The sequence below is a fragment of the Leptosomus discolor genome, chromosome 2 (assembly GCF_034619465.1).
Source record: "Leptosomus discolor isolate bLepDis1 chromosome 2, bLepDis1.hap2, whole genome shotgun sequence".
Lineage (NCBI taxonomy): Eukaryota > Metazoa > Chordata > Aves > Leptosomiformes > Leptosomidae > Leptosomus > Leptosomus discolor.
In genome coordinates, this window is record NC_141392.1 from 50,641,815 (window position 1) to 50,930,172 (window position 288,358).

The window sequence follows — 288,358 nt, forward strand, 5'->3', positions numbered from 1 at the left end:
TTATGAAGAGTGAAACATGTTGGTACCCATCAATGAACTCCAGCTCTTATGGTATATTGGACACATGTCCAGGATGTGCGACAACCATGATTATAGTGCACTCCAGACAGGCTAGCCCAGAAAAAATGCCCGAGCACACAGGAGGATTATCCCTAAAGGGTGGCAGGACAGCAGTGAAGAGACATCAAGTATGATGCTCTTAAATATTGGTTGAGTTCCCATGAAGAGGTGCAACAAGCTTGCCTGAAATGGGAGCTGTAGCCTCAAGGCTGAATGCATGGCCAAAAAGACACAAGTCCCAAGTACAGGTAGTTGTAAGAAAAGCAAGTCACTGGCCATTACCTGGAAGCATTGGCTTGTGGGAGATAAGCAAGAAATTTTATCCTGTACCACTGCCCAGGTGCAAGAGAGAGAACATACATGGAGAGGTCAAAGTCTCCAGTATTTTTCAAGAGCTTTTAATAATAAAGTGATTGTGGGCAGACAGATCTCTGCTATCCCCGTGTACTGTGTTTCATTGTCCCCAAGGGGTCCAGCTGAAGCGCAAAGTTCGAGCTGTGTACCCAGGTGTGGGTCCCCAATTCACACAAAAGCATAATTCAGTAGGGGTAAGTGTGAAATGCTGCCCTTAGGTAGGAGCAGGTTGGGGGGGGACTGGCTGGCAGGACAGCAGCTCTGTGCGAAGGGCTGGGCACAGAGGTAAAACAGCTTTTGGGCATGGCTCAGGCACACAACACAGTGCTGCTGTGGGTAAAAGTAAAATGTCATCGTGGGATGAGCAGAGAGGCGGTGTTAGTAGGAAGCGAGAAATGGTCCACCTCCTCCCCACAGCACCACTCCAGGCATGATGTCCTCTCCAAAGAAACAGTGGGTCCACTTCTGTACCTCAATAAAGATAAATGTCAAGCCAAGGGAGTTGAAAGGAGGGTAGGGTGAATGGTCAGAGGTCTAGAAACAATGGCATGTGAGAAGAGAGAGGAGGATGGTCATTGTTTAGTGTAGGGAAGAGAGGACTGAGGAAGGATGCAGAATCATAGGATCACAGAATGGTTTGGATTGGAAGGGACCTTCAAGATCATGTAGTTCCAACCCCCCCCCTACCATGGGCAGGGACACCTTCCACTAGACCAGGTTGCTCAAAGCCTTATCCAACCTGGCCTTGAACACTGCCAGGGAGGGGACAGCCACAGCTTCTCTGGGCAATCTCTTCCAGTGTCTCACCACCCTCACAGTAAAGAATTTTTCCCCTACATCTAATCTAAATCTACTCCCTTACAGTTTGAACCCATTACTCCTCTTCCTGTCACTACACTCCCTGATGAAGAGTCGCTCCCCACCTTTCCTGTAGGCCTCCTTTAAGTACTGAAAGGCTGAAATACAAGGTCTCCCCAAAGCCTTCTCTTCTCCAGACTGAACAGCCCCAACACTTTCAGCATGTCCTCATAGGGGAGGTGCTCCAGCCCCCTGATCATCTTCACGGCCCTCCACTGGACCCGCTCGAGCAGGTCCATGTCTTCCTTGTGCTGGGGGCCCCAGAGCTGAACGCAGCACTGCAGGTGGGGTCTCACAAGAGTAGAGGGGGAGAATCACCTCCCTAGACCTGCTGGCCACACCGCTTTTGGTGCAGCCCAGGATATGACTGGCTTTCTGGGCAGTGAGTGCACACTGCTGGCTCATATTCAGTTTTTCATCCACCAACGCCCCCAAGTCCTTCCCTGCGGGGCTGCTCTCAATCCACTCATTGCCCAGCCTGTATCTGCGCTTGATAACATATAACATGATATGATAATATAACATGACGTGATAATGTTTTTCTGAAAGGCTGCTGCAAAAAACAAGCAAATAAATGTTTTTCATCTCTATGGGAGGTAGGTTAAGAAAGAACGAGCTTAGGCTGTCGCAAGAGAGACTTAGTTTAGACATCAGGAAAACTTCCTAGTGATAAGGATAGTTAAGCACTGGAATAGATTACCTAGCAAGTCTGCAGACTGCCATGGGAGGAAATTTAAGGCCAGGTTGGACAAATAAATGACATGGGAATCCTGTCTCAGAAAGGTGGATTAGCCAGATGATATTAACAGGCCCTTTCCAGACCTACTTTTTGCTGATTCTCTGTCCTAAACAAAATCCTGCTGTGACTCTCTAGAGTAGCCTATGTTAAGTACAGTATGGTTTAGATGCTTCCTGAGTGAGTTTTCTGAAAACAAAACAACTAAAACAACAAAAAAATCCTAGTGCTGCAAGCTCTTATGTCTTTGCCTTCAGCCTCACTGTACTTGACCCATTTCTTAAAACTCTGGCTCCCAGAGTCAAGCAGATTCATGAAAGCTAAGCTTAAATAAGCAAAAAGTTGTCTAAATTTATGGTGCAGGAAAAAATGAAATAAAACAGATTAAAAGCATGACAGAGAAGTACTTCCAGCAGTTATAAATCCACAAGAGAAGTAAAATACATTATTTAGCTTAAAAATAAAAAAGCACTTGATTAAAAAAATCTTATGATTGGTACTGACTCCATTTTTTACTGTTCATTAATGATTAATGTTTTTAATGGTTATCCCCTAAGTCAAGTCTAGGCCTGAAGTCAGCAAAAAAGAAATCGTGTTGCTGAAGGAAAGGTTCAGAAACCAAATGTCTCTCCCAGTGGGTGGTGCAGAGATAAGGACATGGGTACCCCCTTTCCAGTCCAAAACTGGGGAACACCCAATGAAAACAGCAGGTGACAAAAATACCCTAGAACAAACGAAAAAAACCCAAAGACAAAAATGTTTTGAATGCAATTGAGAAAGTGGAACGTCTTGTCACAGGATGCTACGGGTCCTGTGTGTGTGTGCATGGCTACACTGTGAGCGTGCCTATGTGTGTAAGCCTCCAGTGCGGGAACTCTCCAAGCCAAAAATTGTTGGTGACTGGGGTAATATTTGGGAGAAAGCATCAGCCTGCATTTCCTCTTCTTTCATAGTACCCTCCAGGCAGCTCTTATGGATCACTGTTGAAGACAGGACACCAGGCCAGACTTTTAATCTGACCACAGAAAGACGCTCTGATGTTCTTTCACTCTTTTGTTGTGGTCCTCATGAGCTGAGAAATACTGGCAGGGCTGCATGAGGAACTTTTATGTCTGTTCTCCAAATTGCAGACTTCTTTTTCCAGGGCTGTCAATCACACCCTGCCAATAAATTCCCTAAATAAAAACTTTTAAAATAAATAAAGACCACAAATAAAACTGATAGTGAAGAATTAGTTGAGTGCATGAATATAATGATACTTATCATAAAAATTGGTGCAGTGTGAGTTTTCATCTGACCTGTCATCGCTCTGCAATCTTTTTCATTACCATAAATCAAAAAGCATTGTTTGGTTTAAATCACTCGCTGCTTAAAGATGAATCACCTTTGATTTCCTGAGTTTTGCTTATGGCAAAAAGAAAAAAAAAAAAAAGAGCTTTCAAAACTGTACAACAGTAAAAATTTCTGGTCTCATTTTGCATAAAAAAAACTCAGGAGCTCTAAAATTTAATCTAGCAAGCAACATAAAATGAAACAGAACTGCAATTTAGGAAAAAAAAATATTTCTCCCTCTGTGGAGCTATTAATCTACAGTTTGGTCCACAGAGTGCATGCACAGCAGTCTGTGAAGACGGACCCCAAGCTCTAATGGCTTGAAGAAGACAGGCCCTCGAATATTTAATCGAACTACAGGTGCATATCTAAGCTTCTATGTAACATCTGTCCCTGCGGATAAGAAACCACTAAGCGTCCTGCACTGAATTGTGCAGACACCAGCTATGTGGCTTAAAGCGTATCACGTATACTGATGACTGATGTGCAAATCGCCCAAGCCACCAGAATAGGTTGGCCCGGTGAGCTCTTCCTCTTCTGAGAAGCAGAGTCCTCCCTTCATCCCACCACCTTGACATTACACACTGTGCCCAGAAGTGCAATTAAATTCTTGCCACTTTGTCAAAAGTCAGGAAAAATAGGGTCATTTAAAAAGTCAGTTGAATAAACTGATGAGCCCAATGGGCTGGAACAGCAAAACAGATCGCAACTTGGTGTAAGTCATCCCCAGGGGGGGAGACACAGAAGAAATATGCTGCATGCAGTTGTATCTAGGTTTGTTCTGTGAAGAAAACTCTCATAAGAAAAGAAACAAGCAAAAATAAAACAGGCTTCATTTTTTATGTCTCCCATTAGCTAGAACCCTCATGGCAATTCCCATCAATTTAACTTTTGGATGTCTGGATACTAGCCAGGGAGCACTCAGCTTCCATATGCTCGGCAAAGAGAGCAACAGCAGCAATGCAATGCTGTTGTCAGGCAAGGCAGGTAAATCATGCATATTTCTTCACAAGCCCAGTTTTCTTGCCACCAACATTAGGAAACTGAAATTAGCAGAGTTTGGTAATGAGCCCTGCATGTCTCACAAGCAGCCCTAAATCTCAAAACCTGCCTGATGGAGCTGGCTGTGTTTGTCCACTCAGCCATATTTTTTGAGCCTCCTTTACGCCCATGAGGAGAAGTGGAAACGGTTTCCTGCACAGAGACTAGTTATTTGTTGTCCTTGTGAGGCAGTATAATCTGAAAGAAGAGGGGCGGTGGGCAGGAAGGTATGGGGGGCTGGAGTTGGATGCATGTGTGTTTGAATCTCAGTCCTGTTGCTAACTATCTCTGGGAAGTCAGTTCATCTCAGCCTCACTTTCCTCTCTCCCTGTAACACTGAGACCTCATATACAGTTGTGGGGAAAGTGTGCAATTTGTTAAACATATGAAGCAGTAAAAGAGCAATTCATCTTGCTAATTTTAGCTGTCTGTAAGTTAGTGTCTGGTCTAACTAGGTTCCCTCTACAGCCCAGGGACAGAGAGAGGTTGGATAAATCACCTCCTTTGCCTCCACTGGTTGTGAAAGGAGGCCAGACACCTGGCCACGTTCAGGCAAAATTAATCCCATCTTCAATGTTCAGAGCCATAGTAAATGCCAGGAATCTTCTGTTACTGGCACATCCCAGCCTTCTCTATTAGAAAGCCGAAGGATGCATTCATGGTGAGAAGGCTTCTGAATTTTTCTTTCTGGAAACTGTGTAAATTCATAAGCTCTCTTGCTTTACTTAGTCCTTGTTTATTTATTTGAGGCATTAGGAAAACATCACTTCTGGCTTTGATCTATCACTGCTATTAGGTTGCCAGCTTGCTCCCTTCTGGCAGCACTTCAGCCTCTATGAAGTACACAGGTAGGATTTTTTTCTATATGAGCATCACTTGTCTCAAATTCACAGAATCACAGAATGGTAGAGGTTGGAAGGGACCTCTGGAGATCATCTAGTCCAACACCCCTGCTAAAGCAGGTTCACATACAGCAGGTCGCACAGGACTGCATCCAAGTGAGTTTTGAGTATCTCCAGGGAAAGAGACTTCACAATCTCCCTGGGCAGCCTGTTCCAGTGCTCTGTCAACCTTAGAGTAAAGAAGTTTTTCCTCCTGTTCAGGTGGAACTTCCTGTGCTCCTGTTTATGCCCATTGCCCCTTGTCCTGCCACTGAACACCACTGAAGAGCATGGCCTCGCCCTATTGACACCCACCCTTTATAAGCATTGAAAATATTTATAACCATAAATTCAAATAAGATTATTGCAGTAATGTGCCCACATGTTTTAATGAATATTCCTGACACTGTACAGACAAACAATACAGGCCCCACTCCTCACAATCTCTTGTCTTTTGGAAGAGGAATGAGGGAGAGGAAGAGAATGCAACAGGCTGCATAAGCCCATAGTCTCTTTTAGGAAAGAAGACCTCCAAATCTTATGCACCTACAGAGATATCGCAGAATACCCTCAAATTTAATATAAGCCAAACAGACATCAAAGAAGAAGGGCTTGTGTTCACTAGTGCCTGACATTGAATTCACATGCAAGTCACAAGGGACTTGTTTTGAAGTCTGACCCATGCAGTCACAGGATTGTATTCTTTGCTTCACTCTTGGGTGGTATCTTTGCCTTAAAGCTGAAAGTTCTCTTCATCATGTGGAATAATAGCTGATACTTAAACCAGCTACTGGTGTATCTGTGGTGCCTTTTGCCCTCCAAGTCCCTTGGCAGAGCTAAAATTTTCTAATGTATTATATGACTTCCATTAACGGTAATAAACAAGCATTTCCATAGCAATTTCCATAACCAAAGTTCTCCACTCAAGAGCTCATCTGGAACTATCAGTTGACTTTGCAGGGAGGAAAGCAAGGCAAAAGAATTATGCAAAATGCTCAAAGCCACAAAAGGAGTCAGACTCCAAGGCCAAAAAAAAAAAAAGAAAAAGAAAAGACAAGGAAAAAAAAACCCCACCTTTCGTTCTCCTATCTGTGCTTATGCCCAAAGGCAATCCCTGTCTTTCACAGCTAGGGACCAATTCGGATACCATTTACACAAAGTTAATTCCACTGACACTTTCAGAGTTAGCCCTGATTTACAGCACCATCTGTGAGATCAGCATGCAGCACAAGACATTCTTATGACTGGAAAATACTTTACTGACAACGAAAATATATATACATATTCCTTCCTGCTCTCTATTGAGAATCTTTAATAGCCACCTTTCTTCAAATGCCTTCAGTAAAATTTTGACCTAACTAAGAATTTTTAAATTTAAATAGCCTTGTTCATTGGGTTGGATGTGATGCACCGTACTGGCCATGCAGCTCCTTTGGCATGCAGTTTGACCTTGTCAAGACACTCGTCCTAGTACTTCTCTTTTCCATTTGATCGTGTTTTCTGCCTCTTGGTAATGCAGCCATCATTTAGATTTTGTCATTTGCATTATATCTCCTATCTTCTTCGCAGTAATAACAACCTTCCTGTGAAAAAAAAAAATCATGAAAACCAAACCCTGTATTCTCTACCTACTCATTTGATTACAGGAAAGTCCCCAGTTATACCTGAAGAATTTTAACAAAGCACAGACGTCTCGCCAAATCATCAAGCACTGCTCATCTCTAGAAGGTATGTATGAACAGCACTGCCTGGCACCTGTGTTCATGTGGATGTAATGCATTGAAACTGAAATAAAATGTTTACCAACACACAAATAAAAAGAAGTGGTCTATAACTACTGTGTTTCAAATGCTTCTCCACCTTCATACTGTCTTTCTTGGGGTATACTTGCAAAACCATTGAAAGAAAGACTAACTTATTAACCTTATTAACAAGTGTGAAATGAAACCCTGAGATTAAATCACTCCAGTGACCCTGTGAAAGATTTGGTTACACAAGGGAGCCCTATCACTAAACTACAGTTTAGATTAATTCCCTGTATCGCCAGTTGCCAAAACTTCTGAGCCATTGCCATTTCTTCCCCACTTTGGCACAAGTGCTCGGATGGGATGTCCCTATCTCTGACCGTTCCCATGTTGCAAATTCTGATGTAAATAGAGAAAAAGTTCAAAGCCAAAAACCCCCACCTGCTTTGTTGTAAGCAACAACAAGCTGTGCCCTTCTTCCCCGTGCTTTTCAGAGAACAAAGGGAGTAAAATATTAGCAACTTCACTCATGCTTTCCCTCGAGCTTCTGAGGTAACTTTGTAATGGAGAAAAAACTCTTGCGTCCTTCTCAGGCTGCTTGCCCAGGCCCCCACCACAGGAGAACCAGGCTTGTTTGCTCCTCTGAGGGCTGTGCAGCAACAGCAGTTGTGTTGGGGCTGCTAGTGCTGCCAATGAAGTCAATGCAGGTGTTGTCACAGCGACCAAAACATCTGGGTCTGAGACCCAAAGCATCTGTGTTGTCTTTCTGGTTGCTGACATCCGTATCTGAGTTAAATTAAAAATACATGGCCATGGGTATTTGTAGGTATGACACGTGTAATTTGTTCTCATGAGCATGTATCATATGAAACACTTGGAAAAAACTAATTCTCATTTCAGATCTTACCACTAAAAGACCAGTGCACAGAAATGCTTAATTTGGATAATAATTTTAGGGCAATTGCTCAGATTTCTGTGTTATTGAATTGGTTTCTAAAAAGTGCAACACATTATGCTATGCTAAGGCAGCCATTTTCAAGAGAAACTTCAGTTACGTTTCACACTGCATCTCCTTCTGGCTTGAATGCAGCTTCTTGTGGGACAAGGTTGGAAAACAAAATTCTTCTCTCAGTCTGTTTGAGCAATTTATTAATTCTTGATGGTACCTGGATTTTTTACTAAGTATGGAATTGTCATCAGTGATAAGCTGGCATATATGAAAAGATTGAACAGTGTAGGGCTCCCTTAGTTTGAAAAAGGAGACGTGTGATTGAAGAAAATCATACAGGATGTCAAGAATGATTATCAGAAGTGCTTTTAAAAACTCAGTGGGGAAAATTACTCACTATTCTTTGCAATGCAAAAGGTGAGGGTTGTCACAGCAATCATCAGGCTGCAGGGTAACAGGAATGAAAGCAGTACATTTTCACACAGCACCAAGTTAAACTGTGGAACTCATTGCCACTGGATAGAAGACAAGAAAGCATGATCAGATTCAGGTGCTATTTATAAAAACATACAGGAAAAAGCCACAAATTGAGGCTAAATACAAAGATGTGGACCTAACCTAAAATTCAGGAAATTCATAAGCTTGCAGGTTATCCCAGGATATCCTGGGAGAAGGACAGACACAGCCACTGAGCAGACATCCACCTAAATCTGCTAACAATGTATATATCCTTCTTGCTGGAGATGGCTGGTGTGAACTGGTCAGGGCAAGAGACAGATGGCAAAAGAGGAGCAGAGTCCTGCCCGTGTCTCATTTCAGATCCGGGTGTATTAATACTCGTTCAGGTAAGGAACTAGCAATCCGAGCAAATGATTAATTGGCATAAATACCTAAATCTAAATTCTGCTTTAGCAGGCCTGGCTAATCTCCCCACCAGGAAAACTTTCTTCTCTGATATCTCTTGAGGACTAAACACATCAAGCCCCTGAAGTGTTTCTAATTCTAGCAGTAGTATCACCGAGCCACTTCACACATTCATGCCACCTTTGGCTACGCCTTTAGAACAGCAACTATTAACAGTAACTTTCTAGATGCCACTCTTGGCCAGGATCCCAAAGCACCCTTTCCTCTTTATCAGCTCACAGATATAAGAGGTGGAAAGGGAGCTATTTCCATCAGTGATGTCCTATTTATCTATGAATGGAGAAAGTAAAATTTTGTCTTGGAATTGGGAGGGGTGGAGAAAGGGGGAAAAAATGAAGAAAAAGACAAGAAATTCTCACCACAAATATGACAGGTTACTGTAGGTAGAAAATAAATAAATAAATAAAGGAAATATGAAATGCTTACCAAAGTATTATCCCTAATTACTGCCATGACTTGAATCAAGCTGTGTCTCCACGGGAAGGAATGCTAGAAAGATGCAGGGCTTATCTCCTGCCTCTGTATCCTCCTTCTGCTGCCCACCACTATGCTATGGTCACACACACTGCAGAAAGCAGCTGAAATCATCCTCCAGCACATGCAGCTCTGACAACTCTCCTGCATCCCAGTCTGCAGGTGTACCAGCTCTGGCAAATTCTACATGTGTCTATATATTCCTCTGAATACACATGGCCCTTAGGTCAGTGTCACAGCTGCTTCAGAGGTCTGCAGCAGACTACCCGTTCCCTGTTTAGGGAGAGGCCAGGAGCACCAGGGCACAACCATTTTTTCTCAGGAGTACCAACCCCCACATGCTATGCTGGCTGCATGGTCCACCATGCCCCAGGCCTGGAGTGATCATTCTGGCCTTGGCACTCGCTGTCACTGGAGCACAGGATAGGGAAGCAGCCCCTGGCTCCTTCAGGCCGATCTCTCGCAGTTGAGGCAATCATGTAACAGCTACTCAGCACCTACAAACACCAACTCCTGTTGCCCACCCAGCACTGCATGCCCTGCCACGGGGAAGGCCAAAGTTCCAAGAGCTTCAAAATCTCTTGTGCATCCCAGAGATCATGCTGGTGCAGATACAGGGAAGAGTTTGGAGCACCACTGCCTCCATCCACCACCAGCACAATTGCAGTACGCCTTTAACTCTGCTGTTTAGCTGCTGTTTTGTATTGTGAGATGAGACTAATTCTTACTCCTGGCCTACATGTAATGCAATGTAGGACCTGAGTATTGGTCCTGAAGGTTTCTCTGTATCAGTAGCTGCAAAAGCAGGTCCTTTTTTCTTGCCTGACTCCACAAAACACAAAATGCAGCTGTACGGCCAAATATTTTCTGGTAGAATCCAGTGCTCTGCAATCTGCCCACCTAGAGACCTAGTCTCTTTAGAAGCGAAGTCTGAGCACCCACATGGTTTTCATTCAGCACAAGACAAAGGTAGAGATCTCAGGACAGTCTCAATGCCCAAAGAGGGAAAGGAGGAAGATCACCACATACATCTCCTGGCTGTATTTTCCAATTTGCATTCTTCCCTCCTGTTCAGCCATCTCACCAGGTTTACAGTCAGAGCTGGCATGCAAGCTGAGCTCCTCACCAGCCCAGCCTGTGTTATTATGTCCTTCAATGTACAAAGTTGAGTGCCTTTTCCACTCTTCAGTAAGAGGTACAAGGGCTGAAAAAACTGACAGCAGAACATGCATGCTCCCCTTAGCCCGGCAATTCCCTGGGTGACATTTGCTGTCTCACATGGACTCAGGATGTTAACTAGACTGAGAAGAACTACACAGTAGAGAAAGAAAGGAGGGAAGGAAAACACCTGCCTTTCCATCCAGTGACTGCAAATAAAGTTTCTTTACTTTTAGGAGTCTCTCAAGCACAGCAGACAGAGGGTTTTGAGAATTTGGGGGCTCCTGATGAAAGTGCTGTTATGTTATTCTCAGTGACACAGCAGTGATTGAGTTTTGGTCTTCTGAGAACAGGGAGCTGGTTTCCATGTCTACTTGTGCTGTTCCATAAGGTTCTTGGAGAAATTTCACTGTACAGAATCAATGAGCATTTACAAAGAGGGTAAAGGACTGCTGTTGCCTAAAAACAGTTTCCATCATCTCCTGCACAATTCACCTATGCCATATGTAAAGTCCTGAAAAGCACACATCCTATCTTTTCCACAAGAAACAAAGATATTTTATTTTAACTATAAAAAACTATAAAACCCAGCTTTTTGTTTAACGCTGTGAAAAGAGGCATATAGCAGAAGCCTGCTGTTAGCATGACATGCAGTAAAGTATTAGCTAGCAAGAAGATTTAGGTAGAAGTGTTGATTCATGACATGAAAACAGGAACTGGGTTTTTTACAGTACCTCCCTGATATACTGGCACACCTGCCCCTTTCTAGCTCCTTTCAAATCAGTTCTCATAGCAGCTCTCTTCCACCTTGGGTTTCAGCAGTTGGTTGAATACAGCATCACTTTGCAGATTTCAGGGGAGTGGTGACTTTGGGTGCTGAAAGCCCCTTCAAATCGAAGGACTTGTGCTCAGGAAGAGTTTGTTCCACATTTCTTCCTTTTCGCTGAAGGCTGGATGTGCAAATCCATCATGCCTCCACTTGACTCCATGCTGTGGAGACACACACTGTGACACAGAGGGATTTTGGCAGTAGAAAAGAAAAAGCTTCAAAAACACTTCACAGAGATCTGACACGTGCCAAAATATACCAGGCGCTAAGGATGGAAACCTGCCAGGGAGAAGTATTTCTCGTTTAGAGGGAGGCTGATCTCCCCAAGAGGGGGAGGCAGAGCTGTTCTCCAAGGACCCACTCCCATCCCTCTCAACAAAACATGCCATGAACACACAGAAGATGTCAGTCACAGCAGAGCAGCAGGATTCGCTGTCCGTCGTCCCTTCCACACCACCCCCCATTTCTCCCGGTGCCCAACTCCTGTGTGGCAGCAGAGGACCAGAGCTGGGGTGGCCCATCATGGCTGACAACACTGCAGAGCACTGCTGGACCTCCAGCTCTGAGCGGAGCTGAAGGCCATCTAGTAGGGTCTGTGGCAGAAGATAGTGGATCTTTTTCATTTCTGTGATAATGCACAATTGTGGCTGGTTTCCTATCATACTGCCTAATCTCTATAACTGGTTTTCATTATTCCTCTGTGTGGTGCACCGTGCGTGTTCTCTTTTATTCACATAAAGGCACAGAAAGCATCGAAGATTTTCACTGTACACCTTATTTTGTCTACGTGATTGCTCAGACAGCCCCCCGGACTTTGTCTCATTCTACTTCATTCTCTTTTGCCCATTCCCCGTGTCTTAGGGCTTGCATGTTCCCTAACTATATACTAACACTCTCATTTTGCACTGTGTCCTGTTTTCCCCAAAACCCAAACACAGGACTAAGACCTTCTTCTACTCCTTCACATGTGATCTCATCTTTTAAAGAAAGTGATGGACATCCCATAGTTTGACAAATATGGGGCTCAGGTATGGGCACCAGGCATGCTGGAGCTGGCAGTGGCTGGTGAATGGCTTGATGCAGCAGATTGTGTAACCATGCTCCAGTGAGGGGACAAAGCCACCAGGGAGGACTCTGGAGGAGATGGCAGGCAGGGTGACAGCAGCTGCAGCTCCTCTGTCAGCAAGGGCAGGACAGAAGGGAGAAGGGAGGCCCCAAGCCATCTTGAAGGGTCTGTGAGCAGCACTCACATGCACAAAGCCACCCCCATGCACACAGCCACCACATAGCCTCAGATGCACCGTGCTTAAAGCAACCGTGTTACTGACAGAACTTCCAGCCCTGCACCTTAGTCTGTGGGCTAGAAGTGTAATTTGGATTAAGCAGGAAAGCTTTTCTAGGTTAATTAAATACCAATTGCTAAACTATACCCCACCAGTCATTATCTGTGTTTTGATATGGACTTATTACATAACTGTTAAACTTGGTATTTAGCAGATAACGTCCTTATTAGAAAGATTAAACATCTAATGGAGAGATTTCTTTTTTTAAATGTCACCATTTTGGTTTACTAGACTTCTTGCTGTGCTTAACACAAACAGTGGGTACTTAAAGTAATAACAAATAAGCTGGCAGCTGGCAGCACTCGGCGACGGGCAGGACCTGCCCCAAGACAGCCTTTGCCAGTGCTGCCGGGGGAGGTGGGGGGCAGTCCAGGAACAGGCCACAGGCCCTCTCCCTGGACACCCCGGCTCCCACCTTGCTCTGAATCTGCAGGCTGATGGGGAGAAACATCAGCACCTCTTTTGAAAAGCAATTTCCCAGCTCCAGTGGGATCAGCCTAATTTGCCCCAACTGTCCCTGGCTGCACCTTCTCCCTGGCAGCATTTTGCTGAGGACACAGCAGAGCAAGATCCACCGACCTGTATCAGCATGTGACGGATGTGGGACTACGTTGTCACCTCAGGTCCCAGGTGCCACCAGCACTGGCATCTGTGTGATAAAATACACACATGATGCTCTGTGCACAGAAACAAAGACAATACCCATCTGCAAAAATTACCTGGGGTAGGGGTGGTTTCCACTGCCTGATTTCTGCTTTCATAATTATGGCATTCACAGGGCAGAAACAATGAAAGAGCAACCCATCCAAAGAGTGGTTAGGATGGGGGTGAGACAGTGGGCAGAAGTTTACCCTGGAGTCAGAGGAGAGGATCTCAGCAGAATCTTGCAGTTGGACACTCATTGGTGCAGAGGATAGGGAGCACTGGTGTCACGGCTGACTCTCCTCTAACAGAGAAACAACAGCACATTGGAGGATGGCTGCAGGGTTTATACAGGAGCTGGGTTTGAGCCATAAAGCCCTGATTCAGGTTTCCTCCAGGTCTTGGCTCTGAGGCCAGTTTCTCTGGAAATCAACATTTTAAGAGCTAGATTGAGTCACTTGCTGGTTTGGATGCTGGTGCCTACACGGGGCGCAGTCCTGGTACCAGGGTGTTACAGCCATGCAGCCTTACGACCAAACTAAGTCTCCCTTCATTCAAGTTTTGGCAAAAGTGCTTGTATCACTTTCAGAAACAGGGATCTCCAGTATCTCCAGCAAGCCCCAAGGAGGAGCAGTAGGCCCTGCGCTGGCCATCACCTTGGAAAATGTTGGCTTATGCCTTCAGCAAGAACTGGTAGTGAAGAGGTTAAGAATTAGTGAGCCTAGAAGGCTGCTTTTTGAGGGGTGGGTTTGGGACAACCTGAGTTAAGGAAGCAGCCTTAACAATATAAGAAAAGGAAGTGCTGGTCGTTGGTTTGTTTGTTTATTGTTTCAGCAGTTTGTTCTGTGTGTGTCTCATGTGCTATCTTCATTCCTCAGTCTCCCAGCCGGTTAATTATCCAGGGGAAGCGGCCGCTTCCTGCCAGCGACCTCCTGGGTCCCCTCCCATTGTTCGGGGAGCTGACACACAGCGCTGGAGACGGCAGAAAGGGCTGCTCGCGTCTCAGCCGGTGAGAAACACTCCAGAGACTGCGGTTAGTTAACAAAACAGATGGGTTTATTGGCATCGGCAAGTTTCAACATTAGTGATGCGTTTAAGAGGGTTCATCTGAAGAAAATCCCAATAAAAATAAAACAAGGAGTTGGGGGGCAGGGAGATAAATATAGGAGAGACAAGAAGACGATCCATACCTCCGGCATCGGCAGCTCCGCAGCCTTCAGGGCTCACCAGCGGGGTTGCTCAACAACTCTTTCTCTGCTAGGACTCATTAGTCAGCATGAGAAGAGATTGCTACCTCTAAAAGCCAGGCTCAGCTGGCCTAAATCTCATCCAATCCCTGTGCCAAGCGACGTCTTTAAATTCTTACATAGGGCATCTGAATGCTTCTCAAAGGCCTGGTGGTCTCCCTTCACTTGGTACAGGGGCTTATGTGGAAATAAGGATGACTCCAAGCCCCTAGTATTGTAAAAACCTTTTTTTTCCGAAGCCCCAGTGCCTTACGTGCCCCCAAAGTTTCTTTTCTGTGCTTCTGTAACGATCAGGCAACAGCACCTTACAGAAGAAGTGTGCTTCTCTCAAATGTTGTACAGACACTTCAGTATTTATTTTTTTTAAAAGAACACTTTGTACAATCCCTAAGAAGGGCCTGAAGCAATGCAAACAATAACAAACAGCAATCGGCTGGAGCTGTAGAGCTGGGATCCAGATGTGTGTCTCAACCTGAGGAAGGTTTGAGGGTGCTTAAGCCGGGTGTGGGCTAATCTCCCTGGAAAACTGAAAATTAAGAGGGAGACAAGGGAAAAAACATAAGCAGAACATAGTTAACAAAACATAGAGGGGCGAGTCTGCATCTCTGTGTGTTTGATAACTCCAGCTTTTTGAAAGATGTGACCCCACCCCCTGAGGAGTCAGGAACTGTGATTAGCTGAGAATAAAAGGATTTTTGCTCACTGACACTAGTAAAGGAAAAGCAATCTGTTTTGAAGAACTGCTTTAAAGTACGTATTGCCACTTTGAATATACAGATCTTAAGGGAAAGTGGCCTTTGCTCTTAAGTCATATAGTTTTGTTCATTTTCTCCACATATTTTTACTTTCACTAGCGCTGTTTTATGTAACTCGAGTCCCCAAATGCATCTTAGAAATTGTGCCCCATGTGTGCAACTCTGATGGCATTTCGGGGTCAAAATTAACTTATCTAAAGATTTAGAGGAAAGACAAAACACAGACCCTGGATTTTCTCATCAGAGGGAGATGCTGTTTCTAGGGACAAGCTGATTCCTCCCCTATGGGACATGACGTGGCCCGAAGAGCGCTGTCATCACTGGAGTTTTCTTTCATGAGGAAATATTATTTACACATGCCACATCCAAATGACAACAGCAGCGAAGAGGACTGGCAATCGATCCTGCTTTAAATAGCTAATTTACTAATGCAGGGAGGAGTGTTTTCACGGCCATTTCCGTAACAAGATGTTCCACTCACTTTGGCCCAGCAGCGCAGCATCTTGATCTTCTCTTCCCTTCCCTTCCCTTCCCTTCCCTTCCCTTCCCTTCCCTTCCCTTCCCTTCCCTTCCCTTCCCTTCCCTTCCCTTCCCTTCCCTTCCCTTCCCTTCCCTTCCCTTCCCTTCCCTTCCCTTCCCTTCCCTTCCCTTCCCTTCCCTTCCCTTCCCTTCCCTTCCCTTCCCTTCCCTTCCCTTCCCACCTTCTGACAATGAACACCTAAGAAAATAATTTTACAATGTCAGGAATTTTGGGCTTTTGAAACTGAGCTCACACACTTGACACTACCCAGCCTCAGGACAGAGCTGAGCTGTTGCCCAGATGAGAGGTCAGTTGTGATTTTTTACAGATGTTTTGGCTCAAATCATAGTGCTTAAAAGAAAAAAAAAAAATCTCCAGACAGTTCAGAGCCATGATAAATAATTTAGAGAGTGGTTAGACAAATCATGTGAAAAAGCTCTAAGACTGGATCTTTTGGCTCCCTGATGGGGATACATTTAAATTAAACAGTCAGTAAATAATGAGCCAAAGACCGTCATGCCACTGGATAACAAAAGCAGTTAAAGAGCTGGATTGAAAAGATGAGTGGATATTGAGTGCCTGCCGTCATTTCCCTCTTCCGTCTTTTGGTGATGAGAAAGAAAAGGGCAAACAGTAAAGAATGAGCAGGGTCCTGGCATTGTTTGTCTCCTCTTTCCTGGTGAAGAAGCCATCAGAAATGAAGAAACAGAAGGAAAGAAGAGATTATTCATTCCCTCCCCCAGGAAAAAGGCTAGTAAAACAGTCACAAAGACAGGATAAAAGTCTGTACCTTGGGAAATGCAAAGCTGGTCTGTCAGGATAAAACCTGTAAGAGCAGAAGGACAGTAGAGGAATGCCTCTCCACTCCCCACCCCACCCTCAATTATGTATTTTGCCTTGTTTCTGTTAGTTTGCATTATTTAATATTTTAAATAATTACAAAAAGCCCTGACACTAACTCTTTCAAATGTATTGTGGCAACGGAACAACTTAAAGAGGTGTTTTTCGTGCAAAGTTCCTCTGGGGCAGAAATTAATGCACCACCACTTTTCAAATATTTCCAAGTCCAGACTGGAAGGAGAAGCAGCTACTCATTTTCCAAAGGACTAAGAAAAGAGGTGCACTAATTTATGTAGAGTGACTTAAAAGCTGAATGGATGGGAAGGCTAATTGACAAACACTCTCGACTCAGTGTTACCTAGCTTAGCAAAATCCCTAATATTGCTATTTAAATCTAAGGACTGTGTATCATAGCCTGTACGCGTTTCATGATGTACAGGCAGACAGCTGGCAGAGCAGTGGATTACCCACCCTTTTTTAGGGAGGACAGAAGACAGTCCGCGTCTTGAAGGACACATTTCTACTATGCACCATGAAGCAAGCCTCCTGCTAAAATCTGCCGGAACTGTGCATGATTTAGGATACTGGATCAGGCTTCATGTTTGAGAAGTTTCCTGCTGCTGCTGCAGAGGCAAGGAGTAGGTGATGCTCAATAACCAGGAAAAACTCTCTCTCAGTAACTGTATAAAAGCTACCAAGCGATGGCTGAACACAAGGGCTCATGCTCGGGACGCCAGCTGCTTCCTGATGACTGCAGCTAATTTTGGCAGTGGGGCAGGAGTACGGTGCCTATGCAATTTGAGGCAGGATATAGATTATAAACATTGTTTCCCTGAGATCTTGCTGTGCATTGCTCAAAATTGTTTTCAAAGGCAGCTCAAATTAACCCTCCACCCACTCTCCACTGAGGTTAGATCCAGCAATGTTTAACATAAAGACAACAAACAGCCTTTGGACTGGAAACCAGGGCCCGAGCTCCTTCTCTCCCTTCCTCCAAGACTGTTTCCTTAACAATACAACTACACCGGGGCCTTTCCCAAGCCAGAGTGCAATAACTACGCTTTTATAATGCCCATCGGCAGTGTATGTTTGCCACCCAGGACAGAGACTGGTTAATTAAGAAATTCTCTCGGACTGCCTATTGCACCAAAGAAAAGCAATGTCCATTCAACCTCTGCCAGCTCACGTGCTCCCAACTTTGATTGCTTATGATTGCTTTGGGGCAAAGAAGGGAACATATCAGATCTCTGCCAATGTCAGGTCTCAGTTATTTGCAGACAGAAAGCTGCATTTTTTTTCCTTTGATAACAAGCAGTAACACAAGCAAGAGCAGAAGTAGCCAAGCCTTGTTTCCTGGGAGCGGTGTCCCCAGCTGAGATCCTGTGGGGTCTCTAGCAATGAGTGAACTCGCAGCCCAGCCTCCTCCACAGTGGAATCAGGAGAAAGAGCTTGGACTGACAATTTCCTCAGAGCTTGTAGGATTTGCTGTTGGTGAGGAGCGCCGTACCTCTCTGCCTCGTCAGGATGAAATTAGCTCATGGGGGCAATTTAGAAGGGGTCTGACACACCTACCCACACATATACACAGAGCAATTGCACAAGCCTAGTTCTGTAGGAAACCGGATCTGCATTCAGACAACCTTCTTGCTGAGATTAATTTCAAGACTAGAGGATTCAAGCCACAGACTTTGGCAAGAACTATAAGCCGGAATACTGCAGCACCTTTTAGTGTTTCCTTAGCAGCTGTCCTCCCAGTGGTGCTCCACTTCAGGAAATTACACTCAATTTATGGACAGGGAAACTGAGGCACGGCTTTTCCAAGAGACTTGTCAAACATCAGTCACAACCACTGCAAGTGCTCTTCTGTTCCAGGGCATGAGGCACAGCTCACCGGCAGGGTGAAAGTCTCCCTCGCCAGCTGTCAGACAATGGTGTGGAGGGATGATGGCACATGATGCTGGTGCATGGGGGCCATCGGTGGGAACAGGCAACCTCTCACCTCCGCCCAGATGAGCCATGTGGCCTGCGCAAGTGCTGAAACAATTGTTTGTGCAGTGCCAGAGTTAGTTATGTCTGAAAAGGTACCCGTGAGCATGGCAAGGAGTGTCATTAGGCTGCTGGCTGGGCACTGGAAGATGGATGTGTTGTTCACTTTCATGCAGGCAGTTAACAGTGCAGCTATTTGGTTACATGAATTTACAAGCTTAGCTGCCGAATAAAGGAGACCCCAGGTTAACAGCAAGGGGTGAAGGTGCTTGTAAAGGTATAAGCTGAGCCCTGAACCAAGGTGATTGCAGCTCACTGAGAGCTCCTGAAGCCCATTAGTGCCAGAGCAAGGAGCTGTCAAGATCCATAGATGAGCAGTTGACTTTGCAAGCTTGGAGGTGACCACGTGCAGGGAAGGGAATTTACTTTGCTCTCACATAGCCTCTTCCTTGTCTCTCAGCCTCACCAAACAGCCACCTGCAAACCAGCTCCAAGCTTCCCCCAGCAGGGACAAGTGACTCCCAGCCCATCCTTCCCTTGAGAGCCATTGCTACCTCCACAGCTGTGCCTCCCCAACTCCGTGGGCAGCATCCCCATACTTGCCAGCACCTCTCTGGAGCCCTCTCACCAGACAGTATTGCTGATCCCTGACCTGGACCAAGCCCTCAGACATGCAGAACCACTTTGAAAAACAACATAAAATAGTTTTTTGTAATAGGCATCTTATTTCCTCATGCTGCCCTCTCCCCCAAAATAAATAAAGGTACTTCAAGGTGTCAGACAAGCCCTTGCACTTTAATTCCTCCCTTTGGCAAGCCTAGCCGCTAATTCAGTCTTGCTATGGTTTTCCCACTAGGGACAAAATATATACTGAGCTTTGAAAACCCATTGTGTAGCAGCAATTGTTGCTGTAAGCCGGTGGCTGTTTTGCTTTGTTCAGCACTGTGTGCTTGTGTCTCCTGTGAGATATTGTTTTGTTAAGGCCTGCTATTGATTAACAGGGAGAGGAATTGAATTCCAAATGGGAGTAGCTGAAACGTTCTAAAATGCTGCATAAAAAATGTGAACATTTAAAATCATCTTAAAGACAGGTAGCTTTCCTAAACCAGATCCGTTTTTCTCTCAAGCTGTACCCACCGCTGCATCTTACTTCAGGGCAGTCTTGCAGTTCAGGCTCAGGAAAAGGGCCGCATCCTAGCCCACATCTTTGGGGTTGATGGACATTGCTGAGCAATCTGGAGGCTGCACCAGGGGTGCCATCAAGTTCCAGGGCAATCTACAGGGAGCAGCTCTGGGCATTTGTCCTCTCTCCTAATACTGCCTCAGAGGCACCACAGTCCTCGATGTGGATACAGTAATAAGTAAATAGGTATAAAGGTGTCTGAGGCTCCTACAATTTCATCTTCTATCCTATACAAAGAGATTGATTATTCCCTGGTTGAGCATTGAATAGATTATCTTTATCTACAATAGAGGATTTTTGTCGCTGTAACTACTGAGCTACACTAGAATAAGACGGCAGGGGATGCTCCAGCAGAGCAGCCGGTGCGGAGCACTGCTGTCCCGAGGCGGGGCCTGAGCCCACCCGGCTGCCGCCCCACCACAAGCAGCAGGGAGGGAGAACAAAGGTTCTGTGGGGCACCAGACGGCAGTCCCACCACCGAGTCAGACCTGCTTTTCTGCATCACCAGCACCACACAGCACACGTTGCTACGCATGCCCAAGGTGCAGGCAATTGCCCTGACACGTCTTGGCTGCTCTTGGTGGCACCAGCTGGACTCTGAACTGCAGCACTGGGAGGCTCGTGGTGGTTTCGCAGTCTCCGGCTCCAGGCACTTGCCCATATATTATTTTAGCCCTGTTGTGCAGAAACCCCCAGGAATGAGGAGACACTGTGACACTGGTTTTCATCTGTTGGGGCAAAATTTATTTCACCAACCTTTGAAGTAATTTGTGAGGAGAAGCTGAAGAGAGAAGGGGTAGATTTCCAAATCCTTTTCAACCAGTTTCATTCAGCATTTGCACTAGAATAATAATTGCAGGGTTGCAACATCCTTTGTGCAACTTGCTGGGGTGGTGGATCTACCATCTGGGAAAACCTGGTGTCATTTAGTAGGAGGGCAATGCAAGACTGTACTGTAGGAATTAGCCAGAGAGATCTTGATAGTGAATGGTACAATTCCTCCAGGATCTTCTGACCATCCTGTAGAAATAATAGAGAAGAGTGGAACCCATATCAGGTTTGCTTTAGGATTTAATAGGAAACAGATGTTTTCATAAGAGCTTATATGCAGCCTGCTGCTGACAGTCTTCAATCACAAAAAGTCTACTTATGCCATTGTGCTGGAGGCAACTTATCAGAAGACACAATGGCAGAGACAGACATGAGGAATCAGATTCCTCTTCCCACCTGCTGCTGGAGGAATGGCCACAAATAAATGCAACTGAAAAGCCCAAGAGACCACAGCTTGCGCCTCCACTACTGATTCCCATCCACTTTACCTTAGAGCAAATTAGCCTTTGTCTTCAAGGGTTTCAGCTCATTTTGCACGTTACCATGTCAACATTTAGGTATGAATGAAAGTGGCAGCACATCTTTAAGAACTTGTCTTGGACTCAAGAGTTCTCAATAGCCACTAAGCCCAGCACTAAAATCCCTAGGAGGAATATGGAGATAAAATACTGCCCTAAAGCAGGTGGACAGGAGGATGTGCTTCCTGAGATGAGATTCTAGCAGTGCTCTTGCCATGAGCAGCACCTTCCCAAGCTAGCCATGCTCAGCCGTGCAGCTCTCCCAGAGTAGCCATTTCTGAAAGACGTGATCTCTGTGTGCTGAATAGCACTATTGTACTCACAGTCTTAGATTTCAGCGTCAAATAGAAATGCATCAGGCAAAAATAGAGTAATGGTAACAAAATACAGGCACACTTGTTCAAAATGTTCTTATCAGAGAGATTTCTGGAAAAGGGAGCTGTGCTTGGCAGGGTCACTCCTGCATTTCAGCTGAAGGAGCACTGGCAGTGATGCACCCCACTGTGATGTGCAGCAGTGTTTGTGGAAATAAGGGTACAGGGTGGATCAGGAGCGTACGTAGATTACGGCAACCTCCGCCCATGTATACATCCCTGGCCCCGGCCCAGGCTGCCACATAACCCTGCGCTGGACAGTGATCAAAGGGTTCAGTGTGAGCTGAGAAAGTCACACAGGGAGGAGGGGGAGCAGCGATCCCCAGCCTGCAGCCCGCTCTTTGTTTTGTTCACTCACGAGTTTCCCAGTTGCGTTTGAACTCCTGTCTCACACTTGCCAGCACTCAGCCACTGGTGGTGGTTTCAGGGAGATGAGCAATCAACCTTGACTTCACATTAACTTCATCTGAATTACATCTGAGTCCTTTCCAGAAAACCATTTTAAAGCTTTTTGTTCAAGAGAAGGTGTAGACAGGAGGGGAAAAAAGAAAAGAGACTGCAAACACAGGGGAGGGAGTTAGATTTAAAAGAGCCCTTTGGAGTTATTTCAATTAATCTGGGTACCGGAGACCTCTGGAGAAAGGCTCCTCTTAGAGCTGCTGAAGTAGAACAGAGCATTTTAGGGTCTCACTTTCACAATGAAATAGCAGCAACACAGCAAAAGCTCTTTCACTCCCAATTCATTTATCTTCACGAATGCATAGGGCTGCACTCCATGCTGTGTAGCTCTCAGCAGCAGCTTACCTCTGACAAGTTTTACAGAAGCGTTTGCCTGTGCCTTGGCAGAGGGGACACATGGAAGCACAATGCCATTTTGAACCCTCAGACACGGTACTTCGAGAAGCGGAAACAACCAGTTAATCCTGGCACTAGTGAAAAACAGGGGCCTACTGGTCATTCCTCACCTTGCTGGTTGCTGATGCTAGCTGGGTGGTCAATGTTTTGAAGCACAGAGTATGAAACAGTACTTGAGTCAGAGGATCCATTTGTGCTAGCAGAGCTTTCATAGGTGCTTTCATGATGAAGCACGCCTGCTTACCTTCCTGCAAAAGCAGTGCATTTGCTTTCAGTATTTCCAAACATTAAAAAAACCAAAACCAACCAACCAACCGACCCAAAACCCAAAAGTAAAAAAAAATCCCTAAAAAGCTGCAATAGGGAAAGTCATTGCCTAAAGGTCTCACACTGCATCAGTGGCAGGCTAGCTCTCAACTATGAATTTCCAGGCTTTCATCAATCTTTTAACATTAAGAAGATCCCTCAAAACCATCAGGCCAAGACCCAGAGAAACTCACTGACTGGTTTGCTTGAGAAGACTCTTGCCATTTCTGTCTCAGGTAGGTCCATCGTTTCAGCAGGAGAAGCTGAGTGACTGTATACATTGGACTAAGTATGTACAGCAATATTTATTCACAAGAGAAACATGAAGCAGAGCAGTAAGAGGAGCAAGGCTGGCTGGGCTGCACAACGTATCGTAGAGGAGGCTGTAAAGGTAATATGCCTTGGCCTGTCTATTTTTGTTGCAAGCTAACAGGCCAGGTTTCTCAAGCAGAAGCCCCTAATTGACAAGAGCGTGTCCTGAAGGTTGAAAACAGATTGACGGCTGACACTGAATAAAAGCCCATTTCCTTTTGGCTCACCGGGGTTTGGCACTGTTACTGGTACCACAAATGTCTGAGCCTAGTATCAGTGCTTACGTAGCAGAGCAAATATTTGTTGGAAATAGAGCCTAAATTATTCATGAAGGCTTTACAATCTTGAAGGCTTTACAATCTTGAATCCTTTAATTCCTTCGTGTCTCCAGTACAAAAGAAAACACCAATGTTCCCTACTTATAGATTTTGTAAAGCAAAATTGGCCAGCAAAGCTTGGCAGGTGAAACAAAAAAAAAAAATAATTGTTAAGCATTAGTTTCTGTACCTCCCCTGCTGATATTAATAGAGCAACCACTTGAAACAAAAGCTGAGACAGAGCTCTCAAGGAAGCAGTGGAGAAGTTTGTTTGCAGGTTGTTTGTAATCATCTGTTCCAGCAGTATTTGCATCTTCCTCCAAATACTCAGTGTGACTGCAGACAGGATTCAAGGCCAGATGGGCTACAGGTTGGGTCCAGGTAGTTGGCAATTCTATCAATGCACGTTTGTTTTCCAGCTATTCCTTCCAGAACAGGGAATCTGAGATAAATGGTTGTTGCCACTAGAAAAAAGAAAGGAGACCTGAGTTCTATAAACTGCAGTTCAGAGTCCAAGTTCAATATCAAAGTACTTCATAATTACTAGTCAAGTGCAGGTCCTGCAGCCCATGACTTTTCAGCAGGAGCTCACAGATATCATTAAATGTTAGAACGAGCTTTCTCATAGGCAGGAAAATTCACTGATGGGCTGCTGGAGTCATCTTTCATCTTCTCAAAGGGTCTTGTGGGAGCTTTCAGCTGGACAATATCTCTCTACACAGAGCAGAGAAATCCTAGTTTGGACAGAAATACCTTCCACCTGAAAAACTCTGTCTTGTCTTTCCTCAGAAGGCAATGGGCTACAGGAAGAAAATAAGTACTTTGTCAAGAGCAATGTCCAGGTCTTTCAACCAGGGCTGCAACTTACCACCGATTTTCAGGCGTTACTTCTCATTCCTCTGTATAGAAGATCCTCTCTCTGTTCCCAGATGGGAACTGGCTGCCTGGTACAGGAGGGCCATCAAAATACACTGTATGTAAAGTTGCCCAGTACACAGAGGAAACAAAGGGAAGACGGAAGAATTTCTCCACTGACAAGTAATCTTACATGTTACTTGTAACAATGGCGAGTAAACAACATTTGAGCAGAAAGGTTATTTTTCAAGCTGACAGTGCCTAGCAGATCCGCAGTCCAAGCTCGCAGCAAGTGCTAGCAAGGCCCTTTTCACTCGCAGTAGAATACATGAGGCCAGACAGTCTGGCAGCCTCACAAAGACACAATGAGCAGGATCCCTCTCTCCCTGTACACATATAAACACACGCACTCTACAATCTTTCACAGCAACGTGCCAAAGCAAACACCAAATCGACTGTAGTATTTCAGAGAGATGGCCAAAGCTCACAGATATTTTCCATGCGATCCCCTGGAACAATCCAGAGCTTTCATTAGCACAAATGTGGAAATATGCATAGTAGAGAAAAGAGAGATTAGTTTTAGAAAGGAACATAAACAGAAGCCGGTCTTGGTTTAGCCAGGATTCACACTGATCTCAGCAGAAGCAATGCCAAGGTTGAGCGCTAGGGTGCAGAATCAGGCCCACCTCATGCAAAGCATCATGCTTTGTTTCCAGGTGAGGTTAGCTGACAGTCACAACTCCTCCAAATCCTGTCCTCCTTGGCATAAACAGACTTTCTTGAAAGTATGTGATACATTCACATCCTCCCGCCTAGACACAATCTCTGGTTATAAAATAGCAACAAGGTTGAGACAATTGGACAGAGAGCGGCAGCCAGGCTAACCAGTCTTAGTGCAGTCAGTGTAAAACAGCAGCAGGACCTGAAAAGCTGCAAGGTCCCATCCTGAATGGCTCAGGAGACACTGACCGTCTCATAGGCCTACAATGAATCTCAGTGCCCAGTAGCAATGCATGATGAGGTCAATTAACGAATGGTTAGATTGAAATCCCAAAAAATGGCAAAACAGCATAAGTGAAGTATTGTGCACCAGTGTTTAGTTGGGTTTCAACTTTGCAGTCTATTTTTGCCACAAACTTGGCTTGAAATCTGGTTTCACAAGTGGTCATCTTCAACTGTCAATCTGCAGAGCCATGGAGTTGGGAGCTATTTCCAGGGTACTCTTGAAAACTGACTATAAAGCCACAGTCTGAAAAGTACCTCTTTGAAACCCAGCACCAGCTGAAGTACTCCCTGCTGTTTGTTCCTACTGTTGCACTATGCCTCCATTGCACCAATATGAATTTTCATGGAACCATGGGAGGAATCAACTTAAAAACAGGTAAAACCAACCAAGCAAAAAACGATTACTTTTAACCTGAACTGTTTCCCCTGATGATTTGCCATGTAGCTGTACAAGAATTTTGCTGGCGCCTCTGAGTTAACAGCAAAGGAATGCAAGGGAATTGCTCCTCAAACTGCACCTTAAGGAAAGCAAGGCTATTGTCAGTAGACTGCTATGGTACACTTTCCAATGAGAAATGTCTGTCAGCTAGGTCTATAATTTCAAATGTCCAACCCATTCAGCACACTAAAACTAGTGATATTGAAGCTAAGTCAAGGAACTAACTGCTGTTAGGTTTCCCTGCAGCTATCTCTTCCCCAGGCTGAACAGGCCAAGGTCCCACAGCCTCCTCTCACAGGGCAAATGTTCCAGGTCTAGTCATCTGTGGAGGACCTCAAGATTTCCCAATTGAAATTTTATTTACTGGTCTAAACTCTTACTTAAATACCTACATTCACAAGACTCACAAGACTCTCATACCATTACAAAGTGAAACACTGGATAAGTTTCCCAGAAGACTTGTGACTCTCATGTGAAACCACTGTAAAGAAGATTTAATGGTTGTTGCAGTAGGAGTCTTATGTGACAAAGATAACTGCACCAGGCTCAGCCTCCAGCACTCTAAGACCATGTGTAGGGTTTCATGTGAAGGTCATGAGAAGCTTCAAATGTTTTAAAGTTTCAAAAGAGACATCGTAATAGAGAAACAAAAGCAAGGATATCTTGCATTTGCCTGCTAACCCAAAAGGATCTGACTTTCATGTATAGGATTCGTTCAGCAAAAGCAAAGCTTTCAACAGCATATCTTCAGAGGTCCCTCCACATGGAACGGACCATGCTGAAGGCAGGAGTGCAAGCAAGAAAGACTGAGAAACAGAAGATGGCAGGAGGCTTGCCCTTCCAACCTTGCTTTTCCAAAATTAGTTCAAGGAGTTAACTCAAAGGAGTTCATCTTCACCAACAGCTGGCAATTTGGGCTGACTAGAAAACCCCAGTTGACCAGAGGGATTTAGTGCAAGTCACCTTCTTCCAAAAGAAAATAAAATACAGAAGAGCAATGTCGATTTTAAATTGAAGTAGGTAGAAAAGCACAACCTGTCGCTTCTTAATGCCGTTCTACTTGATCTATGCCCAATGCTCTAACTAATTTATCACTATGTAAGCTACATTTACCTTTCGTGTTTCTCCACAGGTGAATAATAAAGATCAGATTAATCATTTAAGCTTTATTTTTTTACTTTCTCATTTTGAGAGACATTTCAACTATGGCCCACAGAAGTTCATATTTCTCTATATTCAGTGGAGAAAGACTGAATGGAGAGACTAAATAAGCCTTGGAAAAGACAGACTCAACAGAGCTGGATGAGGCAGACATCTCTATGTTTGTGAAATAGAAAAGGTAAACAGCTAACCATTAACTATTCCTTTTCTTAACACCAAAGGTATGAAGGTACTAAAAGAAATTATCAGGCAGATAGATAGTTGAAAAACAAGAACAAAACCGTACTATCTTACAAAGCCATGTGACAGACTGTGCAATGTACCACCACAGGATGTTGTGAAGCCCAAGACTGTCTGAAGGTTCAAGAATTGATTAAATGAAGTGAGGAAAGAAAGGTCCCTTCAGGCCTGTTCGACAAGCACAAACATATCCCACAGCTCAGAACATCCCGAGTTGTGCAGGATGCAAGGATCAGGGAGAATTATGGTGTGGCCAGCATTATTCTACACTTGCCATGTTTCTTCTACTCTTTCCCCAAGTGCTTGCTGTCGGCCACAGTTAGGCACAGAGAAGAGAAGACTCTGGGGAGCTGAAAGTCCCTGCTCGTGCATTTTCTCTTCAGGATTAGTCCACTTAAGCCAGCACGCTCTGTCTCTTAGTCGAGCTTCAGAGGTGACAGCATCAGACAGGCTGAGAAGAAGCACCACAACACCTCTAAATGCTTCCAAGAAAAACGATCCCTCTTTCTTTATTATGCTATAGCTTGTCATATAATAGCAATAATCACAATTGCTTTGTAATATACTTGGAGCAGCTTTGGAGATTGATTAAATGCTTCAGCTTCCCTTCAGCTTTAATCAAACCCAGCAGCTGTTTATCGCTCAGAATACTTTAGATCAATAGAGCTTATGCCTTACACCTTTAAAATAGTATGCTCTATACCAGCTCCCTTGAAGCTGCAAACAGTAATTACAATAAGTGATCATACTCTGTAAAGTTAAAAGTAAGTAGCTGTTAAAAAATTGATAAAATCACCACAGCCACTAGTGTAAGACACTTTTGAAAAGCAGCCTTTCCTACCTCCAAATTTGTCCCAAGTTCTTTGATAAAGGAGGGAATGGAAAGGCTGTGTGAAAAATTCTTCTCAGACAGCGCTGTCAGCTTGAACATAAGGACCACAAGACAGAGCAGGACACATGCCCCATCAACTGAATACCTGTCCTCCAAAAGCCCAGCAGCAGAGGAAAAGCCAAAGGTAAGGTTATCGGGAAATTCTGAACTCAAGTAAGAATATCTCAATTTAGATGCTAGTGCAACAGCTTAAATACATCAGTTTTAGTGATTCTATGAGACACGCTCGTGTCTTGTGACTGCTCTCAGCTAGAGGTTTCAGAGGCATTACATCAATAAAGCTTTAAGCATATTTTGATTACATAAAAATAAGCAAAATCCAACCAAAGACAATGTGAAAACTTCTGTTGACTTCCACAAGTCCAGGACTTCACTCTCTGTGTTAATCATGGCGAGTTAAGTGAATGGAAGTTGAACTCCAGGCATAAAATCATCAAATCCAGATGAAACATACTGGAAAAGTCCATGCTGCCAGAGAAGACAAGACAAACTCTTGGCTGGTGCCTTGAAAAGACAAATATTTGGATAGGAAAAGAAAGAGTGGGGAAAGTCACTGCTTCTAAAATGATATGTTATGGAAAATCATCACATCACTTTTACTAGCAGTTCACAGCTACTCATTAATTTTGCAAAATTGCAGCAGCTGCTACTCTCTGAGGTGTTCTGGAGCAGCAGAGTGTCTTGCCTGCTCGTAAGAGGACAAAAAGCAATGCCCAAGAGTACCGTTATATGAAAAATAGTGTTTACATGGAAGGTGACAAGATTTGGTTCATTCTATACACAGCCATGACCCATGTTTGAAAGAGACAACATTAGGACTGTTTTTTCCACCCACACATCTGCAGCAAGAGAGGTCACTTTCCCCAGCAGGAAAGACACTGTAAAGTGGTATCAATGTCATGTTGTGTCAACAAACACATAACACACCAGGATTTATGAACCCCTTAGGTGGGCTAGCCCTTGAAACCTCACGTGATGCCAGCATAGAAAAGGAAGAGGACTGAGAAAAATGTCAGAGCATTTTTGGAAGCACTGTAAAATATGCCACGCACTACATTTGCTTTGGTAGAGATTGAGGCATATTAAGTTAACAATCTTTAAAATCCAATTAAGAATGGAGGGAAAAAACACTCCAGTTGCTTAGAAGGCCCCAGCCTTCCAGTTGATCAGGCAAGGGAAGGAGAAAGCAGATAAAATGAGACAAAGGCAGCCTGCCATTATCATTGCCATTCAGAAGAGGAGGAATGCTGGATAATCTAGAGCTTTTCCACTTTATTTTGTTTTGCTGTTTTTCTCAGACCTGTCTGGGATTTCAGCTGTTAAAAAAAGGAGAGAGATGGGGGAAGACAGGCTCTTCAAGTTATTTTATGAACCCAGCAAACACTTCACACGTTTCAATTTCTGCCACTCTGTGTTCCTTTTCACACTGCTAACCACTTGAAAGCATCTTGCAGGGCAGAAGCTACCAGAGAAAATAGTTTTTGGATGCTCCTTGTTTATTATATGCAGATCAAGCAGTTCTTATTAACTCAGTTTCTGTTCTTCCTTCATAGGTAGCAGTGCTGTGATATTATTTGCAAGCAGCCAAGGTAATTACCATCCAGCAGGGTCCAATTGTTTTCAATTAAAAGCTTGACTGAAGTCTTTAGTTTTTAATACCATTGTGACCATCTGCTTTCACTGAAGTTCATCAGCAAAGGCACAGGCCTCATTCTAATGCTGCTTAATTATATGGAGGAACTTTTTCTTTTTTTTTTTTTTGGTCAGAGATTCATTTTTCCCTGCTAAAGAAACAAGCAGCAAAGGGGCTGCCTGGCTTCACTAATAGCCTGCAGCAGGATGGAGTGTTTGGGAAGATCATTACCTTCCTGGGAGATCCGGCTGCTATTGCACTGACAAGAAGATCCAGGGGACCAACAGGAAAAAGAAGTTAACCTCAGCCGCCCTCCTCTCCGTTCAGTCACTTGCCTCCTTTTTCTTCCAGCAAATCTGAAAAGGCCACAAGGAAGAGGAGTTCCTCTCAAAACAGGCAGTACAATCCTCCCCTGCTGATTACACTTTCAGGCTCTGTTCCAGCCCAGGAACACAGGCAAGCTCTCCTGCCTGGGCACCCACTCCCTCCCCCTTGCACGTGCAGTGAATCTTTTGCAGCCCTGTATCGTCTCAGATCTGAGGATCTCCAAATCCCTTACAGGCATTCATTAAGCCCCATGCAATCCTCAGGAGAAGTAAGTAAATATAATTTTCCAGATGGGGAAATTAGGGTGGCAAGAGGTTAAGTGACTAGCCTGAGGCCAAACAATAAATAAGTGGCAGAATCAGCATGAGGATCTGCAAAGTCCCAGGTTTAACGAAAGTCTCTTGAGTGCTCGGCTCCAGAAAAGGAAAAACAACACTGCAGCCCTCAAATCCTCAGGACACTTATCTCGTTTACGACAGCTCTGCTTTATATGTGCCAGTGCTAATAAACGTGACTCTCAACATTTCCAGCTGCACTCTGCAGAGAAAGGCATTTTGTAAATTTAATGCGGGAGCTGCTGTCTCAAGGCAGGGAAGCACACTTGATATTGCTCCTGACCCAGGCAGGCACACAGCTTCCTTAAGGGTGCCTGCTGCCATTTCTGTTACACATGGCTATTTCCAAAGACTGGCTCCCCGAGAGGCAGGTACTTTGCCAAGTACCAGATAAAGAGTAAGAATATGTGGTACGACACTGTCAAAGCTGGGGAGATGCACTGCACTGCTCTAGTGGCAGTCTGAATCCCTGAAACAAGAAGCCAGACAGCTTTCCATCTTCTTGGTCAGCTATATAGGTACACCCATCTCTCAGGTAAATCCCAGAACTGTTCATCCAAGACTTAAATCCCTGCTCCTCACTGATCTTTGGAGAGACAGAAACTTGGGTTTTACCCTTGCACCTGGGGGTGCCTCTCTATTTGGCACATGTCTACTCTCAACACAGTATGTTAGACCCATGTAACGCTCCATCCCAAAGGCCAGCAGTCCTGCCCTGAGATGGTATGTCACGCAGGAGCACTAAATCTACATCAAGGCCAAGCCCAGGTCTTTTATGCTGTATCGAGACCTCTACAGCTCCTATGCAGCAAAGGCATTGAAACTGGAATCTGAGGCTTGGGAGATAATTACTTCAGAAAATGGTGCAAATGACTTAAGTATTTTGAAAGGCTTGACGTGTTGCTGTTCAACTACCTTCAGCTATTGCAAATGTAATGCAATTTGTTTCCGTAACAATTTCTTTTAAAGCTGTGTGTCGTATGTGTCCTAAATACGTAATTACACACCAGAGTATAATGGCTCATTCGGGTTTATTTTGTAACCAATATGCATTTAAAAAGCAAATTCCGAAGGAATATGCAGCAACAAACATGCAGCACACATTCTGGAAGATGATTTTCTTACACTTTTGCTCCTAAGAAGCTCCCAAAGGCCTATTCCTGCCAGAGAAACAGACAAGAAAAAGTGAGAAGAAATAAACCCTTTCTTTAAGAATTACCTTGAAGGAAACATAATGACCCTGTTAAGAAAATAGTCCAGTAAACATATTTTTGGCATGAGTGTCCTGTGAATTGGATAGCCTAGGAAATTAGTAATAAGATTTTGCATCTTTTCTTCCTGCGTTTGAAAATAATTTGTGCTCACAGCAAGTCAGCATAGCTATTCCACAGAGTTTTTCAGTGACTTATGCAAAATCATTTGGCAATATCCATTTGGGCAACTCTTTCAGAGATATGTATGCAATGCAAGAATTATAGAGAAATTTTTGTCCTTCTCTGAAATAGTCTCTACAATCCTCCAAAAAGCCGGTTTCCAGTGAAAAGCCCTACAGTGACAGGAGCAATAATGCATCAATGCATGCAAGCGTAAGATTTAAACAGCACTCGGACCGATGGGAGTCACCTGCGGTTAATCTCTAAGACTATTTCAGACAACTACTCTCATATAAGTTATTAGTAGTTCAACATGCTGCTTTATTCACTAGTCCTAGCCAAAAATATTTGGACTCTTCCTTCTTTTGTAACTCCATGAGTTGCCATAAGACAAGGAGCTGCTTTTTGACAGGAGCACATGTCCAGCAGTGCCTTTCCTTACATCTTCTCAAGAAGCTTCCAACACTGCGAAAAGCACTAGGTCCACCCTGCTTAATTGGAAGCACTTAAAATTGAAGCGCTGAAATCGGGTACCGTCTGCATCAGGAGCCAGGCACTTCCAGAGGACACCTAAGATCTAATTCTCCCTTCAGAAGCATTTCATTTTCTCCATCGGCTACAGAGGCAATTTAGCACAAACAGGCTCCTAATTCTGGCACCTGAGTTAACTGCTTAAAGAAAAATAAAAATTAATCAATTCTGCCTCTTTGCAACTACCCATTAGATATATTTAAGCAGCGGATCTACAGGATGTAAGAGGTTCCCTGTTTTAAAGATGAAAGGGAGATACTTTGCTTTCTACCTTATGGTTGTTGTGCATGTAAGTAGAGGAGGCAAAGCAAGACTTGAGACATCATGAGTCTGGATCCTGGTGAGCAAAGTCAATGGTGTAGTCTGTGAGAATCCATTTAGGCCAAGGGGCAGGGAGCTGTAGGTCAAGGCAAATATGACAATCTTTGTGCAAATAACAAGAACTTGTTCTGATTTGGTATCTGCCAGTGACTACAGCATCCTTCACAGCAATAAATAAACTAACCCATGCTGTCATGCAGGGAGGTTTTGCCCATTTTTGTAGCGGGGACTGAAACAGAAGGCACCCGAAGTTTAGCAAAGGCAGGAGGAAGAGCTCGAACTGCATTCTGGCTAAATATGAGACTGCGCTATCAAATTTTACATGCAAAGTATACAGCTCATCCCACTTACTCTTTCTTTATGGGCCTGTAGCTTTCCTGCCCGCATGGTGACCTCATGCACCAGCGAGCAGACAAGGCCTGCACATAAACATCTGTGAAGTATAGCTATAGGTTTCTCAGTTTGTTTCTGTAAGTGCAAGTAAGTCTGAGGGAGGCTGACACGGAAAGAGACAATACTGTTTGGATAGAAAATAATTATCTCTTCCTTATCAAGTGAGATAATCCCATTTTCCCTATAATTTTCAGTCTAATATGACCAAAGTTCCAAATCCAAATGTAATTTTTTTTCCTCTTTGCTCTTTTGATTAATTCAATAAAAATATTAAAGAATTTTTAAGTGAAAATATATGGAAAATTACTCTCAGCCCTGGGATTTGTTTGGAAGTTCTGCAGCACCTCCTTGCTGGAGCTCCAGAGCAAGGAAATCTCCATGCATTTGCCTTTTTCCAAGTTGCACAGTCACAGAATCCAGATGGGATCTGAACTTTCAGTGTGTATTTGAGGTCAAAGAGCTGCGATATTAACGTTCAGATTTTACCATACTTTTTCAGACCTGAGGAAAAACAAGATCGCCAAGTTCATCTGCATCATAACAACTCTACTGTATCTCGTAGTCCATTCTCTTTAGATCTAATAATGTTGCAGCTCAAGTCAGAGGCAGCTGAGCCTAATGAGATGGGCTAGTGGAAAAGGACCCTTCAGCCTCAAGACGTGAGAGGTGTGCTACACCAGTAAGTGCTAAGAGCTGGGCTGATTGCTCTTTTAGGTCTTTTGGATGATCTCTATGTTTTGGTTTCCCGACTTCTTTTAACTCTTCCCCCTAAGTCAGCGCACACACACATCCCCGTCCCCCCACTTTTTTAGAAACACGCATTGTGTAGCAAAATGCTTCAGACTCAGCTGATATTGGGGTGAAAGAAAACTAGTATCTTACCCTTTGTACATTTTCTGTTGCGTAAAAGGAAAACTTCCTTCATTTTTTCCACTATCCTTATCCCTTCTTAAAGCACCCAGACAGCTTAAAGGCATAGATGTAGAGTCTTGAGAATAAAGAATGTATGGGAAAAACAATATTATCAGAGGATCACTCTGAAAACCTGTATTTCAGTGAGCTTTGTGCCATTTCCTGAGTAACACCCTCAGATCTCATGTACTGTCTTGTAATTATGAAAAATATAACTTGGTATAGCATGCACTATGTCAGCTTTGATTATGCCAGCAGAGAAAGACACGGGATGCAGAGAGAGAATAAAGGAAGAATGATGGCTGTCTACTGGCTTATCAATTTACATCTCTCTACAGTAAATTTAAGTCCTTTGTGCTGTCAGTCATGCACTCCTACGGCAGTGATTGCTGGAATACGAAAATCATGGCTTTGAGATCCATTTGTATATTCACATATTTGCACAGCTTTTCTGGGTTTATTGCTTCAGTGGCTGCAGCATCCTCCTCAACATGGGACCCATGATTTGAGGCTTGACGTTTCCCCCGCTACCATGCAGCTTGTGTGCAACAGTTCATACCAACTCTCTGAATCACCACTCTCCAGTTCAAATCACTAAGGAAAGTGGAAAAAAACCTCAGGAAACTATAAAGGTAACAAATGATCATGTGTTCAATGACATATTTCAGGCCTATAAATCCCAAAAATATGTTGCAATTGTGACTAAAAATAATACACCTCCTCACCAAATATTTACTGCGACATAAATAGCTGCCTAGCCAACATCATGCTTTTGAACACATTAACAGCAACTGCATATTTTCAGCTGAAATGACACACTGGAAATTAACGAAGACAAGAAGGCATGAACAAAAACCGTCTCACTGCTGCCGTCGCCTCTGTAGCAACTGTCAGCAGCAAAGAGCAGCTTCCTGGAAAATTCAGAGGCGTGGTGCTCAGAAAATAAAAATCATACTTGTTACAGGCTCAACATGTGGTTATGTACACACACACACTACAAATAAATTTCCTATGAGCTGAGCAGTAATCTAGGGCATCACCCTTCCCAAGCTGTCTCCCATCAGGACCCAAATCCAGGAGCGAGTCAGTGAGGTTTCTTGCTACTGTAAAGTACAAATGGTGGTAGAAAAGCATTTTTTCAAACTTTTATGTGCCCAGTGAGGGCAAACACTCCACCATGTAAAATTTCCTGCAGGACCACAGGTAACTAGCAAAAAGGAAAAGAAGAGTTAAAAATGATCCTCACCCTAAGAACTGCCTTCAGCTATTCACAAAACATGGAGTGAGCATTAAAATCTGTAGCAAAGTATAACGCTCATCTACATATTTGAATACAATTTGCATCTAGTGGGTTAAGAATTGTGATGCAAGGAAAACAAAAGCCACTGGAAAATATTTCAGGATAATAAATTATTGCCGATTTCCTGAACTTACGTAAGTTGATCAGAATCCCTTAGAAAACTCTCCAAGCAATGTTTCTGTCTTAAAATTCTCTGCATTAAAAAAGAGAAAACTTTCATATTCATGTGCTCAGCTTTTGAGCTGCATACCATAAGGCAAGTACAATTCTTCCAGATCAGCAAATCTGTACAATATGGCAGTGTTTGATTCCTACACTGAATAAAACATGGCCTGCCCTATCCTGTCCATTTATTAGACGTGGCATTATTTTCTTGCTACAAACATTCCCAATAGCTTTGGACTGTTTTCATCATGAAGTAACAAGAGCACAAAATCACTACTGTCTTTAAAATAAACACATACATTTTATTTTGTTTTTTTTTCTTGTGTTGAGGCTGAAGTTTCCTAATGCTTGGCACTCCATGGGACTTCTACCACAGAAGGTTATTTCTTCCTTGCCATCTCATAAAACCACAAAACTCCTGTGTCTGGCGGGAAGGAGTACTGCAAGCAAGTAAATGACAACAGAGAAAGCAGAAGGCCAACCTCTTAATAATTTACCCTTAATTTTAACAGGAAGATATATTTGAGTCTTGGAGTTTGATTTGAACTATAGTGTAAGGATCCTTATTTGAGGAACAGAAAGTTACCAGCAACAAATACCATTTTGCAGCATTTGTTACTGGTAATAAATAACTCAAAATAGCATTTGCTATTTTTCCATTTCCTTAGACATCACCATTACCTCCACTCAAAGCCAGTCTCCCTTATGGCAAGACCGTCACCTTCTGCACCATCAGGAGGAACAGCATTGGGATTAACCTAAGGTCCACTGAAGTCGGTAGCCTGTTACTGACAGTGGCCAACTAAGGATGTCCAGGAAGCAGAAAAAAAGCAAGGAAAGCCCACAGTGAGCCACAGTTATGGCCTTGCATTTCTCTTCCATGTGTGAGTGTCATTTGAACCAGCCTGATTAAACTGCTAACTACTAAAATTTGCTTGGTGAGTCAAAGACACATAGCCCAGAACATAGTGAAGTGCATGTCCAGTCTTGAGTTTTAACTACCAGGTCCTGACAATCTTGCCAAGAACCTGAGGATGTATCTGAAATTTATTTGTAGTGTATCTGTGCCCATAACACCAGAAAATCCATTAAAACACCATTCAGACTTTCACCTGCTTCGTGTTCTTTCACCTTTGAGACACATTTTTGCATGAGAAGTACTTGAATGACAGCCGCTAGCAGCAGCCTATCACACCAGAATAATAAAGGATTAATTACCTCCGTCATCAGCACTCTATTATTGTTTGTAGCATCAGGCTCCTGCTTGTGAGCTACAAATGCCTGGAAACACAGAAGGGAAGACACTGTGCATTAATTCAACAAGTCTTCTAGTCTGCACCTGCATTTGATTAGTTACTCTCAAATCAGACCTGCAGAGCCAGAAGCTGAAGTGAGAACACTGCTGACTGCTGGCCTGGCTGGGCTGCTGGCGTAATTAATTGTATTCTTACTGTGGCTCTGTCCTCTGTGCAAACAAAAGTTAATCATTTACTGGGGAAGTCTGAGTTGATGCTTCTCCACCATTTGAGCCAGGGCGTAGAACATTTCAATAACAGCATCCCCCTTTTGTATTTACTGCTTGCCTCACAAAATGATGTGCTGACCTCTGTGTAGTGCCACTGGAGACCTACATGGAAGCAGGGGATGAGAAGGTATAAAGGAAAAAAAAGAAGTCAAAATCTGAACTAGAGAAGTGCTGAACACAGCAAACCACCACTCAGCAGCAGTTCCGAAAACAAAGGCTTGTGTGGGCAGTGGTTTGGCAAAATGACAGCTAATAACCTGGCTGTGCTGGCATTCCTCTAACCCTCAACATTACAGTGTTCATGTAAGCTTCAAGCTGTTCATACATATCTGTATCCTCAAAGCACTCTTTTGGAAAGAGGGAAGCATCATTATTGCTATTTAATATATGACAAAAAGAGTGGTTAAGGGTCTTCTCCAAAGCTTCCACAGAAACCAGCAGAAAAGCAAGTTTGTGCCTTGGGGTAGCTGCTGTCTTCAGCCTCCCTCTCTGCTGGGAGCTCAGGCAACCACAGGCTACACCTCACCACAGGGCTGGCAAAAAGACAGCTCACAAACAGAGGTTTAGGCATGGAGCTGGTAACTCCAAACCAAGCAGTACCTGTGGAGCGTGTCTGAATGGAGAGGAGGGGGTACAGGTCTGAACAGGAGCCTCGCACTTTCATCACTGCAAAGGAGTGGATGGGTTGTTCCTCACAGCTTCATGTCTTCTGCTTCTTCCTCCAAGGACAGGCAGTATTCATGGGGCTGGAGCAAGGTCAGGATGGCAAAGCTTGGCAAGCCTGGGAATGAAGAGACGTTTCCTTTCCCTGCTTGCTGGAATAACCCTCTGGGGTGATGTGAACTTTCTTCCATATGAATAAACTGGAAACGGACTGTTTGTTTGCAAAGGGGGCAGAGGGACTCAGCAACACAACCTTTGAAGCTTTTGAAGCATGCAGTTTAGAAATTATGGGCTTTCTTTTTAAATCTTTTTATTTCACTTTTTGAGAGCAGCCTGGTACATCTCTTTTTAAAATTAATGGCATATACTTGATCAAAAATGCTAAAATGCTGGTTCCAGCAAATTACACAGATAATTAAGCCTAATTTCAATAATGCTCTGAAACACTACTAATAAATCTTTGGGCGCTTGCGTTCCTTGAATATGCACAAGCTACTCCTTGAACACCAAATTCCACCCTCACAGCTCCTTTTCTGTCAAGCTTTGGCAACCCTGAGCTAAATTCTACTGTCAGTTATATCCCTGTAAGTCTGGAGCAATTGCTTGTCCTCGATGGCATAACTCAAGATTACAGCTGTGTAAATGAGCACAGAATGTAGCTTGAAACGCTGTAAATCTGACCTTCAGTTGCTTCCATGAAAGGGGAAAACCTAGGAACTTGTTTTCACATCCAGTAAGCTTCTTGAAAACTACCCTGCATAAATATTATTATTTCAGTCATAGATATAGCAGTATTAAAATGGAATTAAAACTGCCCAGTATCAAGGTCTACTGGGAATGGGCAAGGTGCCAAGTGTTATACGTATAAGCTACTGCAAGCAACACTTGCTTTTAATCACTGATGTGCACTTTGGCCTCCTACTATGGCACATCAAGACCTTCAGCTTATTCTTGGTTAAAAGGTCGCTGTCTGACCCCAAGATACTGCAGCATTTCACCACCAGCAGCAGTTGAATGTTGATCACTCAACCTCCATGAACATTGATCACCCAACCTCCCAACCCACATAGCTGGGTCTATTGTTTTGGGGTGGCTCAGGGGGTGTGCAGACCACCGGAGAGTGTGAGACCTCTACGGACCTGGTCATCACCATTGCTCCTGCTGAGCCATTAGCTCAGTGCTCCCTGCCCCCGAAGAGCTGACCCAAGGCATTTGGGGCCACAATTTCACATGGGGATGGACAGATTCAGTCCTAATGCAACGGAGGTTTGCCCTGGCTCAGCAGCACTTCTGCCTGTACTCTCAAAATACCCATGAGCAGAGAGGGACTGGGGAAATAAAATCTCCCTTGTTGCCCCGATTCCTCATGATAAACAGGCCCAGCAAATAAGAAAAAGAGTCTCACAGCCCTGAGTACTTTCCCAGACTCCATTTAGCCACCAGTTCTCTGAAGGGTATTGTAGAAGACTTGTCAAATGGAGGGTATTGTAACACATTTACCAAACTGAGTGTCATGGTTTAAGTAAGAACATCACAAAAAACAGGCTTCTAAACAAAACACCAAAAAGAAAATAAAAATAATAATTTCAGTGTCTTCTGTTTGTTGAAGCACGAGTGAAATAATCTATGATTTTTCTAAACAACTGTTTTTGGAGGAAACATCATTTGCCAAAAGTGCAGTACAATCCTTGCAGGGTTGCCATGTGCAGTTTCGAAAGCATATCTTAGTTATTACTTACATACACGTCTGAAGTGTTAGCTGGCTTCAGTCTAGGAAAAAAGTACCAAAATGCTGCACAATAAGAGCTCCTATACATGTCAATTTTAATCATCAGACTCTCTGAATCTCTTTGCCCTGTCCTGATATGTCCACGTAACATTCAGAAATCTCTATCAGGCCACTAAGTATAACAAATTACTGGCCTATACATTCAGGACTTTTATCTGCCCAAAGAATAAAATGAAAGCTCTGTACTACAGCACACAGCTGGACAAAGCTGGACAAAGATGCACGTATCCGTGGCAGCAAGGACATTTATCAATGGAAGAAAAGCTTGCAGAGGATATGCCAGCATTTTATTAGCTTCCAGACTGCATTATCAATCTCTGGCACTACCCAAAATTAAAAGTCACTGCATTTATGCAAAATACTTTTAAACAAGCAGCATCTCTTGTCATCATTTTTAACTTTCTTAAAGCATAATTTGATGCATTACCATAAATGAATGAAAGAGCAACAAAATCTCATCAAAATGTGAAGGGAGACTGGATCCAAGTACGATGGCCTGGAATTCACCTCCCATTGGGGGGCTGCTTTTAAAAAATGGACCAAACTCACTTCATGCTGATTGCTATTTTAACCACTTTAAATATTTTAAAATAACATTTCCATTTTTCTTTCTATAGTAAGAGTGAATGTGCTCTCCATTTTAATTCCCAAACTGAAAAAACAATAAAACAGAGTTTGAAGAAGCTGTTTCACATACATGTCAACGCAGACACGTATCTGGAGATGGCAGAGGGGGCAATATTCTTTACTAGCACCATCAACAGATCAATGGACTACTAGAAAACTCTGGCAGGTCAGCTAAAGACCTGTATCAATGATGAGAAATAAGACAGAATTTCTCCTTACTTAACAATGAAAACAGTTGCCATGATAAAATTTTCCTAGCATCTGGTTTGGTTTGGAAACTCTTTGGGAGCTGCAATTCCTTCTGCAAAAAGGAGGCTATTTCTGTGGAATTGGAACAAAATTACCCACAGGTATTTAAATGAAAAAATCGTTAATAAGATGACCTAGATTTATTTATTTTTTTTTCCTCCCCTGCTTTCCACTAGCTTATCACTTCTTCAGAGTTTGTCTTGAGCTAAATGTCACTGCAAACAGATTTGCTGGGTGCAGAATAATAAATTTCATCCGAGACTTTTTGAGTTACAGGTCATTTAATATAGTATCTGTAGGCAAGTCGGGCTCCCATTGTGCTCCCACTAATGTCAATGAGTATTTCTTGCCCATGAATTCAGAAATGGGTATCATCCCTGGCTGTGACAGATTGCTCCTAATCTAAATTTGTCACACGTTGCCGCTGTCTGTACCTCTTTTTCTGGGTGCCCATCTTCAGGCAACCAAAGACAAATTTGCAGAGTATGCAGGTGCTGTTAAAAGCAGAGGGAAGGTGATCTCCCCTTTGTGCACGGACACTCTTGCCATTTGGGTGCAGTTGCTGTCCTTCATGCACAGTGCTTGTGAAGGACTCTTTCCCACTTCCATCCTAAATGCAGGCGAGTAAACGCAGGAGCAAAGGGGAGAGCTTATCTGGTTATTGCTTTGTGTCTGCAGCAGGGTGGCAATAGTCCAGGGAAGCAGAGAACATAAGAAAAGGAAACAAGAACTGGGAATTTATGCCCAGGACAGACAAAAAAAAAAAAAAAAAAAAAAAAAAGAAGGCATTTTGTATTAGTGCTGGAAGAAAGCTGGGTGAAAAAACACTATCATTTGCACTTTGGTTCTGGCTGTGGTCAGGATTTATATGTTTTTGTAAAAAAGCCCATCCTGCATAAAAAGCCCACAAACAAACAAGCAACAACAAAAGCAACAAACAACAAAACCAACTGTTTTCTCCTTTCAGTAAAAACTAACTATGACCTCTCGTACCTGGCTAACTTATCAGGTGGAAAAGATTAACATCATGAAGTTCCAAGCAATTTCAACAAAAGCAAGGTCCTTGAGTTCCCTACAGGGACCTGCCCAGTTGACTGACCCTCTTTTTTGATTTTCCTCTCTACAAGTAAGTTTTTCAGGAAAGAAAAACCATAAGAGCACTTCAGTGGACCCAGGCAGCTGTGAATATGCATAGGATGAAGATGCTCTGCTGAAAATGTCACAGGGAGAAAATGACTGATCCTCTGCAGAGTCCAGGAAACCCAAAACCCCCTACTGAATAGCGGGAGTGAAAAATAAAGAGATAAAATAAACCCAAGCCAACCACAAAGGATATTTATTCAGTCAGGAAACACCATCCATCTATAGCCCAATGTTTCACTTCGCAATTCTGATAGATTTCAATACATTTTTTCTGGGCTACATAATATACCATTCATTAAATGCTTGCACATATTAATCCTAAAGGACTGAACAATTTCCATTGCCAGCTTTTCCGAATCAGATTTTCCCATGTTTATAACATCTTTGTTGCTGCAAAATAGACCTATACAAACAAAAATCAATCCTTGCCTGACTGCACAGGGAAGCATTGACCCTGAGTAACCACCATGTGCAAATGGTGTGGACAGCCTAGATTTCACTCCTTTAACCTGTTTAACTCTTGGAAGGTGAAAAGCAGGTCAGGATTTTTGCAACAGGACTTTGATTTTTTTCAACACACTTGTTCTCCTGGGGTTTCCACATCACTATTGGAGGATAGGAGTTGCTGGCTGAACACAAGGAGAGGCCCTGACGCACAGAGGTCAGTAAAATGTAGATTCTGCAAACCCTTAGATGTGTGTTTAAGCATACGAGTAGCAGGTGAAACCCTGGCCCCAACAATGTCCATGGTAGTTTTGCTGTCAACATCAATGGGGGCAAAATTTTATCCAGTGGGACTAATTTATGAGATTAATGCAAAAGACCAGGGCCCAAATTGTTCTTTACTCATCAGAAATGAATAATACTGAGTTTGAAGTAATGCCAGATAACCAAATTACACATGCAAATAAACATATTATGATGGACTGCAGCAGTGTAAGTGAAAAATATTATTCACCTTCCAGGAGAAAATAAATAGTTTTTAAATTAACCTTTAATTTAATCTATCCCTTCAGAATATTAGCTTAAAAGAAAAACTTATTACCCTTTAGGAAATATACCCATAACAGAGGCTTCCCAGGTAGCTCTCATGAAAATATTCAAAATAGATGTGAGCACACACTCTAGGTTTCCATAAATGTCAACATCTATTTCTGGTAAATATTTTCCCTTGCTTTATCTCTGCCCACGGTATCCCCTCAGACCAATAAATCTATGCAGGAGTCCATACCTACTTATTACTCTCATTGGATTAGCAATGATTACAAGCAACTGCTACATACATGTACTGGATGGAGTCTGAATTCTTCCCCCATGGGACGTTGGCCTCACACTGCTGCATGATACCTAGGAGATATTTTCTTGCTCTCAAGCAGTACAGGCACTCCTGGTGAACCAGGAAAGTGCAGGCTATGTCCCTGCTCTCAAAGTGACCACCAAACATTTGTTAATGATGAGTTGTCTCATAGCTAAAAGGGATATCTCAACATCCTACACTGTCTTGCTACATATGTCTACCTGGTTGACATGCAGTAATCATATATACTAATCATACAGACCAGAGGTTAGGATAATTTTACATATTTTCTTCAGAATGCTCATAGGAGAGATGGAAGAATTGCCATGCCCATTTCTCAAGTGAGAAACAGCCCTTATGTACCAATACAGGCCTATAAGCAGGCCTTTCACTACAAATGTGGCAAATGGCAACCACAGCCAAAAAAGTGAGGCCATAAGGAGGAAAGACTCTGCTGAAAAGGAAAGGACTAAATTCACCCTGGGACTGCACTAAGCCTACAGGGTCCTGTAAAGCAGACAGTCCAAGTGCAGGGAAGCGGAGGGTAATACAAAGCAATTCACTGGTTCCCCAAAGAAGACAATACTGGCTGAGGAGGGCTCACAGCCAAGACAAATAGAGATGTGCTGATTGTACATCTGCCCACAGGCTAATTTTATTGTGGGAGAAAGGAGCCTCAGAAACCTTGAGCTATTTTCCATTGCGGGAAGCCCTTGCTGATGGTGGGAATGCACAAACTGCCCATTCTTTCCCTGGAAGTGAATTGCCCCTGGATTGCACCAGGTGTGAAATCTGCTGGCACAAGTTCCCTTTGAACCAAGACCAAGGACACGAGAGGAGCAGGAAAGATGAAAGCAAGAACAATTTCATGAGAATGCAAAAGGCAAAAAAAGGAACAAAACCCACTCGACATGAACTCCATGAAAGCCCACCTCAGGAGGCTGAGAAACTGAGCTATGGAAAAGTAGTTGTGACAACATGTAGCAGACAGACTCTCTGTGAACTTCTTTCACTGACCACAAGCAAGGAACACTGAAGGATATCCAAGTAAAAAACATCTTGTGCTACTGGTGAAAAATAAATACTTCTACGGCAAAGGAATAACCTGGAAAAAAAAGACAGACTGGGAAGCCACTGTGGTAACTGAGCCTAAATAGCAATTGCAGTGAAATGTCTGGGAACCCTGCCTCTGTACAAGTAACGATATGTTCGGTGCTCCTGAAGCTGTTCTCAAAACATGCTCTAACAATGATACATTTGCACTGTTTTGAATTTGTACTGAAGACAATTCATATAGATGGAGGTGGCCAAATGGATGACTTGACCTTGGAACTTGGCCTGGAAGGTGTTCTTACTCTCAGCAAGAAAAGTGCTGTTCATTTTACATAGCAAAGCCTGAGAAGAGGGCATGAGAAATCCATGGATGTGCTAGTAACCTGCTTGGGTTTTCTGTTCACTTAAAGCCACCTCAAGCTTCAAATTGAGTCATTTCTTCATTTGTTACAAATGTTCCCCAAACCCCATAGGGGCATGAAATCTGACCCCGTACTCTTTCCCAACATGTTGCTACACAGATCAAGAAGTCAGGAACGATAGAACAAGCTTCAGGTCAAACCTTCTTACCAGGTTTGGGGAAGGCTAAGGCCTGGCCTTGCAATACGCGTAGCCCTCCACCGGGAACTGGCCCTCCTGCCCTAAGAACCTTTCACCTTCAGTAAAGGACAAATGCAGTAAGGAGAACCTGTCCTGAGAGCCAAATAAACCTGCTTACTCCTTTCCACAGGGTGGATGGAGCATTTGCTGAGATGCAGCTCCTGTGTCCGCAATAACAGCGGCTCATTTGTCTTCTGAAAGGTGGGAGGCAGCTATCACCTAGATTGCTGTTATTAGAGCTATCTTGACCATAGGTGTTGACATGGATATGGAAAATTCCAATGGGCAATGATCCTTTTTTGCCTTTCAATGTCTGTGCTGACTTATTCTGTTGAACAACGTTCAGTTTATGGATTGGAGCCTGAACTGAGTCACTAAGTAGCTTTACTGCAGTTAGGCACATTTAGATGCTGCCTTGAAATCCTTCTCAAGCCCATGTAAAGCCCTCAGACTTGAACTTTGAGGGAGTTGTGTTTATAAGAGGTGCTTTAAATGCTGGACTCAGTCCCCTGGGTTGGCAGCCCACCTGCTTTCCAGCAAGGATTCAGTGAAAATCCCTGGTGCTATCTGCACCTGGATGCCAGAAGGACAGCCAGGCTCTCCAAAGCAACATGGGGAAGAGCCATGAGGCACCCTGGTGTACCGCAACACAACAGCTGTCATGAGAAGCCTGAGCAGACTTGCAGGGGTGGGGATGCAACACAGCACCAGTGGCTGTGATGTGTCAGCTGTCACACGGGCTAGCCAAAATCTGTCTTTGCTTCCCACAGCCCTGCTACTAGGACCCATCCTTTACAAGACTGGCATGGTCCCCCCCATGTGCTGGAGACCCACCTCCTCCATGGGCTGCTTCTGCCATCCACTCTCCCCAGGGCATCAACAGCAGACCCTACACCTGGCATGACACCCAAGGACACACACATGCACCACGTAGGTGGCTCAAGATGAAAACAGAGGGAGATCAGCCAAGTTCATGTCACCTGCTGACAAGTGACACATCTTGTAGAAACCTTCTCTGATGCCTTCCCCACTCCCAGTCCAGCACAAATCATACCAAAAGGCAGAAGAGGTAGAAGCCAGTTAGTTTTTCCCCTTCACCCATTCACCTGCCCCTCTGCCCATGTCCCCTCGCCAGGATGGAAAGCAGAGGCTCTAAAAGGCCCAGAGGACTGTCCCTCAGGTTGTCCAGCCTGGTTGGAAGCAGAAGGTCCTGATGCAGGTGGTATAAACCTTGTCTTGTGAGATCTCATCCTGGAAGTGCAAAGAGCTCAAGACATGGTTTGAATTTGTCAGCTCCCCTCCAAGATGCCCACTGTTTCCTTGGCGCAAGAGTGATACTGGGACGTGTCCCAACTGGAGTCTGGGATCCACTCCTCTGTGTGAGGCTCCAAAAGCAAAGCGACAGAGCCTGGAAGCTGCAGAAGGCCTCCTCCTGAAGTCACTAAGAGACCAAAAAAAAAAAAAAAAAAAAAAAAAAAAATCAGTTCATTGAAAGTACAAGCTCAAACGTGTTTGTTAGCATTTCCACACACAGTACTGTGCAATATAACTTCTGCAAGGGCATTTTAACCATGTCTCTGTTGATCCTGCCTTGTGCCTACTCTGGCTTGTATTTTAACTTTCCACAGAAGACCATACTCAGCTTTTGGCACAATAAAACAAATAGGTTTCTTCCTTTTTATTTGTGCATGTCATTAACATTAAGAACATGATGCTGCAATGACAATGGAATTGATGGCTTAATGGGATGAATTTTAATTTAAGTAATATTTCCATTAATCTAAAAGCTCTCCCTTAAAAGTCTGTAGAATTTATTTATTGGAAAAATTCCAGCATAATTCTGTTGAAAATTCTCCTCTGAATGATAATATGTCAGACTTTTAAGGCTCTCTTCTGGCAGGTTTTCTTTTCGCCTTTGAATGTTACTGACATAAGAATACATTTCTCACAAGTCTTCTGTGTAACGAAAAAAAGGAGAAAAGAAAATACAGAAAGACCACTGCAGAAATCACAGTAGGTGCAAAATGCCACAGCCCCAGATCTGTCCCCTTGGCTGGAGAAATGCATCCCAGATTTGTTACTGGTTTATTTTAGGTTATGGAAAATGCAGAGGATTAAAAAGGCAGAGGGAAGCAGATGCCATGCAGGCAGAGGCAGCTAAAAGCCAATCTCCATCCGAGAACGCAGAGGCACTGCACCCAGCACAAGAATGTGTTTTGAGGCAAAGCTAAGCTGTGGCAGCTGGGGCTGGGACAGAGATGTGCAGCTGCGCTAGAGGAGGCAAATGAGCAGGCAGCATTCCTGCTCTCAGAAAACAGCAAAATCCACCGTGCAAACCAAATAAATGCTGGCCTGTGCTGGGTGTCCTCCCACCCGCCGTGTTTCTGTTCACTGGGTGCAGAGCACAGAGGAATGGGATGGGTCGCAGCTGCCTCCAAGCGTGAGCTCAATCTGCAGAGAGGGGCTGCTTCAGGTTTGCCCCTTTCCATCTGCACGCAAAGGGCACGGCTCTGATTGTGTCTCCTCCAAGCCTGGGCCACCAAGGGTGCACGCACACATGCCTGCATGTGCTTTGACAAACCCAGGTACTCTTCTGTCCAGACTTCTTTCAGGGAGAAAAGGGAGGACCAGAGACATGTGACACTTGTCATCACGTTGCTTCGTGCTCTGCTGGACAACACACGCAATCCCCGGCAACTCCAATTAGGCAATGGAAAGTGCCTAAATAGGACAGCACGGAGCAGCTCCCCTGGGAGCACAGCCCAGAGGTCGGGATGCCACAGCTCCGTCCAGGCACATTTGCCCAGCCTTAACCTCCCCCAGCCTGGGGATGAGGTGGTTGTGCAAACACCAGGGAGGTGCAGGCGCGTGAGGATGACTACGTCTCTCCTAAATGGTAGCAGGCTCTTAGCCAGACACCCAGCATGGAGCCCTGTGAGTCAGCGCAGGCGAGAGACGCCCACTCAGGCAGACCCACGGGGCTTCTCTCCTCCCCACACTGCTCACCTGCCAAAACTGTCCAGCCCCAAGGCACAGCTGAGGCTGCATGTGAATGAAAATAAGGCAGAGCAGCCCAGCACCACCCCACGGCCAGGCCAGCACAGGCGGATGCTCCACCCTGCTGCAGCAGGTTTGAAGAGTTTACATCCAAACTGAGCACACTGAGAAGCCACCTTGTCTGCTCTGGCCAGCACGCATGGATGCCCCCACTCCACGGCAAGTCCTCTCCTGGGCTGCACAGGGGCTAGGTAGAGGGCAGCGCTGTCCTGAGACCTTGAAGACATCCAGAGCAGCACTGGTGGGCAGTGCTGCTCTCCCCTCTCCCTGCTACAGAACCAGGTTAAGCAGCAGGAGCGAGGTCTGGGTCAGGACACAGCATCTCGCTCCCTTCCTCTCCCCCATCCATTGCCAAAACACCCTTGGATGTACCAAACAACCCTGTGTTACAGCCAGCAGCCTATTCACTTTAGTTTAGGGTAATTGTCAATAAAAGCTCAGAAATTAATTGTACGAAGTGGCAACACCTCAGCACAGCACAAGTTGCTTAGGTTTTGGAAGCATTTTCAGCCCAAGAGAGCCTGTCTCCACCCTTGGGTTGTACCTCCAAAATAGGCTGGTTTCTTGAGCAGGGGAGGTGGAGCTGCTCCAGCAGCGGGTATCCAGCAGCTGGAAGACTTTCCACCCAACTATCTTTCTCAGTGGTGGGAACAGAGCACTCCCAGCAACTCTGTACAGGGCCAAACAAAACCCACTTGTCTTCCTTGCCAACAGACATTTTTTTTCTGACCCCACAGTTTCATGGTGCTCGCACACAGGCGTGAGCAGAAAAGAGCATGCTCCCTTCCAGCCTCAGCCCTGTCACTGTCTGTCCTTCCCCACGGTTAAGGAGGGTCAGGAAGGGCAGCCAGACCTTCGTGTGTGGCCTGAGCCTGGTCAGCATCTTTTACTCTTCATCACTCAGCCATGCCTCCTGTCTGCGCTGGCTCTAGACGTCAATCTCTCTCTCCCTTCCTCCCCCCACTCCTCCTTCCATAGACGGATTTTGTGATACATCTGAAGGAAGACAGTGAAAAATACATTCATCTTAAGTCCTGCCTGGACAATATAAATGCTCCCACTTTTTGCCGCCCAAATTGCTAAGTAAATCCACCTGCTTTCTACTGCACGAAGCATGCTGATGCTGACCATCTCCTTACAGTCTTGTGCAGGGAAACGCATTGCCAAGACACAGCCACACTAAATACCTGATACAGAATGTACTGAAGGAAGTCGTTCATATTGGCAGCCATTCAGTTAGTTCCTAAGGCCTCTGGAGACAGAAGAGGACTTTGCCTTCACATGCCTTGTTCTTCTCATTCATGCATCACCCTCTTTCTTTTTCCTTTGTCTCCCCCTCCCCTCCTAGCACCTCCTGGTGCCCATTCCAGGTTTCAGCCATTGTCTAGTGGATTGGGCACAGGGCTGACTGGCAGCTCTTACAACAGGGGAGCCAATTCACAAGTCTGCAGCTGGCTCAGCCCATATCACTGAAGCCCTCAGTAGCTCTTTTTCCCTACCTGGGAAGCAGTTATGCTTATCTACTTTGGGAAAGACATTATTTCTGCTTAATACACCCACGAATAGCATGGGGTGTTGTTAAATTGGAAATCTAAAGTGAGAGAGCATGTCTACAGACTGCTTTGCACGGCCACACACAGCTCCAGGAGAGCCATCTAGGATCTGCATCCCCTGGGGCTGAACTAAAAAAAGCAGCATCAAGATGGCATCTGGAGGAGCCCATCCATCTCCCTCCCAGCAGGGCGTTAAGCAGCTACACTAACAGCAGTTGACAGTGGGAAAGTTAATGGGTGCGTGCATTAACCTACATAAGCACGTTTAAGCTAGGAGGGCTATGCAGAAATCAAATGGGTTAAGTTTCCAGGCCTTCTGTTCCAGAGACTGTGAAAGCAGCTCCAAGGACGCGAGCTCTGTCTTGGGATGGCAGTAAAGTGACTTCACATCATTGCGTTTTTTTTACCTTAAAGTCGTCAGTGCAAACCTGTATGTGTGTGTGCATACGTGTGTGTCTGCATACGCTGTTCAAACTGATTTTTTTTAATTTCTCCCTACTACCTCCAGAAACATAGATCTGTTAAATGCATGATAAAGCAGGGGTTTATTTCTTTAGACTCAGAAATTTTCAAGTTTAAACATACCCCTACTGTGTTCATTGGTCCAGGCAAGAGTTGGCAGGCAGCTCACTGTGGCTTGGCCCAAGCGCAGCACCATCCACCTAATAGATCTGTGCTGTAGCACCAAAAGGTTATGGTGAAATTTTATTTCCTTGGCATAAACGACAGACACTAGTGTTGGGCTTACAGCAGATGCAGAGCCTTGAAGTAAATATTTCATAATAAACAAGAAACCTATGTAAACACTGAGTATAGATATATAATTGATGTTGGATGCACTTGGGACTGGAGCAAGATCTAGATCACTTGGCTTTAGACGTAGTATCCAAAGGAGTTGCTTCTCCTGCCAGGTCTGACCTCTGACATGTCCTCCAGGGCAACTTGTTCAGCTCAGCTGTATCTAGGAGCTCGAGCTGCCCTAGAAATCTTGAGCCATGTGGGCTGGGAAGAGGGAGAGGGAATGGGAGCAAAGCCAGACTTGGTGAGTGGAAAATCTCTCCTATAAAAGCTTGCAAGACCTTTAAGGATCATCGTAATGGGTTTTTGTTGTTGTAGTTGCAGGGATCATTTTTTAAAACAAAGAGATAACATTTGGTTCATTTCTTTCATTTTGGAAAAGGGCAGCTCCTAAGCCCTTATCATTAAGAAATAAGAGCCGTGTTACATGTTCAAACAATTTATGTGAGGATCCTGCCGTTTGTTATGGGAACAGCAAGTACAACTGCAAGTCCATTATCATCCCTCCCTGCCTCTGCATGCACAGCATGAGCAAGTGAGGAAGATTAGGGGTAAAAGCAATGGAGCCTGCGAAGTCAGTGACAAATATGCAGTGCTTAAAAACCCTTTCTGAGGCTTCTCACACCAAATTGAGGCTTTGATTTGTCAGTGACCAGACAAGGACCCACTGATTTTTCTCCAGTTCACCCCAAGTCTCAAAAAATAGCAACCTCTGTGATCTGATGGCTGAGAAACAAGCGACCCAGCACCACTGCGGCACTCACCCAATGCTCCAACGAGCAGTGGTGATGGGAGGTGGGTGGCAGAACTGATACAGATAAGTTACCAGCATTGGAAGGAGTTTCTGGACACTTGCCCATGTTAAAACTTGCTGGTTTTACCTGCTTTTTTATTTTAAAAATAAATAAATAAAATCACAGAGCAATGGCATTACATTCTGGTCTTGTTTTCAAACCCACACTTCCTCTGACCTCCACTCCCTATATCTTCACCCTCCCACTCACAGCTAATCTCTCCCTGTCTCTCCTCACTTCTCTGTTGTTTCTGCAGACAACACGTTTATGTTGCTGCGAGTCTGCAGCAGCCGACAGACCATTTCTCATAATAAACCACTCCTGGCTGCACAGCCAGGCTGGGCCCCGCCACATGAACAGTCGCGTATTTATGGGTTTTGAAAAGAAGGATCTTTGCACAGAAGAAAAAAACCCCGTATCTCCTGTAACAAGAATCCGTGCCAGGGCAAGCACAGTGGGGTAGAGGAGGAGGACAGCAGGGACCGGGAGGATTTGGTGCAGCTCTCCATGGCCTCCTGCGCAGTAAGTTCTCAGCAGTGAGCCCGTCGTGGGCAGGGAAAAGGAAAGTCATTTACCCACAGGCAGCAAGGAATGGCAAGGCACCTGCTGGGCTTAGTTTGCAAAAGCTTAGCTGCCTTTAAACAAAGAGAAGGGTTCTGAGGAGTGATAGAGATCAAAATAGCAATTTAAGCAGCTTTCCAGAGAGCATGGTCTAGGTGTTCAGGCACATCCTTCTGTTCAGCACGTCTGCCTGCAGCCGTGATGAGGCACCGGTGCAAATGGAGGGCCCTGGAACGAAGAGACCGTCTGCTGTGCCATGGTGCCTGTTTAAGCAGAAAGCTGTGATGTTCCTGTCACACTGACCTGCCAGGGCAGCGGCCAACACCAGGCCACGTTTTGGAAGCGATTTACAAGGGAAGGTGCCCATAAATGAGAGGTTGTTAGCTCCTACACAGAAGCCGGCAGCAGCAGGAGAGCTGACCCTGCACCCAGCTGCCTCCGCCACCCCGCAGACACGGCGGTGCTCCTGGCATGGGGTCGGGGTCCAGCATACCAGAGTCTCCGGAGGAGACAGCAGCTTGCTCCAGCGTGCCAGGCTGTGACTACGGGGTGAGGGGGGCTGGCCGGTGGCTGGAGCAGGCAGCACCTTGACATTGCTTCTGGGGCAATGAAGCTTTAGTATGGGCAAAAGCAGAAAAGAGAAGGGAAAGAAAACCTTACCTGTGCAGACGACTAAATAAAGCAATGAGACCCTGAGCTGATGAGGTGCCAGGGGACCGACGGGGCCCCTCAGGCAGAGGGCCACCCCCCGTTACGGACTCACTGCTTTTGGAAAGAGCAGATCATTGAAAGAAATCCTCTTTCAGAAAGCTGTGTGGGCAGTGGAGGAGCGCCTTGCCAGGGAAGGAGAGGAGGAATAGGGGGAAGTTGCTGTAATTGTTCAGCCTAATTGCGATTGTGTCCTCCTCAGCCTCTCCAGTGGCATTCCCGTGCCTATGCTGTCTTCCTCCCCTTTCAGAAGGAAACAGATTTACAGGCTTAGCTGACATTATTCATTTCACTGGAAATTTGAGAGGGAGCCACTTGTAAAAGTCTGTGTGAAATAACAAAAGAAAAATGGCAGAGGGACATGGCTGTAGATATTGACAGTTACAGATGTCTTTATCTGCCTGAAACAGAAGAACTGCATGGAGTACTCCAGCCACCGGCACAGGCAACAGGGAACGAAAGAACGAAAAGAGAAGGAAAAAAAAAAAAGCTATAGTTAAAGGACTAAGAGGCCCCTCGGCTTGGACAAACCTGCATGTGCCTACACCTGAGCCAAACTGCTTGCTGTAGATCCCTGCAGCCACCGCTGTGCTAGAACAGGCTTATCGTAAGGGGCCTGAGCCTGAAGTACAGCATGGTAACTTCTAAAGAAATTGAGATGTGAGAGGAAGTACCAAAGCTCTGGGAACAGCAACTTTGCTCCCTTCTGGCTCTTCTGTTGGAGCCTCAGATGCTTTGGACAGTGATCAATGAGGGGAAAACAACAGCATTTTCCATCTGTACTTGCTAAACAGACACGCTGGTATGAGCAGCTGCTGTGACCAGGGCATCCCACTGGCATCTTCTGCCCATGAATCCGTGGCTGGAGTAAGATGACTCCTGCTATAGAGGCTTGGAAAATGCACCGCTTTGTAGACTGAGAAGTTTTGTACCAGTGAGAGAAGAATCAAAGTGATATTCCCAGGAAACACCACTTTTAGTATCAAAACTCTGGTCGAGGCTGCTAAAGGGCACAGCCAAATGTGCTAAAGCAGTGCTGTACTCAGGAGTTGATTACTGTAGCCTCCAGAACAGCTCTGGCGCCCCAATACATAGCAAGATTCAAGGCCAGACACCTGGAGGGTCCAAAAGCCCTGACTCTGGGGCCAAAAGAGACATATCTCAAAGCTACCAAAGCTTTCTGGAACAAAAGAGCCAGTTCAGAGGAGGGAAATAATCACCTTATGGGAGTAAGCAGCAAACAAAGACTCTGAACCAGAGGTCCAAATTTAGACATGAGCCCTTGGAAGCAGAGGCATCTGATATGGAAGCTCAGAAGAGGGCACATGGTTGAACCTCCTTGCCTAAATGGGTCCAGCAGAGCCGCAACCTGGCAGCATGGGTGGTTTAAGGAATGGTCTACTTTTAAGCAGTAATGAGTACCTAGCAGGCTCCCACTGAAAATTCAGTCCATATTTCAGGCCTAATAAGTGCCTAAAATCCTCACTTTAAGAAGCTCTCTGAAACCACCTCCTTAGGTCACAGCTCAAGGTCCATGTGCACGCGCATGCCTGGAGTGCATCCTCATGTTCAGCCTCTCTTGTGCTGGAGAAGCCCGATCCCTGTACACAGCTCTCCCTGACACGTGCCTCTCAACCCTTTCTCCTCTGACACTGCAGGAAGCACTGGTACACCATGTGGGTGGTGGGGTGGCCATGCTCAGAGCCCAGCTCCCGAGCACAGGTACAGACCCACTGGGACCAGCTGCTGCTGCCTCACTTGCGCTGGGGCTACCAGTGGTGTCAAGGGCATGTTGGCAGGGACAGGTCTCTCAGTAGCAGACAGCAGAGGAGGAGGAGGAGAACTGACCTTTCAGTAACAGATGCTGGATGAAAGTGTGAGTATAAAAGCAAAAAAAAAACCCCTGCATGTTGTGAAATCATTCCCCTCACAAACATCAAACCTGATCACCTGAGTACTGGAACTGCTGCAGAAGACTTTAATCTGTTTTGATAATGCTTGTGCCTAAAGCCATGGTGAAGGCGGTGCTTGCAACGCAGAGAGACATGCCTAAGCCCCTGCTCCATTGCTCAGCACCACAGTGTTCCTGATGGTGCCATTGCCATGTGCCGTTTCACCCTCCAGAGAGAGGGAGGTGTGGGTGCTTGCCATGCATTATCTGCATTACCAAAAGGATCCTGTAAATACTCTCTCGGTCTCTCCACTAGGGTGTTCAGTTCCTGCAGAGTATACTCTTTTCTTCCAGGTGCCAATCACACCAGGATGGGGAGTCCCTCCAAGGCTCACTATCCTGGCTTTCCACCAACCCAGACCTCCTGTTCCTCCCTACCCCACAATACCCATGGATGGCAGATCTCTGACCACAGGAGCCTAAACTTATCAAAAGGTTCAGCGTCCTGGCAGCAGTGAGCTTTAGCACTGTCCCTGTGGACATGAATCCAGCTCTCCTGTATCGCCTAATGCTTTTTACCCGGCAATCCCTCATGCAGAATTTAATTTATACAGTTCAGCACATGTTGGCAGAGACATGAGTCAGGAGCACCATGAAGGTGTCTCTCTCATAGTTCACTGTAATTCCCCAGTTTCTGTAACTCAGTCCTGTAACTGAATGGATAGGAACATCAGCAGAATTTTCTATTGCTTGTAGAGAACAAAAGACTTAAAATTTAACCTAAGTGACCTCTGAGGGCTCAACACCATAGACTCAACAAATTGCGTGGCAGAGAAGAACACCAACACATCTGTTTGGCGTTTTCATGAATATTTTTTTCAGCTAGTCTTATAATTTATGAGTTAGGGAGATCTGACTCATGACTTTGGAATGTTTGGGGCTGGCAGCAAAATATGCCCCATGCACATTGTTTGTACCTTGCCATCTGTGAAAAAGTCAACACTACTCATTAAGTAGTGTGTCAGTGCTCTTGCTGGTAACACATCACACAGCTGGACAAGAGATGTACACTGAAGTTGTGTGTAGTATGGTCTATGGAGTAGCATGCTATTTCACTGAGGAACTGATCTGAATAGGCAGCTTGGTCTCCTGTCTTTGTAATTTCCTGAGATCCTGTGATGTCAGACAAGGTTTATGCAAAGAAAATGTTACAATATCCAGCATATTCATGTATCTACCACAAAGTAGAGGTGTAAACGTGAGATTTATTTCTGCAAAATTCACCTTCACCTCTCTATTCTAGTCACTAGCATCCTTTTACACAGCTCAGGTGAATTTCCACACTGAGCTAGAGTTCACCAAGTGAACAGCTTATGTAACAATTTACTTTTGGGATTAAAATCCTTACTTACTGCTTATCCATTTCCAAAGTCATGGAACCTGTAGATGGGCAAACGTGCAAAAGAAAAATACAAGAAAAAACTCATACACATGTATTGAAACATCAAAACTGTCTATAAAACGAAAGCTTTCTCCTTGCTCTTCTTTGAAAAACAAACCAAACGTATTTGAAATCATGAGCATATAAAGAAGTATTTGTTTCTTATTATTGTAGCAAGCAGGATGCAATGCATACTACTGAAAGGTTCACAACTATGCAGCTCTAAAGGGGTTTATGTCAGAAACACTGCAAAAACAAACATGGAGCTATACAAATCCAGGGTGGTTTGCTATAGCTCAGTCTTATTATCCAAGTTAATGATGCTGCTGTGTGGCAGCTGCACACCCATGCTGGGTGGGTCTCCAGCACTGCTGTTTTGCATCCGTGGAGCTGACAGCCTCCAGAGGGGCTGCCCAAGGCTGTGGGGCCAGTGCCATTCCTCGCCTGGGGAGGTGGGAGTGGGGCAAAATCCAGGGTGTGGGGGCAAAGCCGGGGCCTCGGTCACAGCTCTGATGGCTGGAGAGGCAGGAGGGGAAGGGTGAAGAAGGTTAAGTGTGAGGAGCACTGGGAAGGAAAGGGCAACTCCTCCCTCTTGTCTCTTCCCAGCAGAAGCCACTATGTGCATCCCCCCCCTGCTCTCCCTCGACAGCTCTACCCAGCTTGGCTTCTTAGGGCTGTAGGATGAGCAAAGCAAATGATGAGAATGGCAGCTGGTTTTCTGCCAGAGGCTTGTATTGCCCGTGCTTGAAACCAGCCCTGTGTGCTGCGCTTCATTTTTGACTGTAGCTTTGTGAGTTTGTTTTAAGCAGATATCTCAGTTTAAGACCTGATGGTGATTGAAGTTCCCTGCATGGGCCAGAGATAGCTAAGAAAACAGTATGTTGTTTGGTAATAATGACCCTTATTGTCCAGCAATTAATAAAAGCTGTGCCTATTTACATGCATTCGATGTTTGCATTAAATCATACATCCAAAGCCTGTTGGTTTAAGCCAGAGACGACTTGGTCATCATCATGCTGGTTTTACCAGGTACATTTTTTGACAATTCTTCCTCTTCCTTTTTTTTTGGATCTACATCACCCATTTTCCTGCTTCCTCCCTGGCTCCCATGCCCAATGGCAGACTGAGAGAGAGAAGAGGAGCTGCAGCCAGAGCTCAGGATGCTGCTCCAGCAGACAAGAGCTCAGGACTTGCCTCACAGGACCTGGCTTGCCATTGCTTTCAGTTTATGTGCATGTATTGCACCAATCTGCAGTTGCAAGTTCAACAAAATCAAAGCAGTGTAAGGCTAGCATCACACTGCGCTGAACCAGAACATTGACATCCAGGTGAAAGTTTCAGAGCATCAAATACATGTTTCTTCTCCTATAAGGGTTGCAACTAAGAAAGACTCTTCTGCATGAGATGCAGAGAGGCTCCTTCCTCTAATTCCCTGAAGAAAACCCGAAAGCAGAAAGCGAGACCAGCATTGCATTGGTATATTGGCTGATGGGTACAAAATCTTCTGACAAGTCGTTTGCTTGGCCCTGATTGGAAAATATCTTTAATTAAAACACCACATCAGAATCCTGAACCAATTTAATCCCAGCTCCACTAAGTGCTTTGTACAAAACATTAACTCTAAAATCTCATTACACATTAGCAATCCCTGTGACAAACATAAATGATAATTTAGCTCTAATGCATTCTGGAGCAAGTGATTTTTAAAAGAGGCACACGATATCAGCTTACTAGGAGAAGGGGAAGAGTTGAATTTATCTGCCTCTTTATTTTTTAAACAAATAGCTCTAGCTGGTTCAGCAATGGGCTGTAAAAATCATTGTAGTGCGTAGATCTGACAGTACACAGCAGCTGTTTAGCCCAAATCTGGCGCTTGAGCTGGGCTGAGTTTTGAAATCCCACCAGCAGTGCTGAGTTCTCAGGTCTTTAAGCATTCAGAGAAGGAAAACAGGGATGGGGAAGGCGGGGGTGTTTGTTGATTTTACAGGACAGCAGGGAGAGAGGCATATCCAGAGACTGCAGGTAACCTGAGCTTGCTCAAAAACACAGGCAGAGTCAGGGAGGGGGAACAAAAAGGTGGGACTGCCTGCAGTCACTGCAACTGGCTTCAGAGACAAGAAGTGTGAGTGCAAAGAAGGCAAGACTTGCAGTGGTGGTATGATCCCTAGGACTAGTGGAAATTTTGCACCACTAAACATTGCACAACCCAGCCAGGACAACAGAGGACACTGCAGTGGTTAATATTTGTATTAAGTACAAGAACTGTCTTAACAGCGTTTCTAGGCCAGAGGGATGGCAGTGGAACTAATGTTATTTGAATTGTTTATTATCAGACAGATGTTAAACATCCCTTCTTCGATTAACAGCAACACCCTCGATCTCTCCTCAGTCTCGAAAATGACCTTTCTAAACTCCACAGGAGTTGCACCTGGATCAATTTTTCTGTGTGCAAGTGTGCATGTGGGCATTTAACTTTGTGAAATGGGAAAATTATGGCTATTTACTATGGGATTATGAAGCATGTACACAATGAATATTATACAGAGATTTTAAAAACAGGCAAACCCCAGCCAGCTTATCTTCCCCCACACTTTTTCTAAGTACCACCTACCAGATGTGATCATTACCTTGAAATCTAGAGCTGGAATCAGGTTTTGTACTGGTTGACATGAAGTCACTTTAGTTTTCAGTGAAGGGAAGGCTTTTCCTTTATCTGCCACTTTCTGCTGCACTAGAAATCAGCCAGATTATTTCTGATCAAATTTTGTTTGGGGAGGTGGGAGGGGAGAGATCACCTGAATCCATTGCTTGTCAGAGCTGAAACATATCTCTGTGGCTTTATGGATGCGATGTTTCCAGTGGAGACAGACTGTTGCATCTGGAGATAAAAAGGTGCAAATAAAAAAAAAAAAAACCCTCAATTTTGACAATGCACCTCTCTCTCCCGTAAAAATACTTGAAAACGTGTATGTTTACTTCAGCAGGGAACAAACCCCCTTAAAACTTGTTGCAAGATGAGTGCAACCCTCAACCAGCTCTTCTCTCTGTGCTTTAACTTCTTCTCTGTGCTTTAACTTCTTCTCTGTGCGTTAACTCTGCCCCACAGAAGTTAAGAGGTGTTTACCAACAGCTTCAATGGATGCCAAGGCAGGTTAGCTCCACATGCTTTTGAAACCTCTTTCTTGTTTTGCAGAAGAAGAAAAATGACCACATCAGACTGAAAAAAAAAAAAAAAGGCTTCTTTTTTCATTGCAACTGAAATGTCTTTCTGTGATTTTTCCCTATCTCCAGTCCTGGAGGCGCTGCCTGGTAATGACAAAGCAACGCAGCTCTGTATGGGGAAAGGGGCTGTTCCTGCCCTCTCCCAGAGCTCTGCAGCAGGTGTAAAGTCCAGCAGTTTCCATATAGACATCCGCTAAGTGCGTGGCATTTCACTTACACCTCCGTTCCAAAACATCTGAAAACTATCACGCAGATCAGACAATGAAGCTCTGCTTGAGATTTAGGAAAAAATGAGAAGTCACATAGGAGGTTTTTGTGAAAAGGCAATGAACTTTTCTGCAGGGAGGCTGACAGCAGTCAGATGGTGAGGGGGTGTCTGGTTGCTGCAAGGCCTACAGTTCCTTGATTTTTACCTTTTAAGCATAGTAGCTTGGGGTTGCATATCTCTCTCTCTGTCTTAGTCTGAAGTGAAGATGAATGTCCCCAAATCATTCAGTTTCTTTAGAAGACCTTTCCTTGAAGGGTTCTGCTTTTCCATGCTGGCCACTCAATGGAGCCACCAGTTCTCAGGAAAGCCTCTCTGATACGTACTTTCTGGTTAGCTACTTTTACCTCTTCAACTGGTAGCTCTTGCAAAATTCGAATGGCAAAGGCAACTAGCATTTTGCCTTCTGTATCTAATTTTCCTTCCTCTTAGCTTTGCTCAAATTGGATTTCTCTATTCAAAAAAAGACAGAAGATGGGCTTAAATCAGGTATTGGACTTTGCCACTTTATTATGTTGGATTTTCCTCCTTGCTTTTCTCCTTACTGCTGCAAAAGCCTCCTCTGCCTTAGATTGAGATCAGATCACTTGGAGCCTTTCTAGTAAGCCCACAGATCTTCATTTCTTCACTTATAATAAAGCTTTCCTGAATTACTTTCTTTCTTCTAGAGTATTTGTCTTCCAAACCACCCTGTCATACTGCCAGATTTCAGCATGATTTCCCTTCCTCTCCCCTTGCTGTCCTTGCCTCAGATATTGAACGTTTTTATCATACACTTTAAAAAATCTTATTTAGTAAAACTTTCAGAAACAAGTAGCATCATGTGAAGGTAGCTCTACTGCTGTAACTGCACCTACGTTAGGTAGTTGTACTGTTTCTGTTCTCTGGGTCAAGATGAGTGCACCACATTTCAAACACAGTTCAGTCAAGAAATACTGCATGTTCCCCATAGAAGGGTTGGGGAGTAATTGAGCTGATACTCTGCTTTCCTTCTCTGCATGGCCTTTGACTGTCATGTCTGCTGGCTCTGCAGAAGTGAGTCCATTTTGGAGGGGACTAGCTTGATAAATACTGCAGGATGGGAACAGGACCTGTGCCTAAATTTGCCTTTGGCAGTGACGATCAGCATTATCAAGTGATGCTTCATTAGTCATGTGAAGAACTGGACAATGCTGTTGCTTAGTTTTACAGCCTTCTGCCTCTGTTACAAATTCATATCCTGACCTTGGTCCATATAACTCCAGTCATAACATTGTCCTTCTGTGGTATATCTAACAAAAAGTCATTAAGGTCTTTGATCACTCTTGACATGCTTCACAGCTCTGCCTACATCACTGTATAGCTGTGTACCACACCTGCCCAGGACCTCACCTTGTTCAAAGGCAGCAATTCAGCCAAGGTAGCTTAAAAAAATAAAAAAAAGAAAAAGAAAAAAAAAAAAGAAAAAGATTCAACTTGCCCCACTCCTTAGTTCAGCTCATACTTGCAGAAAGTCACTGTCTGTGTGTCAATCACATGTTCAAAAACTACATTCGGTTCGCATCAAGAGGAATTTACTTCTCAACACCGCTCCAGCAGAAAGCATAAGCTTCACTTTCTGTGGAACACATTGCATCACTCCAAAAATAGTCTGTTACTTCTTCAGCTTGTTTAAGAACAACTGAGCTACCTGATGGAGAGAAAAGCTATAGCTACAGGGAGGAAGCATGCTGGCGCAAGGCAGAAGACAAACTAGCTCCTGAGAAGCAGCACAGTGCAAAGCAGCAGCAGGAGAGGGCAGGGGAAATAAATCGGGATGGGAAGTCTGGGGATTGCAAGGAAATGGGCATGGCGAAGGACAAGAGAGAAGCGTGGACAGCTGTTGCGTGTGCTCTCCAAACCGTGGATCAGATATGTTCAGATGCGAATCAGTTAGATGGGTGAGTCAAATACAAATAAGCCTGCATTTGTGAGAGATGAGGTAAGTCTAAACTGCCAACGACACCGCAACAATTAGACAACAACTATTTCAGACCTGAAGCTCTTCACGCTGCAGACTGAGGTTCACCTGCAGTCTGCCTGTGGTGGCAGGGAAGCTCCTCAGTGCTCTTACTGCCTTCTCCCAGCAAGGGCCCAGATGCTGTTCACTCAGCTTTCGTAGACTTTTTCTCTGGGGGATGCCCAAACCGTGGCCTGCCCTTTTAGGCTGCAGCTTCTCCACTCAGCTGGTGCCTGGGGAAGGGAAGCACAAGGCAGAGGCACACCACAGGCTGCTGGAGCAGGGGCTGCCCTCTGCCCCAGACCAGCCTGGCCGTACCACTGCCCAGCCACCCCAGCAGCCTCCCATTGAATTAAGAAGACCTGAATCCATCAGTCTTCACAGGACAACCATTGCCCAGGTAGAAAACAACCCCTTGGGACTTCTGCTTTTGGTTCTTCTCTGCCCCTTTTCTCAACTAGATGCTGTCCTCTGCCAGCAATATTTCTGGAAAGACTTCATGGTAAGACACCCACAAGTGCCACTGAAGTGTTTGGGAAGAGAGGCACATGGAGTGGGAGGACTGTATCTGCTCACACAGAGCAGTGCCTCCCTTCAGGAGGGGCCTGTGGGGATCATTTTCCAACTCTGCAGCCCTTACAATTTCTATGGCATCCCCTGCAGTCTCCTGTTGCTGGTCGTGCTACAGGGAAGAAATACCCCACGCCATCACACCAGCTGTACCCAGGCTATACCTGTCCCAAAGAGTGGCTGCCCCAGCTTCTGCTGGTCATGCTATCCGTTTCAGTAACCTGCATTCACAGTGATTTGTGGCTGCCTATAAATCTGCCACTTGTGCCTGGTGCCTTCAGAGCTCTCCCAGGAAAGCCCCTTGCCATGGCCTCTCTGCCTGATGTTGACGCTGTAGGGGAGGCTGGAACCAAAACAAGCTGTGCCGTGCACTCTGCAAGGCATCCCAGGGCACAGAGTGCAGCTATCTCTGGGGAGCAGCTAGGCTGGCTCACAGGAGAGCAGCTGCAGTGGTCCACTGGCCATGCAGGCAAGTCCTTGTAATGAATTTTGCTCCAGCATTGCCCTGCACAGCACAGTAAGGGCAGAGCCAGGACCACCCAAACAAACGCTGATCGACTGCATCAGCTGAGGGATGACAAACACAAGGAGGAGGAACAGAATGTGCAGCAGCTCCTGGTGCGATCTGAAGCAGCGCTGCTTTCACACAGGTTTTGCGTAGCATAAAGGCTCCTCTGATGTTTCATGACTATCAAAGGCTTTGAAATTCACAGGAATTTCAAGGAAGGCAGAAGTTCATCTGAAATGAGAGAAAGATTATATTTTCCCTCCCACCATACTTCCAGCTTCCTAAGAATTTTTCTTTGAAGACTCCACTGCTCCCAGAAATGTCTTTATGATGTTTTTTAAGTCGTTTCCCATATACGATCATCACTGCACACCACAGGCAAACGGTAGAGGTTCAGAAAGCAAAGTATGGGGGTGAGAATTGAGGCTGTTGGTGAGCTTCAGCTTCTCAACAAAACCAAATCATCCCGCCACACAGTAGTGCGGTTAGGAGGCAAGTATACCAGATGCCCAATATTGAAGAGAGAGCAGAGGTTTTCTGAGGGGCAAGTTTGACCGAGCAGTGCCTTACTGCCTTGTTGCTGACTACAGCAAAAATGCAGATTTGGGCTAAGGGAGAAATTCCACTTTTTCAAACTTTTTTCTCAAGTCTAGGTACAGGCAACTCATGTGGGAAAGAAAGTGCCTGCAAACTGCCTGCAGCAAGGAGGAAGGGAAAAGGGTCTCGCGGCGACGCATTTTGCTTTCCAGCCTCTGGAAGCGGACTCTTCTAAGTGGTCTGCTCTGATATTTGGCCACCAGGGAATAGATAAGCATAGGGCAGACTGCAGAAACTATGAGATGAAACTGCTTTTTTCCCTCTGATAAGAGGGAGCTGGCATCAAACCTATTACTCAGATTATGGTGGATCTGAATTTGTTTCCCCTTGAGCAGCAGCTACAGAGACAGAGCAGTTGGATTAAGTTTCACATTCCTATGTAAAATGACTTAACTGGATAGATAAAACTTAATATATTTGTGAATCCTCATGTGTTTCCCTGAGACTTGATCTCAATAATGTCTTATGAATGCTTTGCTGATTGTTTAATGAATTATTTTTCTCCCTCTCAGACTGTTAATAATAAATTATAAGTAGAAGGAATGTACAGACTGCTTGAAATAATTCCGCTAATATGAGTTCAGTTGCAGAACTTGCACTGGTTTTCTTCCTGCTACCTCTGAGTAAGCGCTTTTTGATGAGGATTTTGGGGCAGAGGAGTTCCCCCTGTTCTTGCAAAGTAGAACACCCCTAGGGACCTGGAGGGCAATAAGTGAGCTGCATCAGAGAAGGTCAGCTTCACAAACACACAAGGCTTCAGTGGAAACCAGCTACCTTTGTGTGCACACTGTTGTATACCTCCCAGTTGGACTTCCACTCTGGAAAGCAGAGACAGGAGGAACAGAGAAGTTTCAGAGACAGAAGAGGAGGGATAGTCCCGTTTCAAGGCTGTGGTACAGGACTAGGATCTTATTGTCTACCTCGCCTGCCACGGGCTTTGAGAGAGGTTCAGCACAAGTCACATTCACCTCACACAGTTTTGCTGTCTGAAGGGCTCCTGTCCAGCCAAGCCAAATACATTGGGAGCCCAGGGAGGTAACAGAGGAGGAGAATGATTCCCCCTGTTTGTAGTAGACTTTTCTCCTAATCTAGGATGAACTGCCCTTAGAGCTGCCCATGTCCTGCAGCTGATGAGAGAGGGAGCCTAGTCAAGAAGCCCAGACCAGAACTAGAGTCAGGTGTCCCGCTGCTGGTGCCAACAATACCCACCCACACAGGAGTGTTATGTGGGTGGGGCTCTATTTAAAGCTCTTAAGAGGGGGTTTTTAATAGCTATGAGCTAGAAGAGTTTGAGGTTCTTAACACCTGAAACTATTTTCAGTATAATCCACAGATTATGAAAGTCGGTAGCACAGTTCACCGTGGAGGTTTCATGGATCATTTCACTTGCAGGGTTAAAATAACAGCCCACGCTATACCCATAGGCACATAAACAGATCAAACTCAGCAACCTCAGTTACTCTCAGCAGCACTATGCTCATGGGGGGAAAAACAACAGAGCATTAAAAGAGAAGGAGAGAGTGCCAGGAGAGCAAATGAAGGATGGTGTGAAAGACATGGAGTGCTAGAATGTCAGCTGCATTTATAAACTTCCATTATTAGCCTTCACCTTCGTCCTCGCCTTTTCCAAATCAAAGTGCTTTCACTTTAAATAGTGCTGTGCACGCAGGGGAAGCTGCTGAAAACATCCAGTGATGTGGTTTTCTGCATGCAGCCAAGCCAGGCCATGCCTTGCATTCAAACCAGAGGCAAACAGCTTTCATAATCCCCGACATGCTGGTACCACAGGTGGAGCTTAAAGCCAAGCAAGGACATTGAGGACATCGCACTCAGGGGAATGGAAGGTGGCAGAGTGGCCTTTGAAATGGTAGGATAGGCACTGTCCCACCCTGCAGTGCGGGCATGGAGGAGAGCAGGGAGGACAGAGGGGGCTGCCATACTTCATGCCATCCCCAGAAACACAGGGCCATGTGCTTCCTCAGAAGCTTCCCACGTGCTTCTCTGCCTGCTTGCTGCACAACACCTCTAGCTGGCCAGGTTTGTGTGCTCAAGGCAAGAGAGAGTGATCTGCAACTGAAATCCTGACAGTGAGGCATAAGAAAGGGTTATTCAAATAAAAAACAATTCTGCAACTTTAGAGGGAAATGACAAATACAGAAAAGCCATGTAAAGTTTCTTAATTACTTACACTGAGTGTTTGGGCATACATACTACAAAAGCATTTCTTCCACTAGTAAGGTTTGCATTAAAACCACTCTCCCAGGGTCTCCTCTACCCAAAAGGTGGCCCTGGGGCACACCAAGGCTGCAGGTTAACTTGGAGTCTCAAGTGAGGAAGCATGAGATGGGCAGGTCAGCGCTTTTGGTAGTGCTCATTAGGGTGACTCAGCTTGGTTACAAAGCCACATAGACAAGGATTACTCACTGCTCCTTTCAGCTGATCAGAGCTCATCTCTTTCCAAAACCAGAGTTAGCAATTGTCACCTTTGCAAGCTAAGGGAGGGCTGTACCTGCAGCTGGACTTATTACCATGATTTAGACATGTATAAGTCATCCTGTGGCAAGACACCGCAGTGATGCAGAAAGGCCAGGAGGGATGCTCTGGCTTCTGTGCTCCATCTGCTTTCTCTATGGCTCCCATAGCACTGACCGGCTGGTGGCACATCAGCTTTCCACGACACAGGGTGAGGGGCTCCTGCTCCCTGCACAGGGGTGGTCCCCGGGTCAGAGGCTGCCAGGTTTTAAGCCACTGAATAATGTTGCTTCACATCTGTCATTTGTGTGAGCCAAACTGTGGGCCTGCCTTTCTCACAGGACCCAGAAGTCACCAAGGTCATTTCCGGAGGAAAAAAACTCCCAGCAAAGTGTGAGAGAAAGAAAAATAATGAAGAGCAAGTTTGGGCAGTTAGAAAGCAAAGGCAATGGCTGGAAAACTACAAATGACACCAGAATGAAAAGCGGTGGCCGGCAGACACCTATGCCCTCAAAGACACGTAGGCATCTAACTGCTGATTGAAATCAAGGGTGAGGTAGATATCTTTGCACCTTTAAAACTCAGGGTGTGGATTCCTCCCAGGTTGGCACAGACTAACTGAGGACTGAATAGCAAAGCCGCAGAACAGTTCTTCTGATCATCCCAGGTATTACAAAGTGGGCTATTACAAACACCTAAGTTACCCCAGCTCCTTTTTCTCTGCTCTGATAATTAATGTTTTAACCTTAGCTAGTCTCCCCCACCTCCTTATCTATATGAAACCACCATTTTAAACCCACTGGTTTTGATGCTGCATTGCTGACTCCTGCACTTGGGCAAAATTGCTTCAGAAATCAGAAACCACTTGTAGGTCAACATTTAATAAGCATGTATTAAACTGTGTGGTCATTATTGCCCTTGTGTTACACTGCGCTCTTGGGAGTCACTACAAGCTCACTTGTAAAAATACCTACTCATGTCTATACTTTGATCATGCTTACTTACTACCATAGCTCCTGTATGGCAAATGCTTTTCCCTGATTAATATTCTCTCTACATTTGTGTTGCTAGTACAGCTGCTTCTCCTTTGGTTGTCAGACCCACGTGGCACCAAACCACTGACCTCTCCTGCACTTGGCAGGGAGCTAGGAAGCATTTCCATATTTCTCTACAATGGTAACATCATTATTTTTAGTATTTGGGATGTTAGTTGTTTTCAGGCATTAATTCAGCTTCTAATTATTAGGGAGATAATATATAGGATAACCCTATAACTAACAACTACTACAGCTGCTGGTTGAAAGATCTGTGGGCCTTCCTGTAACAAATCACAATAAAATGCCTGGTGGTTGGAGTTGTAGCTTATTTATAAGGATGCCTTAAGCAAAATCAGTAAAAGAGGGAGAGAAGGGGAGAAAACATCTGACCACAAATTGTATTTAATCTATGGAGGAGCAGATGATGATTTAGGAAATCCAAGAATGCTGTTTTTTACAGGCATGAAAATAACAACAAGCACTGTAGGTCTGCATTCAGGCCACCAAAAGAGAAATCTTGTGAAGCAAGCAGGTGGGGCTGATTTTAATGCAAGTAGGAAGCGTCTCTGAAGTTATCCATTTTCTTTTCAAAAAGATTCTTGCAGCAGGCAGGGATCAAGTAATTACTTTGCTCCTGTTCACAAGATATCTCAGAATAGTAACAGACCACACACCCAGGAGATGATTAAAGGGAGTCAGGGGTCAGGAACACAGAAAAGCTTGTGATACCAAAGAGAAGATTTGCATGGCCATTAATATTTCATGACTTACCAGCCATGAGGTTCAGAACAAGCATCTGCACAATGAAGTAGAATTGTCTGCCATCAGGTTGCATATTTCAAGACATACCTGAGTCATAAAGGTATTATTAACATGCCTTTACCCATGAATAGAATGCAAAAACTTCTGGATCTCTGTATTGACCATAGGGGAACCTGGAAGGCCTTTCTGAGGTCTTAGCAGGAATTAAGTGGGGCCTCTGCCCTGGGCTAGACCTCTGCATGGTGAATTTCAGCGTAAAAGCAAAGCATAAGTGGTATTTTTTCATACTGCAGGCCTATGTGATCTGGTACAAAGGAAAAGAGCTACTGCACTTTTGGTACATCTCTTCAGCCATTATTCCAACCCGTGAAACAAATGTGCTATTTATATGCAAGTGTATAGGTAGCAGTGCAGACAGAAGACCTTGTATTCTTTGCCATTATTCCCATTATAGACATATCAAAGCCGGTAATTAAATTTGGGGGCGGAGGGAACCATAAATGACTACTTTTCTCCCAGTGAAAAGAGCAAGACGTGTCAGGGATTAAGCAGAAGTATTTCATCACAGGATTTTGGCAATTATGCTTCATGAGATTTTATTCTGAGCAAACAGACTTTACTGTGGCAGTATAAGCAGGTCCTTTCCTCACACACCATCAAAGCTAGGAATTTTCCCTGCCTGCACATGCCTGTATGTGGCTGGAATAAGCAAGCGGAGCGAGTCGTTCGGCTGACTCACTGGCACAACCAGACTCTCCTGCTGCCGCCAGCCACTGATGTAACTATTTTCCTGCCTTTGCAACTGGGCTCTCCCTTTCCCAACCTGCTATCAGAGATGAGGCTCTTGACTCAAGAGGAACGTCGAGAGCCAGAGTGACATTGCTAAATCTGAGTCCCTCAGAGGAACAAGGCATGTTAGCATTGCTCATCAGAGCTGCTGCTGCTCTCGTAGTGCTCTCTGTGTGTGTGAAGAAAAAGGTGAGGGAAAATGAGTTGTAGAAAGGGGAAGGAAAAAAAAGGCACAGTACCAGAACTGCACCCAGTGTTTTACTGACAAGAAATGTAAGTCCTTGCCCAGAGAATCTGTAACTGAAATGAGTCTAATAGCACAGGGCCTGATGGCCCTGTCTGCGTGCATTGCAAATTACTCACATGAGCAGCCCCACTGACTCCATCTGAAGGATTCTTCAACGTGCACAGTCTGGCTCATAGTGATTAGTGACAGCAAACTGCAAGGGGAAAAGGGATGACAGGGAGAAATTGCTCTAAGGCAACATTATTTACTGCTTCCTTCCCTCCTAAAAGGAGTCAGAAGTTGACTTTTTTAAACCAGGCGCTTGCCAGAGTGGAAATAATTTATTTCAAGGTTCCCTCACTCAGGGAAGTCTGAAGACAAATCAGAGCAGATGAGTCCTACTTCATTAATATAATAAATTATTATTATCACTGTGATATACATGAACAACCAATAAAATGCAGTTGTTTACTTCACCAAGATAAAATTTTAGAAGAGTCTTGAGAGGAGCTAAATCCCCACTTCTCCACTTTCCAGTGTACAGAGGCTGGCCAAAAGTGTTTGGTTGCCAACTGACTTGTGGTTGAGCGTGACCAAGGATAAATTAGCTAATATTGGGCTTTGCTATGACTAGTGGTATGGCTCATGAGGTGATCCTGGTTTATACCTACCCGCTAATGCTGGCTCTTGCTTGAGAATCCCAAAGCTCTTTCTCACAAACAGCATTTATCTCTCTCCTTCAGAAGGAAACAGAAAGCTCAATGCAAAACTGGCATTCCAAATGTAACCCTTCACAGCCACAAGCCTGAGGCTGCAAACATTGTTGCTCTTGTATCAAAGTTAATTATTTTAAGGCATTTCAGTTTCAGAAATTATATGGTAGCCTGCGAGCTGAACAATCAGAACCAGGAGTTCTGGTGTTTGTATGCTAACTTTTGTGTCAAGGAAGAGCCATACTAATAAAATAAAAAGCAACATCCAGCACCCAGAGGTGGATTTTAAAAAAGCCACCTGATTTTTAAGTTCAATTCTCAAATGGAGATGGTGTATGTCTCAAGTATCCTCTCCAATAACACTCGCGCACCTTCGTTTAACAGTAATGCAGAATGCTGCCTTGCTGCATCTTTTTCTAGCCCCATGGATTTACGGTGTACTAAAACAGATCCAGATTTATAAAGGACATCACGTGTTAAACCATCACTGCATTGTAATGGTATCTAGGTTGCTATAGTCAAAAGCTCAAAGCTGTTCAACCTCAGCACACAAAGATCAGCGAGAATATGTGTGCTGGACTCTTCAGTGAACACAAAAGAGTTCTTAAAGCAGGTAAGTCATTTTCCCAAAAGGCAGCAGGAAATTTAAACAATCTTGGTATTTTGCTGTCTGATGATACCAACAATCCATAAAGTAGAAAGCAGCGTGTTACATACTCTAGTACTATCACCATGCCCATCTCCCATGTTGTACCAGGAAATCCTGACTTCCACCAAGCCAGTTTGCAATACAACCCCATTTTGCCTGTCCTCCTGGGTCTCAAGCATAATCAGCACTCTCCGCTTCTACATTCCATTGGTGAAGAGACAAAGCAGCGCTGTTCCCTGCAGCTGCATCTCTGCCCCTTCACCTCTCCTTGGACTTGCTGATTGTGAAAAACTGGAACGCGGCTCAGTCCATCCACAGTGAGTCTGCAGGACTGAGAAAGTTATGAACAAAACGCAAGCCAAAGCAAGAGACAGCCATCTCTGGCACTGCTGGTACCTACTGAGGTAATCTGGTCTGAGACTAGGACGCAGGTGGCCTACAAGACTGTGCAATCTTTTTATACCATGGGTTTGCCTAAGTAAGAAGTCAAAGGTATTTTGGTTTTCTTACATGCTTTATTTTTAAGTACATTCAAGATTGTTGACACTTGGACACTGTGATGATACTAGAGAGCACTCAGCATTGTACTGTTTGAGCACTCCACAGTCTCGAATGCAGTCATCCACAGCTGACACTCTACTGGGGTACTGCTATCAACCTCATTTCACCGACAGGGAACTGAGGTGCAAAGATTCAGAAGAAGAGCAACAAAGGTACTTGAGTGAAACAGTACTGAGATTCTTTATGGGTAGCTGGGGAATGAAAGGCTAAGTTATGACCATACACACTGTGCACGTGAAAATGGGGAGAGACACACACCCAAGCAGCTGAGCTGCTAAGCTGGTTACTATGGATGTGGTTGAAAGACAGGGATTTACTGATCAGCACTTTCCCCTCTGCACTCAAGAAGGTATGTTGTCCCTGGGTACTAGGGATTTTCTTTTTTTTTTGTTGTTGTTGTTGTTGCTGAAAACAGACAAAAGAAGGTGTTTTCTTTTATGGAATAACATTAAAAGACTTTTCTGATGAAAACATAGATAATCACACTCTGTATTTCGACACCTGAATAAGGCCTAATTCCCACTTTAGGTGACTGGTATTTTGTGGATTTGGCTGCAAGGGTCTTGCCCAAAATTGCACAAATCATCAGCAATGAAAGAAGCATCTAAAACCCAGGCGTTCCAAGTATTAGATTTGTGCCCTTACCATTGAGACATTCCTCTTCCATCTACTTGGACAGAGTCACATATATTTAAAACAGGCTTTCTAAAAATAACGTCACACTTGCACATCCTGATTTAAACCTGAAGTTTTGCTTGTAGTCTTTCTATACTAAGAATAAACTGTGTCACCTGGCTATTCTAATGAAGGGAGAATTTGTCTATGAAATGTACAAGAGCACAGAAGGGGGCAGGGCAGAACCTTAGAAGAAAAGAATATGAAATTCAAATTAGGTTGAAGAAGGGAAAGATTTCCAACAGATAAATTAACAAGTTTGCTTAAGATAACAGGGAGATATGGCAAACCAGCTCTTCAAGGACTGAGATAATTTCAATTTTCTTCACTTAAAATTCCAGCCTACAGTCTCTGATGAAATTCTTGTCAACATAGCATGGTCTTCTTGACAATGCCGCTCTTGTTTAGGTTTGTCTCCTCCTCCTGGCTCATATAAAGTCCACAGTAATTCACTCATCTGTTCAGGACAGGATTCAAAGCTCTGACATTATTGCTATTCTTTATCTTCTTTCAGTCCAGATAGGTATACATTTCCTATTTTCTCTCAGAAACAAAGCTGAAGATCTCCTTCATTCATTTCCTTTCAGGGGAAGAATCAAAATTGTCTCATCACTACAATATATATGGGAAAAGTCACACAAGAACATGCAGGTAATGGCCTCGTGGCCCCCTCTGCAGTACTAGATCCACCCTCTATGAAACAATCCAGAGATTTACTAGTGTAGTGTGCCTGTGAAGTTCTCCAGTTTGTACCCATATTAAAAATAAGACATGAATTTTGCCACAGCAATTACTACCATGCAGTAACATCTCAGAATTGGTAACAGATATTTAAACTTTTGGAGATTAGCAGGTAGGCTAAGAAGTAAACTACAATCCCTGCATCACAATTTTATCACGTATCACCTAACATCTGAGACCAAGCCCTTAAAATCTTCCTTTGAAAAAGGCTGTGCTCTGTGAAAAGCAACACACGCAGGAGTGATTTGCAGTATCTTGTCATTTCACTACCTCTGAACTGTACAAGGTACATTCTTAGTCCCACGAAAACCACCTTGTCTGGAAATTATAGCTGGAAAGGTGCACACAAATAACAAGATAAATATTACACTATTATTATGTTGTGCATTTCTAACGCACATAATACAGTGCGAATCCAAAACAGCGATCCTGGTATCTTTATCGTATATTAACATGCTTCCCATAATACTTTTGCTCACTCAACCTGCCTTTTTACTATAGTAACTTCAAATAAAAATATATCCCTTTAAAACACTACCTGACAAGGCAGAGACTGATATATCTTTCATGGTATTAAAACGATCTGGATACAAAAGACGGGGTTTCATTTTCATAATTTAAGACTATGAAAGCGAACCAGAAGTAACACTGAGACAACTGCTTGCCGAATGATTGACCTATAACAAGAGGACCTCAGATCTTCCCAGCTTCAGGCAGTGGAAGTACCACCTGTTTCAGAAAGGCCACCCTCAGTGAACTGAAAATCCACAGAATGCACTCTGAAAAGGTTCCACTAACAAAAGTAATTTCTCTGCTTAACTTCTTGCCTGCATAAGGGGTTCACAAATATATAAAATTCAGAGAAAGCACCTTAATTTACTGATGAGCTACTGAAATGACACAGTGTTGAGCGGTGTGCCATTATTTGGTGTTTTTTCTTTGAACCTCACCTCTGAGTGTATCTAGTTTGCTGTTCAAAGTGGTCAACCTTGTTTGTTGCTGAAAATGAAAACACTGAAAATGCAGTGACAGAAATTAAAAAAGGCAAATATATGCTACGCTACTTTGCAACAAAAATTTAAAAATGTATAGTTTGGGGAGTTACTGGTTATTTCTGGTTGATAATTTTTAGAAGAGTTCAACTCAACAGGAACTGGCTGTCAGTTGTCTATTTTTTAGACAACTTTGAGAACTTGATATGGATACTGAGAAAACAATTGGATAATCTTTCTACTTTTGTTGGTAGACTTGGATGCCAAAGTGAAGGACAGTAATTTCAGACACTGCATTCTGCACTCTTTAGTATGAACGCCCTTCGTTATTTCCACAGATGCAATGGTTAAGTTTGTATTTCCTCAAGGGATGTACAGTAACTGTAGTAAAAACATTCAGTAGACATCTAGTAACATCAGGCCACCCTCCATAAACAGACCAAAACCCTTACGCAGAAAGCATTGGTAGAACAGTAGTAAAGTCTGTTGATAGAAATTTTCCAGTCACTAAATTCCACATCTAACTTTAATTTGTAGACCAGTAAATGCAATTCCAAGCATGAATGTGATCACAAACAGCTGTTACTGACTCCGTGCAAGAGATAAGGAAGATCGTCACAATTCTGTTTTCTAGGGATCTAGATGGATGAAGGAGGGGGCTTGCACAGTGCAGCCAAAGGCAGCGCAGGGAGTGAGGCTGTGCCCACGCTTCAAGCCAGGACTGCAGTGCGCAGGTGTGCTTTCACTGGTACCCAGAGTAACAGCAATGATGTCGAGGGCTGCTTTACCTCCTCAAGTTGCACATGCCATATAGCATCTCCACATTCTATGAACTACCAATATTAAAGCTAGCTCAGATATAACTCTATGCAACCACTTTGTTGAGACTTGTCATGGAAGGTATCGCTAAATGCTAATTATGCCCAACTTTCCCTCCTTCACAGAAAAGTGCAGGAGAGGAAGCGCACCTAAATGTTGGTATTTAGCCTCCTCTCCCCTATTCTACCATACTCCTAAAGACAGCACATTTAACCTTATCTGTTGCACACTTCCTTCTGAAGCAAACCATTTTTTATTGAAACAGTGTAAAGTAGAAGGACTTTTTAGCAAAGAATGTCTCGGTAAATAAATTGTCTTAAACCATAACCACGTATCATCACATAATATTAATCTAAATGTTAAAACACTTTAATACATTTCTTCTCCAAAGTGTGTTTCTCACTAGATTCATACTAGGTAGGGTGGCAGATTTATTATTTTCATTTTCTATAGTAACCAGGATCTCCCCTCCAAACCCATACATTAGCTTTTCTCCTCTTCCTTATTCGCTCTAAACAATTGTACAGTGATGCTTACAGAACTACAGTAACATCAAAAACACTTGGTCATCTTTAAGAAATTCATAAATTGGCGCATCAAAAAATCTATATTCAAAATGCGTACTGGATGTTTATGGTATGTAATGCTTACTTGCTTCATTTACAGTTACAGATAACAGCATATGCAACAAGAAACTGTTAAGCAGAATACCCTGGTAATCAGATGACCACGAAAACTCAAGCCTCTTCAACAATTAACATCTTTCATAACACTTCTAAAAGCATTCATGAAAATTGAAGTGTGAAAAACGTACATTCTTTATTCTGCCGTTTAGATACAGAATAAAATTTTTCAGAAAATAAAACTATAGCTACAGCTTTGAGAGCTGTCAGTTTGCTTTTGAGGATAAATAACATGCACTTTTTCCAGTTACTTTATTGCACATAATGTACAGTCATAAACGGTGTTTTATTTACATGTGTTTTGGCAATGTCCATGTTTGTTTTTCCCCTCAGAATACATTATTTTGCACAAACAAAACCATAAATGTTTCACACAAACTGCCATAATACAAGTCAAAGCATATATGTATATACGTTGTTTTGTTGTTGCTGTTTTTTCAGTTTTTCCAAGAGTTTCAGATCTCAGTTAATCTTTGCCTTGGGAGTCAGATTCCTCCCAGTTCATCTGTGGTCAAAGATGGACATCCGAATTGCTGGCACCAAGAAATTAGCACTGCAACCTGCTGTGCCTAACACCCACCTCCGATGCAGAGCTGTACCACCTGCAATTAGTGCGCAGGCACATAGAGGGAAGAGCACTGTTCTTTTGTTAACCAGTTTGATTCAGCATTGATTACCATGTGTTAATGTTATGGTTCATGTGTTATTTGGACAGTATTTAATTAATAGTGTTTTAGAAAAATATATCAAATCTATTAAAAACAAAACAGAAATTCCAATAACAAATATGTACTCTCAATCCTAGGAATGTCTTACTCAGATCCCATTCTGTAGAATGTGCTATTTATGATGACTGCTATTCTTACTCAGACACAAAGAATTAAGTTTTGTGTATCTGTAAGTATGTTAGCCCCAAGTTAAAGTAATTTCTTAACAGATGGCAACACACTTCAATGTTTCCCTGCAGTTTCAGGGCACAAAACTTTTTAGTGGACCCCCTCAAAGAGTACAATCTGGGAATAAACCATTTGTTCCATGAGGATTTTGGACACATTTTTTAAAGGTATGTTCAAATAAAATACCAATATTGTCAGTATACACTGAACATATGCTCATTAAAAACATTTGAAAGATGCCCCTCAAGACTCTTTAGGAAATATATTTGGATTGCTAACACAAAAAAATACTCTTGGAGAAACCAGATTTGTTGCACTTTGGTACAACAGTTCACTTTTAAGAAGTGAATAGCATTGCTCAGATTTTACGTTGAAAGTCTCCATGATGTTTTTGTTTATACTGTGACCTACTAAAAATCCCCCAAAGATTTACCCTAACATAAATCCAATTGGATGGAACAGCAACTCTAAAACGTATGATCCTTCAAACGTTAGGACAATTTAACCCCAGAATAATAATAAGACATCCTAGCTTCAGTGACGTAGCAATACTGAAGTCAACCTCAAATTCAGTTCTAAAAATAGCGTGTTTCTTTCCTATAAACAGGCAAAGTATAAAACAGTTTAATTTTCAGACAGGCACTTAGGTAAACTGAGAAATGCATTTGGTGCACAACAGTAAGTCGTATAATATTTTGATTTCAGAGTTTTCCCTTTTTTTGCTGTCCTTCAGCTTTAAAGTACTTGAAACTTACAGCAACTTTCTGCATATAATGAAGAATGAGATGAAAATGCACTGTGGACAAAGTTTGACAGTAGCTCATATCTAACTGAAATACAAAATAATAAAAATATTACAGAAAAGCAGTCATTCTGACACTAGAAGTATCCTTCAATATAAAATACTAATCTTTTGTCCCATCTGAACAGTTTCAACTACTCTGGAGAGAGTACTTCACCAAGTTTAAATGTGTGCCTCTGATAAAATTCTTCAGGAATATAAATTACTGGCTCTGAAATGGCACTTGTGCCATTACCCAATCAAAAGGTCCTGATGTTATCTATTGTGTCTAATTTGTTTATCATCTGCCTGTGGCTGACTTTTAGGACAGCAACATATTCATCATCTGTTAAATTAAATAAGATTTCTGTACAAGTGAAACTATTCTAAATGCATTAATATTTCAGCTGTACCTATACATTTTCTTAAACAAAGAGCTATATGCCATTAGAAAACTAAAACACAACTTCCATCAGAGCTAGACTATTTTTCTCCATAAAATATTTTAATTACTGCAATACTGTGAGAACTTTTTAAAATTAAAGTTTTATATTGCATGGATTTAAAGATACATAGTTTTAAACATCATAAATTAAAGAAGGCATTTGAACAGATGGAAAAACTCCTCATCTGAATTTTTACTATCTACAGGAAAAAAATGGGCTTTCACAAAAACTGTTGATATCTGAAGAATTCTCTACATCGAGGATCTCCCTCGACATCAGCTGTAATTACTGTCCACTTAAGATTACTAGGAGGATGACCCAGGATATATAAAGGAGCCTCAGACAGCGGAAGCTTTAAGAAAGAGAAACATTTCTGTAAAAACATTTGCATAGACGTACATTCAAAACAGTATTTTCACCATTTCAATTCCCTGCATTCATGTTGCTACAGTCATCCACAGGGATAAAGATCACAAAGTCAGCCCTGGAATTTGAAATGGCTTGGTAATTTAGTGAAAGGTGTATTTTTGTATTTTCCGCAGTCATTAGGAAACGATCCAGTTTGACCTTTGGCTTACAGAAATTGTATTCCCCTGAGCTAGGCAATGCTGATAGGCTATAGCAGAAGTACCAAAAAAAAAAAGTTAATTAAAAATAGTGTGGCATGAAGAAAATAAGGCACTTTTGGCAAGGAAAACCCCCACATTTTGTATTTTGATACATGGTAGTTCTATCTAGAAGTATTTTGTGCTTAGAAATGTCACATGATGCAACAGTGAATCAGGTGCCAAAAGCAACAAATCACAAATTACTGTAAGATTAACTGCAACCTCTGAATGGTTCAACAAAGAATCAAACTGGTTTCTGTACGCTGCCATGATTTACCAATACACTGGCATCTTTGCTCTTTTGCTGTGAGCCGACAGTAATTATTTTAGAGAAAGAAAAAGAAAGTGTGGAATTAGTAATGCAGATGCTGAAAGGCAAGTGGCAAGACTCTACAAGAAGAATGCCTCAAAAAAAATGCTACTTTGTTCCCATTTCTACTGGCACCTATTCCCCAAGGTAAAAGGCCAGAATAACCAAAGCCAACTTAACAGTAGTGTGCAGAATGTCAGCCGACAAACAACATAAAAACAAGTCACGTTGTGTTATCTGTGGTCACGTTCTTCAGGGTTAGTCCAGTAATTCAAGACTTTACATTCTTCTGTCTTTATTTGTTTATTTTAATTAAACATGTAATGGTTAATAAACAGACATAGTCCAGAGTTAGTAGGTTGGTATTATAACATTTATTAAAATAATGCTATGGGTTAATAGAAACAGCAAAGAACCAAAGAATTAAAATGCAAGCTATGTAAAAACCCAACTAAAACCCAAATATGTCTAATGTATTCATCCAGTAGCTAACTAAAAGCCCAAGAAAGACAACACTCCCAATATAATAAAGTACTGCAAAACAATTGGCAATTTTTCAGTTATCAAAATTGTGGGTTTTGCATTTTGTATCCTTTTTTCTCAATCAGGAAAAAAATTCTTTTGAATGTTATATAACATACATATAAAACAAGATAGAAAAATACATTATAAACTTGTAACAATGGCTGTAAATACATTATCTTACATGTTTCTCATAGGCAATAGGTTGGTTATGGTACATACATAGCATGAAACTACTAAGATAATAAAGAATAGACAAATACATGTCATCTGTACGGTTACATACAAGCGACACTCCCATCTACCCACTCTAAAAAAATTACATAATACTGTCAGAAAGAAGTCTTAAAACTACTTATTTTAATAAAGAAAAAGTCATTAAAGAATGATAATACTGAGAACCAAGGCATTCAGAGATTTCAAAAGTCATGCTTTTTTTTTTAAGTTGATCCAAAATTTTGTCAACTAAGTTTTCAGAAGTTTGTTCAGAGCAAACATTACTTTCACATGTCACACATCTATTTCATACACTGCCCCTCCCCCCAGTAAAAGACCTTTGATAAACATCTAAAACGTCCAGGTTTTATCATAGTTGAGATGAAACTGGATCAAATACTGGTATTGTTTTAGCAAATCCCTCTTCAAATGTTCGAGTGTCGCAAGTTTATTCAACCAACCAACCAAAACAAAATCAAAATGGCACAGCATATACTGTAAGTAAAATCAACACAACTGTATGTGTAACAGGAAGACAAAGCCGGTGGCACAATAAACAAAAAGCTAGCTGAATACAAAAGGATGAATGTCTATTGCATAGTAAATAAACTGATAATTATTTCCAGGTGAGACGATGTTAGATGAGGTCACCATGCAGGTGCTTAAAAATGTAAGCCCTCTGAGCTTACTATTGACCTTTCATTTGGAAGCTGTGAAGATTTGCAGGCGGAGAATAAGTTGACAAGAGGGGAATACAGTTATCACCTGATATTTGCCAAGTTTAGTACTGAGCCTCACAAAAAGTAATACTTAATGTTTTCAGAATTAAATACTGTGCGTTCAACAGCTTCAGCTCTTGCAACTGCCCAGCTATGTGAATCTCAGGTGGAAATAAGGGTTAAAAATAAAGTATAGCTGGACTTCAGACAATTAGCCCATGTCCCTCTCCTGCTTATCTTACGAAGAAAAGCCAGTGGGCAGATCTAAAAATAGTCAAAGAGCAGCCGAAAAATAAATAACTTGCATGCTGTTTGTCACTGCAGGAGCTGCTTGTGAAAATGGGGACACGCTCAGACTACAACTGAAAACTAGCTAAGCACTTTCAATTTCATTATCCATCGACCATCAGTTTTCTGAGTGACGCAAAAGCCTACTATATTTGATGTATATTTATTCCAACCAAAAATTGAGAAAACTCTCCATTCCTGAACAAAAATGACATACTTCCAGCTCTAGAAACATTTGTCAGCTAATAGTCTCATTTAGCATGAGACCGTCTATATCACCGAACCCTTTGGTTTACATTGCACAAGTATGGCATTTGCTATGACTTAAAAAGTAGAGTAGTTGAAATAGCAATGGGCTGATTTGACAAAAACTTAGCAAATATTTTATGTAATGAGATTTTGGCAAAGTCACATCACACTAGTATGGCAAAAATCAGGTAATTAATATGGTCAACTCATCATTTGTCTTTCCTCACAGCTTCTTTCACATACTGGGCGACTGAGTGGCATGCAGTAACTTGTCTGAGGGAGAAGCTGATTATACAAGACATTTGACTAAATGACCATGAAGAAAATAAGGCACTTCCTTTTCTTTAGACTTATTCCAATACTTAAAAAATAAAAAAGAAAGACTAAAAGGCTCTTTTGGTCTTTTGTTTCTTGACAACCACCAGAAAAAATCATTTAATGAAATAAAGGGTTTCTTTGTTCTTTTTTTCTTTTTTTATAACACTTGAAAGTATAAAATGCTACATTTCCAAAAATATATTTTTTTCTGCACCAGCACCCTTGTATAGTAAAAGTATCTACTTTTTTGTTCATTTTGTTTCAATGCACTACACTTTATCTACAATTTCATTACATGTATACAGCAAATAGGCAAGCATGGCTTTTACATCCTTAATGAAATTTTTTCTATACAGGGAGGTTTAAAAAAAATATTTGAACAGTTTGCCCAGTAATGTGACACATAATGCATGTACCTTGTTCTCATGTAATCTTCCAAGGAGATTAAAATATGGTTAAAATAATTTAAACTCAGATTTTGCTTTAATAGTGTTGCTGTTTTGTTCTCTGCATTAACGTAGTTCTGAAAAGTCATCATAATCTGCATTTCATGGCACACTTTTAAAACGTCCAATTTGGCAGGCAATAGAAAAAAGGCTGCAACTTCTGCCCTTTGAGGGCACCGGTAGTGACTAAACAGCGTATCAAATTTTGAATACTTTTTGGAATCCCTTCCCCAATGACATCCCTGACCAAAGGTTCATGCATGATGCATCATCACACAGTACATTCAGAGAGAGAGCTTTGACTTTTTTTTTTTTTTTTTTTTTTTTTGAGAAGAAAAATATTCCTAGAAGTCTCTCACAGTAACTGCCTCTGTCATCGGGTAGTTAAGGGACATCTGTCTCCATCTCGTGCGAGGCCTCCTTACCGTTCGCTTGGGGCGGGACACTAGAGGATGATCAGTGCGGAGGGATGAGTTGGACCTTATTGCTTTACTACTATTCAGTGCAGGTTCTAGAACCACTTTCACCCAAACAGGAGAACAACAAAAAGCGGAGTTGGAGGACAACAATTTCTTTGTCTGTTTTGTTAGATGGTAAGACGAACGGACAAGTGCCCCAGCTCGCTGCACTGAAGACAGGCAAGCAAAGGCGTTTACCAGTTAACTGATCAGCAGGCAGGCATGGTCAGGTCATCATTGGGTGAAGAGTTCAGAGGTCAGAAGGTCATAGGTTAGTTGCCGGTGGCGGCTGGGTGGTTAGAAACAAAAAAAAAAACAAAACAAAAAAAAGAAAGAAAAGATAGAGAAGAGATTAGTTCCAGCTAGTGACGGCTTAATGACAACATGAAAACTAATCACAACTAATAAAAAAAACAAGCATGTTTAATTCTGACATACTGATCGACACCATCTACAGAATGCAATAAAATCATGACAGCCCTCCATCATGATTTGGACACGTGAAGGAGAAGCCCGCTCCCACAAAACTGGTTAACAGGAGAAATAGAGATAAAATACGACTAACGACTAATGGTTAGTAGCAGTCGATGAAGGAAATTGGAAAACAAAAAACGATGAACAGTTTTGGAACTGGGTAGAAGATTTCTGGAACAACAGTCAGTGCACAGCATCAGTATCTGACTGCTATTAAGCATTAGTACCTCCCCAGGTGCAAGCATTAAAGCAACTATTAATGATGAATGTGATTATTAATAACTGGTTGTTAAAAGAATGGAGTCATCTAAGGAATTCTGGACTTAGAGAAACAATTTGGTTTAACAAACTATGGGCCAAACAAAGGGTTTTTGTTCAATAAATTTTTATTGCCTTTCATTTATTCTATTTACAAACAACATGGAATTTCTTGGCCTCATGATACAAAGCAATACTAAACTGTAGTCTAGCAATGTAGGCATCATCGTGGGAACCAGGAAAACGCTCAGCCTGCTACTTTAGCCAGCATTTACCTGTTCGAAATACTATTTTACACATATAGGACACTTATAAAATGCACTTGCATGTAAACACTGTAAAAGTCCTGCCATTTTAAAGTCTATACTTAAAAAGCTCTAAGTACATCAAAAAATAGAGAAAATATCTAATTGATACTAATAAGGCATTTTAAAACTACAAACAGCTCTCTTTATTCATTTTCAAAGCTAATACTCTGCAAATACAATAAAATCTGACATTTCATATACATTCCTGCTTTATATTTTATATTTTAAAAGAAGCCACCTGTAAATACTATTTTCTTTTGCAAAAAAAAAAAAAAACCAAAACAAAACCAAAACCAAACCAAAACAACAACAACAAAAAAGAAAAACACAAACAAATTACAGTAAAACATAAAAAAGTTCTCAAGTGGAAAGTTATCATTCCCAATGTTCTTGAGCTGTTCCTTCTTTAATCATTCTCTCACATTCTCCTTCACCAAACTTGGTCCACTTAACAGTAGTATGATTTTTTTTTATAGTTTTTTTTTAAGACTCATTCAACAGCTTAATTATAGCTAATAAATTCTGAGGTTGATAAAGTTTTTGTACTGTTGCCATTTTGACTAAGGCAGAGGAGATGAAAGTGAGAAAGGTATTCAGTGCAAAGTCAGATTTGTGCCATTACATAAAATGAAGTCCAGTAGGTGTAATATTCACAGATAGAATTGATTTAGCAATCTTTCTCGTGGGCTGATTTACTTTCACATAATAAAAATGGCCTATCATTTAGGATACAGTTCATAACACTAAAAAAAATTACCACTGTAACATAAATGAGACCACATACTCCCTGAATTTTCTTCAGAATCATGCTAAGTGGGATTTGTTTAAATTAAAAAGGCTGTTTCAAAAATAAGCAAAAATAAAAATAAATATTTTATGTGGCACAATCTCACCACTTTACAGGTATACTAGAAACAGACTCTTAAAGCATTTTGATACTGATTACAATTTTGATTAAATGGTATTAAAATTTATATATAAATTATGTGACACTTGGTTTGGATAAAACATTCAAGAAAATTCTCAGCATTAATAATTCTTGTGGAGTTTATAATCAAAGCAAGCTACCTTTTAAAAATACCAGTACACCTGTGATACATCCTCTGCCAAGTCTCTGGCCTTCTACAGTACACACAGGTTTGTCAACTGTGCAACACCATTTACAGTTTATTACAATTAAATCAGTCAGTCTCTCTGTTATATGCATCAAATTCAATTTCATATTATTTATAAACTGGGGTTTTATTCTGAGTTAAAATGAGCTATATTTTTCAACCCTTCACCAATTCTAAATGCTTAGTTGTAAGAGTAAAACATTTACACATTTGGGGATTCTTGCTTTAAATGCAGTGCTTATCTCTACAAATAAAAAAGACAACAAAAAAACCTATGCAAAGAATAAAAACCTACTTAAAAAAGTGAATGCAGTAGTACTACAAAGTCATCTGAAAGTCGATTTAGAATTTTAAAAAACTTTAGACCCAATGAATGCCAATATAGATTTAGTGACGTTTAACTATGTAAAAAAAAAATCGCATTGAAAAAAAAAGTGTTTCGGTTTGCTGACATTGTTTTTCATGGCTATAGCTACAGAAGTATATTGGTGACAGAACAATCAAAAAGGCAAGTACGGTAAATACCGATAGTATTTTAATGCTATAACATAATTTTAGCACATTCAAAACCTTTTGTGAAACTTAGATCTGTGCAGTGACAATCTAGGATTTCAAATTCAAAATACAACGTAATACAGTTGTAAAATTAACTTTGTGTAAGTTTCTTAATACACACTGGGATTATTTAGACAAGACTTTAACGTAATGTTCTCCTGAAACATTCTCCAGCGTGGTTTTTGTGCTAAAAAGTGAGAGGTATGGATGACTTATTCTATAGGATATAAGCCACGTGTATTCTTATCTACTTAAGACAGTGGGCTTCCAATATTGCTAGAGATGAACACTGTATTACCAGAAAAAGGCTATATTTTAAAAGAAGGTGAAATGATACCAATAATTGATTTCAATTACTTATAAGTGATCTAGATGAAATATCTATGCCCTTCACAAAATATTTAAAATCTATGTTGAATAAACACCACAATAAACTACAAATTGGTATTTAACGTCCCCGTGCTTTATGAGTATATTTAATATCTAATTAAACAAAAAGTCACCTAAAACTACCACTGCAAATCATGAAAGACCATTAGCAAAAAGTGATTTTTGCAACATCAGGTCAAACTTTCAAAGACAACCGAAGCCTTACCACACATTACTCTTGACAGAGATAGGTTTTAATCTTTTTCTCTATTTTCTTTTGTCTATTCCTCCCCCCCCCTTGTTGGTAATCATGGGCTGTGACCTTATTCTGATTATATCCTATAGCCCATTGAAGAGTTCTCAAGAAATGAGAACAAGCCAATGGGCTGTAAATAGTGCGTGGTGATATAAAAGAAGAAGCAATCTCCTAGAAAACTTAAGTAGTGTCTTGTTACCAGCTTTACACTTTCTGTAAAGCATAAGATTATAGGAAAGATAAAAGTGTTACATAAATATAGCAAATATCTACGAGGGCCCTTTTTACCATTTTGACTGAAATCTGTATTGTTTCTTGTAGTTAATTTATGGAAGGTTGCAAGAAGTGAACTGTAGTCAATGTTAGGACATGTCAGATCTGTCACCTGAATTTGGCTTTCTAATATTACAGTATCATGGAAGCCGGCACAACACTGATGTTGATGAGAGCAGAATAATAATACTTGGCACATAATGCTTTGCATCCTCAAAGCCCTGTACAAAACAAGAAGCCCCACAACACCCCTGTGAGGTAGGGAAGTATTATTATCCTCATTTTACAGATGGGAAAACATACACAGAGAGATTAAATGACTTGCCGAAACCCACAGTGAGTCAGCAGCAGGGATGGGATAAGAATTCAGCCCACACACTGCTTCCTAGCCAATGTCAATAAACCGAAAATATCACTTTTCTCAATAAGCTTAAATAACTTCATTCAGGGGTCCAAAGGCATTACACTTGAGGAACAGGAGAAAAATGAAGATTTATGTTCCACTCAAGGGTTAAAGAGAGATGCCCAAATATTGGATGTCATCTCATCAACAGGACTTCAAAAGTTGCTTCTCCTTCAGGTTACACATTTTAGCAGCAAAAGGCAATTACCAAGAAATAGATTTTGGCAAAAAAACCAAAACACCCTCCTTTCCCCCACTCTTAGTAATTCAAACTCAAACAACTTTTGAAGTATTATCTTCACAGCCCTTACCTTTCTGAATTCAGTCAGGTATCTGAGAACATGCATCCTCCTCATAATATACAGTACAGTGGCTCAAAAGTTTATTGGAAAAAAGGAATCTAAATCTTCAGATTTCTCCAGACACAGACAGGAGGCATTTATTCCTTTACTTCTTTCTCATTAAGCAACCACCCATTCATTTTATTTTGCAACACCAATCTGATATTTCCACACCAATTAAAAGAACAAATTGCGGGGAGAGGGAAGGAACATGATCAAATTAATTATTGCAGCACTGAATTCATAGTGTTTCCTGATGCAGATGGATCTTTAAATAGTTTTTAAAAAGGGAATCAGTTATTTATATTAAATAAATCAAAAAGTTTATATATTTAATTTAGCTGGGAAAGCCAAGTTTACAAAGTATTTTTAAAACTGCAAGCATTCCCAAAGCTTTAAAATAGTAACTATTCAGATTTTTTGAGAAAAATAATGAATGGGTCAAAATAGGGTATTTGGTTAACCAGCTGTGGTGTTGCAAATCTCATGTACACTCAAAGCACTTCTTACAAACAAGAACTGCAGAACTAAACTAACCTCGGTCTGCGGTCACAATCCTTTGGTAAGGATGGACACGCATATCGTGCCTTCGAACTTTAGTAGCCACCGCACCTAGTTAAATTGCAATTACCAAGACAAAGTTAGAAAACATTCAAAGAAAACATTAACAGCAGGTTTATCAAAATGGATTTAAATGGTCATTAACTACAAAAGTTCATTTTAAGAAAAGCAACAAGTTAAGGCACAGTAGTTTCAAATCTTAATCTTAAAAAGAAGTTTATCTGTGCAGATTAATATTGCATTTGTTTTAAACATCCTGGCCTTAACCTGTTTAATCCATTCATTTACAATCCCAAAATTACAGTATTTCATGAAATCTATTAGACCCAAGCACATTTAAGCTTTACTAGTCACATATTCACTGAAGTGCCTTTCTTGCAGCAGGACTATTTTAAATAATGCCATCTTTTAATACTGACAATTATTTGCTAACCTTAAGATCACTTCCAGTTCTACCACAAAAAAAAAAAAAAGGTTTTAAAGCAATTTTTCAAGCCTACAGATTGTGATTTTAAACTTTAAGTCAATAAGTATGAACTGCAATGAATTAGGTGATTAGTAAAGCAAACACTATATAGAACACTTAGCAGTCAGTATACTACTATACACTCATAAATTACAGCTATTCTGTAATAATAGGAGCTAATCCAAATTAATAGCACTATTTTATTTTAAATCTATGTGCAAAAAAGTGCAAGTAAGTCACTGACTGCTAGGCCAAGCTTTTTTCAAGGCTGCTGAAACTAAGCATTTGTTAAAATTCAGATCTGATGAAGGATCAGTTAAGACCGTTCTTGAATTCTTAGCCTTTCGTTGGGAAAGCCATACCTGAAGATAAAAGGAAGGGAATTAAAAGTTAGTCACCAACTAAAATTTGATCCCAACACCAATATCCCCAAAAATACTAATAGGGATGCATTTCTCTGCCATTTTTAACAGAATTATTTTACGACACCTTAAAGGTCCACCACAAAAACGGACAAAATGTAGCATACTACTAATGAGTGTATTACAAATTAAAACTCAAGGAAAAAACTAATTTAATTCAGTTAACTCTATACAATTGCTCAGATAATAAGCAGATGTATTAAGAGTTATTGATTCTATGCTACTTAAGTGGGAATGTCGTCTTTTTTTTTTCTCCTCCCTTTTCCTTTTTTAATTAAGATTATTTAGTGAGATCTGTTTTGGGCAATACACCTGTGCTCTCACAGAGAAGCCCAAAAGTATGCAATGGTCTTAGATGCCATTTTAGGAGTAATTTTCCCGTCCTCTCTCTTTATAGAAAATTCTGCAAGAAATCAAATTTTCCTCCATCATATTAAACTACTACTATGGAATGATGTACTACTTTACTTGCTGTTAACTGAATTCAGGAAACGGGTTTGCTGCTAACCAGCAACTGATCACTACTGTGATGTGCCTATAACTGTGACTTTACCACAGGATGTATCGCAAGTGGACTCACAGATTGGGGGTGGAGGAGCTGGGAAGAATATATACATGTTTGTGGGAAACTAATAAATGATGACGTTATCATATGGATTTTGGCTATGGGGTAATGGACAGCAAAGATAAGCTGCTCAAAGACAGACCCACTGCTTACTTCTGTCCTACTAACATTTTTATTACTGATTCATTAATCCTGAAAGGCAGAAGTCTGAAATACAATTTCTTTTTTAGTGTACAAAATATAATGTGGGAACATATAGTCAACAAGTATTTGTCATGTAAGCAAAACACTGATTTTTTGCAATACTTTCAACAAAATATTGACTTTGAACCTTATTGTCCAGTGTACATTAGAGATGTTTAGAATTTGTGTAAATCAATAACTGCCACTGAACAAACTAAGATCAAAGTCCTAAAAAATCAACATTATGCAGCACCAAGGTCATATGCAATTGAGAACAAACTGAAAAGAAAAGATTACTTAGATTCTGTAGAGGGTAGGGAAGGAAAAACTATTAGAACTGCATGTTCCATATTGACCAGTTAACTGAATTGTCACAGCTGCTTTATCATTCTCGCTTTCATACAGCAAGTCAATGGTCTGAAGTATTAGGAATGCTGGACATTTCAATCCAATGTATATAAAAGAAGCCATCAGTAACATTGCTAATTGTATCATCCTTTGGTCAGAAATTAGTTTGCTTTATATTCATTCACTGAAATTATTTTCTGCTTACAAAATTATTTACAGCTTTCTGACACTGAGGAAAGATTTATCTGTTGCATATTAAATAAAGAAGTAAAAACCACAACAAACTGAAAAAAGGCCTTTCCATTCTGTCCAGTTTTGCTACTAAAACAGTACAGCAAAATATGATGTTCTCTCTTCCAAAAATTACTGAAAATTAAACTATGCTGAAGAGAGCACAAACAAATATGGTATTTATGGAAGCCCATATAATAGATGTCAATATCTTTTTTATTTTTCCCTTTGCCTATAGATCCACCATCTAGTGTCACATAAAGATTTTATTTATATATTTTATTTATATACTGAACACACATGATTTAATAACACAAAACATATTAAAATGTTTGAGTCACACCATTTGAGCAGTTTTCCTAGGCAGTTTTGATATACCTGAGATAAGATTGTTGCTTCAAATTTTTTTCTTTGAGCCCCATGTCCTCCACCTTGCAAATATCACAAAAGCATGAGCAATATATTGTCCAGTCATCCGCGTACAAAGATCTTACCTAATACACCACTAGGTTCAATAGGGTACTCAAGGATTGATGTAGCTGGTGCCAGCGTGTAGGGGTATTCATACGGTGTGTAAATTAAACCAGCTTCGGGTCCAGGTGGAACTATTGCAGCGGTGGGATGAGGAGTTCCGTTTGGCATGACAGCGGTTTGTATTTGTCTGATCAAAGGCATTATGGTAGGGCCAGCTGGCGTAGGAGTACGCAGGGCAGCTGGTGGGAGAACAGGCGCAGGCCCAGTAATAATCCTTGGAGCCTGGGCTGTTGCTGCAAGAGAAAAGGCAAGGGCTGCTACAGTAAGCAAAGAAATTCAGAGGAAAGTATGGAGATAGCAGTACAAAACGTGGAAAGAATGGGAAAAAAGGGGAAAAGTAGGAAAGAAGAAAAATAAAAGGAAATCATTAGTACATGCGCTGATCACACAGTGCCAAAGCACACCATTCAAATGCAAACAGCTTTCCATTTTCCAGTGTGATTAAGTATGAACATGCAAAATAAAAAAGCCATTGTAAAACAGTGAGGTAGATTTCTCAAACAGGTTACACAGCACAAAAGCTCCATTTAGACCACATTTCTTCATTTATGCTATCAAGACTGCATGAGACTGAGATGCATGCAGGAGATACAAGGAAAATACTGTCATAATCAAATACAGAGTACAAAATTTAGTGCAACTATAGAGTCCACAGATACTCAGTCATGCAGAGCTGCCATGAGTCTAGAGTTTTTTATACATCTTAAAATTGTGTTTAAACACACACACAGTTCCAATTTCTAAGATCAGTGAAGCTAAAGATGACCTATGAACACAACACATCTCCTCTCCTACTCTAGCATGAATAAAATAGACTCAAAAGTGAGGTCCATATCAAATTCCCCCAAAATAAATACTTCCGTTGTATTAGAAGTTCAGTATGGCCTGGCTTTGGTTAAAAAAAATAGGTACCTTTTTTTTGTAAACAGTGCTAGCACATTTCATTAAGTGTTACTTGAAGCCTGTTGACACACATGATGAACAACTTCTTAAACACTAACACATAAGCTGGTAACAGTCAGTCTTACAGGGTTATAATTCACAGATTTCTACGCACTACTGTTGTTCTACATTGATTTAATTAACTTACAGGTGGTCTGAAAAGAGAAATGTGGCGAAGTTTTTCAGTTTTGAGACTGCTGTCGTTTTTTAATTATTTTAATTTTTTAAACAGAAGTGCTCAGACTGAATGTATAATTAAAAAACCCTCAAACATTTTCATTTCCTTTCTTAAATGGAAATAAACCAGTATGCTGGTTTACATCTTCAAGTTTTCAGTAAAATCAAAACACAGTGAAATTGTCTAATTATCAAAAAATGAATATTAGTGTGGAAATCTCTAGTCAAAATCTAAACAAACAAAAAAAAATCCCACTTCTCACTTATACTGATACAACAGACCAATAGGAATAGATCAGACAAAGAAATTGCTCAAATTAACATAAAGGTTTCTGTGTAACAGTTTGCATCAAATTAAGCTGAAATCTGAAAGCTATTTTCTTCATACCATTTGCAGTAATTTAGAGACTAAAATATATTTAAAACTGATCTAGCTTTAAATATTACAGTATTCTTTAGGACTGAAGGACTTACCACTACCATTGTAGTGGCAAAAGAGCTTGCTTACGTCTCTTTTCACATCAGAATAATTACACTGGTGTAAGCACTCTCAAATTGACCTAACAGCATTCCAAACTTTAAACATATCCAACACTGAAATGGTCACTGTGTGAAGAAACAAATTTGTAAAAATCGGTAGGCCCTTAGTGAAAATACTGATTTAACTGTGCTTACATTTAACATCTGTATCACAGCTACACAAAACTTTACTTTGGAACAGTATCAGCAACTACATTGTCAGGAGGAGAAATTAGGTTTTCAACTAGAGAAAATAATTTGTATCACACATAATAGTATACGCTGTCATTAGTAGCTGTATGTAATTAATTTTCAAGTGTAAACCTGTGCATACATGTGTTTGCAAAAGCATTTTCACACAAATGTAATGGAAAAAATTGTAAAAATGGCTCATTACATCACTGATCCCTGTGAACTCAGCTGTGAAATCAGTTGATGAATTGTTGGAAAACATAACATTGGGGGGACACATGCAAGCAAGATGAAAGGAAGGAATATAAAACAGAAAAATGTATTCACAGTATCCTGAACATCTGTAACATTTTCAAATTAAATATCTAAAAATAGAATTGAAAAGGAGTCTATTGTCCTTTATATGTATCAAGAGAAAAAATGACTGTAAAATAGAAAAATCTGGCTTAAAGGTTGAATTTTTTTAAACCGCGTATTTGTAAATATTTCAAGCCAGACATAGTTTAAAAAACAGAGTGGGAGGGAAAAAAACCCCACAAAAAACCCCAAACAAACAAAACCCCCTAAACTGACATAACTTATCTCCAGAAGGTCTTTTGCAACAGCTACCCACTGTTTTGTTAGTTTTTTTACTGCCTTCCATTCTCCAACACAGGTGCGACTGTACGTTTGCCAAAAAGGAGCTTTAGGAATCAAAACCTACAAACATTACTATGGCATTGACCCTCGAGCTTATGACATGCTTACGTGATTTGATGTTGGCATCTCTGTAGGTGCCATTCAGAATTGCAAGCTCCATCAGCTGCATCTTTTTAAGGCTGTCTTCTCCTTCTGCCTGTGTGTGAAAAGACAGGAAGAAAGTCAGTCTTATTAATTCACTAGTGCACAAGATCTAAGGGACCTAGAATAAAATGCCTTCAAGGTTTAAGCAAGCAAAATACCTGCTTACCTTTAGTACCAAAACCAGTAAGCTTTGTCAACTTTTCCTTAAAATCAAGTGCAAGTTGCCTGCTGTCTATCATTAAGTGGTGTTGATAAATATCTTAAGAGATCCGAAAAAGGCTAATACCATAAATTATAAAAATGGGGTTAAGGGTAAGTTGTGTTTGATCGAAATTGTTTAAGGAAATTTTTTCTCAAGATTTAGTAAATGTTTTCATGTACTCCTAATAGGATCTTTTAATAAATTGTATTATTGGGCCAGAGGAAGAATAGACATCACAAATTTTAAGCAACTTCAATTTATTCTAACTTGTACCACTGTAGCTGATACTGACTACTTCAAGGAGGGGGAGATGACAAACCAAAATAAAAAACAAACTTTGAGTAGTTTTGCAAACAGGACAGCAATGACTGCTGTAAAGTGGAATTCATTATTCTGCCACAGGTAGATGTATTCCAATTAGGATACATTATCCTTGTTTTTGCTTCAATGTAAATTAGTTCCCTGAAGTTATCTACTCCATCGGCATCCTGCAGCTTGTGTAAATATTACAGAGTATTCAGTAAAAAAGCTCACTTTTTCAGTTACTGACAAAAGTATTTCTAATTAGTACCATTTTAGTTTTAAGACCAGATATCTTCTCATCCATCTTTCCAGAAATACTACATCGTATCAAACAGAAAACAAGATCATGATACAGGAAACTTAATAGATGGTCAGCGTCTACTTTAATGTTAAGTTACCACCTTGCTGCGTGTACTGAATACCACTGCTGAAACCCTCAGTCAGATGGAAAAGAGGGCAGCTTTGGTTTCAGCTGCATTGCATTCTTCCTTTGCTGAACAGGACTTCTTAACATTTTTACTTATCTTGTCTATTCACACAATGTTTTCCAGATATTTGGAATAGCATTTTCCAAGTGAATGGGAACCTGGATAATAGCATACTGTGCCATCCACTCTGAAAATCTTAAGGTCTGATTTCAGAGAGTTCGTTGTTCACCTGTCTTAAACTGTAATTCTTACAGACAGTTTGAACTAGGACTTACAAGAGGATGAGTGATTACAAAAACCCCTCAGAATTAAAAGCTACAAAGAATAGCAATCGCCACCAATAACACAAAAAATTTCTATTAAATAACTTTGTGTCTATTACAACACCGTACTGGTGAAAGAACATCTCAAATTAGTTAAGAGTTAATAGGGTTACCTACATGCAGAGTTCCAAATGTATAGGCAAGTATTTTTTTCAAGCTAGTTTGTGGCAACATACTTTACGCCCAAACAGAGAAGTAATTTAGCAAATTACAAGACAAAAATAGTCTTTAAATTGTATCCAAGCAAATATAGTACTTAGTGTGAGTTATGCTCAAGGACCACCCCCCCTTGCCATGGAAACTTTAACATCTGCTTTTTATCAACGACCTAAAATGAACCTGGTAAGATTGGTCAACAATAAATTACTTTCAGATGTCAAAAAAGAAAGTCCTCACTATAATACTGAATACTTGCATAAACACAAAGATTACACACAGTAACATGTTGTTGTTAACCATTCAGAATATACTGAAAGTTAGAAATTTTCTTTCTGTATTAAATACTGTGTGGCAGACCAAGCTAACACTAATATTCAAAAAGCAAATACACATTCAATTACCATTTTAACTACAAATTAATTGTACAGTTCTGTACTATCCAGAAAATCAGAAAATGTACAGATTACAGCATGCTTAATATGACATACTCAGAATCGACTTACAATTTACATGCAAAAGAAATTTATTTATTTTTCTTAGAAACTACTATCACATTCCATCTTTGTTGGTAGATTACCCAGACTATCATGATGCAATAAAACCAATTCCAAATCTATCTGCCTATCCAGAGTTTGCACATTCTTCTCATTCTGGATATACATTATCTAATTTATTTTAGCAATAAGGATTTTTAACATATTGATTCCTCTTTTCCCCTCCCCCCATAATGGTTATACTTTTGTCATTGGCTTTTTGCTTGGATTCCGTTATTTATTTGAAAGCGTGTAACAAAATAACCTCCTCACAATGCCAGCTGCATCTCCCACGTAGTTCCATTAATGTTACTAAAATTACTCACTTCCTCCAAATAAGAGTTCAGGTGATTGATCTGACACCATTAATAAGTCTTAGTCAATGCCGAATCTTACATTCCACTCGCTAGGATAATTTTAGTAACTCTAATCCCAGATTTTGCACCACAGTGAATATTTCCCAAATTATTATCCTATAAATAGTTACAAGAAAGAAAACATTTTTTCCCTTCTGACATCCCCAAAAGAAGGTGTTACAACAACTTAAAAGAACTAGAAGACACACAAAGTAATCACTCTTACTTTGGATCTTTAACATTTTCCTATAGGTCACTACGCTTTCTATAAGAAAAAAATGTTGTAATCATCTAGGTTTTACAAAGTAGGTTTACGAAAATAATAATGGACTTCAGCATACAAAGCGGACCAAGGCCTTAACTTTCATTTTTGATATTTATGTCTCTGGAGTACTGCTCAGCAGTTGATAAACTTTGTTCTTTCAAACAGACTCCAAAATATAGTTTAAAACCTCTCCTTACAGACTCTATCAGTGATAATTCTCAGATATAAGATGTGGACTTGCATTACTAGACATTAACACTATCTTTCAACTTCTGGTGTTTTGTTTTTCAAAGCATTTATTAGACAAACACCCAACCCAAACAAGAAAAAAAACCCACTTTAAAAACATCTTTAATACTGACCACAAGGGCATCATTCCAGCTCCTCCCAGGAGATGGCACTGTTTATTATACAATACTATCTCCTCAAGACATGGGTGCTTCGCATTATTTCACCACCCTACTAGCACTGCTCAAAATCCTGCTGGGTACCCCCTCACACCCCCAACGTTCAACAGTCACTTGCCACCTCTTTTGAAGGCATAAGTCACAAAAGTGGTCAGGACCCTTTCAGCTATGCTGTCATGTCCTTCATTCTCTGGTATCAAGCTCTCCACTTGAACACCATTCACCAATAGCCAAATCCTAAAATTTCCAAGAGCTAGGATGGAGCAACGGGCACATGTCTTTGCCTGCCCTATCCTCTCTTCGTTGCTGACAGATGATCAAATGAGGCACACCGATGCAATCTATCTTAGCTCCAGGCATTTCTGCAGGCACTCTCTGTTAAAGCAAAGAGAGGTTGCATCAGGGATACAAAGGTAATCTCTAAAGGGACAGTACGTTACCTGCGCAATAGTTACAACAAAGCTCAGTCATTTGTACCAAAAGGAAGCTACTTTGAGCAAACATCAATAAGGTCACTTAAAGCCAGATTTGCATTACTAAGTTGAAGCTCAAGCGATTGACTCAAACTGCTCATCCTCTTAAATCTCCAGTGCTTTCCTTGTATTTCTCATGTACAATGTAACATGTAGATTGAGAAATAACCTTAAATAGTATCTTGAAACATAATTCTTTAAATGTAAGCACTTGCAACTGCTCAGTGAATACAAATACTGAAGAAATGCAAGCAGTAAATCCTAACAAAGCCAACTGTGCCCAGACAACAGTGGTTACCGTTTCGTGAACGCACAGCCAGTACACTCCTCACAGTAGCTCAGCTCTACTTGGGCTAGCAAAGAAAAGACCTGAAAGAGACCAAATCCCAGCAACCACTACCATTTTAAGTAACTTATTTTCTAATCTTCATCAGAGTAGGATTAATACTCACAAGGTTCAAAACGCTAGTAACAGCTACGAGTTCCACCTACAAGAAGTCTCTGGGGAAACACTTCCCAAAATAAAACAATTTCAAATTAAATACAAAACACTGACCATACTGATGCCCAGTTAACCACAACTCTGTCTCCTACACTGGGCAATACTGTCTGTTTCAAAAAGAAATGGGGAATGCAGTTATGTAATAAACTGCTACTAGGAAGAGCTTGTTTCATGTCATGAAATAAGGAGTTCAGATAAAGCACTCCATTTAATTTTTTTAATGACTTCTTTTCATTATCATATCCAAGCTGTACTTCAACCTCAGATACCCCAATATCCTCAGAGAATTCTTTTGTTTAACTAATGCTTCTGAAATTATTGCTAGGCACTCAAATGCCTCAATCTCATACGCATACATTGCGCACTTAAAAGAGTAACATACAGTTTAGCTTCTTATTTATACACAAAACATACGCACACTAGATAGATACGGTATCAAGGTGGAAAACAAACAGGCATACAGACTCCAAACGGAAGTGCATTCACCGTGCTATGTCAGTGAAGGACTTCTGAAGATGACAACGGTCTTCAGAGGTGACAGGTAGACTGTAGATTCTGTGTACAGTCAACTCTGAGAAGCCTGTAACAAATTACAGTAGAGAAGGAAAGAAAGATACTATCTTAAAAGAAAAGAAGGATCAAGTAGCATTGTTTACTACAGAGCAGAGATCCATAAGCTAGCATCCAGTGGAGCCAGTCAGTGCCCACGCTGCCCTGCCATGCTGCTGCCGGGCCCAAACTGACCCACATGGAAGGTGACTGCAGCCGAGTTAATTCACAAACCAACCAATCCACTCACTCGTATGATAGCAGGGCTACGCTATCCTGACAGAGCTCCTTCAGCCTCAGTGTCTCAGAACATACTTTGATTCTCATTATTACCAATGCTGGTAGGGAAGGCTTTCAGCATTTCTATACAAACATATGCTTTCCCTGTATAACGCTCATTTTCCTTTCCAAGTAACTGTTTTGGAAAACATTAAAAATGTACTTTTTCCTACATTCATAATAACATAGATACACTTATTTAGGTGATGTTTGTGACTTTCATTGACAGTCTAGCTTCCAAATGTCATACATTTCAGATGACATTTTTGCAGTCCTGTCACATATCCCTGCACTTCAGCTGAATTCTCATGAACTGAACTGAGCCCAACCCTAGGAAAGGCTGCAGACAGTTTTATCTTGAACCAAATACAGCCAAGCCTGGCTTTGGTTAAAGGAGCAGTCCTTTATAAGCTGTTCCAGGGCTACCCTTTCCAGGATCAGAGCAGGAGCAGCAAGTGGGAAGAAGAAATGATGGTGAAGCAAAATGATGGATAAATCAACTGCGAATACAGAGGCCAAAAATCAGTCTTGATATTCCCCAGCCAAATGCAGTAGGCCTGTCCCACCAGGCTCACGAAAAGAATGACGAGGCAGCCTCAGCAACACAAGAGTGCCAAACCGAAGAGCAGCACTTGCCTTCTGAGCACCTCAGCAACTTCTCATGCAGACTACCTTCCTGCCTGCCCTACACCACCTCTGGTTAAACAGCAATACTCAACAGCAGCTTTGCACCTTTCCTGCGACCCTCAGAGAGCCCTCTTCCAGCTACCGCGTTTTGCGCCAAGTCCATGTGCTTTTCCCCACATTTACTTCAGGTACAGAATTTTTCCAACAACACATTGTATTTTTTGGTACACAGGTAAGGTATTAAATAATTTTATACACACTCCAAACAGAAGGGCAGAGAACTTGGTGGCATGGAAGAACACTATATACTAATGTATAAGAAAAGACACAGAAAACTCCTCCTCAAATAGAAAAGTCATTACAATTACAAGCTCCTTACAATTGCCACATAAAATAAACATTAACTTTTCTACCAGCCTATATCTGCAAAATACGCACACTAAATACAAAGACTTTCATTATTCTTTAAACTACATATCTGTATAGTACAAGCCACCTGCAATTTATTAATTTAATATGAATTTTGGTAAAACACAACAGCACTACTGAAATACTTCACTGTTACTGATCTTATCCTTCTTATCCAGGAGGCACTGCTGCCCCTCAGGGGTCTGTCACCCTACCTTCCTACAGTCCCCAGCTGCCATATAGCTGCACAGCTGCAGCTTGGGGGTGTGCGCTGACGCTCCACTCGCTGGACTCTCTGGGCTCTAGAATGCTTTTATCTCCCTGACAAAGAAAAATGTTCCACTGCAATTCACTTGTAGATCAGTAAGTATTCCTAACATACCATGCGCCAGTCAAACGGCCTTTACACATGAATGTCTCCATTCAGGGACAAAAACCTTCCATTCATAATTTACAAACAAAAACCCTCACAAACAATATACTACAAATTCCTAGACATACACGTATTAAAACCAAAAAACAGATCTCAGACATCAATATATTGTAAAATATATTATAAAAGATCATAGGCTAAAACACACTGGAATTCTTGAAGCTAAGGTATTTGCTTAAAACTGAAACTATGTTTTGAAGATCTTTGATATCAAAGTTGTTAAAAGACTGAACCATCTATGGTAGTGAAATCCTAGGCAAGATGACAGGTAACTAGATGTAAAATACAAAGAAAAGAGCTTTTTAAAAGAATCTGAATGTGAGTACCTAAAACTATTAACCAATTACCTACTGTAAGACATCAAATTTCACTTTCGTAAAGGCTTTTATTTCTAGTGAACTACTCTATTACTCGGTGTTAAGGAAAACATCCTGTCATCCCTTCCCCTCAAAAAAATTGACAGAGACTTCCACGTTTCCCATGCCCAGAATGTAAATATTGATAGTTAGCGGTTGTTGGTAAACATTTGTTACTTAGACTTTCTTATAATTGATTATACACTTCTGATGGTTACAGAGCAGAAAGCCTATAGCATAAGCTTTGTTCGTGCTGAGGAGAATTTGCCAATGAGTTCAATTATGCTTTTTTTGGCATAATTTGGCAGCTATTCTTACATCAGAGCAAACTTTTCCAAATACTTTTGAGACAAAGTAAAATAAATCACTACTTTAAGATCAGACATAGCTCTTAGAGCCTTATATGCCATCAACAATAATGTGGCATTGAATAGGTGGCAAGCTATAGCTCAGTTATTTCTTTATTTCCTTTTCAACACTGACGCACACTGCTATGTCTGTGAGGACAGGCAAAGATAAATTAGCAACATTATTTCTTCTGGGCAACACAGTCTGCTTATCTTCTTCAAAGCAAGCTCTCAGTTCAAATGATATGCAAAGAAGACTGTGCTGTTTCACTTGACAAATTCATTGGTCATAATGTTAAAGATACACTGGGGGAAAAGGCAACATATCTTTTTACACTTCCCACCACCTTATCTGACATATCCCTGTTTAATCATGATACTTGCCTTACCAGTAATATTTCCGAGAGTCCTTATGCCCTCCCTCCCCCACTTTCCATTTCTGCAAGAAGAAAATACAGATAAGGTACAGAAAATCAGCACGAAGCGCATTTTATAAGCCAGACTGAAATACAGCACCAGTGTAACCTAAGGGTTTGCTTCAACATACACCCTCTGGGTACTAGTTGTTAATAGACTGGGGGTGGGGGGGTGAGGGCGAAATCAGCAGGATCATTCTGCTGGATCTTAATGGATTTTTATGTCTGTTCCAACATTTCTTTAGGACAGACATGATGGGCTTGTATTTGTATCACAGGGTTTGGGACTTTCAAGGAAATAAGGTCCCATGGGTCAGTTACACTAGACACTCAACAATACTTGATTCCAGAATCGGCTTTTTGTTTAGCCTTTATTTTGCAATTATCATTCCTTTCTCCCACGCACATAAACCTTTTAATGGTGTTAATAAAATCAGTGACAAGAATCTCTATACACAGAGAACAGCTTCAGCAATTCATAAAGCTTCAGAATGAGAATGCAACTTTCATGACATATATATTAACCAAACCACCAAAAATCCTAGAAGAGAAAACACATTTATACAGTACCTTCTAAAATGTTTTCAAAAAGACCAAATTATACTGAAATACATTAAGGTTTATTTGTTAGCATAGACATTTGCTAACATTTGTATTAAGATTCAAACAAAATAGCTATCAGTAATGCAATCCAAAGCATTCGATCTACTTTTAGCAATATGCAAGCCCAGCCAAAAAACCCTTCAGAGCTAAACTTTATTTTTGGTATTTCTAATTTTGGACATTCAAAATTTCTCTTCACTGGTTACCTTAATTCTGAAAGCAGGGGCTAAACCATAAGCACACTGAACGACATGCTATCAAGTGTCTGGTACAGATTTCCCACATACGGCTCTACCAGCAACATCCTGAGTACTACGAACATTCCAGGAACCTGAACAGAGCAGAAATCAAACACAACCTATATTATGCATGTCTTTATTCCAGCTGTAGCCTTTTGAACAGACTGAATGGTGCCAAAACTCTTTGAGACTGCGTTGACACACTCCAATTTATATTGGGACTAATGCTTTAACCCTGAGTTTTAAGTAAATTATAAAAATAATTTAACCAACTTATGCTACGCAACCACCTACTATCAAGGTGGTTGTTCTACTAAGTACAGGTTAGAGGCAGTTGTTACAAATATAACAACGAAATGATTAAATCACTTGTAGCTAAGTCTGGCCTGACCTGTAACATTTATTTTTCTTCTGCCATCCCAGGAGGTTTCTATTCAAAGTTTGAGTTTATACACTGAATGGCTGTAAATTTCCCTTACGTGCAAAGACACCAAACTCAGATATCGGGGCGGGGTGGGGGACAGGGACACAAACCCCATTATGGGCTCTCAAAACTAGTATTTTGTTGCAAACTCTAGACACTTAAGTGCCAACTAATTTTGTTTCTAGCTATGTTAATGTTTTAGTACAGAAACAAATCTTTCATTCTCAAAATGATACTGAAACATGACTCCATGTTTTCACATGGAAAACATGTCCACTATGGTTTTAATCTGTTCCCACTCAGAAAAAAAAGAAATCAAATATATATATCAAATATCAAATTTAGTAACCTAGAACGAACGTGAGAAGTCTCTCTCTTTAGAGAAACAAAAGCAAACTAACTGCTGGTGACGAGGAGTATAAAGACCATTGCAGTGAATTACGACATATCTTTCAAGTGTACCTTCTCTTATGTGTTTCATTAAACACAGGATTCAGGGCTGCAGACTACCACACAGGAATTCAAGCTGCATCAATAACTTTTAAGACTTTATCTTCAGCTTGAGATGTCCTGAAAAGGTAATACTTACTAATTAAAATAAATTCAGGTATTACAATACAGAGTAAAAATGTTAATGTTTAGGCTTATCAAATTATAAAACGTTAGTATTCAGGGAGCAGTGGTCTTCCAATAGCTTCTCAGACTGTCATACTGCTGTAGTCACATTTTCAACAAGAACCACGACAGCTAAATGTGATTAAAAGAATTGTTTCTGCATTTCACCTACATTCCCATTTGTAAAACATTTGTAGAAATTGTTTTATTTTCAATTTAACAGAAAGTGGCACAGTTTTGTTGACACTGTCTTTTTCTACATACGCAAGCCCCCTACAGTGGAGTCATCTAATGACTGTTTAATTTACAACTCTGTATAAAGCTATCATCCACAGAAATAATAATTTATTTTTTACATGTAAGATGCCCAAAAATTCAACTGACCCAAGTTTTAAATTTCTAGTCCAACAGAAGAAACAAAACATTGGCAGTTCAAAAGGACCTATGCACTCAGTATATAAGTTTAGTAATTTTCAACAGCTGCTAACGAGTGGATGAGTATTAAAAGCTCACAATTACTTCCAGCTGCTGACAAGTACACGAGCAACCCATAGCTCTGTTGAATACCGTATCACATACATGTCTTATGTGCATTTTACTGGTACTATAATACAAATGTTACTGTTAAAAAAATCAAAGTTAACTCTTCCATAAACACCACAGATGCCTCTACTGTTCTTCTTGAACTCTCAGAGCAGATAAGTCCAGAAGGAGGGGGTGGTAGTATTCCAACTGGCTAGTCTCCTCTCTTCTATGGCTGGCTAAAACCTGCTTTCACACAGCTTACAAATACAGAGAAGTGAAAAAACGAATTGTGTGCACTCTCTTTAGGGGACAAATATGTCAATCATATGACCTTCTGTTTGAAGGCTCAAGCTGCTCCAGACAGTGTGTTGCTAGGGAGAAGGCTTTCTTTGCTATTTATTGAGCTTTCTTTTCAGTTTTTAGAGACCAGCCAATGCCTATTTTCCAGAGACAGGAGCGAGTACTTGGCGCTGCCTGGCAGAGGCTGGCACAAAGGGCCTTTGAGGAGCCCCTCTTCCCCAGGAGCTGCACACGGGGGCCCACTTAGCCAACCAACCACCCTTATTCACAAACAGAGCTGTAACCTGTGGCTCTCTCGTGGGCAAGTAACTGTTCCTGCCCCAAGAATGAAAGGCGAGTGATTCTTGCTGTTGAAAGCTGCATGTGCTGCCAAGGAGCAGCCACATGTATGTACTGTGAGCTGTCCATCAGGTAAGAGCATCGCCTATTGAAGCACTCATTTGATGATAAGCTGACAAAAGGTGGCTTGGACTCCAGTTTGCCCTAAATTTATCCATACTCTCACGTAAGAGCCGAAGGCAGGCATGAAAGTTTCTAATATCGGTTTGTGTCATTACTTTATTTCTACATAACACAAATTTAAGATTAAAAATAATTTTTAAAGCCTTACAAGGCAAAGCCTCATACATTTAGCCAAAAGACTTTTGATATTTGTAAGCATTACAGAAAAATATACATGCAACAGATCTTCATTTCGTAATCGATTCCTTTAACCTTACAACTTTAGTTACAAAAGATTAGTGGTTTCTTAGTAATTCATTAAAAATCATGCAACATACTTCAGTTTCTTGTTACTCCAGTAATAATTATTTGACTTTTTTAAAATGCAGTCACATAATTTTCCACTGTAATCATCTAGATTAATTTAAACATACACAAGTCTTATTTTAATTATTCATTATAGTTCTTGGGGAAAAAAAAAAAATGGAACTTGAAGCTGGAGTAAGACCCATTGGTTGCGGGGACAGTGGTTCAGGCTGGCTCACTTAGCAAAATTTTAGGCTCAGGCTAAGCGCGAGCCACTGTCCCAGCAATTGGTTATGCTAAAGAAAATTATACCAGCTTCTTGTTTCAAGATATTCACCTCTTTGGCTTTGGGAATTTATCACATACTTAAAGGTCAGTATTTAACAGCCAGATTTTGACATATAGAACCACCTATTTTTCGTAACGTAGTAACAGAAAAAGTTTCTTATGATACTCAACTTTGTTTATGAAATTTTATTCTGCTCCATGTTTTATGGGCAGATTGTAAGTCCTTACTATTAAAATTAGGAGACATTAACAGTAACAATAATTAGCTTTGAAAGTATTACAAGCACTTCAAAAAAACCCCCTTACATTCTGAAAAAAGGTTACTCAATTGCAACAAAAATATCTTTCCAATATTTACCAATTTGCACAAGAAATATGTATTTCAGCAATTTATATATATAGCATAGTTAGAAAAACTTTCCTAAAGCTGCTGTTTAATTTAAAAAAAAAGAAAACCAAACAGCACAACAAAAAACAAAGCAACATAACAATGCTTTCCATAAAAAGTACCTTCTGGCGCCTGAGGTAAAACCTACACTACCCTCCCCACTCCAAGACTAAGATGCTTTGCATAAAGATCAGAATCTACTGGTTTTGTATGCCGGCCATATTTCAGAACTGTGTCTCCCACAAGAAATTCTAGGTAACGACAGTTCACACACAGAAAAGAAACTGTAGTACAATAAATGTCGTGTAGTCTTCTGTCCAAAAAGGACTGGGATCATAAAGTATCCAAGTATCAACAAGAGACTCGCCAAAATAAAGGACTGGTTAACCTATTAGAAATTATTCACCAGATTTTTTCAACTCTTCTTTCCTAAAACACTAAGTTACCAGAATCGACTAATTATCATTTATTTTCTATATAATAATTAAATGAACCTATGTAATAAAACAATTAAGTTCTTTAAGTCTAATTTTCTGTCCTAGAATGAGAGAAGCATGTATCAGGCCTATCTTAAATAGATTAATTTCACCATCCTTCCCTGCTGCTCTACACACTAATTTAAAAATCTGCCTCCTCAGCAGGAACACAGACACTACACTTCAGTAACCATTTAGCAGGACTCATAGCATAAATTTGACCAAATTTCACTGCAAGTTAAATAATCAAGACTTTGGTGCTTCTGTTTGTTGCTGCTCTTCGCATATTGTGTAGTGTCGTATCTGAACGGCTTGCTACAGACTCTGGATCAGATATTACACCCAAACTTCATTAAACAGTTTTCCTTTTTCATCTTCTAAGCAGCGGAGTACCTGAACTGTGGCTGTAAAAATGCAGTCACCAAGCCACCATGGATCAATGCTGTCATGTCATGCTCAGGAAACCATTCTTTATAGGGTAATCCTGCTATATTTCTACATACAATCTCCCTTGTAGCCTTCCAACTAACCTTAAATGCCAAACGCATATTGTATCAACTCTGAGGACACCAAGCAATTTCAGTATTAAAAAAAATAAATCCACCCTAATAACACCAAACTGTTCAAGAGGTAACTTACTTTCTTCCTACACGTTCACTACCAGTGCCTTGCTCATCACTCCCACTCCATATTGTATTGTCAACCTCATAGTGATATGCAATTTCCACCTGTTTTCAGAATGATCCTTAAGGCCTTGTTATACAAGTAAAACTCTCCCATTTTTCCATTTCTAGATTTCACCCTTGAATCTTTTTCAAATATTGTTCAGACACTCTGGTTCTCTAAACACTTACTGTTCTATTCCAATCATTAGGAGAAACCAACTCTTTCCACTTAGGTATTTGAAATATGTGCAATTAAACTGTCTTTCTGAGACTGTAGAATTATAATTTCATATTCCACCAGACAAGATGCACACCTATAAGCAAAAGCAGCTTAAAATACATTTTCTACAACAGGATAAATCACCTTAGTCCCTCTTAATCTCTTGAACTCCAGAATCTCATTAATATTTCAAAATAATACCTAAATTCACATAGTCTCTAACTTTATGGATTATATACTTACACATAGTATTTTCCATTAAAAACCTCCTTTAGTATGTGTAAAAACTCTATAAAGAAATAAACCCAAAAACATTAAAAAAACCCCAGCAAAAGTACAATTAAAGCTTTCATTTACAAGATCTGGCTGAAAAATTAAGACGCAAACCTAAAAAGAAATGCAGATTTTTGGCCACTATCTGAGACTAAATGAAGAATATTCATTTACTGGTCAATGGGAAAAGAACATGAAGTCCTTTTCCTTAAGTCAAGGGAAATAGAAACAGCAAAGGTCCAAAAGGCCTGAAAAGCTAGGGCAATTCTAAAACAATTCAAATACATGGGAAAATGAATGGGAATGTGTAAAAATAAGCTGCTGTGTATCCACACATGATTGAGTTCAGAAAGCTTAGGCCTTGAAAAACAGAGAACAGAATGGGAATCAATCAGATGGAAAACTTATGGACAATAATTTCAGAGGAAACTTGTTCAGACAAGTTTACCTAGAAAATATAACAGTCAATGCTAGAACAGGAAAAATTAGAATGCTATCCTGAAGACTTAGGCTGAGGTTTTACACTGCTGTCAAATGAGTCAAAAATTATGTCTGAAGATGTAAAAAGCCTCTCAGTTGGCACTCCTGTGGTACTTTAAGCCAATTTAACTGGTGGTGGTCACAATCCTACTCTTTCCTCACTGTTGCTCTCCTGTATCCATCACTGTACACATGACTGAGCCATGTCAATCTGCTAATCTGGCAAGGCAATTTAAAAAAAAAGTAAATCATTTTCTGCCAGAAAAAGCTCACTGAAGGCTCAAATGTGTGCCAGCATAAAGGAGGAGAGACTGAGAGGAGTTGAGACCTCCCCTGTGCAGAGCTGTGAATTGACTCAGCTGCATGTGGAATTAAAGTCTTAGTCTTGCTAATTCTGAAGCCCAGAAGTCTAACTTCTAAACTAGAAGCACAGATTTTTCTTTTCTACCTGGAATCCACCACCTGACAACCATCGTAATTGTTTTCACATTAAAATATTTAATTTCATTTTTCTTATTCCCTTCTCCTACAATATTATTTTTTATTTTGCTCAGTTTCTGCCCATTTCTCTTTACTTACAATCATTCTCCTTTCTGATTTTCTTCTCTCTTCATGCTTCAGTGGAGGAATACCACTATAGCTTCCTTGACCAACTGTACTAATCACGTTCCTCTCTAGTGGTTACCTTAAACTGTGTGAAGTATGCTTCCTCCTTTTGTAGATTTGCTCATCAGAAGGAAAGGCGAGAATCTGAACCATCTGCTTACTACTCTAAATACCTACATACATTCATGTTTTGCAGAGACCTTTGAACTGCTTTGCTATCTGCACTCTGTGTTCTAAACATACTGAAAAAACCTAATTTTAAATCTCTTCTAAAACATCATCATCCTAAAGTGGTAATTTTTACACCTCAGACCACCAACTTTAAACCCTTATTGGTTAAATAGTATATCCAATACTTACAAAGCTCCAGGTTAACCAACTGAAAATAATGCATGATTTGATAGTGTGAGGACCCTATAAAATCAATTTCCTCATTACTATTTTTTTCCTTTTTCTGCATTATATTCTTCCATAGGACTATCCTAAGTGAGAACTGTTGCTTTTCTTTAGCTAAGAACTGTATGACTGAGGATGATGCATTTTATTGTCATGACTATGTGCAAAGTTAATTTTAGCATAACTGTATACAAACACTATTGTGATCTGGAGTTCCTATACCGTCTATACGCATGGATAGCTTCTGCTCCCAAAAGTTAGTGACTAAGTGAAAAGCATTGCAAAAAGAAACAAACCGTTGGAATCTAAAGATCAGAGGGCAATGTAACAATGCCCCAGCAGAAGTAAAATTAAATGGAGAAAGAGAATTTATCAGAAAAGGGGGAGTGCCTTGAGAAGAAACAGCTGCTACCCCTATTGGTCTAGCAGAATGCACATTTCTTTGATTCTCTGGATTCCTGGACAAGCAGGAGCCAAGAACCCTAGAAATAATAGAAGTTAAACACAGAGAACAAGTACTTTGCATAGCTTTCCACTTCTTCCCCACTATGGTATTCCCACCTATTCTGTGTTCATGCCCCTGACACCTCCCCTGTGTGCTCTGGTGCTTGTGAGACAATTTAGGAAAGTGATTTATTTCTCAAAAATGACCAGAAAATTTTGTGTGCTACTTTTCTACCATTTCACAAATAAAATCAGCTCATGGAAAGGCCTGACAAGTGCTATTTTATTATATCCATCCACAAATAAGTAGTCTGCAGTTGGATTCAGCAGTGAACCAGAAACAGGACTTTTGCTTTTCACTGTTAAATAGGCTCATCATATCTCATGAAAACATACCATAGCTGGAATCAGATTCAGATGTAAGCAGGTCCAACTCAGTTTTACCTAAGACATCATAATAGATAAAACTTGACTCCTATACAGATTTTTTTGCATGTCATAGTTCTAGATGATAAAACCATAAACTTTCTCTGCACTGCTCATGAGGTAAAAGACAGAATATCCTTCAAAGAAAATATCCATCTGCTATTAGTTAACCTGTCTGATGCATGTCTTCATTCCCTCTGGAGAAGGATGTTTCTGATGTGACTGATCAATAATTTTCAGGTTATGAAAACCCTTCATAAAAGAATTAAGTGAACTATTAGGTAGCAATTTCACTTTCCCCCACAATTTTCTCCCAGGTATTGCAAAACTACGATCATACTATGAAGCCCAGATTCAGTTATCAGGAATTATCAAATATCCCCATCCCAACACCCGGCCTGGCAGAAAAATCAGTTTAAGCTGTTACTGCGCTCCTATTAACACTTATTTCCACCTCAGGTGTGCAAGCCAAGCAGAAGGGAAGAGAGAAAGAGGGCACAAGACTAGAACTAAAATAGGTCCCAATCAAGCCCACCAACCTATGGAACCAAAACGCTGAAACAGAGAAAAAAATACCAGAGTATGAAATTTGAAAACTGTAATACCAATAAAACACTTTCCTCTTACTGCCTGGTTTCTGTAAATAGCATCGATTTGCAGAGATGTTGTAAGCTATTGGTACTATGGATCTAAGTGATACACTCAGTTCAATCCAGTATCCCAAACAGTTCTCTGTAGCACTTACCTTTTTTTTTTTTTCTTTCCAAATGCTGTTAATACCTTCTAATCATTTAGCATCCCTCTTACAATACAGACTGTAGAAGTACTCATCACTTCAGTTTCTCAAGCCTCTTCACAAACCCTTACATAATACATTTAAATTTTGCTGTCATCTTCTACTAACGCAAAGAAAGTATGGGGGTGGGGATCATGATGTCTGATGAAATCGATCTGCTTACAATTTTAAGCACACACACTCTGGAGCACAATTAATATGAGGAACCAATACTTCTCAAAGTAACTTAAAATGAACAGCTAAAATTCTGAGTATTAGTAATAGTAAATGCTGCTCTTGTCTTCATCTAGTTTCTTTGGAGATAGTTTTAAAGTTTCACAGAAACAGTACCCTGTGGCTACTAGAGTTTCAGCTGCATCATTAGTAACATTTCAGGAATTTGTTAGAACTTAGCAGCTGTTCAACTACTGAATCACCAGCACAAATTTACTATTTTCTTTTGCTAACTTAGAGGATTTCTGCCAGTGATGTAAGATTATATCATGGAATTTTAAGCATATTTTTACTGCTTTAAACAAAAGTCTAAATTACTGCCATTACAGCAGTACTGCTCTTTTTCATTAGTTCCTCTACCATATCCTAATAGTTATGATGAGTGAAGATTTGAGATACATACTAAAAAGGATTACAAGGAAACATTTAAGCCTTAAGCTATACACCCAATATAAATTATTTTGGGGAAAAATATTGCATACTATTCCAAGTATGGCATGTCCTTGAATATCTATAACAATCTAGTATCAAAGTATTCAAGCACGTACAAGCTTCCCTATTTCTTTCTGTAAATTGTCGAATCCTAGTAACTAGGAGAACATTAACAGATGCTTCCAAATAAGCAGCGTACAATACTGGCCATCAGTTCTTACTACCACAGCTGACTTCTTGAGCACAACTGAAGGTTAAACAAGCATAAGTGATGTTCATCACTTGAGGCATTTGTGAAAGCACCAAGTCCATCTTCTCACATTTCAATAGCATTGGTGCTGACAAAGAAGTCAGCAGGTCAAAGCCCAACTCCCTTCAGAAAGAAAGCAGGCCTGAGCTGGGAAAACATTTACATGTGACCTGAAAAAAAAACAGTTCGAAGGGCCATAGCACCTTATTTGTTTTCGAAAGAAACCTTCAATGCCCTCCTCCCTTTTCAGGAGCAGATTCGACAAGTGTTGTGATAAATATTACATGCACAGAGGAAAGTTGAAATCAATAGCAGGTTAATGTTTATTGAAACAATACAGAGAACCATTTTTAATAGTATTACTTGAAATAGATCTAATCTAGCAAAGGAAATTCAATTTATGTTTAGAGCAATCTTTTTTTTTTTTTTTTTTACTCCAGGGATTTGTTGCAAACTCTGTCTCTCAAAATGTGCTTACTGTACTGTATTTAGCAGAAACAGTTTAGCTTTAATAAGCTGATAGTCTGCACGGGAGCATGGATCAACTTATTCTCATTAAGAATGTAAGCAGCTTTCTAACAGCCTTCTTTGCTGTTCAGCCTATGCCAGAGAAAGCAAGGATCTCTCCTCTAAACCCCGTAATTTATGAGTTTATTCAAACCCGCCAAATTGCTTTAAGTAAACGCCTCTTATATTTGAAAATTCCCATGGCAACTCATTTAGTTTGGCAGGAAGGCAGACCCAAATTCAATCCTTTTATCCTCCAGCTAAACCATTACAATGGTAATTCTGCTCTGACACTCTGAAGAGACTGCTAATTACTGTACTCCGGTCCCTAGACAGATTTCCTATTCAGATTAAAATGGCTGCGCAGGGCACAGAACAGTAGCAACACCTTTGTGTACAGGAAGGGATGTACTCTCACATTTCGGCTTTTTACAGGAGAGGCTCCATGACTGCAAACACAAAGAATCTTCTGTTGGCTAAGATGTGCAGAACAAACATTAAGGCAGGCAAAAAGCAAGAAGCATGACAGCAAAGTAGACAATTGAACCACTAACTTAAGCATTTCGACTACTGAAGATATTTAGTCACCTCTCAAATGAAATTAATTCTGTTATTGCTATTATATTCTACATGTAATAGTCTAAAGTACAGATCACGGAACTACATAAAACACTACTGAACACTGTGTGTTGTGTCGTTACGCTGAATGTGTAAGCACCCACTGTCTCACTGTCACCAGAGCATCTCAATTTTTAAAAAGTCGCCTAGGTCCTTTTACAGCATTTATTTTGAGATGGGTGTGTGGGGTTTTTGTGACAATGCTTTTTTCCCCCCTGTCATTTTTAATCAAGAAATGTGAAGGAAACTAACGACTGCTCCCTTGCTCTTCTGCCCTAGCTGTTCCCTCTTCCATTGAAATGTAAACAGCAGCTCAATGTTGTACAGAATCAACATTTGCTGTCTCCCGGCCAACATTCATTGTATTAGCAAAGCCTAAACTCTAGCTTAATTTTGTCTTCTAGAAAGAATGAAGATTGTGGTCTTGCTGTACTCTCATAAAATTTATTCTCTTCATACTCTGAAGAAGTGGAAGGCAACTTTTGTTTTTCAAAAAGTGGGAAGAGGGAAGGCATGGGTATTAGAGATGTGTACAGCAGCTGGAAAATCAGACAAGAGAACATCCTCCCTGAGATGAATTAAATAAGATCAACATCCTCCCTAGACTAGCAAATTCCAACCCATTTGAAGAAAAGCTCTTGGAAAAATCTTAAAATACATTAGCATCTTTTACAAGTAATCATAAAAACAAGCACTAAATCTTCAGATAAAATTTAAGTCTGCTCTCCTCTACGTACTACCTTCTTTCCTCCTTAATGCAGTAGAACAGCCTACCCCAATGGTTTAGCATGGACACCAAAGACAGGAGTTACTCAAAGGAAAGCTAAGGAGGAGAGAGCAAATGAACTAGGATCATAGTGATTATCAACTTATGAACACTTAAGTATTTTTTTCCAATGAAGGCAATGACCTCTTTACCAAGAGTTCTGGGCACACAAAAATAGGTTTATATGTTTCTTATTTAAAAAAAAAAAAAAAAAATCTTCCATAGTTCTTACAAATAACTTACAACCCCTCAGTGTTATGAGATTATCTCTTGAAAACCTGTTTTAACAATCTATCATAGTTAGCTACTGATGGAATGTATTAATGAATCTGGATTAATTTTGAGCAGCCTGCATTTCAGGTTCCACTAAATATCGTAGCTCCACCCAGTAAAAGTCAGACAGCATAAGGAAGGGTATTTGCCTAAGTACTCCCTGACCATTTTGGCACTGAATTTGAGGATTTCTATGGCATTTAACTTGGAGAACATCCATGCCAGTGAGATGCACTTCAGAATGTGCGTTGCTGGTTTGCAGGAAGACTGTTCATCAGTGAAAAAGAGTCATAGGTGTGTGGTTAACCAAACATGCATTTTAAAGAATCATAAACTAATTGGTATGGCCATGGTTGCAAAGTTATCTTGTAACCCTTTTCAGGAAGCTAAATATCAACCTGAAAATAGGCCTTCTCTAAATCTCTTTCTCTGAGGTAGCCAATCTATCACACAAGCTATAAGCATTTGTTCCAAAGTTTGCCTGTTTCTTGCAACGCTCTTCATTAGAAACGGAGCTTCAGACTTGAGCTGAGATGTCATAGAAGAAATATTCAATTTAGCTGTAAATGTGTAAGTTCAATAGGTATTAATCACAAGAAAGATAACTGTAATATGCCCAGCATATCTAAGGCTGTATGGCAATCAAGACGAACAACAGGAATGTGTCTCTCAAAAGCTTAAGAAAACGTAGAAGGACCAAATCAAAGCCATGTGAAAAGAATGGTGAAGCATCACTAAATATTTCACTGATGAGATGAAATCAATTAGACTCTATGCCTTCTGAGTCATTTCAGAGAACACAGAACATAAGTCTGAAAGCTGTTTCAGATACAAGCCCAAGACAAGTTGACAGCAAGGAAGGAAACAACAGGTGTGAGCACACCAGAGTTACACTTATATAAGCTCCTGTAGGAAAAATGCAATAAACTGTTGCAGAAGAAGTTACGACCATTGGTAAAGACAGTGTTTTGAAAGGGAAAAATCTGAAATGTAGCTGGAAAAAGACAGACCTTTTACGTAAAATACAGGACTAAGAACAATTACCCTTTTAACTCATAAAACTGAAGTACAAGGATGAACTTTTGATGTTTCCTGCGAACTACTTAGTTTTGGTCATATTGCCATTTCTTTTAGAGCAAGAACACCACAACAACTTTTCTTCCTGTCTCCAGATGAAAACTGACCAGAATTAGTAATGAACTAAATGTGCAAAAATAAGACACATTCTTAGAAAGTTACACAACATGGAAGCAAAGTCAATTTTTAACGTGTTAGACACATCAAGAAATGTATTTAATTTCAAAACATATTGTCTACTTTCCTTTTTCATCTAAAATGTCATAACAGCTAATAACATCTCATATTTGTTTTCTCAAAGCAAGATTTTAAATATTACCTCGATTCATAACACTTGAGAAATTAAACTTTCAGTAACTTTCATTTAAAAAATTACTGAGATATTCTAAACTTACTGCATTTTTGTTCTAAGAACACATTTAGTTCTAAAATCCTACATGCAATGGCAAACAAGAAACCTAAAGACAATTTTATCATAAAACATTTCTAATGAAATACAGCCGTATTGTTAAAATATCTTTTAAGTGTAGGCGACTCATTTAAGCAAGCAGTCAGATCCATCTGGTCCAATTAGTGGAGCAGAGTCTAGAACTTCTAACAGAAAAGCAGAAAAAAACCCAACAGAACCACAAACCCAAAACCAGACTCCAATATATTGCTTCATTCAACCTCTACATGCAATTCAGTCAGTGGTTTATCAGGGTGCTAGTGAAGTCAGGACTAGCACCAAAGAATAGGTACAAAGAATCTAAAGTAATGTACTTTAATCTCAGATGTAAGGAACATTTGAGACAAAACCATACTGACACATTAATTATGCTTGCCCAAATTATACTCATTATTTTCTTAAGTGCCTGTTAGTGTTCTGGAAATCTGTTACATGTCTTCATATGCCTGTAAAACATTCCACACATACCTATACTGTAGCATCAAACACTGCATGTATTCCTCTACACAGAGTGTAAGTACTACAACCAGAATAGAAGATCAGCTCCTCTAAACAGGAGCAATACTGTAGAAGCCATACAACAAAGCAGTTCTGTTAAGTATTTTATATGAAATTCCTCTTCAGCATGTTAGACAGATATTGAAGTTTACAAGCATATATTACATGTGAGACACCAACCATGCATATTAAATGTAGTATGTTCCCAAGTACTGCATACAAATTCTTCTACAGATAAAGAATGCCATTTCCCTCCCCCCTAAGAACAGCTCCACATCAAATTTCAGCTACAGATTTATTGTCTGTCTTCATTTAAACCAATTAAGAATTAATTGGTTAATTAGTGTTATTACTTAATATTTTAATAAGGTCACAATTTCATTTTCATTTTGGGGTTTCTGATAATTTTCTAGGTTGAAGACTACTATACGCTTATATTTGACAGCTTAAGAACAAAAAACTCCACTTGCCTTATTGTGACATTAAAACACAAGTTACTACCCACTTTTCTTCATGTTGCTTCATAATTTTAAGTATTTGCAAACAGATAATCCACCCACCTGGACAGCATTTGAAATCACTATATGGCTTCATATTTTGTATTACAGTTCGTTCTTTTTTCTTTGGTTACTCCATGAGCCACCAAACAACAAAAAAAATCTGGTTTTGCTTTAGTTTTGATGATGAAAGTAGATCATCCATTTGCTAAAAAGGTTCAAGTCACCTTTATTAACATCTGTGCCCCCAGTTTTAACCCTTCTGGAAACTCTTATTTCCAAAGTCTAAGACTTACATGGATAACCTTCAGAAAAGTGTAACTGCAAAAAGAAATTACTGTCTAAAAATCTAATTAAAAATTCCAAATAAGAAAGATCTTCAAAGGTGGTATTCACCAGTTTTCTTCGCCCTTTTTAGTTTGAACCTATTTATACTTGCACATCTGGAAGGTTTCTTGCTGCTTCTTCCAATACCTATTTAAAAAGACTAATTTTTGAAGGGCGAAACATCTGCTATAAAGAAAGCTTTGAAACAATTTCCTAATTCACAGGAGAGTGCATTGGCCTAAATCTCCACTGCATTACAAAATACATATTAAATTAAGTGCAAACATGTGTCATATCATATGACAGCAGCAATCAGAGAAATGCCATTTATTCTGTTCCCTACTGAACTTCTTTCCTATGTTTTACAGTGCAGTACAACTTGATCTCAGCCTCTTGCCACACAAAGAAGTTAATACGGATTAATAAGAATTTTTAATCAAGAGTTTTGTTACAGAGATATAATTAGCAGTACTGACATTATGTGATAAATTAAAGTATCCCTCCACCATTTAAAGACTGAGAATACGAAATCTAAAAACATTTCTTGGTAAGGTAATGGTTAAACAGTCATTTCTGGGAAAAGTTCTCCATGGAATCATCACAGTAAAAGCCACATCGATATGGGTATTTGCTCAAAACTCTGAATCTACTGACATTAATGTAAATTATTTTGGAAATTCTATTTTGCAATACAGTAACTTTCTCCAGGAAGTTGTCTTTAGAAAAACATTTGTAAAGGAAAACTCTCTCATCTAACCTCCAGAAACAAAAGTTAAAATGCATAAGGATGAAGTATACTAGTGTTCCTAATGAATTATCTCCTCCAAAGAACACTACTTTCTTGCAACTTTTTATTAATTACTTGATGCAGAAGACATATGATCTTGGGAACTACAAACTCCAGAATGCATTTAGAGTCATGCCTATTTATTAAAAGTCAGAAAAATCCTCATAAGTCTTACAACAACGTAATTCTTTTAAGATTAAAAAGTCAAAACAACTAACCAAATGAATAACATATTTCAATTATGATACATTTTTCTTTCTGTGAAAAAGGTCATCACCTTTCTGTGGCTCGTATGACACTTCAGAAACCAAAATCAGCTGAGCTGTGCTGCAGCAAGAAATGCCATCTTTATCTTAAATGCTCAAGTCATTCTCAAGAGCAAGAGATTCAATATTAAAAAAACCTGAATCATGTCATCAAAAGACATGAACTTGGTGTTGGAGAAGAGCATGAGTGGCCATTGAGTGGCTTTTCTTTTTAGCTTCTAACGGACTGCTGAGACATTAACAGGAATGTCAGGACAAATGATGCCGACTGATCATCTGCATATTTTGAAGGCTCTTCCACCATCTAATTATTTCTGACATGAAACCATCATTGCCGCACTTTCCATTACTGCCAGTATACATTGCGCAGGGAAAGCAGCTGGAAGACACACATGACAGTCCTCAGTTCCAGGATCTGGATGTACAGCCTGTACCAATTTGCAATTTACAGACCTGTATCATTTGATCTTGAGTGAGATTCACCTATCAGAGGTAATAATTATCTTTTGCACAAAGAGGAAAGACTAAATAGCATCCCTTTACAAACACTGCCAAGGATTTGCAACAGATGTGAAAACTTGGAAGGCTGACTGTTCCTTCATGAATCACTCAAAATCTGGCATCTGAGGTCATCAAAGCACATGCGTGCCAAGAGACCTGGGTCTCGGAGTCATAACAGCTGCTGATATTACTGAAAGATTACATTTATGCTCAATGCATGACATCTGCTCTGAGAAAGAAGTGGCATAACCTCTGAGAAGTCCAACATTGCTCTGAGTTCTACGAAGTAGGAAACATGTAATTTTTGTAAGTTTCATCCTGAAATTTAGTGGAGATACAACATTTAAAGCAGGATGAACCTTGTTCTTTGCAAAAAGCTAAGAGTCATCTTCTACAAGCTCATCATTCAGATAAGGAAAAACTGTGATGCTTAATCTTTTTTTTTTTTTTTGTAGACAGTGCTTCTCTGAGGATCTTTGAACATATGGACAGACAAAAGTCTGCACTGAACTGACAGTGTCTCTGGCCTACTGGGAAGAAGTGAAAACATATCCAAATCCCAAAACTGACTTAAATATGGTTCTTAACTCCTTCCCAAAGCAACGGACCCAAGGATGCTAGAGTCCAGATCAGAATACTTTCACAGATGAAAGTGTAGCTGCTAAAGCTGCAAGGCTTTTCAAGATCCATAGATATATTGATCTTTATGGGCCTGTATATGAAGCAGCAGAGACACTATTGACACCAACAAAAGACACTCCTGAAAATAGTAATTAGTCCTGAAATCATAGCAAGAGTGAAGATTTATCTGTTCTACATTTGAGAGTGGCAGAACAGTACACCAGACTGTCAGTCTTACTAGGAAAAGTAAGGAGTATCTCAAGCCTAAGAAAAAACAACTGGTTTACCTAAAGAAGGAAGACAAGATAACCAGCAAGTAACATAGCAGAGACTTTTATACCAGTCAGTACATAAATCTGTTCAGTGTGTGCAGAATATAGAAGCAACCACAGAAACTCTTTGTACATCTTCCCATAGTTGTGAGTGTGAGGTCTGGATGTTAACCACAGAGGTCTAAGTGACAGACTGGCTCATATACTGATTTATGAATTCTTTTCCTAGAACGTCTTTTGGAGGAGGCTGCTGGACTCTGCACGTATTCAGAAATACAGTTGCTACAGCTTTCCGAAAGCAACTTATTTGAGATGAGGCAGCAAAACACAATGTATAGCTAAGATTCTGGAAGGTGGTGGAAAGTCTACAGAAGACTTAGAAGACTACTTCCAAAACCAAGTATGGACAGATTTATGTACCAAAGAAATGTGCTTGAGGAGGGCGCTCGTTACTGACATAAGAGGCAGTTTCACTCGCATCAGATCCTTCAGGATTACGAGCGCTCTCCAAGCAGGATGATACTCTGGTTTTAAGATATTCTTTTCCTCCCTTATGCAAATGTGCAGAACTAAAATCTACCAAAAAAAAAAAAAAAAAAAAAAAAAAAGAACAGGGAAAGCCATGCTCTGGTTAGCATCCCTAAGATGCCACACTTCGGGTATCAAGAGAAAAGGAGGGCCCTGCACTATAACACCAAGTACTTCTTGTAGGAAAAAAACAAGACTTAAAAATCACAAACGGATCTTTTTACTCTTCTGGATCAACAAACACCTATACAAGTGTAGGAACAGTCACCTGTATCAAGCTCTCTTTTCCAAGAAACTCAAATGGAAAGACTCTTTAAATTCCACCATGCTTTCTAGATGGTGACATTGTTTGTCCCTCTTAACCGTGCATTATGTGCCACACAGGACAGATGTTCTCTCCCAGAAATGCAACACATCCACAGTCTTTTGAGGAAAAGAAACTTTCACTATCAGAAATACAAGAATGCTCCTGACAAAGTTAAGGAAGTGTAGCCATATGCCTGAGGTCAAAGCCAGGAAAATAACTGGTCTAATTAGACATCTAAAGGATGCCCCAATAGTGAAGTGTGACAGTATGTATATAGAGAAGTAATAACAGGGTAATTTGAAAAAAAAAAGATTCTTCTCCCCAAAAATCCACAGTAAATCATTATTTCAGTGCTTTTAAGTGTACTATTTAGCTTGTTTGGATTTGTAATACACGCTAATAATATTAATGCTTTAGAGGAATATAGACATGTTCACTGTTTAATTTCTAGAATTACAACTCTCAAACTAAGACTTTTTTCTGAAATTATTATTTTTTTATCATTAGGAACAGGCTGGTCCTTTAAAGACCAAACTTCATTTTCCTACTTCTTACATAAGCTCCCTTGAAATACAAGCCATTTAGAGAAGTCACTAAGGAGCAATACTTACTGCTCTTATACCAGTTAAGGTTCCCTGCTAAGAAACTGTTTTAATTAAACAGGATCCTACTTTGACACTTCAGTGAAAGAAATTATTAAAGTAAAAAGCAAAGCTTATAAAAAAACCAAACTGATATCAGAATACCAAAAGGAACAAGTGGGTTTCCCCCTCCGCCATGAGCTATTAGAGCCACCTCCACCAGTGTTTATTGAATCTAGTAGCAAAGCCATGCCTTAAACCACAGGTGCTTCTCATTAAATAACATGTAAAAATTTATCTAATTTCCTTGTTTCTCTTCAACCGTAAAATTGGGCTAAAAGGGTATGTGTGATTCACATTTGAAGGAAACTGATGAAACAGACTAAAATGCAGGAAAAATAAATAAAACCAGCAGCTACAGTGTGCTGTGGATTATGTATCAACTACATCATCACAAAAGTTGTCTTAGCAAAGATTTCTAAAGTTTCCAAAAAGACTTCTAGTGAAAATCAACTCCTAGATTTCAAACCTAGATCATGGATCATTACTATCAGATCCACACAATCATGCACTTTACTTACGAGTCCCTAAAAGTAACCTAGAGTAGGGCTTTTAGAAGAGCCTATATATCTCAGATGTACAAAGTACTATTAATTTTAATGATATCTAGATACTGGACTCATTTAGGATCTTTTAAAAAAAAAAAACCAGGCTACCGTAAGTAGTGAAAGAAAGTATTATTTAATGACGATTAACATTTATATGTTGGGACTGCTATAAATAGATTACTTCTACAGCTGCAAAATATACAGAATGTAAAGCATGGAATAATAAGAATAAATGGCCCTATTTATCAGCTTTAGTATCTTAGATGCTTCTCATTATTTTCCAAGCACTGCAATATGATTTACATAGGAAAAAGAGATTACATTTTCTCAAATGGTACTGTTAGAGTCCCTTTAAGGTTGCCCAGTTGAACACAACTCCTAGGTGATGCCAAAACTGCTAATCTTCCCATCCACTTTCTAAGGAAGACAAGACATAATTATATGGTTTACTAAAGCCTTAAAGTGCAAAGTCTAAATAGCTGGACATATGTATTTATAATTTTAAAAGCTCCTCCACAAAAATATTTCAATAATACCAGTGAGCCAAGCCAACCAGAGCAGCGACAAGCATTCCTTAGCTGCCTCCCAAGATGAAAACCAGAGGGCCAAGCACCTCAAGGGTGTGCATGACTATAGTGGATCCTCTTGCACCCCTCCAGGGAAACCTGCATGCTCAGTTACCTCTCTGAAATGCCTGTACACCGACACATGTAGCGTGCGGAATAAACAAGAACTAGAGATCTGGGTGCGGTCGCAGGGCTGCGATCTCATTGCAATCACAGAGACATGGTGGGACAGCTTGCATGACTGGAATGCTGTCACGGATGGCTATGCACTTCTTAGGCAAGACAGGCCAGCAAGGCAAGGTGGTGGAGTTGCGTGAGAGAGCACGTGGAATGTATCGAGCTCTGCCTGGGGAGGGGGGCGGGTGAAGAATGAATGGAGAGCTTACGGGTAAGGATCAAGGGGCAGGCTAATATGGGTGAAACTGTTGTGTTTACTACAGGCTACTGGGTCAGGAAGAGGAAGTCGATGAGGCCTTCTACAGACAGCTGAAAGTAGCCTCATGTTCACAGGCCCCGCTTCTCATGGGTGACTTCAACCACCCTGATATTTGCTGGGAAGGCGACACAGCTAGGCATGCACAGTCCAGGAGGTTCCTGCAGAGCATTGATGATAACTTTTTGACACAGGTGGTGGAGGAGCCAACGAGGAGAGGCGTGCTGCTGGACCTTATGCTAACAAACAAAGGAGGACCGGGAGGGGCTAACTTTGGCCTCTTTGAAGACCTACTTGGAGGGATCCCATGGATAGGGCTCTAGAAGGTAGGTGGCCCCAAGAGAACTGGTTAATATTCAAGCACCACTTCCTCCAAGTTCATGATCAGTGCATCCCTATGAGTAAGAAATCAAGCAAAGGAGGCAGGACACCTGCATGGATAAGCAAGAAGCTTCTGGAAAAGCTCAGCTGGAAGAAAGCAGTTTACAGAACATGGAAAAAGGGACTGGCAATTTGGGAGGATTATAGGAACGCTGTGAAGAGTATGCAGGGGGATGCAACAAGGAAGGCTAAGGCCAGCCTGGAATTAAAGTTGGCAAGGGCTGTCAAGGATAATAAAAAGGGTATCTTCAACTACATCAGTAGCAAAAGGAAAAATAATGAAAATGTGGGCCTGCTGCTGAATGAAGCTGGGTACCCTGGTGACAGAGGATACAGAGAAGGCGGAGTTATTGAATGCCTTCTTTGCCTCAGTCTTTACTGTTAAGGCTGGTCGCCAGGAATCCCAGACCCTGGAGATAAGAGAGGAAGTCTGGAGAGAGGAAGACTTTCCCATGGTCAAGGAGGATTGAGTTAGAGGTCATTTAGGCAAACTGGACACCTACAAATCTATGGGGCCTGATGGGATGCACCCACAAGTGCTGAGGGAGCTGGCAGATGTTATTGCTAAGCCACTCTCCATTATCTTTGAAAGGTCATGGCAAACAGGAGAGGTGTCTGAGGACTGGAGGGAAGCCAGTGTCACTCCAGTCTTCAGAAAGGGCAAGAAGGAGGACCCAGGAAACTACAGGCCAGTCAGCCTCACCTCCATCCCTGGAAAGGTGATGGAGCAGCTCATTCTGGATGTCATCTCTAAGCATGTGGAGGAAAAGAAAGTTACCAGGAGTAGTCAGCATGGATTCACCAAGGGGAAATCATGCTTGACCGTGCTTCTGTGATGGCAGGACTGCCTGGGTGTATGAGGGGAGAGCAGTGGATGTTGTCTATCTCGACTTCAGCATGGCTTCTGACACTGTCTCCCACCACATCCTCACAGGTAAGCTTAGGATGCGATAGAGGAACGGACAGTGAGGTGGACTGAGAACTGGCTGAATGGCGGAGCTCAGAGTTATAAGCAGCTCAGAGTTGAGTTGGAGGCCTGTGGCTAGAGGCTTGCCAGGGGTCAGTATTGGGTCCAGTCTTGTTCAACATATTCATCAATGACCTTGATGAAGAGACAGAGTGCACCCTCAGAAAGTTTGCCGATGATATACAGTTGACACACCAGAAGGCTGTGCTGCCATTCAGCGAGACCTAGACAGGCTGGAGAGCTGAGTGGAGAGAAACCTAATGAAGTTCGTCAAGGGCAAGTGTAGGTCCTGCACCTGGGGAGGAATAACCCCATGTACCAGTACAGGCTGGGGGTTTACCTGCTGGAGAGCAACTCTGCAGAGAAGGACCTGGGAGTTCTGGTGGACAGCAAGTTGGTCACAAGAGCACATTGCTGGCTCGTGGCTAAAAAGGCCAATGGTATCCTGAGGTGCAACAAGAAGAGTGTGACCAGCAAGTTGAGGGAGGTTATCCGACCCCTCTGCTCTGCTCTGGCGAGGCCACATCTGGAGTACTGTGTCCAGTTCTGGGCTCTCCAGTTCACGTGAGACAGGGAACTACTGGAGAGAGTCCAGCGGAGGCCTACAAAGATGTATAGGGGACTGGAGCACCTCTCCTACAAGGAAAGAAAGGCTGAGAGACCTGGGTCTGTTTAGCCTGGAGAAGCAAAGGCTGAGAGGGGATCTTTTCAGTGCTTGTAAATATCTGAAGGGTGGGTGTCAAGAAGATGTGGCCAGAACTTTTCAGTGGTGCCCAGTGACAGGACAAGGGGCAATGGGCACAAACTGGAACACCGGTTTCACCTGAACTTTAAGGGTGACAGAGCACTGGAACAGGCTGCCCAAGGGAGTTGCAGAGTCTCCATCTCTGGAGACATTCAAAACCACCTGGATGCTGCCCTATGCCACCTGCTGTAGGTGAACCTGCTTTAGCAGGGGGTTGGACTAGATGATCTCCAGAGGTCCCTTCCAACCCCTACCATTCTGTGATTCTTAGAATTTACATGAGGGCTCATGCAACAAAACAACTTCCAAGCTGCAATCAATGAAACTACTTATTAGCACAACTTTCTGCATGAATACTAAGAACCCTTCAGAGCTTCTCCACACAATCTCCAGTGTTATAGGGTAACAAACTTTGCTCGTTTTTCTGTTTTCAGGGCTACCTGAAAAACTACCACAAAAGAATTAGTGTTCCATTAATTACCTTTCATATATATTTTTTTTTAAAGAAAAATTTACCCTTCAGAGTATTTTAGAAATCAGTAAGAGCCATCACTACACTTTACAGATGAGGAAATTGATATTTTTATCTAAAAAGTGTATTTTATAGCATAGGGGAAAACAAGTGTTTCTATGACCAGAGGAATGTTTAATGCCTGATTTTTTTTTTATGTGTATCTGTCTTGAATCTGATTGATCTTTGGATCTTCAAAAATAACAGATTTCCCTGAAGCTCTTCTCACTGCTGAGTAAACAAAACTTATCTTTGCAGAGTTCTCCACCATCCACTAAGACAGGAGCTTATACTGCAAGGATCACTAAAGAAGTTCCTCTCTACAGCCAAACCACCTTCTTTGGAAATGAATCAGTAATTTCAGGAATGATTACTGAAAGGCAGATACAGACCTTGATTTTGCAGGCTTAAGAAAAAACAATATTCTTCAACACTACACCTATAGTCTACCTGTTCCAAATGACAAGAAATACTGTTAACTAAAAAAACAGATTAGCACATTATTACCATATGTACTACAGCAGGTTAAAAATATGGGAGAAATTCAGACATTCCTCTTAGCTCCCTTTGTCTTTCATAATTTATCTTCCAAAGGAAAACACGTGGTTATACTCTCTCAAACAGCTTTCCTGAACAGTATGACATCAAGATTTTATTATTCAACACATCTCTATTGATAGCACTGATTTGGTTATAAATTCTAACAAATTAAGCAAGCAAGCTCTCATTATAAAACTTCAAAATTTTTCTTTAAGACCCTAGGACCTATAAGTCTACTCATTAAAAACTAAAAGCTCAGACTAGCAGATACAGAAAAATAAGGCCACCGGCTGCCTCACAGAGCCAAAAGGCTTAGCAAAGAACTAGAATTGCCTACTTGCGTAACTTCCATCACTACAGCATTTAAGTACCCATGAGTACATACAAAAAATCTCTACTCCTTCTTCTAGTTCCATTTTACCTTTCCAGATGTATAATTTGCTTGCATTAGTACAACTGTATCAGTATAGTTATTCTATGGTTCTCAAGAATGCCAGAGTAGACAATGTTTAAATTTTGTTTCCAAACCAGGACACTTAAGCTAGAGAGTGAAGAAAACCTGAAGAAGGTAGCTAGGATCAGAGCATAATGGTGTATGCAATTACACAACTGAAAACTAATTTTCCTCAAAATTGCTACAAATTATCTTAAGACAGCCAACCCCAAATGGTCATTTTGGGAGTTTAATTTTTTTAGCTCATGAAAAAGGATTTGCAGTGTACAATTTTGGAGACCGGAGAAAAGTATCTATCAAAGGCTGGATTTATTTATTTATAAATAAAACAGCTGAATTCTTAGTATCTACAGCTGTGTTTGGTCAAAAAGAAAACTTCGCATCTTCCAATCCATTTCTAAGAGGCTACAATATCAAAGGACCGGATATAGTGTTAGGGACTGCTGAATTTTTCCCAAGATTTGCTGATGTTCATATTTCCTTCTACCCAGTAATTCAAATTATTTGTAATTTAACACTTCACTTTCCAACACAAGTTGAATTTGATTAACATAACTTACTACGTCCACAGATGTTGTGGAAACCTTAAAAATTAGCTAATAATCGTAATACTGAAGATGTAGAAGGTAGGTCTGTTTTCATTAAGTTACTCCTGTTAATAACGTATGTTTGAATATAAGGCAGAACTTTAAAAATTCTTATTAAAATTAAAGTCCGTTACAAACGGCCCAGTCTAAAATGAAGCAAGCTATTTAAAAGTTAGTTCCAACCTCTTATATCATGCTCACCTACGTTTTTCTCCTGATAACAGGGTCCAGAACATTGCCATATTAAAGGCTTAGCCTATAAACAACTTATGAAAGAAAGAGCAATCTTAGTAGTCCTCCACCAGAAGCTCAATCATTTCTATACTGTTTTAGTAAAGAAACACTTAAGTCTCCTATTGAATAGCAGGTAAAAAACCCTGGGCACTTTTCCAAAGGTTAGAATTTTCTGTGTTCTGGTATCAAAATAGCATGATGTAGAGCAACTTAACTATGAATCATCAGTCAGCATTAAACCACAGATGTTTGTATGACAATCTTTATTTGTGTATAATTAGAAATCTAGATTTCAAAACTAACACTGGCAGTAAAGAATGCTTTAAATAGCCGGAAGAGGGAAATGTTTACTGGTTACTTTACTATGACTTCACACAAAAATCTTTGCAATTGCCAAGATCTCTCCAGAAACCACTGCCAAGATGGCTTGTACAAAAAGTGATACAACCTTAATATAATCTAGTTAATATTTAGTATGAAAATGTGTTTAAAAGCGCAGAACAAATTTCCACTCTTTATACTGTGTCTCCCCAAAATCACAATTCTACAATTAGCATTTCTTCCACTTAGCTATAAGGCTATGATTGCAAAAAAGAAAACCAACCAACCAAACCGTAAACAACCGTAACTAGAAATGAAGGTTGAGGAAATCATTGCACAGGTAATTTGTTGCAGTTTTCTCATCAGCTTTAGCAAGATGGACAGACAAGGAGAATCACAGCTGCTTCATCTACTACTTGCATAAGGGGAGAAATACTTTAACAAGACTTATATAAAGATCTCAGCTTACATGTTCTGCTCCAGGGCCACCAATAGAAAAAGAACAAAGATACAGAAGAAAAAAAAAAAAAAGAAAAAAAAGGGAAACAAAACCCCACACAACACAAAAGACTACAGGAAGCACTGGAAAAATAGCCAAGAATAAAGGAAGCAAGTTTAAAAAAATGGGATGAAGAATGAAAAAAAAGAAGTTACAGATACCACAAAATGAATTACCAGAACAGGTCAATGTAATTTTTTCCTCCACTTCTATGTCTACCAAAGAACTGATTAAGCACATTTCTGGAAGACAGACAAAACCCTTTTAGAACCTAATTAGAGCTCCTAATCAATGCATAATCCTGCTCTGGAAGGGCATGTGCCTACTGAGTTTCAGGCAACAGAGCTTCTTTGTTTCTCTTTGAGAAGAGACTATTTTGTAAGTTTCCCAAGGTCTTTTTCAGAAATTACCATTTACCATTTCTCCAGTTACACATCTGTAACACAGATAAATAAATACAGAGGAGGGTGGTATACGTCTCCAATAAATATTTTGCAGAAGAGGGAAAAGATACAGGGTATTCAACAGTAACTGTATGTAGGCACAATAAACTTATTTCCCTGGGTTCTAGAAGCCATCAAAGATGTCCAGAAGATTCAGAGTAACTGCTGGATTAAGGTGCTTAGAAATAACTTCCTTCTCCCATTAGTGTAAGGAAAGCCTAAGGAGAACAAGAATCAGTATGAACTGCTACCTAAGTTATAAGTTAATAAAACTAGACATATCTACATAATTACATCTGATTATGTCTACAAGACCAAGTTTGTAAAACCATCAACTGAAATATGTGAAGGCACAGATCATCATAGATTTGTATTTATCCTTTAATTATTTGCCAACTTTTTGAAAATGGAAGGTTGAAAACAAATTTATAAACATAAGAGGGTACATTTTATATCCCATTTCAAAATGATACTCACGAACAATATTCTGTTGAATAATATCAGTTTTCTCCTTAGTACTACGAAGATCATTTCAGGAGAACTGAGGAACTTAGCGGAGTTTAAACAAGGTTTAATTCAATTAAGTTGCATATCACCTAGGTATCTTGTAGTAAATATGGTCCCAAAAAAATAATTTCCATCAACAGATGTTATTTTGGTGGTAGCAAACGACAACTGGTCTAGAGTTTCCACCACAGTACACAATGATAGAGAGAGCTGCTTCACAGTTGCAGCTGGCCTGAAATAATTTTTTTTAGTAGTCAATACTAGTGTAAGCTCAAAAATTTAACACAAGTACAATATGAAAACACTTCCTATGTAAACTGGTGTAAGTCTTTTTTTGTCTACTTTTTAAAAACTCAGACTTGCATTACAGTAAAAACTTCAGGTAAAATAAGACCATTAAAATGAATGCCAGAATTTACTTAAGGACTGCTCAATGTAATTAATTCTTTATTCAATTTGAGAATATGCTGCTAAAATTACCAGTACTAGACATACTGGACAGTGGAAAACAGAAGAGGAAAACCTACATACTAGCAGGCTTTCTTCTTTTGTTTTCCACTCTCATAGTCTGCTACACTGAGTTTCTGATTATTTTATACTCATCCTATCTCACTCACAGTTTTACAGAAGTTTAAGTTTATTTAAGGGTGGTCTGCTTCAATCCCATTTTTCCCTGCCTGTGTGTTCTCATTCCATCACTTCTGTCAGTGCTAAAACAAAACTGACTCCGTAGCAAGTCAGCTAATCCAAGGTTAAGCTCTCCACCAAATGGACTCGCATCACGGTCAGATGAAGGCCAGTACTTTCTGATGCAAAACAGGAAGCAGTCACAGCAAATCATGAAGGAATGGCAGGACAGCAGCAGCCCTTGGTTCATACTGTCATGGAAACATTAAGTCTGCTTCACACTACTAAAAATAACACACTATCATCTCTCCTCCACATCAGAAAGTTTACCACGTGTTACCTAGCAGTCACTCCCAAGAAGTTGGGCTGCTTCCTTATCCTACCTACAGAGCTTCTCTTTTGATCATTTACATGATGTGCACTGTGAGAGACTTGCATCTGAACTGACAAAACAGATGTAACAGAGAGATTTCCTAAAAAGCTTTTAAGGACAGCAGCGTTCTTTTTCTGCTACTGTACCACTTATTTATTTCATAACTTTAATTGAACAAGCAGCAAACAATGGATTGCACAGCATGACCAACATTTCAACAGGGAGACTACAGAAGGCGACACTACATTCACAGTTGTGAAAGCTAAAATGTAAAACCAGCACACCATGCAGGAGTGAATTAGAGCTATTCACGGAAGCCAAACTTGCATGCAGAATTTATTGAGGCTTTTTAGATGGCTAAAACAAATGAAATCTTCTACTAGTATCTTTCAAATTTCAAGCTTTTGCTAGTCTTAGCTACAGGGTAACAAATTATGTACAGCATTACTACAATATCCACCTTTTTTTTTTTAATGAAAGCTAAATCATAATTAAAAATTCTTAAAAGTCTTTTTACTGTATCAGGTTTTTGCTATGGAATTCACAGCATACAAAGCTCCTAGGGTAAAAATGAAGACATCCTTCAGTTTATTGTAAGAAGTTGAAAATAAACCACAACGGAAATTTACAACTAAATTTAAGGAAGGTTATTAGAAATTTATTTTAATAAAGAAGCAGAACCTCATCACACTTGCTGAAAGCAGTCTTTGGGAAAGATGCTTTTAACATCCAACTGAAAAATAAAACATTCTGCCAAAACTACTGCCCCCTCATTACGTTCTCTCATGCTATGTAAAGAAAATGTGTTGTATATAGGAGTGACTACAAATAGAAATGCCATCAAAATAACACCTCTAGTAACAGGGAGTAAAGCAGAAAGAGGACCGTTACTAAGTACTTACATATCATGCATCACTATAAGGAATATTCCAATTTGCAAAAATCATCTGGTATTAAACTGTATGAAACACTAGAATATAATTTTCTGCTGCTGTTTTGATAAGCATTTGCAAGAAAAAAGTCTGCGAGTAAAATTCTTGCATGTTAACTGGACTACTATGGAAAAGCCTTCTTTAGCAAAGCAAGCCATTTGGTGTAACCACAAAATGCTTGTACTGTGTTTTTCTAACACCTCTTCACAATTTAACAGAAACCAAAGAAGAGATTGTATCCTGTTTAACACAGATTTTTTGTTTGTTTGTTTAACCATTCGGCCACATACATTTGTTGTAGCTGTCTGCATTACATCTTCATACAAAGCTTTACTGATCTTTGTTGGCATATGATGTTTCAAGACATTGAATATAAAGAGGAGTATCATGCTGTATGATGTTTACAGTGAATAGTTCATTATTTGATTCTTTTATTTAATGACTTTTTTCTTCATAGCAAAAAGATAGCTAATATTATCTTCAAAGTGAAAATCAAATCCTACTTCCCCAAATTTCCTTCCACTATCTATTCCTACGTCCTCTGCCTTCTACCACACAGCATATAATAATCTTTTGTTTTATAAACAGTGTATGTTATCTGTTTTAAACTTTGACATAAAAAAGTAATTCTTAAGGCTTTTCCCAGTCCCATCTTTTGTCACAGCTGATACTGAAGGCAGCCATCATCAGCACAGGTTCTCCCCATTTTACCCATGATCTAGAATTCAGTTGCAGCTTGGTGAGGCTGTTTTCATTGTACTACAAGGAAAATGACCTTACAGTGTTATTTTCCTCTGAAAACAGCCAGTATTTATCGTATTGCCCTGATTAACACACCTTCTAAGCATTCTGTTTGCTGCTCCTACTTTTACTTTTCTAATAGTGCCTTGCACTTAACCTTACCAGTCCCTCAGGCCAAAGTAAATTCACTCAATAGGAAAACCTTAACTCAAGAAGATTCAATCAATCATTTTCAGCAACTGCTTCAGCCTCTTGGGCAATTTTCAAGTATTTCCACAGTTGTTCTCATTGTGATCTTTACTACTCTATTATTTGTTAAGCATAGCTATTTTCTCTCTGTTGTTTATGAAAATGTTGAGAGGCAAGAGTGTATGATTTACTTCCTTTATTTCACAGTTTCACTAATTCAGACTTATTCAGCCTTCTGAACAGCTTGCTGGAAACAGACTAGAGTCAGAGCAGCAACTACGATATGGTTAAAGGACAGCAACATCAGTTAATCCAGCACTCTCCAGGCCCGTTTCGTATTTCTGCTTTAATGTTTGAGGCTTTGTAGCTCTGCAAAATTCTATTTTTTTTTTTTTAAATTGACCTGAAGACCAGCAAAATTATTTTCCAACTTCAGCTCTCCACATAGCAAGGATTATCCAGACTTTCCTCTATTATTAAATGGCTTATTAGGTTTTGGTAATTTGGACTCTCTATGAATTTATGTTATAGATCATCTTGGTATGGAAACTGTGTTCTCATAACATCTTTATTTTGCACCCTTTCCTTACTCCATTTTTAAATTACTCAACTACCACACTGAAACTACTACTAAACAAGATGAAATGCCTAGGAACACTATCAAAAGACTGATGGTAATTTGTCCAATGCACAAAGCTGCTACAAAATACACCAAAAAAATCACCACTATAAAACTGGTTGTTGACTCCCATCTCTAAGTCGTAATTAATGTTATTCCATATTAAGGAATAATTACCTTATCTCTTATATAACATGGCTTTGTCTGTGTTTGAATTACCTTAAAAACGTCCTTGCCATTGACATCCATCTGCTCTAAGGAGCCTGACGTTATGAAACCAATATTGCTACAGTATTTATTTTAAACGAAATGATTTTTTGTTGAAATAACGATACTTTCCTCCCATACCACACAGATAATTTTAAAGACATTCAAGACTGAAAGTCCAAAATCACTATTAGAGGCAAGAACCAAGTGTACTAAAAAAAAATTAAATAATCTTTCAATAATAAAACACTATTTCCTACCCATCACAACCTTAAAATTCCATTATCTTAGTGGCAAATGACATACACGGATGGACAGGAAGCATTACTGACACCGTTGCAGCTGTCTTCAGACAAGATGGAGGCAACCACCAAGTGAAATTACAGCTGTCCTGTCACAGGAAGAGCCATAAAAGAATTTGAAAAACACTGATTCCAAATCAAATGATAATAGTTAAGTAGAAGACAGAAATACGGTATTTTCCTCAGAAAGGAAGAATGTGGAGTCAAAGGAAAAAAGAGGTAAAAAGTATTTGGCTGAAATCTGATTTCTGTTTTATATACCTCATCCTATACAAAGACAGTTAGTATAAAGGCAAATTAGTAATTAAGAGACATGGACATCTGTATAACAAAAGGATTATTAGAAAACACATTCAGTTTATTTAGAAGAGTTTATTCAACACTTCTAGAACATGTAGAAGCTTTACATATTTCTAGCAGAGGAATTCAGCCCTACTGCCCAGGACCTCAAAGAATAATTCTAAACCCTTAATGACATTGTAAGTCAGTACACTATACTTAATTATTACATATGTCCCCTTACACAGGCTTTGCCTTTTTTCTTTCTGCAGGGCACAATCCAGAGCACCTTTTGTCTTTCCTTTGCAAGAGACCCACCCAACCTTACTGAACTCTTGCAAATAACAAATAAACTCTCCAAGTTCTCACAATGAAGAGAGATCAATAACCTGTAGGATTCACTTTAGAAGGAGGCATAAGGACAGTACAGCTCAATATGATCCCAAAAGCCTGCAGACTGCTTTATTCTCCCTGTTTTTCTTCAGAGAAAAACATGAAAGAAGCAGTACTGTATGATCCTGCAGGTCGAGATAATGACCAGTATTTCACTGAACTATGGGAAAAGTAAAAGAATTAGTCCTATAGAACATGAAGTACAGCAAAAAAAAAAAAAAAAAAAAAAGCGGCAATACCAAAGAAATATAAATTAAACAGAAAATAATACTAATCTAAAATTAATCAAAAAAAACCCCCAAAAAACCCAAAGAAACGTTTTGGTCTTTCTCCTTAGGGAGAAAAAATGGCTTCTTCAGCCAGTCTGTCTCAAGTTGTCCTTTTTATTTCTAAAAATAAACTGTTTGACTATACCACCATCTTGGTAAAAATCCAAAAGTAAGTGAAAAGGGAAACGAATAATTCACATCCACAAAGAAAAAATCACTACTGATCCAGATTCATAAAGATAAGAAACACACTTTACTACTGAAGTAATCTGTTGCCCAAGTACCTTCAAAAGGAAATTCATTTTAGAATTTGTGCACCACTGCCATAAAATGTAATTCGACTTTTTAATATTTTGAGTATAAAAATAACTGATTATTCCAAAAATTAGTAACTCATTCCAATCTCTAACACTAGCTTGCTTTTCTGATATATATCTCAGAAAACTAAACCATTGCCATTATACAGCAGGAATGAGATAATCTCTCCTACATAATCTTAAATTTTATTCAAGTTGGACAGAGATAAAACAGAAACACATTTTTTTACCATATCCTCTGACATTTATTTGGAAAATGGTAATAGTTGCAGGTACCCTACTACATGAAAGGGAATTTCCGATTTTCCATTTATACATTTTAGAGCATTTTGGGGATCTTCCAACATCTGCAATTTCCCCCATCTTATTATAATTAGCTAGGATTTCTTTTTTTCCTCATGCTTACCCTGATTATTTAAAGGTTTATGGCTTCCTTCACAGACGTTTTCAATTCATACCTTTTAATCTCAAAACAGAATTTTTCAACTCTCAAACTGCCCGAAACCATAATTTGATTAGACAGACATTTTTTATACTAATTGAACCGATACAATGTAAGTTCACCTATATATTAATTCATTAGTACATACTACACATGCCTGTTTCAACAAGGCATAATTTTCAAAAATGAGAGCTAATAGACCTTTAACTCTTAGGCATTGCCCAAATCTCTTATGTGTACTGATAATATACAAAGATGTTAACGAAATGAACTGACAAAGGTTTTTCAACTGATGCTATATTTGGATAATAGTTAGCCCTGTGGTGTTGTTTTTTTCTAAAGGGGAAAAAAATTCTGTAATCAGGATTTTAGAGCTCCCCCAACTGACTAAATTACTAAATGAGGTAGCATTTTTTCAAGAGAAAGAACTGGCTGACACTATTGCAATGAAAAACTACCAATGTATCCTTTTTTTTTTTTTGGAGACTACCCACCAGCTCCAAAACCCAAGCACAACACAAACACAGAGTACACACCTCAGTACTTCAGACATACTGGGGTTTTGACACCTATCAGGTCATCTTGAATGTGACTCTTCGGTCATGTTATTCAGCAATAAAAGGGAGGTAGAAGAATCAACAGATATTTGACAAAATTAATTCTGTATCACATGGAAGTTTGAGTCGTGTGTTCTTTAAACTATTTGCTGCGTAGTAGTTAAAGAATGTACACAAGGGTTTCAAGTTTTGCCCATATAAAAAGTCTTTTTCTTACTACTATTTCTAGTCCTGACTATAAACTCAATCCTAATGTGCTCAAGATATCTTTTGTAAATTAATAAATTCTGAAGATCTACTTTCTCCAGTTGTCTTCTGCTTTCAGAGACTGACCATGTGCAACATGAAGAGGTCAAAATTACTTTTATCGTACCTCCTGCTTAATATGCTACCATATTTTGTTAATTCAAAAATTATGTCTCCCTCCTGATCTTCAGTAACTTTTAAAAACATGTTCTGAATAAATGTGCTTATACAGCATGTGTCACCACAAGTTTCCTCACAGCCAGCATTTATTAGCATTCACTGAACACCCAAAATCACTAAGTCATTTTAATACCACCTACTACTTTCTTTCACAAGATAATCTCAATTTTTCTTTGCAATATGGAAAATTTTTCCTCCACTAAGAAAGATATGATTTATTTTTATCATTTTATAATGGCACAAAAGTGGCGGTAAAAATCAGCACAAGATGCAAGTTAATGGCATGGGATGCACTATACAGCTACGCTGAGTGAGTCACCTTGTTTTGAGTGAGAATACAGAGCAGATCTAAGAGGAGGGCTCTCACAGGGTAATTTTGGTCTCTCCAAAAGGTTTTAAGTCATCTGGCTGGGCAGAAGGCATCTTACATCGTCAGGAAATGAGAAAAACAACCCATTTTCTACTTTCACTATGTTTACTTTTCCCCATTATAGTGACATTTTTTGATACTGAGTTCCTGAAGGGTTTTGTTCTTTTTGGAAGGTGTTTAATGTGATTATCTAAGAAAACAAGCCTTCTTTTCTGAAAGTATCAGAATCATCTCAAAGCGAAACACAAAGGCATGTCATATTTCCCCAGCCTTAAAGTCAAGCATCCTTATACTGAAAGAAAGTGAGAAAGCTAGTGGTTGTAACAGTTTAGCATTGTCTTTTAAAGGTGGTAAGAACTTCCTGCGTATATAGATAAAACTGGCAAAAAAAAACCCCAACATCTCTTAGAACTATTATTCTGTTTGGAGGAATAATTTGATTCAGGATATGACATTTGAAAAACCACTAGAGTATTATGAAATAGTATCTAAACTTCATTTTAGGATGCCGCTCTGCAGGCTTACTCTTACTGACGCAATACTAATTGTATTCCAGAAGTAACCTCTGGAAATGGAAATCGAAGACTTGCATACAAATACTTACTGCAGGTATCAGTAACTTTTTTACTTCTTCAACAGCCCTCTTCAGTTTTATTTCTGCCCTGTTCTGAGCATCCTCCACAGTGATAAGTACATGTAAATCTTCATTCAGGTGTTCCCAGTTGGGCTTGCCTCGGTTCTGTTCCTCCTAAAAAAAATGAAAACATGGAAGCTATGAAGAACTGTTACATTCTGTATAAAACAATCACCTAAACAGCAGATAAACTCAATTCTGTGAATAGTACAAAGTGTATTTTCAGCAAGATGGGAAAAGACTTCTTCATGCTGCGGAGTGTGTTTTGTTTTACATGGTTACTTATTGAGAACATAGGCTTCAAAACACCTTTTTGTGGATTTTGTTTGCGTTTTGGAACCTCATACTTGTTGGTTTTTTTTAAGACTACAAAACAAATGTGATTTCTCAGAGTATCTTTCCCAACCAAACAGAGTAGTACTACAAACACAGTATCGCTTTCAACGTTCTTTGCAGCCTTTCAAGGGTTAAGCTGATAAAACATTAGTGGTTAAGCAACCTAATATTTTCCAGAAAAGTGAAACAGACCCCATACAGAGAAATTCCACCTGAATCACTCCAAAGGACAACAAGAGAGAGCAATTCTTCAGTGTTAAAAATCACTTTTAAATACTCATGAAGAAAAGGTTCAAGAATCAAACATTACAAAAGGATTAGAAATTGCAATTTTCAAAGCAGACCTACATCTACTGGGTAAAGGGCAGAGAGGAGAAGATGACAAGGCTTTAACACTGAAGTCACAGAACAGTATGTAACAAGATGGGTCACCATTACACAGCTACTCTGTTACACTGATGCCATTAATAATCCCAAAGATAAATCTTAGTAATGTTTTCAGAAAAGGAGGGCATGCTAAACAAAACGTTTTTTAACGTAAACATTTTTAAACAACTGGTATCAGGAAATTTAAGTAACACATTCAAGCACACAGTCTTTCAAAAAATAATGAACACAACACAGAAGAAACTGTCCAACTCAATTTTTAAAACAGTGAATAAAGCCAGCTAAAGTTCCCAGAAACATAATTTAAATTTGACAGTATTTAAATAATGTAATAAAATGAGTCAAAAAATTGGAGGGGGGGGGGGGGGCAACAATTAAAAAAAAAAAAAATCAGTAAAAGAGAAAGGTTTATTACAACTTTTGAATCTAAATAAAGTCCTGCATAAACAAAATCCACTTTTTTCAAACTTAAAATCCTGGGCATAATAAAAGAGCCGAATGTAGGACAAACAACTGTGGCTTAACCACAATTCACATTTTAAAAAAAATTAAGGCAAGCAAAGTCAATTGCAAATGTGTCTTTTCCCCAGATTTCATTAAAATTCTTCCAGGAAATCAGACATGCAGAGGAAATGTTTGAAGATTTAATACCAACAAATACTTGCAATACTTTATATTCATATATAACCAAGGAAACACTGTTCCTTAGAATGTTCTGTCTTTAATTCAGCTGCTTTAGGTCTGAAATGTTTTGTGGAATAGAAAAGGATAAAAATGGGGGTGGATAGAATCATGAGAGATGTATGGAAAATGTATGTAAAAAATTCACTACTTTGAAGGAAATTTCACTATTCTTCATGTAACGTACATATGCACCACTTCGTATTATCAGCTACAGCTTAGCCAACTTTCTAAACAATGGTGGCTGTGAAAATAACTCTGTGAATTTCAGAAGCTGAAAAAAGAAAGTGAAAAATAACCCTCATTTATAAAACAGAACCTGATGTGAAGTGCAGCTGAGTTACAACATGATCTCTGCTGTAATCTAATCTTTGAAAGAACTATCTACCACAAGGTATTTGCAGCTTATTTCACTCAATCATAATCAAAACTCCACTATTACTATTTAAACATTTCCATTTATTATTTTTTTTAATCCAAAGCAGGACTGAGGATTTTATTTTTCTTTAAGATGGTAACAAGCTATATTAACATTAGGTAATACAAAGTATTATGCTACAGATGTGATAAATGAAAGTTCCTAAACTAGCAGAGGGCAGAGCAAGAAACATGCCACTACCTCCTCTTGTCCTGACTGCTGGTGAGCTGACACAACACTGCAATGGGGAAGGTACTGGTTACTAACACATGAGATGCATGATAACCTCCACAACTATAGTACCACGGGGTGGGGGGAGGCAAGAGGGACAAATGACAAGGAAAGGTGTCCCCAAGTAAAATGGCAAGTTCTGGTCCTGAAAGAGAAGGAATGCCTAAATGCAGTTTTAGCTACCACACAATTAAATGGCATGCTTATATATAGTGTAGGCAAACATAAAGGGGCATTACCGCACTGCATTGATTTCTGTAATGAAAATAATACGTTGCAAAGTCAAAAACTTGGAATATTTGGAGGAGTTACCACTATTCAGCAATGAAAAACAAAATGCACATTGTTATAGCGGATTCATGCCTGATTTGTAACTTTTAGAGTACAGAAAAGTATTTTCTTTGTTATATAAAGCAAGGTAGCTTGCCTCTCTGGTATTATCACATAATCTCAACTGTTGGTGCTGTATTTCAAATTATTCTGCTACAGCATGATGATTTTTTTCAATTTAAAAAAAAAAACAAAAACAACAACAACAAAAAAAAACCCACAAAAAACAAGCTGCACATAGGACAATAAACAGATAATACTGCATTTTTTTTCCACACACCCTAATTTACTTTTAGGTGGAAAACATTGTGTGTAAGGTCAATCAGCACACGTACTATTAAGGTCTGACCTCATAGGACAAACAATCACACAAATACTTATCGGTAAGATAACTGAAATAGTATATGACTAGTCCTATATATACTCTTCTATAGTCACAAAGCACATTAATAAAAGTCCTGTTATTGTGAAGAGTGCTATTTCTTAAGTTAAATGGTGAGACTGAAAGAAAGGTTAAGAGGAATAAAAGTATGTTTTGAAAAAACAATCAAAGAAATAAGACAAGAGAGTTTGGATTGGGCTTCCCATTTCTCTTGTTCTACCTCAACACACTACGACTTTGAATTCCTCCACTGCTTCCATTCTGTCCCATAAGGTTGCTTTTTTAGTGGGTTAACAGTTTTCCAATAAATGTCTTCTGGTTTGTTGAAAATGCTAGTTGAAGGTTATATCAATATGTATGCTTGATTATTTATTTGGTTGGTTGGTTTTAACCAAAGCAGGAAATTCAGATCTACACTAGATCATTCATTCAAACAGAAAGTCAGACACAAAATGTGTGACAGGGCTAGGCTCATGGAAGAGAGATAACCTGCAACGTCTTGCAGTTAAGAGCTGCAATCTTTTACGCTATCTCATTCTCCTTTTAAACCCTGAAAGGATGGTTTGGAAAAAACATATTTTCCCCCAAGTAAAATCTTTACTTAAATTAAACTAGTCCTCTGCAACAGGTCTTGAAAGCATCTTTTCCCACTCCCGTTATATTATAGAAAAGGCTGAATAGGTAAATTGAATATAGCTGGAATCCAAGTTGGAAGGTGTCTGTTTGAAGACTCATGAAATACAATTGAGAACATTAAGGGTTGGTTAGGGTTTTGTTCTGAAATTGTTTGGGGAGAAAATGGTGAAAAGACAGGCAGGAGAGAATGACTACAATTTGCCCTGCTACATAACTTTGTAGAAAGAATCTACAAACTGTGGCTATCTTGAAGAGAACTGCAGCTAAGACAAACCAGATTACTCCACAGAACCAGAGAACGGCTGAGGAGGGAAGGGACCCTGGACATCATCCAGTTCAACTCTTCTGCTCAGGGCAGGGTCAACTCGATCATGCTTCTGAGGGTCAGGTTTTAAACATCTCCAAGGACGGACACTCCACCACCTCTCCAGGTGACCTGTTCTGTATTCAATCAGTGTTCAGGCTCAACAAAAAAAGAGGGGTTTCTTATATTTAAATGTAATTTCTTTTATTTCAGTGTGCCATTGACTCGTGTCCTTCAGAGGCAACTAATGAGCAACTCAGTCTGGTTGTCAGGTCTACCTATAGAAAAAGCCAGCAAGCAGTAACAAAAATTGCCATTAGAGTTATTTTGGGCAAAACCCATTTGTTACTACAGCAGGAAGGGTATGCATCTAGAAGAAGCAAACAGCACCAAGAAAACCAGAAAACCTGAATTAAAGACTCATGAAAAAGAAATTCAATTGCATATATTCAAAATTATATTACATACACAAGGAGTCATTTACAGCATGAAGTTTTCCTGTATCCCAGAGATTGTTTATGGAAGAATTATACTGGAAAAATGGAGGCAGCGAAGACGCAGAAAACTATGAAGTAAAATGATTTATGCCACAGCCTTGGGGAACAACAATATTAGAAAAGCTTAATTACAACCAAACTATCTTGTCTGCTAAATTAAAGAACATTAAGAACAACATAACTGGCAGATGAAATTTCACTGTGCTCCTTCTTTGGCAGAAATTTCAGTATCCTTAAATATAGCCTAATTCTGTAAACAGATTTTGCTTTCATTCTGTTGCCTGTGCTTATACACTTATTATCCTCAGAGTACCTAAACACAATAATGGACCTGAAGAAACTGCTAAATATTTATCTTGCTAGTAAGGTCAATGGATCAGGCAGTTTAAAAAAAATAATCTTGCTACAACTTGTCAATACCTCGTTGCATAAAAGTAATGTAATTACAGATTTTTTTGGGTGCATTTTTTCTAATTATTTTTTATTTTCTTGGGGAGGGATTTAGGGAGGAGCCAAAAAGCAGGCAGAGGATGCAACTGACTTGCAGCTGAGCTTTAATATTAGAAAAGTTGTTCCATGATGAGAAATGGCTCCCTGTTGATTTGTCTCCTGTGTTTTCAATAGACCTCACCCTACCACAGTAATACCAAGTTGTGGTCTTACACCTCCTGCATCCCAGTCCTTTAAAGGCATTTCTATTTATATCTTCATATCCCATCCCAAAGCTTCCTTTTTAATACCTTGACTCTTGACTTAACAAGACAGACAGCAGCTTACTAGCTTTCTGTAAGCTACGCAAAGCAGATGACTGAAAACTCAGTATATCCCTTCCCTCGACTAGAAGTATTAAGTTAGGCCTCTCCTCTAGCCAATAATTGTCAAAAAACTTTAAACCCAAGGGAAAGAAGTGCTGTCAAACTTGACTGAAATTGTTCAAAAGACTCAAACGGCAAAAGGGGAAAATATTTTCAGAAAGTGAGCCATCACAAAATGTTTTACGAAGAACTTTTTAAAAAATCTCAAACTTTATTTCTCACCACAAAGGCCTAAGACCTTCACCGTACGGCCTACTCACTAAAAATAAGTTGATGAATTAAAAACTGGTGAAGTAGAATCCAGTCATTTCCAGCTGTCAGAATGCCATTAAAGGAAAATGAAATTAACACTGAAAAGAAATACTTTCCTAGTAGTATCTGTTTATATGCAGGCAGGGATACAGTAGGTAGACAATAAAGAAAGAATGAATACAACGTGGCAAGAGTGGAAGTTTTCCACACGGCATTTTTTTCAGGAAGCTGTAACCCGTAGTATTAAAAATGCACTTTTTCCACTACAACTCCTACAATTTCCAGTAATGCTGGCCTCAGTACCAACAGGAGAGGCCTTTTAAAGAAATAAAGCCACTGGCTCAAGGCAATGTTGAGAATGAACCTTAGTATTCTCACTCATCTTGAAGTGATAGGTTATTAAATTCTGTTTTCACCAACTTATTACAGCAAGCTGCTCGCCCTACTGAATGACAAAACCCAGAAAAGCTAGAGTAAAAGGGAAGAATGTTTTCATATAATGTCAGATTGAACACCAAAATTAAAAGGTATCAGAATAGCTTTAGTCCTTTAAATCATACAAAGGTTATTCGAGTACATTCTAAGAACTTTCATTAAAATAAGATATAAGAACCTGTATAATCACTCATAGCTGCTTCTCAGTCAAATTGAGGAGTTAAGATGTGGAGAGAAGAAATTCAGCTATGTAGTAAAATTACCACAATATATTTTGGTTAATAAACTGTGCTATAGGTACATTACAATTGACAGTAGTTCTAGGTGAAGGTTTCTTTTCCATAATGAAAACGTTCACACATATGTATCAAAGTTTTAAAAATAGCTGGAAGAGCGGTTCAAAACAAGCTCTGTGAATTAAAAAAAAAAGTTAACATGATTTAAAGCAATTTTGAAACAAAAGTTAAATTTAACTAGAAAGTGATCAACTGGAAATGTCATTTTAAGGAAATTCTAGTCCTGCTCCAGTTTAAATATTTTTAAATAAGAGTTGATATGTATTGTAGCCATACAGCAATATCAGGTCTGAATTAAAGAAGCAGAGAGAAACATTACTCAGCCATTCAATACAGATTACACCTTACTTAACAACCTTTTGTTGACAGAGTTCAACTAGTAAAACCAAGCCAGAGGAATCCAAGTATGCTGTTTTCCCTAAACTAAGTCATTACTCCCAACCTTTCATGGGCCACGAGAGCTGTCTATTTTGTGTTGTTCAATGTAACTTTTGTTCTTTATGCCAACCTGAGCTATAGAATTTTATTTTTAAGTTTTCGGTGTCTCTGCTGCAGATAGTTGAAAAGAAACATTTGGAAGACAGAGGATTTCTGTGACACATTGTGCAAGGAATAAGCCACTTAGAAGTCTCAGATATACAGGCAACTCCGTATCAGTGGATACATATTCACAAGAGCTCTAGCCCTAATGAAGCAAAAATCACTTGAATTGTCTCTTACTGTTGACTCACAGTATCCTTTTGTGACCAATCTAACAACTTCAAAAGGTTCACTCCCCTTACCAGGCAGTCTTTATTCCTCCACTGGGACTGGCCCCAGCACCACACCAGCCTTTCAGAGCCAGGCTAGGTGCTGTGCAGCAAAACCACACCTCTTTGCCTCGTCCCGCCCCCACCCCTTTTCTGCTGGACAACTGAGCCAAATAAGATCACAAGGGGCTACTAAGTGCCAACTCGAGGTCAGCACTGTAAGTAGGAAAGGGAGAAGATGAGGGACTGTATTTTAACACTTAACTGACACTTAAAGACTGGCTCACCATGTCTCGTGAAACTATCCTTGAACTAGCCTTTGAGCAACCTGGTCTGGTGGAAGGTGTCCTTGCCCATGGCAGGCGGGAAAGAACTAGATGATCTTTAAGGTCCCTTCCAACCCAAACCATTTTACGTTTCTATGATCCTAAGTGAAATATAATTATGGGACAGAACAGAGTCATCTCTATTATCTGACGTGAAGCAACTTGTTCGTCTATGTAAGAACAAGATACAAAATGCTAGTATACGGTAATAATTGTAAATACAAACGTGGAATTTTCTCCTTCGATTTTTGCCAGTGACAGTCTTGACAGGACTGACCAGTGAAAAACAAACAAAACCTGAAAAAAAACCCACCCACTCAAACATGTTCACAAGTATATTCACATGATATACTCCTGACACTAACATATCAAGAAAAGTTACTTTAGAAGAGTCCTGCAGAGTAAGTGCTTAGGTAAGGAGCAAAAATAGACCGTTTTAATCAGATGAAACTCCAAGTCAGTCCTGCAGAAAACCAGTTTAAAATGATGCACTAATTACAGTATCTGTTTGAACAACACAAGTAATTTTGTAACACGAAGCATCAGAACACAGTGATTGTCCTAACCCCTGCTGATAAACTGCTTTAATTGTGCAGTTACAGTCACGCAAATTAACTCAGACTTTTGCTCCTACTGAGCTTCTAATGGTAGCAGTTCACAAGCAGAACGCTGGTGAAAAGATATGTAACAAAAGAAATCCTGAAGGAGTAGCACCTGATCAGGGAGCACACTGTAGCTTACTTCACATTTAGAATTTCTGATCGTTTTCTCCTACAGAAGCAACAGATCAACTGCTTGAATTAGAAGTCACATACTTACTGTTTTGTATGTCAGACAAGTTAGTATTATTTAGTAGGTCTTTAATTATCTATTATTATTGCATATTAAGCCCCTTTCAAGACAATTAAGAAGTGGGTGTCTTCCAGCTCGCATTAAATTAGCCAGGAGCTGTCAAACATTATCAAAGGGCATTATCTAAAAAAAAAAAAAAAAAAAAATCTTGGAAGAACTATTCTGAAAAAATCTGATGGCATGAAAAAACCTAATGTTTAAAAGTATCGAAGAGGAATCTGTTCTCTGTCTTGGAGCCTCAACACAGACTTTGTGCTCAGGAAACTTTACACCAAGTGCCGTCCCAAGTTCAGATCTGCCCTGCAGTCAAAATGGTTCCTACATTCACGGTAACACCACACTGGATCTTGCTACAGCTGTGGCTTCACAGCACAACTGAGCTGATCCCATAACCACGCTCTGCTGACAAGAGAGGAAGCCCCTGTCGCTGCCCAAGCCAGCGCACTCACACCCACCCTGCGCTGCACACTTACAGCTGCACAGTGAACAGCTCTGGAGAACGGAGCCAGCAGAAACTCTCCATTGCAAAGGGTAAACTGCTGTGAAAAAGGCAACGGGATTGCATCGCTCTTCTTGCATATTTGTGTCAAGTTGTGTCAGTGTGAAAAGTAAGAGCAATGATTTTGGAATGAGCTGTATTGTTGAGTGCTATCAAAACCCAGGAGCCTGTTAAGATTGAGTAATTCACTCTTTTGAGATGAAAGTAAAACAGTTTTGTATGTATCTTTATCCTAAGGGAATAAATGAGAATTTAGCACACAAAATGCACAGCATAAACACAGTACCCGGAAATATTTGTTAGAGATCAATGCAATTGTTAATACTGATACTTAAAATTATCATGAAGTGTCAAGCTTTACTTCAGTCAGAGGAGTGAGGTGGTTCATTTGGACTACTGGTAAGAGTTTTAACATTATAACTTTAACAGTATTCCTGAAGTAGTAAACTTCATATGGAGTCAAAGTTATACTGACATCCAAGTACAATTTTATTCCCCTACAGAAAAGGGAATAAACAGTACAAGGCATTTCACAGCATCAGATTATTTTCACACACTGACCACTGTTAATGCAATAAGATCTGTAAACAAATATGAAATTCCCTCAAAAAAAAAAAAAAGAAATGCCAATAAAACCTGAATGCAATAGTCATCTTGATTCAGGGTTAGCTTCGGACAGCTTTTTGAAGGGAAGTATCTCCATATTCTGAACCTCAAGACACAAAAGACATTTTTAAATGAAGGCTTAGATCAACAAAACCTAATCTGTGACACCAGACACATTCCTCAGAGCATTCTTGAATCAGGAAATACAGACAGTAAGTTTATTTCAACTCATGACTCAAGTCCATTCATTAGCAGTCACTAATGAAATTAACTTCAAAATAACCTGCAAGTGTTCTAACATCACTACTGCACAAACCTGTTTAATGTTATGAGCATTATTAATCAGTATAGAGCTGATTCTGCTATTCAGCTTTAGATGGAGAAAGGCTGACAGACACAAGTATTCTTCCATCTATTTCAGTATCAAGCAGCACCTATGTAACATGCATGTTTATACACAGATATTACTCAGTTTACAGGGTCTCAGCGTACTTCAGAATTTTTATTTTACTGAACATTAACAGGACGTTAAAAACAAAACAAAAAACATATCCAGAATAGAGCAGCTTTTATGAACTAGTTATTCCCCGCTCCTGACTTAAAAATGTATTTCTTAAAGTAGGATCAACTTGTCAACAACATCGTCTTTTACTATATAATACTACTAAACTTACTCTTTTAAGTACATAAAGACTCTTTTGTATCTCTCAGTTGTCACTTAAGCAGTATTCCAGCTGTCTTGTATTTTAATTTACCATTATACTTCTACCCAGGAGGAAGACTAGTACACCAAGGCACTAGCCTCACTAACACATGCCTCTCTATTCCACCCAAAAACTTACCAAGGTGTCTAAAACTCTGCTAAAGCACATGCTGAAATGCAAAAGAGTCTTAATTAAACTGATAGTCTGACACCTGTTTTTCATCTGGGATTCTCGAGCTAGGAGAGTGTAAACTGTTGACGTTCAAAAGAACCTAATCTACTTTCCATTGCTAACTCAAAAGCATAGCAGGAAAGTTGCTTTAAAAGTTGCAGTTCCAAGAAAACGCAATGTAACAGTCCAGTGGTTGGTACATTGGTCCAGGAAATGACAATCAAGATCCTAGTACCGCCTCAGCCAAAAAAGCATTAACATCACCGTGCTGATGTTCCAGGAGTGCCCTAACATCAGCCCAAAGAAAGGCAGAACAAGGTAGAACAAGGCACTTTCCGCTTCGCCCTTTAAGAAGGCAGATCGCAGTCCAGGAGGGGAGAAAAAAAAAAAAAATAATAAAATGCACAAAGTGCTGGAAGCATCTCTAGTTCAATGATAAAGGATGGCACCAGGACGTGGGTTCCTGTTCTTTTACTTAGGACTGGAGGCTTTTTGCAGTTGTGGATGATGGGGTGAAACATATAAATAGCACTTTGAGGAGAACCTTTATTTCCAACTTCAAGGTGAGCCCCTTAGTTTTTCCTTTTTCCATTCATATGAAACGTTTACTTTCATCCGAACAAAAATGAACACAAAAAAGGAAAGCATCATCAGAGCCTCTGGTTTAGTGATTTGGGAAATTTTTTTAACTTATGGGAAATACCTGAGCCGTGGGTTTCTGAATACTTACTCTGTCACTTAAAGAACAGTGCTACCACTACTCATCAGCTTTATTTAAGGGAAAAATATGTCCGTTCATTGGTTTCGCCATCTTCTAGTCTAGACCGTATAGTACACCTGAATATTTAATCAGAGATTTTTTTCAGTAGTTCAACCAAAAAAAAATAACCAAACAAAAAAATCCCAGCCTCAAAACACTGTCCTTGAGGACTACCATTTACAGCATACTAAATTTTGAACACTGCAATCAATGCAGTACTAGTCACTAGGACTTGTAAAAGTAAAAAACATAAAACAAATTATATTTTTGCATTCAATGAAGAACATGATCAGCTCTTAGGCTAGTAGCATGATTTTTGATTTTTTGAAACATCTTCTTACCTCTTTTGAAGCACTATCATGTAACTTTCATCAACAGTAACTGGCCCAGCTAATTGTGGCACCTTTACTGAATTTCCTTTTTTATTTCTGTAATCCATGTTGTATTTCCTCTCTGCCTTGCTTAGAGTTGACTGCTGCTTTGCATAGCAAACCTGGTCAGTGCACGAGGAGCATTCAATAATTTGAGCTCAGTGTTAAATTGTTGCAGTTCTCAGTTAAATTCACCCTCAAACACCTGTGCTCTGGCTCTTCTATGACAGCTCTACATATAAGTGATGTTGAACAAACCACGAGGGTCAAGAAATAATAATAAAGCTCCAGTTCTCTTCAGGTGTTATTCCTGCCTAATCTAAGCATGAATTCCAACAAATTTCACTCATTTATGTTAAAAAGTCTAAGAAACAGATAAAGCTACATTAATTCATATAAAATCTGCTAAATTTCTTTTTTTATATATATAATTAGGAATACATGACTGATTTATTTTTTTAATTTCAGACTGAATTTACAGCACTGTTAAAGAAAAGCAGAAGAAAGAAATACAAAGAGGAAAACTATAATAGCTAAGTGACCTTTTGGAGCTTCCAGAATAAATACATCTGCTTACACCCTGCATTTTAATGCCAACATATCCACACTTCTACTTTCCTAATCTCAATTTGCCTATCACTTCCAGAGTCCAGTGACTCAGGCTCTGCATGAAATTCCAACCATTTTGCTTCTAGTGTTTCATCAAGGATGAGGCACATACATGCCTCACACATATGCACATACATACATATGAAAAACAGAAGATCTATCACCAAGACTCCTCTGCATAAATCTTGGTGATGGTCTTAAGGGAGCATATTGTAAAGACAACTCTAAAGTCACACCAACGTTCGTTTTTTTTAGTTACACAATAATTGTAAGCTTTTAAAAGAGACAACTACTCCCCCCCATTTTCTCATGCTTTTAACATTTACAGTAATACTTGATTATTAACCTCAACATCTTTTCAGAAACTCCTTAGCACTTCATAAAAGTGGAATTTCGCTCACTCCAAATCTTTGCACAAAAGTATACAAAGATGTCACTACAGAACATTTTAAACAGAAACTCAGATTGAACATGCTAACATCAGTGTACCAAGAAAATTGAAAAGTATCACCTCTTAACCCACAATGTAACAGACACGTTTCAGATAGTTATGAAAATCTGCACAGAACTGCCAGCTAAGTTTAAGAAAAATCAAAAGGAAAACCCTTCCCTATTTGCCCACCCAAAAAAAAAAAATCCCCAAAAGAAGTAAAAGAGAACAGATTCATAGTTGTTACTATGCACAAACAAGTTAAGTGACCTCTGTTTAAATATATGAAGAGTTACCATTGTTTCTTTAAAATCAGATGACTTGTAAATAAAATTATTTTTGTAGTAATGTCTTGTTAGCTTAATTTTTAGGACATTGTGATGTTTAGGTTTTTACTATGTGTCAAAGAAACAAAAATCAGAGACTCATGACTCAAACCAAACATACCTAGGTAGTAATTAAGCTTCAAATAACTTCCCAAACCATAAAGAAATTGTTCTCGCTCAGTGAAGTTTGAAAAAAATTAAAACATTCACTACCTCTGCTTTTGTAGTTTGGTTCAGGGGCAGGTTGAGGAGGGGAAAGGGTAGTAGAGGGAGTAACTTTAATACTTTAACCAGTGACACTTTACCAATAATATTTTACTGCTGGACTACAAGAACGCAGCAAAATGAAGGAAAGAAGCTGTACGCAGAAAAGCAAAGCTGTTTTTTACTGCCAAGGTGAGGTTGACATGGTTGCAATGCCAGAGTTTTAGCTCAAAACCTGTATCTTAACACTACTTGGGAATGGCTCTTTCTCTTCTGGATAAATGCATAAGTTAATGATAACTCTGAGTTTTGACAAAAACAGAGAGAGTCAGACTGCAAAAAACAGAGGCGGGGGGGGGGGGGGGAGGGAGTAATCAATGTTACAACAGATCTCATGCATAAACTGAAGTGCTTTGTGGAATCCTAACCTTAATGAAAAACAGGGTATCAGCATTGATACGATTACACCTAATATTTTTCCTATTTCAGTCCTTGGGATGAACCTGCCTTGAAGATTTCCTCAAAGATGCATAATGAAGAGCAGGTGGCTGAATCAGTCCTGCTTCCTGTACGCCTGCAGGGATGACAAGAAGATTCAAGTGCCTAGGCAGCTAAATGCTATCCTGAATAATTAGATTCAAATCACCTCTTATGCCAACAAGAAAACAGCACGAAACATAAACCAAACTTTTTCATAAGTGGTTGCTTAAACTAATATTGCCAGCTTTAGACACAATGTCTGTGCTTATAATTAGAACACTGATACTACACAGTCACCTCAGAGAAAGAAACTCTCCCAAATCCCAAGTCAGAACTATTCTGAGTTTTCTTGTATAAAAGGTTTTCTTCTGTAGATCTGAGTTCAACAGAGCTGAAATGGTAACTGCTCGCTCCGACCAAAAGAAGCGGCTCCATTCCTTTCTCTTTCCTCCCAGTTGCCTGCACAGTTCTTCCCTCTTCTTTGCACCAGCCAGTTTAACACAGCAGCAAACTACTGCTGTCAGATTAGGTTTTGCCTGTTTAGCAAGCTGAACTGGCTCAGTGACACATCCCACAAGTAGCAGACTGAGCACAAAGGAGGGCACAGGCATATCCCTTTGTAGGAACCTGCCAGCTGTCAGTCACACTTCCAGCAGACTGCACAGCCAGCTCAGTCACTCCCTGCCGCACCAAACCACTCACAACAGGCAGGGGGTGAGGACGAGGGAGCCCCATGCTCTGACTGCCTGACTTGCGACTTTGTAGACATGTTGGGCACTTACCAGTGTTGCTTATGTCAAATGTAATTTTACTGTAATACATAAATTACTATTTAAAAGTTAAGTACTATGAAAACTCAAGCTTCCATTCACTTCAAGTTAGGCATGCAAAGCATTCAACAGTTTCTACTTCAGATGTTACATCTCAGTTGCTTACCTGAGAAACGAACATAAAACGTCCCACTTATTTAAGTAAGGGTGTGGCAAAGGAAAAAAACCTAGTCACTCACAGCATAGTGATTAACTCCATGGAAAAGTTAATTTATACAAAAACACTGTAACTAGCAATCTTAATTCTAGCATCTTCTAATTTGAATTTGTAATCTCAACATACTTAAAAATGTGTAATTCCACAGGATACATCAGCTGGGTTTCAATGGCCCTGTTTCCCTGTTCATCATACAGCAGCACTAATATTGCGCTATTACATAAGGCTTTTTTTTTTTTTTTGTAAGCCTTTTGTAATCGCTTAGGAGTGCTTTCCACTAACGAATTATGTAATTAATATGTCAGTCACTCACTCTCATTTCTTTACACAGTGATTTCTCCCACAGCACTAAGTTCTGGAATTTTCAGATTTACAGAAGCATTAGAAGGATGCCTTGCATTTTGGATTAGAGAGGAGTGAGACCAGAAACGATGCTCAAAGTTAATCCTGCAGTCAGCAGGCATTGTGAAACCCTGTCTATCAGAGAAGGGCTTTACCTTAGTGACCAGGTACTGTTAAGCAGATGACTGCCCACGGTTCTTATCCCACTGCTTAATGGTGGCTTGCTCTGCTCTAAACAGTGGCACCCTCTACAGTCCATGGGTCTTTTGGAGAAGGTAAAACGTCAAATTCATTGACTAATGTAACAAATTCATTTTCCACAGAATATTCTTGTTAAACATACCTCATGCCACAGGTGGCATAAATTCACAGCATGTTGCCAAATATACTGTGTTGTCCAGACAGGGTAAGAGGTTCTTTACCAGTTGGAAAAAAATGAAAAGCTAAGTTTCAGAGTCACTAATCCATACAGTAACTGAATTACTCCATAGCTAGAAAGCTAATCAGTTAATTGCAATGGTTTTATTCAGGTTGAGCTTCCATTTATACAGGATTTCTAAGGTTTTGGGGGTTTGTTTTTCCTTTTTGTTGTTGTTGTTGGTTTTCTTTGGGGTTTGTGTTTTTTTTTTTGTTTTGAGGAATGGGCTTGTCTGCTTTAGATTAACACTATGGTAATAGTTCTAAGCAGTGCATACATAACAGTAGTTATGTTGCTATCCATGATTTATTCAACTTTTTCTTCAATGGTGACCCACAATCAGTAGTACCCTAACTGGGTAGAACAAAGAATATAGCATTTCTATAGCATTTTATATAGCATTACTGCTAAGACTGCCAGAATTTAACACATTTAACAATAAGTCTAGCCTTATATTTTATCTCCATTCTCTCATTTTTTCGCTATTAAAACAGCCAGTTTACTCTAAAACTATAATAATTTAATCTATGGTGATTACACAAGCATGTATTCATGTATCTTTGGCTTTTAATAGTTTTACTCCCTCCTCCCGAAATAGTTCCATTCTTTCCGTATTTACTTAGTTGCAACAATTACAAAACAGATCTATTTGTAAACAAATAACCCGGACAACAGTACAAGACAAATGGAAAGTAACAAGCAAGATACTAACACAAATTAAATAAAAACAACATCTGCTTTAAAAATAAAACGATTTTTTTTTATACAGAATACGGAAAGCTCCCCAAATTTCTCACCGAGTACAGAATTGACAACAAATATTTAGCTAATGAACTGAAGTTAAGTCCTTGAAAGAATTCAGAATTACTGCCTCAAATGGTCTCAGCACACAAACTTTCCATGTATTTATGACTGAAAACTTGCACACAGTCTGTAATTATATCGTTTTACTACAGCAGTTGCCTCAAATCCTTGCTACAATTATATGTGATTTGACACACCCAAGTTACCACCTAGATAAGTGTGACAACTGTTCCAACCCTTCTTTATGACCAATTTAATGTAACAACTCTACTGATAATGACTGCAGAATGAGGGGTATCCAGCATGTGGCACGTGCTCTCAAAGCTAGATTAAAATGTAGTAATAGTCATGCCAGTTTAAGACTGTATAGCTAGGTGCCAGCTTGGCACTGAGATTAAATGACTATTAAGAACACTTCTGACAATATATTAGGGAAGCCTTTGCTACAGTACAGAGATGACGGATCTTCAGGACCGGTATCCCCTTTCACCTCTCAGGTGACATCAATCCAGTAATTAAAAAAAACCAAACCAACAACACATCAGTAAGCCAGTGGGTAGTTCCCTTCAGCAGTACTACTTTAATGATTCATAGGAATGACAACATTGCAACCCATCAGTAGACTCTGGTGGCTATCACAGAGAGCGCTCTGGTCCTTCACTGAATCTGGCCTTAAGGTTGGGGTTTGGAATTCTTTATTCACTTTCTACACTTAATGAGCAAAACCCTCAATTTTTTCTGTTCATTTAAAATACTATACACTACCATCAGTTCTTTATATAGTACGCACGCACCACATTTAAAATACAAACCTTGTGAAAATATTTAATAGGAAAAAGCAATTTTAAATTGAATTATTGAAATTAGATTTCTGTAAAGGAGTAATTATGAAAAAGTATTTCTGACCGCTTTCTAAACTTGAAAATAAAGTGTAATAAAACCCTTGCTCATTACATAAACACAAAAGAAAATCAAAGTATTCTTAATTTTAATTCAAAGCCACATATCACAATATTTACACTGCATACATATGTACTGGACTTAGGAGAGAATGTCTAGGTATGTGTCCTTCGAGATCACATTCAATTAGCAGTCCTACAACTGTTGTTTAGGAAACATCATCATCCTTCCAAAAAGACATCAAATTCTATGTGGAACTCTGAATTCCACAGATTTTGGTAAAATGTACAAAAACATTCACCAAAGGAATCTAAGTTTTCAAAAATCTCATTAAATGATTAATCTCCTGACACTTCTATTTGCAAGTTTGAGTAAAATTGACTACAGTTTTGCATGAACTGAATAAAAACTAAAATTAACCGAATTATCACAGCTCCATTGCAAGACACTGTAATATGAAAAAAATAGGACTTATTTAATTATGCAAAATTTCAAGTTGTGCTTTTTCAACACAGTTCCCAAAGAGAAGCACGAGTAGATCTAGCCATTTCCTTCAGCTAAACAAAGATATTAATAAAGAGAGAAATATCATTAATGAACACGGGACAGATTAAAAGAACCAAACAGAATGTCATTACAGCATGAAGCCACAGAAGCAAAGTAAAACCTTGACGGGTTAATGAAGTCTGTAGACATTTAAAGCAAGAAATTTTTAATAGATTCCAGTACATTATCAGAAACATGCAAAAAATTATTAAAAAAATTAACTGCTCCTACTCTTCAGAAGATGAGTTCCAAACTTGTTTTGTTAAAATATCCATTATATACACTTTTAGATTGCATGCTTATCTGCCCACACAAAAATCAAACCAAAGTTTTACAGTTTTAATTAATATACTTCTGAATAACAGAAGTTGAAGTAAGATGGTAAGGCTGGGGAGAAAAGGTCATTATATGCATGCCTTTCTTACGTTCTACAATGGTTTCATCCATCTTAGAAAATAAGACAGCATTGTGCATGAATTGAGAACAAAAATAATTACACGCTCTGCTCACATCCTAGAGAGACAGCTAGAAGAATGGTGGCTTCCTTCATTCTACATGTTTCCTACTCTTCAGGAAAGCACAAGCATAATCCCTTTGTTCAAAATTCATTTCCAACAGATGACAAAGATTTACTGCCAATGGACAGGTGCTGACCTTCCACTTCCTGACCTGGCTGCTTTCTTTTTCCCCTCCTCTCCCTTCTCAAACTGGCACAGGTATTAATTTGGGTCAATACAGCTTATTAACTAGCAAAATTTTTTATCCCACTGAACTGTACTCTCACAATAGCTGACAAAAATCTAGCTTCTTGCTTGTCCCCATTGTAACTCTCTAAAACATGGAACAGCAGCTTTTCCCCCACCTCCCCAAAAGAGAAGCCGACCAAAACTGTCCTGAACACATGTAATCCTGTATTGCTATAAAACGATGCAAATTGTCTCTTTCTATTGATAACGCAGAGGAAGATCCAAAAAAATAACTAGTTTTGTAGTTTAAAGTAGGTTCTTTATAAAGCATTCAAAGAAACGTGGTAAGAATTAAGAGCATCAGCACACTATTGTCATTAATATTCTCCATGTTACAATTGTAGGCTGCCAACAAAATTAAAACGTCTCAAGTATTCACTATTACATTTTAATCTCTGCATGTATTATGACTTAAGAATTCATCTAGATGTATCACAAATGAACTTCCTTACTTTCAAACAGGAAAAAGGCGCCAAAACCACCGAAAAATTCCATCCCTTCCCAAAAAACAGCTCTGATATTTCAAAGAACTAAAATCCAAGTGTACAGTTTCACAAATTTATTTCCCAGTTCTCAGTTAGCACCCATCTATTATCATTCACAGTCAAAAAATTCTAGTCTGTTTCAAATGTCTGCATCTTTAAATAAGAAAATGAAACACATCAAAAAGTTAATTAGTGGTGGAGAGAATAGGTATTTCAAGCCTGTATGTTCCATATTTTGTGTCTAAAAAACAAGTTTGGGACCCCGCATTTATCATCTGAAAATGTAAAAAGCATCATCTCCACAACATACCAAGAAGCCACAGTCCTCCAGCTCAACTAATTCAAGAACAATTACTGCACTTTACCTATAAAGCCTGTAGTCCCACAACAGCCATTATAAGTCGGCACTGCTAGCCCCACCTTGATGCACTAAAGTGCATGTGATCCAGTTCATGGTCCTCAAAAGCAACAGGAAGTTTTCAGCTCGCTTAGCACTAAAGCAGGTTATCATAGTCATTTAAATCACCAGTAACTGTCACAAGGGAGAAAGTATACCTAGTCAGGGCTGTGCAAGCAGTACTGATCAGCAAGTGTGGACTTAAATTGTCCTAAGAGCAGCCCTGGAACTGCAGTCTGAGATACCCGAAGAAGTCAAATTTCCTGATGAGCAGTACCACTCAGAGGCTGACTGATTTTTACAACTGCAGCAATACAGATGGATACTTCCTTCCTGTACCTCCAATACAGCCTTCAGAAAAGAGCAAAAATACTAATTAAAGAACAACTGATATCTTCAAGAGAAACTCAACACGAGCTCTCAGAAATGTCCCCAACATTATATGTTTAGACCCAGTACATAAGAGGCTGTTAAACTGCCCTTAGTGAGAATGCTGAAGAGCTGATTTAAACACCAGCAGTTGGAGGTAGCAAATATGAGCCACTTTTTCAATAAAAAAAAAGAAAATCACTATGAAGAAGCACTCAACACAAGTTAGATTTTGAAGATACGTTGAAAAGAAAAAACTTCAACAACTATTATCACAAAAACCTTACTAATATTAAACTTAAATATTTTCACACCAATTAACACCAGCATGTAACTGATGTAAAGCCTGTCAATAATCAATAAAAGCTTAAATATATTTTTCCTCACATCAAGCATACAAAGCAAATTCACCACTTGGGGGTTGTGGGTGGTGGTGGTGGTGGGGTGTTGATGTTCTTTTTCAACCAGGGTCTCCTTAAACTATAGGTGATTTGCAAAAACTTATTGGAATGTTTACAAAAAGTAAAACATTTACTTGCCTCTACCTCCAAAACTGCTGGATCATTGTTGTCTCTGCTCTTAAAGGAGACCTGAAAAGCAAAAAAAAATTGGGCTTGTGCCCTATTTTGCTTCTTTAAGATGTTTAAGAGAGACATGAAAAGTTGGAATTAGGGTTTTTATTTTATCCTGTGATGGACACAATTTATTCCTTCCTGTTTACACTTGAGACTGAAATATCAAGACACCATAAGACAACCACGTTAAGGAAAAACAATGCAAGAACCAAGAGAAACTAAGTTACAGAAGAAAGAACAAACTTCAGTTTTCTTCCCTTCATCCCCACCTCCTGTAAGTGATAAATATTTGATTGATGAATTCTTAAGTCATTTGATATTTGAGTGATAAATAACACAAAATCCCTCTCCAGAGTTAAGTATTCCTGCCCTGTCACTACTGGTGATTTGCACAGTTTTATGAATCAACATCATACAAGCTAAGGAAAAAAAAAAAAAAAAAAATCAAATTTGGTTGAGGTTGTATTTTAAAATTTTAAAATAAAAAGCAATTGGAAAAAAGCTCAAGCCTTTTTCAGGGCCTCTTTGTTTCAAAACAGCAAAATAAGTAGGAAAACAATTTTTAGAAGTTCTTTGCAAACAAGAAAGTTAAAAAACCATAGCTGGCTAGCTATAAAAGGGAGACAAAGATTACTTTCTCCTCCGCTACTAACATGCCTGTAAGACAGTTTGTACGCTATAGTGATGCAGCTACCAGAATATAAACCTGCTTGTTTTTCTAAAACAAAACGGTGCATTTCATCTGATAGCATGAGGCTAACTCAAAAAAAAAAACTGAAGTCAAATTCATACCAGATGCAAATGAGCAAAAAGGACAGCTTATGAGCAAAGAGGACAGTTTATTTTAACTAATACCCATTAGTATTGGCGCAACCATAACAGCTCATTAATTTTAAGTGATATGGGATGGTACCATGTAATCCATCCAAAACATGGTTTAAAGCCCCTTCTCTCTTCCTTCCACCCATACTGCAACTATGTAATTACTATATACGAAAGAGAAAAGTCCATTTTTTTTTTAAATAGAAGTTAACAATGTTCCTTATGAAAAAAAGGCAAGCATCAAGCAAATCAAAAACAAGATGCCTAAAAAGAAGAAAAATATACCCAAAGTACATTAAAGTACATACTTAAAACACTACTAAGAGAAGTTACGTTGTCTTTAAATTATGTATCACAGATAAACTACGTTCAACTTGTACAGGGTTGTAGTCAATGTTTAAGTTAAGTCAAATCAATGAACTGGCTGAAGCTCCTCATTACATACACGGAATGTGATCTTACTGAAATGCTAAATCAGCGTTAGCCAGCCTCAACATCCTTCTGTGACAAAAGATAATTTTATTTTAATACACGTAGATAGGAACACCTGGTGACACAGGGTACAGTTTAAGATTTCTTTCAGGAACAGCACTGGCTTAAGCAACTTGCTCAGATAGTGAGAATCCTGCACAAGTGTAGTCCAAAGACCTGGGTATGTCTACCCTGGGTCCATTCCTCAACTTAGCTCTCTGTGTATCACCAACAATTAGAATGTTACTTCTCCAACTACAACAAGCAGCAGGCGCTTATTCAAACAGTACTGGCACCGAGTTAAATACTCCTGTGACATCACTGGCATAATTTAAAGGTGGGTTGTTTTGGTTTGGGGTTTTTTTTTGTTGTTGTGTGTTCAGGGTTTTTTTTTGGGGGGGTGGTGGTGGTGTATTTTTGGAGGTGAGGATTTTCTCCTTCAACATATAAACTGTAAGCAGAGAATGGAATAAAAAAAAAAAGGCAAAGAGGGGAAAAAAAAAAAGGCAAAGAGGGGAAAAAAAAAAAGGCAAAGAGGGGAAAAAAAAGGCAAAGAGGGGAAAAAAAAGGCAAAGAGGGGAAAAAAAAGGCAAAGAGGGGAAAAAAAAGGCAAAGAGGGGAAAAAAAAGGCAAAGAGGGGAAAAAAAAAGGCAAAGAGGGGAAAAAAAAAGGCAAAGAGGGGAAAAAAAAAGGCAAAGAGGGGAAAAAAAAAGGCAAAGAGGGGAAAAAAAAGGCAAAGAGGGGAAAAAAAAAGGCAAAGAGGGGAAAAAAAAAGGCAAAGAGGGGAAAAAAAAAGGCAAAGAGGGGAAAAAAAAAGGCAAAGAGGGGAAAAAAGGCCAAAATTAATCTTTTTTTAATTATTGAAAATAAAGTATTAGAAAATAATTCAAAACTAAGAAAATCAGGTTTAGTTCAGAAGAGTAACTTAAGAAAAGCATAAGATTCCAGAAGCATACACAAGATTCTTGTTTCAAAGCTATGAAGAAAAAATTGGCAGAATTATACTGTTTTTTCCTTTCTGTTGAACAAGAATCCTTTTCATCAAAAACTTCTAACTTTACTGGGTGAAATTAATGGTGAAATAGCAAACTAGAAGTTAAAGCAAAAACATTCTAATGGAGACGCTTGTGTGTCATATTGTGGAATGTGAAGTTTAACTCTGCAAGTTTATTTAACAACCAGCTATCATTGAGAACAGTGGTCCTGACACTGCTACTTCCCCTGAGCTGCCCCTGCTGCTTAAGACAATTGTGCAGGGACCAATTTAAGAAACTCACAAGCTGAATTGACTCCTGAGAATGAAACAGTGCTACAGATGTCCTAAGGCTTTTAATGGAAACTGACCATTAGATCAATCCAAACATAGTGCCATACCACTCAGAAAACCTTCAATGACTTGTGATAGCAAGAATATTTTGTCCTTTGAGGACTACTAATATGATTAACTTACAGAGCTCAGGCATTACTCTGCTTAAGAGTGTGCGAGCCTCTTCAATCCTGCATAATTTGACAAAAATGTAAGTAAAGACCTTTCGAATTAAATTCTGATTTAAGGACTTTGTGCTTATTTCAATATCCGTTACAACATCCACTTAAAGAAATGTGTGTTTATATTGTGCTGAATTCACTTTAAGATTACCAAATATACCAACGACACAAAAATATCTCATTTTTAAGTAATGTTTTTAATACCCTTTTTACTCTGCTACATGTCCTACTCATGCAACTATTTATCTTGATACCCCTCCTACCTATGCAACTATTTCATATAAAGCATTAAATCCCATTTAAATGTTATGGAACAGAAGACGACGACTCTTGAAAATAACTGAGAATTAAAGTATCCCAACTACCAGTTTCAACATTATTCTCCATAGTAACACGCAGTAATCTGAAAGAAATTTATCTTCTGCCGTAATTTACAAACAATGCCTAGACCATATACTCAAGGTTCTTGTTGCAAAACCAAAGGTGTCAAAAGGCACCTCCACTAACAAGTGCTCAGAAAAGTCAGAAAAAATCATCATCAGAAGCTGCTGATAGGATTTTTTTTTCCCTCTGTTAGTAAAGCATGTTTTAACTATTTAACCAACTACAGTAACACTCAATGCATGCTCAGTCAAGCACACACAGTATATATAACCTTCACATCCTCCCTATTCCACCCCCAACCCTTACCCTGCAGGCAGGGTTAATAAAATGTATCCCACTTTTGTAAGTGGAACATCATATTCTCATAATGGGGATAATAAAGCCTGCAATCAACTGCAATAAAATTTTAGCTAAACAGATCAACAGGACAAAATACAGACACAAATCAATGGATGAACAAAGCACTTAAAATTGTCATCTTTGAGACATGAGGTGTCTCAAAGCAAGATGCGAAATGGGTTTTTTTGGTACTTAAATACATATATACTATTTTAACAGCTTTCTCTAACATAATACAACATGCAGGATAGCTTACCTATTGGAGTTTTAAAACATTACTCCATCTTAGGCAGGAGGTCTTACTCCAATTCTTTACTCTGAAGATACCAATGAATAAAGTCTTATATCTGATAATCAAATAGTATATAAAAACACCACACACAAAGATTCAAAACCACAGGCATGCAGTTTTTCCCAATACACACACGTAAGTATAGGCATTAAGAAAATACAGAATTAAACTAAGAAATAATAGTTTGCACCGTACATATTCACCAAGAGTCTGAAGAGCAGCTGACCTCTGAAAAAGCACAGAACATCTGAAACTCCTGACACAGAAATAACTAGTACACAGCTCCATACTGAGCTTTTTATTTGTGCATTTCAAATGTTTCCCTTCCCTAAGGGCATAAGCATTGGTTTTGGGTTGGGTTTTTTTGTGCTATGTAGACAACCATGCACAGTCCTGTTAGCTAAGTCATCCCAGGATACTAAAATCCATGCGTTCTGCAAGTTCTGTATGTCCTACTATTTACTCTCACCTCGAAGTAATTACCAAGCTCTTAACACTATAACTGCATGAAGACAGAGTGAACAGACTGGAATTGAAAGGAGTAGTAAAATACCTAGTGAGATACATGGGAAAACTACTATTCTCAGTTGCAGAAAGCAAGAAACTCTTTATCATAAAAGAAAATGTACTTGTAAAAAACACAGATAAATCAGCATTTATGAATACATTTAGGAAAAAAATGCCTTCTCCTACTCTTGTCACTATTTTGTGGAGGCTTAACACCTCGTTCTCAGTTTCCTCCTGATCTCTCACATGTTGTTCATCTCAAACTTGCTGCAGAATTTCATTTCCTGTTGCCTATTAGTAAGATTATACCTCACTTGATTTTTTCCCTTTAAAAATCCTTGAAGACTGTCTCAAATTTGTCACACAAGTGAACATACTTTACTACTTTTCTTAAAACAAACAACCCCTGGAAACCTTGCTAAGTCTCCTTAAACTAATAAGTTTTTCTAAGCTAAAGCCAGTAACAAGACATAAAACAAAAGCCCATACTCTAATAATTAAAACTTGTTGCTGAATAGTCTTCTTTAATTCAGGATTAAGGAGGCATTGGCTACTATAGAAGTGCCCTATTCACAGCATGACTGAAGTAACAGATCTTAATCTACAAAACAAATCTACACAATTAAAATTTGAATTCTCTGACATTACACGTAGCCAAACCATACTGCAGCCCCAAAATTTTAGCTTGATCCTCACCAATAAACTATTTTCATTTTAGCATACAGGAATATACATATTACGTCCATGATGCACAAAGCCAGATATGTGGGAAAAAAACCCTTAAATTCAAACCTAACTGTAGAATTATTACATGCTTCAGTAGTATACACACACAACATATATATATAGGGAGAAAAGTTTTTTTGATTTATACAAAACTTTGATAAATCAAATGTTCCATTACACTATACTGAAATTTTATTCAGTACATCTTATGGTTATCCCTCTTCTTACACCTAAGCTTAACTCCAAGCAATTTTTTTCCAATTTCAGAGGCTTTGACCAGAAGGAATCATCAGGATGATCTAATCTGGCCTCCAGTATATCATAGGCCATTACTTTTCAACAGAAAAAGAACTGCTCTGACAGTAATCATTACAAATTGGTTTAGAGCGTATCCAAGGTCATCATAACTTGACTCGGCTAATACACGGAATTAAAGTTTGTTTCTAGATGGATTATTTTGGATTATTTTTACATTTTCTTGAAGAGAATTCTGAATCACTCAAAATCTGATTAAAAAAAACAACTTTGAGGCACAGACATTCGAAGGGCTAAATGGTAAATTCTCCTTTTATAGAGAATTTATAGAATTTATAGGAGAATTACTGCTTACATAGTAAATTTTGAAATTTTACCCCTTAGAGAATCACAGTCTCCTCTCACCTCCAAATGGCTAAGAAAAGGGAAAGAGGGATAAAGAACATCAATATCACCACTATCTACTTTAAAATCTTATGTCGTTGTGCTCAGAATGACCTCAGTAGAGAGAATACTTCAAATACCAGATGCATGCAAGTATATTGTTACACAGCTACAAGGCAGAAGTACAAATGTGAAACAGGCTCTACAGGTCCCAAACATAAATAAATGTTGTACGCATTTTCAGTGTTTTAGTTGCTGATCCTACTTAGGCAGGAACTGAGCCTGCTGGAAATTACAATTCATTGTGTACATCTGCAATAAAAACAAGTTTTATGACAGGCTTTCAGCAGCACTATTTTCATCAGTGAGGAAAAAAAGCATGTTTAGCAGGTGTAGATATATTTCAAATCACAAGTACCATCAACTCAGATTATGGGGGGAGATAAGCAGTCTGAATTTTCCACATGTGGTACATAAAACTCTGTCACCAAGATGCTTAACAAATAGTATTCTGGAGGACTATTTGGAGAGCTGAAAGTCAACTGAGCTTCTAGATTTTTCATGTCCTAAAGCTTCTTGGTAGAAGAAATTTGAGGGTTTTTTCCAAAGGTTACAGAGAAAGTGAGACTTTGCTATTTGAACAAGTGTATGACTTAGCACGACATTTTTGTTCAACTTAAAAATTAAATTCAGGAAAAGTTGTTGATGGGGTGAATGCAGAAAATTACCCGAATTGTTCATTCCAGGTGGCATTTTTCAAATGGGGAAAAAAATGTTAGACTAGAAAAGAGAATTTCCATCCAGTCTTAAGACTTCAGAACCTCACTCCAGGGCACAATCAGATATACTGAAATTCCCCCCCAGAGTGACTGCAAGCCCTACAGGAATAGTAAAGAACATAAAGGGAAAGTCTGATCATGTAAAAAGGGTCAAGGAAAGGCAATTGCTGAAAGAGAAAAAGTTCCTTCACTTTTCCATATTTTAACATTGCAAATAATTTCAACACAGAAATTTTCCTCTCTGCAAAAAGATCTGCATGTAGAGATTGTGTGACAGTACAGCAGATTAATACCTATTCAAAACCAAGTATCACAACATTCTTTTAAAATTTGTATTTGGAAACAGGAAGTTTCTCTAAAAGAAAACACAATAAGTAGTTCCTCAAAAACCTAACTGAAATGCATAATAAAGAAAACACTGAAAAAATATTAGACAATTATTTTCAAGTGACTAAAGTCAATGAAATGTAATCAGAACAATTTCATTTAAACAGGAAAATCTGATAGGCTCATTATCTTTGATTTACAGAGTGCAATATGGCCATTTAAGATTATTCATTCTGGAAGAACATCATCCTCAACTTCATCTGAAGTTGGGATTTTATACTAAATACACGAAAGTTTAAGGAAGCCTCAACAAACTAGCTTCAATATTTGAAAAACTATTGTGACTGGACAGTGTGGGTTGCAACACCCACCTATAAAGTGAAAGGACTATTCAATGAGCATGTCTGACCATAGCAACCTACCCAATCACTGCAAAACCTAATCCCACATGGATGAGCTAACACAGTTACACTAATACTGTATTGCAGCACTGCTACACCATGAAATAATTCTACCAATCTAAATGATTTTCAAATTCATATTCCACCTTTTCTTTTTATTACAGTGCAAAAGAAAGAAAATTGGAAAAAAAAAAAAACAGTTAAAGAAATGGACAGAAATCATTCCACTTAAAAATGCCAGATCATAAAACATCTTATGAAATTCTTATTTAATGCTTATCACTGTTTACTTTGTATGAAAGGGGAATTGCATGTTAAGTAGGAACAAATTCACATTTCTTGACTTTATGAATTATCTAAAGAAAACGTAATCAATCGTCATGTGAAAATTTATTGCTCATTATATACAATTAAATAATTTCATTAAATTTACCACTTAATATGTCCAGAAAAACATTTACTTCAAAAGAAAAGTAGACTACTTCAAAAATACGCCATTTATGAGACCTCATCTAAGCAAGGGTTTCTACAGTGTTCTTTCTGAAAACCATGATAAATTCATACAATTAGAAGGGTTTTTTTTTAACTTGACTTTTCACTGCAGTTTGCTTGTGTCCTATGAGATTACAAAAGTTCCACTACCAAATAAAAAGTAGCTTTCCGCTCTTTGACAATGACACTCTGTTCAGGTATTGAACAAAACAAGAAAATCTTTCAAGTTTTCCACACCTTATAAAGCCTTGTTTTACCTGCAATAATTTTGTTTGTTTCTTTAATTCTAAGGTTATATCTAAGAGTAGTCATTACTGCTAACCATTCAAGTTTGTGCAATACACCTTCTGAACGAATTTTATTGTGCCTAATCATTGTAGGCAATCAATCTTACTTTCTGCATGTGACCTCTATTTACCTAACAGCCAAAGCTCTGAAGTTCTAGTTGAATTACCATGCATTGCCACATTCACTGAAAGCTTCAAAAGAATTTCGCGTACATGCTCTAAAGCTGTTACAGCAATTACTCCTTTTCACTGTTTCACATTTTTGGCCAAATTAGTCTAGTGTCAAACATTCAGCTTTCACTCCAGAATAAAGCTGTCCAAGGTTTTTGAATGCAGACCTTTCAAACTTCATTAAGTAACGCAACTAAGCCATTCCTTAATTTCTTTGGATGAATGAAATAAAAACAATTTAAGTGTTACTGTAACATTTCTATTCCCTTCCTTATTGTCTACTGATGTATTTTGTAAATTTTCAATTTTAGAATACTCTTCAGCTTGCTACCTCAAGGAAACAAAGGCCCACACAGCTTACCAAGTCTTTCTTCTATGTTAACTTCCTTGCCTTACCCCTCCTGATTATTTCTGTTTAGATATGCAAAAATAGCTTCATTCTCAGAATGAAGGGTTCCCTCCCAAAATACTACATTCATTTTTGTCACATACTTAAAATCTAAAAGGAAAATATTAAGTTAATTACAAAATCTTGCAAAACCAGATCTGAGGACATTTCTTTATACAATAACAAATATTAACAGAAGCCAAGAAAACTGACTACATTAGGAAACATATTTCAAATACTTGGAACAGAAAAGCTCAGACAATAAATTAAATTTTAAACCTCCCTCTTTTTCTAACATGTTAGCAATGCAATAAAATTTCAAAAAACAGTGAAATAAGGACCCATGGCAACAGACACTTCACACAAAGGAATGAGATGGAACAGGATAGAGCAAATGTCTTCCAGATTTATAACTTCTACTGTAGCCACTATTACTAAAGTTCAAGAGTTAAAGAGTCAAAGAATTTTAAAAAAAACACCACAAGCCAAAACAAAAACAAACAAAAAAAACAGGGAAAAAAAAAAAATCACAAAAAAAAAACCAAGACACCAAAACCCACCACCACACCAAAAGACAAAACCTATTTTTCTTTATTGTCACTGGGATCATAAAATTAAAAAAAAACACCCACAAAAAAAAAAAAAAACCCAAACACAAAACACCACAAAAAAACCCTGCCTCCAAACAGCTGAAAAAATCCTGTTAATTTTCTTCACCTCACGTCCTCCCCACCAGATAAACAAGGGCATTATCACTGTTTAATACAAGTTTTAATTGAGTACTGTCACTGGTGGGAAGAAAAGCGCGGAACCACTACTTTCAGTATCAAACAAAGCAGGTAATTAACAGCTATTCTGGCACAATCCCTTATCATCAAAATACACAACACTGTTAAGTTCTCTCAATGCCAATGCTTTGCTTCAACAAAGGAAAGCTGATGTTTCAGGGTCACATTCACTCCTTTAATACACAGGCATAAATTTACTGCTCAGTCAGACACCTATAATTAAACACAAGAAGAATATAATTCTAATATTCAGACAGACTTGCATATGAGTGGGATATTTCCCCCTGTAAAGATGATTGCCTTTCATTTTTTGGTTTCAAGTAGCTACAGTTCACTTAGTTTTGATTACATAGCAATTAGATATGCAAATACAAGAGATCTAAAAAAATGCTTTTTCAAATGTCAGATTGTAAGCAATCAAGCTTATTCTTTTCTCCTGTACACACAAGCTATTCATTAAATAGCTATTGTCTTAAAAACATTCCAACAGATTGCATTTATCAGAGGTTTAGAAGCAAATATAGCAGTGCACATTACCCAGAACACAGCTCATCAGGGAATGAAAATGATCTTACAATTAATTTAATATACACATGATAGTGGTTAACTAAGTTGTAACTAAATACCATACTCTTTGGGCACTTTTCCCACTACTGTTACTATCAATACCTAAGCTCACTACATCTTCAAATTAACAAAAACTCATTAGTTAGTATATTTAACAATACTGTGTTGGTAATAAATTTCACAGCTAAAAATGCAGAATTATTGAATACCAGTAATTTTCTCATGATCTATTGACAATACGTTCATATAAAGAAAGCCACTATGAAACCATATGGTTAGTATAATTTCAGCAAGAATAGCCATTTTGAAGCCGCCTCCTTTTTTTTTTTTTTTTTCAGGGCTCACAGATATGTTCTATTACAAGCGCAGACTTACAGCTTCATGCACCTAGATCAGACATATGAGTTTGGTTCTTTGTGACACATTTCACAAGGCCTCTAAAAGCAGCCCACAGTTTCAGAGACCCACTGATCAAAGGTTAAAATGGTGGAAAAGGGTGTCTGGCAGCAGCTCTGAAGATGCTGGGAAAGCACCTACTGCAGTATTAGGTGGACTAGTCTATAAAATATTGTTTCCCACAACTATGGTTTGCCATTGACAGTTTCAAAGTTTGCTCTTGCAAATCTCTAAAGATGCAAGAATGAAATGGCATGGGGGCAGGGGTTGGTCAGTTGTTTCTCTGAATGATTGCAAAATCACCTCTAAGCTAACAGGAGGGGAAAAAATATCCCTAAAAGCAATCCTGTATTTTGAGTGACTCAGCCGTGAGGAACTGTACACTAACAAAGGAAGCTGAAACACTTCTTTCCTTAGGCTCAACTTTCAAGCCAGGTAACTAAAGTAAATAAAATGCTTTCCTAGTTGATTCCATGATTGCCAACCACCCTTCAAGATGTCTCTCACAGGAGCACAGATCCTTTTTCAAGGTCAGGAGAGCAGCAAAAATTACAAGAGATGCCATGCCTGATTCAGAGGTCTGTTTAAAAACCTGAAAAAAAACCAGTTTTAACTCTGAAGCTTAGCTGTAGGCCCTGAAATGTTTTGGAAACTCAAGAGTCAAGGAAAAGCTGGAAAGGCTTTTTACAAGAACTGACATTTATGAGCCAACAGATGAATGTGGGTGACAAATTATTTGACATTTTGAGGGTCTTCAAATTTGCTTCATTTTCTTTCCTTTAAATGTTCAACTTGATTTTATCTTTCCCTCCTCTTGCAATAAAGAAGCCTTATTTAACCAGCCAGTAAGGCAAAACTCATTGCCTGTCAGCTTGCTGTTGTTGCGCATGCAACGTTTATATCCCTTCTGTTGCTCCTTCCCTAAGGGTCACTACAAACAACTGTTTGAGCAGCAAACACAACCTGTCTATTTGAACTCTTACCCACTACAGCCTGACATAAAGAATGATACTGCTGACAGGAGAACCTGAATGTTCCCTCCCAGTGCTGCCCCTGCAAACACTCCCCCATCTATTATGTGGTTCTCCAAGGAAGATCCTGGAAAAATCCTGTATCTACTACTGTAAAATGCCAGGATCTGAAAAGCATACTCAAAATGCCAGATTCTTGCCAGTTTCTGCATCTGGCAAGACTGGTGTTACAGCATTATCTAGTTGTTACAGCATTATCTAGTCAAATTTACTACACTTAACACTCCATATTGAAAAAACAGACAATTGAAAGTGTGTTTAATAGGAACAAAAATAGGCCAAATATGATTAATTTTAAACAGTTACATTTTATTCGACCTTGTAGATTCTTCTACCGTAAGTCATGAAACACGTATTCAACTAGACTGCAAATAATAGATTTGAAGCCTGCAGTAACCAAGTAAAATAAGTCTTCCTTAACAGAACTGAAACACATCATCAATAGGAAATGTGTTTTCCCTCAAAACATTTGTTTCTTCAGGTGTATATAGAAGACACAGCAAATTCAAAGTATCTGATTTTTCTTAGAAATGGAGAAGTGGGGGGATTTTCAAGGGAAGATTAGTTTAACTACCAAACTAACTATTCCAAAAAGCTGCATTTCAAGTTAAATTTAACCAATAATTTAAAAGGCTGGATACTGTAAAATTCCACTAGTCAGGCTGCAAAAAAACAATTTTGGCATTTGCAATATCTTTGTCTCCTCACAACATATTGACTAATTTCCAGATTAGTTTCAGTATTTCAAATCACATTAATAACTATAAAATTTATCAATTATCTTAGCTTGTAAGACAGCTTATCTTAAGGCCTTTTCTGATTAATACTGTTAGGAGTCAGTGTTAGTGAAGAGATTTAAGTTCTGGGTCTTTTTGTCAGTCAAAATTTAAGTGAACATTCAATGCCAGTGTTGTCAACTTGAAACAAATGATTGTTTCAAAGTCACCTCAAAGACTGCTTGGCTATTTGAAGCTCAATCACTCACCAGATGGAGAGTGAACACAACATATATTATCAACACAAAACAATCTAGACTTTTCTCTATAAAAACTCATTCTAAATCTTAAATTTCTTTGCCAACTAGTAGCTTTTAGTTCTTTATGTATCACAGTACATTTCCTCAGTTCAGCAAGCTAGTTAAAACAAAATAGCCCCCAAGACCCCCAGCAATTTAAAAATTAAATTCCCTTACAATCCATATGGTTGTAAATACATGGGGCATTTGAAATCAGTAGTACAGCAATCTTAAGTGGCTCCCAAATAATTCCATCAGGTGGATCAATTAAATCAGCCAGGCACTTCAGGTGGATTCAGACAGTTGGCTAAATGTGGTTTGTTATTCCAATCATTTAACAATATCCAATTGCCAGAGAAGCATTAGTCATTTCTGTACAGCTGCAGGACTAAACATTCCAGATAACCATCTATAAAAATACTCAAAATGGCACATAACCAATGACAGAGTTGGTATTGATGTGTTAGGGGTCCCATCTTTCAAAAAACTGGTTCTTCCTTATTCAACAGAAATATGCAACTGTTAAAGTGAACAGCAGCTTTCCCACAGAACAGACCAGGTGCTGTCAGCACTTCTTTCCTTACACTTCCAAGTACCACCATAGCAAAAACACTGAAGACCAACAAATTAAGGTACATGATCACACTTAGTAAGGAAAAAAAAAAAATTTCTGTCCAAATGTCAGGATCTGTTGTCCAGAGTTCAAATATCCTACTGACAGAAAAGAAACCAGCATTTTGACATGGAAAAACATGGGAGCTGGAAGAGAAAAAAACCTGAAAACTAGGAGACTGTTCATGCTTTTGACAGGATTTTGGGAACTGTTCCCAAAGCTCTAGACTGCAGAGACGACACATGTACAACATTCAGACTACATCAAAAGAGGACAGAAGAATAGAAAGACCAGTTTTCAGCTTTTCATTCATAATGTTGGGGTCTGATTATGCTGGCTATCAAGCTGGAAGAAGTTTTCTTAAGATAAATTGCTACCAACAGTGTTAAAAAATCTAATAAAGAAAATCACCACAATACCAACACTCGAATTAAGTAGTCTTAAAAAACCTCCAAATAATTAAATAACCAGAACATCCAATTTCTTTTTGCGTCCATGAAATGTTAACTGTACTGGAAACAGTCATATCAACCTTGTGCCATGAACATGGTCAAAATAGTAGGGAAAGACCAGGAAAAAAGTAATACCTGCACTAGACTTACTAACCACAGAAAAAAATTATCATCATAATTTACATACTAAGTATTAGATCCAAACATTTAGGTTATATGCACTCATTGGTCACATGCCAGATCAAGGCACTCAATTAACGGCCTGTTCCTTGCTTTTGAAGAAAAATTCCTGCCATTTGTGCATGGAAAAACACCACCAGCATACTTGCAAAATGATGCATAAAAGCCAGAACAGTTTGGTTCATAGTTACGTTGTCTAGTTTACTTCTGTCAGGAATCAAAAGGGATTTCAAGAATTCTATTTGAGACACCAATTAATTCTGTCACATCTACAAATTACCTACAGAAACCTCTAGACAAGTTCGAGGGCAACATTGGTATCTACTCTCCACATCTCTTCAAAAGCTACTACATCCAGAGTTCATGTTCCAGTAACTTCAAGGCAAGTAAATAGTGCAAATTCACTAATCACCCTGACTCTTCAGAAATATTTTTTATCCTATTTTTGTTGTTGGATTTTTTTCTTTCCTTTCAGATGGTCTTCTGCATGTTAAATGATTTTAGCTGTTTATTAGCAGCATAAGAAGTCTGTAACTGATTGTCTTATACCTCATGCTGTCTTCCTTGCTTGAATTACTAAAGTTCCCCAGTTGCGACACTATTTTAACTCCATTTATATCATTCGCTACTTTCATGCAAATACATAAAGCGTTGCTAGAAACCAAAACTCAAGTTTAGTGCACTTTCATAGCATCTTACCACATTTTCAGAGGATCGATGAAGCACCATAGAAATTAACCCTCCTTCTATTACAATGACTTATAAAGCACACGACCATCCAGAAAGATGTCAGCAAGGACCAAGATGGGAAAAGAGAGCCAGAGAAGATCTCCCTAGTGAACTAAGGAACTCTACATGTCAAAGCAAGGAAAATGAATGTACCTTTCTAAACAAGGGAGAAGTTTGTGAAGGAGGACCAGGAAAAAAAAAAAGTTAACCTAGTTCAAAACAAAGGTAACAGAAACATTAAGAGAGAGATTCACAATTCTAGAAAGACTCAAGAAGGAAAAAATCTCCCGTAGCTCCTGCTATGAAAATATAACTGCTCCGTAAATTATTTTTGATTGCTCTCTACACTACTGTGCATATGTTCATTCCCCATAAATACTACTTCTTCACACATGAAAACATCCTGGCACTTCCCAGCAACTCTGTGGCAAATTCATGACATTTCTGTATCAACAAGACACCTCCTCCCTGTACTGATTCCATCCATTCTCATCAAGTTTTCTACATAATTCTGTAACATCATCTACCGAAATGACGTTTAATGAAATGAAGAATTTAAAATTCCCACGGTTTTCTTACAGCCAGAGTCCTCCTGTTACTTCAGCTAACAGTTATTCCTTTCTGTAAGGCACATGCAGGCTACTGCCTGAATTAAATCACTGTTTTGAAGATTTTACTTTCAACACCCTAAACCAGCCTAATGTTTTCTTCATTTCAGGCTATTAAGGTTAGAGGACAAGACTCTGGTTGTCTTGTAGTAATATAGTAGTGAATTATGACCCAAATTACATTCAAGAATTTATCACATTAACAAATTCATTAAGCAAGCATGAATACTGCGTGTTGTGTATGTTCCACAGATAGTTTGTGGCACTTAACAATCAAATCAGGTAATTTACATAGAATGTCAGATTGTATTAAGTTAAACAGTCTCCGAGCAAGTTCAGTACTGGCCACTGCTAAGTTAAGTGTTCTACTACTGTAAGAGTAACAAATTTTCTTCAACAGAAAAAACAGATCTGTGGACCTGGCCTTAACAAACATATGAGTAAGTTTTCATCGTTTTATGCAGTAGAACACGTGCTTTAAGGTGAGTTGCTTTGAGTGTTAAAAGACTCATGTGTTTAAAAAACATTTACAGCGTGCGTGCACTTCAATGAGCCCTACATTCACCAAAATATTCCCCATTTACTGTCCAAGAAGATGTGGAAAATGTGAATAATTAGCAGACAGAAGCTGATAATTATTCTCAGAAAAGGCTAATAAAAGTGTACAACTGTCTGTCAATAAATCCCTCTCTACATCTGAAAAGCGTAAAGACCAACAATAAAATCTTGCAACTATAGCTGGATAAACCGTAAAAAAGAATACTGTCCCACTGCATACCCATTAACATCTACACAGCTACTTGAATTTCATTCATACCCTTAATTCACTGTACTTTAGGCCATACTTAGCAAAAGGGTAACCTGTGATTAACAGCGTCCTTTTTAATCCAAGCCTAGCCAGGACAAAGGCTAACAGAGCTAGCAGAGCTGAGAAAAGTGGAAAAAACTGTCACCATCTAAACCCAAGTTTAAATAGCAATCCACTCAGACTTCAGGAGTTAAAATTTGTGACTGTTATCATACAGTTGACTTTTTCAAGTTGAAAAGAAATTCAGTATCTTGCCACAATGAAACACTACAGATTGGCTGTCTCTATCTAGAAAACAATAAAGTAACAGAAAGCCAAATATCTCTATCATGTAAATGTTCAACTAGTAATTTAAGTATTTAGTCTCAGCAAGAGTGGTATCTTATTTTGTGCTTACTCTTTTCATCCATGCAAGAGAGCCCTCCTATCAGTCTCAATATGATTGCTAAATCTGACCCTAAGGAGTCATATCCAGGATGGTAAACAACCACCTGCATTCTCCCTGCTGGCAGCTCCCCAAAAACATGGAGAATCAAGAGCTGTCAAGAACTGATACCTACTCGGGAAACACAAAGGCGTGCTGCTTTCCTCCCTGAATCAACAGGTTCTGCCTCCATTCCCACATTCAAGTAGAATCAGTCTTCATGGAGGACATGGAAATTCCTGTAAGCCTCAAACTAAGCACAGTCTTTCCTACACAGAAATCCAAACACAGTTCCACAATACTTAAACACACTCAAAACAAACCTGAACTCAAATTATTTCCGGTAAACAAGTTTAAAATATCACAACATTAACTTTATGAAATATCAAAAAAAGCCAGCCATATATCAAACACAAAATCATCCACTGAAGGGCAGCCTGATAGGTTACGGTGATAGCCTAGAAAATTCCAGAATCCAAAAAGAATTTATTGGTGCTGATAAATAAGAACAGTGGTGAAGTCTGCAAAATCACTAGTTGTCCTTCATAGTGCATCAAAAAGATAGGGAAATATCACTGAATCTATAATTTGTGGAATTTCACAAAAAACAACTCCCTCATTTTAGTATTATTAGATAATGCTTAACACTATTACCCCTGCAAGAGAAGATTAAAGTTTTAAGAAATCTTATGATGTACATCATATGTAAGAATCCCCATATTATGCTAAAACAAAGTCTTACCTAGTTCGGTAACTTGTCCCTCATCTTTTTCTGCTGAATGAGCATCCAAAACCAGTAGATTTTATTCATTTAAACCATTCCCTTCTTTCACTACTTTTCTAGACAAAGATGTAGATAGATGTTTACAGATAACTTTGTCAGTACCTCAAACAACTTAGTATGAATTGTCCTCCAAGCTTTTCAAAACTTCTATTCAACACAAACAGCTGTGAGCTGCAGCCTAGTCAACTTTTTATAACACAATTAACACTCCCTGTGCTTCCCACCTAACAAAAGCTTGGGAGCGACTTTGCAGAAAGACACTTTCTACCATGGTACATATTAAGATGAGTCAATTACTGTTCAACAGACACAGAATTTTAATTTCTTTTATAAATTTGTTTATACACAGATGTTCAGGCAATGAGTCAAGATTCCCTTGATACATACTTTCTCCACTACACTTAGTGCTTCTTTTCTCCAATTTCAAGATAATCTAGATTCTCCTGTCTCTTGATCATAAGGTTTTTTTCTCACAGGGAACTGGCAGAAAAACAAATAAAAGGAAAGGAAAGTATAACAGAAGTTGGTTTCTACTAGCATAGCTTTGATTACACTCCTCCAGTGTGTTTAACAAAATACTTCTTTAATACCATTATGTCAGTTATTCCCATATTTAATTAGCTCAATAACCAGTTAACTATTTACCAATTCAAATGCTCTCAGAACAAAATGCCATATAATCAAGTTTTGATATAAAAATTAATCAGCTACTTTTCACATTACACAGGAAACCATGTGTCTTAATACTGTTAAAATCTGCTCAAAGCTGCAACTACTGAGCACGTGCAGAAATATATCCAATATATACTGGAGATATACAACACATAGCCAATAAAAAGCAACGGTATGTATGAAATAAACCTATCTAAAAGATGCATTACATCAGATACATATCAGTAATATTTTCTGAAACACTAATGTTGCTTTGCAATAATTCTTAAGGTCCTCAGGCACCTAAATTTTTCTGTCCTTCAAAATAAAATCATTCTGCTCTTCAAAAGTATGAGTGTTCCTCAGACTCTTAAATGAAAAGACTTCTGCAATAAATTACTTCAAATATGACACGTTTGTCAAATCTTATATAAAATTTAAAGAAAACATTTTCTTGTAAAATTCTCATTCCCATACATAACTAAGCTAATCATGCCTACACTGTATTCTTCACTACTATCAGTCTGAAATTAATATTTTTTACTTAAATAAAAGATGTATTCAGGTAAGATTTTGAAGATGATATACTAGAGACTTTGAACTACAAAATCTCCATAAGCAGACTTAAAAGGAGTCAGCCTTCAGTCAGGGGTAATTCAAGAAATACCGTTTGTTACTTTCAACATTGCTACCTTTTGCATTTCCTGAAGTATATTTTCTACCAGTCAGCCTTTAGTATTTAAATATGTTATTAAATCAGTAACTTGCAAAGAGGAAATTTTTTTTTCCCTGTAATAACTTTTTTTTCTTTTTTTTTATACTATTAGCTAATAGCGTTAACTCTTATCTCTTCAGAGTGTCGCCATTTCCAGACTATCAGGGATATTAACTCAAGAGACTTGGAAAAAGGCCATGCTTCAGCAATTCTTTAATAAATAAATGATTAAATAATAATAATAACAACAACAACAACAACCACCACATTCAGCTTCACAACTCCTCCTGCTCTCAAAATAAATGGTTACAAATGCAATAAAGGCTTTAAAATTGGAATAGAAAAGCCTATTTCCTGAAGTACTCACTACTGAAAAAAAAATAATAGCTTACAAGCAAGCAAAATTATTTTCATTACCTCTTATGTCTTACAATGAACCTCTAGGAAGGCAAAGTGGTATTGACCACCAAGTACATTCTTAAACAGGCTTGAATTCTAAGCTAGAGGATTTTTCTTTACCACACAGCTACATACAAATTCTTACACAGCTTAATGCAGTACATTCTTCACTGTATATTACAACAGCAGTTGTGATATGTTGAATATGTAAGTTCAGTAGCACCTTTATATGAATACAACTTTTTTGCTTAAAGTTAGTTTAAGAATAAAAGGCCAGTTACTACAGTGGTCAAAAATGAAGCATGAAGAGAGCCTCCCAAGTTTGATGAATCTGTTTGAGAAACCAAACAATGCAGACGTGCATACTTATGAAAAAGTCTTCAGAAGAAATATCAATGTAAAAGATGCTAGACACTGAAGTTAATTGTTCCCAGAGTAGCATCTTAAATACTGCACTCTGAATGCTTTAAGTAATTTTCTATTTTAAGTTTATAACCTGAATGCAGTAGATTCAGAACACACTGTATACGTAATATCTCAATCTTAGCTGAGGAACCTGCTTATACAATGACTTTTAACACGTAGTCAGAGAAGCTGATAGCAATTACAAGTGAATGTAACCATCAGTTTGGCAGTCTCCTGTATAGACAAGTTGCAGCTTTCAAGTGCAACAGAAGTTAAAGCACAATCCATGACATCCAACACACTGAACTGCCACTCCACATTGCCTCAGCCAGAGAGTTTCTGGTAAGCAGAAGACAATTAATTCTAACAAATTCCCTTAACAATCAATATTGACAAGACATTCTGATAGTTATAGTTCTAAATGTAAAAGTAAGCATCTGACTTCCAGAAACCCCACTGGCATTGTCAGAAAAGGATTTTTTTTTTTTTCTTAAATATAAGGATAGTCATTCTAGTCACTTATGTATATGGACTTGCTTTTCATTTTCACATGCCAATGTCCCCAAGCACTTAAGGAATCGTTTTTTTTCTAAGGTATTCCTAACACTCAGAAACCCACCTTTGCAACTAGTTACATAATTTTTTTAAACTGCCATCCCGAACTGTGGCCATGATTTCTCAACACAGATCTATGAAATTGTCAAACAGCAGCAGCATGCAGATTTTAGAGACGACAGGCCTGAGCCATACAATTTATTCCCAGAAGACAAGAATAATGATGGCTGGTCAACCTTTCATTCTGAAACACAGAAACTTTACCATTTGCTACCATACCCTAAATATATTCCCTTTCAACATATGTGGCAGCACCATAGCTTTATTATTTGTTCACACTTAGTACTTTTCACAGAATTTAAAAGTTGACCATAGTGTAATTAGTGTAGCAATAATACAGCTTGTTTAACAAGATGCACTAAAAGTACATATTATTTAATATCAATAACTTCATAAGCTAAGCTGCGCATGTTTGTTAAGCCTTTCCATTGGAAATCAAAGTATATCTGATGGTTATTTCAGAGACTAAAAGATATTAAAGTATTACAAGTATTAAAAGATTACAAATATATAATACTTCAATTCTATACAGCACAAAGGTGTAGTAAACCATCCTGATGATGACAGTTAAATTTTCCCACTCCAATCTTTTCCTCAAGCTTTGTATAGATACCAACGATAATTTTTTAATTCCTTTTTAGTCTTACTATAAAAACAAAACAAAACTGGACAGTCAAAAGAAATGGAATTATCTATTTACTATTTATTGTGATAACTCAACACTAGCCAAAAGTCAAGACTGGTACTAACCAAGAGCTTGCCTTTCATGAAACCTTACGTAATTTCTGCTTGCAAGGCGAGCAGTGATGTAGGAACAAGTGAGCTGTAGGTCAGGAACCACAAATCAGTTAAAACAATCTAATACGGAGCAAAGTGCAACAGATTTGAAGCTGTTGCAGTGGATGAAAGCATTGAGTTCTTCAAATTTAGAACTGCATAGCTGCCTACCTTTCTCTTTGAAATGAGGAGGAACTTCTTTACTCTGAGGGTGACAGAGCACTGGAACAGGCTGCCGAGAGAAGCTGTGACGTCCCCTTCCTTGGAGATACTCAAAACCCGCCTGGATGCATTCCTGTGTGACCTGCTTTAGGCTAACCTACTTTGGCAGGAGAGTTGGACTAGATGATCTCCAGAGGTCCCTTCCAACTCCTACCATTCTGTGATTCTGTGAAATAACTGATTGCAAGAAAAAAAATTCTGTGTGTCACAAGATGCTTCCTCATGAAGTAAAAACATATGATGGCCTCTACTCATAAAATGTTCTAGAAAAGATTCTTGACTAAAAGTGGAAAGAAACGGGAAAAACCAATGTAGTTAACCAAGACTGTCACGAGCCAGCAGGCCCCTCTAAGTGAGATAATGGCAGTCAATGTGTTCAAGAGCACAGAACGGATTCCCTATGGGTGTGTCAATGCCTGTTTTATGGAATTCATATAAGACAAGGAAGATGATAAAACACAATGTTTTGCTTATCCATCACTGACAGTCTTCCCTTTTATTAAGCAGTATTTTTTGATTGGTTTGAAAATTGCTAGTTTTCTTCACTACCTAATTTCAGACTAAGCAAAAAATGCCTTGGTCTTAATAAAGCTACACATTCATTAACTTCTGATGAATGCCTGCAACCCCTTCTCCTCTCCCCAGTAATCTTCAAGTACCCCCCGGCTCCAATCACAATATTCTCAGTAATCAAGGTTTGGCTTTAAATTTGTCTAAAGCTGCCTAAAGAGATGTTCCGATTACCAGCTGAGCCTCAGATACAAACGATTTGAGGACCTCCTTTGCTTATGTGGGAAATCTGTCAGCAAGTTTCAAGATTTGATGCTAGTTCAAATGATTTGGCCACGTGACAAAGATTTCTCATTCATTACTTCTGTTCAGAGGCTCACATAGGACAGTAAAATTTTCTACAGAGCAAATCTGGATGTTTTTTTTCCAGCACGTCAGTCTTCATATTTTCTCTTGGATTCTGCAACCACTAGAGCAAGGTAGAAAGAGAAAAGTAGATGGACAGTTTACTCTAGGAGATGGTATCTAGTACCATGTAGCTGTCACATTATAGATTGACACTGGTTTAGTAATTAATTTCTTCCCACATCCAATGAGGTTTCTTTTACAACTCGCACTGGGCGGTAGGTTTGCAGATATGAAACATACTTACAAAATAAACATACAAATTAACCTGCATTTTCTCACCTCTTCCAAATTTCAAAGCAATTCAGTCAAAAACTGGAAAAATCTTGAATACTCAGATTTCTAAATAAAGCTGACCCTAGATGAAAGTGTTTTTAAAAATCAGCATAACCTAACCTTACACAAGAGAATGGTACTACTTCCATATTTTACACTTCGAAGTGCATTAGCATTTCGAAGAAGAACCTGCAGAGAAGAGCCCCTTGAGAACATTAAAAAAAAAGGTGGTTATCATTAAAAGGTACTGACCGCCAAGGAAGTTGGCTGTCTTGTACTGCAAGACTAAGGAGTTCATCTCTAAGCATAATTCATCAGGAAAAGAAGCAACAGCCAATAGCAAGAAGCATATTTACTCTCCAGACTGGTAAGTGTCACTCATTCTTACTTTTGTTTGTGATCACCATGTCTTGAACACAGCTTCCAAACCTTTATTTTTAGAAGAAACATCTTATTGGGACGCATCACAAACTGCATCATAACCAATGGTTATGAAATTCTTCCTACTGCAGCTACAACGGTATTGCAACAAAAAGTGCAGTCTGAAAAAGATAAACTACTGACCAATACCAATCACATCAGGAAAGCAAAAGTGCTATACAAAGATTAGGAATGGATGGCATGAAAATCAGATTTATCAAGAAAATTATTTGATACTCCATGCTGGTTTACAACCAACATTATAATACTTTGTATTCAAATATATTATACTATTATATCATTCAAATATATTAAACTATTTAATATTCAACTCTAACTGTAGTATTATCTCCTGAAATCATCAATGGTCAAGTACCCTGCGCTCCAAAAATAATCAGACAGACAACTTGGAAGAGGTAATGGGCACTGAAGCACTGACTGCATCAGTTTGTGGCTTTTAATGTGTACAAAGTTCTAGCTGATCTGCCACACGAACTTGCCCTTGTTGAAGACAGCTTTCCTTTTTGGTGACTCATACTCAGGTCTCAGCTCCCCTAAGGTTTTCCTCAAAGACAAAACTCAGTAACCCACGCTGCCTGTTCTCCTTCGAACAGATAAAAAAAAAAAAAAAAAGAAAGTGAGGAGAATGGGGGAAATCGGTCCATAAATACCACTTCCCCAGGCAGTAAACCTGCCCAAGCTATCTAGACTCCCCACAGGAGAGGACAGCTTTTGAAGCACAGTGGTGGGAGGCTGTGAACACTAAACGTAACAGCCACCTGGACATGGTCCTAGGCTATCTGTTCTAAGTGACACTGCTTAAGACAACAGAACCCACAGAGGTCCCTTCCAACCGCCACCATTCTGTGATCCTGTAAGAGACATTTCAGAGACTCCAAGACCTACGTGAATGCTAAACGGATAGGTCAGAACACATGATGGTGACCAACAACATTGCAGAGAATGTGCTTATCCTAGCTGGCAGCAGAGAGTAACGAAGGACATGGTACGTGGACATGTGCTACACTGGCTACTGGTGCCTAAGTGCCTGCCCTGCTGATAGCATAGAAACAGAATGTCTTTGGTAGCTGGGCATGTCTTCAGTGGGCCCTAATATGAAAAGTATTCAAAGAATGAAGGCTGTACAGCTCTAACAAAAATGCACTATTAGTCACATCCTGGAAAACAGTGACCATACCTGATGTGGAATTCATTGGGCCACTTTAGTGTCTGTTCAGGCTAGTATGAACAAGAAGGACAGGGAAGAGACAGAGCAGGAAGGTTTATGACATGTGGGCCAAGGAACACACAGCAATTTCCAGAAATCTGAAGTAATCTTTAAGTGCTTTCAATGAAAAGGTCTGCAAACAACATTTACAGGGCAATAGGTCTCTTTAGAAGAAAAATGGAGGCCTCAGATGTAGGTTTTTTTCTTTCTTTTTATTTAGCTGCAGCTGTTTAGAAGTATAGATTTGGTAACACAACTAAGCTGCTTTTCCACACAGCAAAGCCCATCTGCAAAACTTTAAGGATGTATCAGAGCATCATTGTTAATGACTATCTTCACACATGTATGTTCACCACTTACAGTGAGACATTATTTCTGGACCATAATCTTGGGGCCTTAATCTACACTTACAAACTTTCTGAAGAATAGATGCCTAAATGTTTTAGCTTATGATATCAATGAACATAAATGAACCAGCACTAACATTTTTATTCAGAAAGAAGTTATGTAGCCTACCTCCTGATGAGCTACCCCAACCTGTAATTACTATTCCTATAACACAGAGGGTGCAGCAACAAACTTAAATTCTGCTCATAAATTAATTGTATTATTGATAAAAACACAATGCCTTTTAAAATTATGTTTAAATGGGAAAAAGGCTGGATGAACTTTTAAAAGTACTCACATTTAAGGTATCATTATTTCTCTTTGGAACTGACAGTTAGATACTTCATTCATTGCAAACTAAATTTTAGTATATTCCACATTGTAAGATTTACCTTGTTACACATGTAATCAGAAGTCTTAACATCTAATTAATCTACCAGTCAAAAAGTGGTAGTTTTCAAGAGTAGGTTGAATAATCTTCTCTTATAAAAATTATGTGAAGTTTGCAAACTTAAACAGAGGCAATATTTTCAGTAAATCTCCTGCCCCATGATATATATGGGTTGGTTTTTTTTTGAAGAATACAACAGAATATGTAAAAATTGTCACAAACAAAGCTATATAATTAAGATTGTTTTCAGATTGGCAACCGTACACTTTGCTTCAAAATATAGCACCTATGCCCACCCAATTTGATATGTCAGGTGAAGCATGCTGAAATTTTAATACTTAGAAATGTTAATGTCTCCTACCATGCCCCAGTAATAGGAAATCCGTATTTCAAAAACCTGTACAAAAATATCAATATAAGTTCTATTTACTCATTTACAATTTAAAACCCTGCAACAGCACAACTCCTTTCTCCCCGAGCCAAGAGGTAGAAGGAATTCAGGACACAAACTAATATTAACAAAAGAAACCTTTACAAATCCAGCGTTCAAGACAGTATCATGCTCTTACCTCTATAGAACCTAGACAACCAAAAACTCTCTAAGTTAGAATAGATCTTTCTTCAAAAACTGGCGAACTAAACATCCAAAATAGCTAAAGAGAAAGGGTGATGACAGTATTACAGAAGATTATGAAAACAACAGGCATCAAATGAAGTTTGAAAGTAACACAGTCATTACCTTTCTATTTTAATTGTTATGTGCTACATATGTATCAATAGAATGTATTATGTGGCTGATCAGATAAGGAAAAGATGGGTTTTTCTAAAGAACGAACCAAAATAAATAATACTTATGGGAACAAAGAGGAAAACACTACTAGTAAGTGCATATCTCAAAAGGGCAGTGGACATGCAAGTGCAACTTCAGCAGCAGTAACCAGAAGCAGAGGGAAATAACTAGAAAATAAACCTGCAAAAAGAAATTACTTCCAGGAGTTCGCACCAGAGCAACTTGACATTCAGGATGGCTCTATCCTGAAAAGTGTAGTTTCCCCATTTGTACGGGCAGAGCGTGCATATTATTGGACAGAGCAAAGAACAGCCCTAATTACATTGCAAATCCACCTGAAAACTAAACAAATCCAAGAAACACAGTGCTTCTTGGTTCACTCAGAATTTGCTCCCAGAAATACATTAGACTTTTTTTCAATCCACACTACTTGCACAAATCACTATTTTGGTATTTCAATAAAAGAAAGTTATTAAGAACACCTTTAAAGTTAAACGTATTTTTCTAAGGAAGACCTGTTAACTTCAATTTTTACCTTTACCTTGAGAAACATGACACAATTAGAAGTTAGTTATTACTGAAAAATATTTTATAATTGCTAGTTAGACTCCCAATTACACCATTACAGGGCACGCACATTTAACTTCTTTACTAAGTCTGTAAAAAACACTAGGTAATGACAAAGTGTATAGTAAGAACACAACAAAGAAGAGAGACATGAGTTTACCCTCTGTTAGGAAACAAAACTATGCCTCAAACTAGACTATCTTTCCAGAGCTTACCTTCTTTTTGTCCCTCATTGAGCCCTTCCCTCGGACCATTATCTTGCATCCTGTTTCTGCCTCAAGCTGTTTAGCTGTTAGTCCTCTGGGCCCAAGGATTCTTCCAACAAAGTTAAACTGGGGGGGGAAAAAAAAAAAGGATTATTTCTATGAAAGCAAGTAAAGAAACTTAATTTAAAATTTAACAAGATGTATTTCTGTCTCTAAAATATCATCAAGTGTTTATCGGTTCAGAACACTAAGTACCTGAGGTTAAGAATGAGCTAAGTACTATTTTCATACATTCAATACTTATGCGACCCCTACTTTGGGGGATACAGGTTTCAGGTGAAAATAGGCTTTTAAGTTTAACATCTGGGCAGTGGTAGTCCTAATTTCCTGCTCATTAAGTTGTATGAGCTCTTACAGAAACTACAAACCACCCTCCCTCACCACTGGGGTCACTAATATGTCCAGACATGCTCATTAGCAAGACAATGTGCATCACATCATGGAAACACACAGGTTCCGGCTGCATGACCACACACGAACACAACTTCCATATGGTGGGACTGATCAGGAGCCAGTTGTAGGTCCAGTCCCACAATAGCACAGGGCCCTCAGGAAAGGCTCCTAGGCCCACTATTCATTTGCTCCCTGCGTACAGCTAAGGAGCCTGCAGAAAACACTCTTCACCCTTCTGTGTTGTTCTGGTGGGCTCGATCTGGACAGCACACTGCTGGCTGTCCACCCACATCTACAGAAACTCTTCTTTATCTACCTGTGCCATAGCATTTCCTTCAGGAAAAAAACCTGAGGCTTGTTACATATTCACTTTGGTTTCACGGGCAATATTTCTGGAAAACATTGTATTTGCCACATACACATATACAAATAACATATCTATAATGTGTGTGTGTACAGATATATATGTATATACAGACACATGACAAAAACACATCATTTTTTGTGCACACAAATAGAGCAAGTATTTCATGTTTAGCTGCCTAACCTCAGTATCAGCAGACAAACCCCTGCCTATGCTTAACACAGAAATACCACGATTTAGCCATACATAACATTATTTCCTAGTTATTTTCCAGGGTTTTTCCCTTTCATTATTTTCTATCACACATTCTGGAAACTATGACATAAATAAAAAAGCGCTAAGTGAAGGCAGCATTAAGAACATATAGCAGTACCCTGTGACAACTACAGTGCAAAGATGAAGCACCAGGCTCAAAGGATACATAAACCTAGAAATTTCAGACTGAAGATTAAATTCAAAGATGATATTAAAAGAACACAAACTCTGCAGTAAGGATAGAAATCTGGATATTTTAGATCCTGGTAAACAAAGCTATTCAATAGAATTATGAAGAAGTTGTTGGCTTTCATTTCCTCAGCTAATTAAAATTGGTTTTGAGTACAATTCAACATATTTGAAATGCTTATAAAACTGCGAAGACCAGAAATTATTTAGGAGTGAGCAGAAATTACGAACAGAAGCAAATTGAAGTTCTTCAACAAAAATAATTGTGTTTAACAACAGCTAAACTGTTCATAGGGAAGATACACTCCCAAAATCATTTAGTATTTGAAGCACAAAAAACAAAGACATATTATGAAGTCTAATCAACTGTCAGAGGGGGGAAAATAAAGATTAAAGGCACTTGTGAATGCATTCACAAACAGTGAATCAGATAAAATTAAGGAAGATTCACTAAGACTGGATAAAGCAAGGAACCAGCTATAAGTGATAAAGTTCAACCTTAAAATACCATCACAAGCCTCCATTTGTTACACATTTCATGCTTAATACCAAAATCATACCACTATCTTACATAAACAGCACCTTACTTGCCGTTCTCCACAATCACACTTACTGTATACTAAAACTTCAGATATCTATCAAATTCCACTGCTGAAGCTAAAATAATATTGCAAATCTGACTTTCAACTACTCTTCTAACCGGCATACAAGGTTACTATCATTAAATTCTTTATCTCTCAAGAAAAACAGCAGCTTCTAATGTTTTATTAACTTGAAACATGGTTAAACGAATAATCAAATTTTAAGATAAGGCAATTTGGATAAAAAATTTAAATAGAACAACTTATGATGCTAAGAAAAAAAGCAGGCATTTGTATTACTCTCAAGCTTGCAACTTTATTCATGTTGTCTGAACACTATTTTGAATTGCAGCTTCTAGTTAAGAAATTGCTGACTTAAACTGCAATGCATTCTGTTAAATGTTAAGCCAGTTTCTTTTCCAGCTATTTCCAGAACGTTCTCCTTACAAAGAGCCTTCATAAAGTGTTCCAAGGTAGTTCAATCCCCTGTCTTTTCTTTCCAAACCCTATGCATTAACATGTTGAACCTTTTTTGGATAGGTATTCTTTCTAAAACTGACTGTTCTTGCTACCTCACTTGGGCCCTCCAACTTGTTCGTTTCTTAAAGCAGGATGCCTGGATAAGGCAATACTTCAACTGAAACCTCAACAAGGTTAAGTTACTCATAACAATTATATTTTACAAACCACATTCCTGTTAGCACATCCCAGCTTCCTTCCCTCCCCCAAAAAATTCAGTTCCTGTGTTTGGAGCAACATTTGTCGACCCCAAGTACTCTTCTCAATTACCTCTGTCTTGCCAGTTTTCCCCAGTTTTGTATTCCTATGCAACTTCTATGCCCCTCTACAACACCACATTACATCTGTGTAATGGATTCCACATTGTTGACTTTAGGCACGCTAATTTCAAGAAAGTTTTGAATTTTAATTCCATCTTTAAAAGCATTTGGTATGACTTAATTGTTTTCTAAGCGTACTTTCTATCCCACCAACCAAATTATTCTTGAATGTGTTAGTGATCCAAGCTGAAGGAGAACTCTGCAAAACCCCACCTGAGGTGCAGTCTTAATTGAGTCATCAGTAATCAATTATCATAGTTTAAGGCAATTATTGCTTGAACAGACTATTCCCAAGCTTCTGTACTAATGGATCACTGTCACTATTCAGTTCCTCAGGCTACCATCTCAAAGCCCTAGCTGAGAGCTCCATAGGAAAACACAGTTGTGACTCTCCTATCAGCTAGAGAGAGTAGTGACCAGCAGACCACAACTCAGGCAGAATACAGTGTAGGCTAAGCCTTCTGGTTGGACAGTCTCAAAAGTTTTATCAGAATCTAGTCATCAGTGGCTACTGCATCTCTCACCTGCCAGGCCGACTAGATTATCAAACACAATTAGTGGAACCAAATACATCTGACAAATTCAAAAGACCATTTTACCACATTTAACTCTAGATTTCTCATGCCCTTTGTCCCATACTCTCACCCAATCACATTCTTCTTCATCACCTTGTGTTTCCCTACAAATAACACAGCTGTGTTCAGGAATACTGCTTGTCCTAACATTTGTACAGAAACAAAGCTAAGAATATTTCCTTATAATTTCGTACAGCTTTCTCACTCTGCACTTGTCTAATCCTCTAGGACTCACCTCACCTCAACTGAACTCACCCCTACACTAGGTGGTCCTGCTCTGGCAGGGGGGTTGGACTAGACGATCTTTCAAGGTCCCTTCCAACCCCTAACAGTCTGTGATTCTGTGAATTGCTAGAAAATAAGCAGCAGTGGTTCACAAATCAGTTTGACAAATTTAAGACTGCAGCACTCTGAATGTATCCAATCTCACACATGATGGAATTAAAGAATATGTTAAAAATTATGCAGAAGTGACCCATGCTAAGGTTAACTGCTTCTACATTAACAATAAGAAAAAGCAATGAAATATTTCACTTTCCTCCATCAAGTTAGTCTCTCCTTTCCCAACAATTAATGTATCTCTATACTCAATATATTTTTACATGTCTCACATTTTCACTCACGGTATTCCATCACAATTATTTTCCTGGTTTTTGGGAAAAGCTGAAGTTTTATTTTTGTGTACTCAAACCTTCCTACCCAAACTCAAAATTTGAACTCAAGAAACAACCTCCAGAAGAACAGGTTTGTGGCACGCATAAACACAAAAGCAGCCTATGCACCACCTAGAATCCTTTACATTTTAGCAACAGTGGAGGGAACCAGAAAGTATACAACACTAAAAATATTCATAAAAAGATAAGAATTGGAGTATCTAGTGGAGGCTCAAGTGCTGAAGTGCCAACCATTTACACCACGTTGCTCTCCCTTTCTGCCTGTTTCTCTGCATCATCACTCACATTCCCTTTGCTTGCTAATCTTACAAGCTTAAAGTTTCCAGCACGTACAAAACACACACCAGCAAGATTCTATAGCAAAACATTTGTTGTCTTTCTTTGAGAAGATGCCCAAAATACACACTCTCAAGAAAAAGGACAGACAGCACATGTTGGGTGACTCTACATGAGGATCTTTGTTACCGAAGGTGTTTAAGCAGAAACAAACATATTAGGAAAAAAGTTCCTCTAAACCTCCTACTCTGGGATATGAATGATTACTTCGCAGCAACTGACACTCCCAAGAGCTGACAGAATTTCTACCTGGTGTCCTACCTAACAAGTCCACATCATCAGAAATTCCCTGATAAAAACAGCTTGTATTCCCTATGCATAGAACAACTATTTCCCAATCAGACTAGGTGCTTTTAAAGACCTATGCCTCACCAGTTCCCACAGCCAGAACAAAAGTAGCAAAGGAAAATAAGAACTAACTATGCTAAAGACTCAAAACTGCTGATGAATAAGAGGTTGCAAAAAAGTGTGTCTGATTTTTACAGTGTATAGGAAAAATGCATTGTTTAAGAAACTTTCCATGCAAGTTAAAATCTGATGAACCTGAGGGAGTCCAGTACTACTAAATTTCATACTATTATTGTACCTGTTTTATTTTGTTTCCCTTTGAAACCTGAAAGTAAGATATGTAAAGATCTAATTTATCTGATGAAAAAAAAAAATAATCTTTCCTTCATTACTACAGCACATGTATTTGGTTAAACAATTCTTTTGCTCAGTTAAAAACTAATTTATTCCGCCATCTTATTAGCAAATGTTCCAATGACTTCACTATACATTGAATTTGCAGAGGTAGCTACTTATCACTGGAAAAAAGCCAAAACAAACTATTCTTAAAGTCTATTTCAATGTAAAGAAATCAAGAAAAGTCTTAGAAAGCTTGTATGTTCCTCAGATACAATGTGTATTTGAGTACAAACAATTTATACTCAGTCTAAACAATTTTAAGGAAAATCTCAAGAAAACCTCAATAGCTGCTCATTATTCCAAAAACATGCCTCACCTTGACTTTAACTAAGAATACTTTAAAACATAATAACATACAGTTAAATTCAGTAAAAATTCTAAACACACAGACAGCCCTTTCTTTATCAATGATCCACAAGAAATGCTTTGTAATATGTCTATGTTTCTAGTCATCTTGCATTTGGTCTCACCTTCTGATCTCCAACTTAGAAAAATCACATAAATCCTGTGATTTCCTTAAAAACCCATTGTAATTACTACAACTGAGTACTTGTAACCATAAATGTCCACTCCTGATGATGTTATTTAATTCTTTTAGCCCTTCCCTTATTCGTATTTTTTTCCAATTACAGTATTTTATTTTACAGCTCAGTTAAGTGCTAGGCATAACTGCCAGCTGTGAGTAGATTTTCATGAAGACAGAAAACTGTATCTTATATTCACCCTTTCCCATACGCCTATCAGCTTTTCAGATTGTATACTAATAGATTAAATAGCATCCCAAAAACATGGTTCAAAATGTCCTGGTGTTTTAGTTTGCATTTAAAGACATGGAGAACAGCATTTCCTGTTCACTTCATTTTCATATGTTTTTCCACATCAAATAAAAAGCAGCTGAAGACTGAAACTCTGCATGGTTCAGTGGTTAAAATACGTAAAGGTTAAGAAGCAGCTGAAAACTGGATGTTATAATGGAGAACATCTGGTAATTTTAGCTTAAGCAAGAATGCTAATGGTGAGTTTAGCCATCTTGGAGGGAACTTTCTATGTCTTCAGATCAGCACAGCCCCAATTCCACAACCATTTGGGTGATAACTTAATCTGACAGAGTTACAGGCTGAAGCGCTGTGGAAATGAAGTAACGAAGACACACAAAGGAACAGCAGCAAGAAGAGAAAGACATTCAAAAGAAACCATGATGAATATGTATTACACTCATGATGTTTGTTAAACGTGAGCACCCTTTGTGAGCAATATTAACATTACTCCTAAGTATTAAATAAATTTTTAAAGTTACAATTAGAGTATTTATTTTCACGCATGTTTTTGATGAAGAAAAGCAGTTAATGCATTTAATTGAAACATATTTACATGCAAACAATTTGGAAATACTCCTGTGGAAGATAAAAAATAGCACTATGCTGACAACACATATAAACACTCAGAAGACAAGGCTCTGAATCTAAAAAAAAAGCTTTCACTGACCCACCAAAATTAGCAAATTCATGGTTAGGTTTTTTTATAATTTTCTTTTTTAAAGGAACATTGTTTTATGATATTAGTAATGTTATTTTTCCATAAAATATTTCTGCATTTATTAGAAATAGCTTGATTTGCTTTAAGCTGAGTTATAGATCAACATAAACATCAGATATATGAACAATTAGACTTCTAAAAGCCTGTAACTTGAAACAAGAATAAACCCACTTGAAGTACAGGAAAACAAAATATAGCATATTAAACCTTAAGAACATAAGATAGTATATTTTGAGTTAGGTAGTTTAGTGTTTAATAAAGAAAACAACTTGTAGCATGTTATGGATAGGTAGCTTTGAGATTACTTTCTCAGAATTTCAATCTGAAACGTTTTATAGGAGAATAGAAATAACTTAAATGGTCAATTTACCCAACGTTATACTGAATACGCTTTCTAGCAGTAACGTTTTCCAATATTTATTCAATTAATGTAGCATGACCAAATACCTGTTTTCACAATGACAACTTCATGACAAAGTTGGGCTTTGGTTGGTTGTTTGTGTGGTGTTTTTTTGTTTTGTTTTGTTTTTTTTTTTTTTGTTTTTTTGTTTGTTTGTTTTTGTTTTTTTAACAAGAGTAGCTGCGGTGATGGGTATTATATACATCTATATACAAACACAAACATAGACGTACTTTCAAGAGAACTAACATGTACACCTATCTTTTTTTCTTTACTCAAAATGACCATGAATAAATTTGCCACAAACAGTAAGATAACAGCAGAATTGATTAAAGACATAGCCTTTCAGTTAATTCACAGCCCACTCCCATTTTTTCAGTCAAAATATCTTATTGAAATACTTCCAACTATGGCCACTATCTCATCCAGCACAGAAGATGATACCACTAGGTATTTGTTAGGTGGTGATTAAGGAAATAGAAAGTCTCTTTTTTCATGAATAGAAAACCTCTGATACATTTCATGCCTTATTAAGTATTTCCAGTGATTCAACACCACAGTCATCACAACAGAAAACAGCGACACAGCTTAAGTTGAAAAAAAGCAGCAGTAAGAATTACTACCAAATAAAAACAAGTGCGTCATATACACAGCTTACTCAGTGACCACACCATAGACTAACTGAAAACAAAGAATGAAAAGTGTACATATACAGCCACTTGTACACATTTAAGAAATCAAGTGGGAAATGTACAATGTTTCAGAAATAAAATAATTTTGAAATTGCAAATTTTTTCATTAACTGCATTAGCATGTATTTTGAGGATTAAATACACTCTGGCAGAATTTGGCAGATGTTTTGAATAGTTAAGGAAAAACAGACTATCTGATGAGATTTTACAGGGAGAGGAAGCTGACAAAGCAGATGGTATTATCATTGTCAATACAATGAACATAGCCAATAGTAACCACATATAGAAATTAATTCTTACATACAAACTAACTTCAAGTAGCTACTAAGCTACTAAGACTGCTAGTGAAAACAGTGAAGTTTCTTCCTGAAGTCTCTTTCAAAAACACCTACTGATAATAGAAGACAGGCTGCAGACAATGCATGAAATACATTCCCTCTATCCCTTAACACAGCATGTTTTCTAAGCAAAATAACCAAGTAAATGCCAAAGTACATATGTAGTGGATACCAGCATGACATGTATAATCTGCTTATGTCAAATATATCCACTTATATTTGCTGGGTGTATCTGACATACGTCATTCTAATACTATAATCAAACCTAAATAAGAACTATTGAAGCATTTAAGCGATGAAGTTAAGTAGTAAATCAGAAATGCTCTGCTGTAAGAAACTTAAACATGTAAGTTATCATGAAATAAACTCTTCATCACTTAAACACAAAAATAAACCTATTAAGGTATGAGAGAAAAAAAATACTGAATATCAACCCTCAGAACATTAGGTACTTTTGTGCTGGATAAACAGACCCAAAACCTCTAGCACACCATATGAAATATCTTCAATATTATTCCAAGCATGAGAAATTTAATCCCCAACATTTAATAAAATCGTCATTACAGCTAAAAATATTCAAAGTAGTTAAAATTCTCTAAAATTTGAGTTGTCACAAAGAAAACAGCAAAATCTTTATCACTGGTGAAAAAAGGAGATAATGAAAAGGGGTTTTTTATGAGTTTAGTAAATGGCGTGTAATTTTCAAGGCATATGTAACTCACTAAGACCGGTTCCATCTTTTATTTGGCTCATTGTTTAACTTTTTAACACACATTATGGGATTATTTTTGGGGGTGTTCCTAATTCAGTGACCATAATCACTTTTCTACATCAAAACCAGAGAGTAACTCATCTTGTTACTCTGATACAAGAACTGATAATTATTGTGGGAGTAAGAAAAGCTTAGTCTAGTTCAAAAACTTCTGGAAGTAAAATATTTATTATTGCAAAAATAGAAGATATGAACATAATGGTTATATATTACTAAAACATATAGTAATTCTGCAGCAGGAGAACAAATTAACATTCAGTGGTTTGAAGTCTGTGATACTAGACAAAAATATTAGCATCCAGAGGAGTACGAAAATAACATATTAATGCAGAGGTTTTGCATATTATGCATTTCAGAGGTTACAATGAAAAACTCAGGTAGTAAAGAAAAATAGTAAATGAGTTCTCTTGATACAAATGCCTACATCTATTACTCTTTCCCAGATCTGCATTTAACTTAGGTATTACATAATGCAGTTATTGTAGCAGTAATTTTGGTAACATTTTAAGTTCCTTTAAATTAGTTGATTTTTTTTTAAGCACAACTTAAAGTCAACTATAACAGTACAGATTCCACGAGATCTCCAGAAAGGAGAAAGACCTCCAGAAAGTTTTTCAAGCTCACTAGTGAGCACTGTTTGGGTCAGGGGAGAACACCTTAAGTCTCAGTTCTAAGAATGGGGGTATTTATGTTGCATGGCATGCATGAGTCAGTCCTCCTCCACGCTGTTTAACCTCTAACTCACTTCATCCAGAAAGCCAGTACAATGGCATCAGCAGAATTCAGACACTAAATAGTTAACATTATGTTCAGAATTAAAATCTCTTCAGTGAATATGCACATGCTACCAGTTGGCTGATCAAAACTCTTTGCTAGTACCTGTAGTCTGGCAACATAACATTATTTAACAAGTTAAGAACTGCTTCAAATTGTGTTCTGGAATATGTCAAAATAAACAGCACACCATGTAACCTCGGACAGAGAACTGAGGTTGTTTTAGTTAGGTGATAGATTTTAATAATCATATTGCTTGCTACAATAAAAAACTAAATTGTTTTTATGAAGCAGTATTGTACAGTTAAAGATCCAAGACAGCAAGCAACGTTAAAGAACATAACCATCTTAAAATAAAAATATCAACTTATTCCATCTAAAGATACCACAATCCTGCAAGGTTAGTTCTATTGCTAGAGCTGACTTACCAATTTTCAGATTATTTACATTCATTTCTGACTGAACAGAATATCAGCCACTGGTGATCATTCAAAAAGCTCAGAATCTTTTTCTGATCACTGCAGCTGTAAACTAGACAAACTAGATTATCCATGTGATGTCAATAAAATATACTCAGCAGACTGCAACCTAATGCTTAAAATGCTCCTTTAAAAAAAAAGGCAAAAAATAAAAATGCATTTAAAAATATAGCTGGGATTTAGAATGAATTACTAAATCTTTTAAATCCACATTATTCACCTCTAATAACCTCTATGCTGAAGGCTTTGAGAGCTTGTTTAACTGACAGCTTTACAAACCCCATGTAAATACAATGGACCGGATCTATATTAACGGAAGGGAGAAAAAAAATCAGGCTAGCTTTCCAGGTCATTTTAATAATGGTAATAGGGCATTCTTTATTACAGAAAAAAAGAATCCCAGAGCACCGATTTCTTTAAAACAAAACAAATTAACAAAAAAGTAACACACTAAAGCATGCAACTTTTTCCTACAAATTCTTAACTTGAATTGGGTAAGAGAATCTGAGTAAATTATCAAGTATTCAGATTAAATACTCAGTGTTTCATTCAGATGTTCAAATTTTTTAAAAAAAAATGTTATCATGATAGTCAGAAATTTATCTAAATAACAATTTTTAGCACAGAAAGTCTAATGCATGTGACCCAAGAAGCTCAGCAATAGCTAAACATAATTAACTGAAGCATTACAACTAGTCAGAGAAGCATACATACAGTTTCCTTTGCTATCTGTTTCAACTAGGTATCTGTCAGAACTTACCACAACACAGCTATAAGCATTCAGGATGTAGGAATTCCTGTACATCCAAAAATCAAAATCTTCAAGATCTATTTCTCATTATCTTGTATACCAGCATAATTTTCATCCACACAATCAACCACAAAATATAACACGTGTACAGGTGTTATCAAAGGCAGGAAAGATGAAAAAAAATCATACGCTAACACAGCTATAGTATCTTTCATGTCAAGGGCACTGTTTTGCCAGGTTAGCTGATAAAGAGCTAACATCATTTGTTCACAAATTCTTTGGCTAATTTGAAGGTCATTGACCTTTTAGTTTAAAATTAAGTGATTACTAAGGAGTTTTACTGTCCTAAGATTGTATAAGGATATTTTTTTACTTTTTCAGTTTTCTGCAACAAAATTACACCTCCAACATATAATTTTGGCATTACATAATATGACCTTCAGATGGAACCTAGAAAGTAATCCACACAAACCAAAAGGGACATCTGCATTTTTTGTGAAAATGAATTATACACTTCTGCTACAAAGACCTTACATTACCAAAAAGTTAAGAAACTTTAAAACGCTGCAGAAGTTGCGCTGCTTAAGTTGCTTTAAACAGAAGCAGAAGTCAGATAAATGAACTACAAAGTTTGAGAAAAAAAATTAAAGAATAAACTCCTAAATTATTGACCTCTATCACAAAACTATAAAAGCTGTGTGCTTCTGTTTCTTACTGTACAGAATTAAAAAATCACTTGGAAAACAGCTAATACTATAAATAATCGGTATTTGCATAAGACAGGTAGCAGGAATAAACACAAGTTTATTAAGCTAGCTACAATTTTGCTGGTATTTATTCCGACATTTTTGATCAATGTATCACACATAGGTAATATTTGTGTTGACCGAAAAAACTTACAGGATTCAAAACAAGAGATCCACAATGGGCTGCTGGACTAATTCAAAAGGTAACCAGCACTTCATAAACAGTATCATGTACTAAATGCAAGAGTAGACTTTCAAATGAGTATATAGCTCCACAGCCATAAATCCCTCTATACCAAGGTATATAAAAAAAGTAAATCTGACTAAACATAATACATCAAATTCCCTGAGCAAAGAAGCTCAAATCTCTCTAATCTCTTTTACTCAAGGCCTGAAAACCATATCTGGTGCATCACTGTGCTACGTACAGTCCACCTGAACTTTTGCATACTTATTTTAGTACTCCTGGTAGAAAAGATAAACACATACAAAGACAATAAATTAATGCAAAAGCATCTCAAATTGATAGAAAACCACTCTGATAAGTACTATCGTAGCAAGAAGCAGCTTCTCCTATCATGGGAAAAAAAATCAGCTCTTAACACTAAGACAAATGAGACTCATCTATCATTACTGCAGTCTTCTAAAAGCTGCCACTAAGCTCCTGGACTATGCCTCCATGCTACAAACACTCCAACAAACTTTAAGGAAGGGAACGTCAAAGTCATCCACTAAAGGGTTTTAGGCTGGAGCACAGTTTCACTCTCTTTAGCCCACAGCTTATTTCAGGGAAAGGCTGGGCCCATATCTTCTCACCTGTTAAAGCCAGCAGAGAACCGCCTCTAGGGTGCCCCGCCAACACAGACACTTATGGATATGAAAGAGGACAGAAAGGCTTGTTCATTACTAGTTTACCTGTTGAGGAGTCATAAATGAGGTTCTGCCCTTGACTTCTCTTTGGGTCACCTGACAGTTGTAAGCCAGTAGAAACAATCAAGTTTGGGTTCAAGAACTAAACAAGTTCTTGAGAAGAAACAGTAGAAACCTCAATCAACAAGAAGCAGAAAACAGTATCAAGCAGGATTAATCTCCCAACTAAGGTGCTAGACTCATTTGAAGCTTCCATTCTAACAGTCTTTACTGCATGTAAAAGAATTAGATGTAGTTATAAGTTACATACCAAATACAAGGCTTTTAAGCAATTAAACAGTCATTTTTCCAAACTTTCATTTTGAAAAAGCATCAAATATAAAACCACATTTAAATCACATTGAAATCACATGATACTTTTCTACATCTCTAATAAGGGGGGGGGGGGGCTTAAGATATATAAAGTTTGTATCATTAGAGAGCATTCATGCTTTCATCTATTACAAAAATAAATATTTTTTTCTAAATTGAGTATTAAACTGCAAGATACAATCAAGTATCAAAACGTTTCTAAAGAGTCTCATTAGGTAGCAAGAAAACGTTAAAAGAACATTACTGTAAAATCATCTAACAAACTACTTGAATCAAAAGTAAATAAGTTAACTTTTAAAATAACTTTCTTTGGACAGCAAATGAAGTATTTGTTTCTTTTTGCACTGAACAAGTCATGGAAAACTGCAAAGTTTTAGACTAGTTTTATAAAATTAAGAATTTTACGTTACTGATAAAAGTACTCTTCCAAAGCTTGTCCTTTCCACTCTTTAACCTTCTCTGTCATTAGGGCTGACTGATAAGGCACCAGCTGTTTTTTTTTCTTCCTCGTGCTACAATGCATTCTCTTCCTTTTTAAGGCTAGTATACCCAAGCAACAAACAGCAGGACTTAAGCCAGCTGCTAGAATGTCATAAACATATATATTTAGCTCCCATGTCATTTATTGCCATCTCTCAGTGTCAACCATTTAATGCCCCTTTTGCTCCAGTCTACTGACATTCTTCACTGAGCTGACAACACTGCGAGCTGGATCAGCAGACAGGAGGTACAAGAACACACAACAACAAAGCAGAGACCTTATCAGTTATCAGAGACAAAAGCCATGCCTTGTCAAGCATACTCAAGGTGAAAAACATTTTGGGTTTTTGTCATTCTCCACCCCCCACACAGTTTCTGGTCTCATTTTCTCTCCTTATAAATTTTGTACTTGTTTATATGAATATTAACTTTAGATCTTTATTGAAACAGCAATTCGTTATTTTAACATGTTTAATTAGCATTATTCTATCTTCACTTAACAGGACAGAAATCCTTCTATTTGTACTACATTAATTTGGACTATTTGCTTCACTTCTGCCTTCTCAATGCTTTTTATACATACTAATATAAACTACACATTACAGTTACATTTGCTTTCCATTTAAGATTGTTTTAAACATTAACCCTTCTCCTCATGCCAGAAGTTTAAAGAAAACCTTAATAGGGTAGTTTCAATTTCATTTCAAGTAACTATAAAATAATATCCCTCAAAATGAATTTTATGCTACATGTTCTGTTCATGTAAAAACACTAATCTAATTACTGTCATATTTTGGAAATAATTGGATTTTAAATTGCTTAGAATTATCAACCTAAGTGAGAAAGCTGTAAAGATAGACAAATTAACAATTTCATGGTTTTAAAATAGGAATCTCTGTTATCATTAGAGGCCCATTTGCAATGATTTAAAGGCCCACAGTACAGTTTGGTAGTTCCCTCCTTTAAGTGGTCATAAAAACCTTTAAACAGTAATTGAAAGATTCTTAACAGAAACTCTTTCAGGAAATCAGATCCCATGAACAATCTAATAGCAGGCATGCTTAAGTGAGATAGTGAATAATCTGTTTCACCCTATTCACCAAGATGAGGCTTTCAGAACAGTGACAAGGCATCAGTTTCAGTAACACCAGGAGATGTGTAAAAATTGTTCAATTCCATGCTGTACTTGGGAATCGTGACACATTTACCTAGGAAATTAACAAGTTGTGCTGTGTGTACATCAGTCTCCAAAACCTAATCGTAGGTTCCACCAGTGCACTCCAAGCCTCACAGTTTACATCATTAAACTCATATTCCAGTAACAAAGGATCCTCAGGATATACAGTCCAATAACTAATTTCCATAATAATACCTTTTAATTAGATGTGACTACATGTTACATTACCCAAGGCACTTAAAGTTAGCAATTTTGCTGTAGACTACTTCCAGTTCTCAGTAATTAGAAGTGAGAAAGGTATGTTTAAACTGTAGCACCATTGCAGATGGTGACACTGTTGTTCTAAATACTTCGCAGAAATGGAAATTCTTATACTTACAGGACACCACTCCCTTTTTAAAAATTGTCAGAGAAATGCATCACTCTTCGTCCCCTAAAAAGGAAGAGCTGACCAAGCAGAAACAGGCTTTGCAGCCATACTTAAGTTTATGCACAAGAGAGGTGCTCGGTAACCACTTCATCTTACATCTTACTACTTACTGGAACTTTAGACAAAGTCTAAAGCCTTTCACGCAATAGATTTGATGCTGAATTATTCAGTGTTTTAGAATTCTACGTTCCAAAAATAAATTTATTACTCACCTTGAAAGGTGGGAGGAAACACAGAAACTGCACACTCCCGAATCAGAAGATCTTAAAATTTTATTATATAAATAGTCATCACTATTTGTTCTCCACAACAGCACTCTCCTTGACAAGCAAAGTTTAAAAAAAAAAAAGAAAAAAAAAGTGCAGCACCACACTAAGCAACAGAACAACTAAACCCATGATAAAGATGCATAGTATTGTTTTGTGGATGAAGGCAGGCATTATCAATGACAGCTGTGATTAAAGTTTCCATATTCAACCAAGATATTTGGGGTAAAAATGAATTTTATGTAATTTTTGGACTGAGTGACAAATTACGGAATTTAACCTTCCTAAACATAAACACGCTTTCCATTCATGAGACTGATTTTAATTACCTAATTTACCTGACTAAATTGTAATTTATAATCACAATGAACATTAGATAATTTTTGCTTTGCTCCTTTACTTTTACACACATTCGAGTATTGGTAACACAACTGCAATCTGATTCATAGAATTAAAGCTCTATGGTAGAAACAGCCTCCGATTTATACGAAGTCATGGGGGGCGGGGAGGGGTTATCAGAATTCTTACCCAGTTTGAGACAAATCAACTTCTGAAATACCTATTTATATCTTTAAATATATTGAAAAAGCTCCGAGTATTTCAGCAACCAGAACTACAAAACCTCACAATTTAAACAGAGAATGACAATGCTCAGCCATGGGAACTTTGTACATCGCAATCAATTTCCGCGTACACAGTTTGCACTACACTAGATTCATTAGGAGTTCATTTACCAAACTAGGTCTACAATTTCATGCCGTAAAAATACTGAAACATGTTGCTGAAAGTAATTTTAAATTGTTTCATCAAAAAAACCCCAATTCCCCTCTCAAAAGTTTAGAACAAAACCCAGTAGGCTTATATAATTAATCGGTAGTGTTTGTCATTCTACTACAGGGTTCAAGTGACATGCTTCAACTAAGTGTAAAAGAAAAAAGACCAGTAGCTTCCACAACGTCTACTTGCTGTTTTCAATTATTTCTTGTTTAAAAAAAAAAAAAATTGATTTCTCAATATTGACTATATTTAAAGTGAAAATCTGAATAATTCCATTCACCTTCTGTAAAGGCCGTTACAACAGTGTTCTATATACATAGACAGCTGCCAGAATCAGCAAGTTTGCAAAACTCTAGAACTGCAAGGTATCTCAAATTACAGCCATCTGAACATTTCCTTTAGTGCTTAAAGGTCTAATACACCTTGTTTGCTTCAGATGACTTCTACTAAAAGCTGTCATATTACTAAACCTTAACTCTCTGCTCTATCTGTAAAAACGTAATACATGAAAAGACAAATGAGGCAAAACTGAAAAGTGCCTCAAACACCTTAAAACACCCAACCAGTCAGGGGCATTTAAGGGTACAAGTCTCACAACATATGCACTATAGAGTTCTGTGCTTCAGACAGCATCAAGCAGTACAGAGCAGCAGTATTCGTCTCATATTACAGTAATAACAATACCTTTGCATATCAAATCATACTGAATCTATTAACCTAAACATTTACAATTATAACACTACTAAAATAGCAGCATATCAACAATTACTATACTCAGGCTTCATTTCTAACTAGCTTTTGTCTCTCACCCAGGGGCTTTTAAAGTAAGAAGACAGACAGACGTTACCACATTCAACAGTTCTGTGATCACCACCAACCACCACAGTCATTGCAACAAGGGGAACTACCTTGCACTTACCACAGAAAGAAAGGCATAAGAAAGAGTTATCATAAAGCTTTGAGATGCACCGCAGGTTCACATGCCAATCTACCTGTCTGTAGTAACACATATCTCTATATCCTAAGTTATCTTACAGTCCTATTTATGTTAGAAAGGCAGTGTTCCAGGTCTCTCTCTTGTTCAGCTTGCCCATCCGCTGACCCCCTGAAGAAACTGAAATCACTCAGAAAGACACACAAGCCCTTGTTTACAACTTTCCAGGTCTTAAGGACAATATTTGCACTTGTAGAAGAAAAAAAAGTATGCAAAATATTATTTTGGCCAGACTAACTAGAAAAAAAAAATCTAAAGATATTAAAACCCAAGAAACACTATTTTAGTATTCGTGTGAGTGACAGCAACTTTGCTTTATTTTTAATGCAAGTGACATTCATTTTAAAGACAACAGTAATCAAATACAGTCAAATGAGTTCAAACCACAAAATTCAAACAATTTGTTTAAACAGTATGACCCAGAAGTTTAACATGTTCATTTGAATAACACATTCATTATCATTAGTACTTAGGATACATTAACAAGATAATGGGTCATCTCCACTAATCACAATAATAAATTTGGAACAGCAATACAGAGATACCTATTTCCTATCTATTTCATGCAGCACTCATGCTTTTAGAACACCTGTACTTGGTGGGGAAATAAAATAATCTAAGAAACTGCTGCGTATTTAAGACAAGTTTAAATAATAATTCAGTTGACGATCTTCCCAGAGCAAGCAGTCCGGATATCACTGACAACAGGGCAAAGCCCTCAGTGTCCTTTGACATTACAGATCATAATGTTTGTAACTATAATGAACTAATGAACTTGCATTTTGTGGGTCAGTATGTTCTGATTGTTTAGCAACCACAAAGTTGAAGGATATTGATCAAGATTATGTCAGAACTCTGAAGAACAATTCATGTCAGAACTTCTGCAAAAGCATTATCCACCCTAAGTAATTTAAAATTAAGTGCTGAGTGGATGAATGTCCACCATTACGACAGGTGCATGAGCCTTCCCGGAAGGCAGGCATTATATAATAAGAGACAACTAAAATGATTGCAAGTAAGGTGTAAAAAGGAACTGGCTGCTCAACCAGCATTATTTTTCTTAAAATACTGAGTGTTTATGAAAGAAAAACTATGCACACAGTTTCAAAGTAGTGTAGCAAATTTCAAAACGAATCAGTGCCTTTACAGAATTCAACTATTCTACATTGTTCTTGATAAGAAAGAGAAAAGAAACATATAAAAGCTTAGAATTGTGAATTAGCATTATGGCAAAGTAACTGAAATGGAACAACTGTGTCCAACTACTATTCTTATCAGCTTTAAAAAATAGCAGAGGCTAATTGAATAAATTGAGTAGATCCATACAACAATGGATGAATACCTATCAGCTACACAATCTCAGAATCTCCTACAGAGAGATATCTATTGAGGTAGCATTTGTGTTTTATTCTAAATCCATCGTTCAAAACTAAGGAGGGTAAACAACAGCTCCTAAGCTAAAAAAAGAAACACAGAAGAATGGAAAGATCTAAACAGAAAGTGTACTCCACAAGCTGGTATTTGTGTACAATCTTCCTCTCCACAAGAATCATGGAAAAAGACCAAGTGCCCAAGATCAATGAGATGCAAATGCAGAGGACAACAATTCAAATCAGAAACGAATGCTGTTAAGTGCAACATTACACTGAAAACTGTTCCTTGACAAGGGATATACACTTTAAAATGTATTAATAAGTTAAGAACTTTAGAAACATCTGAACCTAAAACCAGTACATATCTTTAAAAAAAGCCACAAACCAGTCCATGTTCTTGCTTAAAAGGAAATTTTTTTTAAAAAATTAATATGCACGCCCAAAGCTTGTGGGCAGACTTACTCTAGTAATAAACAACAGACATTTTAGTATCGAGGACATGTAAGTTGATTTTCACCGGAGTGCATGATGTAGGAGAGATACAAGGAAAATATCAGGCTGATATTTTGACTGGTATGCAAAACTACTTTTAACAGTAACTCAGGACGGGGCTCAGTGCATTCTTATCCCAGTAAAACACAGAGCAAGCATAATTAGTGAAGATTTGCATTTCAGTGACCCACCTATGTGAAGTTACAGAACTCAAGCTGTCCTCCGGCAAGAAAGTATTTAATTACTTTTGCAAGGGCAACTCCATAAAAATCTGAGCATACAAATAGTAATAGCTAAATTACAGAGATACTAAAAATGAAGAAATATCTAATATGTCTGCCAAAAGCTTACTGACCACCAGACGGGGGAGAGGAAAAGCATAGTATTATAATTGCCAGGTTAAGTTTCTGAGGGAAGTACAGCAGCTCAGTGTTATAGGACTCCTTTATCAAAAAAACAGAGGAAAAAAGTTTAAAAACCTCTTCATTCTCCAGAGAGGGATCTTCTCTCTGTATTTCCTACCTCCTTAAAACACTGTACTTCTCAACCACAAACCCCATCCCTTCACAAGTCAACTTCAGCTCTCTGAAGAAAAGGGAAGATCTGTTCTTGACTTTGAATAACTAAGTGCATCTACTAGGGATCCTGATGCAGTAATTTTTAACAGTAATTTGTAAATCCACACACATACTTTAAACACAGCTCTACCTTGCTCTATTAAGTATGGTTTTAGAGCTTACTGATGCATTTCCATGTTTACTGCAGTCCTCAATCCTAGTTAAAGTACACAGGACGTAAATTCACAGAAAACTACCAACAAATTCATCAGGTATACCCAAGCGTACCTGACCTATTCACAACAGCAAGCAAAAATGTCATGCTGAAACACTTCCTCCTCTCTGCATAAACCCCTTCTTTACTATGACAAACATTTGAAAGAACAGGTTGAACAAAAAAACCAACAAAAAACAGAATCAATATTCCACAAATCTCTCTGCCCCACAACTGACCTTTCATTATTTGTATTTGCACACACCTCTTCAGTACTTAGTCTTGCAAGAACTGCTACACAAAGTGGAAGTTCTGAGGGAAAACAGTTCAGCAAAAGCATAGACAAACTGACACAACAGAGTTGCAGTACACAATCAACTGAAACCATGCATCCCAGTATTTTTGTAGTCCATGAACTACAGAAATTTATGCACATAAAGTGCAGAATTCTGAAACAAAAGAGGGTATTAAGAAGACAGTTCTGATCAAACAGATTGCCCACTGAAAGCCTGCCTTTGCAGAGACAATTACAATTGAGAAACAAGCCATAATGAAAGGCACCCTGTGAGCAAAAACAAGCAGGATAGATGTTGACTACCAGGTCTCAAACTCGCTCTTCAAAAAGTTCAGCTGGAAACATCCTCAGCAATCTCAAATTTTGTAATTCCCAAAGTTAAACATTTTTAGTAAGATTAACTTATTCTAACTTAAATTTTAGGTATTTAATACACAGAAAAACAACAGTTCAGACAAATGTTCTAGCCTATCATTCTCCTTCAGCACACTCTTCATCCACAATGTATAGAAGGTTCCCAAATGTCTAGCACTAGCAATTAATGTCAGATTAGAGGACTCCTACCCTTATGAGTTGGACCTGTACAGTAACTGAACAAGAAAAGTAATGCACTACTTTCTACGAGAAGTGTCATATACATGCTGCATATCACTAAAAGTTTAATCCTATGATGTTAATTTGATGAAAATAACAAACTGGTATCCTAACAAATGCGTTCAACTTATCAGTACTAGACACAACCCATTTCTTTAAAAAAATATTAAGGCAAACATTGTCCTTAACTAAAGCAAGTGTGATTTACTTAGTTTTTACTTGTCTTGCCTCCACTCTGCCTTAGTTTTTTTTATTTACATGCACACACAAAACAGTATCTGCAAATAGTTACCATAAAATTTGAAAGAATTAAATGGGAATAAGAATATTAACAGATAAATAACAAGGTAATCGCCTAACTTCATTGCACTCAATACTTGAAGAGGATTAAGTTAATTGGTACTGCTGAACTGATGCTGAGCCTGCAAGAGACTAAAGGACAAGGTTTTTAACTCCCGTGTATTTTAGACTGTCTTCCATCCTTTTGCTTCTGAGTACAAACATGCTCCGGAGATTTGACAGGCTTATTTCTGAATAAAATTATGACAATGTATGCTATCTTTCAGCAAGGTGCTTCCAAAAAACCTAACCTATCGTAAGGGACTAGAAATATGTCTAACCATTGCTGGCAGACCAGTCCTTAGAAGTACGTCTATCACCATGGCAACTGACAAGTTCCCATTAAGAAGCATACCTCCTGTTGACTCGGAAGTACAGAACCCAAGCCTTCTTCTACGCATGTGCCCGGGACCAGTGTTGGTGGATGGGTATCTGGGGTCTTGGACCCTCCAGAACATTCGGAGACACTCTAATGAGGGTACTGGGCATGCGTCCCACCACCAAGTGGGGTGGTGCAGATACGCAAAGCCGCTCCGAGAAATTATCGACTATGCAACAGGGCAAAGTGATAAAGAGGCGAGATCAGCGGAGAGGGACTGGAAGTGTTCCCCCACTGAACCTGAAAACACATCGGACTGACGGGATGCCGCAGATCCATGGCGGCAGCTGTCGCAACTTCCTCTTTCTTTTTCACTCTTTTCTTTCTCTTTCTCTTTTCATGCTTGTTGTTGGCCAAATTAAGTGAGTTGGCACTTGACTCCATTCTGAGCCTTAATTCTGTTCCCAAGAATGTAAAGAATCTAGTCACAATAAAATAACTAATTGAACATCACTCAGGAGTTAAGCTCAGCCGCCCCTAGCCACCCAGAATTATCTAAGGTCAGTCGGAAAGCAAGGGGGTTTAACCTCTGCCAAAATGCTCTGTCTAACATCGGATCGTGACTCCTATTGAGTGTGAACCAGGGCTCAAAACGAAACTTATCTTTCAAGAGGTGAATCAGATGGTCAGTAATGGAAGGACACCCAATAAAACATTAGACAGAAAGGGTAAAACAGCTTCATACAAATATTAAGGCATGTCTCCATTTTATTAGTATATAAGCAAGGGGGAGCTTTCTCCATGAATCCATCCCCTTACCATCTGCAACGAGAGCGTGTAAAACCTCTCAAAGTTCAAACTCAAAATTAACTTTTTTGCTCCCACTACTACTAGAACGTTTTTTCAAACATCTCATTCAGACTGGAAATTAGTAATCAAACTACTTTAGTTCTTTCATATACATTTATTTGTACTTGTATCAGTAGTTGACCTTTTGCCAAATCTTCCTTCAGCCCTGCTGGTACTCTGTAGCCCAACTTTATTTACAGAGACCAGTTACATTCTCCTTTTCCTTCCTATTGCAAGGGTAAAAAAGGCCAGCTCTTTCAGCCTCCTTCCTTGTTTACCACCAGGGAATTAAGAGCTTAAGTAAAAGAATCCGAACAATAAATAAAGATGATGTTATCATTTTCCTAATCCATATTAGGGACGCTATTAAACTCTAATATTACCAAGTTGAAAAAGGATTTAAACGTTTTGTCAGTAAGTTCCCCATAGTAAAATGAATCCCTGTGTTCATCGTTCTGTTGTACTAATTAAACAGTTTTAACTAAAATGGTCAGAAAGTACGCACAAGCTGTTTATCACTGCTGGCCTTTGAGCTTCAGTATACTCAAAGGACACGCTACTTTAGATGCGATAATTACTGAGTTCTTACATTTTTACTGAAGAGGCACAGACGAATTCCAACAGAGAATTTCACATTAATCAGCGCTAACAGGGTACTTATTATTAATAAAGCCATGATTATAATAGAAAAACATTTATTCAGTCCAACATTTGTAGGTACTAATTCCAAAAACTGTTTAAATTTATATCAGACAGAAAGTTTAGCCTCATCTCTTTAGGGAAATTCAAGAAAATTAATCATTTATCTGAAGTATAAGTAATGCTAAAGACTATTAACTATTCACGCACAAACAACAGCATATCTTCCATTCTTATGCTTCCTAAGAGCTCAATAATTTTCCTGACATCTTTTCTTCTTACATTTTTGAACTCTGATGGAAGATATTTCTCCATGAATTGTAAATGCCTTCAAACTGTAACACCAAAGATTTAAATGAATGTATGAAGATTTAACCATAGAGAGAACATATTTTTACCTGAAGGGCAAATTATGGACAACTAATGGAATTTAATCTTTTGGGTGCCTTCTGCACAATTTCTCTCTCAAGCTTCAGGAGCACATACATGTGTGAAGCACACAGAAAACCTAAGTAGCTCAAATATCAGTTTTAAGACAAAAATTTCCATAAAGATCTAACACCTTCCAAGGGTGCTGGAAGAAATTAATCCATACAAATACACACAATTGTATTAATGTAGTTTGCAATGGAAAAACAACGAGCCAGAAAGCACCACCTCAATTTATCAGATTGTGATTACATCATGGAAAAATGCTCCTTATGACTATATGACAAAAGAAAATTAGTTATTCTTTAGCAAGATTTTTGCGTATCTTCCACTTACTAGTACAGAAGTAGAAATGCAGACTCTACACAGTTGGCATTTGTAAACTACAGGCTGTTTCAGACAAGCTATTTGTTGGAAAGTTGAAACTTGCATCAGCTGTTGTCTTAGAATAAAAATTACACTAAAAACACTCAAGAAAGACTCATATAAAAACCTAAATTAGTAAGAGACTGTAGGGGATTTTATATATTTATTTTAGCTTTGTAATTCAATTTTATATGTTCTTTTTTCTGTGCAGGTACTTAAAGGACAGCCAAACAGTAATTGATGTAGGCTATAAAAATTTACTGTTTCATCTTTTATACATATACATATTTTTCTACATATATTTATAAAACATAGGTTTGTTTAAAGTTACGGTAGACCATTATTTTTACGCCCCTCAATTAATTTGGGATTCTGTGCACAAAATGGTACTATATTACTATTCAGTATTCACTACAATCAACTAACCTATATGCTTAAAATTATAAGTAAAAAATATTTACCAGAAAAAAATTTATTAGAACATCGTCAAGAGTTTGTTGATCTTTTTTCCCTGTTATTAAAAATATTACTAAATCTATATCAGAGAACAGTTTCTGGTCACTCTTCTCCAAATAGTTTATATATCTTTATGTCTTTGTAAGGGACATAAGATTGTCAGTTTGAAGAGAATAATGGCAATGAAAAGAATTAACTGTATTTATCTGACAAACTCTCCCTAATAGTCTGCACAGCACGTCTTCCCTGTATCTGATAACAACTAAATCAATTTATAGATATGAGTAAAAAGTTTTACATAATACTGTGTGACTACAATGAAGCGATCTTTACAAGTGAAAGTGAATTTTACAGGTTTGTTGGTTTTTTTTAAAGACAAGTTGGAATAATTTTACTCCAGACTTTCAGAACACTGTACTAGCCTGAATGCAAAGCAGGTTATTTAATTTCTAACTTGCAGAAGATCTCAGGACATACATACAAAACCACATCTTTTTTTGTATGTAATAGTATGTTCTAGTCACCACTTATGGAGGTTATGCAGATCCCATTCCGAGTAGCTAGGAACAAACACGAACAACATGCAGACAGGGAGGAGAACACAGAGAATTCTGGGCCTTGGCTTCCCGATGAAGCTTGAACTGCCAAGTAACACCATAGTGGCAGAAGCTGTACATTTTCTAGGAAACATTTCACATCACCTCACAAGAACCAACTACCTTTTTATTCCAGGTCATAATCTATACACATCACAAGTCTCTCCAACTTCTGAATTTTTAAGAGTTTATTAAAGAAAAATTACTGACTACTTCAAGGGCATTCTCATCAAGTCACACAAAGAGCTAGCAGCAGCTACAGAAATCATACACCTGAAGTTACACAAGTGCTTTGACAGTAGAGACAAACTCTTTCCTGCTGATTTATACTGTATTTGATAATTAACTGTCAGTGAAGAGCCAAGCTACTACACCCTTGATTTCTAGAAGAAAAGCTTAATAATAATTATAGGAAATGCAACCCCTTTTTCTTCCTCCTATGTCACGACCCTGGCACAACAAGTATCAAGTTCGGTAAAAGCTACAACCAATAACCAAGGCAACTCTTTGCAAAGGATACACTGTCAAGTAATAAAGCCAAGATTTCAACAACTAAGCTATATTTTGAAAAGGTATTAAGCAATATAACTCTAAGATATATACAAGTATCTAAGTACAGAGCTACTTACATCGCTTTACAGAACAATTGCATAGGACAGTTCCTCTCAAAAATCTGTAATTCCAGGGAGTTTCAAAAGAATCACTGGTTTTGGTGTGAGGATAAGTATGCATGTGCATATATGTATATGGATACACATATGCATATACTTAATTTGGAAGAAAAACGGAAGGGAAAGTGAGAGACATGTCCTTATTGCCAATGAAAACTCCTTGCACACTTTTCCCAGCATACCTGGGATTTTAACCCCAAAGCAACAAAACAACTCTGTGAAAACTGAAAAGGGAGAAGAGACATTTGTCTAAATATTCTGTTCTGAATAATGACTTGCACTTAATTTTCTTAATGGAGTATGGCACAACGAGGTTTTATTTAGAGGTGTGTATGTTCCAAGCAGCATTAAAATAATAAAGCTCAATTTGGAGAGCTTAATCTAATTAATGACACAAAGAAAAGCCACAGAAATATACAAGTGTTACTTTCATTTTTTGCCATTCTCTACTTTCTTCCACCTCAATGTGCAAATGCCTCGCTTGGACCTTGCACTCCACTGCAACAGGACCTCTAAATTCTATTAGGGAGGAATAACATAATTTCTTATTTTGTCAGTGATCAAGGAAAATGGTTGGGGTAGATCAGGACTATTTTTACAGAGTTCTAAATAGTTTCTGTAATTAAATTCTCCCTCAGAAAGGTAGGTGTACAACAGAACAGAATACTCAATGGAGAACATAACATTGACATGCAAGCAAGGAGCTTGGGAAGGGGAGGGGGGAACACAATGACGACATAACAACACGACACGCCAAACCAAACCAAAGATAAAGACACATCTATATGCAACAGATGGGACAAACAGTAAAAGCTATTAGGTACAATCTCCAGAAGGTCTCTACGGATTCTCCAACTGCCCCAAGAACTACTTCTCTCATAAAACTCACTATGTAGTGTCTCAGAACCAACAGTACTGAATGAATAAGATAATTCAGATCTTAGATCTATGGCTTTATAATCCATACTGCCTTCTTTCACTCACACTCACTACAAATCAAGCCACCAAGCGGAACATACACTGCTTCCCTAAGAAGTATCTTGTCAAAAGCAATTCAGTGTGATCCAAGGGTAGCAACACACAAAATTTACATTTAAAGACGACCACAAGGATCAAAAAATAATTTAGGGACTAAAAAGATATACTTACATCTGGATATTCTTTTACAGGCACATATAGTTTCTCTTGTAACTGTACAATAGGTCCCACAGCATCTGGTAATTCTGCACTTCTCTTCTCCGTACTACCATTTAATGTGTCGTTATACATGTCTTTCCGTACTCTGCTAATTTCTGTGGGGGGAAAAACGTATATTAGGTATTAAATACAGTAACAGATTATAATCTAGCATGACAGTCTTCTCTTTCTAATCTTTCCAAATCTTAATGCCATTTTCTTCCTCTCTTCGTAAGCATCATGGTAACTTGAAAGAAAAACCTACTCTGGTTTTGTTTAGTTTTTGTGGGTGTTTTTTTTTGGGGGGGGGGGGGGGGTGTTGTTGGTGGGTTTTTTTGTGTGTGGGGGGGTTTTTTTGGTTTTTTTTTGTTTTTTTTTTTTTTTTTAAATTGCAGCACCCATTTAAATGTTTTCTTCATGTCTGTAGATTTGCTGCCTATTCATCCTGTTTATGACTACTGAAGTAAAAATTATGTGCAGCTCCACAGAACACTTACAAGACTGTTCATATCATTTAAAAGTCATATAAAACCAGTTCTTTTATATATCTTTATAATAAAGCATCTAGAAGGCAAAAAAATAGAAATCTGTACCTAACAAAAAATACAAAAATGCATCTATACAGTACTATTTACTAGTTATGGGATTAACTATAGCATTTGGAAATAAAGCGGTGCATCTTTCAGCAATGACAAATCTGACAACACAAGGGTGCAGTTACTGAGCACTCAGTGTGACAACAAACTAGTAAATGTTGTTCGGACTACCCCCAACGACATAATGAAAAACAGAATACAAGTATGGTATCAGAGACCTGGGCATTCTCTATATACACCTGGAAGTCCTACTACTTCATTGCAAAGTAATGAAAACTCTTCAACAGCACCAGGGAATGCCACAAGTGGACTTGCAAGTAGTGTTTCTACCAGTTACAACTGTATTACACCACACCTTGAGGTATTTACTTGCAAGATGTAGTTGAGTACTTACAAACAAGGTAATTAAAAATGGATAATTTGATTCACATCCATGTTAGTTTCACTAACCTGTAACAATCTCAGAATGGACACAAACCTTTCCCTTATTTAACAAAAAATTATTTAACAAGAGGTTTTATTTATTTCTAGAACTGTTGAACTGCTATTTAAATCTCTGCTATAAGAATAAAAACACCCATATTTCATAACTTACAGAATCCCAACTAGTACAAGACTTTTCTCAATGAGTTTACTCCAATATCACTAAAGAACTGCATAAAATGAATGTATTAACCAAGTTTCAAACTGAAAACTAACATTTAAACAGGCCTTGTTCCAAAGGATTAAGACTTACAGTCTGTAAAGCAAAAACAGATTATCAGTAATTCCAGTCTTTTACTTAGAATTGTTAAAACCACTTTCAAAACCTTCAGAATTAAAATTAAACGGAAAACAGAATTTATGTTTTCATCTCAGCACAGGAAGCCGCAAAAATGAGAAGTCACTTGAAACTACAGCAGCAGACAAGAGATTAATATAACCTCTGTTTCATAATCAGTTTCTTCTCTGGCAAATCATCTATAGCCAAGATTTCACCATTTGAAAAACTAGTGGGAAGAATGACAGCAACAGGAACAACAAATCTCTGAAATGTAGCAGACCTAATTTTCAACCAGGTTAGTCTGAATGAATTCTGACAAACTCTGCTTATTCAAGAACAAGTTGTTTCTCCACTGGAAACTGACATACTCCATGGTGTATAGTATATAATGGTTTGGTGGTTAACACCTGTTTAGAGCAGAGAACACAAATTTCGTCATCATATAATCATAGCTCAAGGAAAAAATCCACAGCTGCTTCTACACTGACAATTTTGGCAACAGGCACAAAATCCTCAAAACTACAAGCAGTATTTATAGTGGCTTCAGTATATAAAGAAATTCTTTAGCACATCTCTCTGAACAAATACTATTATCTTTTGGCAGATTTTGTTTCCTTTTCATTCTCTTCAGATTTTCCATTAACTTACACTACACTGAAACAAGCTAGGCAGTCTGCCGAAGTACTGAACCATAAGCAGCAACACAGCCATTTTTATTTATATTTGGCAGCTATAGAGTTGTCGCACTGAAAATTTAAAGTTGTATCTTTCATGTAGAATATATTCACTAACATTACATACCCTAATTTTCACAGGGAGAAAGAATACTTATTGTAATCTTTCCCTTGCAAATACTCTTGCATCACATTTGTGACTCTGTAGAACCAAACATTCAGAACATACATAGATACTATGACAAGCTGACTTGAGGCCTACCACTGAATTCTGGCTTATGTAAAACCCAAGTCACCTATGATGCCTCAAACGTTATACAGAATGAAGACACCTAACTCAGGATTTTGTACTCCACTACAAGACCAGATACCCGAAATTTAGTTTTCTTTGCATATGTAGGTTTTTACCTTCTCTCTCTACATTCAAGCCATCGGTAATACTGACAAACATCAGGACAGGGACAGTCAGCTACATCAACTCAGCACTATCATCAGATCCTCAAGTGCTACTGTTTCTTCTGCTTCTCGGCATTTATCTTCTCTCTTGCCTTAGATACTTTCCCTAAGACCTCAGAAGAAACATTCAGAAGCAACAGGTGAAACAAGAAGCATGTATTCCCAGTTTTTCTTTAACTGCTGATCAGTTCTCCAAACTTCCTTTCTGTATAATACACTGTCTATGATCCTCTCTTTTCATTTACCTTGTATTTGGCAGAACTGAAGGACTACTGCTTAAATTATAAAATAATTAGATCAAATATCCAGTTCACCCATTCTCCCTCACTTCTAACTATGGATAGAGCACAACCTATCTTCCTTCCCAGCCCAGCCGATCACAAGCATTCTCGCAAAAACACAACATGAAGTTATTTATCTGCTTAATATGCAGATAACGTTTTTCCAGATTTTGCTGAATCTTTTTACATTTCTTAAAGATTATTTTTTCTTTTATGACTAACAGCAGTTTTCTCGGACACCTGCCTCCTGTTTAATCACACCTCTTGTGTCTCAAGAGTTGATATAAAGTATTGACTTTTGATGACATAATTTTTCCTTTCAATGTCTCCGTTAAACCTAATTCAAGCTCCTAGTTTCTTGAATATCTTGCAACTTTGCCACTCACTTTAAGCAGCTACGCGTATCTGTAGAACTATCTGCTACTGTATTTCTAGCACCTCCCTCAGAGTTTATCAGAAGTGCAGTAAGATTCCAGAAAGTCTAACCAGTAGCATGTTAGAAAAGCTAAAAACTCTACTCTCCTTTCACCTCTAGCAAGTATCTGTTTTATTCTGTCCTGAAATACTTTAGAATACTTAAAAATCTGAGGACAGGAGTAGTTTAAGAGTAGGAAGTCATATCCTCAAAGCACTGTTGTATTTTTTACCATTGAATCCACAGATCATTAAAAATAAGGGGAACTCATGTAAACAGTGTTTTATTTATTTCACATAATTTCTTACAGATGTCTCATTTTCCCTTCCCAAAAGCTTCTTTGGAATGTCTCTCATGAAATCACACCTCCCAAGTCAATTCACAAGGCTTTAGCTCCTTCATATTTACAATTCTTTGAAATTCTTCTACCATGATATTTTAAAATACAGAAAGCTTTACTTTCAAAGTGAACATCTAAGTACAGTTCTAACTACTTTACCTCTATCTTAACACGACAGTGGTAATTATGTTGTATAACACTCTAGGGATTTTAAAGAGAGTCTGTAAGGAGAGATATTTAATTATAATAGTAGATACGGCTTAAAAAAAAAAAAAAAAAAAAGGCATACAACAGCTTCACCGTACCTCTAAAACCTGTGATCTCTGAAAATGCAGTAATACACTTCCCTTTGAAAAGATCTAAGTCTCCATCTCTACTGTAGGTAGAAGCAGAAACTCATATGAATCATTTCAAAATCCACATCATTCACCTTTAACAATACTCTGGTCTGTATGTTGTAAGTAAGTTTAGCAGTAAATGACAAATTTGTCTTGCTCACAGCAGGGCAATGGAAGAACAGACTCAAAAAAAGACAAACTAGTTTCAATATAATTATCTTGTCACACCTTAATATGGCATGACATAGCCACCTATGGTGGCAATGACATGCATTGTGGTCCAGAAGAACATTTTTCTTCCTCTGTCCCTGAAAGCTATGCAAGTCATGTAATCTTTTGTTTCCTTCATCTACAGATAGTGTTTTTCAATCACTGTAACACCCTTCTAAGATATGATCTGAAGCAAGACACACTGTTTATACTGAGTGTATTTACCTACAGAGATGTACTTTTTTGATTTCTTCATGACACAATGATATAGTATTCTTCCCTCTTGACCACGTGAAGGCCTGTGTTCAGATGAATGTTTGTCATCACATTAAAAATCACCAAGAAGTTACTGCTTTTCAGCCGTCAATTATCATTCCCTTAGAGGAAGTAAGACTCCGCACACACATAAGACTGCTGGATTGCAACGTATAACGGGTTTACATATAACACTCAGCAAGCACATTCAAAGTAGGAAACCAGTGGAAAGGTTCAAATTCCTCTTCTCCCCTCACCTTCAGTGCTGCAAACCACCCTCATGCTCAGTGCCCACAGCTTTAGTTTCTCATCATGAAGGCTTCTTCTAAATTATAACACTTTAGCTTTTGAAAGAAGAGCAGAATTGGACACTGGCTTTAAACCAATGCATTCCTCCTTGCAGTTAAAGTAGAACTAAGAATTTGAAGCACTGAAACAAATCTTCCGATGTTAACAACTTGCTCCAATTTAGCTACAGCCTTTTAAGTAGAGCTTAACTGATGCCACTTCCAACCTATGTTCCTTTCCAAAGTCTAACACAACATTAAGCCATCAATGCACACAGAATTTAATTCTTTAAACTGAAGAAAATAGAAAGTGTTTATCTGTCACAGAAGAGTCACTTATCTATCGTTCTTGATCTTTCAAATACACAGTAAATGGAGGTGGAACAAACCAATAGCCACAATCAGCAACAGATTCAGAATGAATCAAAACACTAACCATCATACAACACCTGTCAGCGTGCTTCCTTAAGGAAGCAAAGCACCACACCTAAAGATTCTCAATCACAAGCTAGTTTCCATATAAAAAAAAAGTTATGAGCAAATTTTTTGAAGTTAAAAATTTAAGACGTATAGTAAGACAGTTATGTACATATAGCTGAAAATCTACATAGTACTTGGATCTCAGTGATGCGCAGAACATTCAGTTTCTACTTTCTTACAGAAATCTAGTTATGCCCAAAATATCAATGACTACAAATTTTTTATATACAGCACAATTTTATGGACTTCGACAGGAAAAATTAAGTTTTCCTTACAATAAACTTGTTTCTTACAGACGATGGCACTAAAAACAGTAATGTCTTCAATATTTCCACAGTATTTTCTTGGGAAAAGGGAAAAATTCTGATAACTATCTATCAGAGATGACTTCAGTAAGCCACTCCATGACATCAGCACGCACTGAGCTGAGGGGGCAGAAATGGAAAACAACTAATTCAAGTCCCTTCTCATTCTTTACTACTAGGAAGTTTTTTGGGTTTTTTTTTAAATTCGAAACTCAACAAAATATGTGCAAAAAGTTAATTTTATAAAATATTTTAACTGCATACACTTGCTGCTGAATCATCAATTTAGGCATTTAAGAGGTACTTTAAAGCAATAAAATACATTTTTTTCCAGTTCTTTTGCAATCAGATAGGTCCCTAAACTAGTAAGCGAAGGTAACAAACATTCTAACATACAGTCCTATAGTTACCACTTTGGAGGATCCAAATTCACTGAATATGGATCCAGGGTTTATCCAAGCAGACAACCCATTCCACGTTTCATTAAAGCATTACCCATCAATTAAGACAACTGCAACTAGATATCAGTTAGTTTTATATAATACACAGTGTTTTTTTCGAACAGCATCCAATAACATTGTAAGCAAAGCACCTGAAAAAACGCAACTAAGAATAGAGAGAAAAAAGCAGATAAAGTATATAACTATCATGCTCTTACTGAAAAAATCTCTAGACAGGTGGATTATAACCTCTCTTGAAAGCACACTGAAGGCTGATACAGAGCATGTGCTCAAACTACAAGGTAAGTGGTGTGCTGATGTTCACCCCCTGCCCAAAAAGAATCCTGTCCACACAGCATGTACCAAATTTAAATACAAACTTTATTATAAAAAATTAACACAAAACCCAAAACAACATGACATCATCCTATTTATGCACTAAATTGGTCAGCACTTTCTCTCAGAAGAAATGAAAAACAAACTCTAAGTTCTGGACACCACCACTGAGAATATGGCATAGAAGCCATGCAGCAGTGTTAAACCCACCCCACCCCCTCAAAAAAAAACAAAAAAAGTGTTTACATTTAAAATTTCTAATGCCTTGGAAAAATTCTGGTTTCTTCTCCTTTGTTCCTCTGAGCCCAATCTAGCAGTACACTTTCTATGATTAAACTGTCAGTCCATTGATAAGTGGGCAGCACTTTCAGCAATTTGTCACTATTCTCGGTAGCAAAATTCAGTCATTTCTTTTTGCAAGTAAGAGCCTGCAAAACTCTTTCTGTTCTGGGCAGTTGTAAGGTTTGCATCAAACTGACTTCAAAATCAAATAGAGCACACTCATCTGTTCTCTTTGTACAAATGTCAACAGAAAGCTTTTAAGTGCTTTATTATTGGTGGAACATTGCAACTCATGTGTTTTCTAATCTAGCAGCTTTAGTATGCTTACTTGGCAAAGAAATAGTTGTTTTTATTCATCACAATTTTAACAGTCTTCACTGTTAACACCAGTGCTGTTTGCTACTATTGCTGATGCAGCAGAAATAGCAACGCTAGCAAAATAACAAGTCATTTTTAATATTATGCCACGTGGATCTGTACCCCGCATGCATTATTAGCGTACAGACTAGAATGTTGGCGACCGCTTACTCTATCCACCCCCTGCTAATAATCAGTGAAATGCCTGAGCATCAGGCAAGCAAGATTCCCATCATCTTTCCATTCAGACACCAATACAGAATAAAAAAAAAATAATATTTAGACAAACATGATCAAACATCAAAGCCGACAGAACAGACAGTCCACTTCTGACAAATTTTCATACATCAGCAGCTTTGGTTTAGAGCATGACATTGAACTCTGACATAATTAACCTGTAAATTTGAAACAGTCACACATCTGTCTCCACTTACTGAAGCTTGCATTTACATTATTTAATACAATGATAAGTCAGAATGGCCAGAACAGGTCTGATCAAACGCCCATCGATGCTGCATTACGGACGACAGTGGCAATCTGCATTTGCTTTAAAAAAATAACATAAGGAAGATGAAATACAGTCTCCTTGGTAAACTCAAAAAGCTGTACATTTGAGATAAAGCCCTGCGTCTCCTCATATCCCAACACTACACTCCCAAAAAACCCTAAAAATCTTTAACATAAAAAGTAGTTTAGAAGTTCTTAAGAGGATAGTTGAACAAGTCTTTCAGCAGTCTACTTGGTATCTTCAGCTAACATAATCTAGCAACTGACATACACTATCTGTCCACATCCAAAGGAGTATCATTGTAAAAGTGAAAGCTTCTTGAGGCAAGTAATGAAGCAACAGACAGAAAACAGCACAACTAAACTAAATTTTCCTTGACTTCTTTTAAAAGTTAAGTGTTTTAAACATGAACACATAAAATCAGGAAAGTGAATCCAAAATATTAATTTCTTTGTTAAGTCTCAGCATTAGATCAAGCTCACATAAAAACTCAGTCAAAGCAAATGAACATACACTGTTCTGCTTGTTACAAAATTTCCTTACTACATGGGCTAGATTAATAGCAACAAACTCTTCAAAACTTTTTCCACTACTAAAGTTCATCAGCACAGCACAACTGTTGAAGCAGGTTTGGTGGCTCACATTCATATCACACTTAATTATTACACTTTCAAAAAACCTTCTACTCTAGCTCCCTTTAGCATCAAGTTGCTCCTATATACTTAGTTACACGTAGCACGGTTACACGTACATCAAGCTGCTAAATCTATTCAGGGGTTTTGTTTGTTTTTTCCAAACCTGGTAGCATGAATCAAACGTTTGGCAGCTAACCATATGTCCTGGTTTTGGCTGGGGTAGCATTAATTTTATTCCTAGTAGCTGGTATAGCTCTGTGTTTTGGATTTAGTGTGAGAATAATGTTGATAACACACTGATGTTTTAGTTGTTGCTAAGCAGTGTTTACACTAAGTCAAAGGCTTTTCAGCGTCTCTTTCTCTTTTCAGCGAGAAGGCTGGAGGGGCACAAGAAGCTGGTAGGAGAGACAGCCAGTACAGCTGGCCCAAACTGGCCAAAGGAGTATTCCCTACCGTATGATGCCATGGCCAGTATATAAACTTGGGAGAAGGCTGTCTGGGAGCCACTGCTCAGGAACTGACTGGGCATAGGACAGGAAGTGGTGAGCAACTGCATTATGCATCACTTGTTTTGTATACTCTAACACTTTTATTATTAGCATTTTATTATAATTTGTATTATATATTATTATTTTCTTCCCTTTCTGTCCTATTAACTCAACCCACAAGTTTCTCTTTCTTTTTTTTTTTCAATTCTCTCCTCCATCCCATTGGGTGGGGGGAGTAAGTGAGTGGCTGCATGGTGCTTAGTTGCCAGCTGTGGTTAAACCACACCACCAGAATAATAAATGACTTCGATATCTTCGATGCAGGAGAAACAGCAGTAATATAATTCTGTATGAACTATGAATCATGATCAGAAAGATGAAAGAAAGGAGCCATCCATTCTATGAGACTTAAACAATTACATTACTTGTCACTATTTAAAAGCATCAGCTTAACAGTATCAGTTCAAAACAGAACTTCCATGAGTTTAGTTCCTCAGGTACGTATTTTTTAAACAAAAATTTTCTACCTCACATTTACTGTCATGTTTTTGAAATCACTCTTTATGAAGAATGCAGATTGACTGGTCTGCAATGGACCTTCTCTACCCAGACACTCTTCCATGCTATGTTTAAGTTCATCCATTCACAACAGTCAACTGCTGTCCAATTTCTACAAGTATCTTCAGCATATGAAAAACTGTATTTATGTTGAACAAATATGAAGTCATGTAATGGGAAGCTCTCCCGCTAAAGCCAGAAGGACATTCTCTCAAAAAGTATACTGAACGTTTCAGGAAACAATAGCCTAATTCACATTAGAATCAGCAATAGGTATCAGCAAAGAAATCCCACACCCTATGCTGTCCTGGCAGGATGTGCAAGGAGTGCCTAAAAGTAAAAGGCAAGACGCTATTTACAGCCTTTGAAACAAAACAAACTAATTTAAACAAATTCCTGGTTGAGATCTTCCAAAATAATCAGTTTTGAAGTTTAGTGGAGAATTAAAAATTCCAACGGAGTTACTTTGAAATTTCAGTTTTGTTTATTCTTGGAACCAAGAGAAAATCAAGTAGTGAAAACTACTAAAAAAAAACCCTACTTGAAAGAACTAAGTAGCAGCACCGTTAGACTCTTTCCCTTTCCAAGGGTGCATCTCAACACTCACCATTTACAAAGAATGATGTAAAGCACATGCAGGTTATTTTCTCAAATCTTTTGGAAACCATCCACGATCATCCTTCACGGAGTTAGCAATTACATGAAAACATTCCATTGGTTAATGCATTCTTTGTCTTTTGTATGAAAGGAGTGAGGACATTTTTTTAACTTCCACAATCGCCCAAAAATAATTAACTATTCACTAACACAGTAACGTCATGAGAGCCTTCTCACTATTTTACTAATTGTTTTAGGGCCAAATTAAATTTCTCACATCTTCCAGATACAAGGGCAATCTTTGTAGCTAATATAAAGTATTTCAGGAATTGTCGAAAAGTAAAGATACATATCTCCTATGTCCTCTGTCAGTTTTTCACATCACGTTGTGCCTTTTCCTTGTCATAGAAGTGAATCTCCTATAGTATTATGCACACAGTGATCACCTGATACGTTAAAAAAGCAAAGTATCTGGACCATGCATACATAGCCAGTGAACTAAAGGAAAAAAAGAAAATAATTAGTCAGCATTAGCTGGTTAGTCATCATGAATTAACATCATGCATTCTTTAAAAAAAATACTATTTTTTTTGCTACTGAAATGCTGATGGAGACACTTTCTAATCATAGAAACCTGGATTTTGGCACTAAGTTTTTGTACCTGTGACACCTAAGGAAAAAAAAAACTGTGATCATTGGTTATCAACTGAGGAATTTACCTAGTACTGCAAGATATGACCAAAAACTGAGAAAGCAAACATATCTAATCGTAAGCAAATGACTTAGTTATAAAGTGAACATCTCTGATTCTAACCTCCTAGCATATCAAAACAAAGCTATTCCAGTATTTGTGAAAGCAATGCCTCTACGTATACAAAGTATTATTTCATAAGAGGCTGACCTGACAGCTTTCATCACTTCAACTGAATCTAATCCATTTGAATAGGGCTGACTAGTCCCTCTCATTCCCAATTTACTTTTTTTTAACCGATTATGTATGACAGTAATATAATCCCACTTTTAAACACACTGCTCCCTATCACACAGTACTATTTTACATGCTGCCCTACCCTGGCTCTGTCAGCATTTTATTCACAAGACTAAGGAAGTAACAATTTTTGGTTGACAAGTACTAACACTGACATTGACAAGTTAGTCATCTACCACATTAAATATATTAAGTACTGCACTGCTCTGTCATTAAATACATTATCAAGATGCATCATGCAACTTCAAACTAACTCTAAGCATTGGAAGATTTCCCAGAGGTAGGCAGTACATAAACCTCTACTTAATCACAATCTCTATTTAACCAAATATGTAAGCAACACTGTGGGTTAAGAAATTTGATAACACAGCTGACCGAACTACATCCCTAAATTATTACCCATCTGTGTTAAGAGATTATACACGTCCAACATACCTTCTAGCCTATATTTATTAAGTTACAAAGCTTAATTAGCACAGATAACAATTCTTAATATAGCAGTAGTCAAATATTCCTGCATGTGATAAACTGATAGATGTATCCAACATGTCATTGATGAACCAACGTAGAAAGCTGTTTTAGATTTGGCTTCAGTAAGCAGAGACGACTTCAAAGGAGATGGCCATCAAATTAAGTTATAAACCTTGAACAAACAGAAGAACAAAAATTTTATTTAAGCTTAGATTTCAAAACAGGTGCCTAATGAAGTATTGGAACTTGTTAGCAAAACCATCTGAACAGAAAAGGTCAAAGATGAATGTTGGAAACAGAAAAACTGGAAACTCTTGAGTTGGAAGTACAACAATCAAAACACGTACTCACACAGAAAAAGGCTCCAGAATTTAGTTCAAGAGTAAATATTCCAGCCAGATATACTAGTCTATTTGTATTACTATGTCAAATTTCAGAAATGTTGGCAAACTTAAAAGACCAGTGTGAAAGTTTGTAAAGCATACTACAAATTTACCAAAGTTAGACTGTGCTAGGCTAACATAATGACAGTGCTTAGGAGAACAGAGCAGTGCTAAGACAAGTTCCCCATGCAACGCTCTGCATGGAATTTAACTAAAGAACTGGCGGTTCCTAGAAAAGTTCTTCAAGTTATAAGCTAAATCAAAGTGTCAATAGCTGTGCTAAAAGTAGAACTAATTAAAAGGAGGTTGATCAAAGATGATGGAAAACCTCATAAAAGGGAGAAATGAACAATCTCTAAAAATGAATTAAAGTGGAATCTCACTCTGAATTGTTAATGCTGCAAAACTAGGAGGGTCTCCTCTGCCTCCAATGAAGAATGTTCTGTTTGACAGTGACAGAATGCAAAACCTGTTATAAATCACACATGGACCAGGAGGGACCAAGCAGTGACAGCCGCAGAAGAGCAAATATCTTAATTGATGTAGCTCTGTATAGTACTTTCAATAAAGAATGGAAGAATTGCATGAAGAACTCTGTTAAAATGCTGTATATAATCTTGGTCGTCCTCATTCAGAAAAAATAATGAAGATACGAAAGGCTATTTGGATCATATAAAAACTGAGAGCCACTCACAGGAAAAAATGAAGATGTTGGCTTAAAAAATAAACAACACACCACACCAGAGGTTTACTCATCAATATACTGACAACCGCCACCAGAGTAAGAGTTAAAAGGGCAACATGTGCTGTAAAATTAAACAGATTTTAACTGTTCACAAGTAAATGTAACAGTAAAAAAAAAAATAATCTGATTTTGAGACACATGAGTTTGGAAGAACACACCATAACAAAGTACTATTTTGGTGGGAAAAAAACCTGTTAAATCAAAACATGACCTGTTTTCAGATAACATATATGATACATAGCTTGGGATAGGAATTCCCTACCAAAACAGTCTTCAAATTACAACAAATCAGACAGGTCACGCACCAAGAAAATAATTCTGTATGCAAATGGTTTACCAAACTGCTGTATGATACATGCTTATCATATGTACTGTAAGATTAATTTTTTTATTTCAAGCACCAGTCTTAAAATAATCCGTTAAGAACACTACATACACTAGTAAGTACAGTTTTACCTTACTGCAAATTACAATATACAACCACAATCAGTGACAGAAATTTGAGACATACGACAAGCAAAAAATGTTAGCAACATCATTAAATATTTTAACCAAGCTGTTGAAAGGATTAAAAAAACCATCCTATTTATGTTAGGTAGTACATATAGAAAATAGCACTACTTAAAAACTGTCACTGAGTTCCTCTATTACAACTGTTAAACAACTTCAATTTCATGTTGAAGAAGTGATTAAGATAACCAGTCAGCTTTGAAAAGCTGCTCGTTTTTCATCAACCTAGAGGAAAAAAAAAAAACAGTGTGCTTGAATGCACTGCAAATACACACACCTGAATAAGTCCTCTGAAAGATAAATATACCTATGTAAACATGGTTCTCCAGGGAACTGAAACCTGGCAACAATCAAAACTAAATCTTACATGATTGAGGCCTAATTTCAAGGTTAAAAAAATAGGCCTTTTTGTAATTGTCATTTTTACTAAACCTGAGTATTTTTCCAGACTTGAACATGAGTTAAACTGAAGAGACATACTAGTATACTAATCTTACTGTTATCCATCCTTTTGTACCATGCATTAGTTCAGCCATCTGACTCAACACATTGCCAGCAGGCAGGAAATCAGCAAGGCAACTAACTTTTTCTAAACATGCACAGCCAGCAAAACTTCAATGAAGAGACTCAACTACCACTAAAGCATCATTCTCTGATAAAGTGAGAAACAAGAACGTTGCTACTTAGTTTTCTTAACGCTCAATCTAATTTGCAGTTGGGTATGTTAAAACATATTTAGCCCATCTTTCAAAGTCTCATTTCCTTCAAGTAAAAGTATAGCTCTTCAACTGCAAAAAAGTTCATTAACAGTCTTTTCAAAATACAACATAATCCCATTGCCTATCAGAGGTACAGGCAGATTCAGTCTTTTTGCTCCTTTACATGATAAACAGACACTCACTTTCCAAAAATACAGTGTTATCTGCTCTGTTAGGTGGATTCTCATTTTGAGAAACACAGAACCACACTCACTACCATCAACCATAACTGAGCTTTCACTAATAATGACACTGCAGATGGCCTACCCACTCTGCAAACAGTAGTAAATACTTGGTTAGCAATACTACTCTCACTTCCATAAGTAATCAGAATAAAACAGACTAGGCTGGGCCTTCTGATCATCCTTCTATTCTGTTTTACACACAATACTTGATTCCTATGGAACATCAGGCCCTCATTAGGCACAATTGCCTTCACAGGTGAGGTAGCCATAGTCAAAACTGCCCTCAGAGTGTTTTGGTCAGTACAAGTCAAAACTACCTTGAAGATATCTTCGTAAGGGTACACAACTTTCCAGGTACATCAAAGCTAACATTCACAAGATTCCAAGTCACATGGTTATGTAGGCTGTCACAACAGCAATAACTAAAACCTAATAAAACAAAACCACAGCCTTTCCTCAAAAAACATTAACTGCATTATCTTCAGGAACATAAAGAAGCTAGTATTTATTGATAAATTACTACTAACTTTTTTTAGAGTTGCACAATGTAACTATCCTGGGAACTATGACAATATTCTCATATACCCTTGATACCAAAATACATAGCAAAAATGCCATTATTAACTCTTCAGATTTCTAATCCACAATTATTATTACTAATCACTAACAATCGTTATCACTATTACCAGATATTTAGGCTTTGCCTTGAGACAATGCATAAATAAGATACTACCTTCAAGAATGAGCACAATGCTTCATTCCACGTAAATAAATATACGCTGTCTTGGTCTACACCTTAAGTCTTTAAATTAACACTCTCTTACTCAACACTAAGAGGTGTTTTCTAAAAATCCTGAAGTAATTGCACTTTTCTGGGAAGCAGACCTTTATGAACAATCTCATGAAACATCATTAAGAATTCAAAGACACCATTTGCGAACGCGTTCTCCCGCCACCCTCCAAGATTCTTGAGACAATCGGTTCTAGAACCTATATCCTAAGCTTGAGTATTTTTTAAGACGCTCAGTGCATATGTTTGACTTCTAAGCTGAAAACTGAATATATTCATTGCATGCTTTGGTGTACTTTACCAAAAAAGGAAACATGACTTCACAACGCACTTGAGGGCACAAGAGTGTGTCTAATAAGCATGCAGACCTTTATGAAATAAATCTCTACAAAGATGATTTGGAGGGTTGAGGGGGTGTGTGTGTGTGTGAACTTTTCTTTGTTTATACAAGGTTTACTTTGAGACAGCAAAATCCAGCACAATATGGATACACAGCATAATAAAAACACAGATGTGTTCAGCAATGTATTTAAGATAATTGACAAGTTTTCACGTAATTGTGACTATTGTTCATGAAGCAAAAGTACAATAATTTTTCCCCTCTTTCTTACTTATCCTCTTATTTCCTTAATAAGCTCATAATTATTCTAAAAGTCATCTGTGACAGTCACTCAAATCCAGTAGCAAGATGGCAGAATACTGCACCTTTCACAGAAACAGGTCTGGATCCTTAATTCCTTTGGAAAAAAAAAAAAAGTTCAGAGAACTGCTGCCTGAGATCCCCCCAGGATCAGAAACATCACTCTTCATGTTAGGAAAAAAAGCATGCCCGAGAGTCCTCATCTGCGTGCATCTTATGGATCATTTTTACTGTCACAAAACAATTGCACTCATATCTGGCAACTTGCTAAATTCAACCAGTCAGCTAAGCTTGCATTTTTACATTCAAAGACCTCTGCCACATGAAATAAAGTATTAACTGACAGCAGCAGAAGATACTGGCCAGCAGCAGAGGAGGAAAGAGACAATTTGCCTCTGGGTTTCACAGATATTTCCTGACAGCAAAGACATGGCAGGACTCCAAAACTTTGGGTTTATCTCAGGCTCTGGAAAACAGTTTCCTTTAGCATACATACGCTTTTGCCCATTTTCCTTGTCCCAAACCCTTTCCTACTCCCAAACTGTCTTTTCTCCAGTCAAGTCCCATTCTTTACCTATGGAAGATACGATTCTTCATTCCTTCAGTTCTTCAGTCAGTTCTAGTTCCCGCCCAACATCCCCTTATACCTCCAAACAGCCCGCACACCATGAAGGATGGCTACATCACCTGACTTTTTTGTCCAAACAGCATCTTCCTGAGTGTCTTTAAAAACAGAAAAAATTTCCTTCTTAAAAGATGGAATTTCAGAAGAACGCAAATCAATTGCTCACAACACGGAAAAGCGGGTCCATCCGCACAAGTCCATTCCCCAGATCCACGGAAACTGACAGCTGCAATTACACGGCCTTCTCAGGTTGGAGTACAGCATGCCTATCCACGGCAAGATAGCTCAATAAGAGAAACTGGATGGAGGTGCAGCACGTACTCAGCAGGATAGGATTTTTTGACATCTAACTGCTCAAATGCAAACATGCAATCTGTCTCATTTGAATCTAGGCAGACTGCTAGACAATATGGTAAAAGCAATCACTTTAGCAACCTCTCAGAGCAAATTTTTAAAGTGTATTTTTTTGTTTTTAAATACTAAGACTTTTTCCCCGGGGTTCACTCTTGAAAACTTTTTAACTGTTTTAATTGAAGCTTTTGGTATAGTTCAGCCTACCACACACTTGGCATGAGAAGTTTTAGGTAATTCTGCAAAGTTACATACAACACAAGAGGTCATTTAGTGGAATATATAATGCAACCTTAATCCTAAATTGCATCAGAGCTACTTAGAATAGATATGACAGCAAGGCACATTCCCGTGGTCGTATCAGCAGCTTTATATTACATAATTCATATACTTCTTCAGAAACACACCCAGAGTCTGCATGGCTGAAACAGGATTGCAATTTACGCACTAAAAATACGAGTATTACTGGTATCATATTAACTATATTTTTATTCAGTATGATAGTGTTCAGTACCAGATACTACAGTGAAAGACAACATCACATTTGCCATCTTGCCCATAAAGTCACTATCTTAATTTTGTTTCATGGTTTATCTTATGCAGTTTAAGGAGATCCACACACTCACCCACTCCACTGCACACACCACCACCACCCCCCCCTCAAAAAACACTCAAACACCCACACACAAACAACCCTCCCCACCCTTCCCTCAAAAAAACAACATCCCAACACCCATCAGGCTAAGATGTATTTCGACTCTAAATGCAGGGTATTGAAATGGAACCAAGATGAAGCCTCAACTACACACCAGCTTACACTACTGCTTCCAACATTAATTGCCCAGAACTATATTCCACCCGAGCAGATGAACCATCGCTCATTAAATCACAGCCACACACAACTATAATGGCACATAGCTGAGGCTACATTACCAGAAAGGAAATAAAATTTTAACACCTCCTGTGTCAAATGGGAGTAGGAAAGTTTCCATTTTCTTTCTCCATTTAACATTCAAGACTTGTTTTTATAAGCTTTGAGTACAAAAGCAGCCAAAACCTGAAACAGCCTTCCAGGTTTATATTTTCTGCTAGTCTCTGTCTCCTTCCCTCTGACTCTTCCCTTTCACCCACCTGTTCCCACATATTGGCTGCAGGGGGAAACAATTCTCTTTTGAAATCATCTTTGAAAGACACAGAAAAAAGTATAGGCAAATAGTCAATCCCCTCCTGCCACTAGACCTGCACAGCATCTGATAAGAGTTTGTCTGCTTTCAATTGCATTGTGCTGTGGGAAAAAAAAAAACAAAACAACACAACCATCAAACAAAGAGGAAAAACCCCACAGAACAGAAGAGCGTAGAAAAGCTTTTTTGGGTCTTCTATCCATCACTGACACTTTAAAAACCTCATTTCAACATGATTTTCTTACAGAAAATGGAACCAGACTTTCACACCATAAAGTGTTCTTGAAAGTACCAACAAGCACTCTAAGTAAAGTTTATAAAGCTCCATGCAGTGTAGCAAGGAACTAGAAATACAACCAGTAACACTAGTTATAATTACTATTCAAAACAGCCTGGATGCATGCTGAACACATTTCAGCTCACGAGGAAAAGCTTACGTGAGTAAGTTCTATTAGTTTCCCTCCTTAATGTGAGAAGTATTGAATGAAAATATCTTCATAGTTTTTTTTTTTTTTACTTTGAAAGGCAGCAGCATTATTGGCATCAACTGTCATGCTTCCTCTCAAAATTAAAAAAAAATAATCAAAAAATAAACTGAGCTGCAAAATTATAGCTGTGCACTTCAAATGGGGACATAAATATTGGGGGGCTTTGCTGCCACAATCCTCCAACTTCTCAAGGAACAAATTACAAAAAAAAAAAAATTCACAATTTTTGAAAATAATCTGTCCCCTGCAACATTTCCTCTTTAGGTCAGTAATGGAATTAAAACAAAGCATGGAGATACTGCTGATTGCATGATAAAAGAGGAAAAGCAAATTATTTGGATATATGGACACCTCTTCAGAACCTCCAACACTGGCAGGAGATCCTAAATTAAAGTTTTCGGTTGGTATCAATATAAAAACACATTCTGCAGTGAGATTAAGAGTCCAGTGTATTTAAGCAAAGTACTTCTCATATTTGCTAAGACTTTGCCAAATTATTTCAAGATTGTGAATCACATAGATTGCACTGGGGACTGAAATTTACTTTGCTTCTGGATTTCAGTAAACTGAGTTTTGCTTAGAGAAGTAGCAGCAATCAATAGAACTGGGAAGTAAACTCAGTTGCTTTGTCTTCATTTTCCATTCTTGCAAGAAAAGTAACCAAAAGGCATATATAATTTTACAGTGTCACACCCCCATCTCAGTGTTTTAGTTCTTTCCCATACTGAAGTAAACAGTACTAAATAATCAATCTCTTCTTTCTGAAATAATCTGCTCCTAACAGAACTCTCAAGTATAGTTAAGAAAATGAAAGATAAAAAATTAAAGGGGGGTGGGGGGGTGTTCTTGGTTTTAAAAACATCTCAGTAAAATACTAACAACAACAATAAAAATTAGACTTCCAAGTTTTTCATGAAGATTTCTCAAAAGACAAATTCTCAGTTTAACAGACTTTGGCCCACAATCAGAGGCACAGATCAATTCCTAAACTTGTGAATGACCATATGCCCCATTTAAAAGTCTTCCTTAACAACAAATGCCAAGACACACATATTTACTAGAGACAAACAGAAAATAGAGCTTTAGAAATTCAGTTAAAGCAAAACAGAATGAAAAGGCTGAAGTAAACAATACTTGTGAAAGCTATGAAATGTTAGAATAGATTGAGACTCTTCAGGAGGACTGGAATACAAAATTTAGCAAATGTAGCCGTTTAAATCCAATGCTACATGCAAAGTGAATTGTATGAAAAAAAGTATGTGCTCTCTTCTATATTATACTAAGGTTCAACAGTGACAATTCAGAAAAAAGTCCACACCATTCTGAGTAGCATAGCAAAGACATCAAAAAATAATTAATTTTAGGACCCCGAAAGAAACATAATGGAAAATAACAAAACAGAGCATGCTGAAAATAAAGCAATGGTTACCATCACAGAACAAGTGAGCAGCATAGAACACATATCAAAGTTTAAATAAATAAGAAACTCAAAAGACAGAGAGCGTCTTCATTCTAGTTTATATTACAACAGCATCGAGACCTTTTGTACTGGGCACTGTACAGAGAATCCCTTGCTTCATCTCAAGAAAAAGCTCCATCTGAAAGCTTATAAGGTAGGTATCAGTATGGGGAAGTAGAAAAATGAGGGAAATGTAGTCCACACAATGTATCTGGTTACAAGGAGAGAACAAAAAAGAAAGGTTTATATAAAAGATAAAGAAAATGAGATAGGACGAATGGCATTAAGAAATTAAAACGAGCCAATTTCCCTTGTTGAAATGTAAGGTGAAGATCACAGTGGATGAAACAAAGGCAGCAAAAGGAAACCAATTTCCATATAATACAGACAATACTGACAAACTGCGAACCTGACTATGCAACCACAGGTGATAAACACCAGTGTAATCACTGTCATGAGCTCCTACGTGCCACACTCACAGAGAAATAGCAACAAGAAGTTAGATACCCCCCCCCTTTCCTTAATGGGCGTTTGCTCTGTGTTGATATACCCAATACGAACAAAAGCCAGTAGGAAAAAACTAACTTGAAAATCTATCTACATCAGAGCATTTGAAGTAAACAGACATTAATCACACCTTTAACTGAGACTAAAATGTTACTACTGGCAGATTTGCTACGTCCTACCACTAGTTGTTACATCAGCTGCAACTCATTTTTAAGAGGCTATTGCATTCTTTCGGGTTTTTTCAGGTTTTATGTTTGCTTGGTTCTGATCTAAAACTTAGGAAAGATGAATGGCAACACACCTTAAGTCTATGCACACATTTAATCAACTTGAAAAAAAAAAACAGTGGAAAAAATGGCTAATCCTAAGAAAATGGAAGAGCCAAAGAACTATTGCAGTGAGCTATATGAAATTCTTCCTGCTCTCCTTCATAGAGGCAAAAAATCGCATAGTTAAAAAGGCAACAGACCACTCATTCCAGAAAAGAACTACAGATCTTGAGAAAGCTGTAAAAAACAGAGAAACCATTATGACGCTACAAGAAAGTTCACTACTCTAAATGAAGAAGACAGCATATCCCAAATTATACAGTTCAGAAGAAATCACAAGTCTGGACCATCAGAAGAGCATTACTCCAAAAAGTCAGGATTGCTATGCCACTTCTTCCTTTGAAGGGTAAGAAGAGTTACTAAACTTAACTGCTGCTGCAAAATGAAGTCATCACTGTCTGTCTTCTCACTCCTAGCTGCATAGTTCCTTAACATCTCTCACACTAGCTCTGGCTTAGTAAGCCAATTCAACTCACCAATCAAGCAAAAGACTATTCATACATTTCCTTTTTTTTGCTTGATGAGCTTTCTTCCAGGTTACTGAGCTGAAACAGATCACTGCGGAAGGCACTGAACACCAGAATTAGCAAAAAGGAAGTGACAGGGAATCAGTACCTGATTCCCAAACACAAATCTCCTTTTTGCATCATCAAACTATTAAATTAGTTCAAAACCATCTCCCATAACCTCTCTCTCCAAGGTTTTCCAGTAACTTAAAAAAAAAAGTCCCACACTTATTATGCAGTAAACACATTGGACAATTTCTTTTTCTGTTAACTCAGCATACACATTCCAGCTTCAATGTTACCCAGGACCTGTACTTGGTCTTTCCTAACTGAATGGGCACCTCTGAATGCTTACAGACAGAAGGCAATAAAAGACATAGGAACAGGAGTGAAAGTTATACCAGCTAACTCTGGATATCTATATACATCTGAACTTGTCTACCTGCAGTAAAATAAGAATTCTAACAAAAAGTTGGTTCCTCTTACAAAAGAAGCGTGGAAGTCCAGTTAATGTGTGCATTTGAAACTACTGCAGTCTCACAAAATTACCACAACGTAAAGTAAGATTATAAATGCTACTGCATACTTCTCAAGCAAGTTAGGCCACAATTTTCCTGTGATCAGAAAATATAGAAATTTATACAGAAAATAAATTCTACATAAATTCTATTCTATATAGAAAATATTCTATAGAAAAATATAAAAAATCCAAAATTGTGAAACACATTCAAGAACTTGTCAACCAGTCATTTTATTTTGCTACAAATCTATACTTTATGCAAAGCAATATAGATGAGCTACTCATTAACTACAGAAATGGTGTGTGCTAGACTTCCAACAACTGCCAGAATGAGGCATCTAAATAAAGGGTACTATCTCCTAGGAAGCTCTACTTTAGGAAAATTTAAAAAAAAAAAAAAAAAGGCAAATTTTTTTTTTTTTAAATCTATCAGGATTGGTAACAGGCAGAACAAAAGGTAAGAACAAAGTTAAATCGAGAGCAAGAAATGAGCAGTTCCTGTTTCATATACTTGCTAAAAAGATTCTTCATGTTGGCCCAGAAATCAGGCCATATTTTACCTTTGGGAATTTTACCTTAGGGATCATATAACCAAGGGAATCATTGTAGTACAGACCACAGAGGAGAAACTGGACCAATGAAATATTTAAAAGAATATTCTTACCAGATTGTTCCAAATGCCACACCTAATGTTTTGCCATTAAGTGTTCCTATTCTCTTCACCTTAAAGACAGTGACAAAATCCAATGCTATTCAAGTCTTAATTGTGCCTAAATGATCATCACCTCTCAAAGCACCCAGAAGAGCAGTCCAAAAATGTTGCAGTCAGGACACTCAGTTATGTGTCCAATAAAGGTATATATTTCTAAATCAATTTATTTGCAATTAGTTCTATGAACAGATGATAAGCACATAATCTTTTAGTGAGCTCTCTAAAGAATGTTTTATCTTTTCTTAGTATAGCACTTACCGTATACGGGAATAATATCTGTAAATTCAGTTCCCAGTTATCAGATAGGAAGGACAACAGCATTTGGCACTACTAAAAAGAAGTGATTAAGAGAATGATTTGCTGAAATGTATCAGCACCAAAAATTTTGAAAAATACTGTGTCTCAATCAGAAATTACATTACACACTAGCAGAGAAAGTATCCTACTTCCAGTGAGACTTCAAGACCAGTTAAGTCCTTTATGGCATTGCTTCTCACATCAGTGTAATGCTGCAAACAGCCTTCAAATACATGGCTATGCTTTTTTTAAAATCTCAAATCACTTTAGGGTTAAATCTGACATAAGGAGAAATCTGTGAAGCAGTTAAGTTCCAATTAATTATGCATATTAGGTCCTACTTTATAACAGGAGCAAATTTCAAGCTAATAAAGGAACAGATTTTTCCAAAAGCCTTACCACAAAGCTTAAGCAGCAAGGTCATTTTTTTTTTTTTATTTAAGAAAACCAACACAACACTGTATCTAGTTCTTAAATAAAGGAAGACTGAAGTGTCATCCATCTGAACTAAACAGGCCAAGCAAAATACCCTGCAATTCCTATGTTCTCCTCAATGTCGAAATGGGTGGATAAATTTAAAGCCTGCTCTCTCAGGAGTTGCTTTATAGGCAATTTTCTCCCAGTATCAAGGTCTGCAATTTCCATTTGGCTGCCAGTTTGCGATTAAATTCATCACCTTTATTATAAAAATGTGCTGCACTCCACGGCCTGCTGCACAAGAATCGTAAGGAAGACATTTTTCACTGCTAACAGCAGCATCATTCCAAGGCAGCCATCACATCCATTCAGACATTAGCGTCTCCAATGTAATGCAAGGACCTATCACTCACATGAAAAAGCCCTAAGAGCAGGTATACCTTAGAGGAAGCTCTTCACAGGTGGTACCTTTAGTTCAACTTTTCCAGTAAAAGCCACCATTATCTCCTATATTAAGTGTTTCTAAAGTCAGCAGTTTAAAAACAAATATATTGACATTAAACTTGTCTACTTGCATTAATCAAAACATTTCCGAGAAGAAAATCAGTCCTCATACTGACTACACCTTCACATACACCTTGCAGTCCTAAAATACGTGAAATTGTCTTGAAACATTTGTAGTTTTTAGTAAGTACTCTACAGGAGTTTTTTTAAGTACATTTTCTCTTCACATTAAGTGTCCCTTTCATTCCTGCAAACTGTGTTTTCAAATTTCCACTGATTTTTCCCACCTCAACATGACCTACTTTTCCTTAAAACTTTTTGGGCAAGCCTGAAAAGTACTAAGAAAAAAAATACTGAATATTCACTGTCTCTTGATATGGAAGTCACAGGAGTGAACACAATTCAAGCAAGCTACACTGCAAGTCTTAACGTTGTCCTCCACGAAGAACCAAAAGAAATGCCATATCTTCATTTTGCTTCTTTTTGTAAATGCCACCTGAGCTAAGTAGGTTGTAATGTAAAATTTGTACTTAAAAACTAAAATATACTACTGGAAACAAAGAGCAGAAAACTGATAGCTAGCAACAGGAGTAAGAGCTAACTAAAAGCCACATGCCAAATCTTTATTTGGGAGTTACATTCATATCGGTTTGTGCTTCATTGAATAAAAGACTTTAAATTACAGTAAAACAATAAGAGATAATATGTAATCAGCAATTAAAAATATTAAGCCCTTAGTATTCTAGTAAAAAAAGCACAAGAATAATATTTTAGCATGTGAAATAGCTGTATTAGTCACACTAAAAGGTAATCAAATTGTATTGGAGGTAACCATTCTATATGCACAGCATGACAATTTCACATGTTAGCTTATTTCAGTACTACTCGATTGTATTTAGTAATGCTCCATTTCAAAAGGTGCATTTCTCTTGCACTGTTTTTCAAAAATGCTTTGTTATCAGTTAAGCAAACAGTATCTCATACAAAGCTGATGTATCTCAACAGTCAAACTATCCTGTAGTATCTTCCTAACTCATTTCATTTTATGTAGTAACATAAGTGAAGATAATAACATTGGAAATAGTAGTAAAGTTCTGGTCAATTCTTACATCCTTTTTAAAACATAGGAAAAACCTATTAAACCATATATCTCTGATATTTAATGGGCAAACATTAAAAAAAAAAAAAGTAAATCATGGGCACACACCAGAAATTATTAAATCTTGCACAACTGAGATATTTTGCACCATATCAGATGGGTCGCATGAAATAAAATGGAAGTGCTACCTATACTTCAGTGACTAATAAAAGGGACATATTGCATGGCATCAGCACTGCAAACCAGAGAAATAATCTGAAAAGCCATTTCATAAACCTGAACTCTAAAAATCAAAGTTAAACAACCAAAGGCTCTTTAGCCTGTTTGTCTATAAAATTAACTTAAATTTCAACCAAAACAGCCAAACATTTGGTCAGATTGAAGAGTAAGACTAGAAACTTTCTTTTGGCAATAAAAAAATGGCATCTTGTCACACTGTAATTAATTGGTTTCCACTGCAATGCAGCATAGAAAGCTGGTTTCAACTCAACTTTATTGAAAACAATAGTTTGGTATTTGCAAGCTGAAGTTCCGATTATTTCACAGCCCAGTGCATTTAACAATTGGCACATCAAGTTCCGGGACTATTAGATGAAATTATCAACTAGATAAGATAATGCAGCATCAGTGTTTACCTCTTGCCATTACAGCAAAAGCTGAGATTGGAGCTTTTCTAACTGAAACCATGATAAGAGAAGGATTACTGTTTTGTCAAAATCTGTAGAATTAACCAAAATGTGGTTTATTACAAAGGGAAGTGCTCTGCATGACACCAATAAATATAAGATGACAGGCAACAACCAGCATTAAAAAAAAAATCCATATGTGAGTTTGCATGATAACCACCATGTTCCATAAGTAAATTTCAAAACTGTACTTTAAGAATAACAGATTTTTAAAAACAAATTATGGATTTCATTTTTGCTGTCAAAATTCAAAATATATTTACATTACATTTATTATTTAAACCATAGTTTTATTTTTAATGAAAATACTTAGAAGTAAAAATTTATAATTTTTAAATTTCTAAGCTAGATGAAAATATCCTTCACTCAAAGATAATGTTTCAGTTAAAGTACATTAAAAAACTGTCAGATGTTAAGTCTAAAACAATAGATAGACTCTCCCCCATCCCCCTTTAGCTTTACATCTATAGCAATCTTATGTGTAACTGTTAACTACATCAGAAAAAACACGACTTCCAAACATATTAAATCTTGTCTGTAATGACAACATTCACAACCGGATAACCTCCTACTACTACTCTAAGAGAGAGGTATTAACTACTACCACTACTACAAGAGAAAGAAAGAGGGAGGGAGGGGGGCAGGGAGAAAGAGGACATCCCTGTCTATATGCGCACATGGTAGAAACAGACCAGAGAATATTAAAACAAAACTAATATTTATTTTACCAGTCCGGTAGCCAAAATCTCTGCTACTTACAGAATTAAAATGTTGAACGTAATGTAAGTTTTTACAGAGTAGATATAGAATCACCAATTTCCTCTTTAGCTGACAAATTCCAGTGAGTTTAAGAACAGCCTCTTTAAATGAACAAACAAGTCAAAAAAGTGCAACCCACCATACAAATTAAATATCCAATATTTAAACTGAATGCTAACTATAAATCACATGTCATCTTTTCTAATACAATATAGAGATTTGAATTACCTCAGTTCCATCTAACTGTTCAATCCACCAGAAAGGACCTTATAAATTCTGCCTTTATATTCAGGGTTGATTTAAAGAATTGATTTACTCATAGGCAGGACCTGTACCTGGACTGCTACGTATTACACAGTGTTATAGGTTACACTCTTTTTTTTTTCCAAGTTCATTTATCACTAACACCAGACAACAGGTCCTATCAGCTCACAGAGCTGTCCATCGGGGGCTGGGTGTGTGTGGGTGTGTGTGAAAAAAACATTTCCTGCAATATTTACAGCTAAAGGTACCTGAGCATCCAGAACTTGCTTTAATATTCTTTATATTAAAGGATGTTCTCATGAGAACAACAGCGTGGCTTTTTTAATGGAATTAAAATTGAAAGTTACTAAAGACAGTTTACTACTGAAATTATTCTATTAAAGCAGCATATCAAACAGAATTTAGTAGGTCACATCTCAGACCTACTCTTGGCAATTAACATCTTAATATTTTGGAGTTCCAATATTGCAAACTAGACTCTATTGATAAATATAATTAATTCTGTACATCTCATCTGGGGAAAACATCATTATACTCACTAGTTCCGTAAACATGTAAGAGCAGGAAGTTGTAAGAAAAGAATAAATGCAGATAGGTGAAACAAAAGTTTCATTTTACGTAATGGTGAACACCGTGTTTTCGTGATCTCCTTGAAGTTTCTTTGTTTCAAAATTTTACTTTGGCCCATGGACAAGGACAATTGCTATAACGAAAATGTCTTTAAATCAGTGGTCTTCAACCTCTTCCACTTACAGACTAACAAAAAGTTCCCAAAAGAGGTGAAGGCTCACTGTAGCCTATTTAAATCTCCCAACAGCAGACTTCCTTTTCTTTGTTATCTTCAGCAACTCTTCATATGCAGTAGGTCTGCAAACTATAGATTGAAAAACACCATTCTGGTAACTCCTATTGCTTTTCACTTAGGTCCATTAACTTTGCAAACAAAAAAGATGCTGTCTACTTGAGAGAGAACATGGTCCCAGAGGTCTCATATCAAACACTATTTTCTTTTCACACAATAGCAAAATATAAACCCTTCAGAGTTAGGTTTAGGAAAAAAATCTCTTTGATGTCACTTTTTGTGCAAGCGACTACACAGTTTCACTGATGGTGCTGCAAAATGAAATATGCCTGGTTTGTAGTTCTTTGCTATGTCAGAAAAGGTTAGGACAAGGAGTGGCTAGAATAGCTCACTGTGACAAGCATGAGGAAAAATAGTATAGATTAAGTTGGAAAAAGACAGTACATGCAGAGGAAATCTTGATTAGATCGTACAAACATTAACTTCAGCAAAATGTTATCTCCGTCTCTCTTATCCTAAGAAAACGTTCAGCCAAACAGATGATCCAAACCAGATGAAAAGCTACTTCAGATCTCACGCTACAATGGTTACCGACACCCTTTTATTTCAGCATTATTCTCCTTTCCTAATCAGGTGTAGTTTATAATCTCATAATGTTTGAAGGCTAACTTAAATCCCTATAGTATTTTTGCAAATTGGAAACATTTTCTGAGCAGAAAGACATTTCAGTTCAAAATGCAAGTACTTCAAGAAAATATATTCTGATTTTTCTGCTCCCTTCATGTAAAGATTTGATTAAATTAACAGTTTCAAGAATCAACATATAATACAATTTTTGTAGTTACTTATACGGTAATACGTTCTTAAAATGTACTATGTCTTCTTTGTTTATTTCTTCATGATACCAATATTGATAGATGCATAGTATTTGCACCCATATTTGTGGCATTAAGTTTCACTAATTAGCTTAACAGCCTGGAAATTATCCAGGTTTCATTACTAGCAATACTCATTCATTCACCTTTCAAGCAAAAAAAAAGGAAGAAAAAAGTTTAGAGCAGCATAAGCTGTGTTTCAACTGTATACATTACATACTATGAGAAACTACTAATCCATGACTAGACTGGGAAAAAAGCTCCATAAGTATTAGCGCTTTATTAGTATCTTGCCTTTGTATCTGAAATTTAACACTGAGAGCACACGATAAAAAGTCTGAAGAAAGAGAGAACACAACATCCTTCTGGTTATTCAGGAACACATTTTAGTTATTAACAACCGCTCAAAACTTTCAGTAGCCAAACCACTCAATCCAGACGAGACAAATATACTAAAAATGTAGTCTGGTCTGTGTAGCAATTTATACTATAACATACCATTATACTACACCAGTTATGACTACTATATGACATACTGAAATGCTTGTCTTCAGTACCGACTTCAGTACTGAATTCTGCTCAGGGCTGAGAAAGCCTGTTCATATACTCCTTACCCTGTACATTTCGGTTTAGTTACCTACAGTAATTGAAGTCAGAAGAAAGTCCATACAAACAGCCCTGAAAAGGGAAGAGTTTTAACATTACTACTTTAAACTGTCCTGCATATATCAAGTGTTCAATAATTTAATGAGCAGTCAAAAAAAACTCTAGCACAAACCATATTAAATTGGATTAGAAAGCCCTGTGCACATGACAAAAACCACTTAGTTATGCTGTTATGTTGATAGAAGTAAAAAAAAAAAAAAAAAAAGGCAATTTTATTTCTGGTTTAACCCCCTCAAATTCACAACTATTTTCTTTATCCTGAAAAAAACAAAAAACAAAACAAAAAAAAAACACCACCAAAACCAAACCTGGAAGTACCCAGTAACTGAAGTAACTGGACGTAACAAAGCTGTGAGATCTAAGAAAGGTTAGAACAAAACTTGAAGCAAAATTAAGTTCAGAATAAACTAAATCTGCCTCAAAGTTAACTTATTCAAATTTTTATTGACAAATAAGGTTGCTGAGATTGCAAACATCAAGGGAAGTTCAGGAGTCTGTCTTCAAAACATAAACCACATTTATCAGTCCTAAAGGTTGATGGAAATCTTTTTCAATAAAGTACAAACCAGTTGTCCATCTGTCATTTTAAGCTGCTGAATTTAGTAACATTCTTGAATTGCAGAAGGGACGTGTTTCTTTTCTACTCTGCCAAGCAAAGGAGTGCCGCCCCTCCTCACTTAATTACCCAGCATACACCTAAATACCAACTGCCATCCCTCAACACTCCAGCGTTAGCTGTAGCGGCTATCTACCGCAGCATCCATTTCTCTACAATTCATCATCGTCAGCTTTCTTGCTGACACTCTTCAGAGCTGCCTAGTTGATGAATTGCTCCGTTATTCATCCTATGTTAATCCGAGGCTGACGCAAGAATACCGTTCTGAAGACACTTAACAGTATTAAAACTCAGCACTACCAAGTGCCCTCAGTGTACATTAAACCTCCCATTTGGAACCAAAAGATTCCTCATGAATAGTTATGAATAAAATGCAGTTACTAAATCAATAGGCACTAGGTTTATGTACCCCGTTACCTATAGACAGAGCTTCCACACAATTCTTTGCTTCCCTGGAAGCAAAACCGGAATTATTAGAAACTGGACGTACTTAGATCCATATAGAATTTAACCTCAATTAACCCTGCATTAAGTTGATATAGGGAAGTCTTTCCCCTCCTGCTCCTGAAAAGATCAGTATATTTCTTACATACCACAGGTCTCTCAAAGTTCTTTAAAGTCTGAAGCTTAATAAGCTTTTCTCAAGAAAGCTGGCTGTACTTTTTTTTTTTCCAGTTTCTTGCAAGGTAGATTTGATCTTTAATGTTTTCTCCAGACTTATTCCCAAAGGATTATGTTAGTCTTGTCACAAATAGAAAATTTATCCACAGAGAATGATCACAAAAACTGTGCAAGAAATCTGAAAATACGAAACTCAAATCTCTGTAAACATGTCATTGCAACAGCTAAATATACTTCCCTTCTAAAAGCAATTGCAGTCCCTATACTGAAAGAAAAATACTGAAGTATCGTTCTTCCCCTCCTCATTCTAATGTACATAGAATCAGTCTTCCTGATAGAATCTTTGTCAGAATTCATTTCTGATCCCTACCATATCATCTGTGCCCAGACTTTGTTCAAGTCTATTCACTAGTTGAGCACGAAGGTGACAGAACTATGTGAAAAGTGGGAACAAAAGAATCCGTATAAGGAATCTTGCTTCAGGTTGATTCAGAGGCAGTATCAGATTTCCATAAAAGCCTGAAGTGATTTAAAGTAGTTAATTTCCTCGTAAACTGACCACATATGAGCCTCTCTGACTATACTTATCTTTACAGATGATACGATACTTAAGTAATTAAAGAACTACCAACAGCTTGTCTCTACCCTCATCTAACGCGTGCTATTTTCTCACTGCACAGACAATCTTCACAGCAAAAACATCATACTTTAAACAAGACAGCTGAGCCTATTACAGCATTTTAACCTTCAACTTTAACACACATACCAACTGTCAGAGAATACGCTTGTCAACAGATTATACATGCAGTATTTACGTAAAGTTAGTTTGGAAGCGTGCGGGGCGGGGGGGGAGGGGGGCAGCATGACAACAGTTTGACAACTTTTCAAAAAAAGTCCATGTTAATTTCTGATGTAGAGGTGTAGCTCATGCTCCTCCAAAATAAGACAAACTAAAAGCAGTACACAGAGATGAGCAGCACTGCTTAAAACCAAGCAGCACTGGGTCAGAGAATTTTTCCTTGTGTTCTCCTCCTCCCCATTCCTGAAGATATTCCACAGGAAACAGAAGTGGATTTGGCTTGCTCTGCATTTAAAAATCAAAACTTATACATTAACATTTGATATAATTACTTGCAGGTTATTAGATTAAGCTGCATTAGGAAGAGTATTAGCTGATTTGTTACTCCTTTGAAATCTGATAAATAAATGAAAACATTATGCAACATCAGCTGAATGTTTTAGTTGAGTTGCCATTTAAATATATGGACCAGAAAACAAAGGTTTTTATTAATACTTGTGCTAGATGGAACTGTTGCTCACTTCTTAAGATTTCAGGCATAATTCCATCTCCTAGACAGTAATGAAGAAAACATACCGCAGTTAGGCTAGGACATTCTGACCAAGTAATGGTTACAGAGATTTCTAAACCAGTCCTTTTATCTGAATTAGACAAAACAATATGGTTCAATATTCCAGCAGCTGAAGGATTTAAAGAATTCAGCAAAGTCTGGCTTCCATCTAGGGTCAGCTAGTCTGAAAATAGTCACGTCCTTAAAATTTTGAATGGACCAGATGTACAATCAGTTGACACCAACTAGGAGCTTCAGACTTTAAAGTAAATGTTTAAGCAAATGCACTTTTCTCCGCAAGACTCTGCTCTACATCTTCAGTATCGAGTCACCTCATCCATTGCACCAACACAAGTACTCTGAGATCACATATGGCGAGTCTGAACACAGCTCTGATCTGTCTGAAAAGAAAGCCAGCACCACACAAAAACAAACTCAAAAAATCCTGACCAGTCCAGAATAGCAACTCACCTTTTAAGCCAGAAACTGATCCACCAGATAAAGGGTATAAAATACTTTATTATCTTTCCCCACCTCAGCTCTGACATCAGCAGCCGTGCTGATGCATTACTCCTCAGAACTACATCGACGCAACCTCCCAGCAAAGTAAGAAGATTTTAACTGCCATGCTGGGATTTGTTTCCTTTTCAAATCAAGTCTTAAAGACGTATAAACATTTATAAGTTTATACACCATTGGAAGTGTTAACTGCCCCACTATTAATATGCTCAGATGTCAGTCAGTTATCGCATAAATTGCTTCATGGTTTATTCCCTCAAGAAGAGGTATCCCGAGGACCCTCGGCCCAGGGACTTCCCAGAGCACTGCAATGAAGCTACGAAGTATCAAAACACTGCTCTGGTACATCCTGTGCTGGAAACAGAAAATCATCTCTAACCCACTACAGTACCAAGTAAAGTACAAGTATTCAGCTGCAAAACAGTCAAAAATATTTTAAAAACAGATTTGAAAAACTGATTTCCAGTGTGCTGTTCAACAAATTGTAAACCATCAAAAACACTAAAAAAACCAACCCATTAATAGCTACCTATTGCCATTTCCCTTCAATAGAATGATTTTTTTGTAATGATCCTAGAAACAAAATTTACTATTTTCACACCAAGTATAAAAATTAATTCTCAAATGAAAACTAATTGAAACTATCTTTTCAATTTTTACTCAGTACTTTAAACCATGAGAATAAAAAAAACCCCACTGTTAACATTACTACACTCATTCTCAGCATTAACACCTGCTAAAGTAAGTGCAGAGTATCAAAAAAGTTGCAACTTCTAGTACTGGACCCAGACAACAGAGATCTAGTAACACAAGTGCCCAAACAGAAGCACTTTAACTTACACCATCTTGTTCTCTGACACCAGACTGTCTTGCAACAGACATCTTTCTAATGGAAACAAGAATAACACCGTGGAGAGCCAGCTCTACTAATGAAGCTGAATATCATTTCTCTTTAAAGTTGTCACGGTTGTTCTACTCATTCAAGCATAAACTGTCTCAACAATCTAAGCTCTGCAATGAAAAAGCTGACTCCACTTCAATTAAACATTTCCAAGAAAAACAATCAAAAGAAACCCAAACCTGGAAATTAACTGCACTGCACAAGGTAGCACAGGACACTTTCTCAAGTCAAAAGGAGAATGGTAATGTTGCTTAACTTTCAGCAGCCCAACTCTGTCTCACCAGAGCAAAGGGTTCTAATTCAGATTATAAACATTACACCTATCATCTGTTTCGGGAATTAAACAATAGCTCCAACGTCCTTTGCAGACCGAGATCCTCCTGCTACAGAGCCGCAGGTGTATCTCACATGGGACTTCTACTGACCTAACCAATTGCATTAAGCGTAATGAGATTAAAAACTCCAGCAGTTTTACTGTTCCTACTAGTTTTCTTAGCACTGGGTTATTAAATTTCAATTAAATGTCAAAGTCAACTGAAGATTTTCCTAGTATGCATTTTGATTAAAATCAATACAAAAAATTCACACAGCCCAAATGAGAAGTCATGAGTTATGTTTCAATAAAGACAAGGGTCAGTGAGCGAGGGCATTTCGTTACTTCACAGCTTTCCCGGCAAGGCATTTCCCCCATCTCCCCCCGTTCCCGCCCCTCAACATTCCATACAAGCAGTCAAATATAAACCATCAGTCTCCATGGCAGACTCCTGCTGTACTTCAATCAGCCTAAGCTGTCAGGATGGCCTGGTAATTAAGGTTAACACAGGTCTATCCTGTCAGCCACAGAATACATACCAATCAGCATCTAATAATACATCTAATTAATAGGATATCTGCATCAGTATGCATTCTACAAAAAGGAGATAATTTTAAGGTTACAGACAGTAATTAAAAGAAAATTCAAATATATTTGCTTTTCTACCAAAGCCTACACAATTCAAATCACTGTAAATATCCCATTCTTGATTTGGCATTGTTTAGTGTACTCAGAGGAAAAAAGTTTTGATTTAAGGAGGACTGAAACATATAACCTCGTAAAAAAAGTTACTGAACTACAAAAGTAACCATTTGTTTCATGTCCAGCCTTCTCTTCATGTGCACAGCACTCATCGAACACCAGCAACTTTTTTCTGACTTGACCGTCTCTCTTTTCATGCATGTAAACTTCATTTTAATAATTAACACATTCTAAGCACTCTCTTAAAATCTCTTAAGTGTTTCTCAGTTGTTGTTGGTCGGTTGAGGTTTTTTTTTCCACTTTACAATAATATTAAACAACACATCTTCAGTCTTCCCTTTGTGCATCAAAAATGCATCATGTGCCACTCCGTAATCTAATCTGCACTTGGTCAGTTGCTTCTAACAGTAGCAAGAGGTTTTTACACGACGGTGGTTACTTTGGAAAGTACTGCATACAATTTCAGATGAGGAAAATGTAACTCAATTCCAACCTTATATTGAACAAAAATTATAAATTCAAACAGGTGTCTCCCAATTTAAAGACAAATACATCAGCAGCTCCTGTACAGAACTAAGTCTACTATGGCTACTCTTAAAAAAACCTCTGATAATTTTAATAAACAATTATCAGTAAACAACAGTGAACACATCACTTTCAAAACACGAACTTAAAATAACTGCTTTACTAATGTAAGGCTTTTATTAGTCAAAACAATACCCATCTTTTTAAGTTACATGCCAGATGACAACAATCCTACAAACGTTGCAGACACAGCTCCAAAAACAGCTTCTTTTAAAAAAGAACTGAACTGTTGCGGGGGGGGGAAGTTTTAATTATTTTTCCCCAAGATGAAAAAAAAAAAAAAAACCAACCCAAAACTTTTTCTTCAGCAATTTGGAACTTTTGTTTTGATGTTATAAGAGACTGCCAAGGAATTAGAAAAAACCAAACAAAACAAAACAAAGCCCACACCTCAGAACCATTCTTACTGTTTGAACACACAAGTTCTAGAAGCTTTACAACCTTGTTAATAAGACACAATCATAGATCAAAAAAGAACGCCTCAGACCATTATCTTAAGATTTAGAGATGATTAAAGAACCAGATTCAGAAGAGTACTATCGATAAACAGCGCACAAACAATACTCAGTGCTCTTGTTGCATGCTGTTTTGTACAATTTCAACATCTGGGCAAACAAGTACCATAAGACCCTTATCCTAAAGAATGTTCATCTCTTAACTTTGCCTTAAGAGGCACGGTTTGTAATGAAATAGTGGGGTTTTATTGCAAGATCTGATACAGCTGAAAAACAGACATGCTAATGTGGCCAATGCCCCTTCATCGAATCTGACAAGCCGGCAAAACCTTAGCTAAGCACAGGCCACACTTACATAATCACAAACAATAAGGTCATGTACAAAAGTAACTATATAACTTCTCAAGGAGAACTTCTAACACCAGGACACAGTTCTCCATTCCTAACTCATGCAGACATTTTGGTTAAGACAATGAGACCGACACGAAAACTGCACTTTTGGGCACTGGGCTCTGCCAATTCTCATGCACTTTCCTCAGTGAACGGAGTAAACAGAGCACAACATCCAAGAAAAAAAAAATATGCTCCTTAATTCCCTTCTAGATGTTTTTACAGCTAGCTTTGCAACAACTGCTAGTCAGAAAGAGGCAGCCTATTTGACACGAAATTAGATTTCTCTACAAAAGCTAGACGTATGGCTTCATTTACATTTAAAGGTAGACACACTTTCACGTCACCTTCACTACAGGTTTCAGAGAAAGGCAAAAGTTTTTGAAGTACAGTTTACAGAGGAAAGAAGAATTTCTGATAAAGTCTGCACCAATACCTTTTTTAAAAAGTTCAGAACACAGGTTTGATCTGTGTCCATTCCAATCAGGTACAACATTCTGACCACTTACAGGTTCAAGAAAAAAAAAATGTAAATATAAAAATTACACTGCTTAGATCTCAGTCAATAGTTTAGGCATATTTGTTCATCATCTGCTGAAACAGTAAAACCAAAGCACCTTGTTAATTTCAATAGGTCGGAGTGCAGTTGCACAGTTTGACATGTCCGATTTATTTTTTAAAACAGTGCAAGAAAAAAGGTACAACTTCACTCATTTGCCACTAAGGGGACCATTGAAATATACAAGTTGTCAGAAAAAACATCTCGGTTAGAATCATAAAAACTAGTATCCGAGAAGCTGAAGTGCAAAAAAAGAATCAGGTCACATTTGATGGTGCAAACAATTACAGGAAATACAGCCTATTCCACATTCAGGAAGAGCCCTCTCTTCCCACAGGTTTGCACTAGTCTGATAAAAACAATCCAGCTTCCTAGTCATTATGATGTGCACTTTAAACATCCTTGTTAATCCACAAAAGCCTTATTTACACATGAGAAGTTGAAAGCACACATATGCAAAAATATCTGTAACCTAAACAGAACTGTGACTTTCATATTTTATTATAAAGTAGTTATTTTTTTAAAAAAAAAAAAAAAAAAAAGGTTTCCTCCCTATACCTCCCACATTTAAGCTGATCTTCAAAACCAAATGCCATAAGGTAGAGGCTATCTACTAAGTTAAGCACTAAAATTTTCGAAGATCAGTCACTACGATAGAGTTCAGAAAGGAAAACATGTTTTGCATAATACACACAGCACAGAAACGGGCCAAAAAAAGCAGATGTACATTCTGAAACTTAACAAGATTAGATGTACTGTTCATCTAAACCAACAGGTCCATTTCTATCTCTTGTTGCATACAATTACAAGAAGTAATCACAACAGAAGCCCATTTGAGTTTTGTTTTTAAACACTGGCATGTAAAAATAAATAAATAAAACTCTAGCATTCTAGCAGAGAAATGTTTCATTTGTTTGGATTCTTAGGGTTATGACTATTTCTTCAATTCTATCAGCACAAAGTAAAAGACAAAGGCTGATGGTAATATTATTCTTCTCAAGCATAAAGGAAACCTTTGGGAAAATGGTTGTGTAGTAACTAAAAAAACCCCACCACCTACCTAAAGCACAAAACAATAAACTAGAAGAAACAAACCAAATAGCATGCGGGAGGGGGCAAAGCAGGAATGTGAACACTTATTTTTAGATTATATATACATAAATCTATATAAACACATACCTGCCCCTAGTATTTGGTATTCTCAAAGGTGCCACGAAACAACTGATGAAACTATTAAAAATTATGCTTTTAAGTAAGCATTCTAAATCTTGCAAACCTTTCTAGCAAACTTACAGTTTGCTACTGCTAAACCCTTCTAGAGGATGTCACTGCAGCATATAGTTCAATTTTACACGGTGCCCCTCTGGTAACCAGGGTAGGTGTTCTACAGAACAAGTTGTTCCAGCTTCTCAACTGTTCCGTCGCCATTGACTACTCCGCCTATGTAACACTGCGTGTAGCCTGCACTATGTGTAAGTCCATGCACATACAGACACCCGCACAAATCCACAAGTATTCGAATGGTCACTCTTTGGTATCTTCTAATTCATTTGTTATTTTCACTACTCAAGTCAGTAAATGGTGTTCAGAGGCCAGCCTCACGCCTCGGAAAAAAAAATAACTGGCGCCCCTTAGTGTTCAGATTTTGAAGTCTTGAAGCAATTTACTAGATTTGCATGAAACATTTTTTTCAACATTCCAAAAAGTTTTCTGCCTCCACAATACATCCACCCAACTGCCAACGTAAACAGGAAAAGCAGAAAAGCTTAAAGGGATAGCACACTTCTTCCTGAGACTATTTAGAAACACAGACTGCATTTTATTTATTTTTCTTGAAGAGTGTAAAGAACAGCTCCGACACAATCCTTTAGCAAGTCTCCACAGCCCTCATTTTGGAACTCCAGTACTTCACAGAACAGATTTCCAGAGCTGTCAGTGTTTAAAAATGTATCAAAACAAGTAAGGATTTCAGACATTCCTTTTTCAGTGTCCTTTTCATATGAGGAAAATGTTTTTCTTTCTTTTGTTCTCTGACCAAAAAAAAAAAAAAAAAATCGGGCCTCCTCTGGCCAAATACATTAAGTTGAAGAGAATCAGGAATTCAAAAATCCGACATCATGCTTCTGAAAGGCTCACTTGTGCTAAAAAGAAGTCTTCTCAGTCAAGTTTCTTCTTGATGTTTATTGCAAATCTAACTATTCTGAAGAGGTTGTTTGCTGCAGTGATCAAGAACACAAGTTTTAAATAGTTTTACTTTTCACATCCGTATTTGCTCCAACATTCAACTTCACCAAGAGTCTCAAAAATAAAAATAGAATCTCCCATTATATTGATCCCCACAGTCCATCTTTCAGTATTCTTCACTGGGTTGCTTTTTTTTTTTTTTTAGTCCTCTATCATTTATTTCAAAAGGTAGTATTTTCTCGATATGCTATTTTTTGTTGTACTACAATCACTATCTCATTTTTACAGTCTTGGAAGAGGGCGGGGAGTTGATCTACCAAATATAACCAGCTCTTTCATCTTCCGAGGTCAACAACTTCCCAAACTTCTTCTAGCGAGGAGGAATACATCCGCAAACAAGAATCCTAACTCGAAATGTCGAAATTCAGTATTTCATACTAAGAATCACAACAAGTTGAAACTGTATAAATAGTTTCTAGTTCTATCATCCTCTACAAAACCTACCAAATACGATTAAACAAACAGGTCTCTCTAACTCTCCAGAAAGCCTAGGCTTAAGGCGGCAGGAAAGGAAATGCTTTTAACAAAAACAAGCCGGCGAACCCAAGCATAAAGTGAATTTAAAGACCAAGTGTATCGCCTTCATTTTAACACAGAGGGTCTGCTACTGTAGTGGAAAGACATATGGGACGCATAAAGTTCCCAGCATATACTTTTTTTTTTTTTTCCTTTCTAAAACGCGATTATTTATTTGTAAAAACGCAACCTTAAAGAGAGCTATTTAGAAAAAAAAAAAAAACGAGGCGAAGTCAGCCCACAGAGGCGGCCTCTCGGCCCTCCGAGCCAGGAGCAGGGTGCGGGGCTGGGGGCGGCAGTGGACGTCTGGCAGTAGACGAGCCAATTTCGTAACTTATTTTTTTCCCCTTCACTAAAGTCACACTTAGGAGTTTTAAATCAGTTTCTTTAAAATGTAAGGATAGCCGAAAGAATTTATTCGCTTCCCTAGCAATACAGAGAAATTATAATTACTTTGTGGCTAGTTTGGGGTGGGGTAGAGCTGGAGCTGAAGAAAGAGCTCAGCCCCCTCCGTCTTAGTCATTCAAGTTCAAGCAGCTTCCAGAACTGCCAAATCTCGAAACCAAACACCCTCCCAACCCTGCCCCCCCCCGCCCCCCCCCGCCCTCCCCGAGCTCCGGGCCCTCCGGCCGGGCCGAGCAGCGCTCCCCGACGGGCGCCGCACAGGACCCCTCTCCCCGCCGCCGCGGGCGGGGAGCGCCGCGCCGCCCGCCAGCCTTCCCCCTCCTCCCTGCCTTCCCCCAGAGCACATTCCTGAGCTCCTCTCCTCGCTCCCTCCCTGCCGTGCGGCAGTCACCCTTCCCCCGGTTTTAGGAAACGGTGCGGAAAAAGGGAAAAAAAGAAAAAACAAGGGGGAGGGGGTGGGGGGAACCCCAGAGGAGAACGGGGATCTGTGCGGCCAGAGCTGCCTCTTCCCCCTCCCACTCGCTCACCGAGTCCCCCGGCACCACACGGCAGCGGCCAGGGCGGGGAGAGCCCGCACTTCCCCTTTGTTTTAGGGCTCTCCTGCCGGGGGCCGAGAGCGTGCGGAGAACAGCCAGGAGGGCAAAACAGGCCCCGGGCTCCCCCCGCCGCCTGGCCGGGGCTGGGGTGGGGGGCCGAACGGGATCCCGGGAGCGGCGCGGAGGCCCGGGGACAGAGACGGGGGGGGGGGGTAGGCAGGGGAGGGCGGCGGAGTGGGGGAGGGGGCGGCCAGGCGAGCGCTTTTACCTTCGTCCAGCAGCCTCTCGAGGTGGTTGAAGATCCCGCAGAAGTTGGGGAGGCTGCTCATCAGCTTCTTGTCGTTCATCAGCTGCATCAGGTAATCGGGGCTCGGCTTCGGCTTCTCCTTGGTTTCCATTTCCCCAACCATATTCCAAGCCCGCGCAGAGACGGCGAGCGCCCGCAGCAGCTCCGCCGAGCAACGCGACCGCGGCACGGGGCGCCCGGCTGGATCCGGGCGGGCAGGGAGGCGGTGGGGGAGGGGAGGGGGCGGGGAGGGGAGCTTCCCCGAGGAAGGAGGAGAAGGAGGAGGATTCAAATCCGGAGACAAACGCAGACCCGCCGCCGAGTCCGAGGGACCGAAAAAAAGAGGAAACTCGGTAGAAACCCCCGTGCGGGCTGCGCCCTCCTCCTCGGGCACAAGGACCCGCCGCCGCCTCTCGGTGCCGCCGCCGCTTCCCCGCTCCGTGCGCCCTCGGCCGGCGCAGTCCTCGGTGTGTCCCCCCTCCTCCTCCTCCTCCTCCTCCTCCACCTCCCGCGCACACACACGCTGAGCCCGGCTTCTCCTCTCGGCGCTGCCCCCTGTCTCCGCGGCGGGGGAGGGAGGGGACGAGCGGGGCGGGCGGGCGCTGCTGGCGCGGCTACCGCTTCCGAGGAGCCGCCGCCGGTGTCTCTCCGCTGTTGTTGCCGCCGCTGTTGTTGCCGCCGCGCTGCGCCTGGCGTGTCCTCCTCTCCGCCTCCCGCCCGCCCGCCCGCCCTCCCGCCGCCGCTGCTGCCTGTGGCTGGTGAGTCTCAGCCCCGCCGCCGCCTCCTCACTTCTCCTCAGTTCGCTCCGGAGTTCGCTTCAGTTCAGGCTGCGCTGGCAGCGGCAGCGGCGGCAGGAGGGGAGGGGGCAGGGCCCGCGGGGGTGGGGACATGCCGGGGGGTGGGGCCGGGGGCGGGGCAGGCCCAGGGGCGGGGCAGCTGTTACTCGGCGGCGGCAGCGCCGCTTGGCGGAGCCAGCTGTCGCTCCCTTTCCGCGCCGGGGGCCCGGGGCGGCGGCGGCGGTGCTGCGGGGTGGGGGGGGGGAGGCGGGGTAAGGGGGGGGGGGGGGACACACACGCGCGCTCGCCGCCGGGCCGAAGGGAGTTTTCCCCCCCCGACCACACCCTCGCCGAGCGTCTGCGCGTGGACAGGCGGCGCAGGCGCGCGGCGTCGCGTGCGGCTCCCCCGCACCACCACCCCCCCCCACCCCCGCCCTCCACCCCACGGAAACACGCGCGCGCACGGAACTCTTTTAAACAAAGTCGTGTTACTTCACCTATTCCGCGCGGGGGCGGGGGGAGGCGGGGCCGGGTCACGTGCCCCCCGAGGGCGGGGAGAGCCCCACCGAGGCGCGCGTGCGCCCACCGTGAACAAACGCGGCCGCCGCTTCGCGCGGCCACGGTCTCGCGCGGCAGAGGGGAGCAGCCAAGCGGGGGGCGCGGGCGCGCGGTTGGTTGGTTGCGGCGCGCATGCGCCCGCGGGCGGTGGGCGGTGCGGGTGGCGGAGCGGCGCGAGGAGCAATTTCTAATCGGTAAAGGGGCTGCGGGGGCGGGCGGGCGGGCGCGGGGCCGGGGGAGCGCCCTGGCAGCGAGCCGTACCCGGCCCCGTGGAGGGGCGAGGAGCAGCGGCGACGGTGGCGGGAGCTGCTGCCCCCTCTGCCCTCTCCCTGCCCGCTTGGGCCCGCGTGCTGCGGGAGCGGTTTGACGGACGTTACCGGCTCCGGAGGGGCGCGGAGCGGGCCGGGCCGGGCCGGGCGCTGGTCGCCGCCGGGGGTGGAGGAGAGGTGCAGGCGGTCACGGCCCAGCCGTACGCGCGCCCCTTCCCTCACACGCCCGGCCCCGGAGCAACCATGGTGGTGGCCCCCGCCTGCGCCTGGCGCTGCGCAGCGCCGTGCCGCGCTCCAGCCGGGCGGCCCGACCCGCCCCGCTCGGCGCCCCGCGGCAGCCGGGGCCGTCCTCCGGGTCCCGTCCGCGACGCTGCCTGCCTGCCCAAGCCCCGCCGGCAGGCAGATAGACGCCCTTTTTGCTTACAGGGCAGCGCCGTGGTTTGGCACCAGCTGTGGCTTGTTTGACGGGTTTGGATGGGAGCCGCGATGGGAGCAGCAGTATCCGGCAGCCAGAACCAAAATTAACGCGCTCCATCCACTGTAGCCGCAGAGACAAAGCAGCGCGACGCGGTTGCTTGTACGTATTCTTCCTTCCCCACGCAGCTGCTGGGTGTTCTTATTTGATTTTTATTACTTAGGAGGTCGTCGGAAAGCTTTGGTGCAATTTTCAGTAGCTTAGTAGAGCATATGTTATAAAGCTAGGTAAAAATCGCTCTGTGCTTCGTTTAGTTCGCTGAAAACAGTCGGTTTTAATTGGACTAGCGTAGCGTCTAGCTATTGCTTGAAGTTCTGTAAAAATTCAAATGTGTTTTCATACATACTACATAGTATTTGAGGAAACTTACTAGGTTAATCGCAGTGAACAATGCTTCCAAAACTGAAAAAGAAGCACAGACACGTTGTTGTCTTGACAGGTGTATAATTTTATTGGGTATTGTCAAGCAGTGTTAGTTAGTCTGCTGTTCCTGCATTGACAAAAACATAGGGAAAGTGTAGTTCTCACAATAGTAAAAATGCCTTGGGTTATTGCATTCTTTCTAGTGTTTATTGTATTTTTCCCCTTTAAACATGTTGAACTCATTATTTGGACATCAGAAGTTTTTTCATTTCAGGGTTTTGTTTACATTAAGTAAAAATTAATGGCTTATTTAAGATAAGTCAGACTTACTGCTTCCATCATTTTAAAAATGTATATTCAGTGAGAAAATAATATCTTTGTTATCAATCAGAGTACCAATGTTACAAACCATTTTTTTTTAGATACAGTTTCTTAGTCCATCAATAGCATACCCAAAGCACACCGCAGTATGGCTATGGATGATGAAACAATACCATTTCTATTTAGTAACGGGATTGTGTTTGCTCTTTTCCAAACTTGTTTTAAAATTGCGACAAGCTAAAACCGTATATCCTTTTATTTATTGTAAGTGGGTCTGAAAGATGGTGCATTTTTGTAGCCCTTTATCTGCCAATTTTTAACGACTGAGTGAAGGCTCTTTTTAACCCTGAGAAAACTTGCTGTCGAATCCTTCAGTTTGATTAAGGGTATCTATCAGACAGCAGGCTTTCATCTTGAAATTAGATGAACTTAGATAATGTTAGAATAATTGTTCTGGACTGCTGATTCTCACAGTAAAAATAGCATATGGAGGCTTTTTTTCAGCAGATTTGGTGCAGCTGTTCCCATACGACTTCATTATTGCTTCCTGCACATAAAGTGCTCGAATATGAGCAGAGAATATAAGGTAAGAAATACCAGCACGAGTTGTTGTACATTAGCTATCAGTTGTCTTACCTACTAATAGGAGCAATGTAGCTTATCCTAAGCTATTTTGCGCTTATTTACTGGAGAATAAGATGGTGCGCCCAGCAGTTATTGAGGAATCACTCATGCAGTGCAATGCAAAATTCAAGCTCTGGCTTGCTCTGTTAATCTGAATTATTTTCTCAGTCTGAACAGTACAGAAATTGAGGCAAAACTATGTACTGAAGCTGTGCGTGTAATTAGACATGAGTGACTTAAGAAAAATTCTCATCCTTAATTTTTCTGTAAATACTTTAAGACTCTGAATTTAAATAGTTGGAAAAATGCCCTTGGAAAAGCTGGATGCTTTAACAAAATGTAGATAACTCACCATTAGTTTTAAAGAAGCAAGTCAGCATGATATCTTTCTTCATCAAGTATGCAGTAAAACCAAAAAAGCTACCTAAAAGCCCCTCAGCGTACCTTATGTTTTTTTCTCTGCCCTTAACTTCCCACACTTCTGTGTCCCAGGAGAAGCTGTTTTAAGATTTCCTGGGAGATGAAAGTTGAATTAGTTTTGGTTAAAGAGCTGTGAGAACGTATAGCTCCCCTCAAGACTGATGCGTCTACAGCCTGATCGACAGAGGCACTGGAAATACTCACGCACTGTATTGAACTTTGTGCCTTTCCCATGGGGGAAGAAACTGGGGAGGGAGAACACGGGGCTGGGTAAACATGTCTTGTGGGTAAGGGGAGAGGTTGTCTGGCATTGATGGAGGGGCAGGGCAGGGAGAGGGAGGTTGGTTGGTTTGTTTCAAGGTAACCAGGTCCTGTGGTCATGTAAGGTTCTTTAGGTAACTACCCAACACCTTACCTTCTGTCTGCACGCAAGCAAAGTCCCTATCTCTAACACCTGTGTTTTCATCTAGGTAGCCTTTCTTATATCATGTAACCTGGAGTATTCTCCAACAGCTTCTCTTTTAAAGTGAAGTTTTATTGCATTCATCTAATCTTGAAGTAAAAAAAGATATGATAATGCCAGCAGCAGCCTCTGTATGTTACAGTAAAAGCCGGCAATGATCATAAAAAGCAAATTCAATTACTGCTATAATGTTCATAGCTGATAGCACCTTGGGAAATAGGAGAGCTGAAGGCTGGTGACTACTGGGAAGCATACTCTTTTAGTTAAAGTGTTGGCTGTTACATCCAGCGTCTCTGTTGACCAAATCGTAGCATATGCAGTTGGATGTCATCAGCCTTCTGCAACACTGTCTGTATTGGGAAGGTACCAATGTGCTGTACTACTCTTATTTAGGGAATGAAGCAATTCTTCACTTACCCGTTACAGTCGCTTGAGAAAAAAAGACTGTGTTTGTGATACAGTATTGAATCGTTCATAGTGTACAAGATTGTAGCTGCTGTCACTGTAATGGAGCAGTCAAACGTGGCCCCTACCAGATGGACACCTGGAATTTAGTCATCTCTGCAAGGTGATTAACACAAGAAGAGAATAAGGTCTAGAGCCAGGCTACAAATCTCAAGAACCAATTATATTGAAATTCTGTGATGATGACAGGTAACTTTTCAAACAGAAGCCATAGTAGTGCATTGTTCAAAGTAATAAGCAGATGACATAGTGTTCATAGTCTAAAAAGGGACATTTCTGAGGGCTGTGTGTAATCTTGGAAGACATAATCCCTAAATTTGTCCACCACAGATGCTAAGTGATTGGTGAATAAGTGGAAGATACAGGTTTTAAGCACACCTTAGTCTGGAAGGATTCAGATTTGTATCTTTTATACTTAAGGTACTTCAAACTGTGCAACAACTGTGAAGAAGGGTGTAGTAACCCACAGCATCACTCCTATTATAACTGGCCATTCCTCAGGTTGCAATAAAGGGGCTAGAAGGAGAGATATCTTTGATTCATCCTCTTAAGAGTAGAAAGAGCTGCCTTCTCACTGTTCCTGTGGTGGTGTATTAATTGTGCAGTCATTAAGTTGGGGAGAAAAGAAAAATGGTAAGTCAAACAAAAACGTATTTTGTGCCTTTGACATAAAATCTTGTACCTGGCAGTTTTCTTGGTAAGATATGTGGAACACATACCTTAAGTTACTGTGGTAGGATACTGTTACACAGATAAGATTGAGGGGCCTAAATTCTGCTTCATAAAATATTAAGCTTTTTGTTTAATGCTCAGTAGTTAGGGAAGGCATGGGTGCCTCTGTGTTGGGCTTCACCTTGTATAACTACCAAATAGTCATGGTTGTACACGGGAAAGATGTAAATCAATATATAGTAGAATGTATTTCATCAGTGTTCAAGATTGCCTAGTCTATTGTATTTTTAAGTAGATAATTTCCATGGGTGTGTAATGTCTGTACATGTTGTTTCTTTATGTACTACTATGTGGACTTTTCTCCAGTAAAGATAGCATTCTAGCAACAAGAAAAGGTGTGTCTGTCTAGAGAGGGTGGTAGTTCTGCTAGGCTCCTGAGAAATCTCTGTGCATTAAAACCAAATTTTACATTGGTTTCTTTTCACACTCTTCAGTATGAGATGGAAGCGATGTCTCATGTATGCCAGTTTTATTACAGTGTTGCTGAGAAAGGCAGAAAATGGTGAGAAGGAGGGAAAGAAAAACAATCTGAGAAAGCATAGAAAAGAAAAAATTACCAACAATTACAGAAAGAAAACTAAATCAAGGTAGTACATTGTGAACATAAAATTTACCCGCTTTATCATCTCATTCATAACAGCACTTAAATTTAAAAGCTGGGGAAAAAAATCCTAATTATTCACAGAACATACTTGAATCCTGTATTTTGATGCTGCGTTTTACCTCTAACCTTGTAAACTTCCCTCCATCTTGTAATTTGCATTGGTTTTGTGCATTTTACTACTGGATCATGAGTAATCGATACCCTTCCTAGCTCACAAATAATCTCTTGAAATACACTGTGCATGTTTCCAGTGCTTCTAATCCCATGCACAGTTGCATAGCTTCAGTTAGCGTGCTAGATACTACACTTTCTATCTGTACAGTCACAAAATTACTACCTTAGTTATACAGCTCTGGGCTTGCGTAGGGGAGAATTTCAAATGGCTTTGGGCCTGTCTCTTGGAGAACGCATGTATATAAACACTCTGTGAGCCAGCCTTGCCACGCGCTGCAGAAGTGGGCGTAGCAGCTGCCTAACCCTGTGGAGGCACGGAGTTGACCCTTGCTCAATATAGTATCTGTCATTGGAGTCCAGCTAACACACATTCTGGTTTAAAAGACTGTGTAAGGATATCTGGAAATTACAAATATTAAGAGATCTTAGCTATTATTTCAGACATACCTGGTTTTTTATCTTCTATCCAATTTGCACTAGATATCTAACCTTATCATTATCCAGGATAACATTCTGCACTTTAATTGATGCAGATCTCAACTACAGTAATGCCCTCAGCAACTTTTTTTATTTGCTGCATGTAACTAAAAATACAAAGTTGAAAGACATGTTTCTGTGTGAGGTATGTAATCAGAAGTATTTTTACCTTTCACCATACTGTGAAGTGTTTTAAGTGTTTTCACCTTCACTATAGGATTAAAAAAAAAAGAAGAAACCTAGTTCACGTCCTGGAAATTTGCACTTTTATTTTGGCAACCACAGTGGCAAAGAACTGACAGCTAAAGAAACTGCTAAGTTCTGTTTTTCAGGCACACCATCTTTTGGTAAAATACCGTAGCATACTAGTTACTTTTGAATATAAATTAAATGTTTTCAGCCTAAACTTTGTAAATATATTTAAATTAACCATTCTTCTCAGTTACTAATAAAACCAAGTAGAGCTTAAAATGTAATTAATGCATTAATTTAACTTTTCCTTTTAACATACCTGAAATATGAATGTATACGTATATTGACTTAGACTGAGGGATTGCTAGTGGTGTGTTGCTTATGCTCGTTAATGTTCAGTACTCAGAACAGCAATTCTTGCCCAAGGAGCTTACATTTAACTGGACAGAAAACATCTAAACAAATTACAGGAAAACTTTGCATTTTCTGAAACCTTCTGCTAATGTGCAAGAAACATTTGTATTGGCTGGGCCTTTTAATAAAATGTAATTAATCAGTCTGAAAAAATCCAGAATCTTATTTTTTACTAGAAATATGTTTTTCCCCACTCAAAATACTTGATATATTCCAAGTCTTTATTAAATACAAATTATTTTTTATGTATTTAACAGTGAAGTATGTGGAGTTATAAAGCTGTGCCAAAAGAAAGGGACCGAGCAATATGAATCTTAAAAACTTCTGGAGATGAGACAGAATTGCTCAACGGTGTTCATCCAAAGCAAAGGACAGCGAGCAGTGCCACAGTGGTTGTTGATTACCCACACAAAGACCATTGCACTTCCGTGCTGTAGTATGCTCAGAAGCTTGTGCTCTGCTTTATCTGTTCATGGGTATTTGGGCCTTTTCTCTGAAAGGAAACAGTAGTGTTCAATCTCTTAATATTTTTTTTTTAGTCATCCTTTTTCACGTTAGGAAGCTGAAACTTTGTTTGGTTTGTGGACAACTTAGTCTCCCATTTGCTCCTCCTACCCACAGTCTTTCTGTTCAGTGTGGGAGGTCTTTCCTGGAATATAGTAGCCATGTACATTGTTGTAGTTTTGATATGCCCCAGAGCCTGTTTCACAGTTTTCTACTCTTCAGAAGCTATGAAGCACTTTGTAGTAAAGTACTTCAAAGTTGCTTGGATGAAAGCCATTATAAAAGTGCAGAGAATTACTGCTTAAGCACTTGGATAAATTCAGGATTTCCTCGTAGAAACAGGAAGCCTCCCAAATCTCATTGCATCTTTGTTGGCATTTGTAGGCTGGTGCATCATAAGTCCCTATTTGACTGTCACCAGAGCTCAAAGGACAAGTCATAACAATCAGTAAAACATGACTCTTGGGCTCAAAGCCAAAAGGTGAATGTTTCTGGGTGGTTAGCTAATCTAGGAGATCTGACTCATTGTGAGCTACAGTCACTTCATACAAGATCATATGATCTGATTTGGCTAATACTGTATCTGATTATTAAAATTATTTAAAATTATTTCATTGCTTGATTACAATAATTTATTGTTACAAGTTTATAAGCAAAATAAAGGGTGGGATTCACTTGCCTTATGGTATTCCACTTGAATCTCCAAAAGGTCACCTTTCTCTCATAGTTCCCGTATCACATCTGCCAGCTCTGTGCAGATGTCCCTTGCACCTTTGGGACGTCTGGAGTGGCCTCTGTGAACAGTTGAACGGTCAGCTGAATGTCACTGTAAGCATGCAGAAACATTTTTCTGTTAACCACTTTTGCTCAGAGTAGTCTGAACAACAGCTTGGGTTCAGGATTTTGTCAAGAACTACATAACTGAATAACTTAAAGGGAACATGGCCATTCCCTGGCTTTCAGAAGCCATTCATCAAGTCATCACATTGGATAGGCCACAGAGTAGAGGGGCAAGGGAGTAGGCTGAAAATGTTCACTGCAGTGGAGACAAAACCAGATGTAGATACAGTGATAAAAAAATTGCTACAGCTAAATTTGAAGTGTCTGGAAATTACACTTTACACTGCTGGCCATCTCTGCAATTCTATAAATTTTTGTTATTATTCTTAGTCTGAAATGTTGCATGTTTGGTCTCCAATTGTGACCGAAATGTAGGGAAGGGAAACATGATGCATTTCCTGTAGATTCAGATGACTTGTACAGATCCAGGTCCCATGAGTTTAGAGATTCCTGTTCATTTAGAACATGAGAAGTTACAACTTTTCTTATAACTTGTGGAAGTTTTTAAGGCTACTTTCTCTTAATAGGCAGCTTTATATTATGGCATTTATTGTATTGTTCATAAAGATGATCACTGAAATGTTAACATCTCTTACAGCATTTTATTTGTTTAAAAATATGTATTTGTAAGTTTCATGGGCAGTTTTCTTCACCTTTCAGGTATTTACATAACTTGTCAAACTATGGAAGAAAGGTTATTACACTTACATTGATTACAGGTTTTTGTCTTTACAGAACAGTGTGACAGTTGTCTCTGGTTTTCACCCACACTCACACCCACCCCCCCTACACACCCCCAATCCTGACAGGACTGAAGAACTGGTACCCTATCAGCTAAAGGAGCAGAGAAATACAAAAATAGGTTTCCAAGAGGGTATACTGCACTATCCAGTTCGCATAACGATACTGTTTTGTTATGTATTAACGAATGTTTAGTCCTGTCTGACAGCATGCTCAAAAACCAACAGGTTGTGGCAGGAACTGTAAAGAAAACACTACTTGAGGCAAGGCAGGAAAAAAGTTACCTTGAAATTTTTGTGATTCTCTTTTGATTAAAGATGATCAGCATGAAAACGGGTATTAAGTAATCCAAATTGGGCAGCCTTCCTTCTTCCCACCCAAGAAGGGTCTGGAAATACCCTGTTATTTGGGAAGCTGGCAAACCACTTCTCTGTTAGAGGGGGAGAGGAGGCACTGCTTGGCTAAAGCATTTCCCGATCTCTAGAATTTTTCTACTCGCCTTTGAAAAGCCGTGACATAACCAATCAGATGGCTGATTTTCGTGCCAGAAGGCAGTCTTCCTCTTAGCAAGTTAATTAAAGTATGCAGCCCTACCTTGGTGTTCCTTCCAGGTAGTCTATTTATAGCTATCCATCTGATTTTCATTGCTAGAGGCATAATTGATCGTTTGTCCCATTCTGAAGTTTGTATGCACCTGTCTTACAGGTTAGTAGTGAAATCAATTATCCCTCTGGGTACTTCATTAGAAGTTTGTTGGTGTAAGTGAGCCCTTTGTGTTAGATTGACAACAGGTCGGGGGGATAAGTGGGGAGTCATAGCAGCTTGCATGCTTGGGCTTGTACCTGGTGTAACATCGATAGGTTCACTATTTTTCTCCAGTAATAGGGTTTTGGAGAGGTCTGGTAACAAAAGACAAAAACCAACCAGCCAAACAAACAAAAAACCACAGCTGAGCTCATTTAAGGAAGAGACTGAAATAGAGATTAATTTGAAAAAAAAAAAAAGCACTTGGAGTTTTGTTATCACAAGTACAAAATAGATTAGCAATTCAGTGAGATAAGTGAACATTACAAATATATTGTGTGACTGGCCATTTTCCATATAGTATTGATGTAATTCTCCTGTACTTCAATTCATATGATTGATGTGCAGCTTGAATTGAGTGAGTGACATTATTTCATTCTAACTTTGCCCTCACAACAACCAAAACCTGTTCTCTTGTCTGCTTGTGATCAAGAAATCCGTTATGTCTGAAATCATTATTTGCGTCTAATTACAGACTTTACTGTTTAGTGGCCTTCATGCCCTTTTGGCTGAAAAGGATACCCAAGCACAGCAGTCAAAGATCACAAGTCATTGTATGTAGGTAGTGTGATGTAATCCTTCAAAATTAATTTGATCTCAGATCATGAAATAAAAAAATATTGAGTGTATTACATATTCCCTCATTTTTAAAAATAAAAATATGAAAAAAATTGCAGAATTCCATGTAAGGGGTTGGACTAGATGATCTCAAGAGGTCATTCAAACCTAAATAATTCTGTGACTCTGTTCCATTATGAAAATACATTAAATACCAAATTTTATTTGTATTTTATCTGTAATTTGGACTTTTTGACAGTGATGTTTGTTAGAAATAGTGGAGGTTTATATGTAAATATGTGCAGCACTTGGTCCAAATTGTGTGGTTTTGTAGCTGTACAGCAGATAATAATATGCTGTAAGCTACATTGTGATCTCATTACCTCTCATTAATTGTGAAATTACCTAAAATTGCTTTCCATATAACCTATTTGTCCTTTTCTGTAAATGTTTTAAGTTTGTATGTCAGTGTGTCGACCAAAAACAAGTAGAGATGCATTTAGAGAAATTCCTCCAGCTTCCGAAATGTGAAGTATTTTGCTTCTCCTCTCGAAAAATTACACGGTAGAACAAAACTGGGAAGAAGGCACACACATCCTCTGCAACATGGCCTTTGCACAGCCAGCTGGTTGGGTCATGCGCAGAAAGCAGCCAAGCAGTGGGACTGGGATTGTATTGACAAGAACAAGATGAATGGCCCCCTGGAGACTATGGGGTTTGTATGCTCGTTTCCACCACCTTTTCATCCTTTTGTACCCCCTGTCAGTTCATATGCAGATTAACTCGAACCAAGTCCTCACTAAATACTCTTTTTCACTTTAGTTTTGGAAGGTAGATGGAGGATCTAAATATTTATGAGGCTTTTTTCCTCTGGTTTATGATGCACTCTTGTTGAATGTTGAGGAATTACGTTAATGAATGCATGCCTGCACACACAGACACAGAAACCAGGCAAAAGGAAAAAAAAACCACACAAAGCGTTGTCAGCTCTAATGTCGGCACTTACTAAAACAGTTCCCATGAAAAAAAAAAGGCAAGGAGATTTAAAATCTGTTGCCAGGAGAAAAATAAATTGTACGGCTGAACACAAAAGAAAGAACAAAGTTTCATCTTTGCTTTCTGCAGCTGCAAATGTAACTCTTGTTTCAGCTCTGAAAAAATTTGAAATAAAACATGTTAATTGAAAAATGAAAGCTTGTGTAAAAAGTCTTGACTGGATTTGTGTTTTCAGTAATGAAGAAAAGGCGAAGCTTCAGTCCTGTACAGGTTTCCTTCAACATCAGTAGTAAATATGACACGTATTTTTTTTTTTGTATGATACAAGGTGGAGTTAAGTATATATAATTTAATTTGAGTTACGAGTCAATAAAATGAAACTGGTTTTGCTACGACTTTGCTGACTTCAGTACATTTATTTAGGAGGGTTAGATTTTATGAGACTGGGGGTGTTTCTGGAAACTAAACGGACTTTCTTAATTAAATGCATAGAATATACTGAGATTATAGCTAGATATATTAGAATATGAATTTATTTTCAGAATGGGTAGTTCAAAACTGTAACTTAAGGAACATGCTTTTTATAGATGGAAGACTTGCATTAAAATACTGGAACTGAAATATGGCTGTATTAATTCTTTCAATACTACGTTGTCAAGAAGAGTCATCTCTTCAACCTTTAATCATCTCTACCTTCCTTCTTCCCCTTTTTATTCTCTGATGCACGCATAGCTGTGGCAGACAGGGCCCTAACTCATACAAGTGGGACAGTAAATTCTTTCACACTCATGAACCAGAGCATGAGATCTTAAAAGTGTGATTTTTGTACTGTCATTTAAAAACTCACTGAAGGAACTGCAGAATGTTAACTGTTAGCTCTTCAAGTGCGGTAGTATTTCACTGTCTAGGCTCTGGTTTTCATATTTATATATGCCTATCTGAATTTCGTAAAACATTGCCCTGATAGATACATTCACGTTGTTATTGTACTTTGTTTTCAAGGTATTCCGTTTCATATGTAATTAAAACAAATAAAGCCATCTACCTTTCATTTATTCTAAAGTTACTGTTTATGATCTTCAAATACTGACTTTGCTGTTTTCAATAACTTTGCCCATGTTACCCGAGGGTTAAGTGAAACAAATTTTGCTTAGAAGATCCCAAGACACTAAAGTCATATACAACCCAATAAAAAATTAGTATTTGACAACTGAAATTGCATCGCTTCTGTTTAGTCTTTCATCCTTTAACCTGCATCTTCCCCCTCTTGTTTGTTTGTCTGTTTTTCTGTAGGTCTGCATTGCCAGTTGTGACCACAGATACAATTTTAGATATTGTTGAAACTTAAAACTGATCTCAGTTTTGTCTCTTGACTCTGGGGATTTCAAACTTCCCTGGAGTTGTCCGGTCTGGGCAAATTGAAGCACTTATGCGGGATCTTAGTGAAACATGTTTGCACATCCTATAATATCTTGCCTCTTTTTTCTGTGGGTGGATTTGCAGGGAGGGGAAGGAGGACTTCCTTCTATATATACATGTGCAGGACACAGTGGATTAATAGGTGAATGAAGAAAATGCATCAAGCTGGCAGATGTTGGAAGAAAAGAGCAACAGGGAGATGACATACTTGAATAAACTTTGAAGAAGGAAAAATTGGAAGCAAGGAACAGAAAAGCTGGGGAAAAACTCTGAAGAGTGATGCAGTGGTAGAGGCTGACATAGTGGAAAGCTTTTATATGGAGGACAGTAAGGAAAAAACAACGTTGAGAGAGTCCTTGACTTGAGTAGAGTTTGGGGTTTTTTTGGCTCCTTTTAAGCTATTGACACTCCCAAAGAGAGGAAAAGAGCCAAGATCACTGAAAGTAGTTTTTTGTGGTAAGAAATGTGGATGAACTATAAGCCTAAGTCAGGGAGCAGGTATGTCAGAGTCCTGTAAAAGGCCTTAATTTGTAACACCAGAAAAGTACTTCCCCACAAAAAAAAAACAAAAGAAAAAAACAAACAAAAAAACCCAAACAAAATCCCAAAAGCCAAAGAAGTTGTAGCCCACAGGAGTGCCACATTAATGATGAGGAAAGCAATTATCTATACTTTGCCCAAAAGGAAATGGCACAGGAAAATACAAGAATTTACAAAGACAACCAGCCTGAGCTAGACATCATACACACACGCCCATCAGCTGTGTCTCAGTCCAGCACATTGACATTAAGGACAAGCCTTCTTCTCCAGCCTCAGAAGTTTTTGTAGAAAGGGACCAATGTAAGGAGCCAGAAAGTCCTGTCTAGCCATCATCTCTGGCCTGTGTATTACCTAGCTCACGTTCTTTAACTAGAATCAGGACATAAACTAGTTTCCTAAGCTGAGTGCTTGTTTTCTTCCCCTGAAACTTGTTTGCATCCACAGATTCCTAACCTGTTAGAAGGTTCTAGAATATGAAAATGCAGAAATGCAATTGCACAAATAAAAAAAGTAATGCTCTCAGTGGGTTCCTAAAGGCAAGACCACAAACCTACCTAAGTGATCTTCTGCCTTGTGAAGTTTTGCTTCAAAAATAAGCAAGAGTAGGAGCACATTCTTCACTCTTCTGAATCAGAGTTCTGTAATGGATTCAGCCTTAGGTCCCAGTGCAAAATCCTAATTCCTGGAGGAAAAAAAAAAAAAAAAAGGTCATGAAGGTCATGGAACTGATGGTAAGGACCCAAATCACAGTGCTGTCAGGATTACCAAACAGGTTAAGTTTTCCAACCACAGAAACCTGTCTAGTTGTTTGCTAGATGAAGAACTCACTTCATATCTTTTACTATTTTCCACTGTCTGAATTTTGCTCAAATTCAGAAATCACGAGATATGTAAGGATTAAAAAAAAAAAAAACAAAACAACCCCACAAACTCACTTTTTTTTTTTTTGCAGGTAAGTTTTTTAAACACAGGTTTTGTGATCAACACTAAAAATGAGCAGCCTTCCTTTTTCCTAAAGCTGATTCTGAAACGTTGTCACATTTTATCTGAAGGCAGTGGGTTGCGGACATATACTTTCTTGAGTCCACTTGATATTTAAGATGGGATTTTTCCAAACGGATTACTGCATAAATTTACCTTTTTTTTTTCTTCCCAAAAGAAATTTCCTAGAGCTGAATCACAGCACCATGAAGGGAATCTGCCACTGCCTAAGCTGTGAGAAGTCTAGCTGTTTCCATACCAGTGTAACAGAGCCATCTCACAGATGGAAAGTGTATTCTCCATGAATGACCCTGAACTGAAAGGAAGTCTGAAAGGCAATTAATTTTATGTGTGTGTGTGTTTGATGTATATGCTTACAGTATTCCTCTTTGGTGACTAAACAATTGATTTAGGTGTATAACATGAAAATTATCTGTCTCCTGTACTCACAGATGCCTCAATATCTGCTGACAGATAAATCTAGAGCTCACAGCAGATAGAAAGCTTACAAAGTGCTGAAGCCATAATTACCAAAGTGCTTAGAACTCTAGTATAAGATGTCCTAAGACAAATTTTTCGAAAGACATTCTCCCCTCACATTAAAAAAAAAAAAATACAGGAAGTTTGTTCATCATCTCTGAGAATATCAACATAGCAGGTCTACAAATTTTCTCAAGTTATTAGGGGTAATGCATGCTCTTTTCTTATCTTCTTATATGTAAGCAGTGTTCAGATTCATAGTTCAGATTCAAGAACATATTTCTGTTAGGACTTTCTGCAAATCTAGTTTCCAGAAATATCCTTCAGACACCTAACCTTCATGAATTAGTTGATGAAGGAACCTGAGCCTGCCTTTAGACACGAAGCTGTATTACCTTAGGTACAGAACTCCTCTAAGGGTTGACTGTTGTAACAGGAAGGCTGCAAGATGCTGGTGGAGTAAAACACAACATTGTTCCTCCCTCTCACACAAATCAACTCCAGATTTCTTCACAAATCATCAAGAGGAGTGGTTGTTCTTTCAGGCAAGCAATTTCCAATATCAACAGTCCGACTTAGGAAGAAGGAAAGTGGATTTAGGAGAGTTTTCCTCTCCAAGCATAATAATTTTCTTATCCTGCTTTCTCCTGTTTGAATTTCTCCATGTAAAGGGGGAAGGGCAGAAGAACAGGCTTCTGTTTAGTGACTGTTTTCTTACCTGTTACTTCTGCCAGAAGAATCTGCACACTTTATAAACACTAAGTGATTCTTTGAAAGGCAAAACTTGCAGACTTATTTGAAGAAGACAGAATATACCAATATAGAACCTGTACTGTTATTTCAAGAATACATATTCCCTATATCAGAACATAATAATTTGGCACCATTCCATTTCTGCCACCTTTTAAAAAATAACCATTGCTAATTTGTTTGTCAAGGATTTTCTTTTGCAAAGTGTGAGAATTTTTGTTTTAAGAACTGTTGAATATCAGGAATTAGATCAATGAAGGAAGCTTACAGAAACCTCAAGCATCATTCATTCCTAAAGATCATTTAGCGTTCCTGAACTATGTGAACTGAATTTGTTCGCACAAGTGCAATTCCACCAAATATCAATGGCCATAAGTTGAGTACTAATTACATGATTAATTTTGGAGCATTCTAAAAGTTTATCTCTGAAACAGTTCTCTTTCACTTTGTTTCATTTGTCATCTTGCTTTTCTCAAAAAAAACCCAAAAAAAAAACCACCAGAAAATTGTCAAAGCTAGAAACAAATCCATTACCGTTTTGTGATTTTTCTCTGAGGTAAATAAAACTTTGTTTTGTTCTTTAAATACTGCCTTAGACATTTTACCAGGGTAATTTTTAAGAACAACGTCATATAAATGAGGGTAATGATCTAGAAAGGTGCTGGAATAAGACAAAAGGAATCTGGAATTAATGTCAACTTTTGATACAGATTTTCTGGCTGCATCTCTTCTAATAAGTTAAAATAAACAGGACCAGGACCCAACTGTGGCTGTAACACCAGGCACCCTGGGCCGGCTGTGTTCAAACTGTTACGATTTCATCCCACAAGGTGTGGTCACCTCTTGAATGGTGCCCAGGAAGTCTTTGGGAAAATGCTAGTTGGCCTTGGGGGGAAAACTGTCCTGGGGCTCTTCTGGCAGTTGAACAGTGGCAACACCGGGATGCACTCCCTGGCACTGCCCAATTTGTCAGTGCAGACATAATCGCCATGTGAGTTTGAGCAGAGCATGGGAACGTTCTGTTGTTAAGTGCCCCATTAGTGGAGAATAACTATTTTTCCTTTCTTCCTCTTCTTATCTGCCACGTCTGTTTGGATTATGGTATCAGTGGTAAAAATCGTCTCTTTTGTTATGTGTAAACTGTCTACTACAGTAAAATCATAGCTTTAATTTCAAGTTATTACATGGTATACTAATTAGAGTGGCAACAAAAAGATTGCCAAAATGTAGAAAATCCTGATAAAAGAAAAGGAAATCTTTGTCTCCCCACACAAATATATATATGTTTCTGTAAGTGTGAATCTGTAAATATACTATATAATGTGTGTATACATATATTTAAATATACCGTGCAAGAGTATTCTGCATTAGTGCATCCCTCTGCCAGCAGAATTAAGATAACAATCTATTACACAGCTATTTGACAGAAATGTTATAGTTAATTAGGTAATCTTATTCTTGCACCATGAATGACTCTTCTAAAAAAAATGGACATATTTCCACATAGGCATATACAACATTTAACTCAAAAATAACTGTTTCACAGAGAAAATAATAGTAGCTATTCTTTTTCTGTAGATATTTTAAACTATCTTTTAAGATTAAGTTATATACCATACCATTTAAATTATAGCATGGAAAAAACTATTTATGAAGGATGAAGTTAACCACAGAGATGAGGGATGGCACAAGAAAAGTAGAACCCGAGCACAGGACACATGTTTTAATGGCTACATACCTGAGACTGAATTTCCTTCTAGCAGTCTAGCAGTGGTAGCGGTACATGGTACAAGAAAAAAAGGTAGTAAAGAAAACAGCAAGGGACAATAGTAACTTCACAGAGAGGGGGACCTCGCAACAACAATAAAACCAAAAAAAACCAAGCTTGTAAGTTGGAAATTTTAAACCAGGATTTTAGAAACCTATAAATCTTTTTTAGTTTTCTTGAGTGAAATAGCCAAGAAGCAAGCAAAGTAACTGTCTAACACACTTCAGAATGGCAATCTACAAATACTCCAGACTTCTGGGTTTATCAGCACTTGGAAGCTCCATCAAGAATGTCCATTTAGTACCAATTGCCAACATTTCCAGGGACAAATATATTGAGTAAATACTATGGTGTGTGGTAGAACTTCCTCAAGCGGTGGTAAATGATGTGATATTGCAAACTGATACAGTACACCCTCACTTAGTCAAGGGAAGGGAGAAAAAAGAAGTGACAGAGCCAAATACTTATTAAGGTCCTTCAGACCTGATTAAAGTCAAATCACAGGAAACATTTACTTTAATATAAAGTATACACAGCAATACAACCTTAATTAGACATGCACATCTCTCAAGATATCAATAAATATTTCCTTTTTGATAAGTCTGATTTAATAGACCATAGTAACAGGGGAATGTTTCTGAAACATCATTTAAGCAAGTGGGAGAAATAAACAAGCTTGAATATTTAAACCTCAACACTAATTAGCACACCATTCTTTTCAAAAAAGATCTGAATTTCAAGTTTATTTAGCTTCAGCCAAACACAATAGAGTCTTTGTTTTAGCATAATTGGTTTTGAAACTTGAGAAACAGCTTCTGGATGTTGGTATCCTCATTCACAGAAGGCTACATAAGCAGCAAAGTATGTTGGATGCTTTAGGTCTTAGCAGTGAATTAGAAAATAAATTTGAAGACGGAGCTCCCCATCTGAAGGTTTTTTGTCCGTTCTACCTTTGCATGAAACAGAGATTGAGAGGTCAGAAATGGGATCTCTTGTGTTGTGCAGCTATCTGGTTACAGCACAGTGTTCAGCTTAACCGTGCGAGTTCTCAGCTGGGTTAGCACCTTATGAAACCTTGAAGAGGCAACATATGACAATTTCGTAGCAATTTTCTCTTAGCAATTTCAAGCAGTCTTCTATGTTCACTCACAGAAGTACTTTCACTCCCCTTTTGGCCATTTACACCACAGAAAAGCTTTTGCAGTTTGCTTAAAACTGCCAAGAATGAAACTCCAATCTCTCTTCTCATAAAGGTTTCTGTTCCAATTCAGACACAGAGCGTTTGATTTGTGTTGAATAGTGGCTTGCTGTTTGTATTTCAGAGGTGGTGACAGAAGGAAAAACTGTCACAAAGAAATTCCACAAGAAGAAATGAGGACCCAATGTGTCTCCAAGCACAGGAGAGGGTTTGGGGGAGGGTTTGTGTCTGGAGCCAGTAATGGGTGCGAAATAGTGACCTGATCCTTAAATCTCACATCATGCCGTAACTGTTCTGTGAACAAGCCCAGGGCTGCAGAACGAGGAGATCTCTTTACTCTGAGCTGATATTCTTGCCAGCAAGGAAGAGGAGAATGAGCAGTCACACGTGAGTGAAACCTGTGGAAACGCCTATCTGCATCTGTACCAATATTACTTGATTTTCTCAAAATGGTTTCCTGAGCATTGGTGGGCTCTGTTCTTTTCCTGCATGAAGCGAATGGCCTCAGTTATTCTGCTGTCATGAGATGTGAAGCAAACGATGACCTTTGTTCAGCTTCTTGTAATTCAGAACTAAGAATATTTGAGCATAAAGTCAATAGTGGATTTATACTGCAGTCAGTTCATAAACCCAGGTAACACTGTTTTTTAACCTAGAGAGAAGATTCAAGCCCACCTGACATCAATGGATATTTTGATTCACTGATGCCAGGATTTCATCCCTGATTTTACAGAACAATTAATAAAGTTATAATATTGCTTTGAAAGGAGATTTTCTTAAAAAAGAAATAAATAACAATCTTTTTAATGCCAAAGACAGTATTTGAAAGGCTTTAGAATTGTCTTATGTAAATGGTGAGTTGTACAATAAAAATTACATATTTCATCTCTACTGTTGTTTCTGTTACATCAACTATTTAAACATCCTGAAATAAAAGATCCCAGAATAAACAGCAATAGAAATCATATAACTTAAAACACCAGAAAACTTCATGATATCATTAACTGCAAATAAACAGAGTCTCAAACTCAGCATTTTGTAATTCTTCACGACATGACTAGCTTTTTAAAGAGACGTAAAATCAAAAGCACAAACCACTGTTTTAAAAGGGCATATAAATGCAAATAGGAACTGGGACACTCAAACATATTATGAAAGAAGTGAATTGAATTTTTTTTATATCTCTATATTACTGATTATATCACATCAAAGAAAAACCTACATTTTAGCAATGGTTTTGCTACATCAAAATCAGTGAAATTGCCCAGGCTGTCACTGTATGCTCAGTGGAAGAGGACAGATACTGCACAATGTCCTAGTAGGTAACCTCTTTTAGATAATCTAGATGTGGTGCTGGATTGCATGCATATTTCCCTTCAATCCACTAGAACACAGAAGTGGCCGATGCATAATGAGGCCTTTCATGAAGGAGGGGTGGGGGAAGAAAAGGGCTGTAGCCTCGTGCTTCTCACTCCTGGCCTCCATCCTTCAACCATATCAGGGGGAAAAGGCGTTGTTTGATTTCTCAAAGGTAAATGAAATAACAACATGCAAAGAGGACATTCCCGAGGATCAGAACGTAGAGAGGTTTCTTCTCCTTCCTCCCTCAGGTCTTCCAAAATTTAAAAACCACCACTGAGACGACTTTACCACTTCCCAGCAGATGGGAAGAAGGCCATTTTTTTCTTTCTTGCTGCCAGAAAAACACAACTATTCATCAGAAGCTGTGATGCATCTCTAAGGAAAAGGAGAGCAAACTACAAACAGCAGACAGAAAGCAAGCAGCAAACTAATGCTGTGGGTGCTAGATCACCTGTAGAAGAAAGCATTCTCTGAAACAAAGAGGCAAATTTTCATCAATCTGTATAGGGGTCAGGAGCTATAGAGAGGAGGAAAAGATTTGTTGTACAGCTTTAAGTGCATCCCAACCTCAGCAGCAGCAAAAACCTAACGTGGAAGTAGAGAAATGTAAAGAACTGGAGCAGATAACAAAACAAACCCAAGAGGAATTCAGATGGTGGTGGCAAAGGACACTCATAGTGAACAGAGTAGAGCAGCTACAGTAAGCAGGTGATAAACAGAGTGCCAGAGGCATGATGGCATGTGCTGCAGAGAAGAGGGGTTGTAACAGCAGACATTTTAAATATGCATTCATCCACTGAAAACAGTGCAAAGCTCACAATGTCCAGAGGGCCAGGGAACCATTCCTCCCTGAGAAGTTAACCCACTTTTTCTTCAAGTGTCTCTGAAACTTTCTCCCTGCTTTGCCTCTATTGTGTGAATCATAAAGGGCCTAGAACTTTCCAGCTGAATTTTTTTACCTACGCTTCCATTACTAGCAAGTCAGTAAATAAACTCTATGAGATTGCATACTGTGTATAGATTAGGATATTCCATTAAAAGCAATAGTAGCCCTCTATCCTCTGCTACTGCTTTGCTTATTATACTGCATAAATAATCTACTAGATCTAGTGTTTCCTGCTCTCTTACCTACAAGGGACATTTTCCCTCCATTTTCTAACTCTTTGGTTCTTTCTTGTGTTCCCACAATACACATCTCACATCTTTAAGTTCCCTTTTTCCTCTCACCTCAATCTTCCACTGCCATGCTTAACTCCAGAACAGATATACCTCATCTTTCGCTTTCCTTAACTTTATTCTACCACTTCTTCACAGTTCAACTTCTCACCTTCCTTCTGCCTCTGAGCTCCAGATGATCCCTATAAAGCCTCTCAGGTGGCTACATTGTCCTTATTCCTTTCACCTACTACTTCAACTTCAAACATGTAATCCAAACAAACAAATCTACTCAGTTTGTTGTTCTGCTACGTCTCATTTCATTTATCTCACAACTCCTGACTTCCCAAGCTTCCTACATAATTTTTTTCCTGCCTAATTATCCAGGTTTCTCCTGTGGTGCCACTCTCCCTGAGCTGTGCTACTCCAGTTGGCTTCCCTATGCCACATGTCCCCTTGCCCCACAGTAATATCCACACTTTTCTCATGGCTGATACTCTTGAAATGTATATTTTGACCCAACCAATGTCGTAGTATTTCCACTGTCACTACAGCTCTCTGTTTTGCCATGTTGTTCAGACACACAAAAGCTTCAATTAGCATGTAAGCTTGCTCAGGCAAGGATATTTCTTGCCTGAACTATGAAAGACCTTTTAAGCACATAACAGCAATTGCAGAGATTTTGGCACCATCTTATTTCCAGAGGCATTATTTTGTGGAAAGTAGAGCTCAGTGCTTCCTCTCCTCCCCTGTCTTCTCTTTGCTGTTCCTCTGGTCCTTTAGGATCTCCTGGCACAAACATGATTTCACCAGAGTTCTGCCGTTCTGTAAAACTGCATCAGACTCAAAGAAATGTAGAGGTTTCTGGGGTGACTCTTACTGCCTGTTATGATAATACAGCCTGCTGGCTGCTCTGTCCTAGCACACCAAGAATTTAAGTTCAGACCTTATTCCAGCTATCCCTACTAAAAATGACTTAAGTAATGGGGAAGTACAGAGTACAGATTAAGAGAGACATTTGTGTTTTTCTTCCACAAACCCTTTATCTTTCCTACAATTAAAATTACACTTTACTGACTTGACTCATACTTTGTGTGTTTCTCAACTAAATCTTGTTACAGAAGTACTGTGTCTATGTATCACTAACCAGAAGAACAGTCAATCTGAGTTATGTCAGTTGCATTATGAAATGGCACCTTAAATCTCTGCCTTTCGTTCCGCTATTCAGTAAAGTCTGTATCTTGCTCTACTGAATACCTAGAGAAGCGTTTCAGTGCAACATCTGCATACGCAAGAATTAGAGGTGCAGTTTGTATAATCAGATTATGTAGCATTATAAAACGGAGGTATAATTTAAATAGCTTACAAAATTTCTTTTAAGGCGTACATTACACTTAAAAGATCAATTTCTTCTGCCAATATTTTTGCAAAAAGTTGAATTGCTGATTATTGCAGTCTCATCTGTGCATTAAATGGAATCCTGATCCCATATTCAGTTTCTCTGTTTTTCCAATAACACTGCTCAAATATCCCTCCCAACCACATACATATTACTCTGTAAGAACAGATGGAGTTTATGCACAACTGGCTTTTTTTTCTATAGCAAATCGAAATAAGCAGCCAGACAAGACAGAAATTTGCTGAAATTCCGAATTCTCTCTGCAGGTTTAAAGATTTTATAAGTTACTGTTCATTGATTATGCGACATCCATGGTCACAAGCATCTGTTGGTTGCATAGACAAACTCCTTTTTTTATACTACTGCAGAAAATAAGATACAAGCGCGTAACTTGATCAAAGAGGAGCACTACGTGAGCTTTGTTTGCATGATGAGCCCCCTGCCCACTCTGAACCCGGGCAGAAGCAATCAGTAAGAGAGGATGTACTGTATCATGCACCCCGAGCGCTCAGGGACAAACATGATAAAGCCAAATTTTCCCAGCTGGGCAGAAACAAGGAGAGCTGTGGCTGAGATTCAGCTCTGGCAACTTACAGGATGATTATGAACTGTTCATAATAAGCAGAAGTCTTTCTGGCAGCTGTTTCATATGTGTATGCAGATAATCTATCCATTTGGAAAAACTGCAGACCAGGTATATTTAAGGCTTCTGGAACTCATGGATTTATTCCTAATCATCAGAAGGCATGCTTATACATTGTAGACCTTCATTATTAGAACTCTATCCTTCAGATTTCTGCCTCCAACCTCAGCTGTTTGTTTCAGTCCATTCAGCTCTATGAACACTGGAAAAGATGAATAAATCCTATTTTGTACTCTTTCCTGTTCCTGACTTTCAAAAATGCAAACCCAACCATTACAAATGCAACATTTACTTAATGGCGTGCTTTGTTGAGTAGCACTGTTCAGTTCTTTTGACTATACCAGGAACCCAGGAAAAGGACTTAAAAAAAAATTTTAGGAAAATTACTCTGACTCATTCAGTTTGTTTCCTTTTTTCCACCATGATGAAACACTGAGCTGTAAGAATGCAGGCTTCCAGGGAGCACTAGGGAATTCATGTCACTGCTGAGTTTGTTAAATATATCACTATGCTGTGTTTTTTATTTTCCCAGACTCTGAATTACCAGGGTTTTAGGTTGCTCTTCCTAAAGGTGGAAGAGAAGAACATACTAAAGAAATTGTAACAAAGTCAAGGAAAAAAATTTATCACTGAAAAAAAGGAAAAACCAAACAGCAAAAAGACAGAGAGCAATGAATTTAGATCCAAAGTCAGGTTGTCTTCTCTTGACTCTTCCTGGATTTTCTATCCTGAATTGAGATCCAAGTTTCTTCAGTTCAAAACTCAGCACATTTTCCCTTCCTATTCCACTTTCTCTCACACATTGCCTCCTTCAGATCTCTCCTCCTTTCTGCCCTTGTTGTCTGAGTCTAGTCCTGGCTTTGAACTTTCTTTCCAAGTATCAAATCTTTGTTGTTAAAAAGCTTTTCTTCTATGACTCTCAAGCCATCTAATCAATTAACACAATAAATTTAAACTCACAGAGACTGGTTTCCAACCAGTGCTTAACCCAAAGTTCACTATTTCTGTTTCAGATCTGAAATCCGAAGACATTTTTCCAAAAATATAATTTGATCTAGTAAAAGAGATTTATTTCCAACCTCTTGAAGTGAGCCGTTCTTTTGTGAACACTACCAACAATGTGCTCCCGGACCCAGCTTCTGTATGTTGGTGTCCTGTGGTGTATATTGTATTTCTCTGACTTGCATCATAAATTACTCAAAACCAGCACCTTGCCTATCATAAGAATTTTATCAAGGATGCTCTGCAAGTAACAGGACTGTAGGAGATCAGCTTTGTCATTGCTTTGCTGAAGTTCAGTACAGCATTTTGCTTACTCATTGTATAAGAGTGGCTTGTTTAGGCTAGCCTGATCCAAAAAACACATTCCAAGTTTGAGGCTAAATTTCAGAAAAACCCCAAAGTTCAAGGCAACCTCCAAAGTCTGCGTGTAGGTTTGTATTCTCACACCCCTCTGTCTAGCACACTGTAGCTCCTGCAGTGCAGTATGCTAGGATTAATGGCTTCATCTCTAGCCAATTTCTTTTCTAATTTCATCTGGCTTTGTTTTATACTTTCACAATCCAGTGTCACTGTTGACACTGCAAGACAGGAGTAAGTCACATGCAGAATGTGGTGTTTAGATGCTGCAATATATTGCAGAATACAGACAGAAATAGAAAATGGCAAAGCATGTGCAAAAGTCATCTCGCAACTTTGCCAAGGCATTCTGAGTTTTTCTTAGGCTGTGTAGTATTTTATTCAGTCTCTTGCAGAACACACATCAGTATTTTTTGTTTCACATAATGAACGTGAGTCTGCTTAAAATCATGGTCCTCCTTCAACATAAACAAACCACAGCTTCTTTACTTCCTATATTTAGTCCATTGTAGCAAGCGGGGAGCGGGAAGAGATATTGCAGCAAAATTGCCTAGCTTCTGTTTCTTGACTTCCAAGAACTGTTGGTCTTTTACAAATGAAAGGGGAAAAAAAAGTCTTTGTATCTAGAATCTGCTGGGTGCTAATTTGACATGGCAATGAGATGAAAGTTGGATTCATGCTAGTTTCAACATCAGAGGATTGGAATGCAGCCTACTTAGCATAGAAGTCAAACAATTCACTGGCAATAGATTGCTTTCCACTTCTAGATCTGCTAAATAAATAGAAAACTAATTAACAGTGTAGTATGGCAGATGTAGCAGGTTTGAATTTCATTAGAGCACTGGCTCTGAACTGAAAGAATCAAGAATTCGTTATATGTCCTAGTGTCTAATGAATCTTTCATACTGTCTTTTTTGTGGGACAGAGAAGATACTATTTATATGCCCTCTGCGTAAGAATTTCCTGATACATTTCCACTCAAAATAAGAATGAAAGTGTAAGCCCTTGAAATTATTGCAGGTATTCTTTTCATTTTCCACAAAATTACTTTGGTCCCAAAACAGAAAGGTTGTGCTTCTTTGTCTTGTGCATTTCTGTTCAGCTACTTAAATCTTATTAAATATGGTTTTTTTTTCACAAGGCATTTTTATGTTTCATTATCTATATATCTTTCTCCCTGAAGAAAAGTGATAATAGGTTATATTTACTGTAGCAGTTAAGAACAGGGATCACACAAAGGAATATCTATACTCACATTCTGAAAGGGAAAAAAAAAAAAGTTAAGGCATTTATTTTTAGACTTTTTCCCCCCTAAACACACATTAAACTGAACTTCCTATATCCAGAATTGCATAACCAGATTTGGCAGTATTAATTAACAATAAAAGTAGTGTTTTGCCCCATAAGAATCAATAAGATAATTATGTTACTTAGGAAATGGTAGTCATATGATTTTGCTTTCAGTGCATAATGAATAACATTAAGTTCTGTACAACAAAAAGGTTTTACAAACCAAACCAAGCCCTAGGACCTGCCTGAAATTCTTCCAGGAAAGCCTGATTGAAGCCCTGTAGCAACTACCTGATTTTACTAACTCTTATGGGTATCTACATGTGCTTGCAAATACATACTCATTTAATCAAGAAGTACATAAATTCTTAAACCGTATACTCCCAGGAGGTAGTTTTGGCTGGCATGCAGGAAATATCAGGACCATTTCTGTATTTTAATATTTGGACCTCGGAACATTTTTGTCACACTCCACGTAGCTTCATTCCTAGGCAAAAAAGAATTAAATGTCTTTCAAGTGGCCATTATAAAGCTAAGTGCTGTACATAAATATGCATGAGAGGTCATTATTGCCAAGAGATGATGCTTAAAAGGTTCAAGTGTCTCTTACCAAGATTTTCCTACTTGCTCTATGGCAGTAGAGCAGGTACTTCAGAGATGTAGTTGCATCTCCAGGAACCGATTTGGGTTTTTTTTTGCTTTTACCTCTCCTTTTTTCCTGTGGGGTCTCCTAATGATCAAACATAAGCTTGCAGGTATCCCCAACAGTGGGCTGCTATGACTGTATGCTGGAAACCATCCTGTAAGTAGCTGTACTGCCTTCAGGATTATCTCTACCAGGGGCCTAGCTGGGATCCCTGTCAGTCCCCAGAAAACAGCAATCGCCGCTAGAAGACGGGCAGGTCAACTGCACTCCCCAGCCTCTGCTTGCAGTCTCAGCAGAAGTCAACTTTGGAGTCAAGTAAACGTCCGGGATCCTCCTTTCTCCAGCACGCTGCTCCCAGCCTGCTATGCCTTACTGTGCCTGGTCAGACACGGCTGAGAAACAGCCGCCCTGCCCTCGGCTGCTCCGGCAGCAGGCAGGGCAGGAGGGTGGCAATGCAGCAGCAGGACTGGCTTATTCACCACCAGCTTTCCAAGAACAACGGGAAAGGGCAATGCAACAAGCAAGGTGCTGCAATTGAAAGAGCAATCGTGGGTGTTATAGCAGGGCTGAGGAATGCAAACATACACTCCTGGGAACTTTGGATTTCAGCCTATTCTTTGACAAGGCAAGACCGAGAAAAGATCATGCAGTCAGTATATTTAGACACAAGTCTATAGTCTGCCGGGTTTTTTTCTAGCGATGCTAAGCGGTTACCTCTCCCAGCAATTACTGTGGGAGCTGCATACAGCCAGCAGCTTGCTCCAAATCTTGGGGTAGACTCCCATCAAACACTACTTTCAGCAGTTCTATCGTACACAGTATACCTACAGTGGCAGCAGCTGCACTTGTCAGATGCCACATTTACTGTGTATTTCCCCCACCCTTTTTTTTTTTTCCACGGTTCCTCCAGTGGGGATTTTGGCGCTCTCACATGCATATTAGCTTGTTATGATGTCATTCTTCCAACTGCACAAACCTTTCCAAGAGGCTGTTCAAACCTAGAACTGTTGTGGGGTTTTGTAGTTTTGTTTTTTTCTTTCTGAAAACATGTGGGTAGAAGTATTAAATATGTATTCCCAGACTTTACTCAGACACAACAGGAAAGTTTTCTCTCTTCTCAACACAAGGTATCCTGGAGAAGGTGGCTACGTGGTCCCTCACTGATGTTGCTTTTTCCACCAAGTCAGTTAGTCACATCCTCTGTTACAGATGGCTGACTTGCAGATAACACAAAGGAGCAAATAGGTCCTCCACTCCTGATCACAAACCTAATTTGTTCCTGTACCTCCCTCCTCCAAATCCCAGTTTCTACCATATGACATGATTAAAATAAATACCTCTAATTATTTTTATATTTCCGTTCTTTTGCTTATTATTTTGATCACTTTTAGTAACGTGGTCTGTATCCTCTTGGTACATCTAATTCCAGAACCGTGGTTCAACTTCAGAGTATATTGGTTCTTACTCTCTGGTTAATGCATCCATTTCTTGAGTTATTGTCTTTGCATTGATCTCTATCGATTCAGCTAAAAGACGTGCTATCCTTGTTTCCATTTCTGTGAGGGAGATGTGCGTACATTATGGGACCTTTAATGGCAAGGTTATCTTTCATGTCATAGCCTTCATCTGCAACATATTTTACTGATTATTTTTCATGAGTAATCCTCAGCACAGAGGCTGCTCAAGCAATGGAACAATCTACATGTCTGACGCTGTTCAGTATTTTGCACTTAGCTAATGAACACACCCATGCAATAAGGGTCACTGCAGGCTTGGACCCATTCTTCAGTGGTAAGGAAGGATGTCGTCAAACCAGTAAATCTATCCAGGGCACAGAAGGAACAATACCCCAACGTATACATGTTAATCCAGCAAAATTAAAGCTGCAGTACAGATTTGATAACATCGTCTGAGAACAGCAAGGAAAAGAGCAGAGGAACAGCTGGCAGAAACTTTGCTCCTCTTCTATAGCCAGATGTTAAGAGAGACAAGTGGACGTTGTATGCACACACAAGAAACTGTTTGGAAACAAGGGAAATGACATAGCCGTCAGGAGGTTCACTTCCTCTGTATAAAGGCAGCCTGGTTTCCAAAAAAAACCCCCTTTCCTAATGAAAATGTTGCAAATGCAGCAAAAGTAGCAATGGACACTTTTTTGCTATCTCAGCAAAAGAAAAGAAAAAAAAAAAAAAAAAAAAGGATTGTTTTTTCCTCCCGCCTTAGTTAGAATCACCTACATTTGTGTGCTGGGGCTGCGGTGTTTGCTTGGCAGGCTATGGGCTACCTGTTAGAGCAGAGGACAAACCGCAGCAAGCCAGTGGCAGCGGCTCCATTACTGAACCGAGCTCGGGACAGCCTGGGACCTCATGTCTGAATACTTGCTGCGTTTTAGGGAAACGAAATTCTGACTCTCCAAAAATAAAAAAAGGAGAAATGAATCTGACGAGCTTTACATCAATTTAGTTTTCTGCTGGTCTGTGGCATGTTTCAAACATCAGCTCAGCTGCCTTTTAAAGAGAAAATAGGAGCTGGGGCTAACAACGTATCAGCAGCTGGGTTTGCTTGATAAATGCCGGTTAGATGCATCAGCCTCCAAAAGCCTCAAAGTCAAATGTAATGTCTGGAATTTTAAGCTTCCTCTTTCCCCGCCATCTTCCAGCCCCTCCCTGACAAAATATTAATTTTAAAACAATAAGTCCCTAATCCTATCGTCGTTCCGTATGGTCACCAAATCACAAGACGAGACAGATCCTCAAGGGAAAACTCATGTCCCTGCATTGTCAGTAATGAATGGAATTATTTCATGCTTCACAATACCCTTGAGGGGGAGTCATACCAATTAATGTAACTGGGTTTTTCTTATTACATGATCAAAATTAATGAGAGGAGAGAAAAAAAAGGGGAAAAAAGGAAGATGGTATAGAGTGGTGTTTTGTAAAGCATTTTGATCAACATGTTGAGGATTCATGAATATATTAGCAAAGCCCAGCCCCTCAGAGACAAAAATTGCCTCAGTACCAGGGAATGAGGGCTCTTTTTGTCCATGTAAATCTGCCTGTCAGGACTGAACCCTATTTCAAAATAATGTTTGTGTAATCTTTAACTGTAGGACAGGCCTTGTTTTTAGGCCTGACATGTTATGGCCTGAGTTCACTGCAGGTAAAGGTCTCCTAGAAGTGAAGTCCACATCTGCTGATGGAAGTATAAAGTCTTGATTGTAAATGTCTATACTGCACAGAAGAGTTTAACGCTCAAGGAGGCTTTGCAGCCATAACAACGCAACTCTAGCATCCTTTCATTTCTCACTCTCTACACACAAAAATGCAAAAATAATTGTTTTGAAGACAGGTAAATTCCAAGAGTAGTTGTGTTAGAAGTTAGGATCCTTTATTGGCTTTGTCATAGTTGGGAGTTAATAAAAATTTTACCACCTTATTTGGGGCGAGATTAATGAAAACATGCATGAGGATACAGCTGGCATCTCATGGTTTCCCTTGCACCTTCATCTACAAGTCATTTACAGTAACAGCTTAACAATACCAATTTGAAACACAGAGGGACATGGATACAGTAAAATTAATTCATTAGGGGAAGAACTTCTTCCAGGGGAAAGCAAGTTATTCACAGCTGCTCCCTGTAAGCACCCAACTTCAGTGTCTAACTGGGATCACCAGGCTGCCTCCAAAACCGCCAAAGCATTCAGCAATCATCTCAGGGCCCCGGGGCATCATCCTTCCCTCTCTGCTCATGCTGTGGCTGCAGAAAACGTCATCATTACCTCCTTTTTGTATCAAGGTCATGGGGTACTGAAGATGATTCTTGAGAAACTCCTCTGTTGACTGCTCTCCATTATGTCCCCTCTCAAACTTACCCACTGTCATTTCCCCATCAGCTAAATGTTTTTGTCTCAGAGTTCTCTTTTTAATCCTCAGGTCCTCCAGCTTCACCAATCATCTACATTTTCTAAGCAGGAGAACTAAGCATTTCCTTTATCTAGGACATAATTCAATTTAATCAAAGATAGATACCAGTCATTCTGTCATAATCTACTGCAAGTAAGCTCGAACGTAGTGTTTTATTCCAATTTCTCTTTGCCTCCATGTATCTGAATATTATTCCTTTCAAAAAATATGTTAGAGCTCTACGTACAGTTAATGTTACTCATTTTCCCTTACTTACCTCCTTTCAGCCTCCCTCCTTCTACAGGTTAATGCTGAAACACAACATTTCAATATTAACACATTCAATCCTTCCCACTTTTCATGTCATGCTGAAATATGAACCACAGCGGAAGGGCACCTGGGCCATGTGGGCTGGTCTTGCTGGGCCATTGGCTCCCTTGGCTCTTGCTCTCTCTGTGGACCAATTGCAATACATAAAAATTAGAATAGCTTTCCTCAGGAGGAATCCAAAAAGCCTAATCCGAGAAGGCATTACACAGGAGAGCTATGGGCTGAAACACCTCCAGGAAGAGTGAGCGAGCTTTGAACCCACATCCCAGCCGCATGCCCTGATTACTGTCATAACGGGAGGTTGTGAGAAGTCAGCTGAAAGGAGCGCCTGCGACCCAGCTCCAGCCAGGCTCCAGTTCCACGGCAGCAAACACCCTGCAGAAACAGGCACTGAACGACCTTGTGTCACAAGGTATCTGCGGCACTTCCTGTAAGGTAATTGCCCACTTAGTGTGAAACAAGCTTTGGGTTGCATTGCTAGGTAGCTGTGTCTCCTCATACACTGTAAATGCATGCATTAAGGTTATGAACTCCATCAAAGTATATAAAAATAAGATGTTGCAATGTTCACACCTAGTTCTTTCATTCTCTGAACCTTAAAAAGGAACACAAATAGAAACTTGGCTGCCATCCTCAGATATTTTGCCCATGCTGACTTACCCCAGCTATCTCCTTAAGGCACCTTTACCTTGACTTTCTTTTTCCCAGCTTCGCATTTTTTCGGGTTAAATTCCATTTACCAGTGCAAACATCTTCTGCTTCCAAAAGCCTTCCTCCTCTTTGCTCTCAGATATGCCTATTTCTTTGATGTCTTTGCTTCCTTGTGCTCTTTCTTCCAAGTGACAACTGTACAGTGCTAACAGAGTTCAATAGATAAGCATCTCACTCTGTTATCCACCTCTACCCTAAACAATCTCTACATATTTTTTGTCACCACCTCAGTTCAATAATCAAGCCCAGCATCTAGAAACTCAGTCCCATACCTCCCATCTTACACAATGATGTCTCATGGAGCGTTGAATCACTGTACTCTTGAAATCTGAGGATGCTAAAACTAATTTTTTATTCCTCTTAACCCCCTTTTTTTTCTTTACTTCTTCTATTTAACAAAGTAAAAGAATTGATTTCCAGTTATATCTGCCTTTCTGGTAACGTTAATTAGCTGTCTCGTGTGCTCCCTGGAGCTCATAGACACTTATTCCCCCCATTATTCTCCTTTAAAAGTCTGGGATCCTCTTAATTTCCCATAGCCAGCTTAAGTTTTCTTGCCGATTTTATTCCTTTGTCATCTGTTGTTTTTTTAAACAAAACTGTGGTGTAAAAACCCTACTTTTTTTCATAATTCTTTATTTCTGTGGTTTTAGTCAATTGCTTGATTCCTTGGTAGTCTTTAGAGTTAATAATTGTTTATTTTCTGTCCTTGGAAAATGTATAGAAACTGTGACAGACTTTCCACCTCTCCCTGCTGAATACTCAGGTGCAAGCAGTAATTCACTTTCTCGGCAATATCTCTCTTTTTGTCAAGGTAGCCTCCCTGTTGCTCAGGAAGGTGATGGCTGTCTCCCTGAGTGACCTTTGGCTTCCTATATACCAAATTTATAAAAACTTGTATTGTATTCACACCTTTTCCCATCTTCTTTTCCTGTCTCAGCTTTTTGGATCATTTTCTTGCCTTCTTTCACAATAGGCTCTTGTACACATTCCTGCAGCACTGACCCTGCTGATTTATAGGTCTCATATTTTTCACTCTTTATTGCTCTCTGTGTTTCCCTGGTCATCCACAGTGGTCATTTCTACTCCAAGTAGATTTGTTTCTCAATGGTACACAGATTTCTTGAACTCCATAGACTATACCTTTGAGTATTTTCCCACTGTATCCTACCTCTTCACTGTCTCTTGCTATTTGAAGAACACATATGCCTCTCTCACTGTTTTCTGCGAGTTAAAGCTTTTGCACTTCTAATTTTGGGGAGTCACATGTTCCTGATTTCAGAACTCATTACATTTGGCCTGTGTTTTTGTATCCTCCTCTGTTAGCCCTTCTGCATGATGCATAGCGTATCTGGGTGGATGCCAAGTGCCACAATACAAGCCCACAGCTTTAACTATATATTCATAGTCTTTGCTATAGTTCCTATATAACATGCAAGTGCTTCCTAGATATGAACAAGCCGTTTTCATGCTACGCCTTGAGTAAAGAACGTATTATTATTTACATTTTATGGAGAAGGAAAACAAGGTACAGAAGTTAAGACCCACATTTGTGAACGCCTAACTATTTCAGCTGAAAATGAAAAGCTTTCTGATTCTTTAAGTCATTATTTTTTTCAGAAGCTCGGCTGCTTTCCTCTGAGAAGCTTCCCATTTTTTAACGCTTTCCAGCCCCTTTGTCCCACACACAAGTCCCGTTTCCACTAGCACCATTTTGTTCATTCCTCATGCCTATGTAATTCCCTCCCATTTTCCCCTTTGCTCTCACACAGAAGCTTAATGTATATGTACTTAATTAACACAGCTGAAGGCTGGGCCAGCCTGCAGCCAGCATCACTTTCAGCAAGGCAGCATCTGGACTCTGACAGCAGAGGGTTTTTTCGGCTTCCTTTGCTTTCCCACACCACCTAAAACATGGAGGACATGGATGTGACCTGTTTGCTTTGTAGTAGTTTAAAGTATTTAATTCCTCAATGGTGGGAATTTGCTTCCTACACAGACGCAAAAAATGAGGAGATGAATCTCCTGAACATTCAGTCCCCAGCGGATGTAAGAGGCAGCTGCTGTTGTAAGCCCCCACACTCCGAGCTCCATTGCCATCTGCTTCTGGAAGACCGTAAGACTTGCAGACCCTAACACTTCCCCTGCTGAAACCCCACAGAGCCATTTCTGCCCAGACAGATGCAAAACCCCTGCTGATGCTGAGACGGTGGTTTACAAAAACAATGTGTCCCCACACCTCTCCACCATTTCCCCAGCCTTTGCTCTCCTGCCCACTCCCTAAGGATGCATGCTCTCTGCCAAAACAGCCTGAAGGGGAAGCCCACTCCGGCCACGCCTGCAGGTGCACAAGGTTCAGGGCTGCAGGCCACCCGTGACTGATCTAAACCCTGAAGTCAGGATACGGCCTGTTCCTGGTGGCTGTCATCCACAGCTCCACGAGGGGGTTATCTGACGACATGTGGGGGCACATGTGATACAGACGCTCTGGACTGAATTTCCCGCAATCTTTGCTGTTAGAGGTGTTCTATACCCTAAGATTTTGTCACGCATTCGAACAGGAACCTGGAAACCATGGATTGTGCTCCTCTTTCAGTTAGTGGAGATCAATCTGCACATCCAGTAGAGTCAAGAAAGAGATTCACCTCATCCTAGTAAAGAAATATCCATCTGACCGGGTGATGCACTGACTTCATCCCCATTGAGAGACCAGGACCACGAAGCTCATTGCACACAGGGGCAGGTTGCCAAGCCAGGCCAGGGGAAGCCCACCCAGGTCTCCCAGCTAAGCAAGCCACCCCTTGTGGGATTTTTCTTGCTGTCTCCCAGGTTGTCAGCACAGGTGATGTTCAAGTCTTGCCTACAGATGGGCAGAAATGCAGCAGTGCTCAGGGTGAGCATTTCAGCAGGAGCTCGTGCACAGAAGGGCAGACAGCAGCGCTCTGCTGACAAACAGACCGACTGAGGCAGATACAGGGGAAATTGATGAGGAGAGCAGCAGGAAAGCAGTCCATTGTAGTGCCATGGCCCTGCCTTTGCCTTCATCACCAATTGATTATGAATGACCATTTCATCAGGAACTTGGTAATCACGCAGCAGTCACCACACTGGGCAGTTTACGACACTGGCCAGTTTGCTGTCACAGTAAGATGCTAATATTTTGAACAATCAGGTAACATACTCACCAACATAAAATAAAGCTTTGCACTCTAGAGTCTGCTTAACAAGCCTGCTAATGCACTATTGAAATCAATGACACATTTGAACAGTAAGAACTGCCCTGAAGCTTTTTAAGGCCTGCTGTCCCTCGTTTTTCATTTCGAGAGCAGAAGTGTTCCTTCCAGGAGGGCACTTTCTGCTTGAAAGGCAACAGGACCAAAAGCACAAAGAAACAGACACAAATTGGTTGGGAACACATGCCGGCAAATAGCATCCAACAAGTCACTTCATCTTTCCCTACCTCAGTTTCTTCAACTTGTGGAGAGCCAGATATAAATATAGAAATGGTCTTCTTCAGTGCTCAAGCATTTTGTGACCTGCCTGCAGTACTAAAGGTTGCAGAGAATTATTCTCAAATGGGCTCAAGTAATGTTTGTTTACACAATGCAGACTTGATAAAGCAATTGCAGATAAAACATATATCAAAAACATTTAAGCAAAAGCATCTGTCACAACTGAAAATATGGAATTCCATGAGAGGAGAGAAAGAGAAAATGGGAACTACATAATTGCAGACAAGAAAGGACAACAGGGAAATAATGACAAATCAAATATAGCAACTTTTTTCTCTCTCAAATGACACTTCTCATCAGCTAGCTTATGACAAAGGAGAAAAAAAACCTCCTGTGATTTTTATCTGTTAGATTTTGCTCGGAATACCTGCCATGCTCTGGAGCTGTGGCTGCAAGAAGGCCCAGCTCTGCCACTCTCAGCTAATAGGTTTGATTGTTCCCTCTGAAATTATACTCATAGACACTGACCTGTGAGTCAATCTGACACTCATCTTCGCACTGGAAAGAAAGGCCCCCAGATAAGGTGGTGTGCGAATGACTGGTGCAGACTGACAACCTGCAGCGGAGCTGTGCCACCCCACCAGTGCTGCTGCTGCCTCTCCACTCGCACGAGTTACGTTGCTGATGGTGAGATAAGTCATTGCAATCCACAAAGTGCTGGTGTTTAGTATACAGTATTTATATTTTATGAATGTTAACAAGCAAGAAGCTCTGCACAACTGAGCAGTTACGAGCTCAAAAGGCTTTGTGAGATATTTTCTCTAAGGGCTCATTAATGTGGTCTTTTAATGGAGTACTTGCATATCTGAATCTTTAACTGTAGCTATAAATAGAGTTTATAAGCACTTGACAGTGTGTGGCAAAGCTGTGTTAGCAGTGCTTGTCCTGCTTTTTTGCAAGTTCCATTTGCAGAAGATATTTAAGAGGTGGAATTTAAACGTTTCCCAAAATGCAGACTTGTATACATCCTAATAACGCTGCACTATGAATACCATTTTCACTGGGTGGCACGTTCCCTCAATTAACTAAGCATCACAACACCTCAACAAAACAGCTAGTATTCCCACGCTATTGAAGGGAAAATTAGGGCATAAAGAGGTCAAGCTACAGCCCAAATTTCTCACAGCAAGTCACTAGCAGAGCAGGGGCAGGAGCCAAGGAGCTCTAATTACCTGTCCTAATGTTAAACCTAGAGAGATAAATTCCGCCATTATTTTCACTGGTGCTGAAGTAGAGTAACTGCAGGTGTGTAAGCCACTGGCACTGACTGAGGTAGCCAACAGCTGGATTTTCCCTTCTGTACTGGGTTCACTTGCCTTGCAAAATGTCCATGCCATGCTGACCAGGTGGTTTTATTCCCCCCTCTTGATGATCAGCTTAGAGTAACAACATTTTCAGCTCATAGCCCACATGGATCAACCTTTGCCAGCCCTAGTGAAGAACGAACAGAATTACCCAGCTTAATGTACTATACAGAAATGTTGGTTTATGATGATATAGTAAAAGCTGCTAGAGGATCACAGCTTTTAATAAATCACCATATAGTGTTATCCATAAAATTGCCATTTCCGTGCACTACAAAACTTGTGACAGCTCTCCTATTTTGCCTGGCCACCTGAGGCTGTACCCATGTAACACACCCGCAGTGTGTCTGCGCTGCTGCCCCATGCAAAGAAGCCATGACAGGTCAAGCACGACAAATTTGAAGGGCTAGTTTCCAAAATGTCGATGACTTGAAGCATCCACCACAGCCTAAGGAATCCACAAGGAGTAAACAGGCCTTTCTTTACCTGTTTAGTTTTTAAAAATACTTTTAAAAGTGGACCTTTAACATATTTCCCTGCTGCAGTGGGGCCTGGAGCATCGGTAGAGGAACAGAGAGTGGCACATCCACCTTCATCTAACTTTCCACCATGCTCTTCCTATCCAGTAGATGTATTGGCTTACTTCTTCAGTAACACAACAGGGACTGAAGCCCAGATGTGTCTGGAAAAGAAAACAACACACAGCTCCTGAGGCCTCACTGGGAGAGGTTTTCCTACCTAGCTTCAGGGCTCAGTTGTATGGTACATCTGCTTGGACAGAATTACATATATTTACTGGGGTATGGGCCCTGAACACATTGACAAAGCCCCTTTAAGATGATTACAGGGGATGTGTCATCCTCTCAGGCTGACATCTATTATAGGTCATTGTTTGGATTTTACACCAGCAATTCTGAATGCTTCCATTTTTGGTTCATCTCCAATGTGACTGCAATTGAGGTTTCCACATGCATATGTCCTGAATTTATTTTAACTGTGCTTAGAAGGTAAGTGAGGATGCTATTAGCTACCAGTCTGCATCTATGAATGATCACTTATTACTTTCTCAGTGGTTTGGTTCAGACATGTGAGAGAAGATGTTAGCTTGTAATGAGACTATCACGGGCTGAATTGTTTCAGGAAGCCTGTTGTCAAATGATTACTTTTATCTAGAGGGGGGGAAAAAAATCAACCAGAATAATTTATAGCTTTAAGAAGCTGATTTTTTTTTTGTGAGCATGTATTAGGTGCTTTAACACCATTACACTAGTGTAAACCAAAACATGATTAAATATTTAAGAAGTATTCTCTTTCCTACACAGGGATAAGTATCTATTTGTCTTGTATCACAGTTTTAGGCACTTAATGTCTTTTCAGCACCATGGTGTCCCACAGGACAAGCTCAGGATCAGTACCTCCTGGAAGAGCAAGTGGGTGGCTCCAAGAATATCATCTGAGCAGGAGATCTGGCAGCCGTGTCGTCCTGTTAGAGCACAGAAAGCGCAATAAGAGTTCTGCCTCCTCCTCAGTCACCTGTGTCCACCTACCACAGAGATACATATTTTTCTTTGCTCTTTAGTTAATTTTCGTCTTCCTCCTCTTCCCCACCATCAATCTTCCTTGCCTTGACTTTCTCCCCCCTGCCGTCTTTCTCCTCCCATACACTACTGGTCTCTTCCCTCCCATCCCAGAACATCTGCTCCTTTTCTCATTAGTTTTTTTTTTCACCTTCCTCTTAACAGAGCAAAACCTCCCAATCCTTCAGCTGTTTCATATTGAGTGCTTCCTCCTATGCTCATGTTGCCTCTTCAGCTCTTCCCTGCAAACCTTCATTTCATAGGAGCTCACTTCCATTTTTGCTGCTTGCAGTGGGCTCTGTCCCTGCTCAGAGGCATTTCTGAGCATGCGCTCGTGTGCTGAGTGAAACAACACAGAGAGAAGAGGAGGGGACAGGCTGGGATCAGGTGGCCAGATCTAAGCAGTACTTGCCGGGACAGTAGTTTATTTCTGCTGCCTCTCCATGGCATAATTTGTCAGGACATTTTCGCCCAGCTGCAGGTCAGCTCGGATCCATCCCTTGAAACAGCAGCTGTAGATTTCTCTTTTGGCACTATGGAGTTGTCCATGAGAGGACTTTCCACCTGGCGCCCAAACAGGCCATCAGATGGGGAGACAAAGCCTAATGTGCAGGATCTGTGTACCTGTTGCCTCCTCAGTAGCGCTTACTGCTGTTTCTCCAGTCTGGTGTCCAAAGGGCTGCTGTAACTATTGGCTCAAATGGCAGCACTAGATCATCATTCAGCTCAAAAAGAACATGATCAGAAGTCATATAAACATAAGACTGAGCTAAAAATTTACTGTATCCAACTGGGAAGGTTGGTTCTGCTCTTCTGTACACAGTTATAAATCAGGGTTAGTGAGAAGAAAACAAGACAGGATGGGCAAGAGAAGAGGACTCTGCCTCTTGCTCTCAAGGGTTTGGCTTTTTTTTTCTGGAAGGCGACGACAAGCCAAGGACAAAAGCCACAGAAAAAAGTCTGGGACCCAGCTTCTGGCCATAAAGGCAAACATTACAGCAGGACTTGAACTCCCATTTTCTTTACTGCAGAATGTACACATCCCTACGGCATACCTTTCCAGTGTATCCCACCCTGCAACATGTTAGCTCTCAGCTCAGCAAGCAAAGCCTGTGAGCACTCATATTTGGGTTCCTGTATGGGATTTAAGATTTGGGGTTTTCATCTATTAATCTTGTTTAAGAGAGACTACTCTTCCAGCCAGGGCTGGAGGGGACACTACGTCTTTGTCCCCAGGAAGTTCTGGCAGAAGCAGTGGTGCCAGCTGGAAGGTGCAGACACGAATTTGCTCTAGCAGAAACAGGGCTGCTGAGGTGGTCCCTACCATCTCCCCCCCTGCGCACGAACAATCACATCATCATTGTCGCTGCCACCACTGAGGTGTCCCACAACATTCCTGGTATCACAGATGCAAGGTTACAGTCAGTCTAACAGGTGAGTTATTTTCAGCTTGGTTCAGCCTTAATTTATCTGGGTTTTTTTTTCTTCCCATTTCTGGTATTTGAACTGGGGTTTATAGGAGAAGACGAATAAGGCATAAACAAACAGTCTAATGTTTCTCTGTTAAATTCAAGTTTAAAGGCTATTACCTATTTCAGTACAAGCAGCTGGTAACACAAAGTTTGGCATGTTCCCCCAGTTTAATTTTGTTCACAAATTCCACGTTTACCTGTGAAGTGGGCTGACCTCAGCATGCTGCACACCCTACCTCGCAGCCCTTCCTTGCGGCCAGGGCAGCACAGCCTTCACCCCCTTCCTCCCCCCAGGGGGGTGCAGTCTCTGCCCCGCTCCCTTCCCAGATGCCTTGGGGCATCATCCACCCTTGGTTTTTGCAGTTATACTATTTTCCTCCCTCTCTCAAGCACAGCATTGTGGTGGGCAGTCTGCAGCAGGGCGCACTTGGGCTTCACATGCTGCAGGCGAGGTGGCTTTTTCCAGGCATGTGGCAGGGAGGTCCCAAAAGGCAGCCCTTGGCACCACGGGGAGGCTGGGTACCACGCACAGCAAGAAAGTCAGGCAGCTGCAAAGCCTGCAGTGCAAACCTTCTGTACGTGCTTTTATAGCACTGGATTTATTGCGCTTTTATTGGGCATTTACTGAAATAAATGAAGAGACATAAAGTTCACTGTAAAAAAATAAATGCCTTTCATAGAAAATTTCACGATTCTTATTTTTGTCTGATAGCGGCAGTTTTGTATAAATTCCTAAACAAATAGATCATATCACCAGTTTTAACCTTGTCCAGACTTTAGTGAGGTGCATGCTACTTTTACATCAAATCACAATATGACATAAGAGACAGAGCTTTCCAGCCTCCTGAGATTTTCTGTAGAAAGTCATTTCGATAGAAAAATGGAGGTTAAGAGCTAATGAGTAAAACAGATTAAAATGCACAAACCAAAGCAACACAGAGAAGCCAACTGAAATGACTGCACAGCTGTATGATAAAGATATAGTTAAATGCAAATACAGTCCTTCTAAACTGCTGCTTGGGGTAGAAAAATTATCCAGGAGAAAACCCATGCAACTTAATACACAGCAATTATGTAAGTTTAAGGTAAGGTCAGAGGCCAGTTCCTGCTCTCCTTTTTCATACAAATAGTCCCTTTGACTTCATTAAGACCAACGTGAAGGCTAAGATGGGCAATGTTTATCTGCGATAGCTGCTCTGTGCAGCTACAGCCAGTTCTGTACATGCTGAACTGAAACCAGAGCAGTCACACGGCATTGCTTCCCCATTTTGCTCTCATTGAGACCAAGAAGCGAGAAGGAGGTCTGGCGCCAGAATGGCATCAGCAGTTGTTAGGGAGAGCAACTAGGTTTCACCCTCTGCTCTAACACACACTTTCTGTGCGACTTCAGTTTGCTCAGCTAAAAGCAGAAATAGCAACACTTCCCGACCGCACAGCAACACTTCAGGTTTCAGCTGGCTGTCCCCAGGGAGCCACCAACCTCGGGGAAGAGGGCTCTGTGGTGCTCTGATGTGCCAGCTGTAACACTCCACCACGTCCACCAAGGAGTAAAAGAGAAAGTGGGTTTTTGCCGAGCGTTAGAAGTGAGCGGTCACAGCTCTTCCCCAGTCTCCTTATATTTGCAGCACATACGTCATTCCTGTTCTTGCCTGGAGCAAAGCAGCAGAGGCATTTCCCTTGAAAAAATACCACTGTGTTCAAACCCTTGCCCTGGTGCCTCCTCCCCGTCCTCTTCCTCCCGACCACTGAGCCCAGCCGATGCCAATTGCTGGCTGCATTTCCCGGCTGTAGCCGCCATCTGTCGTGGCAGGAAGGAAGCAGATGTGCAGAGACTTTGGCAGCTCGGTGCACGCTGGGCATCTCGAGTGTCTGCTTTTGCCAGGAGCTGGTCAGTGGGCGCTGCAGGACTGGGCTCAGCGGCTGCTCGACCACCACCAGGGACGCATACCGCTGGATGGGGTGGCCACTAAACACCCCCGCTGGTGCTGCGAAAGGGTCCCGTCAGGGACCTCTTTGGAGACCGCAGCTTTGAGGGTATGTCCCAGCGTTGGCTCACAAGCCCAGCCCCAGGTTGGGGCCAGGGCAGAGCTCATATCACCCAAGGCCCAGCCAAGTTTCCAGACCTTTCTGCACCTCAGTGGCAACCTCTACCCTTTGAGGTTTATTTGGGAACATTTATGAAGGAGCAGTCACTTCCCTGAGCCTTTGGGATGGTGTGGGTGTGTGTGTCCACACAGACCAGGCAGCCCTGGAGGGCCAGCCTCATGATTTCACAGGAGGGAAAGGGATACAAATCTCGTGAGATGCCTCAGGCAAAGCAAATGAAACTACGCTGTATAATTTAAGAAAAACATTTAAATTTTCATGAGACACTTGAAACTGAAAACTGGAATTAAAAACTACTGTTTGTACAACTGCTTTCTATTGATCAAATTATAGAAAACAGCCATGAGTGAGGGCTGTGGGGAAACCAAACACACACTCAACACACCATCCATCTGCATCCCCCAAGCATAGTTATAACAATATGGGAGACGTGAAAAGACAGTGCAACACTACACACTGGTAATAGAAATCTGGAAATATTCATTGGTATGAAGGGAAGATGCTGAGCAGAGGTAATGCAACCATCTTCCCGGTGAGCTGAAAAATGCTCAAAGAATAAAAGCTTTAAAAAATGCTACTGAAAACAGAGGAATACTATTTTTCTTTCTTTAAGGAGAAAAAACCCCAAACATTATAATACGTATGAAGGAACACTGCAGGGTTTGCAACTGCCCAATTTTCCTACTGCATGTGGTACCCAAATTGTCTTATAATTAAAAGCTGCTATAACACAGACCACAAAAACCAATCCTGCACTATGTCAGTAACAAAATTATTGATAGAAAAGGGTCTTATCGAGTTTATTTATGCCTTGTTATTGTCATTACTGGCTTTAAGTAGCAGGATCCATCCCTTAAAGAAGGCCAGAGCCCTGTTGCACAGGGGTTTTTTAAATATATGTATATAGGATTTAAAAGCAAATTGTCAGAATTTAGTAGTTTAAATTTCTTTTCTGTGATGAGGATTTATTTTTTCCTTCTACCGATAAGGGAAAAAACCTTATTAATGAGGCCTCAGAGGTAGTTACACTGCTGCTGCTGCACTGCAAGAGATGTACACATTTTTTTCCCAAGGAGGGTTTAACTGTTTTGTAGATCCATAAAGATATTTCACAGAGAAAGCTTTATTCAACTGGAGCTCTTAAACCTCCTTTGTGAAATGTTGTGGTATTTTGTGAGATATGTGGCCTTTGCTATGCACATGATGCTGGTAGGTTTCTAGGCATGCAAGTTCAAGAGCTTTATTTTCCAGCTTTTTTTTTCCAATCAATTAAGTTTGTCGGCAAGACTGTGTGCACTTCAGAAAGGAAGGAAAAGAAAAATAACTGCTAACTCTCTCTGCCTCCTGCAGAAGTAGCTGGATTTGCTGCTGTTGTCTTTACAAAGCGACGTGGATGCTGGTTTCGGTGACTTGCAGGTTCACAGCCCAGGAATGTTTCTGGTGGGTTTTTCCTCCTTCATTAGAAACATTCTTGTGATGTGGGGGATTCCTACCAAAACTATCATCACCCTCGCAACGCACAAGCCATTCCTCTGCTTTTGAATACAGGCAGCTGCCGAATTACAGAAAACCTCGCTCTGCAGCTACAGAATTCTTCCCGGAGTTTTTTTCCTTAATGTTGCATTTTTACGTGCTTGCACACCCAGCCCCTATGGGGGAGTGAACAAAAGGCCTTTTAAAGGCAATCCTTCAGAATGCTCCAATTGTGCCCTTAATTGCATCAAAGTACACGTGGGCTCAGCTCTATGCAGACATAGTTTTAGCTGTAGGTTGGTTTTAAGCAAGCCACACATTTTATACTAAAGCAATGCATAAAGGAAAAAAAACAGCTTTAATTTAGTCACATTACTCCAGTAAGTAATAATGCATAGCAAGCAATAATTGGATGCAAGAAGTTTAGAGCAGATGTTCCTTTTACTTTGATTCTTGAGGCAGTGCAGTAGCAATTTCTTCCTTTGTAACAGACATAAATGATTCAGTGTTAATAAAAAAGTTTCAGGCATGGAGTTCTTCCAGTGAATAGCTGAGGAATAAAATGCATACTGTGAAATGTGGGGCTGAACAAGGGCTTCCAAGTATTCCCCCTCCCTGCCCTGAAAGGGTTTCGAAGAGATCTAGGTTTTATCCTTGGACTTACAGTAGTGGATTTAAAGCACTATTTCTGTTAGGTACTCCCCCCCCCAAAAAAAAAAAAAAATTTAGTTCCTTTCCAAAGTGGAGGGGGGAATTACAGGCCACCCAGCTCGGGGTCTCTTGCCCAGTGGGTGCCCAGGAACAGGCTTGCTCCAGCTCTGGGGCAACACCACCAACAGAGGCTGTACCGACTATATCGGAGGTTTGGCAGGTTGCACCCCTGGCCAGGAGAAGCAAGATTCAGCTCTGAAACACCTGATAATATCCTACCTACGATGGTGACAACATGCAATCCACCAAGACAGGATGTTGCTGTGGGCAGGTTGGGGCAGAGACAGTAGCACCTGGAAGAGAAGATGACTGCAGAAAATGTGCTCCCACCCCACCAGCAGCAGCGTCAGCAGCTTAAAGCACTCCTTGAAAGTCATATGGAAGCATGGGGGAGAAGTTCCAGGCTGCCCCACATTGCAGTGCTAGGGCACCTTTCTAGCCCTTCACACAAGCAGGGCCTTTCTAGGCCCTGCCACAGAAGACTCAGAAAATTCCCAGCCACAGAAAACACCCAGATAGTAACTGGGGGGACAAATGGCCCAGAGATGCGGGGGTTTGGAATCCACAAGCACAGGGGCACAAAAAGCTGAACAAATATAGCCCCTCAGTGTTCATGAGCTAAGAGCTTGCCATTCACTCTCACTCCTGTCCCCCACCTGCAGTAGAGCTGACATTTTTCTCCCAATACACTGCAGCATTATGCAGGAGGAGAAAGGAGGAGGACTTATTCCAGAAATGTTTTGCCCAGCTACTGCCCAGGGAGCAGCTCTGGGGTGGAAGAGATGCAAGTTCCCCAAAACTCACATTTTCCAACACATAAACTGCAAAGGAAAAGCCTTTGCCGGAATAGCTGGTCCCTCCTGCTCTCTTCTCATCAGCTGCCCCTCTACCCACCCAGCTCTTTCAGCATCTCTTCCAGCTCAGCACAGCACCGCAGGGACCCAGAGAAGCAGGAAGAAAGAACACACAAAAATGAAGTAATGGGACTAATGTGCGAGATGGAGATGGTGAGATGCAGGAATATCATCCCCTGCTTCTAGGGCTGAAGTTAGGTAAGCCGAGCTGCTTTTTGGTAATTGTTCCTTAGGGAAGGGCTTAGGAATTACACCCAGAAAGCAGAAATTGAAATCTGATACAGAGTTCGATGGACTACACATTTAAAGTCAGCACCCCACCCCACCTCCTCAGTTAGTGTGATAGTACACAACATGAGGTAGCTGCTTTGTGTCAGACATTAATTTTTTCTGGCCTGTACTTGGTGAGCCTCAACACTCAACGCTGTTTTACACATTGTGAACAGGATGTGCTTGTGATTTAGAGACCTCCTCAAGCTTTCTGATGTTTTTTTGAGGAGTTTGTCCACAAGTTTTATTTGATCCCTTTACCCATATCAGAGAGCAATGCTATTTCATGCAAGGTCACCATGACTCCACAGAGGGCACAGAGTTACAATGGTTATGGATACTAGTGGCTGCAACACTTATATCTGCACATGAATATGCCACCAAAGACACCCATGCATTTGTCTGGAATCACATTAAGTATGTCGGTGTCAATTCATCTCCTCCAAGTTGTATATCGAATGGCCACAGAGGTGGAAGAGGTGCAGAGAAGATGAGACCCCAGACCAACATGTTCCCACCAGAGGGGAGCAGGCTGAGGCAGCAGGTTGGCTTGCAGGTGCTCCCCATCTACCCATCAAAGGCCTTAACATCTGATTTTTTTTTTTTAAACTTTATACTGATGCAGATGAACACAGGAAGTTTTGATTGCCTAGATCATTTAATAAACTAAGTGTACATTGTACCTATTTCTTAAGACAGGCATACAAGACCCAAGGCTAGGATACACTCCTTTTAGATGCCCCCTTTCCTCCTGCTACCTCAATGCATTTAGCCCACCCTCACCAAGGCAGAGTAAGGCGGCTGGGATTTAACTTCTCTTTCAGCATTTGTAAAGCACCAGGATTAGTTCCTGTTTTATCCCCTTCTCACCCCATGCCCTCAGTAGCCAGGGTCAGTGGACCACAGCACACTGAGTTGCAGAGGGCTCCTGTGCACGTGGGCACCCACAGAGCCAGCAGCAGAGAGGGTGCAGTCCTAAAACTGCTCCTGTCCCACCAGCACAGCTGTGCCTCATGCTTCCTCCCCCATGAAGGCACCTGTTCTTCCATAGCTTGAAGGTCTTCCTCCATGTGAGGGTCTCTGTTGGCAAAATGTATGAGCCACCATCCCCTTTCCCCTCCCTTTCTGCTGGAGGAAGGGCACACGGGGCGCACGCCTGGCTGGCCACTGCCCCAGCAGGGTGGCTGAGATTAAGCACTTCTACTGCTAATGGGGAAGCGCAGAGAGGGGAGCAGTGCCATCACCCA

General features: G+C 39.2%; 1 protein-coding gene across 4 annotated transcripts; it reads right to left on the reverse strand.

The window, feature by feature from the left end:
* Positions 1 to 76,656: 76,656 nt before the first annotated feature.
* On the reverse strand, positions 76,657 to 242,282 carry QKI (QKI, KH domain containing RNA binding). 4 transcript variants are annotated; one of them, XM_086482373.1, is made up of 8 exons: positions 242,112 to 242,282; positions 202,985 to 203,127; positions 176,849 to 176,965; positions 131,282 to 131,425; positions 89,757 to 89,844; positions 87,140 to 87,433; positions 84,407 to 84,481; positions 76,657 to 79,806 (listed from the first exon to the last, which is right to left on the reverse strand). In XM_086482373.1, the coding sequence occupies exons 1-8, from the start codon at positions 242,251 to 242,253 to the stop codon at positions 79,790 to 79,792; spliced, it is 1,020 nt and encodes a 339-aa protein (XP_086338499.1). In that variant the 5' UTR covers positions 242,254 to 242,282; the 3' UTR covers positions 76,657 to 79,789. The 4 variants fall into 4 exon arrangements, with proteins under 4 accessions (XP_086338499.1, XP_086338498.1, XP_086338500.1 ...); XM_086482372.1 differs by having other exon boundaries at positions 87,140 to 87,436; XM_086482374.1 differs by lacking the exons at positions 76,657 to 79,806; positions 84,407 to 84,481 and adding an exon at positions 85,184 to 85,258 and having other exon boundaries at positions 87,140 to 87,436.
* Positions 242,283 to 288,358: the final 46,076 nt, after the last annotated feature.

Bases quoted from the DNA above. Each gene is read 5' to 3' on its own strand.
- QKI (XM_086482372.1), bottom strand. From the start codon at position 242,253: ATGGTTGGGGAAATGGAAACCAAGGAGAAGCCGAAGCCGAGCCCCGAT. The intron at 176,966-202,984 runs GTAAGTATATCT...TTCCCCCCCCAG, and splicing joins CTGTAAAAGAATATCCAGAT to TTTAACTTTGTTGGAAGAAT. The intron at 89,845-131,281 runs GTAAGTATTTGT...TTTCACACACAG, and splicing joins AAAAGTTACTGATACCTGCA to GCAGAAGGAGAAGACAGCCT.